Below are 288,358 nucleotides of genomic sequence, written 5' to 3' on the forward strand. Positions count from 1 at the left end.
CCTTCCCCTCCTTCACCTACTTACCACCTGCTTGGCCTCTTCATCCTCTAGTTTCACTTGAAAATAGGCATGTCGTTGGGAAAGGTTTAACATAACTCAAAGGAGACTAGAGTGTTATTTGTTTAAAGTTTTATCTTCCCTCCTAGTCTGTAAGCATCCTGAGGGCAGGGATAGCATCTGTGTTGTTCACTACTGTCTCCCCAGTGCCCTGCCCAGGGTGGGAGTTGGGACAACATACTGGTGGAAGATACTGGCTGCCTGGGTTCAGATTCTGCCTCTACCACTTTCTAACTGCATATGCTGAGCAAGCTGATATAAACTGTCAAATAGCTACCTCTTAAGAGTTACTGAAATGATAATGTCTGTAAAGAATTTAGCATGGTCCTTGGCAAATAGTAAGAGTTCAGTAAATATTAGCTATTATGATTATCAGAGGTGCCAATAAATATTTGTTGAATACTTTGCCCAGAATATGTGCTCAATAATTATTCTTGGATTGACTCGTCTGCACATGGTAGATATTACCAGATCGAACTGTACTCTCGTGTTTGGTTGTTACAGTCCATACACAATGTCTAGCACAAGATGGGCACAAAGCTAGTGTTCCGTGAAATAATGGCAGCAGTTAATGACAAATAAAAGTGGGAGAACCTTGCAAAAGTTGTAATCCGTGAGGCCCATTAGAAATACTAGATGTAGGTTCCTATAGCTCTTAATGGATTCCTGCTTCAGTGTTTAATGCACCGAGAAAGAGAAACAGCAAAATAAACGATTTTATCATCACTATATGCTCAGTGCCTAGTCCTGTACTTGGCACATTTGGGGCATGCAATACATTTTTTCCAATGAATGAAAGAATAAAAGAATGAATGAGAATGGAATTTGGAGTCTGAATAACTTGGGCATGAGTCCCAGCTTCTTTCATTAGCTATGTGACTTTGTATGAATTTGTTAACCTCCTAGGTTTCAGTTTTCTCACCTGAAAAATTGAGAAAGTTAACATTCATCTCTCAGTGAAATACGGAGCAAGGAAATAATATTGTCAGTGCTAAAAAGTGCCATACAGGTGGCTTCCCTGATGGCACAGTGGTTGAGAGTCCGCCTGCCGATGCAGGGGACACGGGTTTGTGCCCCGGTCCGGGAAGATCCCACATGCCGTGGACTGGCTAGGCCCGTGAGCCATGGCCGCTGGGCCTGCGCATCCAGAGCCTGTGCTCTGCAACGGGAGAGGCCACAACAGTGAGAGGCCCACATACAGCAAAAAAAAGGTCCATCTATCAAGATTCTTTAAAAAAAAAAAAAATGTGTACTCTTCAGAGGTGGAATTGAAGCAATCTTTAACTCCTTTTCAGCCATCCCTTTTACAAAGCATGGTCCAAATTGTGTCCTCAGGCAAGGATCCTGGTTCACCTCTTGCCAGTGTCTATCTGTTGATCCAGGCAAGGCTGCCCCTCCCTGACACACACAAGAGGGACTAGTTGAAGAATATCATATGGTTGGCAGTGAGAGAAACGATCAATTCATGCAGGCTTGGCTAGGAAAGCTAGTATTTGAAAAGCTATTGTTTGGAAAACTAAGTGAGTTGTAGGAAATTCTAATTTGTTTTACATCTTATAAGGCACTTTAGTCATTGCCAAAGATAGGACCCTAGACATATGTGGCTTATGCAGTAAGTTTATTGTTTCCAATATGTCCCCCTTCATTGTGTGAAGCTGGAAGGTTCATGCATTTACTCCAGAGCTCATAAAGTTAAGAATGCTGTGTACTTATGGATCATTAATGTTTAATTAAAAAGTTATTAGCTTTTAACCTTGCAAATCACCCAGGCTTGGAGTAGGAATTTACTGCAGTATCACTTAAGACTAATGACAAAAAAAGTCATAATTACTAAACATCCTTCCCATGAACAGGACTGCTGCTGGCCTATACAGCCCCCTTCCCTCAGAAATCAGAAAAAAGTGTGTCGTGAGACGCAACCCTTCCAAGGCACATATTGTGAGGCTTCAGCCTGTACTAACTGGGTACCATTGTGCACTGCACAAACTGTATAACTAAACATGTGGCCCTGCCTTTATATAAATGTATAGATACATTAAATATAAACCAGGGATAAAACATTACCAGAAGTCTTATTCAAAACAGTATCATTTAATACTTTCACCTACAGCGAGGTGATTAATGCTGAAATATAGCCTAGATTATAGCAGAATTGTGTATAAAATTACACAATTCTATCTTCTATAAAAATAACTGTAGCATTGGCAAATCAAATAGAAAAAGTGAATAAGCAAGTCTGAAATCACCTGAAAATGGTTAGTTCCTTGTATAGATTCACGACCACCTATGTTTATTAAGTAATTGCTAGTAGAGCAAATATCTGCACCAAAATGAAACCAGGAAACCCTGTATTAGCTTGGAAAGTTTACCTAATGGTCACACTGATAAATGACTCAGAAATATCCAAAGTATGGAAATGCTTGAGAGTAAACAATGCCTTATAATACATTAAACAAAAAGTATACCTATTTCTTAAAATGATTCATTTATTAATTGCTATTAAGTAATTTAGTTCTAAAAGAGCCAAAAGAAACAAGTACTAATTGTGGAAAGGATTTTGAACTTCTCCTTTTGGAAAGTAAAAAAAACGTGTACACGACTACGATAGTTTATTAGTTCCTTGACATTACCACATGACACATTTTATATGGCATGAGAAAAAAATGGTCAAATGATCTCATCTTTCTGGAAGTCAACTCAAAAGCTGAATGCAAGTAGCATTTTTGGACTTTATAGCAGGGAATGGAATTTCCTTTATAATGGAAACAAAATCATGTAGTTTTCCCTAAAGATTTAGGCACTTTGCAGCAGGCTGTTGCCAATCTACTAAAACTGGTATGAAGAAATACTTTATAGTGTAAATATTTAAACACAAACCCTATGATTACATTTAACAAAGAAGTGAGTGATGTCTCAAATGTATATTTCATTCTGACAAATACACACTGGAATCACCCTATGGAGAAGTGCAGTGGGAAGGACTTTCATCCTTCCATATTTGCGGAAGGTCTAGAGAACAGGGGGCAAACTCCCAGAACGAGATAGTGAACATTTGAGGCCTTGCAGGCCACACACGTCTGTAACATATTCCTCTTTTTAAAAAAAATTAATTAATTAATTAAATTATTTTTGGCTGTGTTGGGTCTTCGTTTCTGTGTGAGGGCTTTCTCTAGTTGCGGTGAGCGGGGGCCACTCTTCATTGCGGTGTGCGGGCCTCTCACTGTTGCGGCCTCTCTTGCTGCAGAGCACAGGCTCCAGACGCGCAGGCTCAGTAGTTGTGGCTCACGGGCCTAGTTGCTCCGTGGCATATGGAATCCTTCCAGACCAGGGTTCGAACCCGTGTCCCCTGCACTGGCAGGTAGATTCTCAACCACTGTGCCACCAGGGAAGTCCCCTCTTCTCCTTATTATTCTATGTTTCAACAATGCTTTTAAAGTGTAAAGATCATTCTTACTTTGCAGGCCATACAACCGCAGACTGGATTTCATCTGTGGGCTGTAGTTCACCAATCCCTGGTCCAGAGCCATTCGATATCATAGAACTTTCATTGTTTTCTTTTAGGTGCAGATGATGCCAGGATGAACATTTGTAGGGAACCATATTTCTGTGCTTAAAGATTTCTCTAATAAATGTGCTCTGCTGCAACCTTAGAGTTACTTCTGCACACTCGACTTAAAAGTGATGATCTGCAGATCTGACATTTGCCAGAGAAGTTTCAGAAGCTTTATGACATTTTCGTAAATATTTAAATTACCAATGACTAAATCTGGTCCACATTGCAACACTGTGCTCCTTAAAAGCCATGAAGCAGGTCTCGTAATAAGGGTTAAAAAGGAACTGAGAGCAAAGTGTGACCTGTGATTGGTGCTGTAATTTTTTTTTTTTTTTTTGGCGGTATGCGGGCCTCTCACTGTTGTGGCCTCTCCCGTTGTGGAGCACAGGCTCTGGACTCAGCGGCCATGGCTCACGGGCCCAGCCGCTCCGCGGCATGTGGGATCTTCCCGGACCGGGGCACGAACCCGTGTCCCCTGCATCGGCAGGCAGACTCTCAACCACTGCGCCACCAGGGAAGCCCTGGTGCTGTAATATTGACAGCTGCTGAGCTAAACAGAGTGGGACAATTTTAGGTCACTTGCAGGCCTGTATTCGAGTGGGTTTCAGGGTTTTCTAGTAGGAAATATTCTTGTGATCATTTTCTACACTAGCTACCAATCAAAACAGGCAGCAATTTGCTCATTTAATTATAATGAAGGTCTTGTGAAACAATACCAGATATTTAAAGTGTGTAAAGATGGTGGTCAGTCTGCTTATTCCAAATGTGCATCAACAACAGCAGAAATTCTGTAGGTAACAATACCGCTTAAATTCCTTAGTGATCTGTCTTCTCCTTAGCTGCTCTGATTGCCAACTTTGTTTTCCACCTTTCCCTCAAATATGTCAAGGTTTCATTACCCAAGGTGAAAGGTTACAGTCTAAAGCTAGAGTTTTATCTTCAGTGTGAATTTCAAGTGAAGAAGTGTCTTTAACTGGGTCTAGGTAATGTCCAAGTAAGATAAAATACTGAAACATTAATTACTAAGCATAAATTTATCTACTTTTGACTTATTTTTACAGAGGGACTAAAGATGTTTGGGTTTGTTGATAAACATGTCCTTTTACCACATTCAAAAACTGTACTATAAAGAAACATATGCTGGGCTTCCCTGGTGGTGCAGTGGTTAAGAATCCGCCTGCCGGAGCTTCCCTGGTGGCGCAGTGGTTGACAGTCCACCTGCCGATGCAGGGGACACGGGTTCGTGCCCCGGTCCGGGAGGATCCCACATGCCGTGGAGAGACTGGGCCCGTGAGCCATGGCCGCTGAGCCTGCACGTCCGGAGCCCGTGCTCCGCAACGGGAGAGGCCAAAACAGTGAGAGGCCCGCGTACCGCAAAAAAAAAAAAAAAAAAAAAAGAATCCGCCTGCCAATGCAGGGTCGAGCCCTGGTCTGGGAAGATCCCACATGCCGCAGAGCAACTAAGCCTGTGTGCCACAACTACTGAGCCTGCACTCTAGAACCCGCAAGCCACACTACTGAGCACGTGCGCCACAACTACTGAAGCCTGCATGCCTAGATCCTGTGCTCTGCAACAAGAGAAGCCACCACAATGAGAAGCCCGTGCACCGCAATGAAGAGTAGCCCCCGCTCGCTGCAACTAGAGAAAGCCCACGCGCAGCAACGAAGACCCAACTCAGACAAAACTAAGTAAATTAAGAAAAAAAAAAAGAAACATATGCTTCTATAAATTGAGGTGGTATATTCATAAATTTGTTAATCTACTAGAGAATTCTGATGTGACAGTTCACAATTGTCTACTTCCTCATTTTCACTGGAAATTAAGGTTACTAAGGGTTAAGAATTCTAATCAATATACATAAATAAAAATACTAGAAACAATAAAGAAGGAAAGCAATCTTGAAAGGTCTGAAAGAAATGAAGGATGTGTTTTTGTTAAGGAAAAAAGGAGAGTAATTTTGTCCTAAAGTAGTTGCTTAGAGGTTGTCAAATGGTTTTCCAGAATGAGAAAGAGGAAAGTAAAGAGAAAAACCTGAATGGGTATAGAAAGTTGTAAAGGGTCTGCAGACGGTCGGGGGACGAGGAGAGGTAGAGAAGGGAATGGGGGCGGGGAGAATACCTTATTCATGTGGTCAAGCTGGCTAAGACTGAATGCATTTATTTATAATTTAAAAAAATGAGCTCAATGAACTGCCTCATTTCCTTGCTTGGTGCCTGCAATAAATGCTGTATTTGCCTTCACCACACACACACACACACACACACACACACACACACACACACACACACGAAGAGCTCAATAGTGTACAAATGCAAAACTAGAGGTTGAAATTCCCTGTTAAAAGGACGGAGTTTCTTGGATTATTGGTCTGTATTTAATGAGACAAAGCAATTACTGTCACTTTGGTCACATAGGTAAGTATTTTTTCACAGTGACCTATAATATTATTTAATTAAGCATTCAAACCTTTTAACAACTTCTCCAAATCACATTCTAAATGAAGTCTTCTTGACCTCTGACTTTGAGACTTCCCAGAGGGCCCCTGGAAAACCTCAAAGGATTTGTTCTCTCACTTCATAAAAAGAGAGGTGTTAAACTAATTAGGTTTATTTGATATGTTAAATTGCATGGCAAGCATTGTCAAATAAGTGATGCTTAACCTTCCCTAGATTATAGTTCCATGGGTATGTGTTATTAATATAAGTATTTCAGAAACTGTATGAAATTTCTAGAAGTTTGTTAATGTCATAGCTGTCCATGATATGTCCTGGTATAATGTCATAACTCCATTTATCTTGAAATGCTGAATGTCACAGAGTCAACCAAATTTCCTTTTCAACTACATTTTAATGAACTTATCAGGCCTTTAACCATAGCCATTGTAAGCTTTTCGTCATTCACAGATATTGTTTCACTCTGATGCCTTCCTGAAAACTCTTGTAATCAGCTACAGGCTTCATTTTCAAGATCTTCTCAGAGATCCATGGAAAAAACTGTAACAGGTACCCTGAGGTACAGGCTTACATAACTTTAAGATCACACCACTGGACTTAATAAGGATTTCCAGAACTAACGGAGAAGCTCATGGGTTCATGAAATTGCTAACTGAAATCAAGAAAGACCTGAATTTATCACATGGGACTGAGTAGAGTGATGAAGAATGATTATGATTCCTTCTATGACTTTTGCTTGGAATATTGCTGGTTCTTCTTTTTTTAAAAAAATATTTATTTATTTGGTTGTACCGGGTCCTAGTTGCAGCAGGCAGGTTCCTTAGTTGTAGCAGGCAGCCTCCTTAGTTGAGGCTCCTTAGTCCTGGCTAGTTCCCTGGCCAGGGACGGAACCGGGGCCCCCCTGCATTGGGAGTGCGGAGTCTTAACCACTGCGCCACCAGGGAAGTCCCTTATTGCTGGTTCTTTAATGTTCTATTTTCTGGATTTAAGGAATGCCTTTTCTCTTAAGCTATCTAGCACTTACAGCAATTTAGTAGATCATATCTTTGTAAACAAAAATGAAGCATTTATCTTTTCTCCCTGTCTGAACCCTCCAAAATTTGGAAAAAACTCTTATTGAATACTTATTTCCATGGCAATACAGTTATTTGAACAAGTTCAATAAGAATTTGTTCTCCCTGTAACAGGACACAACTGGAAACACTGATTATATTACCAAGGCTTTGACTGGAATGTCATATTTGAGGATGATGTGCATAAATATGACAGTTTTAAGGAATTAATAAGGCTGACTTTAAGGAGCCAGTGCTTACAAAGTCCTCCTGGAAAGTTGCCTAGTGCCTGGGTTACAGGGGTCCCAGCCTTACAGGTGAGTTAGGAAGGCCACTTCCTGGCAGGACCAGAAAGCTTAAGATATTTTGGGGACCTGGAGAAGGAGGGATTCATCCAAATCTGAAGGCATGCAAGGGAAGTCTGATGGCAAGTTCTCAGCTTGGATTCCTACACTCGAGGAATTTAAAAGTCCAATCTGGGATTCCTAATAAAAGTTCAAAAGGCCTATGTCATCAATTACTATTCTCATTGCACTTATATAAACAATCAGGCCAAGTTTGATGAGACTAGACTTGTTTTGCAAACAAAAACCGTCTTACCTTGATTATCTTTGACAAAACTAGGGTGATTATAAAGACAAATTTTATGTTTCAATGGAAAACTATAATATACCCATGCGGATTATCAGATTCTAGTCCTGTTCATTCTCCTTGAGCTATTTTCACCTCTTTGTAAGCCCAATCCTGCCATCTTGCGCATTTTGTCACTAATTAACATTTCCAATTTTCTACCACCCTTCTGACTTGGCATTACTAAGAACTAAAACTGCCCTTTTCCTGAAGCCCTGCAAGCTGAAGCTGGGTGTAACTTTAAGGGATTTACCACCACTACAGTTTGGGCCACTCAGGAAGTTCACCAGAACATGGTCCTTTGAGCTCTGGGAAATAACCATGTGTGTGAGACTGCCACTACTATCCTGACTCCACTGTTTAAAGATGGCTTAAGACCAACATCTAGAAATCCTTTTGATTGACTGCCCTCTGTACTCGAAAACTGAGTTTATATAATCTGCTCCAACTATTAATTTTTGCTTTTCCTTTTGTTTCTCCATAAATCTATGCCTTCCTTCCCTTTGCAGATCTCTTATCTCCTAACTTCTAACCTGGATCTTCTCTCTACAGCCACCAACTTGGCTTCTAGTCTGTGAAACTTCTTGGAAAGTTTTAGGGGAAATAAAAGGGTCCAGAATACACTACTGTGGCATAAAAAACATTTTGAGCTGAATGCATTTGAGAATCAACAGATGCAGGAAGAGGCTTTTTTCCTGAATTCCCTTTATCTGACTAAAAGCAGAACCTCCCTAAAGGACTCAACTGTCAAATCCTCTCCTGGGAGTTTCAGTGCCACATCTAAAAAGACGCTGTCATAGAACTATCGTATCTCCTACTTATTCTCCTAAGGGCCCATTTATCTTTCCTAAAAGTCATTTGTTTTCCCCTAAGTGCCCTTTCTCGCTGTCCCCTTCTCTTATTAAGATGGTATATAAGCTGCAAATTCTGCCTCAAGTCACATTTTTCTCTGAACTTCCATTTACATATGTAAATAAAAATCTGCCCTTTCTCTTGCTAATCTGTCCTTTGTCAGCTTATTGAACAGGCCTCAACAACTGAATCTAAGAGCGTAGAGGAGAGGCTTCCCCCCCAACTGGAGAAACCGTTAAGTACAGTGGCACGCTCCCATAAACCTCAGAAACACTGGCAGCTTTACGCCAGCCAGCAACTCCAATTAGACATAAAAGTTTCCTTATTCTTAAAGGAAGTGCAGGAGTTTAAAAAACAGCACTGAAGTTTTCCACTCAGATGGGTCCTGACGGTTCCTTTTTTTCCACTTACTGCCCCCTGCACAATGGACACTTAGCCAAATTTCAGTCATTACTTCCAAATGTTTACAGCATGGTGAGTAAGCGTAATTTTAGACACTGAAAAATAAGACAAAGTGATCAAACTAATTATATTATGGTATTGATATGACGCACAATGTAAGACAGAGGTAGATCTGCAAATTGCCACTTAGTTGCAAATTCCAATTAGAACTGATTCTCTTTGAAACATCAATTTTACATAAACACCTATCCAATAGCACATCATAAACCACAGGGCTAGAATAATTTTTTCTGTCATGTAAATGTGGAATTGAGAGCTAAAACTGTTAAACTTAGCAACAGATGATTTTTTTCAAGAGCAAAGTAATATGCAACCCATAGGACTCATAAGAAACCCTTGAACTAAATTATGAGTCACCTCTAGGGACATTGGCTAAATTCTGAGGGTGTTGGCATTAAAACAGAACTTAATTTTTTTTCAGGCATTTAAAGATTTTCATGCATCGTGTACCTGAAGTTTTTGGTCTCTTGATTTTCTTTGACTCACACCTCTTCCTCTCCTTGGTGTATGAAAAACCCTCTTGGTGTAAGGAAAGCCCAGTCCTGGAAATTTTGCACTGAGGTTAAACCATAATATTTGATCTAATTCTAAACCAAACACCACTATTTGGGGGTCTCATTTGTGGATTATTCAAAAACAAATGTTTCTCCTGTTCATCATTAATTTATATAATATCACAAGGATAAAAGAGATCACTTCAGGAGTGGCAATGTTTCATGAAAACACCAAGGTGTGAAGGGGTAGGCAGGTAGAGTGACCAATCAGATGAGCACAACCACCTTTCACCTAGCTTTTCCTTAAAAAGAGTCAAACTGCTTTCAATTTTTTGGAGTGAAAATGGCAGCACAGATAGTATAATAAAATGTGCAAGCTAACTGCTTCTTTCACATCCTCATAAAGTACTAATGTTTTCTAGAATACAATTTGCTATAGGGCTCAGAGACGAGCACCTTTCACATCAGTTGATATGCACACAAACCACTATCTGCTCAAAAGGAAACAGGTGTTTTTGTACACTCTAGTTAACAGCGACTCTCTCAAGAAAATAAAGTGTGGGCGGGGGGGAACGGTAATAACCCAACCCTGTAATAATACAACCCAGAGTCCTAGAAGGGAAAAAAATTAAGCCATATAAAGACAATTTAGCAATAACCTAAAGGTCACCAGTATTTCCACAATACTTGATATGGCACAGATACAAAGTCTTGAGTGTGGTAATACTTAGGTTGCTAAAAAGGGAGCCACGTGTGAGACAAAAACTAACTTGGAAAATTAAAGAACCTGGATTTAGTCTTTGCTTTCTCCTCAACCCTTCTAAAACTTCTTTGCTGAGCAGTTTCATGCCGTTTGTTTTTACAACAGAAACAAGGGTCTTTGAAGACTTGGCCACAGTGTTACAAGTCTCTAAGGTGCTGGACAGCTTTATTCAATAAGAAACTACAGGTGGCAGTGGCTGAACTGCTCATTCAACAAACTGTTCTAAAGGGCCTCAGTGTCAGGGCATGCTCTCTGTACCCTTAATCTGACCTTAATACTGCAGAACCTTAGCCTCACAGCGTTCATTAGCATTGTTAGGAAGGATGTACTTTGTTTTTATACAGATTCTTTATACAGAAGTATTTCTTAGTGAAAAGTACAAAAACGACAATAGTGTGAAACAAATGAACTCATTAAAAATTGTTAGATGACTGACAGCCTAGGTAGTTGCACTCGAATGTAGCCAGACGCCAGAATCTTGTGGCAAAATAAAGAACAGTCTTACAGGCTTGTGTTGGAACTGTTTAGTTTATATTTTCCTAAGGCACAACCAAAGTTCTTTTAGATTTATATTTTGGCAAGTTTTTCTTGCTGGAGAATCATAAAAGCAGGTGGGAAGTATCTGCCTAATGGCATGTTGGCATGCTAAAGTAAGGAAAATAGTACTTGGACTAAAACTAAGGCCAGCAAGTGAAGAAAAACAACAAAATCTGTATTCGTTTTAAATTTGTACCAAGGCTTCTTACTGAATACTAGAAAAACAACAGAAGTGTCTTATACCTTTGCTTAAGAAAAAAGTGACTTTCCTTTGGAAGCCGTAGCTCAGAATTTAATCTGGTGTAATGACACCATGTAGTAAAAACAATCTGGATTTTATAATAATGTATAAGCAGGGAAAAGTTGTAAAAATGCTAAATGGTACAGAGCTACAAATATGGTGATATATGAGCAAAGGGGTCAAATCAGGTTTTTATTCCAGGCAGGTGTTATGTTTGTGAAGAGTGATTCAATTTGTTATACATTCAAATCCAAATTAGAACTAGCTGCCTTACAATGAGATTTCACTGCCATGTCTTAGCACTTTAATTTTTGGTAGTTCTGTTACAAGTTCAAGTAAGTTAGAGCTGTCTTCAACCCTTATATCTCTTTCCTTCAACAAAATGAAGGAGCAGGTATTCTAATAAGCTTTATGTACATAAGATCCTGATCATTTTAGCTCTAGTTCACCCAACACATTTCCCTGGGCATAACCATGGCCTCTCTGAAAACTGGAAAATATTGCATAATTTTAAAAGTCAGAGTATAACGACATTTACTGGTAACTTCAAATGAGTTATTCTAAAAGGATGAAATGTGTTTGCCCACCAATCATGTTTGCCTAGCCATAAAAACAGTGACAACTTAAAGAACTGCAAAGATCAAAGGAAACGGAGCAACCACCTTTAACTGGGTGGAGGTGGAACATTCTACAGGTGTCCTGGTGGCCTTCATAAAGGTTACAAGATGACCCACCCACCCTGCCGGGCTGTGACCACAAACGACATCCCAGAGCCCACCGCAAATCTGGAATGTGACAAGTATAGAACCCAGTGGCAGGTCTGAGCTTGCTTATAACACTCGGACCAGCACAGAGGCAGACCATGAAGAACTACCAGAATCCCACAGATAGCTCTTTTCTTTTTTCTTTCTTTCTTTTTTTTTTTTTACCTTGGGAAACCATCCATGAGGTTACTATGACAAAAATATAAATCAAGGCTGAAATAGCTAAGTGCTGCCTCATAGCTGGCCATCTGGATATGGGGTTTTGCCAGTCATTAGCTGACTGTTTTCATTATTTAATCAAATATTAAGAAAAGTTTAATTCACATGCAAGCCTTGTCAAAAAAGAGAAAAAGGTTAATTTCCTATGATCAGCACAAACTGTTAACCTGTTAAGAAAAGCCCAATATTTCCAGCATTTGAGTATATACATACACATCATGTCTGTTTCTTTTGAAACATCTTAGAGTGATGGTGAGGAGGAGGAAGAGAAATGAGATAAAGACACAAGCTAAACATCCAACAAGCCCCATTCCTCATTCTCTGTGTGGCTGGCAGCATTAGTCAGAAAGTCACTCCTTTGCTGCGATGGTCATGATATATTTGAACGTGTAGATCTCTAAAGATTTCCTTACTCATTTGACCAGGCCTATGGTACGTGTTATTTTGTTTTATTGGTGAAATAATTCATCATTGCTTCCTGAGAGGCTCAAACAGGATCACTGGCCAGATTCCGAAGAGAAACTGTTTGGAAACAAGTTAGGACAAAATGAAAGAAGATAAAATTGTTCCATGTTATCCTTGAAAAAGAATGAAAAAGAACTCATGGGCTATGACTACAGTGGTTTGCTAGTGGTTGTCCTGGTATTAATAACCTGAGCAGAGCATATTCTTTCTAGGTCTACACCAGATCTCAGAAACTATTTTTATTTAATTTATTTAAATATATTAAGCATCTACTTTGTCAAGCATAGAGCTGGGCATTTAAATCACCTCAGATCTTTAAAATAACTCTACAATGTAGCTATTAACAGCTCCATTTTACTATTGAAGAAACTAAGGCTTAAGGAAAAGAGACTTGCCCAAGGTCATAGAGCAGTAGTGGAAGACTTAAGATCCAAGAGCATCAGGTCCCAAAGCCTGTACTCTCTCTGCTACATCTCCACCCCACCCCCTTCTTCCACCTCCATCCCATCCTCCCATTACCTCTGTCCTACACACACACACACACACACACACACACACACACACACCCTAGGAAGCGGACTTACCTTCACCTTTGGCCTGTATCTCAGGTAAAGTGTTCTTGTATATAAACTGAAAGAAAAGGGGAGGGGGGAAAGCTTTTCAAACAAATTTTTTAAAAATTGAAGTATAGTTGATTTACAATTCTGTGTTAGTTTCAGGGGTACAGCAAAGTGATTCAGATATATATATATATATATATATATATATATATATATTCTTTTTCAGATTCTTTTCCATTACAGGTTATTACAAGATATTGAATGTAGTTCCCTGTGCTATAGAGTAGATCCTTGCCGTTCATCTATTTTATATACAGTGGTGTGTATCTGTTAATCCCAAACTCCTAATTTATCCCTCCCTCCCCACCCCCTTTCCCCTTTGGGAACCATAAGTTCGTTTTCTATGTCTGTGAGTCAATTTCTGTTTTGCAAATAAGTTCAGACAAGTTTTTTAATTCACGCAAACTGGCTTACTGACAAATTTAACCACAGTGCCTCTGTATATACAAAGAAAAAGCAACACTGACAAATAAACTTTGTTCATTTAGCAACCTTTTTTTGAGGACCTACTCTATGCAGAACAGTTGGCAAGATCCTAAGAAAGACAGAAATGATCAACTCTCGGACTGTAACCTTAGGATGTTTGTAGTTTAGTAGGGAGCATTCTGCTCATGCTTGATGTGATTCATGTCATGATTGCCAGTTTCATCTCTGAAGATATATGGTAGTAAGAATTAAGGTAGAGTATTCCTAGAATATTTTAGAAACAGTTATATCAGCTCTATCAGGATTACAATACAGGTATGAAATAACCAGGAAGGTATCACTTCTTCAGAGAATCCTTTAAAATGAGTCACCTCTAAAGATAAGATCAGATTCTGGGCGTCCCTGGTGGCACAGTGGTTAAGAATCTGCCTGCCAATGCAGGGGACACGGGTTCAAGCCCTGGTCCGGGAAGAACCCACATGCTGCGGAGCAACTAAGCCCGTGCGCCACAACTACTGAGCCTGCACTCTAGAGCCTGCACGCCACAACTACTGGAGCCCGTGCAGCTAGAGCCCGTGCTCTGCAACAAGAGAAGCCACCGCAATGAGAAGCCTGTGCACCACAACGAAGAATAGCCCCCGCTCGCCGCAACCAGAGAAAGCCTGTGTGCAGCGATGAAGACCCAATGCAGCCAAAAATAAATAAATAAATTTATTAAAAAAAAAATAAAGATGAGATCAGATTCTAATGTATCAGTCCGTACAGCAAAAATAAAGTTAAATTTATCTCTGAAAAATTTATTAAACTGTCCATAACTTAACAGCATACATAGTTTATATATAGTACACGATTTAACTGTATTTGAATAGTAGTATACAGTATAAGTACATATGCAAAACATAATTTTATAGCATGAAAAATTTTCTCCTTTAAATAAGAGAATGAAAAGATCACGTATGTTTGAATTTGAGTAATTTAGTGTGGCTATGATGCCATTCTAATGTACCCAAAACTGGAACTGTAAAGAGAAGCATCATATATTATGAATACTTTACTGTCTTAGAATATAATCTTACTCTGACAATTTTTCAGATGTTAATCTCTAAAAGAAAGTTGCCATGTTTTCTCTTCTCTTTAGTGAAGAGTGCTGGACTGGGGCAGAGAAGCCCTGGGTTCCAAGCCTTGCTGTCACCTCCACCGCTCCCAACTATTTGTTAAGTACCTACGACATGGGGGCAAGCACTGGACCCAGAGCTTTATACACACTTCATTCTTAAACTACCCTACTAGGTAGGTATTATTATTCCTGTTTTGCATATGAGAAAGTCTCAAAAAAGGTCAAATATTTCATTCAAGGTGCTACAGCTAGTAAATGCTAGAAGCAGGATTTGAATTCAGGTGCTGTCTAATCATTATCCAATATATTCTACTCCAACTAGCCAGTGACCTTGTGTGTCACTTCTCTCTGGGCCCCAGTTTCCTTCACCATCAAATTAAGCAGTTATATTAGTTGATTTCTAAGGTCTTGATTGGTTTGGGGAGACAGAAAATTCTGGGCTCAAATCCAGGCAAGATCATGTGTGAGGCACCTGACTTCTCTGAGCCTGTCTTTCCTCAAGTGTAAAACAGGACCATCATGAGTATTAAAGGAATAATATATATCAAGCCCAGATGAGGCTATGAGCTGAAAATTCAAACTTTTTATTGTGGAAAATTTCAAACATAAACAAAAGTACCTATCATATAAAGTTGTTAAAAATACCTCCTTATCTTCCTTATATTTGCAGCATCTGTGGTGATGTTTCTTGTTACATTTCTGATACTGGTTATTTATGCTTTTCCCCTTTTCTCTTTTAGTCTCACTAGATGGGTCAGCTGTTAATGTATCTCAGCTCCAAATCCACTCTTCTATATTCCATCCTGTTTGTGATGAAGATGAGACTACAAACTACATTCCTGCCTTGCCAGATGCTCCCTAATAGGCTCTGCTAATTAGGGCATTTGAAAGAGACTGAAAAGCTGGAGGAGAAAGAAAGGACTTTTCATTTTTGTTTCATTTTTATGAGGGGCCACTGGCTTGTGGTTCTTGTGAACAGCATCCTAACAACACTCCATCACTGTGGCAGCAACAGTTTTTTCCTGTAGCAGCAGTACCATTTTTTAAAATATATTTATTTTATTTATCTTTGGCTGCATTGGGTCTTTGCTGCTGCACGTGGGCTTTCTCTAGTTGTGGCGAGAGGGGGCTACTCTTCATTGCGGTGCATGGGCTTCTCATTGCGGTGGCTTCTCTTGTTGTGGAGCATGGGCTCTAGGCACGTGGGCTTCAGCAGTTGTGGCACGCAGGCTCAGCAGTTGTGGCTCGCGGGCTCTAGAGTGCAGGCTCAGTAGCTGTGGCGCATGGGCTTAGTTGCTCCATGGCATATGGGATCTTCCCAGACCAGGGCTTGAACCCGTGTCCCCTGTATTGGCAGGTGGATTCTTAACTACTGTGCCACCAGAGAAGCCCAGCAGTACCCTTCTTAAGAGTCCTGGGTCTCAGTGCCATGGGGTCTTTCATCTGAGCTCAGGTAACAGCTCCAGCTGAACAGTGCCTCCTGTTCAGACATGAGTTTGGAGTCCCCAAGTTCTTCAATACTCCTCCTGTCAAGAGATAGGCTCTATGACTTTGACCAATGGAGTATTGTGAGAGTGATACAATTTGAGTTGAGACTAGGTTATAAAAGGTCCCACTGCTTCCACCTGGTTCTCTAGAGATGCTCCCTCTGAGGCAAGCCATCTGTCAGGTAAGAAGTATTCATTGCTGTATTATATTACACTGCAGTTATGTCCTTGGGACTTCGTGGGCAGTGTTAAAGTGCCAAGTTTTTAATTCTTGGGTTTGCTTTATAGTTATTTTTGTTTCTCCTTTTCTATCATTTGCCAGTTTCCCCAAGCATTTCCTCCCATAACCCTCCCTCTTAAACAGTTATTTCTAATATGCTATGGGCTGAGAATCTAAATATTCAATGCAGTAAGAAGTAGCAAAAAATAAAATAATTATACTTAGAGCCAGAGTTTAAAGAACTCTTCCATGATTAATAACCTTGAGCTCTTCACAGTATGAATTCAGTGATCCTTATTTAGTTGCTTATATTATTCTCAAGTAGTTAAATTCAGGTTGCCTAAATAAGTTGATCTCTAGACAGGTGAGATGCAAATGTTTTAAAAGGTCTTCTAAAAATTTCACTTGAGTAAATTTTCACATTGGTTCAAAGGAAAATTTTCTTCCCCTTTCTATAAATATTTCAGCTTTCTCAATTCTTGAGATGAATTTGAGATTAAACATAGACTGATCCCCTGGTAAAGAGATCAATATGTACACATTCATTCATTAAATCATTTAACAATATATACTGAGTGCTCACTATGTGACAGACATTGATTTAAACACTTGGGAGAGTAGCAGTGAATAAGATAAAGTCCTCGCTCTCAAGAAACTTACAGTCTAGTTGGGGGAGGTAAACAAGTAAACACACCACTGGTTATAAATGCTGTGAAGAAAAATAAGGCTTGGTAAGGGGAAAGAGTGATACAGATGTTATTATTTGAGCAGGGTGATCAGAGAGAATTCTGATTCTATTTTTGCTATAAATGGCTGACCTCCAACAAATTCTTGAATTTATTTATTTAATTTATTTTTTGGCTGTGTTGGGTCTTCATTGCTGCGTGCGGGCTTTTCTCTAGTTGAGGTGAGCGAGGGCCACTCCTCACTGCGGTGCACGGGCTTCTCATTGTGGTGGCTTCTCCTGTTGCAGACCATGGGCTCTAGGCACGCGGTCTTCAGTAGTTGTCGCGTGCGGGCTCAGTAGTTGTGGCGCACAGGCTTAGTTGCTCTGCAGCATGTGGGATCTTCCCAGACCAGGGCTTGAACCCATTACCCCTGCATGGGTAGGCAGATTCTTAACCACTGCACCACCAGGGAAGCCCCAACAAGTTCTTTATTAGGGGAACAAGGAAAGAAAAGTGGCAACCAATTTATTTCAGGGAAGGAGACAAATTAAGTTGGGGACTTCAGATATTCGTGCTTTCCCAGTCCCCACTCGGGGGATCTGGCTACTTTTTTCCCCTTAAATTTGTTCTCTATAAACAAAGATATGATGATCAACAAGAAATGGTAATGTTTATATCCTACTTGCACTAAAAAAGGAGATGAATGACCTACTTAAAATGTAGATCATGTGCCAGAGGTCAGTTACTAGAGCTGTCACCCTTTAAAGATGAGAAAACAGAGCTTCAGAGAGAGTAAGCGACTTGCTTAAGATCACCCGGTGGCAGAGGCAAAGCTGGAACATAAGTTTCTGATTCCGTCTGTGACATTTTATATTTACACTGTTGTATTTGAAGAGTAAAGAAAGAAACACTCCAATACTAGGCTAAAAAAGTCTCTTATTTCCTACCTGAAAAGGATGTGAAGATAAGAACCAAGGCCAGTTAAAATATGCCACCATGCATGAAACTGTGTGGTAACAGCTATGATAGGTGGCACCTTCTTTCGAAAGTTCCTGTGTAGAGAGGGGGGGAAAATATGCATGTCAATTATTTTTTATATTTAACAACTAATGCTGACAGTCTTAGAGCATTTTGAAATTTTGAAATGTTGTTCTCAAACATGGCAATTATTTAATTTCCTTATGTCTCCTGTAGTCTGCTGTATTGTTTTCCAAAGTGTATTCTGAGGAACAGTATTCCTAGCAGAAGTTCCATGAAGAAATGACTCTCTGGTCAAAATAAATGTAGGAAACAGTACATAGGTTATTGCCCTCTTGGAGATTTGTAATGCATATTAACAAATTATAGGCTTTAAAAAGTCCTACCATAACTAAACAGGTCATCTTCATTTTTTTCAGGTAACCTACTAATACATGGAACCCTTCTTTCAGGTAATATCTTATTAACACCTTATAGAACAAGTGTTTCCTGGAAAAATACTTTGGGAAACACTGGTCAACTTAGCTATTCACTTAAGAAACTAGACACGAGCTTTTTCTATGCCCTATGTACAACCATCATTTCAGAAGAGCACCAAACAGTCTATAAAGTCCTTTTGTATTTATAGTATTATTTCACTTCATAGTGAGTCTTTGAGGTGGCTTTATAAGCTTTGCTTTCAAGATGAGGAACCTAAAATGCAGAGAGATTATTGAGTTGCCCCAGTCACTCAGCTAGTGGTACAGCTGAGTCTCAAATTCTAGATCTTTTGATTAAGTGTGTATCATATTAATATTCTCATTTATTAGAGGGGGGAAATTCAATGTGAAACACCAAATTATTTTCTAGATATCCCCACAAATTTTGCAGACATCTTTAAGAACCTACTTTATTTCTTAGTAGAAACAGAGGATCTCACCCAGAGGATGATGACTTACCTCTGCATTGTAAAAGCCCCAGCTGGGGTTCTGATGGATATTATGGTACTGATTCAGAACCACTCACTTAGATCTTAGTTTTTTAAGCAAGATATATTATTTGTTTGTGTGCATGTAAAGTCTACATTTCAAACATATGCAAAAGTAGGCAAAATAATAATGTACCCATTACCCAGCTTCAACAATTATAATTTATGGCCAATCTTGTATCATCTAAACTTCTCCCCTCCCATATTATTTTGAAGCAAATCCCAGATATTGTTATCATTTTACCTCTAAATATTTCAGTATATACCTCTAAAAGGTTAAAACTTCTTTAAAACATAACTATAATACCATTTTCACACCTAAAAGATTAACAATAATCGCTTAACATCATTAGATGTACGATTACTGATCATAAGTTTTTTTTTTTTTAAACACTTGGTTTGTTTGAATCAAGATCCAAAAAAAAGTAATTATATTGAGTTTGGTTGATAATATCTCTTAAGTCTCTTTTTTTTTTTTTTTTTTTTGTGGTATGTGGGCCTCTCACTGTTGTGGCCTTTCCCGTTGCGGAGCACAGGCTCCGGACGCGCAGGCTCAGCGGCCATAGCTCACGGGCCCAGCCGCTCCGCGGCACGTGGGATCCTCCCAGACCGGGGCACGAACCCGCGTCCCCTGCATCGGCAGGCGGACTCTCAACCTCTGCGCCACCAGGGAAGCCCTTAAGTCTCTTTTAATCTTATGTTCCTCCTCCCTTTTTTGCCCCCTCTGCAATTTATTTGCTGAAGAGACTAGGTCATTCATTCTATAGATTTCCCACAGTTTGAATTTTGCTGATTGCCTTTTTGTGGTGCTATTCAATACATTCCTCTGTTTATGATTATGCAAAACTATTAAGTCAGAATTTTGAGTTGGAAGGATCCACTAGTTTAACCTACTTAACATGTTCATTTTATTGAAACTGAGGCCCAGACAGACAGTGTCTTAGGTGACAGACTAGAGTCCAGAGACCCAAGATTCAAATTCCAGTGAATATGTAATTGCTGAAAAGGTAGTAAAAAGGAATACTTGCCTTTCTTAGAAAATAACATTAAGCATATTAAAGTACAAAATTATATACACGCATTTCATATGCTTATTACAAATCATTCCTATTTCTTATTTCTTCAGTAAAGCACATTAGGCAGATTTCAAAGCCCTAGTCAATATTTGATTAACTGTATAGTACTGCAATGCACACACAAAAAATCCCTACAGATGTTACGGAATATTCTTAGGTCCAAATTTTTACGTAATTTAAACAAGCATTCCCAGAATTTAGCTTTATTGTGCTATATGTATATTTTTAATTTCAATGATGGCAAAAATTCACTTCAGTGCACTAATAATTCTATATGCCTATGAAATGGTCTGCTTAATAGATTCCAAAAATATTTTTCAGAGATTGAAAATATATCTTACCTCAGTGAATCACAAAAGATGTTATCTATGTTCCATAATAAAAATCCCAATAAAAATACACCCAAGGATGTATAACCCAGTCCTCTAAGCCATGGATAAACCCTGTGGGTAAAAAGAAAAGCAAAATGAAATTTTGTCAATTCATGTCATGATGAGAGCTTGAAGTCATCACTGTCATGAGAGGAAAAGGTTTTCATAAGTATTAAAAGCAAACTTATCTATTAAATTCTCTAATACATTTGCCTATTACATTTAGCCATTAAAAGGTACTAAGAAAGAAATGTGCCACTAAGACTTTGCTAAGTGTGTCAAGAGAGTAATCTGAAAGTACCCAGTAACTTTATCAGTCACTTGGAAGAGGCAGAGGGGTGGTGGAATAGAAAGAACATTAATTGAGTCATTTGCTGTGTCAGGCACTACAGTATATTAGATACACACAATATATATACATAAACACACACACATGAATACAATCTTCAAATAAACTCTGTGAGGCAGGTATTATTCTTTTTGCTTCGCTGATGAGGGAACTGAAGCTTGGTGAGTTATCCAAAATAACAGGTATAGCTAATGTATTTTTTATAGCTTTATCCATCACCTCCAAAAGCTTAGTTTATATATATTTTTAGAATGTTATATAAATGGAATAATACAGTATGTTCTGTTATACGGCTTCTTTCACTTGGCATAATTATTCTGAAATTCATCCATGTTGTTATGTGTATCAATACTCATTTCCTTTTACTGCTGAGTAGTACGCCACTATATGGATATACCACAATTTGTTTATCTGTCCAAATGTTGGTGGACACTTGTGTCGTTTTTTGCTATGACAAATAAAACAGCTATGAACATTAATAAATAACTCTTTGTATGGACATATGCTTTCATTTCTCTTGGGTAAAAAGCTAGGAGAAGAGCTGAATTCTCTGGCAGGTGAATGTTAAACTTAAGACAGCTAAACGGTTTTACTAAGTGATTGTATCATTTTACATTCCCACCAGCAGGGTAGGAGTGTTTTTTGTTCTACATACTCACTAACACTTGCTATGACATCAGTCTTTTTCATTTTAGTTGCCTCAGTAGGTGTATAGAGGTATCCCATTGTGGTTTTAATTTTTATTTCCCTAATGATTGCTACTGAGCATCTTTTCATATGTTTATTTGCCATCCCTGTATCTTCTTTGATACAGTGTTTGTTGAATCTTTACCCATTAAAAAAATTGTTATTTGCCTTCTTATTATTGAGTTGTAAGAGTTCTTTATATATTCTAATTTTAAGTCCTTTGTTGGCCATATATTTTGCAAACATTGTCTCCAAGTCTGTGATTTGCCTTTCATTTTCTTTTTGGATTCTTAAAAAAAAAAATTTTTTTTAATTGAAGTATAGCTGATTTACAATGTTCTGTTAGTTTCTGGTGTACAGCAAAGTGATTCAGTGATATATATATATATATATACTTTTTCATATTCTTTTCCATTATGGTTTTTTTTGGATGTGTATATGTAGGTTTATTTTATTTTTATTTTTTGAATTTTTTTTTAATACAGCAGGTTCTTATTGGTTATCTATTATATACATATTAGTGTATATATGTCAATCCCAATCTCCCAATTCATCCCACCACTACCATCACCACCCCCACTTTCCCCCCCTGGTGTCCATACATTTGTTCTCTACATCTGTGTCTCTATTTCCATATTGCAAACCGGTTCCTCTGTACCATTTTTCTAGATTACACATATATGCGTTAATATACGATATTTGTTTTTCTCATTCTGACTTACTTCACTCTGTATGATAGTCTCTAGGTCCATCCATGTCTCTACAAATGACCCAATTTCGTTCCTTCTTATGGCTGAGTAATATTCCATTGTATATATGTACCACATCTTCTTTATCCATTCGTCTGTCGATGGGCATTTAGGTTGCTTCCATGACCCGGCTATTGTAAATAGTGCTGCAGTGAACATTGGGGTGCACGTGTCTTTTTGAATTATGGTTTTCTCTGGGTATATGCCCAATAGTGGGATTGCTGAGTCATATGGTAATTCTATTTTTAGTTTTTTAAGGAACCTCCATTCTGTTCTCCATAGTGGCTGTATCAATTTACATTCCCACCAACACTGCAAGAGGGTTCCCTTTTCTCCACACCCTCTCCAGCACTTATTGTGTGTAGACTTTCTGATGATGCCCATTCTAACTGGTGTGAGGTGATACCTCATTGTAGTTTTGATTTGCATTTCTCTATTAGTGATGGTGAGCAGCTTTTCATGTGCCTCTTGGCCACCTGTATGTCTTCTTCAGAGAAATGTCTATTTAGGTCTTCTGCCCATTTTTTGATTGGGTTGTTTTATTAATATTGAGCTGTGGGCTTCCCTGGTGGTGCAATGGTTAAGAGTCCACCTGCCAATGCAGGGGACATGGGTTCGAGCCCTGGTCTGGGAAGATCCCACATGCCGCGGAGCAACTAAGCCCGTGCACCACAACTACTGAGCCTGTGCTCTAGAACCTGCGAGCCACAACTACTGAGCCCACATGCCACAACTACTGAAGCCTGCGCACCCAGAGCCCATTTCCTGCAACAAGAGAAACCCGTGCACAGCAACGAAGACCCAATGCAGCCAAAAATAAAAATAAATAAGTAAATAAATTTATTAAAACAAAATATTGAGCTGCATGAGTTGTTTATATATTTTGGAGATTAATCCTTTGTCCACTGATTTGTTTGCAAATATTTTCTCCCATTCTGAGGGTTGTCTTTTCGTCTTGTTTATAGTTTCCTTTGCTGTGCAAAAGCTTTTAAGTTGTATTAGGTCCCATTTGTCCTTGTTTTTATTTCCATTGTTCTAGGAGGTGGGTCAAAAAAGATCTTGCTGTGATTTATGTCAGAGTGTTCTTTCTATGTTTTCCTCTAAGAGTTTTACAGTGTCTCGTCTTACAGTTAGGTCTTTAATCCATTTTGAGTTTATTTTTGTGTATGGTGTTAGGGAGTATTCTAATTTCATTCTTTTACATGTAGCTGTCCAGTTTTCCCAGCACCACTTATTGAAGAGACTGTCTTTTCTCCATTGTATATTCTTGCCTCCTTTGTCATAGATTAGTTGACCATAGGTGCATGAGTTTATCTCTGGGCTTTCTATCCTGTTCCATTGATCTATATTTCTGTTTTTGTGCCAGTAACATATTGTCTTAATTACTGTAGCTTTGTAGTATAGTCTGAAGTCAGGGAGTCTGATTCCTCCAGCTCCATTTTTTTCCCTCAAGATTGCTTTGCCTACTCGGGGTCTTTTGTGTATCCATACAAATTTTAAGATTTTTTGTTCTAGTTCTGTAAAAAATGCCCTTGATAATTTGACAGAGATTGCATTGATCCATTATGGTTTATTACAGGAAATTGAATATAGCTCCCTGTGCTATACAGTAGGACCTTGTTGTTTATCCATTCTATATATAATAGTTTGCATGCACTAATCCCAAACTCCCAATCCATTCCCCACCCCCACCCCCTGCCCTTGGTAACCACAAGTCTGTTCTCTACATCTGTGAGTCTGTTTCTGTTCTGTAGATAAGCCTCTTTGTTGCTCTTTTTCAAAACTGTTTTGGCTCTTCTAGGTCCTTTGCATTCCATGTAAATTTCAGAAATTGTTTCTCAATTTTTACCAAAAAGCCTGCAGAGATTTGGATTGTGACTGCATTGAACCTATAGATCAATTTGGAGAGAACTGACATCTTAATAACACTGAAGTTTTCTAACCCATGAAAATGATACATCTATTTATTTAGAGCTTCTTTAATTTTGCTCAGCAAAAAACTGTTCACCACAATATACAGAGCTTGCATATATTTGCTAAATTTAATCCTTAAACATTTGATGTTTTTGATGGTACTGTAAATTGTACTTTCAAAAATTTCACTTTCCAATTGTTTGGTGCTAATATATAGAAATATGATTTTTGAATACTGACTTGAATCTCGTGACCTTGCTGAATTCCACTTATTACTTCTAGTAGTTTTTTGGTACCTGTTCTGTGGTATTTTCTGTACACGATAATGTCATTTGCAAACACTATGTTGGATAGAACTTCCACCAGTGTAGTGTTGAACAGAAGTGGTGACAATGGATATCCTTGTTTTATTCTTGATTTTAAAGGTAACTTTTAAAAACATTTCATGGCTAAATGTGTTAGATGCTGTAGTTTACAGGTTGAGAAAGTTTCATTCTATTGAGTTTGTAAAGGGTTTTATTTTGCTTATGTGGTTTATTTAGATCATAAATAGCAGCTGAATTTTTCAGAATGCTTTCTCTGAATCTATTGCTATCATCATGTAGTTTTTATATTTTGTTATTTTAACTAAGTATTTGCATATAAACAAATGAAAGGTGTGATTAACTTAAAAATCATCAGGAAAGCACAAACCTGGCTGTGCATGAAAAGGACATTATTGCAACTGTTTGATGAAGGTCCTCAGAGATGAGCTCAAGAGAGTCATAGTATGCCTGCAGCTTTTCTGAGTTTATCATTGCCCCATTTGAGGGAGGCAAGAATGAGTCCCAGGAAGCACAGAGTTCAGCATAGTGAAGGCATTTGGCAGAACTGCAGTGTGGGCCAGGTGCTGAGATGTGACAGGGATATGATCAGTGGGGGTGGGATACTCTCTATTTTCTCCTTCTAAGCTTACTTACCAGGGCCAATCTTCAGCTCTCAGAAGTAGTTCAAAGCAAAATTCTTCTGTGGGGTGAAATGAATGTCTTTGGTTATCCAGGTAGCAGGGCACGTGAGAGAGAGCAAGAACTTCATCAGCACATGGTCCATGCAAGCTAAGTACAGATAAGATTCTGGGGACAGACTACCTATGTATTATCAGGTCAAGAGTAGTACAATACAGAATGCCCTCAACATATCTGTGTCTGGAGTCACACTGCTTCATTCTGGACTGGCTGCCCATCTAGTGTACTGCTATCATCTGAAAAGTCCCTTCCCTTCTCCTTCACCTTGGGAATTGCCTTCACCTCTCTCTGTGTTGGATTTTCTGTTTTGCATCCTATGTCTTCCTCCTTTTTGGTTTTCTCTCTCATTTTGGTCAAACACATCCTTCAACAGGTTCCTGAGCAATAGTTTATGGAATATAAGTTTTTTTGAGAACTTGAATGTATGAAAATGTATTTTGTCACGATATTTTATAGACAGTTTGGCTAGGTTATTATCCTATAATTCTGGCTTCCAATTTTGCTTTGGTAAGTCCAAAACCATTCTGATCCCTGATCCTTTGTGTGTATATCTGCCTTCTAACTCTATAAACTTGTAGAATTGTCCTTGTCTATAATTCTGAAACTGGCATGGGTCTATTTCCAGCCACTATGCTTAGTACCCAGTGGGTTCTTTCAATCTAATAACTCATATACTTCAATTGTAGGATATTTTCTTGAATTGTTTTGGTGATGATTTCCTCCCTTCCATTTTCTCTGCACAGTACCCCCTCCCCCTTTTTTATGTTGGTCCTTCTATTCCGGCTCAGTAATAATTCTATTGAGTCCCTTCTATTATCCATTTCTTTCTCATAATTCTGATGGCCCCCAGGGTGTGGTCCATGAACTTAAGGAAACACCTGCTATTTGGCCACAGCAGTGGTGGTGAGTGGGCCCAAGGTCCTGAGGCCCCAAGCTGTCCTGTTTACTCTGGACCATACCATGGGTTTAGTGCCTCTCCTGTGGTAGATGCTTGCTGGTGAATAATGGGTGATGGACCATAAGACAATAACAATGTATGTTCAGGAGAAAGAATTCCAGTGCCTTCTTTAACTATATCTTTCAAACCCTTCATTTCAGCTTTTCATTTTATCATATTTTTAATATCCTCTTTGGGGGGAATTCTCTGAATGTTCCTTTTTTATAGCATCTTACTCTTGATTCATAGATGCAGTATACATCTAGGAATATTAGTGAATTATAATATTTGCTGTCATTTTGTTGTTTTTGAAGTTTCTTCATACAAAATTTGTTTACTCTAAGCTGATTTATTCCCTTATTATTTGTTTTGGCCTCTTTCATATTGAATGCATTCATCATATGTCTGGCACTGTCTCTTCTTTTTTTTTTTTTTTTTTTTTTTTTGTGGTACGCGGGCCTCTCACTGTTGTGGCCTCTCCCGTTGCAGAGCACAGGCTCCGGATGTGCAGGCTCAGCAGCCATGGCTCATGGTCCTAGCTGCTCCATGGCATGTGGGATCTTCCCAGACCTGGGCACGAACCCGTGTCCCCTGCATCGGCAGGTGGACTCTCAACCACTACGCCACCAGGGAAGCCCCTCCTCATTCTTAAAGAGTAGAAAACTAAAAAGGTGATCACAAGCTCTAAGCATATGGTTGAGGGCTTTAGACTAGTAACCTTCACCATAGGGTTATTTTTCTGGGCCAATTGTTAGGGAACCCCCAATATCATCAGGTCTTTTAGGCTGCTCATATTCCCTATAAGAAGATTCTTTCAATATTCTGCCTAGATGTCTTTGCATTCAGCATTCATAAAGTATAAGGTCACCCAGTTTACCTGATTTCAGTACAGTATTTGCATGCTCAATTGTGCCTGGCAAAATCCAATCTAGAGATACTGTTCACCCTTTCCAGAGAATTAAACCTGCAGACTTCTGCAGTTGCTCCATGGCATGAAGTTGGGTGACAGAGCCTAAGCAATTAACAGTTTCTTAAAGCTTTTAACCAAACCTCTTTATTTTAGACCCCTCCTCCATCTCCTTTGCCAAACTGCCTGTTGCTGCTAATGCCTGATACTCGAGAATCAATTCTCTGATGTAAACTGGAGATTCTTGACTTAGAATCTAGCTTTCTTGGGTTAGTTAAGGCAGTTAGCAGTAATCCATTTACTTTCTAGCTTCTAAAATTTTATTGAGTCTTCTCCTTGTGGGTTTATGCTTTATAAATAAATTCCTTTGTTGTAGTCTTAGGGTTTCAGAAAGGAACAAAATTAGATACCTGTTGATCTTCAACATTGTACCTGTTTTTTTTCATTAATTTCTGCCTTTTATCAGTATCATTCTTTTTTTTTTTGGTGCTACGCAGGCCTCTCACTGTTGTGGCCTCTCCCATTGCGGAGCACACGCTCTGGACGTGCAGGCTCAGCGGCCATGGCTCACGGGCCCAGCCGCTCTGTGGCATGTGGGATCTTCCCGGACTGGGGCACGAACCCATGTCCCCTGCATCGGCAGGTGGACTCTCAACCAGTGCGCCACCAGGGAAGCCCCAGTATCATTCTTCATTTCTCATTGGGTTTATTCTATTCATGTTTTCTAATTACTCAAGTTGAATACTTAGTTCATTATTCTTCAGCCTATTTCTAATGTAAACATTTCCCTCTAAGAACCATTTTAGCTACATCTTACTTTGGTTTATAGTATTTTCATTATGATTCCATTCTAAGTATTTCAATATTTCTATTATGATATCTTTTTTAACTCATACTTACAAATACAGTTTTAGGTTTCCCAATATATGGGCTATTTTGACTAATCCTGTTTTGTTTTAACTAATTGTCAGAGAACATGCTATGCATGATACCAATTCTTTAAAATTTGTTGAACTTTGCTTTAAAGCTAGTATTGGCAGATTTAATAATTACTCCATGCATGGTTGAGAAGATCATGCATCCTTTAATTGTTGAGTATATTAAATCATTTTGTTATGTTATTCAAATTTTATCAATCTTATTCATATTTTTTGGGCTCAGTTACTGTGTTAAAATACCTCATCATGATAGAGTAGTTACCTATCTCTCCTTTGTAATTCTGTCAATTTTTGTTTGAAATTTTCCATACAAGTTTAGAGTTGTCTTTTTTTGGGGTGCGGTAAATTGAATCTTATAATAACAATGTAATGAACACATTTGTTATGAATAATGTCATAAATTTCTTTGTTATTAAAATAGCTAGTCCAGCCTTCTTTTAGTCAATACTTGTATGGCATGTATCTTTTTGTATCTTTTTCTTTCAAAATTACTATGTATTTATATTTTAACCATGTTTCTTATGAACAGTAGATACCTGGATTTTTCCCCATTTGGGTCTTTGTCTTTTAATTGTTTAGCTCTGTTCATTTATATTTACTGTGACTACTGATATATTTTGAATTATTTCTACCCCTTCATTTTTTGCTTTGTATTTGTTCTCACTTTTCTCTGCATCCCTTTTCCCCCTTCTCCTGATTTCTTTTGGATTTTGTTTTTATAATCCCATTTACTTCTTCATGTTTTTGTAATTGAAATCAATTACTGTTTTTAGTGGTTACCAAAAAGGCACATGTAAAATCCAAAATTAATCACTGAATGTACCCTATCCCCAAATAAGAAAGACCTTAGGAACTATGTGACTAAGATTATTCTCTTGTATCTCACATGTTATTTTGTCATCATTTTAGTTCCTTAAAATAAAAAAAAAAATCTCTCAGATTAGATATTATTAAAGTCATAATATTTTGCTCAGATAGTCCCATAGGTTTTTCACTTTTTCTCCTTCACTGTTCTTTCTTGTATCTCAACTCTTCCTCCTAAAGAATATCTTTTAGAAGGTCTTTTAGTGAGGTGTACTAGTAAAATTTCATCATTTCTATTTGTCTTAAAATGTTTTCACCTAATCCTTGTTCTTGAAAGATATTTGGGTATACAATTCTAACTTGATGGTTAATTTCTCTCAGCACTTTGAAGATAATAGTCTACCATGTTTTGGCTTCCACTGTTGCTGTTGATAAGCCTGCTGTAGACTATTTGTTATGCCTTTGTTGGTAATATGTTTTTTATCTCTGGATGTTTTTAAGATCTTAGTCTTTGGATTTCAGCAATTTTAGTGTGCTTTTTGAAAACAGGTGTCAATCAGGATTCAACTGCAGATAATACGTCTATCTAAAGCAGAAAATAATTTAATAGTTTCAATTCTGAAAGAAATGCTCAACAGATTTAGGCTTTCTGGGAATGACTTACGAACACTACTACAGAATTATCTTGCCAAAGGAATATTTTTCTTTTTCACATTTATGAAGCTGGAGAACTGGAAAGCCTCTGGACCAACTGCTGCATCCAGCATCATACCATCATACGATCTTAGCTATAATTCACAGTCAGGAAGCTGCCATCACAGCTGTTTGCTCCAGAGCTATGATGCACACCCTAGATCCATATAAGTAAATGGATGCCTACATACTACCACTTCTCCTTCCCACTTAACTTGGTTCTGAATTCAAGACTCATGTGAATACATGTGATTGGCAAAACACCTGAATGTATCTGAAAACTTACCTGCAAAGGTAAGATGGGAAATATAGGTTTTAGCTTTTTAGTGTCTACATTACAGGAAGGCTCACTTGAAAGAGGCTGAAACAAAGTTGAATGAGCTAATCTATCAAATCTGCCATACCTGAGAAAGATTTTCTTTCATTTATCCTGTTTGGGAATTATTATTTTTGAAGCTGAAGAGTTATGTCTTTTACCAATTCTAGAAAATTCTCACCTATTATCTCTTTGAATCTCTCTTCTTTCCCCATTTTTGCTATTCTCTCTCTTTGGAACTGCAATTAGACATGTTATTTCTCTGTGATGCTTTCTGGCTTATTTCTTTAGACTTGTCTTTCCATTTAATTATTTCTCTCTTCAACTGTCTAATCTACTTTTAACTTATCCATTGAGTTTTTTATTTCAATGATTTTTTTAATTGAAGTTGATTTACAATGTTGTGGCAATCTCTGCTGTTCAGCAAAGTGACTCAGTTATACACACACAGACATTCTTTTCTAATATTCTTTTCCATTATGGTTTATCACAGGATATTGACTATAGTTCCCTGTGCTATACATTAGGACCTTGTTGTTTATCCATTCTAAATGTGATAGTTTGCATCTACCAACCCCAAACTCCCAGTCCATCCTTCTCCCTCTCCCTCTCCCCCTTGGCAACCATAAGTCTGTTCTCTATGTCTATGAGCCTATTTCTGTTTTGTAGATAGGTTCATTTCAATGATTACTTTTAATGTCTTTGATTCTTTTTCAAATCTGTAATTTCATTTTTAATAATCTCCTGTTCCTTGGTCATATTTTCATTTTCTCTATTTTTTCATTAAATATTTTAAAAAGTTACTTTATATTTCAGCATTTGATTTGCGGGGGTTATTTCTGCTGTTCTGTTTCTCCTGACTTTTGCTTATGGTAGCTTATTTACTACTCTGGTTTTAGAATTATTGATTGTGCGTATATGTTTGAGCACCAATCTGTGGAAATCCTGAGGGGCCTACATTAAGGTATATTTCTTTGAAGTTAATTTGCTTTTGCTTCTCTTAGATACATTGGGACTCCATAAAAGGTGGATCAGTTTGAGTTAATTTTACATCTTGAGGTTTCCCAGACAATGAAGGTTATGTACATTTGAATCTCAAACATGTGTGAAGGCATACTAGTGATTATAGATTCTCAGGGAAGTAATATTTCTTACCTAAAACTGAGGCTGAAAGACAAGCTGCCTTGTCATCTTCTGTTACGGAAGGACAAATTTTTTTCTAGCCCAGGCTTCCACTGACAGTATCTCTTTGATGGTCCTGACTTTATGTGCACGTGTGTGTGTGGTGGTGGAGAGGGAGTTCCAACTGCTCATCTTAATCATGTCCTAAGCTTTGTCTTCTATCTACCTTCAATCTCAAACCTAAAGTTCTGATTTCCTGGTATCTGCAAATGCCTTCAAGTTGATCATGATTTGTTATGATCATTTTTCAGTCTAGTCCTCAGCTCCACCTTTGGAGTTAATGCTTTGGAATTTGCTTTACATTCTTTTGAGCTCAGCTATGCATTTAAAAGAACATCTATTGTATTTTATCCGGAATTTCTAGATGTTTTGTTACAGGAGAGATTTTTACATATCTTGTCAGACATAATAAAAGAAACAGAAGTTTCAGAGTTTCAGTTTGATTTAAAAAATCTTTACTGATAAGCACTATTCTGAGTTCCAGGAGTTATCAAGATAACTAAGACTTCAAGAAAACTTACAATCCAGTTGGGCAAAGAGATAAGTAAATAATGAACAGTACAAAATGATCACAAAATGGAGATATAAGAAAGAAGCTGTGGTAAAGCAGATGGAAGAAAGACGTTTTTATTTCATAGGATTTCCATTTTATATAGGTCCATCATTTATTTCTAAAAGTATTGGTACCCTATCTATCAGACTTGAATTTAAGGCAAGGACTGTGTTTTATATGCTTCTTTACATTTCCCTAAGGTGCCTAGACTAAAAACTGGAGACTTATGCTTCTGGGAAGATGAAACGAACATAATCTTCCCTATTTTTCCCACTAAGTACAATTAAAAACCTTGAACATTATATATAAAAAACATAAGATGACTCTGAAAGGTGGAGAGAAGGAGGCGGACTGGTTCAGGACTTTGGGACCCGAGTAACGCTACTGTGATAAATTCCATGTGTTTTCTTGTTGCCTCAGACACCCAAGAGTTGGAACTGAAAAAGTTAGTAAACCAGAAACACCACTAGGCACAGACAAAAAACAGCTCAACAAAAGCCTGCTCTCTCTCCAAAGAACCAGGAAAAAGGCAGTCTAGCAAGATAGAAAACTTACACAATAACCACTCTACAGCCAAACACTACTGAAAACACTGTGGCCTCACCCCCATCCATTCTCAAAGCCTGAGTGGGAAGCCTAGACTTCATTCCTCATCAGGCCCTAAGAAAGTGCCCTAACCTCCTGCCACAGTAATGTCAAGCAGGGAGGGGCTGGATCTTTCCCCACCCAGCAGTAACAAGCTCTCCACTTCCTGCAGTATCAGTGGAGACCACATGGGGAGCCTGAACTTCCATCTTCATGTGGTAATAACGAGGTGTTCTCCCTCCTCACTGCGGTGGTATGAGAGTAGAGCTACTGGGGAGTCAGAATTTCTACCACTGACCAGAGGTAACAAGGTCATACCACTGAGCTGTCAGTGGAGGCCACATGGTGAGAAATAATTAGGCACTCTTGCCCTTCCCAGGCAGGGTGGTATCAGGAAGGCCTAGTAGAGAGTGGAAATTCCTACCCCAGCTCAGCAGTAATGAGGAGCTCTTTCCCCCATTTGTGTGTCAAGATGGCAAGGAAGAATGTGGACTCCTACCAGTACCTGGCAATAATGAGGTGGCACTCAGGGACCTGTGGGACTATAAGGAAGATCTAGCATTCATGTTATTGGTGTCCCAGAAGAAGAGGAAAAAGAGGGCAGGAATGAAAAAGTACTTCATGAAATAATGGCTGAAAACTTTCAAAGCTGGCATACACACACACATAACGAACACAAACAAACAACAACACTATAACCTACAGATTCAAGAAGCTAAACCTACGTCAAACAGGTTAAAACCAAAGAAAACCACATCAAGACACAACATAGGCAAATTTCTGAAAACTAAAGACAAGGGAAAAATGTTGAAAAGCAGTAAGAGAAACAATACCTTACCCTACACCATATGCAAAAAACAATCTGAATGACAGGATTTCTCATCAGAAAACTTGAAGGCCAGAAGGATGTGGCACATTTTTCAAGTTTTAAAAGAAAAGAACTGTCAACCTAGAGATCTATATCCAGTGAAAATATTCTTCAGGAATGAAACAGAAATCAAGACATTCTCAGATGAAAGAAAACTAAGAGGATATGTTGCCAGATCTACCCTAAGAGAATGGCTAAGGAAGTTTTCAAAACAGAAAGGAAATGATGAAAGAAGGAATCTTGGAATGTTAGGCAGGAAGAAAGAGAAATGGAAAGAGTAAAAATTTGGTTAGATTATAATACATTTTACTTCTCCTCTTGAGGTTCCAAAGTATGATTTACGATTGGGGCAAAAATCAAAATACTATCTGATGTGGTTATAAATGCATGCAGAGAAAATACTTAAGATAATTATATTTTAAATGGGGCAGGGAAAAGGCAGTGTTACAGGTTGAAGTGTTTTCCCTCAAAAAAGATATGTTGAAGTCCCAACCCCCAGTATCTTAGAATGTGCCCTTATTTGGAAATAGGGTCATTGAAGATATAACTAGTTAAGAAAAGGTCATGCTGTAGTGGAATGGGCTCTTAATCCAATATGGCTCATATCCTTGTAAGAAGACAGCCATGTGAAGACACAGAGACACAGGGAGAACACCATGTCATGACAAAGGCAGAGAATGGAATTATGCAGATAAGAGTCAAGGAATGCCAAAGATTGCCAGCAAACCACCAGAACCTAGAAAGAGGTGAGGATGAATCCCCCTACAGGTTTCAGAGGAAGCATAGCCCTACTGACACCTTGATTTTGGACTTCTATCCTCCAGAACAATGAATTTCAGTTATTTTAAGCTATCCAGCTTGTGGTGTTTTGTTACAGCTGCCCTAGGAAACTAATATAGGTATGTAAAGGGAAGGTAATATTCCTGCACTTCACTGGAACTGATAAAATGTTAACACCATTAGACTGTGATGTTATGTATGAAACAGAGCAGGGCCCTGTGGGGTTCCCGGGCATGGAGGCCTGCTATGTCTCCCGTTTCTTGTAGGCAAGACTCCAGCCTCCATGACCTTCCCTGAGTTCCAAAGGGCAGATTTGAACAGTTGCTAATCAAGGGAGGAGCAGCCAAGAAACCACCTGAGGCAAGATTAAAGGGATCACAGAAGCTCATCAAGATTAGGAGACCACCTGAGACAAGATGAAGGGAGTGCAAATGCTGCACACACCCTAATCTTGTCAGCAACCCCACCCTTGAACTATTGCTATAAAACCCCTCATCAAATCCTCCCAGGTTGGGACACATAGTTTTAGAGGGCAGGAGCCCGCTGTGTCCCCCTTTGCCTGGGAAAGCAATATAGCTATTCTTTTCTACTTCACCCAAAACTCTGTCTCTGATATTTGATTCGGCACCAGTGTACACAGGGTGAGATTTTGGCATCATGTATATATAATGTAATACTAAAAACAATCACTAAAAAAACTATACAAGGAGAAAGACTCACAAACACTAGAGTAAATGGAATTCTAAAAAATGTTCAAGTAACTCACAGGGAGGCAGGAAAAAGAAAATATACAACAAACAGAAAACAAAACATAAAATAGTAGAATTAATCCTTAATATAAAAATTATGGGGGCATCCCTGGTGGCACAGTGGTTGGGGGTCCGCCTGCCGATGCACGGGACACGGGTTCGTGCCCCGGTCCGGAAGATCCCACATGCTGCAGAGCGGCTGGGCCCGTGAGCCATGGCCACTGGGTCTGCGCATCCGGAGCCTGTGCTCCGCAGCGGGAGAGGCCACAGCAGTGAGAGATCCATGTACCGCAAAAAAAAAAAAAATTATGTTAATATAAATGATCTAAATAAACCAATTAAAAGAGACTGGAAAAGTGGATTCAAAATCATGACCCAAGTGTATGATATCCAAAAGGAAACTCAATTCAAATATACCAATACAGGCAGGTTGAAAGCAAGAGTATGAAAAAGTGTATCATGCAAACATTAATCAAAAGAAATCTATGTTGATATGGCTATATTAATGAGAGATGAAGTGGAGTTCAGACCAAAGAAAATGACCAGAGACAGAGAAGGACATTACATGATGACAAAAGGGACAATCCACCAAAAAGACACAGGAATGCTAAATGTCTATGTATCAAACAAGAGAACTGCAAAATAGGGCAGATGACCGAATGAAGCAAAAATTGATAGAATGAATGAGAAATAGATAAATCCACAAGTATATGTGGAGACTTCAACACCCCTCTCTCAACTGATGGAACAACTACCCAGAAAATCAACAAGGATATAAAAAAACTCAAAGACACCATTGTGCAGCAAATGGCTAATTCACTGGGGGTTGGGCTGTGCAAATACTGTACATCCCAAAGAAAGGATTGGCCCTTGACTGGTTCCTGGGAGATAACGCCTAATTCCTTCAATATCCTGTTCTATAAGAGTGTCTTTTTACACCTGACACCTAGGGCCACACCATAAAGTTTACACTAATAATGTGACTAATAGTAAATGCCTGTTTTTTTGTTTGTTTCTTTGCTTAGGGTGCTGGGCCATGCTGTATCAGTTTAACCTCAGGTTAAATGTAACCATGAGTATAACATTTTTTCTGAGCTTTGTGAGTCTTTCTAGCAAATCTTTGAACCTGAGTATGGTCTTGGGGATCCCTGACACAACCATCAAACAACATGATCTAATAGACATTTATGGAAAATTTCCTCCAGCATCAGCTGAATACGTATACTTTTCAAGCACACATATGGAACATATGCCAAGAAAGGCCATATCCTGGTCTGGTCTCCCAAGAAAATTACAGGTCCAGACGGTTTCTGTGGAGAATTTTTACCCAACATTTAAAGAAGAATTAACACCAACTCTATGCAATTTCTTCCAGAAAATAGGAGAAGGGAACATTTCCCAATGGATTTTATGAAGCTAATATTACCCTGAAATCAAAATCAGACAAAGACAGTACAAAAATAAAACTATAAACCAATATCTATCTTGAATATAGATGTAAAAATCCTTAAGAAAATATTAACAAGTATCATTCAGCAATATATAAAGATTTTTACACCATGACTGAGTAGGGTTCATTCAGAATACACAGTTGGTTCAGTATTTGAAAATTAATCAGTGTAATACACCATACTAAAAGGAAAAAAATCATATGATCAAATCAAATGATATGAAAAAAGCATCTGACAAAATTCAGCACAATTCATGATAAAGATTCTCAGAAAATTAGGCATAGAGAGTAACTTCTTCAACTTGATAAAAAGCATCTATAAAATCTATACAGATAACATCGTACTTAATGAAAAGACTGAATACTTTTCCCCTAAGACTGGGAACAATGCGAGGATAGCTGCTCTCACCACTGTTATTCAACATAGTCCTAGAAGTTCTAGTCAGGGCAATAAGGCAAAAGAAGAAATTAAAAGCATATACATTATAAAGGATGATATAAACCACTGTCTCTACTTGAAGCAAATCTCAAGGAATCTACAAAAGTCTCCTGGAACTATTAAGTTCAGCAAGGTGGCAGAATACAAGGTAAACAAAAAGAAAATCAATTGTATTTTTTTCTCTTTTTAAAATTTAAGCTAATATTTACTGATTGCCTCCTATGCTCTGGGTATTCTTCATAGAGCTTAAAATGCTCTGCATGAATTACTACATTTAAGCCTCATAAGAACCCCACAAAGTAGGCATTAATTTGTTTTTAATATTTTCAATATTTTTTATATTGATTACACAATGAATTGATGATATCTTGACATACTGGTTATATATAATGGGATTAAAATAAATTTCACTGATTTCTTTTCCATTATAGTTTATTATAAGATACTGAATATAGTTTCCTGTGCTATACAGTAGGACCTTGTTGTTATCTATTTTATATATACTAGTTTGTATCTGCTAATCCTAAACTCCTAATTTATCCCTCTGGTATCCCTTTGGTAACAATAAGTTTGTATTCTATGTGAGTCTGTTTCTATTTTGAAAATAAGTTCAGAGATTTCCCTGGTGGCGCAGTGGTTAAGAATCCCCCTGCCAATGCAGGGAACACAGGTTCGATCCTTGGTCTGGGAAGATCCTACATGCCATGGAGCAACAAAGTCCGTGCGCCACAACTACTGAGCCTGCGCTCTAGAGCCCGCAAGCCACAGCTACTAAAGCCCAAGCGCCTAGAGCCCGTGCTCTGCAACAAGAGAAGCTGCCACAATGAGAAGCCCATGTACTGCAGCGAAGAGTAGCCCCTGCTCACTGCAACTAGAGAAGACACAACGCAGCCAAAGATAAAATTAAATTAAAAAAAAAGTTCATTTGTGTCATATTTTAGATTCCACATATAAGTGATATCATATGATATTTGTCTTTCTCTGCTTGACTTACTTCACTCAGTATGATAATCTCTAGGTCTATCCATGTTGCTGCAAATGGCGTTATTTCATTATTTTTTATTGTTGTATAATATCCCATTATATATACACATACACACACATACATATCACATCTTCTTTATCCATTCATCCATCAATTCTCTAGATATATGCCCAGGAGTGGGATTGCTGGATCCTATGGTAACTCAATTTTTAGTTTTTTAAGAAACTTCCATGCTGTTTTCCACAGTGGCTGCTCCAATTTACATTCCCACCAACAGTGTAAGAGGGTTTCCTTTTCTCCAAATCCTCTCCAGAATTTATTATTTGTAGACTTTTTAATGATGGCCATTCTGACTGGTGTGGGGTGATACCTCATTGTAGTTTTGATCTGCATTTCTCTAACAATTAGCAATATTGAGCATCTTTTCATGTCTTACTGGCCATCTGGATGTCTTCTTTAGAGAAATAGCTATTTAGGTTTTCTGGCCATCTTTTGATTGGGTTGTTTGTTTTTTTGTTATTGTTTGTTTTCTCCCAGTCCGTAGGTTGTCTTTTTGCTTTGTTTATGGTTTCCTTTGCTGTGCAAATGCTTATAAGTTTGATTAGGTCCCATTTATTTATCTTTGCTTTTATTTCTGTTGCCTTGGGAGACTGACCTAAGAAAACATTAGTATGATTTATGTCAGAAAATGTTTTGCCTATCTTGTTTTCTAGGAGTTTATGGTGTCATGTCCTATAATTAAGTCCTTAATCCATTTTGAGTTTATTTTTGTGTATGGTGTGAGGGAGGGCTCTAACTTCATTGATTTACATGTGGCTGTCTAGCTTTCCCAGCGTCACTTGCTGAAGGGACTTTCTTTTCTCCATTGTGTATTCTTGCCTCATTTCTCAAAGATTAATTGATCATAGGTATGTGGTTTTATTTCTGGGCTCTCTATTCTGTTGTACTGATCCATGTCTGTTGTTATGCCAACACCATGCTGTTTTGATTACTGTACATTTGCATCAATAGTATTGTCTGAAGTCTGGAAGGGTTACGTCTCCAGCTTTGTTCTTTTTCCTCAGGATTGCTTTAGCAATTCTGGGTCTTTTATGGTTCCACATAAATTTTAGGATTATTTGTTCTAGTTCTGTGAAAAATGTCATGGGTAGTTTGATAGGGATCACATTAAATCTGTAGATTGCTTTGGGTAGTGTGGCCATTTTAACAATATTAATTATTCCAATCCAAGAGCATGGGATATCATTCCATTTTTTAATCATCTTCAGTTTCCTTTATCAACGTTTTATAGTTGTCAGCATATAAAGTCTCTGACCTCCTTGGTCAGGTTTATTTGTAAATATATATATATTTTTTTGATGTGACTTTAAAAGGGACTGTTATTTTACTTTCCCTTTCTGATAATTCATTGTTAGTGTAAAGAAATGTATGTTAATCTTGTAGCCTGTTACCTTGCTTAATTTGTTTATCAGTTTGAGTGGCTTTTGTGTGGAATCTTTAGGGTTTTCTATATATAGTATCATATCATCTGCATATAATGACAATTTTACCTCTTCCCTTCCAATTTGGATACCTTTTATTTCTTTTTCTTGTCTGATTGCTGTGGCTAGGACTGTCAATACTACGTTGAATAGAAGTGGTGAGAGTGGGCAACCCTGTCTTGTTCCAAATTTTAGTGGGAAGGCTTTCAGCTTTTCACCATTGAGTATTATATTGGCTGTATATTTGTCATAAATAGCTTTTATTATGTTGAAATATGTTCCCTCTATACCCACTTTGGGGAGAGTTTTTATCATGAATGGATGTTGAATTTTATCAAATGCTTTTTCTGCATCTATTGAGGTCATTTTTGTCTTTTCTTTTGTTGATGTGGTGTATCACATTGACAGATTTCCCTATGTTGAACCATCCTTGTGACCTTGGGATGAATCCACCCTGATAATGGTGTCTGATCCTTTTTATGTGTTGTTGGATTTGGTATGCTAATATTCTGTTGAGGATTTTTGCATCTATGTTCATCAGTGCTACTGGCCTGTACTTTTCTTTTTTTGGTAGTGTCTTTGTCTGGTTTTGGTATTGGGGTGATGGTGGCTTCACAGAGTGACTTTGGGAGTCTTCCTTCCTCTTCAATCTTTCAGAACTTTAAGAAGGATTAGTATAAGTTCATCTTTGTATGTTTGGTAGAGTTCCCTAGTGAAGCCATCTGGTCCTGGACTTCTGTTTGCAAGGAGGTGTTTTTTTGGTTTTGTTTGTTTTTGTTTTTACAGATTCTATTTCACTTCTAGTAATAAGTCTGTTCAAATTATCTATTTCTTCTTGATTGTTTTAGTGGGCTGTATGTTTCTAGAAACTTATCCATTTCTTCTAGGTTGTCCAGTTTGTTGGGATATAATTGTTCATAGTATTCTCTTATGAGTTTTTGTATTTCTGTGGAGGTATCAGATATTATTTCTCCTCTTTCATTTCTTATTTTGTTTATTTGGGACCTCTTCTTGGTGAGCCTGGCCAGAGGTTTGTCAATTGTGTTTATCCTTTCAAAAAACCAGCTCTGGGTTTTACTGATTTTTCTCTATTGTTTTTTTAATCTCTCTTTTTTTTTACTTCCTGTCTGATCTTTATTATTTCCTTCCTTCTGCTAACTTTAGCTTTTGTTTGTTCTTCTTTTTCCAAATCTTTTAGGTGGTAGGTTAGGTTGTTTGAGATTTTTCTTATTTTTTGAGGAAAGCCTATATTGCTATGAACCTCCCTCTTAGGATTGCTTTTGATGCATCCCATAGATTTTGTATGGTTGTGTTTTCATTGTCACTTGTCTCAAGGTATTTTTTAATTTCTTTTTGATTTCAAGTTGACTCACTGGTTTTTTAATAGCATGTTGTTTAATAATGATTTTTTTCTTGTTTCTCTTTCTATGGTTGATTGCTAGTTTCATGCTGTTGTAGTCAGAAAATACGCTTGAAATAATTTCGGTCCTCTTAAATTTGTTGAGGCTTGTTCTGTGTCCTAGTATGTGGTCTATCCTAGAGAATGTTCCATGTGCACTTGAAAATAATGCGTATTTTGGGTTCTTTGGATGTAATGTCATAGTATCAAAATTAAAATATCAATTAAGTCTAACTTTTCTAATGTATCATTTAGGATCTCTGTTGCCTTATTGATTTTCTGTCTGGAAGATCTGTCCACTGATGTCAGTGGGGTGCTAAAGTCTCCTACTATTATTGTTTTCCCATCAATTTCTCCCTTTATGTCTGATAGTATTTGTTTTATATATTTGGGTGCTTCTATATTAGGTGCATATATGATGATGAGTGTAAAATCCTCTTCCTGTATTGATCCTTTTATCATTATATAGTGTCCTTCTTTATCTTTCTTTATAACATTTGCTTTAAAGTCTATTTTGTCTGATATGAGTATAGCAAGTCTCACTTTCTTGTCATTTCCATTTGCATGAAATATCTTTTTCCATCCCCACTTTTCAATCTATGTGTAGGCAACACATTGTAGGCTCCTGTTTTGTTATCCAGTCTGCCACTCTATGTCTTTTGATTGGAGCATTTAGTCCATTGATATTTAAGGTAATTATTGATACATATGTATTTATTGTCATTTTAAACCTTGTTTCCCAGTGGATATTGTATTTCTTCTTTGTTCCTTTCTTCTTCTGTTTTTCGTTTTGTAGTTTGAAGGTTTTCTTTTGCACTATGCTTGAGTTCTCTACTTTTTGGTTTTTGTGAATCAACTATATGTTTTTGATTTGTGGTTACCCTGTTTTTCGAGTATGTTAACCCATTACTATAACTACTTGCTTTAGACTGGTAGTCATATAGGCTCAAACACACTCTAAAAAAAAACCCTACATTTTCTTACTCCCATCCCCAACATTTTATGATTTTGATGCCTTCTCTAACATCTTCATTTTTATACTTTTGCTGTTCATCATAGTTACCATTGCTTGCACACAAAAAAGTCTCTTTAAATCTACGTACTGCCTTATTTAAGGGATTTATTTTCCAATTGTGATTTTTCTCTTTCCTATAGATTCTTGCTTCTTTTCTATTGATTTATGTATGTATGTATTTAATTATGCTGCACTGTGCAGTTTGCAGGATCTTAGTTCTCTGACCAGGGATTGAACCTGGGCCCCGGCAGTAAAAGTGCTAAGTCCTAACCATTGGACTGCCAAGGAATTCCCTACTTCTTTTCTATTTAGAAAAGACCTTTCAATATTTCTTTTAGGTTAGGTTTAGTATTGCTATATTCTTTTAGTTTTTGCTTGTCTGAGAAATTCTTTATCCTTCTATTCTAGATAATAATCTTGCTGTGTAGAGGATCCCAGATTGCAGGCTTTTTATTTTCAGGACTTTGAATATATATTGCCACTCCCTTCTGGCCTGCAATGTTTCTGTAGAGAAATCAGCTAATAGACTTATGGGGGTTCCCTTGTAACTAACTCTTTGTTTTTCTTTTGCTGCCTTTAGAATCTTCTCTTTAGCTTTTGCCATTTTAGTTATAACATGTCTTGGTGTAGGTCTGTTCAGGTTCATCTTGTCTGGGCTTCCTGTATCTGGATATCTGTTTCCTTCTTTACTTTTAGGAAGTTTTCAGTCATAATTTCTTCAAATATACTTTCAATCCTCTTTTCTCTTTCTTCTCCTTCTGGATTCCTACTATTCATAGATTGGCTCACTTTATGTTATCCAATAGGTCTCATATATTGCTTTGATTTTTTTTCATTGGTCTTTCCGTCTGCTGTTCTGATCGGTGATTTCCATTATTCTATCTTTCAGATCACTTATTCATTCTTCTGTATTATTTAGTTTTCTATTTATTGCTTTCAGCTTGGCTTTCATCTCAGCAAATGAGTTTTCTAGTTTTAATTGGCTCCTCTTTATAGTTTCTAGTTCCACGTTATAGTGATCTGTATTTCTGTCAATAGCCTTTCTTAATTCCTTCAGTATTTTTATTACCTCCTTTTTGAACTTGGGATCTAGTAGACTGGAGAGGTCTGTTTCATTGTTCTTTCAGGGGATTGCTCCCATTTTTTTTTTTTTTTTTTTTTGTGGTACGTGGGCCTCTCACTGTTGTGGCCTCTCCCATTGTGGAGCACAGGCTCTGGATGTGCAGGCTCAGCGGCCATGGCTCACAGGCCTAGCCACTCCGCGGCATGTGGGATCTTCCCGGACCGTGACACAAACTCATGTCCCCTGCATCGGCAGGTGGACTCTCAACCACTGTGCCACCAGGGAAGCCCTCTCCCATTCTTTTAATTGGGACTATTTCCTCTGGTTCTTTTCACTTATATTTTTCTGACTCTATGAATTTAGGAGAAACAGTTATCTACTGTGGTCTTTAAGGGCTGTTTTTATGTGGAAGCATTCCTGTGGAGCCTGCATGAGTCTAATATTTTTGGTGTGAGGGCTGTTTTTAGTATGGATGCCTGCTGTCTCTTTCCTTAGCATGTGCTGGCCATTAGCCCGTTGATAGGGGGTGTGACTTGTGTTGTGGTGACCAGAGCCCGTACTGGATATTGAGTGGGGCCTCCTCTTTGCTCTGTGGCTGTCACAGCCCTGTCAGGGGCAGGATCTCAGCAGTTGGAGTAGAAGTCCCCAGATCCAATTCTTAAGTGCGGTGTTGGGTAGGAGGAACTGGGGCGCTTCCACTGGAAGAGGATCCACTAAGTATTCCTCCACAGGAGCTGTGCATCAGAAAGTGAGCTCTGTGCTGTCATCTGTCACCGGTTGTGCGCGCTCACAAAGTACACTGTTCTTGGTACTGCCTTCAGCCCCGTCTCAGTCAAGGGAATGCAGGCAATCGGCATGAATGTCCCTCAGCTGCTGTGATCACAAAGCTGCTGGCACAGATCTGCTGAAGTCAGACACAGGGACCTGCCATAGTCATGCATAGTCATGCACTTGGACCTGCCATGGGAGCTATGGAATCAGCACAGACCCATGCCCACAAAACCAACAGGTGCTAAATCTGGACCCACCTCAGGCTCAGGAGCACCAGTAATCCACTGAGACGTCCAGAAGGCACTGAGCTAATAAAGGCACCAGTGTTGTAAATCCATCAGTCGCAAAGCTGCAAGCCCAGATTTCAGCCTTGCCTCTGAATGTGGGCAACTTCCAGGACTTGCAAGCTCCCAGAGCTTGTAGAGATGGAATTGTGCCTGCTGTGAGCAATGAGGAAAATGAGGCTGCTATGACGGGGCCCCTTCCTTCCCTTTGCGTGTGCATTAACACGGGGCTTCTATGGCATACCTGGGCTCAGTCCTGCGCATACCCCAAGTTGTGGCCTGGGTCACACTCCAGTCTCTTAGGGCTATCTCTGCAGAGCCAACCCCAGTGCTCTCCCCAGGTTTGTTCTCTGAAGCCCGAATTTCAGCACCCAGCCCCTGTACACACCAGCACATGCATGTCTCAGGCTGGGGAGTGCAGCAAGGTGGCCATGACTGTGCTGGTCTCTCTCTGTTCTGCCTGCCACAAACCAGCTGCTGCAATCTCCCCTGAACCTCTGACGCTCCCTTTCTGTCCTGGATGATCTTCCAGCCAGCGATGGGGGTTCCCAGGGTGAGGGAACCTCTACTGTTTCACAGCACCCTCCCAGGGTATAGGTCGAACCCCAATTCCTTTTTTTTTCTCTTTCATCCTGCCCAGTTACATGGTGATCTTTCTTGTGGCTCTTGTTGTATGAGATCTTTTGCCAGTGTTCAGTAGTTATTCTGTGAGAACTGTTCCACATGTAGGTGTATTTTTTATGTATTTGTGGGAGGAGGTGAACTCCATGTCCTTCTGTTTTGCCATCTTGATCTCTCTGGAACCGTTATTAATATGCTGTGTTTCTATATAATAGCAATAAATGTGTGGACACCAAAATTTAGAAATACAATACTATTTACAATTGCTTAAAAAAAAAATCAAAGCTTTAGGTCGCTTCCTTCTCAGTACCAAGTCAGTGGTTTTCCTAGCAGAAGTCTCTGGAGATTGATTCAAGATGGCGGAGTAGAAGGACATGCTCTCACTCCCTCTTGCGAGAACACCAGAATCACAACTAACTGCTGAACAATTATTGACAAGACACTGGAACTCACCAAAAAAGATACCCCACATCCAAAGACAAAGGAGAAGCCACAATGAGACAGTTGGAAGGGTGCAAACACAATAAAATCAAATCCCATAACTGCTGGGTGGGTGACTCAAAAACTGGAGAATACTTACACCACAGAAGTGCACCCACTGGAGTGAAGGTTCTGGGCCCCACGTCAGGCTTCCGAACCTGGGGGTCCGGCAACGGAAGGAGGAATTCCTACAGAATCAGACTTTGAAGGCTAGTGGGATTTTACTGTAGGACTTTGACAGGACTGGGGGAAACAGACTCCACTCTTGGAGGGCACACACAAAGTAGTGTGCACATCAGGACACAGGGGAAGGAGCAGTAACCCCATAGAGACTGAACCAGACCTACCTGCTAGTGTTGGAGGGTCTCCTGCAGAAGTGGGGGGTGGCTCTGTCTCACGGAGAGGACAAGGACACTGGCAGCAGAAGTTCTGGGAAGTACTCCTTGGCGTGAGTCCTCCCAGAGTCCGCCATTAGCCCCACCAAAGAGTCTGGGTAGGCTCCAGGGCTGGATCACCTCAGGCCAAACAACCAACAGGGAGGAGACCCAGCCCCACCCATCAGCAGACAAGCGGATTAAAGTTTTACTGAGCTCTGCCCACCAGAGCAACAGCCAGTTCTACCCACCACCAGTCCCTCCCATCAGGAAACTTAGACAAGCCTCTTAGACAGCCTCATCCACCAGAGGGCAGACAGCAGAAGCAAGAAGAACTAGAATCCTGCAGCATGTGGAACAAAAACCATGTTCACAGAAAGTTAGAAAAGATGGAAAGGCAGACGGCTATGTACCAGATGAAGGAACAAGATAAAACCCCAGAAAAACAACTAAATGAGGTGGAGATAGGCAACCTTCCAGAAAAAGAATTCAGAATGGTGATAGTGAAGATGATCCAGGACCTCGGAAAAAGGATGGAGGTAAAGATCGAGATGATGCAAAAAATGTTTAACAAAGATCTAGAAGAATTAAAGAACAAACAAACACAGATGAACAATACAATAACTGAAATGAAAAATACACTAGAAGGAATCAACAGCAGAATAACTGAGGCAGAAGAACAGATAAGTGACCTGGAAGACAGAATGGTGGAATTCACTGCTGCAGAACAGAATAAAGAAAAAAGAACGAAAAGGAATGAAGACAGCCTAGGAGACCTCTGAGACAATATTAAACACAACAATGTGTTTATAGGGGTCCCAGAAGGACAAGAGAGAGAGAAAGGACCCGAGAAAATATTTGAAAAGATTATTGTCAAAAACTTCCCTAACATGGGAAAGGAAATAGCCACCGAAGTCCAGAAAGCACAGAGAGTCCCATACAGGATAGACCCAAGGAGAAACACACCGAGACACACAGTAATCAAATTGGCAAAAATTAAAGACAAAGAAAAATTATTGAAAGCAGCAAGGGAAAAATGACAAATAACAACAAGGGAACCCCCATAAGGTTAACAGCTGATTTCTCAGCAGAAACTTTACAAGCCAGAAGGGAGTGGCATGATATACTTAAAGTGATGAAAGGGAAAAACCTAAAACCAAGATTACTCTACCTGGCAAGGATCTCACTCAGATTCTATGGAGAAATCAAAAGCTTAACAGACAAGCAAAAGCTAACAGAATTCAGCACCACCAAACCAGCTCTACAACAAATGCGAAAGGAACTCCTCTAAGTGGGAAACACAAGAGAAGAAAAGGACCTACAAAAACAAACCCAAAACAATTAAGAAAATGGTAATAGGAACATACATATCAATAAATACCTTAAACGTGAATAGATTAAATGCTCCAACCAAAAGACACAGGTTTGCTGAACGGACACAAAAACAAGACCCATATATATGCTGTCTACAAGAGACCCACTTCAGACCTAGGGACACACAGAGATTGAAAGTGAGGGGATGGAAAAAGATATTCCATGCAAATGGAAATCAAAAGAAAGCTGGAGTAGCAATACTCATATCAGATAAAACAGACTTTAAAATAAAGACTATTACAAGAGACAAGGAAGGACACTACATAATGATCAAGGGATCAATCCAAGAAGAAGATATAACAATTATAAATATATATGCACCCAACACAGGAGCACCTCAATACATAAGGCAACTGCTAACAGCTATAAAAGAGGAAATTGACAGTAACACAATAATAGTGGGGGACTTTAACACCTCACTTAGACCAATGGACAGATCACCCAAACAGAAAATAAATAAGGAAACACAAGCGTTAAATGATACAACAGACCAGATAGATTTAATTGATATTTATGGGACATTCCAACCAAAACCAGCAGATTACACATTCTTCTCAAGTGCGCACAGAACATTCTCCAGGATACATCACATCTTGGGTCACAAATCAAGCCATAGTAAATTTAAGAAATTTGAAATCGTATCAAGCATATTTTCTGACTACACTGTGAGATTAGAAATCAATTACAGGGGACAAACTGTAAAAAAACAGAAACACATGAGGCTAAACAATATGTTACTAAATAAACAAGAGATCACTGAAGAAATCAAAGAGGAAATCAAAAAATGCCTAGAGACAAATGACAATGAAAACATGATATCCAAAACCTATGGGATGCGGCAAAAGCAGTTCTAAGAGGGAAGTTTATAGCTACACAAGTGTACCTCAAGAAACAAGAAAAATCTCAAATAAACAATCTAACCTTATACCTAAAGGAACTAGAGAAAGAAGAACAAACAAAACCCAAAGTTAGCAGAAGGAAAGAAATCATAAAGATCAGAGCAGAAATAAATGAAACGGAAAGAAAGAAAACAATAGCAAAGATCGATAAAACTAAAAGCTGGTTCTTTGAGAAGATAAACAAAATTGATAAACCATTAGCCAGACTCATCAACAAAAAGAGGGAGAGGACTCAAATCAATAAAATTAGAAATGAAAGAGGAAAAGTTACAACAGACATAGCAGAAATACAAAGCATCCTAAAGACTACTACAAGTAACTCTATGCCAATAAAATGGACAACCTGGAAGAAATGGACAAATTCTTAGAAAGGTATAACCTTTCAAGACTGAACAAGGAAGAAATAGAAAATATGACCAGACCAACCACAAGTAATGAAATTGAAACTGTGATTAAAAATCTTCAAACAAACAAAAGTCCAGGACCAGATGGCTTCACACGTGAATTCTATCAAACATTGAGAGAAGAGCTAGCACCCATCCTTCTCAAACTTCCAAAAAATTGCAAAGGAAGGAACACTCCCAAACTCATTCTTTGAGGCCACCATCACCCTGATACCAAAACCAGACAAAGACGTCACAAAAAAAGAAAATTACAGAACAATATCACTGATGAATATAGATGTAAAAATCCTCAACAAAACACTAGCAAACAGAATCCAACAACACATTAAAAGGATCATACACCATGATCAAGTGGGATTTATCCCAGGGATGCAAGGATTCTTCAGTATATGCAAATCAACCCATGTGATACACCATATTAACAAATTGAAGAAGAAAAACCATGTGATCATCTCAATAGATGCAGAAAAAGCTTTTGACAAAATTCAACACCCATTTATGATAAAAACTCTCCAGAAAGTGGACACAGAGGGAACCTACCTCAACATAATAAAGGCCATATATGACAAACCCACAGCAAATATCATTCTCAATGGTGAAAAACTGAAAGCATCTCCTCTAAGATCAGGAACAAGACAAGGTTACCCACTCTCGCCACTATTATTCAATGTAGTTTTGTAAGTCATACCCATGGCAATCAGAGAAGAAAAAGAAATAAAAGGAATACAAATTGGAAAAGAAGAAGTAAAACTGTCACTGTTTGCAGATGACATGATACTATATATAGAGAATCCTAAAGATGCCACCAGAAAACTATTAGAGCTAATCAATGAATCTGGTAAAGTTGCAGGATACAAAATTAATGCACAGAAATCTCTTGCATTCCTATACACTAATGATGAAGAATCTGAAAGAGAAATTAAGGAAATACTCCCATTTACCATTGCAACAAAAAGAATAAAACGTCTAGGAATAAACCTACCTAGGGAGACAAAAACCTGTATGCAGAAAACTATAAGACACTGATGAAAGAAATTAAAGATGATACCAACAGATGGAGAGATATACCATGTTCTTGGATTGGAAGAATCAATATTGTGAAAATGACCCTACTACCCAAAACAATCTACAGATTCAATGCAATCCCTATCAAATTACCAATGGCATTTTTTACAGAACTAGAACAAAAAATTTTAAAATTTGTACGGAGACACAAAAGACCCCAAATAGCCAAAGCAGTCTTAGGGGAAAAAAACGGAGCTGGAGGAATCAGACTCCCTGACTTCAGACAATACTACAAAGCTACAGTAATCAAGACAATATGGTACTGGCACAAAAACAGAAATATAGATCAATGCAACAAGATAGAAAGCCCAGAGATAAACCCACGCACCTATGTTCAACTAATCTATGACAAAGGAGGCAAGGATATACAATGGAGAAAAGACAGTCTCTTCAATAAGTGGTGCTGGAAAACTGGACAGCTACATGTAAAAGAATGAAATTAGAACACTCCCTAACCCCATACACAAAAATAAACTCAAAATGGATTAAAGACCTAAATGTAAGGCCAGACACTATAAAACTCTTAGAGGAAAACATAGGCAGAACACTCTTTGACAGAAATCACAGCAAGACCTTTTTTGAACCACCTCCTAGAGTAATGGAAATAAAAACAAAAAGAAACAAATGGGACCTAATGAAACTTAAAAGCTTTTGCACAGCCAAGGAAACCATAAACAAGATGAAAAGACAACCCTCAAAATGGGAGAAAATATTTGAAAACGAATCAATGGACAAAGTAGTAATCTCCAAAATATATAAACAGCTCATGCAGCTCAATATTAAAAAAAGAAATAACCCAATCCAAAAATGGGCAGAAGACCTAAACAGACATTTCTCCAAAGAAGACATACAGATGGCCAAGAAGCTGCTCAACATCACTAATTATTAGAGAAATGCAAATCAAAATTACAATGAGGTATCACCTCACACCAGTTAGAATGGGCATCATCAGAAAATCTACAAACAAATGCTGGAGAGGGTGTGGAGAAAAGGGAACCCTCTTGCAGTGTTGGTGGGAATGTAAATTGATACAGCCACTATGGAGAACAGAATGGAGGTTCCTTAAAAAACTAAAAATAGAATTACCATATGACCCAGCAATCCCACTATTGGGCATATACCCAGAGAAAACCATAATTCAAAAAGACACGTGCACCCCAATGTTCACTGCAGCACTATTTACAATAGCCAGGTCATGGAAGCCCATCGACAGATGAATGGATAAAGAAGATGTGGTACATATATATAATGGAATCTTACTCAGCCATAAAAAGGAACGTAATTGGGTCATGTGTAGAGATGTGGATGGATCTAGAGACTGTCATACAGAGTGAAGTAAGTCAGAAAGAGAAGAACAAATATCATATATTAACGCATATATGTGGAACCTAGAAAAATGGTACAGATGAACTGGTTTGCAGGGCAGAAATTGAAACACAGATGTAGAGAACAAATGTATGGACACCAAGGGGGGAAAGTGGCGGGGTGGTGGTGGTGGTGGTGTGATGAATTGGGAGATTGGGATTGACATGTATACACTGACGTGTATAAAATGGATGACTAATAAGAACCTGCTGTATAAAAAATAAAATAAAATTCAAAAATTAAACAAAAGAAAATCAAAACTCCAAAATGCTAATGGAAGAAATCAAAGATGATCTAAATAAATGGAGAGACACACAAGACACACAGTGTTCATAGACTGGAAGACTCAACATAGTAAACATGTCAATTCTTCACTAATTGATATGCAGGTTTAATGCAATTCCTATCAAAATGCCAATAAGATTTTAAATATAGACATTAGTATTCTAAAATTTATACATAAAGGCAAAGGAACCCAAATAGCAAAAACGGTTTTGAAAAAGAAGTGAGAGGAATCAATCTATATGATTTGAAGAGGTATTTTATAGGTAGAGTAATCAATTATCAGAGAGTAGGACCAGTAGAGGGATAGACACCTAAATGAATGCAACAGAATAAAAAAACTCAAAAATACATCAACACAAGTATACGCAAATAATTTTTGAGAAAGGTGCAAAAGCAATTCAGTGAAGAAACAGCCTTTTCAACCAGTGGTCCTGGAGTAGTGGGACCTCTGAAGGTTAAAAAATGGACCTCAACCTACTCCTTACCCCTTACATAAAAATTTACTCAAAATAAATCATAAACTTAAATATAAAGCTATACAAAACTTTTGGTAAAAAACGGGAAAACCTAGGGTTAGGCATTGAGTCCTTAGCCTGGATGCCCAAGCATGATACGTAAAAGGAAAATTGATAAAGTGACCTCATCAAAATTAAAAACTTTTGGGCTTCCCTGGTGGCGCAGCAGTTGAGAGTCCGCCTGCCCATGCAGGGGACACGGGTTCGTGCCCCGGTCTGCGAAGATCCCATATGCCGCGGAGCGGCTGGGCCCGTGAGCCATGGCCGTTGAGCCTGCGCGTCCGGAGCCTGTGCTCCGCAACGGGAGAGGCCGCAACAGTGAAAGGCCTGCGAACCGCAAAAAAAAAAAAAAAAAAAAAAAAATTAAAAACTTTTGCTCTGTGATAGGCCCTGTGAACAGCATGAAAGACAAGGTACAGACTGTGAGAAAATATTTGTGAGCCACATATTTGATGAAGAGTATCTAGAATATGTAAAGAATGCTCAAAACTCAAAAAAAGAGAAACAATCCCATTAGAAAATGGGCAAAGACATGAACAGACGTTTCACCAAAGAGGATATACAGATGGTAAATAAGCACATGAAAATATGTTCAACATCATCAGCCACTAGGGAAACAAGAATTAAAACCACAATGAGATATCAGTACATATCTGTAAGAATGACTAAAATAAAAATTAGTGACAACACCAAATGTTGGCAAGGATGCAGAGAAACTGGGTCACACATACACTGCTGGTGGGAATGTAAAATGGTAGAGCCACTCTGAAAAACAGTTTGGGAGTTGGGCTTTCCAGGTGGTGCAGTGGTTGAGAATCCGCCTGCCAATGCAGGGGACACGGGTTCGAGCCCTGGTCTGGGAAGATCCCACATGCCACAGAGCAACTAAGCCCGTGCGCCACAACTACTGAGCCTGTGCTCTAGAGCCCACAAGCCACAACTACTGAAGCCTGTGCGCCCTAGAGCCCATGTCCCACAAGAGATGCCACCACAATGAGAAGCCCGCAAACTGCAATGAAGAGTAGCCCCTGCTCACCACAACTAGAGAAAGCCCACGTGCAGCAACGAAGACCCAACGCAGCCAAAAACAAATTAATAATTTAAAAAAAAACAGTCTGAAAGTTTTAAAAAGAATTAAACATATGATTATCATACAACCTAGCAATTCCACTCTGGGCATTTATTCCAGAGAAATGAAAACTTATATTCACATAAAAATCTGTAAACAAATATTCATAGCAGCTTTATTCATAATAGTAAAAAACTAGAAATAAAAAACTGGAAATCCAGATGTTATTCAACGGGTGAATGATTAAACTGTGGTACATCCATATCATGGAATACTACTCACAACAGAAAGGGTGAACTACTGATACACTCAACAACTTGTATTAATCTCCAGTGAATTATGCTGAGTGCAAAAGGCCAATCCCAATGGTTATATATACTGTGTGATTCCATTTATATAACACTCTGAAAAATTGGAGAAATGAAGGGCAGATTAGTAGTTGCTAGGGGTTAAGCATGGGGGTAAGGAAACAGGGTAGGAGGGAATTGGGTGTGGCTACAGAAAGACCACACAGGGATCCTTGTAGTGATAGAATTGTTCTGTATCTTGATTCTGTCAGTGTCAAGTCCTGGTTATGATGTTGTACTATAGTTTTGCAAGACATTATCACTAGAGGAAACTGGTAAAGGGTACAGACAATCTCTATTATTTCTTACAATTGCATGTGCTTCTACAATTATCTCAAAAAGTTTAATTAAAAAAGAAAAAAACAGGAACAAACCCATAAATCATACTATTTACTTACTGAGCATCTGTTATATGGCCAGGCCCTATGTCAGGTACTCACATGAAATATTTCTTATTTTATTTTTCATGAACTCTATAAATATTATGCCTATTTCCTAAATCATCTTTCTGGAATACTGTTTCTCTGTGACACTAATAGTCTTCCTTGAGAGGTGTTCTGCAAAAAGGGTTCCTTAATTAAGTAGTTTGAGAAACAGAAAAACAATTATTTTCTTTTCTACTGTAGGATTTTTCAAGGCCTTTAATAAACTCATGTACATTATAAATATTCAAAAGGAGGCCATCACACATAGCTTTCCTCAAATTTCTTTAATTTTAGAATTCTTGGTTTCATGTGATGCCTATTAACAACTTACTTAAAGAATTAGTATTTCTTGCAATATACCATAATAAAGTTGGGTTGTAAGTTTTCTATCAGTATCCCTTCTGGAGTTGGGTTTTATGTGTTATTTCAGTTTAGGCTACAGATTTACCACCTAAGTGTACTCTTTTGATGATCCAAACTACTTACCATGTAACAATATAAATAGATCGAACTACTAATGTGAAGACCAACATTCCATACATGACCTGAAGAAGAAAGAGAAAATGAAGTTAGTAAAATCATGATTCTTTGGCAAAGGAAGTATATTTGCCTACAAAAATAGTCCTCCCAGTTAAATGTAAACATTTATTATCTTTCATTACATTTTAAAGAACAGATGTGTAATTATATAATGAAGAGTTATACTAACCTTTGAGGAAAGAGCCTGCTTGTGAATAATCAATATCAGAAGTCTCATGTCAATTTTAATCTGAATGGTTCCATGAAATTTTAAATATATGCTAAAACCTGAACAAATGCTGTATTTTTGTCTCATATTCCCTAGAGATCCTTTCCTTCTTGTTAGCTTCACTTTCAGCAAATGATTCTACTTCCCATCTTATAAATCTGAACTCTTTTAAACTCTCCTCCCAGGTGTTTGTGCATTCATATGCATCCTCTCCCTGCATTCTTTCTCCCATTCCTAGTTTCTAAAGAAAGTGGTGCCCATTTTTTCTTGACTGAGGTTAATCTACTCCCCTGTGTTCTTTATTCTATATGCTCCCACATCTTCCCAGACTTGGCTCCAACAACTAACCTCTTTCTCTTCTATACTGAGCACTGGATAGGTACTACTACCTGGAAACCTGAACCTAGTGGGAAAATTTAACTTTTAAAAGTGTGAAATATTAAATACAAGAAAACTGCATAGAATATAAATGTATAACTTAAATATTTATAAAGCCAATAACTGGGAAAGTACCATTCAGGTCAAGACACATGTTATCTCTTCCCAGTCCAACCCTCTCCCCTACTCCTTAGAGGAAACCACTCTCCTGACTTTTAAAATAAACACATTTTCTTGCTTTTCTTTACATGTTTACTAACTTAAACTGGCGTCCTAAATATGCACTCCTAAATAAGTTTTTAAAATTTTAATTTACAATAGAATAATGTTACATACATTTGTTTTTGTTTTATCTTTTAGAATTCAATTATGTTGAATATGTAGCCATAGTTCATTCATTTTTGATATCACATAAATAAATACCACAATTTATTTACCAATTCTTGTGGTGATGGACATTTTGAGGTTATTTCCAGTTTTCACTGCTATGAACATTTCTACGCATATATTCTAATACACACATACAAAAGTTTCTCCAGGGTATGTACCTAGGAATGTAACTGCTGGGTCAGAGGGTATATTATTATCAAAATTACTAAAAATGTCAAACTGTTTTCCAAAGTGGTTATACCAACCTTTACTCCAACCAATGTGTATTCTGAGTGTTTCTTTTATGCCACATACTCAAAACATGATATAGTCAGACTTCTAAATTTTTGTCATTCTATGTGGTTTTTAATATGTATTTCTCCGATTACAGATTGAACACTGTATGTTTCTGTTCACTGGCCAATTGATATCTGCTATTGTTCAAACCTATTTTTTTATTCGGTTGTCTGTCATTTTCTTACTTACTTGTTCCTGTTTCAACTTTTAAAAACTTTTAAATTAAAATTAAAATATAACACACACACAAAGTGCTCAAAACATAAACACTGTTCGAGGATTATCACAAAACAAATATCTTTGCAATTTTTTACTTCGTAGGTCAAAAAACTGAACTTTGGCAGAATACCATAAATCAACCTCATACCCCTCTCAAGTTCTATACCCTTCTCTTCCCCGAGGTTTACCACTATACTGACTTCTCACATTAGAGTTCAGTTTTGCCTGTTTGGAACCTCAATATAAACGGAACTCTGTTTTATATACTTGTGTCAAGCTTCTTTTACTCAGTATTGTGTTTGTGAGCCTCATTCAACTTGTTATATGAGCTGTGGTATATCAGTGTTCATTGCTATCTAATATTCCATTATTTAAATATGTATATTTTATATATCCATTTTTACTGCTGGTGGACATTGGGGTCTAAGTTTTAGCTATTTATAATAATCCTGCTATAAACATATATAACATAGGAAGAACACTCTTTGACATAAATCACAGCAAGATCCTTTTTGACCCACCTCCTAGAGTAATGGAAATAAAAACAAAAATAAACAAATGGGACCTAATGAAACTTAAAAACTTTTGCACGGCAGAGGAAACCATAAACAAGATGAAAAGACAACCCTCAGAATGGGAGAAAATATTTGCAAATGAAGCAACTGACAAAGGATTAATCCCCAAAAGATACAAGCAGCCCATGAAGCTCAATATCAAAAAAACAAACCACCTAATCCAAAAATGAGCAGAAGAGCTAAACAGACATTTCTCCAAAGAAGATATACAGATTGAAAGGATGCTCAACATTACTAATCATTAGAGAAATGCAAATCAAAACCACCATGAGGTGTCACCTCACACGGGTCAGAATGGCCATCATCAAGAAATCTACAAACAATAAATGCTGGAGAGGGTGTGGAGAAAAGGGAACCCTCTTGCACTGTTGATGGGAATGTAAATTGATACAGCCACTATGGAGAACAGTATGGAGGCTCCTTAAAAAACTAAAAATAGAACTACCATATGACCCAGCAATCCCACTACTGGGCATATACCCTGAGAAAAGCATAATTCAAAAAGTCATGTACCACAATATTCATTGCAGCACTATTTACAATAGCCAGAACATGGAAGTAACCTAAATGTCCATCAACAGATGAATGGATAAAGAAGATGTAGCACACATATACAATGAAATATTACTCAGCCATAAAAGGAAACGACATTGAGTTATTTGTAGTGAGGTGGATGGACCTAGAGTCTGTCATACATTGAAGTCAGTCAGAAATAGGAAAACAAATACCATATGCTAACACATATATATGGAATCTAAAAAAACCAATGGTTCTGATGAACCTAGGGGCAGGACAGGAATAAAGATGCAGATGTAGAGAATGGACTTGAGGACATGGAGAGGGGGAAGGGTAAGCTGGGACAAAGTGAGAGAGTAGCACTGACATATATACACTACCAAATGTAAAATAGATAGCTAGTGGGAAGCAGCTGCATCACACGAGGAGATCAGCTCGGTGCTTTGTGACCACCTAGAGAGGTGGGATAGGGAGGGTGGGAGGGAGAAGCAAGAGGGAGGGGCTATGGGGATATATGTATACATATAGCTGATTCACTTTGTTATACAGCAGAAACTAACACAACATTGTAAAGCAATTATACTCCAATAAAGATGTTAAAAAATATATGTGTGTGTGTGTGTGTGTGTGTGTGTGTAATTTTTGGTGTACATGTTCAGGGATTTCTACTGGGCATAGGAGCCAAGCTGCTGGATCACAGCATATGTATAAACTCAAGTTTAGTGGTTTTTACAAACTCTTTTCCAAGGTGGTTATACCGATTAACACTCCCACGTGCAGTGTATGAGTGTTGCTTAATAGCCTTGCTAGTCAGCCCTCGGTACTATAAAGTCTTTTTTATTTTAGCCAGTCCTTCTCTATCAATAGAAATACTTTCCCCTTAAAGACTATTTTGTCTGATATTAAAATAACTATACCATATTTCGTTTGCTTAGTGTTTGCATGGTATATATATTTTTCCATACTTTCACTTTCAAGTGAAATCCAAGCTTTTTTTTAAATGTAGCCATTGAGTATGTAGTGGTATTTCATTGTGTTTTCAATTTTCATTTTCATGATGACTAATATAGATTGAATATCACTTCATATGTTTATTGGCCATTTGGATATAATCTTTTGTGAAATGTCTCATCCATTTTTCTACTGGGTCTCCTACTTTTTTTTATTGGTTTGCAGGATGTCTTTACATATACTAGTCTTTGCTTGATTATATGTGTTGTGAATATCTTATTCCACTCTATAGTGTTATATGTTCACTCTCTTTGTGGTGTCTTTTTATGACCCTAAATTCTTAATTTTAAGATTAAATTAGTGTTGTCTGTGTCTTGTAATAACAGTATAGTTATTTATTTATTTAGGTATTCTTTAATGTCTGTAAATGTGCTTTATAATTTCTTCCATATATAGGTCTTAGACATTTATGCTAGATTTACTCCTAGGTACTTCATAAATACTTCTAGATGATTATCATAAGTAGTGATTCTTAAATGTCATTTTCTACCTGTTTGATGCTATTATATATAAATACAACCATTTTTTTGCAAACTGCTTTTATTTAATGTGACTTTACCTTTTAAAATCTCTTCTAACAATTTATTTGTAGAGTCTTTAGGTTTTCCCTATATATATTTGTATATCACTTGTGAATATTTACAGTTTTGTCTCACCCTTTTTAATTCAATAATTTTCTTTTTCTTGCTTAACTGAGTGGGCCTGGTCCTCCAGTACAATATGAATAGAATTGGTGATAACAAGTACTGCTATCTCATGCTCAGTCTCAAAGAGAAAGCTTTCAATGGTTCATCACTAAGTGTTACATTGAGTGTAGGATTAAAAAAATTTTTTTAAATAATCTTCATCAGATTAAGAAGCCCTCTTTTATTTCTAGTTTGCTAGGAGTTTTTAAAAATCATGAATTAATATATTTTATCGAATACTTTTTCTGTATCTCTTGAGATAATCATAATTTTTGTCCTTTAATCTTTTAATATAATTTTCTAATACTGATTAATAGTCTAACCAACTTGATACTCCTGGGTGATATCTAATTTAGTCATGATGCTTTATCCTATTTTTGTTTATATTGGCTGATTTGGTTTAGAAATATTTTGCCTAGGACTTCTGCCTGTTATTTTAACTCTTTCAAACTCTCCTTACTGGTATTAAAGTTTTGCTTGCCTCATACATGAGTTGGAGAGTATCTCTTCTTTTTGTTCAATTCACTATGAGAATCTGTGTAAGACTGGAATTATTTCTTCTTTTAATGTGTGGTAAACATTCTAGCAAAGTCATATTCGCACACAAATTTCTGACTACTGATTGAACCACTTTTCATTGTTATAGGATAATTCAGGTTTTGTATTCTCTGTAAGTTTCTACAGGTTATACATTTTTTGGGAATTTGTCCATTTAAAAAATAAAAATGAAAAATGTAAATTTATTGGCATAAAGTTGTTCATAATATTTAATTAACTTTTTAATGTCGCCAGGACTTGATGTGATATCACTTTTTCATTTCTTCTTTTTTTAATATTTATTTATTTTTTGGCTGCGTCAGGTCTTAGTTGCGGCACGTGGGATCTTTCATTGTGATGCATGAGCTCACTAGCTGTGATATGTGAGATCTCACAGTGCGCGGGCTCATTAGTTGAGGTGCACAGGCTCTCTAGTTGTGGTGCGCGGGCTGCAGAGCACATGGGCTGATTAGTTGTGGCACGCATGCTCTCTAGTTGTGATGCACAGCCTCAGTAGTTGTGGTGGGCAGGTTTAGTTGCCCCGTGGCGTGTGGGATCTTAGTTCCCCGACCAGGGATCGAACTGGCATCCCCTGCACTGCAAGATGGATTCTTAACCACTGGACCACCAGGGAAGTCCCTTCATATCTGATATTGTTTGTGCTTGCCTTTTCCCCTCTTGATCAAATTCACCAAGGGTATGTTAGTTTTACTTGTCTGTTTAAAGAAGCAACTTTTGGCTTTGCTGATGCTCCCCATAGTATATTTGTTTTCTATTGTATTCCTTTTTGCTTTTATCTTTCACTTCTTGAAATATACGCTATATCCTTCCTTTTTTAGCCTTTTTTTCCTGGTACACACATTTTAAGGCTAGATATTTCCCTCCAAATATGAATTTTGCTGAATCCAATTTTTTTTTAATGTAGCCATTCTTTTATATACATATATATATTTATTTTGGCTGCTCTGGGTCTTGGTTGCTGTACATGGGATCTTTGTTGAGGCATGTGGCATCTTTAGTTGTGGCATGCGGACTTCTTAGTTGCGGCATGCATGCAGGTTCTAGTTTCCCGACCAGGGATCGAACCCGGACCCCCTGAATTGGAAGCATGGAGTCTTACCCACTGGACCACCAGAAGGTCTCCCAAGTTTTAACATGTATTTATTTTCATTGATGCAATTCAAAATATTTTCCAATTTCTATGATTGGAAATTTCTATATTTCTTTGATCTATATTATTTAAAATTATATTACTTAAATTCTAACATAATTGCATTACAGTCAGAAATTATATTCTGATTACAGTCCTTTGAAATTTGTTAAGACTTACTGTATGAGCAAGTGTATGGTCAATTTTTGTAAATGTGGAAAAACAAAGTGTTTCTGCAATTGTTGGGTACAGTATTTTACATTTGCTCTATAGGTCAAGTTTTTTAATCAAGCAGTTTAAATCTTCTATATCTTCTTGAGTTACTGAGAGTTGTATATTAAAATCCCAAAAGATTATAGATTTTTCTATTTTTTCTTCTAGTTCAGTCTTTTTTTTTCATTATATATGTTGAGGTATTATATATATTAAAGGTACATACAAGTTTTAAATTAATACAATTTTCTGAATTGAATACTTTTAATACTACAAAGTAATCCTTCTCTATCAATAGAAATATTTTCCCCTTAAAGTCTATTTTGTCTGATATTAAAATAACTATACCATATTTCTTTTGCTTAGTGTTTGCATGGTATATATATTTTTCCATACTTTCACTTTCAACCTTTCTATACCCTGATGTTTTAGGTGGACTCTCTTATAAGGCCCTGCTATGACTCCGCCTACTACTTGTGGTCTATTAAATGGAATCCAAGAAATATGTATTGAGCATTGTACTAGACCCTGGGGACATCATGGTCTGGGTAAAGGGTTAACTAATATCCAGCCTGGGATGATGTAGGCCTGGCTGCATATGACCTCAAGTCTCCCAGCCTTGAATACAACAGTTAAGATAAATGGGGAATGTTGTGTCTGCTTTTGTTGTTGTGAAGGACTGCACCTAGGTTGCAGGCTTGGGGCCTGCATTAGAACAGTATAAAAGATGCCTATTATAAAGAATGGTAGGGGAAAAAAAAAAAGAAATAAAAAAGGGGCTGTAGCTTCTGCATGTTACAGTGACTTCCACTACACTTAGCTCTCATCCCTGGCAGATGTACACAACTTATGTGGATGAGAGGGCAAAAGAAGCTGTGTATAAGGATAGCGCTGAATCTCCTGATGAGATGAAAACGTTACACTTGCTGTATCCTCGACCTAGTATTCTACAATAAAGCTAAGTAAACACAGTATTAGATGAAAGCTTATTAGAGACTGATTGCCCACCTGAATCAATAATTGCAGCCATGCTGCTATAATCGTGAACAAGAAAGGCATGATCCCTGCCCTCGCTGCATACAATCTAGTAAAGAGAGGTATAAGTAACCAGGCAGTTAAAATGTAGTATTTTAACTCTGTGATAGGGACTGAACAGAGTTATTTTCTAAGCACATAGGAAGGCCACCTAATCCAAACTTATGCAGGTCAGAAAGACTTCCATGGACTAGGGATGTAATGTACAACATAAGAAATATAATTAACACTGCTATACGTTATATATAAAAGTTGTTAAGAGAGTAAATCCTAAGAGTTCTTGTCACAAGGAAAAAAAATTTTTTTATTTCTTTAATGTTGTATCTATATAAGATGATGAATGTTCACTAAATTTACTGTGGTAATCGTTTCATGTTGTATGTAAGTCAAATCATTATGCTGTACACCTTAAACTTATACAGTGCTGTATGTCAATTATGTCTCAACAAAACTGGAAGAAAAAAAAGACTTTTTGGAGGATTTAATGTTTAATTTTATAACTGAAGTATTAGTAGGACAAGCATTATTAATAATAACAAACATTATTAAGAGAAGGTGGAAGACAGTAACGGTCATAGCTTACATTCTGGGGACTAGAAAAAAGTAATGCTGTCTAGAATATATTGTTGGAGAGAAGAGTGGGAAAAATGAAGTCAGAAAGGTAAGCAGAGGTCAAGTCTGGCTTTTCAAGTCATGTTAAGGAGTTGGACTTTATCTTAAGAACAATGCAAAGTCAATGAAAGTTTCAGCAGTAGCTCAAAATGATCACTCATGTATTAGAAAGATGTCCCTGTCACGATAGGTGGAGAATGAATTAGGAGGAGGCAAGACTGATGGAAAACAGACCACTGACAAAGTATTGCAGTGACCTAGGTGAGACATGGGGCCTGAACTAGGGTAGTGTTACTGGGAAAGGAGAAAAATGGATAAATTAGGGAAATATTTAGGGCTTAGACTGATAATTAATTTGATATGTGAGTTAGTATAAGTTGGGAAAAATCAATGATAGCCTGGTTTATGACTTAGGCAGTTGGGTGCATAGTGAAATTGTTTATTGTGTTAAAGAATAATATGAAAAGAAAGACAGGGGCTAAAAATGTTGACTTCATTTCTGGATATGTTTCGAGTTTGAGGTGCCAGTTAGATATCCAAGTGGAGATCTCTAGCAGGAGTTGGATATCTGGGTCTAAACCTTAGAAGAAAAAACTGAGCTGAATTAACAGATTTATGACTCATCAGCATAGAGAAGTCAAAAGAAATGGATTGTTCAGCGAGTATGTTAAACATAATAAATGCTGGATAAGAACGTATGCACTGGAAGTGCAATGGGGATTTTTCAAATGAATTTTCTTCTCTTCACAAGCACCTCTACCCTATACATTCTGATTCTCCCCTAGGAATCTGAAGCAGACCCTGCTAGTGGCCTACTCAGTATCTATTCTTGCCTCTGTCTTTATAGAAGACTGATTTTATTAGGCTGGCAATATGTCCAGCTATAAAATCTTGATTTCCCAGGCTTTCTTGAAGCTAGAGGTGTCCACATAACCTTTTTTCTATGCTTTATTTTATTTTATTTTATTTTTGTGGTACGCGGGCCTCTCACTGTTGTGGCCTCTCCCGTTGCAGAGCACAGGCTCCGGACGCGCAGGCTCAGCGGCCATGGCTCACGGGCCTAGCCGCTCCGCGGCATGTGGGATCTTTCCAGACCGGGGCACGAAACCATGTCCCCTGCATCGGCAGGCGGACTCTCAACCACTGCGCCACCAGGGAAGCCCTCTATGCATATTTTAAAGTAAGTCATTTTTTAAATAAAAATATAATAGAATACATACTTTTCCACTCCCTGCAATTTTCATCTAAAAATATTTTTACAAGGAATTTTCATCTTTCCATATTTAATAATTTTTTTGATCTTCAAACTCCAAAGACTATAAAAATATTATTAGTGTTTTCTCCCTGCTAAAGCATCATAGAAATATGCTGTGTGTAAACTGAGACCTGGTATTTATCCTTAAGTAGCCTATAGCCTAGGAAAAAAGCATGTTGTGATTTTGTTTATCAGTAAAAAGAAAAGTATCTCGAGCAAAGTAGAAAAACAATTTTTGGTTCTGTGACTTGGCATTAAGATGCCTGTGTGGAAAGATTTGAAGACAGATGAAAAAGAGAGGTAAACAGGGCAAATTAAGTGGGATGGGGCTGTAGTGTGGGACCTTGGAAACTGTAGATATACAATAATTATTTTGATAATGAGAGAGACTGACTTACAATATTTCTTCAGAGCTAACATTCTCCACTAAGGAATAGACTCATTCCTTATGGTCTATTCCTTGGATTAAGCCAAAACATGGAGAGGAGTTCCAAATAACTGACCAGTTTATTTTCTACCAAGTATTGGGTTGGCCAAAATGTTCGTTCGGGTTTGTTCGTAAGATTTTACAGACAAACCCAAACAAACTTTTTGGCCAACCCAATACTTATTGAACACCGACTGAATGAAAGCCATTGGACAAGACATTCATTCATCATTCAAAGATGAAAAGACACCCTATTCCTGACCTCAAAGAGCTCAGTCTAATAAAGGAGAGACACATGTAATCACATATCTAGTACGTGGATCTGGTTTCTAAATTCCATTCTCCACTCAAAAGAAACTAAGCCTCCATGGAGATCAGGCCTAGAGCAGGGAAAGAACAAGATGAGTCAAGAACATCTTCTTGTGCCAAAAAGTAAGAGATATTCAAAGAACGATGGGAACAGGTCAAAAGGACACAGACACCGGCCTGAAAGTGCTCCACTTGCCAAATCTGAGACAATTTTTACACCAAAATAAACCACAATAGTAACAAAGCATAACTCATTGAATAAAACAGGAATACAAGAGAGAGTCCATAGAAATAAAAATAAATAAATTCAAAGTTTAATAATTAAGAGTATTTTCGTAAGTCTCAGAGTACTTTACTACAAAGTTCTTATTAATTATGAAGGGACAGAGAATAACTTTACAATGGAGAAGTCTAATAGACACTATCATAAGTCATCATGCTCCAACAGGTTGACAGTATACTTTCAAGTGGTTCAGGTGGAAAACTTTTTATCATTCTTGCAGCTTTTCTGTAAGTTTGATATTGTTTAAAAATAAAAGATATTTAAAAGATAAAGAAAGAATTCCATTCTAACCCGTTAGAATAATTATTAGCTTCACATTGAATGCGCAGAGGGAGCTCAAGTCTTTAACTCCAGGAGAAAGGCACTCAGCTCACCTGTGGTCACGAACAGTTTATTAGGATGGGAGATCAGGCAGGGATTTGTGGATAAAGCCCCAGTGAGTGGGAACCTATGGTGGTAATAGGTAATGGGATTTCAGCATTTGGAGTTTGTAATGGACTCATTCAATTGCCCAAACACAGTAAAGAGAACCTCTAACAGAAAAAGCCAAGGGCTGCAGTTGGGGGATTCTAGATTTTTCTACCACCTGATTACTGCCTCAGTACATGACCTTGAATAAGTCACTTATCTTAGCCTTGGACTCCCATTTGTAAAATGAAGGGACTGAACTAGGTGACTGTGGTTTCATATTTCTATAATCATAGTCAAAATAGGGATGTAAGAGGCATTTTATTTTGGGAGTTAATATATAAATTTATTCTCATATGATAAGGCTAAAAGGTTGGTGCTTCCTACATACTTAGAGGATAGTTTAAATAGTAATAAGCTAAATGTAGATATTACTTTTAAACTATAAAACAATTTCATAAGTCTCATAAGGCAATGTGGTCTATTGGTAAAAACATAGTTTTTGTAGGTATATTCAGAACTGGTTTAAAATCTTAATTCTGCCCAAACTATACAGCCTTCTAATCCATCCTACATACAACTGTCAGAATTATCTGAAACAGATATCATAATTTTATGCCTCTGTCAATGGCAAAATCATAAGTTTCAAACTCTAGCATGACAGCCAGTGATTCACAGTTTGGTTCCAGCCTTCTTTCTCTTCTCATGTTCTGCAGGATCTCGTATTTAGCACAGGATTTCCCAAACAGTCCCCCAGAATACCACCGTGCTGAGAGATATTAAGAGATATTCAACAAAAAAGGGTTCCATGGTCAAATAAATCCTGCTCAAATGTCACTTCCTATGTGAAGCCTTCCTGAAATCCTTCTATAAAAATTATTTAATCTCTTTTTATTCCCAAAGTACTTCACTTCTATTTGACTTCGGGCAGTTTTTTGAATTGATAACTGAATTGAAGTTTACTTAAAGTAAACCACAGCTATACCTAAGTTTTACATATTCAGTCTTCACATTTTTCCAAGTTCATTATTGCACAAAAATCTAAATCGTATTTTTCATTCTTTTGAAAAACATCTGACAATAAACTAGATTCCAAAGTAATCTGCTATAAGGACATATCATATCATAAAAGCAATATGGGCTTTGGGGGGGAAAAAAAAGATCTGGTTTCCATTTCCAGTTCTGCCACTAACTAGTTCAGAAACACTGGGCAAATTAATTAAGCCCTTCTGACTCTCAGTTATCTTACCTATAAAATGAAGATAATTCCTAAACAGGTTTGTTGATATTTTAGTAAGATAATGAGTGAGTCAATCTATATAAACTATATGAAAGAATATATAATATTTAGCACATAGTAGATACTAAAAAAGTCATCTTCTTTTCCAAGTGTGCTTATACAGTAGTTTCCGTCTACCCTAATTTGTAATAAAATGGCAAAAATGAAACATAATAGAATTTTTAAAAATCTACTTAAGTTCCTGTTTTTCAAATTGTTTACATAGTGTTCTTTCTTGCAAACCTTGAAGGTCAAATTAGAAGGGGTAGTAATAAAATACTGGTATGTCATGTCTAGAAACAATCTTTCAGAGACATCTACTTTGGCAAGAAGATTTTAAGCAACAGTGCTCTTTGAGACATTAGATGAGATCTCATCTGAGATACTCAACTACTGATTTGTCAATTAGCTACTTTAAGAGGGTTCAATAACTTCTTAAATGTTCTTTTAGTCTATTCTCATGTATGCTTTTCTTTTTGTTTTCTTTCTTAAGATATGTTGGGGTTTCTATTGAATGTGACAGCTATGTGATCTGAGTATTATCCTTTGCAAGGCCATCAAAATGAATAAATGGCATTTGGCTCTCTTTTTGGAGATGTTTGGATCACCTTGGATTTAATACAGTAAAGTAGAAGTGTTATCAGTATATTCTCCCTCAGGGAAGCTAATCTGGTTAGTAAGACAATCATCCTTGTTGTGACAGATACTTTTAATTGTACTATCACTACTTATCTCTCTAGCTCAACTCAAATATCTCCTTTTAGAAGCTTTCCATGGTCATCATAGGCAGAAATTTATGCACATCTTACAAAGTACTTTTAGTATCACACAGTATTCGTATGTTTATTGCCTTGTGCTTTGCATTACCTTAATTATTTTTATATAATCCTTGTGAAATAGTACCTTTCCTTATTTTGAACATTTTACAGATGAAGATACTGAAGAATAGGTACAGCAAGAAATTTGTCGGTGGATAACAAAATGGCAAGAAATCGAGATTCTGAACCTCAACAAATCAAAGTGGTAAGAAATCAAGATTCCAGTCTTAATCAGAGCTCCTTTAGATTAGACCACATTGCTTTTCTTTCCTTTTCCATTATTTTTAAGATCTTGAAAAATATTGTAAATCTTGTCACAAATTTCAAAACAATTTTCTACTTATAAATTCTAAAACAATTTTTCTAAGTTTCTACACATAAAAATATCAAGTTACCTGAAAGAATTGAGAGTAATACTCCAAACTTTGACAATTAGAAGATTCTCAGAAAAAGAAGTTCTCTTTTCTTAAGAATGATACCCAGAAAATAATTAGGGAAAGATTTTTTTTTAAGCCTTAAGTATAAATATCAATAGAAAGTATCAATTCTAATTACTTAACAGACCAGCATACGATACTCTAGATTAGACATTTGAGGCAAAGGTCTCTTTAAATAAAACTTTACAAAGCAGCGATGAATACTATTGTGTCAAACTAGTGGGCTATTTTCCTTAACTTGTTCTTCAGTACTAGAGTAAGTAATAATTTAGCTACATGCACTAGGTGTATTTTGTAATCCTATTTTAGTCATCTAAACAGACAGACTGTGCCCTTGCCTACATTAGTACTACTTTTACATGTTCATTACAAAACGTATATACTGCAAACACGTTTTTACAAGTCAATCTTCCTGACCAGATAGTGAGTTCTTTGAGACCAGCAGCCATGTCTTACGTGCTTTAGTATATTAATATTAGGTAACATTTACTGAGTGTTTTACTATGTGCTAAGGTTTAAATGCATTATTTCATTTAATACTCAGACAACTATAGGATATTATTATACTGACTTTAGAGATGCGGTCTATGAGCTCTATAAGAGCAAGAGACCTCATTATTTCACTTACTTGTACATCTCCTGTGCCTAGTACAGCACTGGGCATACTGAAGGCACTTAAAAAGTGTTTGCTGAATAACGAGGAAACCAAAGCTCAAAGAAGTTAAGTAACTTATCCAGAGTATACTGTGAATAAGCAGAGAGACTAGTTTGAATCCAGGTCTGCCTCACTTTGGATCTTAGAAGTCTGTGCTCTACTGCCTCTTTATTTCCAAATTCCAGGTCAGAATTTGGTAATGAGAAAGTACACAGTAAACACCTGATGAATGAATGAATGAATGTCTTACCTTCAGATTGCTTATCTACTTCACCCTAGCATTCCTTTACTTCTTCACTTCCCTATCCTGATTTTTAATCTCTAAGCCTAGGAAATAAGCCATAGCTATAAGTTTTCATCCTGCCTACCTTCCTATCAGCATACACAGATATCTATATATCTTCCCTATACACAGAAAAGAAAATATTTATTACTAGAAAAACACATGGAAATTGCAGCATGAAAAGTTATATGAATAGTTTGTTCCTTTTATTACATAAACACAGTGTCAAGTCAAAAACACAAAACAGAAAACTGAATGGTAATAAACTTAGAAAACTTAACTCAAAATTTCCAAATTTTGTTCTTTTGTGTTTATTATTTTTCTTTCTTATAAAAGCAAATAAGTTTATAAAAACTGAAGTATTCTTCACGCAAATAAACTTCATTTTTTACACTGTGTCAATAAATATTTCTAATAAAGGGGTAAATATATAATGACATCACTTCAAGCTATAATAAACAGGAAAGTGAGGATGCCCCACCCCCAATAATATCTACGTTAGTACATCTACTTTCAGCTGGCCTGTGGAAAAAAGCAAGGCACAATAACGTGGATTTGGAATTTATTTCTTCAAGAAACAGATTTCAGGTGGTATTGTCTAGTTTAAGTTTAAAAGATTATAGTAACATTTACTTTTTTATATAAACACAAAATATTCTAAAAGTACAAGGCCTCTAATCCTCCTGAAATGTGTGCTTGTTTGCGTGCTTATTTATCCTTTATCTATCTACCTATCTATCATATCTATCTATCTATCTATCTATCTATCTATCTACCCGCTTTGTTAAAAGAAGGATGACAGGGGTCAAACAAATCTAGTTACAGCCCTGGCTCTGTCCCTTAATAACTGTGTAACTCTGGGACTAATTACCTAGTATCTCTGAGCTCATTTCCCTTAAAATGTAGACAGTAATTCATAATTTGTAGGACTGCTGGGGAGATTAGAGTCTATGTAGTAATAAGCATAGTGACCAGACACATCACAGCACTCAATAAATAATAGCTCTCTTTATTTAGGGTCTGATACTTCATTTTACTCTGGTTCCATTCTAGGATGCACTTGTTATTATTTCTTATACCAAAGTTTCCTATGTTTGTTTCCCTCAATATAAATAACTGCCCACCTCAAAAAACTACTTAAAATATGTTAGACTGAACATTCCTTGAGCATTTTCCCCTTATCTTTTCTAGGAAATAATGTCATAAAAAAGACTGTTTACATGTGCATGTGTATAATGCTTCCTGGTTTTTTTTCTGCTTATAAGAGCAATGTTGCACCTGCATGACTATCTACCACTAGCCAGTGTGGCCTGGGCATTGACTGTTCTTGGTATATTCCTATTTTGCTTACATGTGCTTCTGTAGGAACTTGTTTGTAATCTCTGTTTTAAACACTGTTCTTTCCTAAAACATCTACCATTTCATTTACAGAAGTTGTATATGCATATAATTTAGTAGAAAAGGAAAACACAAGGCAGGTTAAATAATAAAATGTGTAATAATTTTTAAAAATTACCTGATGGAATACAGGCTCCTTTACCTTAAGGTAAACCTGAAAAATATTAAAAGAAATACATGTAAATGAAGTGCATCACAAAGGGGAAAGAAAACCTATTCCTGCTACTCTGCAAATCTCAAACATCTCCTGCTTCCCTAGTCTTGCTTCTTAGATCTGACTCCAGCCATGTAAAACCAATCAGATTAGGTGGCATGCCACAAAAGGGCTGTTACCTACAGGTGGGTGTGCCCCAGTGCTCACTTCATCATGGTAAACTAAATGCTTCAAAGCTGTTGTGGATTACTCTGGCCTCTTGGCCTCTGCATCAGCATCAAGAAGAGGCAGAGATGCGTGGATAACTCATGAGGGCTGAAGAAGTTACGCTGACAATCCCTGTAGCAGATCTATTCTACAGCAGCAAGAACGCTGGACTTAAAGAGACAGGAGCTAAATTTCAAACTGCCACTTACTTGCTACATGCCTGAGCAAGTCACTTAACCAAAAGACTCATTTTTCCTTATCTGGATAATGGGAATAACAGTGGCGAGCAATAATAAGCCAAAATACGTGCAAGTGTCTAGCACATAATATGTGCTAATAGGTGAAAACATTTAAAACAAATTTCTTGTCCTTTCTTCTGCTGCTGAAAACCTCTAATTCATTCACCTAGATACACGAAAGTTACACAAACCCTAATTTTAGGCTCCACTGTCATGTGGGTGATTAAGTTCAATGCCTACTTATTGCAAGCATTTATTGCCCTATAAGAGTACACCTTTAGGGACTCCCCTGGTGGCGCAGTGGTTGGGAGTCCACCTGCCAGTGCAGGGGACATGGGTTCGAGCTGGGGTCCGGGAGGATCTCACATGCCGCGGAGCAGCTGGGCCAGAGTGCCACAGCTGCTGAGCCTGCTCTACAGCCCGGGAGCCACAGCTGCTGGGACCCCTGCGCCTGGAGCCTGTGCTCTGCAGAGGGAGGGGCACCGCAGTGAGGGGTCCGCACGCAGCAGCAAACACCCAACGCAGCCAAAAATATATTAATTAATTAAAAAAACGAAAAACAGTACACCTTTAAAATGACATGGTAGAGAGGAGTCAAAATTTAAATCATAACCCTGAAATGACTCCCATCACTTGCAAGACGAAGTCCAAATTTCAAAGTCTTCCATAATCTTGCTCCGGCCTTTCTGCTTAGTCTTATTCCTCTCCTCTTGTCTCTTGCTCATCCTAGGCTCCAACAAATATGCTAGTTTCATGCTTCTGTATCTTTAAACATGCTGTGCTTTACTTTGTTCAGAAATTGCCCCCTGCTGGTAAACACTCAACTTTCCAGATTCAGCTCAAACTATACCTCTTTTTTGAAATCTTTTCTGACTCCTTCTCTGCTAAGCAGAATCCATCACTCATCCTCTTTACCTGACTGTCCATATATAAACTTTACGGCATTTATTAGTTTGTTTCTCTCCCCTACAAGGCAATAATCTTTTTGACAGAAAGGATGGTTCTTATGTATCTCTACAGCCTCATTTAATGTAGTGCTGATCTCATAAATTTCATGTAATTTTATCATTTGTCTATAGAACTTCTTATTCCTGGAGGAAGTTCCCTCACCACAGCAAGAGCAGATTATTTCCTTGAAGCACCCATAGAGCTTTAATAGTAAGATGTGTAGGGGCTTCCCTAGTGGCGCAGTGGTTAAGAATCCACCTGCCAATGCAGGGGACAGGGGTTCGAGCCCTGGTCTGGGAAGATCCCACATGCCATGGAGCAACTAAGCCCATGAGCCACAACTACTGAGCCTGTGCTCTAGAGCCCGTGAGCCACAACTACTGAAGCCCTCATGCTTAGAGCCCGTGCTCTGCAACAAGAGAAGCCACGATAACGAGAAGCCTGTGCACTGCAACGAACAGTAGCCCCAACTAACCACAAATAGAGAAAGCCCGTGCATAGCAACGAAGACCCAATACAGCCAAAAATTTTAAAAAACAAATTAAGTAAGATGTGTATGAACATTTATATAACTCTAAATTCAGTAAGGCAGAATGCTTTTAATCTCTGAAATTTGTTATTTCAAAATACGAATTTTCCTTCACATAATTTCAGATTCTCATTGTTACTAATAAAAGAAAGGCAGAAGGGCATGCCTCTTAAAAGCATTTTTTAAGGCAAAAGAATTATGGAGTCCTCACTATGTGCCAGGTATTAATTCTTACAACTAATGTGAAATGTATGCTATTATTAATTTTACAGATGAGGAAAACTAAAGTAGAGTTACCTCTCTCTTTAGTAACTTACCCAAAGTCCCACAGTTATTAAATAACAGTGTTGGTCAAAACTCGGATATGACTGACTCCCAAGCCTAAGTTTTCAGCCACATCAGCTCTTAACTTACAAAGGTAAGTTGTCTTGACTCTACCACCAATTCTCCATATAAATTTGGTTGGTCAGGCAAGTCACTAAAACTCTCTGGACATTAGTCTCTTCTTTTATATAGTAACAAGACTGCCTTTCACCTCTGAAATTCTAGGACTCTTTCCTGATTAACAAGTATGTATGCAAAGGACTATGCAGGGCAATGTAGAAACATAAGGAAATACAATATCTTTGCTCTTTCAATCTCTTTTTCACCTTCTCAACTCACTGAAATCTAGCTCCTGCCTTCATCAATCTGCTGTGGACAGTACCCTCATTAAGGTTACTTGGTCTTTTTTACGGGTCAAACCTCAATTTCATTTTATTCAGCCTCTCAGAGGCAACTGGTACCGTTTCTAGACACCTCTTTGTACTCTGTGACATCAAGCTCTCCTGGTTTTCCTACACCTCTGATTACCTCCTTTGTTGGCTCTACCTCTTTCACTTGACCCTCAGAGTGGTCAATGTTCCAAGGTACAGCATGGTGACTATAGTTAATAATACTGAATACTGGAAATTTACTGAAAGAGTAGATTTCAGGTGCTTTCTTCACACACACAGGATACAGTAACTATGTGATATGTTAATTAGCTTGACTGTAGTAATATTTTCACTATGTATATGTATATTAAATCATCATGTGGTACACGTTACATGTATAAATTTAAATTTTTATTTAAAATGTTGATTCTTATTGAATTCCTTAGACATTACAAAATGAGATATTCTCATTTTATCTCTTTTTAAATTTTATTTTTTTATAAGTAGGTCCCTGTTGGTTACCTACCTTAAATACAGCAGTGTGTACATGTCAATCCCAAACTCCCAATCTATCCCTCCCCCTTAAAAAGAATTTGCATATTGACAGATTTTAAATGTCAAACAGACAAATCAATTGTAACTTTTAGGGTATAATATAATAAATGTTTATTCTTTTGTTTTTACTGAGGAAAAAAAAAGCCCAGTGTTACAAAGCGTTGTAAATTTTTTTAAACATATTTTTTGGAGTATAATTGCTTTACAATGTTGTGTTAGTTTCTGCTGTATAACAAAGTGAATCAGCTGTATGAATACATATATCCCCATAGCCCCTCCCTCTTGCATCTCCCTCCCACCCTACCTTTCCCACCCCTCTAGGTGGTCACAAAGCACTAAGCTGATCTCCCTGTGCTATGCAGCTGCTTCCCATTAGCTATCTATTTTACATTTGGTAGTGTATATATGTCAGTGCTACTCTCTCACTTTGTCCCAGCTTACCCTTCCCCCTCCCCGTGTCCTCAAGTCCATTCTCTATGCCTGCGTCTTTATTTCTGTCCTGCCCCTAGGTTCATCAGGACAATTTTTTTTTTTTTAGATTCCATACGTATGTATTAGCATATGGTATTTGTTTTTCTCTTTCTGACTTACTTCACTCTGTAAGACAGACTCTAGGTCCATCCACCTCACTACAACTAACTCAATTTCATTTCTTTTTATGGCTGAGTAATATTTCATTGTACATATGTGCCACATCTTCTTTACCCATTCATCTGTCAATGGACACTTAGGTTGCTTTCATGTCCTGGCTATTGTAAATAGTTGCAATGAACACCTGTGGTACATGACTTTTTGAATTATGGCTTTCTCAGGGTATATGCCCAGTAGTGGGATTGCTGGGTCATATGATAGTTCTATTTGTAGTTTTTTAAGGAACCTCCATACTGTTCTCCATAGTGGCTATATCAATCTACATTCCCATCAACAGTGCAAGAGGATTCCCTTTTCTCCACACCCTCTCCAGCATTTACTGTTTGTAAATTTCTTGATGATGCCAATTCTGACCCGTGTGAGGTGATACCTCACTGTGGTTTTGATTTGCATTTCTCTAATGATTAGTAATGTTGAGCATCCTTTCAATCTGTGTATCTTCTTCGGAGAAATGTCTACTTAGAATTTCTGCCCATTTTTGGATTGGGTTGTTTTTTTGATATTGAGCTGCATGAGCTGCCTGTATACTTTGGAGATTAATCCTTTGACAGTTGCTTCGTTTGCAAATATTTTCTTCCATTCTGAGGGTTGTCTTTTTGCCTTGTTTATGGTTCCTTTGCTGTGCAAAAGCTTTTAAGTTTCATGAGGTCCCATTTGTTTATTTTTGTTTTTATTTCCATTTCTCTAGAAGGTGGGTCAAACAGGATCTTGCTGTGATTTATGTCAAATAGTGTTCTGCCTAGGTTTTCCTTTAAGAGTTTTATAGTGTCTGGCCTTACATTTAGATCTTTAATCCATTTTAAGTTTATTTTTGTGTATGGTGTTAGTGAGTGTTCTAATTTCATTCTTTTACATGTAGCTGTCCAGTTTTCCCAGCACCACTATTGAAGAGGTTTTTTTCCCCTCCATTGTATATTCTTGCCTCCTTTATCAAAGATAAGGTGACCATATGTGCATAGGCTTATCTCTGGGCTTTCTATCCTGTTCCATTGATCTATATTTCTGTTTTTGTGCCAGTACCATACTGTCTTGATTACTGTAACTTGGTAGTATAGTCTTAAGTCAGGGAGCCTGATTGCTCCAGCTCTCTTTTTCTTTCTCATGACTGCTTTGGCTATTTGGGATCTTTTGTGTTTCCATACAAATTGTGAAATTTTTTGCTCTAGTTCTGTGAAAAATGCCATTGGTAGTTTGATAGGGATTGCATTAAATCTGTAGATTGTTTTGGGTAGTAGAGTCATTTTCACAATGTTGATTCTTCCAATCCAAGAACATGGTGTACCTCTCCATCAGTTTGTATCATCTTTAATTTCTTTCATCAGTGCCTTATAGTTTTCTGCACAGATCCTTTGTCTCCTTAGGTAGGTTTATTCCTATGTATTTTATTCTTTTTGTTGCAATGGTAAACGGGAGTGTTTCCTCAATTCCTCTTTCAGATTTTTCATCATTAGTGAATAAGAATTCAAGAGATTTCTGTGCATTAATTTTGTATCCTGCTACTTTAGCAAATTCATTGATTAGCTCTAGTAGTTTTCTGGTAGCATCTTTAGGATTCTCTATGTATAGTATCATGTCATCTGCAAACAGTGACAGCTTTACTTCTTCTTTTCTGATTTGGATTCTCTTTATTTCTTTTTCTTCTCTGATTGCTGTGGCTAACACTTTAAAAACTATGTTGAATAACAGCTGTGAGAGTGGGCAAACTTGTCTTGTTCCTGATCTTAGAGGAAGTGGTTTCAGTTTTCACCGAGAATGATGTTGGCTGTGGGTCTGTCATATATGGCCTTTATTATGCGGAGGTAAGTTCCCTCTATGCCTACTTTCTGGAGAGTTTTTATCATAAATGTGTGTTGAATTTTGTTGAAAGCTTTTTCTGCATCTATTCAGATGATCATATAGTTTTTCTTCTTCAATTTGTTAATATGGTGTATCACATTGATTGATTTGCATATATTTAAGAATCCTTGCATTCCTGGGATAAACCCCACTTGATCATGGTGTATGATCCTTTTAATGTGCTGTTGGATTCTGTTTGCTAGTATTTTGTTGAGGATTTTTGCACCTATGCTCATCAGTGATATTGGCCTGTAGTTTTCTTTTTTTGTGACATCTTTGTCACATTTTGGTATCTGGATGATGGTGGCCTTGTAGAATGAGTTTGGGAGTATTCCTCCCTCTGCTATACTTTGGAAAAGTTTGAGAAGGATAGGTGTTAGCTCTTCTCTACATGTTTGATAGAACTTTTCTGTGAAGCCATCTGGTCCTGGGCTTTTGTTTGTTGGAATATTTTAAATCACAGTTTCAATTTCACTGCTTAGATTTGTCTGTTTATATTTTCTATTTCATCCTGGTTCAGTCTCAGAAGGTTGTGCTTTTCTAAGAATTTTTCCATTTCTTCCAGGTTGTCCATTTTATTGGCATCTAGTTGCTTGTAGTAATCTCTCATGATCCTTTGTACTACTGCAGTGTCAGTTGTTACTTCTCCTTTTTCTTCTAATTCTGTTGATTTGAGTCTTCTCCCTTTTTCTCTTGATGAGTCTGGCTAATGGTTTATCAATTTTGTTCCTCTTCTCAAAGAACCAGCGTTTATAGTTTTATTGATCTTTGCTATTGTGTTCTTCATTCTTTTTCATTTATTTCTGATCTGATCTTTATGATTTCTTTCCTTCTGCTAACTTTGGAGTTTTTTTGTTCTTGTTCCTCTAATTGCTTTAGGTCTACGGGTAGGTTGTTTATTTGAGATTTCTCGTTTCTTGAGGTAGAATTGTATTGCTATAAACTTCCCTCTCAGAACTGCTTTTGCTGCATCCCATAGGTTTTGGGTCATCGCGTTTTCATTGTCATTTGTTTCTAGGTATTTTTTGTTTTCCTCTTTGATTTCTTCAGTGATCTCTTGGTTATTAAGTAGCGCATTGTTTAGCCTCCATGTGTTTGTATTTTTTACAGTTTTTTTCCTGTAATTATTATCTAGTCTCATAGCATTGTGGTTGGAAAAGGTACTTGATATGATTTCAATTTTCTTAAATTTACCAAGGCTTTATTTGTGACCCAAGATATGATCTATCCTGGAGAATGTTCCATGAGCACTTGAGAAAAATGTGTATTCTGTTGTTTTTGGATGGAATGTCCTATAAATATCAATTAAGACCATCTTGTTTAATGTATCATTTAAAGCTTGTGTTTCCTTATTAATCTTCTGTCTGGATGATCTGTCCATTGGTGAAAGTGGGGTGTTAAAGTCCGCTACTATGTGTTAGTCAATTTCCCCTTTTATGGCTGTTAGTATTTGCCTTATGTATTGAGGTGCTCCTATGTTGGGTGCATAAATATTTACAATTGTTATATCTTCTTGGACTGATCCTTCGATTGTTATGCAGTGTCCTTCTTTGTCTCTTGTAATAGTCTTTGTTTTAAAGTCTATTTTGCCTGATATGAGAATTACTACTCCAGCATTCGATTTCCATTTGCATGGAATATCTTTTTCCATCCCCTCACTTTCAGTCTGTATGTGTCCCTAGGTCTGAAGTGGGTCTCTTGTAGACAGCATATATATGGGTCTTGTTTTTGTATCCATTCAGCCAGTCTATGTCTTTTGGTTGGAGCATTTAATCCATTTACATTTAAGGTAGTTATTAATATGTATGTTCCTATTACCATTTTCTTAATTGTTTTGGGTTTGTTATTGTAGGTCTTTTCCTTCTCTTGTGTTTCCTGCCTAGAGAAGTTCCTTTAGCATTTGTTGTAAAGCTGGTTTGGTGGTGCTGAATTCTCTTAGCTTTCACTTCTTTGTAAGGTTTTAATTTCTCCATCAAATCTGAATGAGATCCTTGCTGGGTAATCTTGGTTGTAGGTTTTTCCCTTTCATCACTTTACATATGTCCTGCCACTCTCTTCTGGCTTGCAGAGTTTCTGCTGAAAGATCAGTTGTTAACCTTATGGACATTCCCTTGTATGTTATTTGTTGCTTTTCCCTTGCTGCTTTTAATATTTTTTTCTTTGTGTTTAAGTTTTGATAGTTTGATTAATATGTGTCTTGGCGTGTTTCTCCTTGGATTTATCCTGTATGGGACTCTCTGTGCTTCCTGGACTTGACTATTTCCTTTCCCATATTAGGGGAGTTTCCAACTATAATCTCTTCAAATATTTTCTCAGTCCCTTTTTTTTCTCTTCTTCTTCTGGGACCCCTATAATTAGAATGTTGGAGCGTTTAATGTTGTCCTAGAGGTCTCTGAGACTCTCCTCAATTCTTTTCATTCTTTTTCATTTATTCTGCTCTGTGGTAGTTATTTCCATTATTTTATCTTCCAGGTCACTTATCCGTTCTTCTGCCTCAGTTAGTCTGCTATTGATTCCTTCTAAAGAATTTTTAATTTCATTTATTGTGCTGTTCATCATTGTTTGTTTGCTCTTTAGTTCTTCTAGGTCATTGTTAAACATATCTTGTATTTTCTCCATTCTACTTCCAAGATTTTGGGTCATCTTTACTATCATTATTCTGAATTCTTTTTCAGGTAGACTGACTATTTCCTCATTTGTTTGGTTTGGTGGGTTTTTACCTTGCTCCTTCCTCTGCTGCATATTTCTCTGTCTTCTCATTTTGCTTAATGTACTGTGTTTGGGGTCTCCTTTTCCCAGGCTGCAGGTTCGTAGTTCCCGTTGTTTTTGATGTCTGCCCTCAGTGAGTGAGGTTGGTTCAGTGGCTTGTGTAGGCTTCCTGGTGGAGCGGACTGATGCCTGTGTTCTGGTGGATGAGGCTGGATCTTGTCTTTCTGGTGGGCAGGACCATGTCCAGTGGTGTTTTCTGGGGTGTCTGTGAACTTAGTATGATTTTAGGCAGCCTCTCTGCTAACGGGTGGGGTTGTGTGCCTGTCTTGCTAGTTGTTTGGCATCGGGCGTCCAGCACCGGAGCTTGCCAGCCGTTGGGTAAACCTGGGTCTTAGCGTTGAGACGGAGATCTCTGGGAGAGTTCTCGCCGACTGATACTACATGGGGCTGGGAGGTCTCTGGTGATCCAACGTCCTGATCTCGGCTTTCCCACCTCAGAGGCTCAGGCCTGACACCAGGCCAAAGCACCAAGACCCTGTCAGCAACACAGCTCAGAAGAAAAGGGAGGAAAAAAAGAAAGAAAAAATAATAATAATAAAAAATAAAAAATTATTAAAATAAAAAAGAATTATTAAAATAAAAAGATTAAAAAAAAGAAGAGAGCAATGAAACCAATAAACAAATCTACCAATGATAACAAGTGCTAAAAACTACACTAAGATAAACATAAAAATCAGAAACAAGTCAGTTGCAGACAGCAAACCCTAAGTTTACAGGTGCTCCCAAAGTCCATCGCTTCAATTTTGGGACAATTCATTGTCTAGTCAGGTATTCCACAGATTCAGTACATCAAGTTGACTGTGGGGATTTAATCCGCTGCTCCTGAGGCTGCTGGGAGAGATTTCCCTTTCTCTTCTTTGTTCGCACAGCTCCTGGGGTTCAGCTTTGGTTTTGGCCCCACCTCTGCATATGGCTCACCCTCAGGCATCTGTTCCCACCCAGACATGAGAGGGTTAAAGCAGCAGCTGATTAGGGGGCGCATGCCACGGGGAGGGAGGGGTATGGTAGTTATCATTGGAATGCAGGGTGAGCCTGCGGTGGCAGAGGCCAGCATGACACTGCAACAGCCTGAGGCACACTGTGTGTTGGGACCCTGGCAGTGGCTCCTGGGGGGGGGGGGTGCATGTGGATACTGACCTGTGCGTTTCATGCCCGTCTCTGGTGTCCGAGCTAATAGCCATGGCTTGCACCATCTCTGGACCTCGTTTAGTCAGTGCTCTGCCTTCTGTGTGCAGACAGGGAAGATTCTCTCCCCTGGGGCAGCCCGAAACAATGGTCTCTTGCCTCTTACGCAGGTCCAGACTTTTTTCCAGACTCCCTCCCTCCTAGCTGTGGCACGCTAGCCCCCATCAGGCTGTGTTCACGCAGCCAACCCCAGTCCTCTCCCTGGGATCTGACCTCCAAAGCTGGAGCCTGAGCTCCCAGTCCCCACCTGCCCCAGCAGGTGAGCAGACAAGCTCTGAGTGCTGGTTGGCACCAATTCTCTGTGTGGGTATCTCTCCACTTTGCCCTCTGCACCCCTGTTGCTGTGCTCTCCTCCATGGCTCCGAAGCTTCCCCCCTGCCCACCTGCCGTCTCTGCCAAAGAAGGGGCTTCCTAATGAGTGGAAACTTTTCCTCCTTCACAGCTTCCTCCCAGAGGTGCAGGTCCCGTCCCTATTCTTTTGTCTCTGTTTTTTCTTTTGTCCTACCCAGGTACATGGGAATTTTCTTGGCTTTTGGGAAGTCTGAGGTCTCCTGCCAGCGTTCAGTAGGTGTTCTGTAGGAGTTGTTCCACATGTCGATGTTTTTTTTTTTTTTTTTTTTTTGTGGTACGCGGGCCTCTCACTGTTGTGGCCTCTCCCGTTGCGGAGCACGGGCTCCGGATGTGCAGGCTCAGTGGCCATGGCTCACGGGCCCAGCCACTTCGTGGCATGTGGGATCTTCCCAGACCGGGGCACAAACCTGTGTCCCCTACATTGACAGGCAGACTCTCTACCACTGCGCCACCAGGGAAGCCCTGTTGATGTATTTTTGATGTATTTGTGGGGAGGAATGTGATCTCCACATCTTACTCCTCCGCCATCTTAAAGGTCCCCCCCAAGGGTTGTATCTTTGGTCATCATAATGGTCTATGCTATCTCTGTGCCAGTTCATCTATTCCCACATTTCTGGTACTACTTATAACCTGAACAACTACCAAATCCACATCTTTAGCCCAACCTACTTGTTAAGCCTCAGATATCATTAATGTCAGGCACCTCAATCTCAGCACATTCCAAAGTGAACTTATCTACCCCTACCCCGTGACACAAACCTACTCATTATCTTTCCTGCAAAATCTGCTCATGTTCCAAGTTGCCTGTCTTGGTTAAGGACTTACTACGTACTCTGAGGACCAGGCCATAAACTGAGCAATCATTGTAGACAATTCCTTCTTTTTACTCCATTTCTACCCCTTTCTATTTAGTGGGTCACAAGTACCATGGATTACTTATGACAGTTATTTTACTTCAGTCTGAGTCTCATATCTTGCCTAAGCAAATGCAAAAATCCCTAGGTCTAGGCTCATACTCCTCTAATCCATCATCCAGAATCATGTCTTTCTAAAACATGTATCTATTGATGTTTTTCCTCTACTTTAAACCAATTAATGACTCCATGTTACCTTGAGGATAAAAATCCAAATTTAAACATGGTATATAAGAGTCTTCATAATCTGATATTTGTCTGATTCACTATACTTGTTCACTCCTCAACACTTAACTTTGATCCAGTCATATTAAGTCCCTCCCAATTCCACTGGCAGTGATGATTTAATGAGAAAATAAATGTAAAGTACTCAGTAGAGTATCTGGCACATACTAAGCACTTAAAAACGATAGTTCACTATGTGTTCCAAGATTCTAGGCCTGTGGACAACATAATGGTCTATTTAGAAGTGCTTCATAACACTCTTACCCAGGGGCCTGGTGAACTCCTAATTAATTAAAACCCAGCTCAAGTACACCTCTCTGCAGCTTTCTTTGACCCACTCAAGCAATTCATTAATCCTCATTTATCTCATCATCATATAACTGGTTTTTACCTGTATGACTGCAATTATCATCTTTCGATCCAATTCTTTGTTTACATGTTTAAGTTCCCTACTAGAATGCAGTCCTCAAGCATAGTGACTGCTTCTTAGTCATCTTTGTATTTTCTACTGCCTGATATGGTAGATTTGTGATAAAAGCTTGTTGAAATTAATATCTCTTAATACAAAATGTAATTCACTTGACGAAAAAAGTGCTAGGGTAGGATCAGAAGTGATTGGCTATCTCAACCTATTTGGAAAAGGTTAACCATTAAAAGAGTCACACTAGGCCCTATGGAGCAGAGCCAATTTCTTTTTTTAACAAATAGGAGGTAATATGTGAATCCATGAAGAAAAGTTAATTGTTTTCCATTGCTACTAAATATTTGCCTTTTGACTTTTTCCCCTTCTGTTAAAAAACAAACAAAGAAAAAAAAAACCCAGATTTTTTAAAAAGTTGTTTCAACTTTTTGTTGAGAAATAACACCTAAACAGGAAACAAAGGGACAATATCTATAAGTAAGTTTTGTGTAGAAATATTTCAGTTTGAACAGCATGAAGCAAATACTAGAAGCAAGATGTACCAAACTCCATAAATGGCTAGTTTACTTGCTTAATCTGTTAGAAATAAAATATGACTTACTGTGGTTACTATTAAACTGAACAGAACTAAAGTAAAAAGCAGATGGTAGTTCATAGAGTTCTTTGTCTTGAAACATTCAAACCTTAAAAAGAAAAAAGAGAGAGAAAGAAACTTGTTTTAGAATATATAACTAGGAAAACAAATAGAACACTGTTTTACCACTTGTATACTTGCCCCTGGGTCTAGTGATGCCCATCATTTCCTCTCAACCACATACCCATCTTAGAGAACCCACACTGCCTACAGCCTCCAAGAGGCTACGGGGACCAGGAGTAGATGCCTGACTTAAACTGGGCCAGTGAGAGGCTCTCTTCTGAGAATTTGGAGTTTGGGAGCCAGAGACTGAATCAAGTGTAGAGAATCAAAGTATAAAGCCATGTGGACTCAAGGTCTGATGCTTATATTTGGGCAACTAACTTGAAGTAGATGAGTGAGCAGAGAAGTGATATGCAGGAAGAGAAAAAAAAGCAGATACAAAGACTTGAAGCCATGTGGAGAGGAAGGAATAGAGAAAAGAGGGAGGGAGAGAGAAGTTGCCCTTCCAGTTCTGGTGAGCTGGACTTCCTGCTATGCCATATAATTCCCTCGTGTCCTTACAGTAAATAAATCTCTCCTAAATCAATTGGCTTGAGTAGGTTTCCACATCTTGGAACTAATGATCCCTGACTAACACACACTGTCACAGAAAATATCACTCTATTACAATTGTCTCTTTGCTTATCTGTCTCCCCAACCAGACTGTGAATTTTTTGTGTGCAAGGATAAAATCTTTTTTTTCATATACCTAGTCACTAGGAAAGTCTGACACAGGAAACATTCAGTGAATAAGTAAATATGAACATATGTTTGGCTATCAGCTAAGTATCCAACTTCTGAACCTATGTTTTGTATAAGCAGCAGGAGAGTTCTCTCAGTTTACTAATTATTAGGAATTGGACCCAACTCCTATTTCCCTATCTGTAAAGAAAGGTGGCTGGAAAGTAATGGCAATCACATATTGAAAAGAATCAGATAACCATCACGTAAAGGATTCAGAGAAGTCTTACTAGCACTAAGCCCTCTTTTACCTTTAAATTCTCTGACTTGATGACATTTTGTGTGTGTGCATGTTGTGCTTGATGGTTTTACCATATTGCTTCATTTAATGAGACACATAACCAGACTATTTGAGAGGGATGTTTTTGGAACAAAACATTAACTGAGGTAAGAAAGCAGTCATCTGCTCTCTCCCTTTCTTGTAGTACTTGTCTGGGTACTTTTTAAGTATCTGCTCTCAGCTTTGTCTCATGCAGGTACAGGTACATCAGGACATTAGCATATCAATGCTCGCTGTTACTTTATTTTTCTTTTAATAAATATAGTTTTGACAGAAAAGATAGATCAGTAACAATGTCAAGGAGAGCAAAGACCTTAGTCTCAGTCTTGAGGACAGCTTTCAGAAAATGGTACATGGGATTTCCTTGTTTTTGATCTTGTTTTCTAACTGCCAAAATCTGCTTGTCACAGATGCAGACTGTGATGGGCTGATGACTTATTAAGAAGAGTCACCTGAAAATATTTTTCTAGATCAGGGGTGGCAAACTACAGTGCAAGAACCAATTTCTCAACCTAAGCCTGTTTTTGTAAATAAAATTTACTGGAAGACAGTCACACCCATTGGTTTACATATTATCTATGGCTGCTTTCACACTACAACAGCAGAGTTGAAGAGTTGCAACAGAGACCACAGGCCCAGAGAGCCTAAAATAATTACTGTCTGGCCCTTTACGGAAGAAGTTTCTGATGAGCTCTTGTAAATAATATATTTTTTCAAACTATTTTTATTTTTACGTATCTTTAGAAGATATTCTTGAGCTAGCAATGATGATCCTGTTGAAAAGAATCAGAGAACCATCACATAAGAGGTTCAGAGAAGTCTCAAGAATTAACACTAGAAAACAGAAGGTATATTTTAAAAGTTAAGTTTATTAAACTTGTAGTTCAGTTTCCACTGTGACACTTACTAACTGCATGACCTTAAGCAAGTCACCTAAGCATAAGCTCTGCTTATATTCTTAGATAAAATAGGGACAATACCTATTTATCTTGCACAACTGTGAGAATTTAGAGAAGATTTTGTGTGCTGCCCAGCACAATTACAGGTACAAAGTAGAGAAATGTTATTATGGCATAATATATAAAATCTTTACCTAAATTTTTATGTATCCATAACTCAAGGAAAGGCAAATTGTGTAAGTAAGTTAATCTTACTTAATTTAAGTAAGATTCTACCTAAATTGGCTATAAGGTTTTGAGATCAAACAAGTTCATAAACAATATTATTATAACTTCCCAGAAATTATACTCTACATTGAGATCACAAAAGTTACAATCTTCTACACTGTTACCATCTCCCAGTAATACCACTGGATTAGTTATATTACATAATTCCCTATGAAGTAAACATGAATTTAAAAATATTATCAAGCATATGAATTTTAAACATAAATACTTACATGCAGTATACAAATATACAACAGCTGTAAATCATTGGGAGTTCATCCAATAGCTGTAAGAAACAAAGGTAAGAGAACTTGAATATTGTAGAGCTGCAATTATTATGTGAATCCAAAATAAAACATCAGAATGATTAAGATGGTCACCTCTTATTATCTGATATCTTTTACTAATTCTCATAGATTTATCATCATCTAATTTATTCTCAGTGTGTACATTTAGTTTATTGTTTTTGAACAAAGAAGCTTACCCACCCATCTGTCCTAATCTACACACCTAAGTAGGATGCCTGACTCACTGGTCAGCTTGGATCATTCAGTATCATAAACCATAACATGCCTCTAGGAAAGAATGATGTCCACCATCTACAGGTGATAGGTCCTATCAGTATTCTTTTGCATTTTCCCCCCATCCTATAGCACCTAAGATAAATAAAATGTTCAGTCATATACATAAAAAGAGATAGTAATGGTTGGGGAAGTCAGTTAATCTAAGTGATGTCTAAGTATGTCTCTGAAAAATAATAATATTATTAGCAATAATAACAGCTATAGCTATTACATATTAAACTACAAGCTGGACACTTAGTGTCCAGCTAAGTGTTGTGATAGGGTATTTCTAATACTTAAACCAATCCTATAGAATTTATTCACTAGATATGCATTTGATGAAATCTTTAATAATATATCTACTATGTGCCAGGCAACATGTTAGGGGTTGAGGATACGACAAAAACAACACATAATCACTGCCCTCAGGGAATTCACAGTCTAGTGAGGTAGAGGGAATGAAAAACATGTGATTAAATACACAGTAAAGATTCCAAAAAAGGGGGCACAAAGAAGCCAGAAAAGGTGGTGGCAGGAAATGAAATGATGGCAGAGAAAGGCATTCTAGGAAGAAGGAAGAGAATTTATGCAAAGTGATATATTCTAGTAAATTACTGGAATAATGAAAATGACAGCATTTGTGCAAGGTCTTATGATTAAATGTTTCACATTTATTATTTTAATTTTAATTTTCACAATTCTAAGATAGGAACTATTATCTATGTTCCAAGATGAGAACACTAAGGCTTAGAAGGTTTAAGTAACTTTTTTTCCCCACATCTTTATTGGAGTATAATTGCCTTACAACGTTGTGTTAATTTCTGCTGTACAACAAAGTGAATCAGCTATATGTATACATATATCCCCATATTCCCTCCCTCTTGAGCCTCTGAAGATCACAAGCTAATATGCAACAGAGCAAGATTTTGAACGGACTCCTCTATATTATGTTGCCTCCAAAACCATTCATTTGAATCACCTTTAAATGTTCAAAAAAACTGATATAATATCATGACTTACTGCAGGTAAATCTACCACCAGTTTTATGATATACAGAAGATTCCTTTATTTAAAGTTTTGAACCAGGATCTACTGACTTTACATTAAACACCTTTAGATGGGTCTTTTGTGTTTCCACATAAATTTTCAAATTTTTTGTTCCAGTTCTGTGAAAAATGCCACTGGTAATTTGATAGGGATTGCACTGAATCTATAGATTACCTTGGGTAGTACGGTCATTTCTAACAATATTGTTTCTTCCAATCCAAGAACATGGTATATCTTTCCATCTGTTCGTGTCATCGTTAGTTTCTTTCATCAGCATCTTATAGTTTTTGGAGTACAGGTCTTTTGCCTCCTTAGGTAGGTTTATTCCTAGGTATTTTATTCTTTTTGATGAGATGGTAAATGGGATTGTCTCCTTAATTTCTCTTTTTGATACTTCATTGTTAGTGTATAGAAATGCAACAGATTTCTGTTTATTTATTTTGTATCCTTCAACTTCACCAAATTCACTGATGAGCTCTAACAGTTTTCTGATGTTGCTTTAGGATTTTCTATGTATAATATATCATGTCATCTGCAAACAGTCAACATGTGATTTTTGAGGGGACACAATTCAGTCCACAGAAGTGTGGCAGTGTGTTTCAAAATATAAATTTTATTATTATTCAAGTATGGTGAAGCCAACAGATCAGGAGATGATTGCCACTGAAAAGGAATTCCCTGGTGGTTAGGACTCCATGCTTCCACTGCTGGGGGCCCAGGTTCGATCCCTGGTCAGGGAACTAAGATCCTGTAAGCCATGTGGCATGGCCAAAACAAATAAACAAGGAAGTAAACAAAATAGGAGGTAAAAATTAAGGGGGAACTTTCCCCTTTAAAAAAAAAAAAAGATAGTGTGTTACTCACAGTTCCCAAGAGGAGGGGGCACGCCATGCAGGACAGCATAGGAAAGCACCAGGGTCAGTCAGGAGGCAGAAGGAGCAAGAGGAAAAGTGTGGGCAAGACCCTTTATTGCGGTTTCCTTAAGAAAGGCAAGGCAAGGGAGGGTAAGCAGGTTTAGAACTGGCTAGTTTGAATAACTTCAGGGGGCCCTGGGGTATAAGGAGCTATCTTTAGTTATCTGGTACCTGGCTCTGGGGTGATTAGAGCAGAGGAATCTTACACTCTTCCTGGAGTGTAAGATGTGGTTTAGAGAATGGGCTCTGGATTGGTTAGTTTGCATATGAAAGGCACAGACCAGGTTGAGTTGTTTGCTATATCTAACAACTGGCTATCCCTGGGAGGGGCAGTCTCTCACTAATCAGCGAGGACCCAGATGCTAGAACATCAAGAATACATAAGATAATATAGTTGTTATGAACTGAATGTGCTTGTGTCAGACACAAATTCATATGTTGAAGGTCTAACCCGCAATCTGATGGTATTTGTAGATGGGTCCTTTGGGAGGTAATTAGGGTCAGACGAGGTCATGAGGGTAGGGCCCTCACGATGGGATTAATGCCCTTCTAAGAAGAGACACCAGAGAACTTGTGAGAAGGTAGCTGCCTGCAAGCCAGGAAGAGAGCTCTCACCAGACCTGCCCATGCTGGTACCCTGATCTCGGACTTCCAGCCACCAAACTATGAAAAAAATAAATGTCTATTGTTTAAGCCACCTACTCTATGGTATTTTGTTATGGCAGCCCGAGATGACCAATAAAGTAGTAAATATTTGGTGCCAGATCAGGTACGTGTGGAGAGTGCTCTGAAGGGAAAATACATGGATGTGGGATGACTAGCTAGGAGGTTACAGAAGTCAGACTAAGCAAAGTTGCTACTTGGATTAAGGTAACAGAATTGGGAATAGACCTCGGTGAACAGACTTGAGAAATATTTAGGAAGTAAAATAAACAGAGATTTGTGATTGATTTGACATAAAGGTGAGGCAGAACAAACTCTCAAGGATGACTCCCAAGTTTCTTGCCTAAACACTTCAGTTGATGGTAAGCATAGTTTACTGAGATTGTGAAAACAGACACAATTACAAGAACAATTTTCAACGTGTTGAGTTTGAGATATCTGTGAGACAGCCAAGAGGAAATGTCAATCAGACAACTAGAAATACAGATCTGTAGCTGAGAAGAAAGGTCTGGACTCCAGATGTTGGCTGCTTTTCTGTTTATTTGTTTAAAGAAACTAAATTGAATTAAGCATATGTTAAAATGGCATGGATTTTAAAATCTGGTTAATATAAATACAAAAGTCTTATTTCAAAACCATAACTAGCAAAATTATGACTGGTAAAAGAACACAGAGTTCTAGAGTGGGGTGGGGTATGTGTTTGAAGATGAGTCTGGAGAGGTAGGCAGAGGCCAGATCACAAAGCCTGTGGTTTAAATTCATGCACTTGAGCTCTGGGAAGTATTAAAGAGGTTTAAAAAGTGACATGCCATCTGAAGAGCAGGGACTGTATTTATGCATCTCAGCCCCAACACTCGTACAAAGCCTAGCAAACACTGCTATAAGAATGAAAACAGGAAGAGTATTTCTATTCCAGTGTGACAAAAGGATAGGGGAAGCAGGGACACCAATTAGGAACCAGTTACAGGAATCTGGGTTGGAGATGATGGATTAAGGCAGTGGCAGTGGAGACAGTTAGAGGTAGACGTATTTAAGAGTTATTACAGAAGTTGAATCAAGAGTTATTACAGAAGTTGAATCAAGAGTTTGTAGAGGTGAAAAAAGTAGGAGAAATTAGAGATGAATCATGGGTTTTTGGTTTGGGCTTTGGGTGTAAGGTGGTTTCATTTACTGAGATAGGGAGCAAAGGAGAAAGAAGGGTAGTATTTATAACCAGAACATTTGCTGTTAATATTATAAAGTCTGACTTAGCTTACATTACCTAACATTTAAGCTATTTTCATTTCTGTAATATAAATAAAGTTATAAGTGAACAAAACAGTTTTTTGGTTTTATTTTCTAGGATAAATATATTTATTTTTACTTGTGAGAAATACATGAATACATTCTTTTACTAGCATTTTTTCCTAACATCAAACATATTACATGCTCAGTATAGAATACATGGAAAAAGCAGAAAAACAGAAAGAAAAAACTAAGAAATTACCTTCAATTTTACCCTCCCTGTGATTATCAATAACTGTGTATATCAGTTAGTGAAAGCAAAAAAGAATGAGTTGAATGAGTGAATAGATGAAAAGAAAATCTGGGAGAAGTCTCCTAAAAACTGAAAGTTCCTACCACCATCAACGCAAGATAAAATCCTACAACAGGTAAAGGCAACAAAAGAATACAAAACAAAATGTGGGTCCTAATCTTGTTCCTAACTTCTAGTCAGATCACTTTCCCTCTCTTGGGCTGTTCTTCCATTTATAAAATTTACAGATTTGGACTAAATTTCAAAAATCTCTTTTAATATTAAAGTTCTATGATTCTAAATTGTTCTTTGGTACCTTTTACCCCTTATGTGAAGGCCGTCTGCTCACTCCTGCTATCTCTACCCCTTCTCTAACGCTTTCCTCAATCTCACTCCCAAATGTATTGCTCTTGGCTGGTTGCCACAAGAATGTGACACATTAATCAAGAGAAAGGAGTTAGTAATAGCTTAAAATGTTACCCTCCACAGGGGCACACGTAATTTAACACTACTTACAGGAATGAATCACTAACAGTGAATCAATAATGGTGGTTTCAAATATTCTGACTGACTGAAGAAAAAGGAAGGAAACTAACATTTATTAAACACTTATTTACTAGATCCTATTAAATAAGGATGTCCTTTCACATATGCCAATCAACTCATCCTCATAATACTCCTACAGGCATATTAGACCCATTAGACAAATGAGAAAACTAAGGCTCAGCAAGATTAAGTGGCATGTCTATGCTCAAATAGCCAGTAAACTGATAGAATAAGAACTGGAACCTATGCAGCAGCCACCTAGGAACAATAAATCTGATGAAAATACCATTCAAGCTCCAAATCATTCTGAAGACAGAACTGTCAATATCTACTTGTGCTCAGTTTAGGCAGGAATAAAAAACAGGCCTCCAATTTCTCTACAGCTACAACAAGCGAAGTTCAGGCTGGTGAAATGGTTCACTGACCACCAGAGGCAGGTAAGTGGCAACATTGCCATTTCTTACTTTGCTTCAGTGATTTTGCATAACAAATGATGGCTTAACATTGTTGAGTCAAATTTATCCTGAAAGGAGACAAGACAGGGAACCTGCAAGGGATATCCGTGATCATGTTATGTTTAGATTAAAGAAATGGAGAAGCTATTTAAAGAAATCCTTCGATACTGATGATTCCCCCCTCCTTCTCAATCATTGGGAAAATGGGTCATGTGTCATTTCTGCCATGTTAGGCAAGCACATAAAACCACCATCGTGTAGACCAAAGGGGGAATGAAATAAGACATGTGTAAAATTTGTCCATGAAGTTGAGAAAGCAGTATGATAATAATGATAAAGCATAGTGTCAAAGATCTCAGGATCAAAGGCCATCTTGTCCATCCAAATGCTATGTTATCTTGGTGACAATCTTGCCAACTATTAAGTTTACATGCAAATCAAAGTGTGTCCCACCTCTGCTCAAAATACAGGTTAAAATAATGGTTCACAGGGGATAAAGTCCATGAGGCTTTGATGCGCCTGTGGTTAGTTCCCCAAACCACATCTCCTGCCACTTAGTTCATTGCCTGCCTGCTCAATAATGTAACAAATGTTAGCTATTATTACTGGTAGAACTGTCACCATCATCACCACATCCTCCCACTCCAAGGCTACAACCATAATGTACTACCTGCAGGGCTCTGAGAAGCCAAACGTACTCTCACAACTCTGTGTGTTCTAGTTGGCCTGGCAAATTCCTATTCATCTTTGACAATGCAATTCAAACATGTGTCTGAGTCTTCTGTGTGAAACCCCTTTTCTGACCTCCCTGCCCTAACAATCACTTTCTCTTTCCAATCACTGTATTCACTAGCATATTATCTTCATTCCTAGACCATAGATTCCTTGAAAGAAGGATTATATAATCTTTACCTATACATAACTGTTACCCAGATACCAAAAAAATTTTATTGAACTAATGAAAGTGTTTGTCTAGCCTATGCTTGGGTACCTCCAGGGACAGAGGACTCCCGCTCTTCTAAGGCAGGCCTTACTATCTATGGGCTCAGAAAATTCTTCCCTATGTTGAGCAAGATGTCTCTTAGTCTTTAACCCCACTAGGACCACAAAGAATAAACCTGGTCCTCTTCGACGTGTCAACGCTTAAATACTGATTTGTAAAACATTTATGTTGTATTATATGCCAGACCCATGGGATAAGTAGAGGATACGCCAAGGTCAAGCAGAGAGAGTCCCTGCTCCTTGGGAACTCACATTCTGATAGAGAAGTCAGACACATAAATATACATAAAATAACACTGATAAGGGCAAGTAATAGTGATACATGGAGCATGATATGGAAGAACACATGAGGGGTACATATGCCACCCTGGGGCCATGGAAGGCCTCCTAGAAGAGCTGCCACTCTGCCTGAGAGTTTAAAGGACAAACTAGAATGGAGAGAAAGCCTGATATATACAGTTGAGTGGGGGTAACTGAACATGTCTTCTCTTCTTCAAGCTAAACATTCTCAGTTCCTTCCCCTAGTCAGGTATCATGACTAGATTTTTAATTCTTTCACCATTCTGGGGTCTCTCATTTGAATACATAGCCAGGCCAGGCCTTAGACCTAAATGCAATATTCCTGTCATGATCTGATCAGTGCACAGCAGGGGAGTCTATCCCCCACCCCCGCCCCGCCTCACTCAGATGCCTAGTCTTGCCTGACAGCTTGTCTCAGCACATTGATCCAGCTGTTTCCTCATGTATGGAAGAGACATACACTAACTTCCAGGGTAAACATTTTAGAACTAATGGACAGCAAGAATGATCCTTGAGATTTTAAAATTTAAGTCTTAGGGCTTCCCTGGTGGTGCAGTGGTTGAGAGTCCGCCTGCCGATGCAGGGGACACGGGTTCGTGCCCTGGTCTGGGAAGATCACACATGCCGCGGAGCGGCTGGGCCCATGAGCCATGGCTGCTGAGCCTGCATGTCCGGAGCCTGTGCTCTGCAGCGGGAGAGGCCACAACAGTCAGAGCCCCGTGTACCGCAAAATAAATAAATAAATAAATAAACTAATAATGATAAAATTTAAGTCTTAGAAAACATGTGTTAAGGGGATGTCAAGAGAATACTGCATGCACAGAATTAGACTAGAAGCTTTGTAAATTTTTCTGGTTATTTGTCACTGTGTGAACCCCCCCCCCAAAAACTCAGCAGCTTAAAATAGCAATATTTACTTTACACATTAATGTGTGTTTAAAGCAGGGTTGGGAAGGGAAGGTCCATCTCTACTTCACTCACTGTGAGCTGGGACAGCTCAAAGGCTGGGAACTGGAATCATCTAAAGATTCACCCACTCAAATTTTTGGCAGTTGATGCTGGCTGAAGTCTGGGGATTTCAGTGAGGTGTAGCAAGAACACCTACACATGGCTCTTCCAAGTGGCTTCTTTACAGTATGGTGCTGGGTTCTGAGGGTAAATGTCCCAGGAAGACTAGGCAGAAGCTGTACTGCTTCTTATGACTCAGTCTTGGATGTCATATAGCTTCAGGTCTACTATAGTCACAATCCTGCCCAGATTCAAGGGCAACAAACAAGAGATTCCACCTCTTGAGGAGAGCCAGTGTCACCTTGTAAGAAAAGCAGGTGGGATGGGATATATGGGTGTGAACATCTTTGGAAAATAAAATAATCTTGCCACATAAATAAAACTCAAAACTGAGTTAAATATCTCCAATAATAGGAGGCAGTCTGCTTTAGGATGAAGGGTATTCTGATTGGCTTATTAGTATTATTACTATTCCTCCAAAGAAACTTTGGAGTCTTCTAAAGTCTCCTCCTTTCTTTAAAACAAACATAAACACGTATTTTCCTTATCATAAAAGTACTTCATATTTATTGTAGAAAACTTGCTAAATACAGAAATGCAGAGAAAAAGAAATATAATTGCCTGTAACCCCACAAACCAGGGGTAACTACAATATTTCAATAGAACTCTTTAGTCATTCACTCGTGTGATTAATTAAATGTCCTTCTTTCCTCCCTTTCTTCCTCCCTTCCATGTATGTTTTTATTGTGCATATGTCAGCACTATTTTATATGCTAAGGTAGAGCAGTATTTAAGAGAGGTGAGATACCTGCTCTCAAGTTTACATTCTAGTAGGGGAAAGTGCAAATAAGATAATTTCGAATAGCAATAAGTGCTATGAAAAACATAAAGTAAAAGCAATTCACGGAAGGGATTGCTTTACATAAAAGGGTCAGAGAAAGCATGTCTGAATAGACGTCATTTGTGTTGAAGAGTCAGAAGGGACCAGACATGCAAAAATTTGCGATAAAAGTATTGCAGGCAGAGGAAATAGCAATTACGAAGGCCATGAGGTCTTGTCTGAAGAACAACAAGGCCAGTGTGGCTAGAATGTAGTGAACAATGCAAAGGAATTGTAAAAACTGAAGCTGCAGAACTAGAGCTGGATTGGATCATGTAGGCCATGGTAAAGAATTTGGATTTCACTTTAATGCAAATGGATGCCTTGGAGAGTGGTTTTTTTCTTTTTTAATTTTATTTATTTTTGGCTGCATTGGGTCTTCATTGCTGCGGGAGGGCTTTCTCTAGTTATGGCAAGCGGGGGCTACTCTCTGTTGTGGTGCGTGGGCTTCTCCTTACGGTGGCTTCACTTGTTGTGGAGCACGGGCTCTAGGCATGCGGGCTTCAGTAGCTTCAGCACGCAGGCTCAGTAGTTGTGGCTCACAGGATCTAGAGCACAGGGTCTGTGGCACACCGGCTTAGTTGCTCTGTGGCATGTGGGATTTTCCTGGACCAGGGAGGGCTCGAATCTGTGTCCCCTGCATTGGCAGGTGGATTCTTATCCACTGCACCACCAGGGAAGTCCCCCTTGGAGAGTTTTAAGCAGGAGAATGACATGACCTGATTTAAAGTTTCAAAGATCACCTTGGCTGATTGCAGAGGCAACGGCTGACTACTGCAGTAGTCAGGAAGTGGGATGGTGATGCCTTACACTAAGGTAGGAGTAGTAAAAACAGGGAGAGTAGGCAGATCCAGGTATATTTTAAAAGTAAAACCAGAAGAATAGACTTAATGTGAGGGATGAGGCAAAGAAAGAAATCAGGGATGAGTCTAGGTTTTTGGCTTCAGCAAATGGGTGGGTGATGGCATCACAGGGGAACACCAGGAAGGAACAGGTATGGGAAAAGAAATAAAGAATTATATATTGCCCATATTAAAGGTTGAGATTTCTATGATATGTCAAACATACAAATCTAGAGCTAAAAGGTTAGGTCAGAACTGAAGATAGATGTTCTGAATCATCAGTATATAGATCACATTCAAAGCCATGAGATTATATAAGATCACCTTGGAGAGAATACAGAGAAGGTAGCCCAGGACAAAAGAGTAGCCAGTGAGGTAAGGAAGAAAGCTAGGGGAATTTCCTTTTCCATAAACAAGGAAAACTGGGAAGCCAAGACAAATGTTTCATGAAGAAAAAAGCAAACAACGTGTGGAATGCTACTGAGAGGTCAAATAAGAAGAATATAAAAATGTGTCTATTGGATCTGGCAAGATGAAGGTCACTGTTGACCTTGACAACAGCAGTTTCTGTGAAGTGAAGGCAAGAGATGCCTAATTGGGATGGAAGGGAAAGAGAGGGAGGTGAGTGGAGAGAGAGAGGAGATAATCAAATGGTTCTGATGTGATAAGGAACTGAACAATGACTCAAGAGTTAGGGCTGGACACAAGGTCAATGGTGGAATAATTTTTTAAAGATAGGAACTGTTTGAGCATGTTTTATGCAGGTGGCAGTGACTGAATGTAGTGACTTCCTAAAGACTGGTAGAGCAAGAGACTGCAGTGGGGTATGTAACTGTAGGAGTGAAGTCTTTGAGTAGGAGGGAAGGGATAAGTTTAGAGCCCCGGGAAGGGGACACTGGCTTTGACAGGATTTGATACATTTCTTCCAAAATAATAGGAGGAAGAAGGTGGTGACAGAAAGATGAGGGAGTTCTTGACTGATTCTGTCTATATTCTCATGAAATATCGAAGAAGATATCAGCAAGGAGAATGGGGTATGAGGCAAAAGAGATGTGAAAAGAAATCTAAAGCAAGGAACAGGTGTGAAATAATGGTTCTGGGAAGTGAAATTATCCGGGAAATGTAATGGCACTGCCTTGTGGCATTGAGCGCTTATTTGAGATTTCTGTTCAATAATTTAAAAGTGAGATCATTTAACAAAGGGATGTAATTTCTATGAGCAATACTTCGCTACTCAGTTCAGGCACAGAATAGGCAGATAATTGAGCTGGATGTGGGCTGAATATTACTCAAAAAGCAAGGGGCAAGGGTTTTAAGGATATCTGTATGGGTGGGTAAGAGTTATAATTAATTTGGGGCCATAGGTTGCAAACTTTGTAAAAAGGGGAAAGAAGTGAGGCAAAATGTACTTCCTCCCAGTCTTTTCACTATTATTTATAAAATTGATATCATATTACATAAAGTTTTATGTCTCTATAACATTTTCCCATGTAAACAGTCTTCAAAGTATTATTTTAATTTAGATATATCATAGTATATTTAACAATCTCCCTAGTTTTTTTTTTTTTTTGGCCATGCAGCACAGCTTGTGGGATCTTAGTTCCCTGACCAGGGATTGAAGCTGGGCCTTGGCACTGAAAGTGCGAGTCTTAACCAATGGACCGCCAGGGAATTCCCAACAATCTTCCTATTGTTAAAACATTTAGATCATTTAAAAGTCTTTATCGGGCTTTCCTGGTGACGCAGTGGTTGAGAGTCTGCCTGCCGATGCAGGGGACACGGGTTCGTGCCCCGGTCCGGGAAGATCCCACATGCCGCAGAGCGGCTGGGCCCGTGAGCCATGGCCGCTGAGCCTGCGCGTCCGGAGCCTGTGCCCCGCAATGGGAGAGGCCACAACAGTGAGAGGCCCGTGTACCGCAAAAAAAAAAAAAAAAAAAAAAAAAGTCTTTATCACGTGTAATGCTGTGATAAACATCCTTGTGAAAATCTTTTCTCTGTCTCTGATTACTTTCTTAGGAAGTATTCCTATGAGTGCAATTACTGGGTCAAAGGATATGGATATTGCTTTTCTGTTTAAAAGAAACTATTAAAACCATTTCAACCTACAGATTAAGTCAGACCAGTGCCTTATTCATTTCTGTATTCTCCATGTCAAGCCATTCTCCACGTCAAGCACATTCTCAATGGCATGCACAAGAAACCTGACACCTTATTATAAATGTGTTGAATATTAAAATCAATTCTAAGAATTCTTACATTTTAATACAGCTGTAATTAATAATTCATAGACTACTGTATAAACAGATCCTTCCAGAATAGCACTATCCAACACAGTAGGCACTAGCCTTATGTGGCTATTGAGCACTTGAAATAAACCTAATCTTAATTGAGATACACTGCAAGTGTGAAACATACACCCAGTTTCAGGCTGTGAAACATTTCATTAATAAATTTTTATACTGATTACATGTTAAAGTAACACTTTGGATATACTGTGTTAAATAAAATATATTATTAAAATTAATTTCACCTATTTCTTCTTTTTTTTCTTTTTTTTTTTTTACATCTTTATTGGAGTATAATTGCTTTACAATGGTGTGTTAGTTTCTGCTTTATAACAAAGTGAATCAGTTATGCATATACCTATGTTCCCATATCTCTTCCCTCTTGCATCTCCCTCCCTCCCACCCTCCCTATCCCACCCATCCAGGCAGTCACAAAGCACCGAGCTGATCTCCCTGTGCTATGCGGCTGCTTCCCACTAGCTATCTACCTTACGTTTGGTAGTGTATATATGTCCATGCCACTCTCTCGCTTTGTCACAGCTTACCCTTCCCCCTCCCCATATCCTCAAGTCCATTCTCTAGTAGGTCTCTGTCTTTTTTTTTTGTCATCTTCATTTATTTATTTATTTTGCTTTATAACAAATTTAATCAGTTATACATATACATATGTTCCCATATCCCCTCACTTTTGCGTCTCCCTCCCACCCTCCCTATCCCACCCCTCCAGGCGGCGAGCTGATCTCCCTGTGCTATGCGGCTGCTTCCCACTAGATATCTACCTTACGTTTGGTAGTGTATATATGTCCATGCCGCTCTTTCACTTTATCACAGCTTACCCTTCCCCCTCCCCATATCCTCAAGTCCATTCTCTAGTAGGTCTGTGTCTTTATTCCTGTCTTACCCCTAGGTTCTTCATGACATTTTTTTTTCTTAAATTCCATATATATGTGTCAGCATACAGTATTTCTTTCTCCTTCTGACTTACTTCACTCTGTATGACAGGCTCTAGGTCCATCCACCTCATTACAAATAGCTCAATTTCGTTTCTTTTTATGGCTGAGTAATATTCCATTGTATATATGTGCCACATCTTCTTTATCCATTCATCCGATGATGGACACTTACGTTGTTTCCATCTCCGGGCTATTGTAAATAGGGCTGCTATGAACATTTTGGTACATGTCTCTTTTTGAATTATGGTTTTCTCAGGGTATATGCCCAGTAGTGGGATTGCTGTGTCATATGGTAGTTCTATTTGCAGTTTTTTAAGGAACCTCCAAACTGTTCTCCATAGTGGCTGTACCAATTCACATTCCCACCAGCAGTGCAAGAGTGTTCCCTTTTTTCCACACCCTCTCCAGCATTTATTGTTTCTAGATTTTTTGATGATGGCCATTCTGACTGGTGTGAGATGATATCTCATTGTAGTTTTGACTTGCATTTCTCTAATGAGTAAAGATGTTGAGCATCCTTTCATGTGTTTGTTGGCAGTCTGTATATCTTCTGTGGAGAAATGTCTATTTAGGTCTTCTGCCCATTTTTGGATTGGGTTGTTTGTTTTTTTGTTATTGAGCTGCATGAGCTGCTTATAAATTTTGGAGATTAATCCTTTGTCAGTTGCTTCATTTGCAAATATTTTCTCCCATTCTCAGGGTTGTCTTTTGGTCTTGTTTATGGTTTCCTTTGCTGTGCAAAAGCTTTTCAGTTTCATTAGGTCCCATGTGTTTATTTTTGTCTTTATTTCCATTTCTCTAGGAGGTGGGTCAAAAAGGATCTTGCTGTGATTTATGTCATAGAGTGTTCTGCCTATGTTTTCCTCTAAGAGTTTGATAGTGTCTGGCCTTACATTTAGGTCTTTAATCCATTTTGAGCTTATTTTTGTGTATGGTGTTAGGGAGTGATCTAATCTCATACTTTTACATGTCCCTATCCAGTTTTCCCAGCACCACTTATTGAAGAGACTGTCTTTCTCCACTGTACATTCCTGCCTCCTTTATCAAAGATAAGGTGACCATATGTCCGTGGGTTTATCTCTGGGCTTTCTATCCTGTTCCATTGATCTATCTTTCTGTTTTTGTGCCAGTACCATACTGTCTTGATTACTGTAGCTTTGTAGTATACTCTGAAGTCAGGGAGCCTGATTCCTCCAGCTCCATTTTTCGTTCTCAAGATTGCTTTGGCTATTCGGGGTCTTTTGTGTTTCCATACAAATTGTGAAATTTTTTGCTCTAGTTCTGTGAAAAATGCCAGTGGTAGTTTGATAGGGATTGCATTGAATCTGTAGATTGCTTTGGGTAGTAGAGTCATTTTCACAATGTTGATTCTTCCAATCCAAGAACATGGTACATCTCTCCATCTATTTGTATCATCTTTAATTTCTTTCATCAGTGTCTTATAATTTTCTGCATACAGGTCTTTTGTCTCCTTAGGTAGGTTTATTCCTAGATATTTTATTCTTTTTGTTGCAATGGTAAATGGGAGTGTTTCCTTGATTTCACTTTCAGATTTTTCATATTAGTATATAGGAATGCCAGAGATTTCTGTGCATTAATTTTGTATCCTGCAACTTTACCAAATTCATTGATTAGCTCTAGTAGTTTTCTGGTAGCATCTTTAGGATTCTCTATGTATAGTATCATGTCATCTGCAAACAGTGACAGCTTTACTTCTTCTTTTCTGATTTGGATTCCTTTTATTTCCTTTTCTTCTCTGATTGCTGTGGCTAAACTTCCAAAACTATGTTGAATAAGAGTGGTGAGAGTGGGCAACCTTGTCTTGTTCCCGATCTTAGTGGAAATGGTTTCAGTTTTTCACCATTGAGGACAATGCTGGTTGTGGGTTTGTCATATATGGCCATTATTATGTTGAGGAAAGTTCCTTCTATGCCTACTTTCTGCAGGGTTTTTGTCATAAATGGGTGTTGAATTTTGTCGAAAGCTTTCTCTGCATCTATTGAGATGATTATATGGTTTTTCTCCTTCAATTTGTTAATATGGTGTATCACGTTGATTGATTTGCGTATATTGAAGAATCCTTGCATTCCTGGAATAAACCCCACTTGATCATGGTGTATGATCCTTTTAATGTGCTGTTGGATTCTGTTTGCTAGTATTTTGTTGAGGATTTTTGCATCTATGTTCATCAGTGATATTGGCCTGTAGTTTTCTTTCTTTGTGACATCCTTGTCTGGTTTTGGTATCAAGGTGATGGTGGCCTCGTAGAATGAGTTTGGGAGTGTTCCTCCCTCTGCTATATTTTGGAAGAGTTTGAGAAGGATAGGTGTTAGCTCCTCTCTAAATGCTTGATAGAATTCGCCTGTGAAGCCATCTGGTCCTGGGCTTTTGTTTGTTGGAAGATTTTTTATCACAGTTTCAATTTCAGTGCTTGTGATTGTTCTATTCATATTTTCTATTTCTTCCTGATTCAGTCTTGGCAGGTTGTGCATTTCTAAGAATTTGTCCATTTCTTCCAGGTTGTCCATTTTATTGGCATAGAGTTGCTTGTAGTAATCTCTCATGATCTTTTGTATTTCTGCAGTGTCAGTTGTTACTTCTCCTTTTTCATTTCTAATTCTATTGATTTGAGTCTTCTCCCTTTTTTTCTTGATGAGTCTGGCTAATGGTTTATCAATTTTGTTTATCTTCTCAAAGAACCAGCTTTTAGTTTTATTGATCTTTGCTATCGTTTCCTTCATTTCTTTTTCATTTATTTCTGATCTGATTTTTATGACTTCTTTCCTTCTACTAACTTTGGGATGTTTTTGTTCTTCTTTCTCTAATTGCTTTAGGTGCAAGGTTAGGTTGTTTATTCGAGATGTTTCCTGTTTCTTAAGGTGGGATTGTATTGCTATAAACTTCCCCCTTAGAACTGCTTTTGCTGCGTCCCATAGGTTTTGGGTCGTCGTGTCTCCATTGTCATTTGTTTCTAGGTATTTTTTAATTTCCTCTTTGATTTCTTCAGTGATCACTTCGTTCTTAAGTAGTGTATTGTTTAGCCTCCATGTGTTTGTATTTTTTACAGATCTTTTCCTGTACTTGATATCTAGTCTCTTAGCATTGTGGTCGGAAAAGATGCCTGATACAATTTCAATTTTCTTAAATTTACCAAGGATTGATTTGTGACCCAAGATATGATCTATCCTGGAGAATGTTCCATGAGCACTTGAGAAAAATGTGTATTCTGTTGTTTTTGGATGGAATGTCCTATAAATATCAATTAAGTCCATCTTGTTTAATGTATCATTTAAAGCTTGTGTTTCCTTATTTATTTTCATTTTGGATGATCTGTCCATTGGTGAAAGTGGGGTGTTAAAGTCCCCTACTATGATTGTGTTACTGTCGATTTCTCCTTTTATGGCTGTTAGTATTTGCCTTATGTATTGAGGTGCTCCTATGTTGGGTGCATAAATATTTACAATTGTTATATCTTCTTCTTGGATCGATCCCTTGATCATTATGTAGTGTCCTTCTTTGTCTCTTCTAGTAGTCTTTATTTTAAAGTCTATTTTGTCTGATATGAGAATTGCTACTCCAGCTTTCTTTTGGTTTCCATTTGCATGGAATATCTTTTTCCATCCCCTTACTTTCAGTCTGTATGTGTCTCTACGTCTGAAGTGGGTCTCTTGTAGACAGCATATATATGGGTCTTGTTTTTGTATCCATTCAGCCAATCTGTGTCTTTTGGTGGGAGCATTTAGTCCATTTACATTTAAGGTAATTATTGATATGTATGTTCCTATTCCCATTTTCTTAATTGTTTTGGGTTCGTTATTGTAGGTCTTTTCCTTCTGTTGTGTTTCTTGCCTAGAGAAGTTCCTTTAGCATTTGTTGTAAAGCTGGTTTGGTGGTGCTGAACTCTCTCAGCTTTTGCTTGTCTGTAAATGTTTTAATTTCTCCATCAAATCTGAATGAGATCCTTGCTGGGTACAGTAATCTTGGTTGCAGGTTTCTCTCCTTCATCACTTTAATTATGTCCTGCCACTCCCTTCTGGCTTGTAGAGTTTCTGCTGAGAGATCAGCTGTTATCCTGATGGGGATTCCCTTGTGTGTTATTTGTTGTTTTTGCCTTGCTGCTTTTAATATGATTTCTTTGTGTTTAATTTTTGACAGTTTGATTAATATGTGTCTTGGCGTATTTCTCCTTGGATTTATTCTGTATGGGACTCTCTGTGCCTCCTGGTCTTGATTAACTATTTCCTTTCCCATATTAGGGAAGTTTTCAACTATAATCTCTTCAAATATTTTCTCAGTCCCTTTCTTTTTCTCTTCTTCTTCTGGAACCCCTATAATTCGAATGTTGGTGCGTTTAAAGTTGTCCCAGAGGTCTCTGAGACTGTCCTCTGTTCTTTTCATTCTTTTTTCTTTATTTTGCTCTGCAGCAGTTATTTCCACTATTTTATCTTCCACCTCACTTATCCGTTCTTCTGCCTCAGTTATTCTGCTATTGATCCCATCTAGAGTATTTTTTATTTCATTCATTGTGTTTTTAATTGATGCTTGATTCATCTTTAGTTCTTCTAGGTCCTTGTTAACTGTTTCTTGCATTTTGTCTATTCTATTTCCAAGATTTTGGATCTTGGAAATAGAATCTTGGATCATCTTTACCATCATTATTCTGAATTCTTTTTCAGGTAGACTGCCTATTACCTCTTCATTTGTTAGGTCTGGTGGGGTTTTATCTTGCTCCTTCTCCTGCTGTGTGTTTTTCTGTCTTCTCATTTTGCTTATGTTACTGTGTTTGGGGTCTCCTTTTTGCAGGCTGCAGGTTCATAGTTCCCGTTGTTTTTGGTGTCTGTCCCCAGTGGCTAAGGTTGGTTTAGTGGGTTGTGTAGGCTTCCTGGTGGAGGGGACTAGTGCCTGTGTTCTGGTGGATGAGGCTGGATCTTGTCTTTCTGGTGGGCAGGTCCACGTGTGGTGGTGTGTTTTGGGGTGTCTGCGGACTTTTTATGATTTTAGGCCGCCTCTCTGCTAATGGGTGGGGTTGTGTTCCTGTCTTGCTAGTTGTTTGGCATAGGGTGTCCAGCACTGTAGCTTGCTGGTCGTTGAGTGAAGCTGGGTGCTGGTGTTGAGATGGAGATCTCTGGAAGATTTTCGCCGTTTGATATTATGTGGAGCTGGGAGGTCTCTTGTGGACCGGTGTCCTGAAGTTGGCTCTCCCACCTCAGAGGCACAGCACTGACTCCTGGTTCCTCAATTTGGGATGATTTGTTGTCTATTCATGTATTCCACAGATGCAGGGTACATCAAGTTGATTGTGGAGCTTTAATCTGCTGCTTCTGAGGCTGCTGGGAGAGGTTTCCCTTTCTCTTCTTTGTTCTCACAGCTCCTGGGTCTCAGCTTTGGATTTGGCCCCGCCTCTGCGTGTAGGTCGCCGGAGGGCGTCTGTTCTTCGCTCAGACAGGACAGGGTTAAAGGAGCAGCCTCTTCGGGGACTCTGGCTCACTCAGGCCGGGCGGGAGGGAGGGGCACGGAGTGCGGGGCGAGCCTGCAGCGGCAGAGGCCGGCGTGACGTTGCACCAGCCCGAGGCGCGCCGTGCGTTCTCCCAGGGAAGCCGCCCCTGGATCTCGGGACCCTGGCAGTGGCGGGCTGCACAGGCTCCCGGAAGGGCGGTGTGGACAGTGACCTGCGCTCGCACACAGGCTTCTTGGCGGCGGCAGCAGCAGCCCCAGTGTCCCACGCCCGTCACTGGGCTCCGCGCTTTCAGCCGCGCCTCGCGCCCGTCTGTGGAGCTCCTTTAAGCAGCGCTCTTAATCCCCTCTCCTCGCGCACCAGGAAACCAAGAGGGAAGAAAAAGTCTCTTGCCTCTTCGGCAGCTCCAAAGTTTTCCCGGACTGCCTCCCGGCTAGCTGTGGCACATTAGCCCCCTTCAGGCTGAGTTCTCGCCGCCAGCCCCGGGCCCTCTCCCTGCGCTCTGACCGAAGCCCGAGCCTCAGCTTCCAGCGCCGCCCGCCCCGGCAGGCGAGCAGACAAGCCTCTCGGGCTGGTGAGTGCCGCTCGGCACCGATCCTCTGTGCGGGAATCTTTCCGCTTTGCCCTACCCAGGTATGTGGGGAGTTTCTTGCCTTTTGGGAGGTCTGGGGTCTTCTGCCAGTGTTCAGTAGGTGTTCTGTAGGAGTTGTTCCACGTGTAGCTGTATTTCTGGTGTATCCGTGGGGAGGAAGGTGATCTCCGCGTCTTACTCTTCCGCCATCTTACCCGGAAGTCTCAACACTCCACCTATTTCTTCTTAATGTGGCTTTTTAAGATGTGGCTACTGGAGATTTTTAATTATATACGTAGTTCACATTATATTTCTATGGACAGTGCTATTCTAGAAGTTTCTGGTCTAGTGATGGGGAATAAAGAGGTTAAAAGATTGAGGAGTAGCTATATGGCCCCCTTAGAGCAAAGACAGTAAATAAAAATCCTTGCATAGCTCTAAAACCTTGCTATTAGAGGGACCAGACCATTCAAGTGGATGCCACAAGACAGACATAAGGAAATGTAGGCAGCCAAGAATAAGAATACATTACTTTGGTGAACTGATTTTATCTTCTTAAGATGTCTCCATGAGACTCTACTTTCTAATCCTACTCTAAAATCATACATGCCTGCACAGAGGTGGTCAAAAGCCCATTCTGCTCTAGCTTGTTTTCTCTATGGACAACTTATTTGCTTGCCTCTTCACTTACTCAACCTGGATCCTTTGGCCTGAAGTAAAAAACTCCAGGGATTACAAATTCCATCTTTTTTTCTTCTTGCCTCAGTATCATCCTCTAGTAATGTGCTCTTTCCTCAAATTTGAAGTGTCTCTGGATTAAGAGAAATAAGCATTTAAGTCAATTTTGTCATTACTGACCTGCATTTCATATTTCAGAGTCATGTGGAAGCACCAGGATCCCATTCCTACCACTGAAATTAAAACAAACAAATAAAAAAAAAACAATTAGCATGAAATTCTTTGGGGGTGGCCAGAGTGACCTGAGAAGGCAGTAAGACATTTCAAAGCACTGAGTTTTAGAACAAATTTATGAAATCTCGTGGCAGGATATAGCAGACCCTGCTTAAGCTCTATCTATAATTGATGAAATTTTGGTACAGAAAATAACAAGTACAAGTTCTCGTAAATTCCCTCCACTGAGTGATTTATTAGATTAATAAATATTCTCCATTTTTGCATAAAATGTATTACAGATGCTCAGGGTAAGCTTTAATGATCATAGCTGGTTAGCTACTCTTCAGTACTTCCCGTGGATTAGCTAGTTCTAATCCAAATAGCTGAGGTGGATGCTTAATAAGAGCCAGTCACTTTTGTTTGTTCCTAAACTTGTTAATGCCACTGTGTTTAGTTATCAGAAGTATGACTGCAAAAAGAGAGCTACTGTTTCTACAAAAACTGTTTAAAATGTTTAAAACAGACTCAATAGAATTGAGTTGCTAATAAAAACTGCTGTTGAATTACCTGTGGGTAAGATATCTGTTATAGATTGGGAAAAACAGTAAAAATCTAAAGATTCTACATTCATGTCTCAAAGTTCTTTCCAAGTGCCTCCATTTTAAATAAACTGTTTTCATTTTAGGGTTTAAAATTTTTTGTTTGTTTTTCAATGCAAGAAAGACTAAGTAGAACTATAATTAGGGTCCCATATTCAAAGGCCATGCCCTACATCAAATCATTGTCAAAGATTATACAACTATATGTTAATTAAAACTTGAAGGTGGGTATACATTTTTTTCAATATAATTATAGCTTTGACTCTTTAAAAATTAACGGACTAAATATCACTCCCTATCACATCTGATAACACAGTTTCTACTATGATTAAGTTTAGTTGAACAAGCCTTTACTGAATACCTCCTATTTGCCAAATTCAACTATAGATGCTGAGGTACAAAGATAAGATCCAGTCATTGGCCTTAATGAAGTTTATAAGCTAATGGAGGAGACAGGCAGATAAATAGAAGATGCCAGTATGTGGAGATATGATTAAAAAAAAAGATATGCATGGAGTACCATAGGAGCACAGAAGAAGGGACTTATGAAAGAAGTCAGAGAAAGCAAAACTGACGTCAGAGGAGTTAGCCTCAAGGATGTAAGAGTCAGCCCAACAAACATGGTACATGTGGATGTTACCAAATCAGTTGTATGAAGCCACTTGAGAAAAATTTCAAACTCTTTGTTACTATTGCTTTTTAAAAAAATCATTATAGACATTATCACATTATTTACTGCTCAAAATGAGATGAGAGAAGTAAAGAGTTATTGCACTCATCTTACTAAAGAAATGAGAAAGTGGATGGTTGCTGTCTTTTTTCCAAAGGAGAAATTAGAAGGTGCAAAGTAGAATAAATTAATGGAAGGAGGGAAAAAAAACAAACCCTGTGAGTTATTTAAAGTCACATAATATACTATAAAGCAAAAAAATTAAAATGAGGTGGATGACTATTCATCCTGAAAGGTAGACTGGCTCACATGTGAGCCAGTGAGACATGTCTCACTCAACAACTGTTTTTATCCAAACCTTTCCAAATGTCCTCTTGTTACTGTTTATTATATTGCATTAAAAGTCTGATTTTTAAAAAATCTCTACAGTTTATTTCAACACTCCATTTAGAATGCAAAGGTAATAGAAGAACATCACCTTTCTCCATGCAGTATTTTATATTTTGCCACTTTAAAGAAAACTACCAATTTTTGCTAAAATTTATTAGCTTTACTGATGTAATTCACATACTACAGAGTTAAAGTACACAATTCAATTGTTTTTAATATTTTCACAGTTGTGCAACCGTTATCATTATTAGAACATTTTCATCACCCCAAAGAGAAACCCCAGGACTATTAGCAGTCACTCCTATTTCTCTTCAAACCTCCTCCCTCCTCAGCCCTAGACAACCATTAATCTATTTTCTGTCCCTAAAGATTTGTCTGTCCTGGACTTTTCATATAAGTGGAATCATACAATATGCAGTCTTTTCTGTCTAGTTTCTTTCATTTAGCATATTTTCAAGGTTCATTCATATTACAGCATGTATCAATAATACCCTCTTTTTATGGATGAATAACATGTCATTGTATGAACATGCTACATTTTATTTACCTATTCACCAGCTGATGGACATTGCTAAGGACTGCACATTTGTGTCCCCTCCAAATTCACATGTTGAAGCCCTAACCCCCAATATGACAGTAGCTGGGCATGGTGCCTTTGAGAAATAAACAGGTTTAGATGAGGTCAAGAGAGTAGGGCCCCCATGATGGGATTAGGGTCCTTATATGAAGAAGAGACAGGATTTCACTCTCTCTCCCTACCTACATGAAATAAGGATAGGCCACATGAGGACACAGGGAGAAGGTGGCCCTCTGCAAGCCAAGAAGAGGGCTCTCACCAGGAATGGAATGAGTCAGCACCTTAACCTTGGACTTCCAGAACTGTGAGAAATGAAGTCTATTGTTCAAGTCTATGGTATTTTGTTATGGCAGTTTGAGCTAACTAAGAGACATTTAGGCTTTTTCTACATTTTGGCTATTATTAATAATGCTGCTGTGAGAATTCATGTATAAGTTTTTGTGCAGATGTATGTTTTCATTTCTCTTGGGTATATATTGAGGATGGAATTTCTGGGTCATATGGAAACTCTATGTTTAGCATTCTGAAGAACCGTGAAAGTGTTTTTCAAAGTGGCTGCACTATTTTATACTCCCATTAGCAATATATGAATTTCTCCACATCCTCCCTATACTAGTTGTTGGCTGTCTTTCTGATTATAGCCATCCTAATGGATTGAAGTGGTATTGTGGTTTTGATTGGCATTGCCCTAGTGATTACCCCATTCCCTTCTTTTTTTCTTATTAAATGTTCCACATTTCAGATTTGTCTCACTGTGTGTGTGTGTGTGTGTGTGTGTGTGTGTTTAATGGACTTTATTTTTTAGAGCAGTTTTAGATTCATGGCAAAATTGAGCAGAAGGTACAAAGATTTTCCATATACCCTCCACTCGCACACACACATAGTCTCCCCCACTATCAACATGCCCCACCACAGTGGTACATTTCTTATTACAATTGATGAACCCATATTGATACATCATTATCAAAGTCCATATTTCATATTACAGTTCACTCTTGAGTATAGACAAATTTATAATGACATGTATCCACCATTATAATATCATACAGAATAGTTTCATTGCCTTGAAAATCCTATGTGCCCTGTCATTTCAACTCTCCCTCTCCCCTAACCCCTAGTAACCACTGATCTTTATAGTTTTATCTTTTCCAGAATGTCATACAGTTGGAATCATACAGTATGTAGCCTTTTCAGACTGGCTTCTTTCACTTAATAATATACATTTATAGTTCCTCTATGTCTTTCCATGGCTTTATAGCACACTTCTTTCTAGTGCTGAATAATATTCCATTGTCTGGAGGTACCACAGTTTATTTATCCATTCACCTGCTGAAGGGCATGTTAGTTGCTTCCAAGTTACGGCATTATGAATAAACCTGCTATCCGTGTGCAGGTTTCTGTGTAGACAACAGTTTTCATCTCTATCAGGAAAGTATCAGGGAACGTGATTGTTGGATTGTATGGTGAGAGTATGTTTTACAAGAAACTGCCAAAGTGGCTGTGCCATTCTTCATTCCCCCCAGCAATGAATGAGAGTTCCTGTTGCTCCACAACCTCCTTCCCTTTTCAACAGATATTTACTGGGCTCTTAATAAAGTTCCAAGCATTTCCACTGGGATAAAGGAGTGAACAAGAGAGATATGTCTCCTGTCTTAAGAACTTTTAGCAAGCCACTAAAAATATGAGAGGGGCCATTTCAAAGCTATGCAAAGGGGTTACTACCTTGCAAAGGGGTTACTACCTTGCCTAGGGAGTCAGAAGAGGGCTATCAGGGTAAGTAACACATAAGCTAGGACTTGAAAATAAACTGAGTTAACCAGGTGAAAAGAATTTTTTTAATGAGATCCTCCTACGTAGAAGGATCATCTAACATAGAGGCAAGGTAGTGCATTCAAAGAAGTAAAGGAGCTTGGCTTAGACCATGAACACTTGCATCCAGTGAGAAGACTGGTATGATTTGTAGGCAGTAGACTGAGAAGAGCATTTAAAGTCATGTTACGATTTAGACTTTGTCCTAAACACAAAGTAAGTTGTTGAAAAACTACATACACAAACACATAAATACACACATACACGTATAGAGAGATTAACAGGACTGATTTTACATTTAAAAATATATCACTCTGGCTACAAGGCAGGAAAATGTCTACAGGAGTAGTCTCCTAACTTTGATAGCAAAAAAGTTTTTTAGGAACTCCGTATATGTATATTTATTTATAAATTGTATACATACTGCTGTGTTAAGATACTACATATATTTTTTTAATACATAAAATAGAAATTTTTTAAAATGATATAAATATATACAAATAGAAGTTACAAAGTTTTCTTCCTGCACCCCAACAGATCATTTTTCTCACCACCTAGGGAATGAGCATCCTACTTGATAACTGCTAGTTTTAAAGATGAAAACTAAACTCCGGGCTTCCCTGGTGGCGCAGTGGTTGAGAGTCCCCCTGCTGATGCAGGGGACACGGGTTCGTGCCCCGGTCCGGGAGGATCCTATATGCCGCAGAGTGGCGGGGCCCGTGAGCCATGGCCGCTGAGCCTGCGCGTCCGGGACCTGTGCTCCGCAACGGGAGAGGCCACAGCAGTGAGAGGCCCGTGTACCGCAAAAAAAAAAGAAAAAAAGAAAAACTAAACCCCTTGTAGGGTACACATGGAGCTTCATAATCTGGCTCCACTCATTTCTTTTTACTGAACTGGTAATTCAGTTACACCTGACTGCTTACCTGTCTCTTATCTCACACTATCATATTCTAGTCTGTTCTGATTTTGTTCAGAGCCTACCCTGTCCTTTCAGCCTGGAATACTTATCCCCTTCATTATCCAATCCTGCCTCTACCTATGTCTCTGCTTATTGGAATCTTATGTAACTTCTAGATCCAATTTATTTTTGATCTTCATTTATTTCAGCTTTTTTCTTTTCAAACAATTTCAAACTTCAGAAATGTTAAAAGAATAGTATAATGAACTCCTGTATATGTTCTATTCAGATTCACCAATTTTAATATTTTTAGATATATAAACTATTATTTTTCTGAACCATTTGAGTAAGTTGGATACGTCATGTCCCTTTACCCCTTAATACTTCAGTGTGCATCCCAGATCCATTTTAAATGTCACCTCCTAGGTTAAATCTTCCTCTGCTTCTTCCCCACATAAGTCAACCATACAAGGCATCTAAGAAATAATATTTGGCTAGGTCAGTAGTTACAGTTTTTGAAAAACACTCTTTTGCCTCGAGATCTTTGTAAATGCTAAGCCCTTGTCCCAGAAACTCGTGGTTCAGTGGGTGCCCTGGTACCTGTATTTTAAAGGCCTGCCAATGATTTTGTTGAACTCAAAAGCCAAAGATCACTGTTAAATTCTAAGATTCATAAGGCATGGTCCAAGTCTCTACAGTTCACTAAAGAATCTCCAGAACCTAGCACAGAACCAGGCATATAGAGAACACTTATTAAATATTTGGTGACTGGCTGATATATATTTTTTTCTTCCTTCTCGATGATCCAGCATTTCACTTTAAAGTAACAGTATGTGTATGTGTAGTAGAGGGAAGTGAGGAATGAACTGAGAAAATATAATAGAAGAAATAAATGACTGCCAAAGAGGAAAAAGTGTTACTTGGGTGGAATGTGGACAATAAGAACAGAAAGGCTTGCCTGGAAAGGTGACATTGGAGCTAGAGAGATTCACAGGCAGAGACAGTGAGGGAGAACGTATAAACACAGAACATACACACAGTTTGAGTCTAAATATTTAGCTAAAATAACACTCTGGTTCTGTTCTCATTGTTATCAGTTAGTGTTCCATGTTGCCACCACCTCAGGACCAGTGTGCTTCTTCCCTATGGCAGCGTGCCTCTTCCGTGCAAAGGCCAATCGGGCTCTTGTGCTCTAGGATATCACCTGGTCTCTAAGATCTTCATGTGATTTATCACCTTTCTCTCCTGTACCAGCCATCTTCACCTCTCTAATGGACTGTTCACACAGTCTCTAATATCTCCTGTCCCATTCACCTGCACCTCTTCACTTTCCTGAGTTTTCAAAAGAACTGCCTCCACTTCCTCACCTCTCTTCCGCATCCCCTCCTCAATTCTATTCCCACCACTGAAACAGCCCTTCTCTCTCTTCATCCTCCTCAGTCTCTTAATAGCATTTAATAAGTGAAAACACATCCTCTCTAGTTTTCTGTAACACCGTATTCTCCTGGTTTTCCTATCTTGGTGTTGCTTCCTCATAGGTTCCTTTGTTGGCTCCTTCTATCCTTAACGTGTAAATCAGGGGCTGTAAATTCAAATGCCCAGAGAGGCATTTGACTAAAACAGGCTAAGTAAAAGAAAAATAAGGAACAGTGTAGAGCCTGTGGTCAACTGGACAGACCATACTAAAGAGCATAGCTTAGGCTGATTGTTACTGCATAGAAATACAGGTTCAGTGATGTTGCACCTTCTAATTATTCAAGAAAAGGCAAAGATCCGAATTTTTATGGGAACTCTCAATTTTCAAATGTGAGAAACCAGTTTAAAGCATTTTTAAATTTTAAATATGGCAATTAAAACATGTCTGGATGCCAGGTTTTGCCTTGGGTGATGAACCTGTGGTATTTATGTTCATCTTTGGGCCCTCTTCTCTATGTTCATCCTCTTGGCGATCGCATCAGTTCCCATGGTTTTAAATACGAATTATAACAATGATGTCTACACCTCACCTCTGAATTCCGATGTCACATATTCAAATGCCCATTTGATTCTTCATTGAATGTCTTACAGGCATTTCAAACATAATCAAAACAGAATGCCAGCTTTTCTCTCTACACAGCTGCTCAAACTAGAAACCTGAAAATAAACTTTGAAAATCTTTCCTTTTTTTCAACCCCCACTTTTAATGCATTAATGAGTCCTATAGGCACTAACTCCAAAATACATCCTGAGTCATCCACTTTTCTCCAGTCTCCACTGGTGCTATCCTAGTCTAAGCCACTATCATCTCTCACTTGGACCATTGCAGTAGGCTCTGTTGACTGGTTTTCCAGCTTGCACTCTTACTGTCCACAAATCCATTCTCCACCGAGCAGCCAGGGAGATATTTTAAAAACACATATAGGATCATATCACTCTCCTGCTAAAACCCTTCACTGGCTTTTAGAATAACATCCATACTCTTTACTCTGGCCTATGTTAAGACCCTACGTGATCTGGTCCCTGCCTAAATCTCTCCAACCTCATATTCTGCTACTTTCCCCCTTAACTACTAAAGAATATTAGGGGAAAATCAAAAAGTAAACAGATAATACAATATGGTGTAGTAAGTGCTGTGACAAAGGTATGCATCATATTCAGTGGGTCATCTAATTCTATCAAGAGGCTGAGGAAGGTTTAATGGAAGGCTTTCTAGAGGAAATGACACTTAACTGAGTCCTGAATGACAGACATGCCAAGTTTACCACACAAAAGAGGTTAAAGGAAGAGATATAAAAATATATAAGGTACTAAATACAGCAAATAGTTTTATATAGCTGAAGTGTAAGCTACATGTGTGAGAGTTGTGGAAAGTGAGGATAGTAAGGCAGAGGGTCCAGATTAGGACCAACCTGCCAAGGAATATATCAATAGATTTTCAAATGGGTTATCTCATTCAAAGAGAAAATGGTTGAATCAAAAGAGGCATCCCTGCCTGAAGAACACTGGTAAAATTTAGCACAGTAAGCCAGTTTTCACCAGTGACACACTACAATTTATCAACAGGTACATATTTTCTAAAATATTATCCAAATTGGCACAAATAAGAAATTCAAGAATGGGAAAGTTGAGTTATTTAGGCCAAAGAAACAAATGCTAAATGTGTGAAAGCAAAAGAACACTCACTGATCCCTGAATTATACAAATTAGAAATTCTGGAGATACTTAAAGGGATCTAAGCATTTTCCTTTTCTTCTTTTGCAATTTAATTGATTCAGTCACATGGGGAGTAAAACATTTAATTAATATAAGGGTGACTCAGCCAACATTTCATCACAATGTCTCCCTTTAAAAGTCTGAGACATCGGGCCTCCCTGGTGGCGCAGTGGTTGAGAGTCCGCCTGCCGATGCAGGGGATACGGGTTCGTGCCCCGGTTTGGGAGGATCCCATATGCCGCGGAGCGGCTGGGCCCGTGAGCCATGGCTGCTGAGCCTGCGCATCCGGAGCCTGTGCTCCGCAACGGGAGAGGCCACAACAGTGAGAGGCCCGCGTACCACAAAAAAAAAAAAAAAAAAAAAAAAAAAAAAAAAAAAAAAAAGTCTGAGACATCAAAGTGAAAATAAAATTCACATTTTTAGGAATTATCCAGAGCATTCCAAAAAACAAGTAACAGGGACAAACAAATTTGCCTGCATGGTTGTGGCTATACGTAGTGAAAACTGAGGCAGTCAAAATAGTAATGGAACTGGAATAAAGAGGTCAAATGCACCATTTGAATCTTCTAGCTAGATGTTCATATTCACAGCATTTTACCACAATTTTAAGAGTCTCTCAAGCATATAAATAGAATTTCACCAAGTTGAAACCTCTTGATTCAAATATTTTGGCATGCTACCAAACTTTTTCAAGGTTACAACAGAATACAGATGTGCTCTGATACACATTTATTTTGATCCATTTGACTGACCACACTGGGGAAAGAGTGTACAAGGGCTTTGGAATCAGACCTAAACTAGCATCCCACATCTGTTACTTACTACTTATCAACTTTGGCAAGTTGCTTAAATCTCTTTGAGACTCAGCTGCCTCAGTTGTAAAATAAAAATAACAATGTTTATCATGAAAGGCTGCTGTGAAGATTATCTAGCATGCACCTGGCATACAACAGGTATCAACAAATTTTATTTTCCAGTCTACGAAAAAAAATTCATGTACATAGAGAATGGAATCACTAGGTTTTGGAAGTAGCCACAACACAAATTTAAAGGTCCAAGAAATACTATGAGTTCCTTTTAAATTATACCAAGATTTACCATGATGCACAAGAAGGGACCTAGAATAAATGAAAAAGGAGAAGGGCATATTACCCCCAAAGTATCAAAGGCATTAACAGTGTAATGTGTGATTATTTTAAAACCTATGAACTCAGAGTTCATTTTAGTATTATTGGTGGTGTCAAAACAATGCCAGCTACAATTATAGGAATGCATGACTGTTCTTTCCAGGTGAAGCTAGCATTCACACTGGAAACAAAATGCACTCTCATATTAGAGAGGTCATAGAATGTAGTAATTAAAAGTGTGAGCTTTGGAGAGCTGTCCTAAGAAGTTTGGACTTTATCCCTAAGCTGATAAGAAGCCAATTTAGGGTATTTAAAAAGAACTTTTCTAATTGCTCCCCACCTACCCTAAAGGGAAGTGATCACTCACTCTCTTTTCTAATCTATCACTTGTCTAGTATATAATCTTATTATACTTACACACACACACACACACACACACACGCGCGCGCAGGCGCGCGCGCGCGCGCGCGCCAGAAGATCCTACTTAGCCTTATCAATGTATTTTGGATTACTTTCTCCCCACACCCAATATGGATGCTGCAACATTAGTAGTAGATGAGCTACCACATTACTTTAGCAACTCTTGGGCTATCATACTAACTACACTAGTGTGGTACACAGAATAATGGCTCCCAAAGATGTCTATGTCCTATCTCCGGAAGCTGTGAATATGTTACCTAAAATGGCAAAAATGACTCTGAAAACTTGATTAAATTAAAGGCCTTGAGATGGGGAGATTATCCTGGATTATTACAATGTGCTCAATTTAATCATCTGAGTCCTCAAAAGCAGGAACCTTTGGAAGATGTGACTACGGAAGAATGGTTAGAGAGATGTAAAATTGCTAGGTTTGAAGATGGAGGAAAATGGCCCAAGTCAAGATGGAAAAGATGGAATTATGTGGGCAGCCACATAAACTGGAAAGGACATGGAAATTGACTCTCCCCCTAGAGCCTACAGAAAGGAACACAGACTTACCAACACCTGGACTAATGAGACTTGTATCAGAATTCTAATTTAAAGAACTGCAAGATAATAAATTTATCCTTTTTTTGGTACTTTGTTACAGTAGCAGTAGAAACCCAATACAATTACTAACAGATGGCTAGTTTATTAGTTACTAAACTGTTATCTGAAGTGCCTCTTAAAACTCTTGCCTAAGAACTTTGGCTCATCTGAAGATTCTGAAGTAAAGTAAAAACTCAAGCTATAGACTAGGAGGAAATAGTCACAATACATACAATATCTAACAAAAGGTTCACATATAGAAAATGTGATACAAAAATCAGATAGAAAAAGAGCCCAGGGCTTTCTGGTGGTGCAGTGGTTGGGAGTCCGCCTGCCGATGCAGGGGACATGGGTTCGTGCCCCGGTCCGGGAGGATCCCACGTGCCGCGGAGCAGCTGGGCCCGTGAGCCATGGCCACTGAGCCTGCGCGTCCGGAGCCTGTGCCCCGCAACGGGAGAGGCCACAACAGTGAGAGGCCCGCGTACCAGAAGAAAAAAAAGACAGCCCAATTTTTAAATGGGCAGATGATTTGTAGAGGCACATCACAAAAAATGATACCCAAAGGGCCAATAACAAGTGCTCAGCATCATTATTCACTGGGAGATACAAATTTAAACCTCAGTGAGATATCACCACATAGCAACCCAGAATGACTAAAATTAAAAAGATAGGGCTTCCCTGGTGGCACAGTGGTTGAGAGTCCGCCTGCCGTTGCAGGGGACACGGGTTCGTGCCCCGGTCCGGGAAGATCCCACATGCCGCGGAGCTGCTGGGCCCGTAAGCCATGGCCGCTGAGCCTGAGCGTCTGGAGCCTGTGCTCCGCAACGGGAGAGGCCACAACAGTGAGAGGCCCGCGTACTGCCAAAAAAAAAAAAAAAAAAAAAAAGATAGACAAGTATAGGACTTCCCTGGTGGCTCAGTGGTTAAGAATCCACCTGCCAATGCAGGGGACATGGGTTTGAGCCCCAGTCTGGGAAGATCCCACATGCCGCGGAGCAACTAAGCCTGCATGCCACAACTACTGAGCCTGCACTCTAGAGCCTGCGAGCCACAACTACTGAGCCTGCGTGCCACAACTACTGAAGCCCGCATGCCTAGAACCAGTGCTATGCAGCGAGAACCTACCGCAATGAGAGGCCTGTGCACCGCAATGAAGATTAGCCCCTGCTTCCCGCAACTAGAAAAAGCCCGCGTGTAACAACGAAGACCCAATGCAGCCAAATAAATAAATACATTAAAAAAAAAAAGATTGGAAAAAAAGATAGACAAGTATAGATGACAATGTGGAATAACTGGAATTCTCAGATATTATTGGTGGGAGTGTAAATGATCCAAACATTTTAGAAAATTGTTTGGCAGTTTCTAATAAATTTAAACATAGACTACCTTATGATCTAGCAATTCTACTTCTAGACATACAGCCCTAAAGAAATGAGCACAACTGTCCATCAAAAGACATATACAAGAATATCCACAGAATCTTTATTCATAAAAGTCTCAACTGAAAACCCAAATGCCCATTAACAGAAAAATGGGCAAATGAATTATATTCACACAATGGAATATTATATATCAATAAAAAAGAATGAACTACTGATAGAAACAACATAGATGAATGTAAAAAACATTACATCGAATGAAAGAAGCCAGATGCCAGAGTACATACTATATGGTTCCATCTATATAAAGTTCAAGAACATGCAAATTAATATATGGGCATGGAAGTCAGAATATCGGTTATCATTTTGGGGATGTGTTGACTGAGAAGGGGCACAAGGGAACTTTCTGGGATGACTGAAAATTTCTGTATCTTGATCTGGGTGGTGATTACACAGGCAAAATCTCATTGAGCTGTATGTATACTTAAGATTTGTACATTTTACTGTTTACGGAATACACCTCAATTTAAAAAAAGAAAGAATTTGGAGGGGGAAACTTTCACATGCAATGCTCCAAATATACTTTGCCTGTCAAAATATCCCCACCTTAAGTGATTTGCTTTAGTACTTTTCATACTGTTTATGAAAAAACCCTATCCAAGCCTTCAGGCAGGTTAAGTTAGTAACAAGCAAATGTTCCACAGCTAGAGGAAAAGTAAGAACACAAAATAACAATGATAATAATGGATGAGACAGAATATGGTAATTGAAGGGAGAACCAAAATAATTCTGTTTAAGAATATCTATAGCCAAGTGAGGGAAATGTTTAGACTGCCTAGGGAGGTTAAGGTATGTTAAAGAGAATGGAGCTAGAGCAATAATAATAACAGACATAATAATAAGAGAAATGAGATGACATAATATTTTATACTTATTTTCTTAGAAAATAATTGTCATCCAATTATTGTCTTATTCTGGCTCCAGCCTAAAACACTGAAACATAAACCACAACTGAGGCCACAGGAAGCAGATGAAATGCCGTTACAGCTCATGCTTTCTGGCTTAGGCTATTTTCTACCTGGCTTTCTACCTTTCTACTTTTACTTTCTACCAGGCTATTTTCCTGGCCATTTCACTTCCTCACTTCCTGTTCACTGACTACACAGGCTACTTAGCTAACTGGTTCCTGCTTCTCTGGCTGAACCTATCCCTGCATTTTGGCTTCTAGGTTGGGCATGTTTATTTAAAGTGTAGTCATATAAAACCACAAATGCATATGCACAAAGATTAGGAACCATTAACTAATAAAATACTGTTTCTGTTGGGTGATGGGATTATGGGTATTTTGCATTGTCTTCCAAATTTGTCTTCAATGTTACTATATTCCTTTTTCCACTAACTAGAAAAAAAGACCATTGATGTTTCTGGCAATGTCTGGAAAACAGGGACTAAATAAAGGGGAATAAATAAGTTAGTAAACAAGTTATGAAATGATTTCTGAAGTTCCTTTCCACAGCATATTGATTTTATCTGTTTCATTGCTAAGTGTAATTGCTATAATCTAAAAGATTATTAGTCTAGTACGCAGTCCACTCACTTTCCCCATGACAAATGGTACAGTATTGATTGTTAAGATCACTTCAGATGTCTTTGATTCAGTATGGCAGTGACTACTGTAAGTATGATTGCACTAAACTTAAGGCTACTCCATGCAAAGAATTTCCAGTGGTCCTTTCCATGGGGAAATGACTTTGTGATATTTCTATTTCAGCACTGAAGTCTATTTCTGCTCTACTTTATTAATGTTTTGACTATTTTACCACTCATTTTTTCTTGTTGCCAATTACCCACTCATTTAGATAACTGCATAACAAATACATTTGTACAACTACAAATAGATTTTGTTGTTTATATGCAATTCATCTCTCCTCAATGTAGTATAAGCTCTCTGGGGACAGGCTTTGTCTTTTTATGCTGGCACACAGTATGTACTCAAAATTATTTGTAAAGGAAAGTGAACCTATTTCTTTTTTTTTTTTTTTTGCGGTACACGGGCCTCTCACTGTTGTGGCCTCTCCCGCTGCGGAGCACAGGCTCCGACGCGCAGGCCCAGCGGCCATGGCTCACGGGCCCAGCTGCTCTGCGGCACGTGGGACCCTCCCGGACCGGGGCACGAACCTGCGTCCCCCGCATCGGCAGGTGGACTCCCAACCACTGCGCCACCAGGGAAGCCCAGGAAAGTGAACCTATTTCTATTTTAAAGGAATAAGATAAACAACAATTTGTGACTTTGGGAGTAAAGAGAAAAATTAAATTTCATGAAAAAAACAAATCTCATGGAAAGGGCTTCTTTTGGTTTGTTCTATTTTAGACAATGCACAGTTGTAAATAACTGTCTTATGGCATAATGATTAAAAGCATATATATTTGGGTTCAAGGTCTGGCTCTACCATTTACTCATTGTGTGATCTTGGTCAAGTTACTGCTCTTCTCAAATATTACCTTTATAAAATGAAGTTGAAGAGTTCCTCATAGATTGTAGAGAATTTTAAATGACATAATAATATAATTTAATGTACTTCCCACAGAGCCTGGTATATAATAAATGCTCTATGAATGACAAGTACTATTATCTCTCTAAACTCCACCAACATTAGCAGCAAATTTTATGACCTCATAAAAAGTAATGACTAAGCCAATACCACATGAAGCTTGGAAAATGTTAAGAGTCCTAACGTCAAATACTAATAGCAACCAGGCAGGCAGAATTTAGCATCAAATAACTTGTCTTTACTTTTCAATTTATTCTCCTAGTTTTATTATGGGACAAGGAGTATTAAATTCACTTGAATTCTTTATCGTCCTTCTCTATATTTAAGCAGAAATAATTTTGCTGATTTTAAAAATGTTTACTTAAAACAAGTATTAGGTTCTTAATCCTCCCCTCCTTTTTTTTTTTATTTTGGCTGTCCCAGGTCTTAGTAGAGGCACGTGGGATCTTCACTGCGGCATGCAGGATCTTTAATTGTGGCATGCAGACTTCTTAGTTGCAGCATGCAGACCTCTTAGTTACAGCGTGCGGACTCTTAGTTGGGCATGCGAACCCTCAGTCATGGCGTGCGTGCGGGATCTAGTTCCCCGACCAGGGATTGAACCTTGGCCCCCTGCATTGGGAGCATGGAGTCTTACTCACTGGACCACCAGGGAAGCTCCCCCCACCTTTTAATAGCAAGTTTTACTAAGAGACCTATTACAAAAATAATCAGAGAAGACATTTTTGATTCTTCTATTGATGTGTTATGAGCATCTCTTCCTTTCATAAAATGTGCATATTGGGGATAAAAATAAACAAAGAGGAAGAGAAAAATATTAGACAAAGGGACTGGGTGGTTCCAAAGCAGCTATAACTGGGCAGGTGGACTAAACTGAAATCAGGCTTATTGTTAAGAACTGGCAATTGCTCAAGGACATGGGATGGGAAAAAATATTTTAAAAGTAATGTCTGTAACTCTTAACTTCCCTAATTCTTCCTCACTGTACTTGGTACCTTTTCTTTATAACACCACACTGTTAGTGCATACTTAATTATAAAAGTATTTGATTAATCTCTTTCCCCTGCTAAACTCTAAGCTCCAATGAACAATGGTTTGAGAGCTAGACCTAGCACATAACTGACTCTCAGTAAAAATTTGTTGAATGAATTAAAAAATGACTAAATTCTTACTAACTCTAGGCTCTAAGCCAGAACACAACAACTCTCATAAATTACTAACAATCTGTTCCTAATATACTTCTACACAATGCCAAATTTCCAATTCCTTCTGCAAAATCTCCCTCAACTCCAAAAAGTTCATATCAACTAAGCAGTTATTATAAATTTTTGGTCATAAGATTAAGATACTGAAAAATCTTATATGGTATTCAGTAAATGTCCTTGATTTGTTAATCGAATCTGTTTCCAGATAAAGTTTGTTCCCTGTATGTGTGTGTGCATATGTGAATCTCTCTCATACACACACACACATACAAATTTTCTTTTTGGTGGGGAGACTTATCTCAGTGAAAAATTCAAACAAGTACATGAAAAATAAGACCTAGCAAAAATGCCTGTTGTTTAAAATAAAGTATCCATTCATTCATCAAACAGCCTCATGTATTTGGTTTGCACCAGGTATTGCTGAATACCAGAAATCCAGAAAAGTAAGAACTCAGCTGCTTTCAGGAAGCAAAGCTTAGTCTTGTAGAAGCGACAGACTTAAAAACCATTCTTATTCAAACTTTGCTGATTTGCCCAATATTGCCTTTTAGACCTTCTCCTTGTGCCCCAGTTCAGGATCCAATGAAGATACTGCATGTAGTTGTCCATCTCTTTTAATCTGGAACAGTTCCTCAGCCTTCCTTTGTTTTCATGACTTTAACATTTGTTTAAAAAAAAAAAACCAAAAACAGGTTGGTTGTTTTATAAAATAACCCTCACAAACTGGGTTTTTCTGATTGTTTTCTCATCATTTGGTTCAGGTTATGCACTTCTGGCAATAATATTGTATAAATGATGTTGTTTCCTTTTCAGTGCATCACACCAGGAAGAATCAGTTGTTAGTTTATACTGTTATTAATGATGTTAGGATTGATTACTTGAATAAGGTGGTATCTGCCAGATTTCTGTACTGTTACCATTTTTCCATCTGTAACTAATGAGTACATAATTCGTCAGGAGATACTTTCAGGCTGTGTAATCATCATGTTCCCAAATATTTTCACCCAATATTTTTAGCATTCACTGATGACTCCTGAATCAATTATTACGATGATGGTTGCAAAATGATGATTTAAAAAAACCCTATCATTCTGTTTACATTTATTAGTTGGCAATTCTACTCTTTAAAAAAAAAGCTTTCTGCTTCTCACACCATTTGTTTGTTAGTATCAGTATGAGCTTGTGCATTCTTTTTTTATACCATGTGTTACATAACCCATTACAGTCATTTTCCATTTGGAAGCTCAAATTTTCAGTTTGGCCAAACTGCCTTCTGTGTCATTTTGACATTATTCCCTCATTTTTTGAGCCCTTTCTTACTTTCTGGAGTGACAAGATGTTCCAGACTCATCTCACGCTTTCCCTGCCCTATCCCAGAAATGAGGCATTTCTCCAAGAAGCCTTAGTTCCTTTTAGTGAGGAAAGATTTTTAGAAACCAAGGTGTGGACACTAGGTATGTTCATTGCTACTTAAGACTCATTGCTTCCAGACCCTTTCAGAGGATAGAACATGTGAAATCTTTTTTTATTTTTAATCATACTGATACCTCAGGTTTCAATGTTCTCTCAGGGTTCTTCCTTGCCTTCCTCCATCCAAATTTGTATCTCCTTCTTCTACATGAGAACCCTAGCCCCCAACAATATCAATATATTTCCTCATTTGCTTAATCCTAAAATGCAAAGATAACTTCAGAATTGCTATATTCATACCATTACTGACAATAAAAAGTAAATAAATAAATACACAGTAAATAAAGTTAGTAAAGTAAGGTTCAATATCTCACTGAATTCTCTTTCTGTTTTCAAATTGGGTATATGAGAAAACCATTTCAAAGTTAACTGAATTAATACTTTCCTCTTACGTGGTTATGTTCTGTTTGATAAAGAGTACAATACATTTAAAAAATTAAGATTTTTTTTTAGAATAGTTTCAGGTTCACAGCAAAATTAGGCAGACGGTACATATATTTCCCATATAATGCCTGTCCTCCTCACTCCCCCCAACCCTCTGGCTTCCCCCATTATCAACACCACTCCCCCAGAGTGGTACATTTGTTACCACAGATGACTCTACACTGACACATTATTAGCACCCCAAGTCCATAGTTTACATTACAGTTCACTCTTGGTTTTGTATATTCTATGGGTTTGGAAAAATATATCCACCATTACAGTATCATACACAATAGTTTCATGATCCTAAAAATCTTCTGTCCTCTGCCTATCACCTCTCTCCCCCCCAACACCTAGCAACCACTGATCTTTTAACTGTCTCCACAGTTCTGTCTTTTCCAGAATGTCATATAGTTGGGATCATACAGTATGTAGCCTTTTCAGACTGGTTTCTCTCACTTAGTAATACACATTTAAGGTTCCTCCGTGTCTTTACAGTTTGATAACATACTTCTTTTTGGCACTGAATAATATTCCATTGTCTAGAGGTACCACAGTTTCCTGATCCATCCACCTACTGAAGAACATCTTGGTTGCTTCCAAGTTTGGGCTTTACGAATAAAGCTGCTTTTGTGTAGACATACGTTTTCAACTCCTTCGGGTGAATACCAAGGAGAGTGATAGCTGGATAGTATGGTGAGAACACATTTAGTTTTGTAAGAAACTGCCAAACTGTCTTCCAAAGTGGCTGTACCATTTTACATTCCCACCAGCAATGAGTAAGAGTTCCTGTTGCTCCATATCCTGCATTTGGTGTTGTCAGTGTTCTGAATTTTGGCCATTCTAATAGATGTACAGTAGGATCTTATTGTGGTATTAATTTGCATTTCCCTGATGACATATGATGTGGAACAACTTTTCATATTATTTGCCATCTGTGTATCTTCTTTGATGAGGTGTCTGTTAAGGTCTTTGGTCCATTTTTTCAATCAGGTTGTTTGTTTCCTTATTATTGACTTTTACATTTATATTTTATGTACAAAAAAGATCTGTGTGTATTTTGGATTAACAGTCCTTTATCCAATGTGTCTTTTGCAATTTGTTTTTCTTTGTATTCAATTTTAGGGTCTCTCTTCCTCATTTCCCCAACTCCTGTTCTGGTTGATCTAATTATATTCTTTGAATATGTGAAATCATAACAAGGTTGCAAAAATAAAAAGACAAAAGGGTTTACTCAGAGAAGTGTCACTCCCTCCTCTAGCCTTTCCACCCACCCCCTGTAGAAACTAATTCCATTATTTTTCTGGTTCATGCTATCTATGTCTTTTTTTGAAAAACTAAGCAGATGTACGTATATTTTATTTCCCCTTTCTCCAAGAAAAAAATTATATACCGTGTGTGTGTGTGGGTGTGTGTGTGTGTGTGCGCACGTGCACATACTTTTACATGCTGCATCTTTTACTTAACAATAAATCCTGGAAATCACTCCATATCAGTTCAGAGACGTTCCTCACCCTTTCTGTACCTTCATAATACTCATTGTGTAGATTCACCAGTTTATTCAACCAATTTCCAATATATGGGCTTTTAGGTTGTTTACATTATTTTGTAATTAAAAATAATTCTGTGATAAACAATCTTGCACACATTTAATTTTGAATTACAGGAGATATATCTTCACAGAAAATTTTTTTATATGTGGTTGCTGAGTCAAAGGGTAAATGCATATACAGTTTTGTTAGATGTTGACAAATTCACCTACAAAAATTTTGCATTCTCACCAGCAATGTGTGAAGAGTACCTATTTCTCCCACAGCCTTGCCAAGAGTGTGTTGTCTAGTGTTTCACTTTTTGTCAATCTGGTAAGAGAAAAATAATGTATCAGTGTAGCTGGATATCTTTTCTTATATACGCTGGCTATTCTGTAGCATCTTTTTTGGAGAATGTTCTGTCTTTATTTCTACTGGATGTTTGGTCCTTTTTATCCTCAATATTTAAAAGTCATTTTGTATCAGGGATATTAAACCTCTATCCTTAGTGATTGTCACAAATATTTTCACAATTTGGTCTTCTGCTTTGGACTTTGCATATGGTATTCTTTGCCATGCCAAAGGTATTATTTAACTAGCCAACATTTTATTACATCTGGATTTTGAATTAGAGTTGTAAATACTTTCCCACACACTGAATATAGAATAATTCACATGTTTTCTTCTAGTACTTGCAAGATTTTAAATCTATCTATTTTTGGCTGCGTTGGGTCTTCATTGCTGCATGCTGTCTTTCTCTAGTTGTGGCGAGTGGGGGCTACTCTTCGTTGCTGTGAGCGGGCTTCTCATTGAGGTGGCTTCTTTTGTTGCAGAGCACGGGCTCTAGGCACGTAGGTTTCAGTAGTTGTGGCATGCAGGCTCAGTAGTTGTGGCGCACAGGATTAGTTGCTCCGCGGCATGTGGGATCTTCCCGGACTAGTGCTCCAACCCGTGTCCCCTGCATTGGCAGGCGATTCTTAACCACTACGCCACTAGGGAAGTCCCACGAGATTTCAGTTTTTACATTTAGGTCGCTAATCAATTTAGAACATATTCACATGTATAATGTAAGGTATACGTCTATTTTATTTTTCCAAATATCATTTATTAAAATATTCATCTTTGCCCCAATGCTCAGAGATGCCATCTTTACCATACACTAAACTCTAATATGGATTTGGGTCTATTTATGATTTTTCTTTTAAATTCCACTGTATTATCTATCAAAATATCTGTACTCTACTATTTTACTGAGGCAGGTTTTGCAGTATGTTTTAATATATAGGAGGATTAGTACATCCTTCTAGCTCTTCTTTTTTAAAGACTGCCTAGATATCTTTTCATGTTTATATTTTAATATGAACTTTAGTATCAACTTGTTTAATTAAAAAATACTTATTGGGTTTTTTGATTTATTTATTTATTTATTTATGGCTGCGTTGGGTCTTCCTTGTGGTGTGCAGGCTTCTCACTGCAGTGGCTTCTCTTATTGCGGAGCGTGGTCCCTAGGCTCGCGGGCCTCAGTAGTTGTGGCTCGCAGGCTCTAGAGCGCAGGCTCAGAAGTCGTGGTGCACAGGCATAGTTGCTCCGCAGCATGTGGGATCTTCCCGGACCGGGTCTCGAACCCATGTCCCCTGCATTGGCAGGCTGACTCATAACCACTGTACCACCAGGGAAGCCCCCTACTTATTGGTATTTTTATTAGTATTATTTATTAGATATAACTGACATCTTTCAGTTTTCTCAAGTTATTCAAGAACAACTTTTCATTTGTTCAGGTTTACTTTCATGTCTTTCAGAAGTGTTTTAAGTTTTCTTAATATAGGTTTTACACATATCTTGTTAAACTTATTTTTTGATATTTATCCTGTTGGATGTTATTTTAAATGGGATTTTCTTCTCTATTATATATCTAATGGGATATTGTTTGTATATATGAAGGCTATTGCTTTTTGTGATCATTTTAAACCTGATACTGAACTGAATAGTTTTATTGTTTGAATAATAATTGTTTGCTTGATAACTGATTTTCTAGGCTAGAGGTTTCAGGAATACCATGACAGCTGTAAATAGAGATAGTTTTCCTTCTTTTCCAGTCCTTAATCATTTTCTCTGGTATAGATGTATTGATTAATACCTCCAGTACTCTGTTAAATAGCAGTGGAGACAGACACACTTGCCTTGTTTTGACCTTCATAGGAATGCTTCTAGGGCTTCCACACTGAGTAAAATGCTAGCTTTAGGACTGATGTGTGTATATTATCATGTTAAGACAGGATTTGTGAATTTCTGTTTTCTTGAGTTTTTCTTTTTAAAGCTGAATTTTGACAAAGGCTTTCATAGCATCTATGGAGATAATCATGTGGTTTTTCTTCTTAAATCAATTAATATAGTAAATCGCATGAATGGATCTCCTAAATTTGAATTGTCTTCCATTCTGGGCACAAACTCCATTTGTCTTGATGTTTTATTTCCCTAATGTCGAACTAGATTCTGTTTACTGTTTACTACTTTTTAAAAGAAGAAAACAGAGAGTTAGAAAACTTTACATATCTTGTTTAATAATACAATTCTCCAAAAATCTTTTAAAACCAAAAGATGTTTTGTCCTTTAAGTTTGGCACAAATTCATTTGATAGCAAAACGTGACCTAACTGGACATGAGACTATTTATAGCGATTATTTAGCCTAGTTTCTGTGAATATTCACAGGTTAAGCAGCAATATGGATATGTTCACCTACAGGGTGCTGTCCCAGGTTTTGGTGGGCTTAGTATACTATAGCAAACACAGTCTATTAACTTTCTAGAATTCAAAAACAATCTGAGTTCAGAAATACTTCTGGTCCCAAGGATTTGGATAAGGACTTGTTAATGTATATTAGTGATGTAACTGGAAAACATTAAAAGAAAGAAATTGAGCTCAAGCGCTTTCTCTGAACTTCAGAGAATGAACTTTATAAGGATGACTTTCCATGAAGAGATACTGATACAAAGAGACCTGTCTAAAAATTATCCCCCAACTTTCTTCAGTTGGAAGAAGGTTACAGGAAAAAATAATTTAGAAAATATGTTCCTCCATATATTCACAAGAATATTAGAAGAGGGCAGATTACTGTATGTGGAATAGTTTCTCAAATCATCGTATCTGTATAAAGATCAAAAAATAACTTTAGGTCTTTAACATGCAAAGGAAATCTCTTAATAAGACCCGATCCTTGGGCTTCCCTGGTGGCGCAGTGGTTGAGAGTCTGCCTGCCGATGCAGGGGATGTGGGTTTGTGCCCTGGTCTGGGAAGATCCCACATGCCACGGAGCGGCTGGGCCCGTGAGCCATGGCTGCTGAGCCTGCGTGTCCGGAGCCTGTGCTCCGCAACGGGAGAGGCCACAACAGTGAGAGGCCCGCGTACCGCAAAAAAAAAAAAAAAAAAAAAAGACCCGGGTCCTTGTTAAGAGAGAACAGAAAATCCTCAGAGTGACAAATAGGATTCATCTATCTTGAACAATCAGGAGTGGCTGCCTGGATTCTACCTGTCAAGGACAACAGGAAAGTAGTTGTATTCTACTAGAGAAGGGTTATAGCACCTATACATGCTAGCACTGACATATATATATGTATATATATATATATATTTTTTTTTTTTTTCCTGCTCTACTATTTTCTTTCTTCCTTCAACACCACCTCTGAGATGTAAGGACTAAATATCCCTCCTTCTTTCACACAGTGTGCACATTCCTCCATTTCCTGTGTCCACTGGTTTTTATTTTTTAAACAAGTACTGAGATATACCATTAAGTTCACTCATTGTAAGTGTACAGTTTTAGGAGTTTTAGTAAATTTAAAGAGTTGGGCTACCATCATCACAATCCAGTTCTGTGATAATTCCATCACCCCCCAAGGTTCCCTTATGCCTATTAGCAGTCAACATCCACTCTAAACCCCAAGTAACTAATTACTTGTTTTTATCTCTATAATTTTGCCTTTTCTAGAAATTTCATATGAATAGGATCATATAATCTGTGGTCCTTTTTGTCTTTTGGTTCCTTTCACTTGGCATAATGTTTTTAGGGTTCATCCGTGTTGTTACATGTATCAGTAGTACTTACAAAAAGTATCATTCCTTTTTGTTTGCTAATAATTTACTTAGTATATCTGCACTGATATTGATTCACGATATTAGTTCTTAATTTTCTTTCTTATGGCATTTTTATTAGGTTTACATAACAATGTTGTTTGCCTCATAAAAAGAATTTGGAAGTTTTCTTTCATTATCTATGCTTGAAAAAATTTATGTAGCATTGGGACTATCTGGTCTATGAAGGTTTATTAGAACTCTCTGTGAAACTATCTGGACCCAGTACTTTTGTGGAGGAATTCCTTAATAAGTTACTCTATTTCCTATACAGAAATTGGTCTGTTCAAAGCTTTCTATCTTTGGGGTCAATTTTGACAAACTGTAATTTCCTAGGAAATTATCCAATTTATTTATTTACATAGAGGTTTAAAATTTTTTTTCCTTTGTTTCAGTGGATATTTCTTCTTTGTCATTTATTTTAATGTTTGTTTGCTTCCTTTTTTCTAAAGTTAGCTAGTTGTCTACTTTTTCTTAAAAAAATAGATTTTGATTCATTAATTAGAACATTTTTCTGTTCTCTATCTTGTTACTTTCTGCTTTTATCTTTATAATTTCCTCCCTTAAACTTTCATTTGGCTTATTTTGCAGTCTTTTTCTTGCCTTTTGAGTTGGGGTTTTAATTAATTTTTACCTTTAGTTTTTATCTTTTATTATTATTTAATTGTTTAAGCCTATGTATTATGCTCTGATGGCTGCTTTATATAAATCCCCATAGATTTTGATATGCAGATTTTTTATTACAACTGTATTTTAGGACTCCTATAATTTCCATTTCTATTTTCCCTTTCAACCAAGAGTTAACAGAAGATTTAAAATTTCAAAGAGGAAGAGCTTTTTTATGGTTTGAATTTGTTGTTAATTTCTAGCATGGATGCACTGTGACCACAGGATGTTGTTTTAATATTTTTACTTAATAGAACTTACTGTTTTGTTTTTATGAATGTTCTTAATAGAACTTAACTGTTTTGTTTTTATCAATGTTCTATGTGTACTTCAAAAGAAGGTATATTCTCTATTATAAGGGTGTAAAGTTCAGCATAAAGCCATAAGATCTATTTTATTGGTTATGCTCTTTAGGTCTTCCAGATATTACTGATATATTTTGTTCACTTCATCTGTCTTGTACTGAGTGTGGCATATTAAAATCTTCTATTATTCGTATGTTTCTATCTATTTCTCTTTGTGTAGTTTCTGCCATATAATAGTGGTGGTTGTATTATTTGGTAGAGTTATTAAAAACTTGTATTTTCACTTTGAATCATGGCTTCAACATGAAAAACATCCTTCTTTGTCACACAATGCTTTCTGAAGGGAATTCTACTTTATATGATATCAGGATCACTACCCCTGCTTTCTTATTATTTGTTTCTAACTCTTCTGAATCACTTTGCTTTAGTTTTAGATGTGTCTTTTGTATATAGCATAAAGTTCAATCCTAATTGCTGATCAAATTCAAAAATCTTTTTCTTTTGATATTAAGCTGATTCATTTTGATTCATATGACTGATGTTTAATCTCAACTCTGTCATATTGTTTTATTATAATAGTTACATATATTACTTTATATTTAATGTATTTCTCTAAGTGAAATATCTTTTTTGTACTTAATTCTTTTGGTATTTAGAAAAGAGGCTTTTTTGGCCTAGGGGTTACTTTTGTACTTATGCCTTTTATAGAACCCTGAGCTCTCCCCTTTATTTTCTTAACCTTTTACTATCTAGTTTGTTACTTTTAGATCATATTCTTCAATACTCAACTTACTACATAGGCAATAGTCAATGAACTTATTCTACTTTGCCCTTTCCTTCTCCCATTTAAAACACTGCATTCTCTCTACTTTACCACACCATATAATGTCCATATACTATTCTTCAGTCCTTATCACATCTGTTTTAGTCTTAGATCTATAGTTAAATGTGTTAAATGCTCATCATCAGACATTTTGCCCAAGTTTGCCCAGTCTTCTCTTAGTTGGATGAACATCATTCTCTAGTACAATGCAGTCAGTAGAACTTTCTGTGATGAAGGCAATGTTCTATATCTGCACTGCCCAATACAGTAGCCATAAGCCACAGCCACATATGGGTACTGAGCACTTGAAACATGGCTAGTGTGACAGAGGAACTGAAATTTGCATTTTATTTAATTTTCATTTATTTAAATTTAATTTACCACATTTGGCTAGCAGGTACTAAATCAGAGAGAGCAGTACTCATGGATTCATCAGGAAGGAGTCATGTGTACAGTTTTCAATGAGTACTTGTATGTTTAAAACTGTCTTTCTATAACCTGGATAACTGAAAAACAATTTGGTTGGAATATAAAATCTTTGGTTTGCACTAAAAATGCAGTTCCACTGATGCCTTTCTTTTTATGTTGCTGATGAGGTCTAGTGCCAGCCTAATTTTCTTGCCCTTATAAATAGTCTGGTCTTTTTTCCTGGAGCTGTGAGGATTTTTCTCATTTTTAAAATCCAGTAATTTTACTAGTCTTTCAGAGTTGACCATTCCAAGTCAGTTTTATGAGACAAAAATGGACTTTTCAATATCTAGATTTGGGTCTTCTTCCATTTCCAAAAAGTCTTCTTTCAAATTAATTTGAAAATTACAATTTTAAATATAAGATCTGTTTCATTGTTTTATTTTCCTTCTTCAGGGACTCCAATTACAGTTGTATTGAATCTTCTTTGTCTGTCTTCCATTTCAATCACTTTCTCTCTGACCCTTTTTATTTCTTTATCTCATTTTCATCTCTTGCTTCTCTTTCTTAAATAGCCCTTATTAAATACTCAACACATTGTAATTCAGGCTTAATTTCTTTCCTAACTTTAATCAATTCTAATTTTATTTCTTTTGGGGGTGAGGAAGCTATTTCTGTTATTACTTTTTATTTTTTAATTAATTTTTATAGGAGTTATTAGTTTTTAAATTTTTATTCATTTATTGGTTTGAGGCTAATTCAGTTAGGAGTACTGTGCTGCAGTTTCTTTCTGCTTTATAATTAGTTGTGGGGAAAGAACATCCATGAGCCAAAAGGTATTGATTCTCATTTTCTGTTTTTTTTTTTTTTTTTTTTTTTTTGTGGTACGCGGGCCTCTCACTGTTGTGGCCTCTCCCGTTGCGGAGCACAGGCTCCGGATGCGCAGGCTCAGCAGCCATGGCTCACGGGCCCAGCCGCTCCGCGGCATATGGGATCCTCCCAGACCGGGGCACGAACCCGTATCCCCTGCATCGGCAGGCGGACTCTCAACCACTGCGCCACCAGGGAGGCCCCTCATTTTCTGTTTTTTTATGACAGTAGCTTTGCATGGATGTAGACTGATTTTGCAGGGGTTCCACTTTGTGGAAAGAGTAAAGGTTTGGGGTGGCTTAAAAGATTTCAAGTTCAAGCCTGCTCCCTTCTGAATAGTAAAGGTTAGTGTCCTTTTTCATATACATTTATTTGTTTTGGTGGCAGGGCGGGGTGCAGGGAGAAGGGTCTAACGTATTTTATAGTTGTTTTGTTTCAGTAGGATCTTAATTCCTCACTCTAACTTCCTTCTTTCCCTACACTTACACATTTCCAATGGCTATCTTCCTCTTTCTAGTTATTTCTTTCCCAGAAGTAATACCTTTCCCAAACTGCCACTTTAGGTCTTGTACACTTTCAAGCCCTTTATTATGTACTTTAAAGTACTGTGTACCTTATCAAGTACTATGATTTACCAGGTCTCATAACGTTTTCAGAAAGTTTGCATTTATCATGAAGCTTTCTCTTTCTATTGGTGTTTTGTCAGATTAAGCCCTCAACTCTTCTCTCCTCTTTTCCATATAGTTTTTCAAACCTCCCCAAGTCTAAAACATTAAAGACAGTTCTGCTAGAATGTGGTGTTTATTTCTTGTTTAAAAATGATTTGACATTCATGGTATTCTTTTTCTCTTAGTAAGGTTGAAAGTGTGGGCTAAGTGTGGTTTTATTTACTTTCCTTCTTAACCTGTATGGTTTTCTAGAAGCATGAATGGACAAATTCTAACTCAGGAGGTCAGTATTATCCTAGGGCAACTTGGAAGTCCCTCAAATCTTTTTATTCTTATTGTTATTACTGATTGTGATTTGTTGGTATTTTATAAACATTCTTAAAACATCCCAGGAATTAAAGCAAAGGGCTAAGTTTGTGGACAAGTATTCCTTTTGAAGATGAATGAAGTAACTTTCTCACAACACCACACACATGAGAAACAGATTCAGAAATTAAACTCTCATATGCAATGACTAATATAATTATATAAAATCTGATATGATATACTATAGCTTACAGTTTTGTGGTAATTAGAGGTCCTTTCTGCCCATGTGTAAATAATATCTACCTTGAACTAAAACAAAAGAAATTGTGTTTAATTTAGAAAGTTACATAAAAGAAGCAAACTAGAATCTACTTTCTTTGCTATTTTTGTCTTTATGATGATAATGCAAGGACATGAAAGAGTCGTTTTCCCATCTTAGGCTCTGGTAAAGTTCATTCATCCCTCCATGTAACATTTACTGAGGACCACTAACTTGCCAGGCAATAGGGATACAAAGATAACTAAGACACGGTCCCTGTCTCACAGACAAGTAGAGGAACAGGAGTAAGTTGCAGATGATCAGATATAGTAGAATATCCTTTACAAAAAGTTTTAAAATATGTGAATGATATTTTTCAGGATACATACATATATAGTATAAATACAAAAACATGTGAGAAAATGATAATCAAATTCAGTATAGAGGTTAATTCTAGCAGGGTGAGCTGGGAGGAAGATGGGAATAAAATCAAGCAGAAGTAGAAAGGGAGCTTCAACTTTACCTATAGTAGTTTATTTCTTTAAAAAAGAAAAAGTAAGAACTGAGACAAATATTGCAAAGTGTTAAGATCTGACAAAGAAGGATGGTGAGATACATGGATATATTTGTTATATTATCCTTGTTCTTTTCTGGATGTTTGAATTATCTTGTTTTTTTTTAATTTATTCAAAATACGGTTCAAATATTGGCAAGATTTATGGAGTTTTAATTCAGAAGTTTCAGAATGTGCTCAAGTTATATAATAAACAACACAAAATTGAGAAATAATTTTAGGAAAGAATGAGAAAAAGTCTGTCTGAATATGTATGGTACATCATTTTTTTCACATAATTTTTTAGATGAAGTGTCATACATACCTGTAAGTGCTAAATAGGAAGCAATGTACCGCTTTTCCAGTCCACCTCTAACACTCTGAATTGCACCAAAAATTGGAGGTATAATCATAATCAGGTTACTCACTGTATTCCCTATAGGAAAAAAAAAAACACAAGAAGATAATGAGATTAATCAATACTACTTTAAATAAAGATATACATAGTTAGCCCTTAGCAAAAATTAAGTAGGTGACTTCTTAGAAAGATGATGGAAACATATTTATAAGGTGCTAAAGGAAAATAGTTCTCTACTCAACAAAAATTTCATATAAAAATCAAAGTAAAATACAGATAACTTCAGAAAATGAAACTCAGAATTTTCAACCAGAACATCCACTAAAGGAACTTCTAAATTCTCAAGGTAAAAAGCAAAAGTATCTCAGAAAGAAACTCAAAGATAAGCAAAGTGTGAGTTGGAAAAAGCAGCTTACACCAATGCTACTGCAAGGGTGGTCCATGGATAACAGTATGACAAGATAAAATACAGAACTGAGTTAATTTGTCTCTTGAAATGAATGACAACAAATCAGAGCTTGCATTTTTCATCTCTTCTTAAACTTTAATTTTTGTGGCAATGTTTTTAGTTCCTAGTTTCTGTTTCTAGTAAACACAAAAGGCAATGGATCTTGATCTGATTTTTGATCCTCTCTTTACAAAAACAGAGCTGAAACATGAATAGCAAAGAAACAATAGAAACCGTAATAGCAGAAATAAATAGTAAAATGGCTCAACTATTTTGTATATTGATTCTGGGTAGTATTTTGTACATTTATTCTGGGAATATAGTGGCACAAAACATTCAAAATTCCAAATTTGTGATTTTCAACATAGGAGCTGATATCAGGACAAATATCAATTAATGGACATATACAAAACACTCTACCCTACAACAACAGTACATACATTCTTCTCAAGTGCACATAAACATTTTCCAGGATAGAGCATATGTTAGGCCATAAATTAAGTCTCAATAGACTTAAAAAGGCAGATATAAAGTATCATACAAAATATCTCTTCCAACCACAAAAGAATGACGTTAGAAATAAATAACAGAAGGAAAACTGGAAAATTCACAAACCTGTGGAAATTAAACAAAATATTATTAAACAATCAATGTATCAAAGAATAAATCACCAACCAAATTAGAAAATACTTAAGAGATGAATTAAAATTAATACACAACATATCAAAATTAATGGGATGTAGTAAAAGCAGTGCTGAGTGGGAAATTTACAGCTATTAAGTGCTTACATTTAAGATCTTCCAGCTGAAATGAAAGAATGTTACTTAGTAACATGAAAATATATGAAAATGTATAACACACTGGTAAAGCTGAGCATAATCAAATTCAGAATACTGTAATATGATGGTGTATTAATCACTTAAGTCTAGTACAATGATGTAAGGACAAAAGTATTAAAAATAACTACAGCTACAATAATTTGTTAATAAACACGAAATAAAAAGCAGGTAAATTGTGATATCAAAATCCTAAAAGGGTGTAGTAAAAGGGTAGAGTTTTAGTATGCAAGGTTGCTATCAGTGTGAAAAAGATAGTTATATCTATAAGTTGTTTTATGTAAGCCTCATGGTAACCACAAAGCAAAAACCTACATTAGACACAACAAAAGATTGTTGTTGGAGGGAATCAAAAAGGAGGGAATTGAAGTATACCACTACAGAAAATCATCAATTCACAAAGGAAAGCAGCAAGAAAGGAATACAGGAACTACAAAACAGCCAGAAAACAATTAATAAAATGAAACTAGAAAGTCCTTATCTATCAATAATTGCTCTAAATGTAAATGCGTTAAATTCTCCAATTAAAAGGCAAACAGTGACTGGAAGGATAAAAAAACAAGACCCAAATACATGCTGGCTACAAGAGATTTACTTCAGCTTTAAAGACATACATGGGCTCAAAGTGAATGGATTAAAAAAGATATTCTATGGAAGTAAAAACCAAAAAAGAGCAAAGATAGCTATAGTTATATCAGACAAAATAGACTTTAAGACAAAAACTGTAACAAGACAAAGAAGATCATTATGTAATAATAAAGGGTTAATTCATCAAAAGGATATATCAGTAGTAAATATATATGCACCCAAATCAGAGCACCTAAATATATTAAGCAAATATCAACAGATCTGAAGGAAGAAATAGACCACAATACAACAGTAGTAGGGGATTCTATACCCCACTTTCAACAATGGATAGATCATCCAGACAGAAAATCAACACAGAAAAGTTGGATTTCAACTACACTTGAAACCAAATGGACCTAACAGACATATATAAAACATTCCATCCAAGAGGCAGCAGAGTACACATTTTCCTCAAGTACACACAGAACATTCTCCAGGACAGATGATATAATAGGTCACAAAACAAGTGTTAGAAAATTTAAGAAAACTGAAATCATATGAAGTATCTTTCCTAACTACAATGGCATAAAACTAAACATCAACAGTAGGAGGAAAACTAGAAATTCACAAATATGTCAAAGTTAAACAACACACTCCTGAACAACAAATGGGGCAAAGAAGAAGTCAAAAGGTAAAATAAAAAATATCTTGAAACAGGGCTTCCCTGGTGGCGCAGTGGTAGCGAGTCCGCCTGCCGATGCAGGGGACACGGGTTCGTGCCCCGGTCCGGGAAGATCCCACATGCCGCGGAGCTGCTGGGCCCGTGAGCCATGGCCGCTGAGCCTGCACGTCCGGAGCCTGTGCTCCGCAACGGGAGAGACCACAACAGTGAGAGGCCCGCGTACCGCAAAAAAAAAAAAAAGAAAAAAAAAAAATATCTTGAAACAAATGAAAATGGAAACACGACATACCAAAACTTATGGGATGCAGCTAAAGTAGTTCTAAGAAGAAAGTTTATAGTAATAAATGCCTATATTAAGAAAAAAGATCGCAAATAAACAACCTGACATAATACCTCAAAGAGCCAGAAAAAGAACAAACTAAGCCCAAATTCAGGAGAAGGAAAGAAATAAAGATCAGAGTGGATATAACGAAACTAAGAGCTGTTTTTTTCTTTAAAAAATAAACAAAATTGACAAACTTTTAGCTAGACTAACTCAAAAAAAGAGGACTCCAATAAATAAAATGAGAAAAAAAAGAGGATATTAAAACTAATACCACAGAAACACTCACTGGGGAAAGGTTAGTCTCTTCAATAAATAGTTTTGGGAAAACTAGATAACCACACACAGAAGAATGAAACTGAACCTCTATCTTAAAAAATGAACTCAAACTGGATTAAAGATTTAAGCACACATGAAAAACATGCTCAACAACACTAATCACAAGGGAAATGCAAATCAAAACCACAGTGAGATACCATCTCACACCTTATCACTAATTATTAGAGAAATGCAAATCAAAACTACAGTGAGGTACCATTTCACACTGGTCAGAATGGCCATCATTGAAAAGTCTACTAATAACAAGTGCTGGAGATGGTGTGGAGAAAAGGGAACCCTCCTACACTGTTGGTGGGAATGTAAACTGCTGCAGCCGCTATAGAAAACCGTATGGAGGTGCCTCAAAAAACTAAAAATAGGGCTTCCCTGGTGGCGCAGTGGTTGAGAATCTGCCTGCCAATGCAGGGGATGCAGGTTCGAGCCCTGGTCTGGGAGGATCCCACATGCCGCGGAGCAACTAGGCCTGTGAGCCACAACTACTGAGCCTGCACATCTGGAGCCTGTGCTCCACAACAAGAGAGGCTGCGATAGTGAGAGGACCACGCACCACGATGAGAGTGGCCCCCGCTTGCCACAACTAGAGAAAGCCCTCGCACAGAAACAAAGACCCAACACAGCAAAAATAAATAAATTAATTAATAAACTCCTACCCCCAACATCTTCTAAAAAACAAAAACTAAAAATAGAGTGGCCATATGATCCAGCAATCCTACTCCTGGGCATATATCTGGACAAAACTATAATTCAAAAAGATACATGCACCCCTATATTCACAGCAGCACTATTCACAATAGCCATGACATGGAAACAGCCTAAATGTCCATTGATAGATGAATGGATAAAGAAGATATGGTACACATACACAATGGAATACTACTCAGCCAGAAAAAAACAAAATAATGCCATTTGCAGGAAAATGAATGGACCTAGAGATTACCATACTAAGAGAAGTCAGAAAGAGAACGACAAATACCATATGATATCACTTATATGTGGAATCTAAAATATGAAAAAAATGAACTTATCTACCAAAACAGAAACAAATTCACAGACATAGAAAACAGACTTGTGGTTGCCAAGGGGTAGGTGTGGTGAGGGAGGGAGGGATTGGGAGTTTGGGATTAGCAGATGCAAATTATTATATAGAGAATGAATAAATAACAAGGTCCCCCTATATAGCACAGGGAACTATATTCAATATCCTGTGATAAACCATAATGAAAAAGAACATGAAAAGGAATATATATATATATATATATGTATAACTGAGTCACTTTGCTGTAAGCAGAAATTAACATAATACTGTAAATCAACTATACTCCAATAAAATAAATTTTTTTAAAAAGATAAGTGTTGGCAAGAATGTGGAGAAAAGGGTTGTAAAACGTGTGTTGGTGGGATGTAAAATGGTATAGCCACTATGTAAAACAGTACGGAGGTTCCTCAAAAAATTAAAAATAGAACTACCGTATGATTCAGCAATCCCACTTCTTGGTATATATCCAAAGTAAATGAAACAGGACCTCAAAGAGACACCTGCACTCCCATGTTCATTGCAGCATTATTCACAATGGCCAAGATATGGAAACAACCTAAGTGTTCATCAACAGATGAATGGATAAAGAAGGTGTGGTATATATATACAACAGAATACCATTTCAGCCATGAGAAAGAAGGAAATCTTGCTGTTTGCAATGACTTGGATGAAACTTGAGGGAATTATGCTCAGTGAAATATGCCAGAGAAAGACAAATACTATATGATATCACATATATGTGGAATCTAAAAAAGCCAAACCCAGAGAAACAGAGAATAGAGTGGCAGTTACCAGGGACTGAGGGTGGGGGAAATGGGGGAGATGTTTTCAAAGGATACAAACTTCCAGTTACATGACTAACAAGTTTGGGGATCTAATGAATAGCATGGTGAGTACAGCTAATAATACTGTATTATATACCTAAAAGTTGCTGAGAGAGAAGATCTTGAATGTTCTTAACACAAAAAAGAAATGGAAATTATGTGACGGGATGGAGGTGTTAGCTAATGCTATGGAAGTAATCATTTTATGAATATGTGTGTCACATCAACAGCTTGTACATCTTAAATTTATATAATGTTATATTTCAATTATATCTCAGTAAAGCTAGAACAAAATCCAAAAGGATCAAACTATTTCCAAGTAACTTAACTGAATCCTAGAACAAAATTCAAGCCTATTTATGGTAATACAAAAAATATCCAGGACCCAACAAGGTAAGAAGCACAATGTCTGACATCCAATTAAAGATTAGCAGGCAGAGGGCTTCCCTGGTGGTGCAGTGGTTGAGAGTCCGCAGGGGACATGAGTTCGTGCCCCGGTCTGGGAAGATCCCACATGCCGCGGAGCGGCTGGGCCCGTGAGCCATGGCTGCTGAGCCTGTGCATCCGGAGCCTGTGCTCCGCAACGGGAGAGGCCACAACAGCGAGAGGCCCGCGTACCACAAAAAAAAAAAAAAAAAAAAAAAAGATTAGCAGGCAGGGAATTCCCTGGTGGTCCAATGGTTAGGACTCTGTGCTTCCACTGCAGGGAGCACGGGTTCCATCCCTGGTCAGGGAACTAAGATCCCACAAGCTGCACGGCACAGCCCCCCCCCCCAAAAGATTACCAGGCATACAAAAAGGAAGAAAAACAACCCCAAAAATACTCAATTGAAACCAACCCAGAACTGATACAGATGTTAGAATTGGCAGGCAAGGATTAAAACACTTCATATAAGTCTAGAAAATACAATCTAACCTATACTATAGTGTCAGAAAGCAGATCAGTGGTTGTGGGTAGGGCTGGGGTGGAAGAGACAGCAGGACGGAGAAGGACTTATAAAGGAACATGAGAAAACTTGCAGGTGATGGATTTGTTCACTGTCTTGATTGTGGTGATGGTTTCACATGTGTATACATATGACAAAACTTAATTTGTACACTTTAAATAGGCACTTTCTATTGCATGTCAACTATACCTCAATAAAGCTGTTTTAAAAAAAAAAGTTTTGCCTCTGGGGATTAGAATTGGAGTTAGGGAAAGGCACTGCTTTCTGGTTTCGTTACAAGTCTCTTAAACAGGCTGGATTTTTATCTATTTTTAATGCATTACTTTAATAAAATAAAAATTAAAGAAACTTTTAGAAAGGGAATAAAATAGTTGGGGATAATTTCACAGATGTGATAAGATTTGAGCTAGACCCTGAAAGGAGAGAAAGGACCAATAAAATCTACTGAGCCTATGGGCTTCCCTGGTGGCGCAGTGGTTGAGAGTCCGCCTGCCGATGCAGGGGACACAGGTTCATGCCCCAGTCCGGGAAGATCCCACATGCCGCGGAGCGGCTGGGCCCGTGAGCCATAGCCGCTGAGCCTGTGCGTCTGGAGCCTGTGCTCTGCAACGGGAGAGGCCACAACAGTGAGAGGCCCGCGTACCACAAAAAAAAAAAAAAAAAAAAAATCTACTGAGCCTATTATTAAGGACCAGGTACTGGAATTCACATTTTACACGTGCTAACATTTGCTTTTCATAACAATATTGTGAAATACTATCGCCCAATTAAACAAAGTCAGGCTACAGGATTATATAATTTACCCAAATTCTCACAATAAGCAAATGGTGGAGCCAAGATTTTATTCCAGGTCTATCTGTCCTTACAGCCAGTGTTCCTCTCCTTAAATGCACTAGCACAGTGTTTGCACAAAGAAGATCCTTATTAACATTTAAAAAACTATATCAAAGAGTATTCTATTAAAAATGTTTTAAGTAAATCCCAGATTATACAAATAACAAAGTAATTTGCCTAGGTGAAGTGTGAAAATATAAGGTGGGGAGCCAGGCAGACTGAAAGATATATATCCAAACAGCAGTTAACAATAACTTTAAGTAAACCTGTGGAAGATGTTGAATATTATGCCATTTAGGAGAGCCCTAGGATTCAAACTAATGAAAATCTTTATTGATGACTGAGATAAAGGACATGAAACATGCCCAAAGGTCCAGATAATATTAAATTTAGCTGAGATGTCAATACTCTGGAAGTCAGAAATACATTTCTAAAGGTAGAGGATATGGGACGGTCCCACAAACTACATTAAATTCAATTAAGGATAACACAAAGTTTTACAAATTAGAATGAGGAATTGCAGACCACAAATACAGGCTACTGTGACAGACAGAATAAGGGTAACTCTGAGAGAAAGATCCAAAGACAGAAAGATGACAGTACACTATTCTTGGGGGGAAAATCTCAATATACTACCTCAAAGCAATACTTAGAGGTAAAAATGGAAAGAGCTGGATAGTGACCATCCTACTTCTCTCCGCTTTAATTCAGCTTCTTTTTGGAATGCTTACGTATTTGTGGAACCCTACTTTAAACAAAACAGAGATCCTAAGTACTGAGAGAGATACTAAAACAAAGAAATCATTTACTTAATAAATAAAACATGTCATATGAGGAATGGCATGACTGCTGTCTTCAAATATCAACTTCAAAGTTTAAAGGAATGTTAAACTAAAGGTGAATGAGGCTTCCTATGGCTATAACACATCAAAATTAAATTCAATGAAGTTACAGAGAAGCATATTTCCACTCAATACAAGGCAAAACATTCTAAAATTAGAGCCGTCCAAAAAAAAAAAAAAAAAGTAACAAGACTATGAACTTTTGGGGCAGGGACCAACCATGTCTTACTCATATCTGTATGCTTTTGACTGGCACAATACCAAGGACAGAGCAGGCACTCAGGAAAGTCTGGTAGAATGAATAAATTCGTACATGCACGTGTACTGAAACCTGAGTATAGCAGTTTCTCCTTTTATCCCCTGGTATTATTCACAAAATTATGTGTTTCTTACTTTTTTGATTTAACAATGGTTATAGTAGATGGTAGCTTTTTTATTTTAGCATAACTTCACTCTTTTTTAAAAAGTGACAAACGTTTATTGTAAAAAATTTAAACAATTCAGAAAAGTGTAAAAAAAATTAAATCATCAAATATCCTAACACCCAGTAATTATCATCATTAATATTTGTTAAGGGACTTCCTTGGTGGCGCAGTGGTTAAGAATCCGCCTGCCAGTGCAAGGGACATGGGTTCAATCCCTGGTCCGGGAGGAGCCCACATGCCACGGAGCAACTTAGCCCATGTGCCAAGACTACTGAGCCTGCGCACCGCAACTACTGAAGCCCGTGTGCCTAGAGTCTGTGCTCCGCAACAAGAGAAGCCACCGTAATGAGAAGCCCGTGCATTGCAACAAAGTGTAGCCCCCGCTCGCCTCAACTAGAGAAAGCTTGTGCACAGCAACGAAGACCCAACACAGCCCCCCCCCCAAAAAAATTGCTAAGTTTTACATATACAGAGAGAGATAAATGGATGGTAATTAAGAAAGAAAAGACAAAGTTTTAAAGACTATTAGACATGCTCTTCTTTTATAAAAATGTTTTAACAAAAGAAAGTGAAACTGAGTATGAAATGACTGAAAGATTAGAGTCCTGATTTTTACATGGTTAATTTTTATAGCATATGCATCCTTGCCATGAAACAAAGAAATTCACACTCCTAAACTTCCTCCCACCTCCCTTCCACTATGTACTGATTTTTATTAGTCATATCTACATTTTCAAGGACTATATATTTCACATTGTCAAGGATTTACATTTAGTTCTGCAAACCACATTTTTCATCCTTGTTTTTTAAAAATAACAGATTTATCAAGATATAATTCACATATCGTAAAAATAACCCTTCTCATGTGTACAATTCAGTGTTTTATAATGTACTCACAGATTTGTGCAATCATCATCACTATCTAATTTTTGAACATATTCATCAGCCCAAAATGAAACCCCAGACTCATTAGCAGTCACTCCCCCATCTCTTCTCCTCGAAGTCCTTGGTGACCACTAATCTAATTTCTGTCTCTGGATTTGGCTATCCTGGACACTTCATATAAATGAAATCATACAATATGTAGGCTTCTGTGTTTGTTTTTTCTCACTTGGCGTAACACCTTCAAGGTTCATCCATGTTGTAGCACGCATGTGTCCAGAACTTCATTCTTTTTTATTGACAAAGAGTTCACTGTATGGATATACCACATTTTGTTTATATATTCATCAATTGGACATTTGGGTTGTTTCCAACTCTGTGACTATTATAAATAATGCTGCTATGAACATTCATATACAAGTTTTTGTGTGGTCATGTTTACAATTCTCTTTAGTATATACGTAGGAGTGGAATTCCCGGGTCATATCATGATTCTATGTTCATCTTTGATTTTAGTCGCAGGTATCTATTTAAATGGATATAGTACCAAACTCCAGTCTTTTTCCCCATGGCTTTTCTTTCCATTTAACCTTTTTTATTTTAAACCAAGTTTTACTTGTTTAGATTTCATCATTCATCTTCATATAGTTTTTCCAAGGATTTATATGTGCTGTATTCCCTGACTTCTTGAGTGCGTGAGAATATTGTCTTTTACCTTTATACTCAAAAGATAACTCAACTATAAAATTTTGGGGTCTCTCTTTCTTTCAAAAGTTTGTACGTACTGTGCTGTTGTCTTCCAGATTGAATATTACTATGAAGAAGTTAGAAGCTAGTCTGAACTTTTCCCTTGTAGATGACTTGCTTTTTTGCCTGCACTCCCAATGAATTCTTTCTTTACACTTGTATCTGTGTATTTGAGTAGCCACTGGGCATCCAGATAAGATAGAGATGCTATACCCACTCTATCTCTATATAAAGCTAAGTAAATATAATATTAAAGACATTTTTTACTCAAGTCAGACTGACAACTTGAACCTGTAACTGCCACTGTGATGCTACACATATAATTTACAATAACCTCAACATATGTCAATACCTAGATACAAATCTAACAAAAGATGTGCAAGACATAATACTAATATCAATAAAACTCCCAACAGGTTTTTTGGGTACAAATTGATAAACTGACTCTAAACTTTATATGAAAATTTAAAAGGCCAAGAAGAGCCAAGACAATCTTGAGCAACAAAACTAGAATATTTATACTACTAGATATCAAGACCTATTAGGAAGGACAGATAAACAAAACAGTAGAACAGATAAGATTCCAAGAACAAACTAACATTTACAGTCACCTGATTTATGACAAACATGACCTTGCAGTGCAGTATGAAAAGGACAGTCTTTTCAATAAAGGGCACTGGATCAACTGGATACTTACACGGGAAAAAAAGGAATCTGGACCCCAATCTCACACTTCTTATACAAAAATAAATTACAGATGTACTGCAGATCTAAATGTGAAAGGTAAAACAGTATAATCTTTAGAAGAAAACATGGGAGAACATCTTCACGACCTTGGAGTGTAAAGAATTTTTCAATAGGACACAAAAAGGATGAACCACAAAAGCAAAAAGACTAAAAATGTCAAGAAGCTAAGACAATAAAATCAAGAAGAATAAAAGATTGTTTTTATTTATTTATTGGCTGCTTTGGGTCTTCGCTGCTGCGCATGGGCTTTCTCTAGTTGCGGTGAGCGGGGGCTACTCTTCATTGCGGTGCGCAGGCTTCTCACTGTGGTGGCTTCTCTTGTTGCAGAGCACAGGCTCTAGGCACGCAGGCTTCAGTAGTTGTGGCATGTGGGCTCAGTAGTTGTGGCTTGGGGGCTCTAGAGTGCAGGCTCAGTAATTGTGGCACACGGGCTTAGTTGCTCCACAGCATGTGGGATCTTCCCGGACCAGGGCTTGAACCTGTGTCCCCTGCATTGGCAGGCGGATTCTTAACCACTACACCACCAGGGAAGCCCAAAAGGTTGTTTTTTAAAAAGTTGATTTAAAGAAAAATAGATGCAAAATTGCTTTGTAAATAAGGAGATATATGCATACTAGCTAATTTAACTTTACTGAACAAAAAGAATACACAAAAAATTATCATGGACTGAAAATTTTTGGTTAAAAAATGCTATCAGCCTGGGTCCAATCAGGAGCGATAAGCCACAGAGTAATTTTAACAGGAAAAGTTTACTATAAGGAATCATTAACTATAAGAGGGAACTGGAGTAATGAGAGATTGGCTAGTAGTAAGTAAAGAGAACTCTACAGAATATAGGAAGAGCAGATTCAAGGAAGAGCCACTACTCCTAAGATGGAGACAGAACACTAAAAGAAGAGGTCTCAGCCAGGGCTGAGATGTGGACCCTGTGGGAGAGGGCATGACCACAGCTCAACAAATAGCAGAGAAGTTGCTATGATGCCACCCCTGCTGACCTCAGTGAAAATCCACCCTTAGGAACTTGTCTTTAATCTGCCCTCTGGGATGCGGGGGAAAGCTGATCACCTGGAGTGGGGAGCTACTGGCCCCTGGGTGCTGCTGACTGCAGTAATGCATGAGCTGGCAAACTTCAGGATCTGGGCATTGTATGAGACAGAGGCTGGATGAACCACTGGCACTGCAAGGGCCAGGCACTTAAGAAGCCACCAAGCCAGCACACAACAACCACGAAGGAAAACTCTTCCTCTTGCAACGTCTCTCCAGCGCCCTCTACTGACAAAGCTTAACGTCCAGCTAGTTGGCAAAGGAAACAAGTTTAAAGGGCCCAGGTCCATTTTCACAGAGCATGAGATAAATGATGAATTTGGAGCAGAGAGGGAATAAACTGATAACTATTACTGATAACAACTATAAAACTTGTTTTTACCAAAACATTATGTTTATCATTGCTGGGCCAAACTATGCTTGATGAGGGTTCCCCAAGCACCAAAATAAGAGAGTCTTAAGATGGTAAAGTGATGGCTTTTTCTCTTCTTTTTTTCATATTTTCTACAGTGTGGTTATATTGTTCTTGTAACTTAAAATTAAAATATTAATAATATAAGGGAATGATAGAAAATAAAGGCTAAATTTCTTCTATAAGAGTTTAATTGAGTGTGGGGTGCTTCTAGAAGATTCAATTAAAACAGGGTTTTTTCCAGAAATGAAAACTAGAGATTCATTCATATACCACACAGTAGTGTACTAAAACTTTAAAGTAAGAAAAATCTTTTTTTTCTACAGGGAATCCTGTTTTGATATGGACTGATGGGATTAAAAAAAAATCTGAAAACCATATTTTTATACTCCCAAACACAATATCTCTGAATTCTCCCCTCAGTACAAATTATGGACGAAGCTGACGACATTTCAATAATTTCAAGATTTCTTAACAGGTAAAGCCATCTTTTAGCAAGTGAAAAGAAAGCTCAAATATCAAAAGTATAAGAAAGAAGGTCAGGGGAAAAAGGTAATGTGCAAAAGAGTAAGTTTGAAACAACTCTGAATGAAGATACAGTAGGAAGATGTTTGCCTCAGCCTGACAGTAGGTGGAGCTAGTGTGCTCAGCAGTCTTAAAAGTGCTCCCAAGTTTGGCAAAATACAGAGCCCCGGGGCAACCAGGTAGACAATTTAGAGCTCAGTTGTATTTACAATTGTGTAACCACCACCCAAAAAAATAGTAGCATTAAAACCTGGTAAAGCTGAAAATGTGATCTATACTGCTTCATTGCCACTGTGAGGATCCCTCCTGCACAGTCAGCAAATGAGCTAGACGAAAGCAGTAACTGGTTTGAGCCTGAAAGCAACCCAGTACTTTCCCCAAAGCAAGTTCATTTTGTCAAATATATTACTGTTTATGCAAGTGCTCAAATAATGTTAAAGATTCCCAAAACTTCAGAGTCTCTGGAGCTAGAAAAAGACAGGGAGATCATCTAATTTAATCTCCTCAATTATAGAAGGCAACATTGTGTTCATACCTACTACCACTTTTTAGCTGTGTGAAGAGGGCAACTTATCTATGCTTAAGCCTTAGTTTCCTGACCTATAAAAAGGGGAAAAAAATACTTCTTAAATAATTAAAATGATGAAAATAAATATGACCAAATAACACATGTAAAGATTATTTCTGATATGAGAAAGATCCACTGAACATTATATAGGAACTTCCACAATCTTGCTATGTTAAGAATTAAGTGCTGCCTGGGAATTGCCTTGGTACTTGGATCAGCTCAACAGCTGTCACAAGGGAGAAAGTTTGTCTTCCAATCCAGACCAATAACAAGGAAAGTTGAGTACTCTTATTCACTAAGTTTAAAAAAAAAATTATATACATGCATGTTATAGTACTAGGAGCTCCTTAGCAGCTTTTAATTAAGATAGATATCAGAATAAAAACAAGAAACTATTATAGGTATGTCTTACTTTAAAAAGCGATAAACACAAATTCAATTCAATTTGACAAACATTCATTAAGAATTTTCTGTGGGCAAGGCACTGAATCAGGAGATAGGAAGCAAGGTTAGCAACCCTAGTTGCTGTCCTGAGAAAGTATATATACAATGTAGTAGGAAAGACAGACAGGTAAACAACAAGTAAGGGGGAAAAGCAGGACCAAAGAGCACAAACAGCATACGGAGGAAGGGAACCCAAGAAAGGCTTCATTAAGCAGGTGGCACTTGAGCTATGCCTTGAAAAAGGGAAAGATAAGAAGTCTTTATCACTATCAATACAAGAAGCACCCTATTTCCTCTGCAGCACAGAAAGTAGCTTCAAAAACATTATTTATGAAAACTGGTTTTTCACATTATTTTTAAAAAACATCTAAGTTATACTTTCACTTGCATGTACTTGCACTTACAATGCATGTTAAGTTATAACAAAAATATTTTAAGACCACATATTGTAAAAATGGAAATGATCATATTACATTCAAGAGGAAGTACATTTTAGATTTGGGAAGAAAGGTCAAATACATAGCAGTAAAGAGATAAGAGAAGAACTTGGGAGCTCCATATCAATTGTGGCTGAGGTAAACTCTAGCCTAACCAGATGGAGGTTATAGTGGAGAGAAAAGACTCATAGCAAAAAGAGGATTACCTGTATATAATACTACTTTGAAGAAAGTTCAAAGATGAGAGCTGAACAGCGAGAATAAACAGTTAACAGATAAACATGGTGGAGAAGAAAAGAGTCAGAAGAAGGGAAATAAGACAGTCTTAAACTCTCTGGAGAAATACTTGATGAAATCAAGATTTTTTATAATTTCTACTTTCTCTCCATTTTTATTAAAACGTTCTTTTCAGGGCCCAACTAAATAAAGTTAGTTTTGCCTAATCACCCTACTGAAAATGATCACTCTCTTCTTACAGCACTTATTCTAACCTCTCATCTGGCACTTAGCACAGATTGCCTTCCACAGATAGCTCTCTTTTCACTAAATCAGAATATAGATATTTATGTCTTATCTCTTTAAGTTAAACTTCTTAAAAGCAGTTGCCTTACATTCATCCAGTCATTCAGTAGCAAATACTGAGCATCTACTCTGAAAGGCATTGTATGTAAGGGAATACAAAGGAAAACAGAAGACTCTGCCCTCATGCAAATTAAACTAGTGTCAAATTTACAAAATAGTAAAGATATTTAAAACCTAAGTGACTTTATTTTAGATGCAGTTCAATTATGATATAATGGAGTCATTCTTTACTCTCAAATTAATTTGATTTAACAGATTCATCCTACACTCCAAACTAATTTCACTATAATTTTTCATTCACCCTTCATTTACTTAGAGTTGAAATACATCACTTAAAAATCATGAGTGTACAAGTCCTGTAAAGTACATTTAAAATTATAGACTAAATTAACTTTAATAAAAATGCAAGCTATTTATTACTATTAAAATCTCACCAAAGACACTGTCCACGTTTTTATGATTTATTTTCATTAAGTTTTCTCCAGTGGCATAAAAAAATTCCCAAACTGCCTTAAAACATGCAAAAAAATGTTTTAAAATAGCTCATTTTCATATATATTAGGCACAAGGGGGAAAAAATTGGACTGTTACACTACCTCCAAGTTACTCTGATCAAGATTCAGGTATCCCTCCCCAAAAAAGTGATCAGGGTGCTATAACCTTTTTCTTTAACAGTGTATCATTGCCCTGAGGAAACATACCTCAACATGATAAAGGCCATATATGATAAGCCCACAGCTAACATCTTACTCAAGGGTGAAAATCTGAAAGCATTTCCTCTAAGATCAGGAAAAAGACAAGGATACCCACTCTTGCCACTTTTATTCAACATAGTATTGAAAGCCCTAACCACAGCAATCAAGACAAGAAAAATAAAAGGAATCAAAGTTGGAAAGGAAGAAGTAAAACTGTTACTGTTTGCAACTGACATAATATCAATACTATACATAAAATCCTAAAGACACCACCAAAAAACTGCTAGAACTCATCAATGAATTTGGTAAAGTTGTAACATACAAAACTAATATATAGAAATTTGTTGCATTTCTATACATTAACAATGAACTATCAGAAAGAGATATTAAGAAAACAATCTCATTTACAATCACATCAAAAAGAATAAAATACCTGCAAATAAATCTAACTAAGGAAGAAAAGACCTGTACTTGGAAAACCGTAAAACACTGATAAAAGAAATTAAAGACAACAGAGATGGAAAGATATACTGTGCTCATGGATTGGAAGAACTAATATTGTTAAAATGACCATTCTATTCAATGCAATCTACAAATTCAATGCAATCCCTATCAAAATACCAATGGCATTTGTCACAAAGCTAGAACACATAATTCTAAAATTTGTATGAAAACACAAAAGACCCTGAATAGCCAAAACAATCTTGAGAAAGAAGAATAAAGCTGGAGCTATCATGCTCCCTGATTTCAAACTATATTACAAAGCTACAGTAATCAAAACAGCATGGTACTGGCACAAAAACAGACACATAGCTCAATGGAACAGAAAAGAGAGCCCAGAAATGAACCCACACATATATGGGCAATTAATCTATGACCAAGAAGGCAAGAATATATAATGGGGAAAAGATATCCTCTTCAATAAATGGTGCTGGGAAAATCAGACAGCTACATGCAAAATAATCAAACTGGATTACTTTTTTCATACCATATAAAAAAATAAAATCAAAATGGATTAAAGACTTAAATGTTTAACACCCAAAACCATAAAACTTCTAGAAGAAAAGATAGGCAGTATGCCCTTTGACATCAGTCTTAGCAATATTTTTTGGATATGTCTCCCCAGGCAAGGGAAACAAAAGCAAAAATAAACAAATGGGACTACATCAAACTAAAAAGCTTTTGCACAGCGAAGGAAACTATCAACAAAAAGAAAAGGCCACCTACCAAATGGGAGAAGATATTTACAAATGATATGACTTATAAGGGGTTAATATCCAAAATATATAAACAGCACATACAACTCAATATTGAAAAAACATTTTTTTAATGGGTAGAAGACCTGAATAGACATTTTTCCAAGGAAGACATACAGATGTCAACAGGCACATAAAAATATGCTTAACATCATTAATCATCAAAGAAGTGCAAATTAAAACCAGAGTGAGGTACTTCCCTGGTGGCGTAGTGGTTAAGAATCTGCTTGCCAATGCAGGGGACACAGGTTCGAGCCCTGGTCTGGGAAGATCCCACATGCTGCAGAGCAACTAAGCCCATGCACCACAACTACTGAGCCTGTGTGCAACAACTACTGAAGCCCGCACTCCTAGAGCCCATGCTCTGCAACAAAGAGAAGCCACCACAATGAGAAGCCCGCACACCGCAATGAAGAATAGCCCCCGCTCGCTACAACTAGAGAAGGCCCACATGCAGCAACGAAGACCCAATGCAGCCAAAAATAAATAAATAAATAAATAAATTCATTAAAAAAAAAAACCCACAGTAAGATATCACCCAACACACCTGTCAGAATGGCTATCATCAAAAACAAAAACAAAAAAAGGGTTTCCCTGGTAGCACAGTGGTTGAGAATCTGCCTACCAGTGCAGGGGACACGGGTTCGACCCCTGGTCTGGGAAGAGTCCCACATGCCGCCAAGCAACTAGGCCCGTGTGCCACAACTACTGAGCCTGCGCTCTAGAGCCCATGAGCCACAACTACTGAGCCCGCACGTCACAACTACTGAAGCCTGTGTGCCTAGAGCCCATGCTTTGCAATAAGAGAAGCACTGCAATGAGTAGCCCCTGCTCACTGCAACTAGAGAAAGCCCATGTGCAGCAATGAAGACCCACCACGAGCAAAAATAAATAAGTAAATAAATTTATTTTAAAAAAACCCCACAAATAACAAATGTTGGTGAGGATGTGGAGAAAAGGGAACCCCCATACACTGTTGGTGGAAATGTAAATTGGTGCAGCCACTATGGAAAACAGTATAGTAGTTCCTCAAAAAAACTAAAAATAGAACCATCATATGACCCAGCAATTCCACTCCTGGGTATGTATCTGAAAAAAAGGAAACATTAATTTGAAAAGATACACAAACCCCAATGTTCATGGCAGCATTATTTACAATTGCAAAGATATGGAAGCAACCTAAGTGTCTATCAACAAATGAATAGACAAAGAAGATGTGGGAGTTCCCTGGTGGCTAGTGGTTAGGATTCCAGGCTTTCACTTCTGTGGCCTGGGTTCAATTCCTGGTTGAGGAACTGAGATCCCACAAGCTGAGCAGCTCAGCCCAAATAAATAAGATGTGAGATACGTGTGCACGCGCACACACACACACTAAAATACTACTCAGCCATAAAAAAAAGAATGAAATTTTGACATTTGCAACAAAATGGACGGACTTGGAGCGTATTATGCTAAGTGAAATAAGTCAGAGAAAGACAAATACTGTACAATTTCACTTATATGTGGAATCTAAAAAACAAAACAAATGAACAAACATAACTAAACAGAAACAGACTCATAGATAAGAGAACAAAAAGGTGGTTGCCAGAGGGGAGAGGGATTGCTGAGGGAGATCAAGAGGTACAAATTTCCAGTTACAAAATAAATGAGTCACAGGTATGAAATGTACAGTGTAGTGAATACAGCTAATAATTATGTAGTACCTTTGTATGGTGACAGATGGTAACTAGACTGTGATCATTCTGAAATGTCTAGAAATAATCAAGTCATTATGTTGTGTACCAGGAACTAACATAGTGTTGTAGGTCAATTATACTTCAAAAACAAATTCATAGAAAAAGAGATCAGATTTTGTTTACCCACAGGTGGGGGGTAGGGGGAGGCGGAATTGGATGAAGGTAGTAAAAAGGTACAAACTTCCAGTTTCACGATAACTGTACTATAATAGTACTAGCGATGTAACATACAACATGATAAATATAATTAGCACTGCTGTATATTACATATGAAAGTCGTTAGAATAAATCCTAAGAGTTCTCATGACAAGGAAAAAAATTTTTCTTATTTCTTTAATTCTGTATCTCTATGTGATGATGGATATTCACTAAACTTATTGTGGTAATCATTTCATGAGGTATGGAAGTCAAATCATTATGCTGCATACCTTAAACTTATACAGTGTTGTATGTCAATTATATCTTAATAAAACTGGAAGATAAAAAGAAAAAATATTACCTGAACAATGAACAATTTTTTAAAATGTGTCACTGTCTTCTTTAATCTATAAATAGAGACCTATCATTTTAACAAATGATCACATAGTATTACATTTTATCGATATATTATAATTTATGTAATCAATCCCTTATTGGTGGACAGTTATGTTATTTCCAGGTTTTTACTTTGGAAAAAAATGCTGTAAACATCTGTATTAGTTTCCTAGGGCTACCATAACAAATTACCACAAACTGGGTGACTTAAAACAACAAAAATTTATTCTTCGGGAGGCCAGAAGTCAGAAATCAAGGTGTCAGTAGGGCTGGTTCCTTCTGAAGGCTCTGAGGGAAAATCTGTCCCATACTTTTCTCTTAGCTTGCGGCTGCTGCTGGCAATTCTTGGTGTTACTTGGCTTGTAGACACATCACTCCAATCTCACCCTCATCTTAACAGCTTTCTTCTCTCTCTCTGCCTCTGTGCATTTTCTTCTTATAAAACTATCAGTCACTGGACTTAGAGCCCACTCTAAATCCAGTATGACTTCATCTCAAGATCTTCAAGTAATTATATCTACAAGGACCCTACTTCCAAATAAGGTCACATTCCAAGGCTCCGGGTAGACATAAACATTGGGGAGATACCTTTCAAGCCACTACAACCTTGAACATATTTGTTTATTCATTTTATTAAGTTCACAGGATGAATTTCTAGGAGTAGAATCTTCTCTTGGAGAAAGTGTCCAGCTTCCTTTTAGTGTTGGCTCCCTAGCCCCTTCTGGAGTAGGTAACGGGAGGTTACAAGATCTTCCCCGTTCCCTCATCCCCCCAGACAAATCTCACACTAATTCCAGACTTTTTGACTGAAAAATTAAAATTAGGACTCAAAAGCAACACTCTTTTGGATACTTGTACTGAAAGGTAGTATAAAGCTAAAGTCAAAACATCCATATTTAGGCAAAGTGTATAATGAAACAGAGAAAGTTGTTCTGAGGAAAAGGGCAGATGGGCAGAGGGTAGCAGACATGACACACCATATAGTAGCAGACACTGTAGAGAGTAACCTTAAAAACTATAAAGAACTTTACAGCTCTAAAAATAGTTTTTATGAATATAATGGGACTATATGTCCATTGGAAAAAAAACTGGAAAACACAGAAATATAAAATCAAAATCATGCATAAGCCTTCCACCATACTGTTAATATTTTTATGTATTTCCACCTAATTAAAATAAATTTAGAATTGTACAATAATTTAGAATCATACTATAACTTCAATAGTACTGAATGCCAATTTTTGTACTTAACATTATCACATATTCATCCATGTAACTTAATAATCTTGAAAATAATAATTTGGATGGCAGTATAATGTTCCAACATATGATAATCACTTTATTAATCATTTTACTTGTGAGTACATTACACAGCCATTACACAACCAAACTGCTTTCCAGAATGGTTGGAACAAGCGTTCTCCTATTAGCAGTGTGTAAGGCTGAGCGGCTCACAGTATAACCCTAAAATTGAACAATATAATGTCTTATTTAAGAGGTGAAAAATTACGTATCATTATATTTCTTTGGGTTACTGAATTACGTTTATGTTTATTCATTTTTCTTTTTATTAATAGTATATTACATTTTATGAAATGTTTATTCAGGTTATTTAACCACCTTAAGGCTTAATCTTCTCATATGTAGATTAGGTTCAATACCTATTGCTATGATGATAAAATATTGCAAAAGTAAACTGAGTAGGTATACAATAAATGTTAGTTCCCTTCCTAAGATTTTATTCTATAATAAGATAAACAGTTTTATTCTAATAAGGTAAAAGAGTTTAGAAAAATATTCAACTATAAATCATTTGTTAGAAAAAAAACAGTAATAGATTCACTGGAATTACATGTAATCTTAAAAAAAAAAAGAATAAGAAATGGTTATCTGTGAAAATTATAGTTTGTATACCATGATAAGCAACAATAGTTTTATAAAACTGGACATTGTGGGCTTATTTCCTTAGATTCAAAAATAATCTTGTGGACTTCCCTGGTGGTCCAGTGGTTAAGCCTCCACGCTTCCAATGCAGGGGGCACAGGTTTGATCCCTGGTTGGGAACTAAGATCCTGCATGCTACACAGTGAAAAAAATTTTTTAATTAAAAAATTTTTAAAAAATCTTGTAAATCTGAACAGTTAAAAATCAAGATGAAAACAAATAAATGCACTCAAGAAAGTCACCAGATGAGTATGTTAACCTTGTTGCCAACAATATGAAAGAGGCAACCACAGAAACAGAGACATAATCACACCAGCAGCAAGTCCACTAATAACAAGTTAGTTAAATAGCACAGGTTTCACAATAGATTCATTTGAAATAGTGTCTGGTGAGTTGTAATTTACACAAAGACTTTCAAGTGTAGAAGAAATAACTGGATAATAACACAAAAGTTGCTAGACAGGGAGTATTGGTATCTCTCATAATAACTGGTTCCTCGCCCAATGTATTTTAAAGAATGTCTGTTTCCTGAATTTGTACCTCAGAGTATCATCACTGGGGGTGGGGGTGGGGGAGTTTCTTTAAAGTGTATAGAGAAGCTATGAGCACTGGGATGCATGTATCCTTTCGAATTATGGTTTTCTCCGGATATATGGCCAGGAGTGGGATTCTTGGCTCATATGGTAGCTCTATTTTTAGTTTATTAAGGAATCTCCATACTGTTCTTCATAGTGGCTGTACCAGTTTACATTCCCACCAACAGTGTAGGAGGGTTCCCTTTTCCCCACATCCTCTCCAGCATTTATTATTTGTAGATTTTTTGATGATGGCCATTCTGACCAGTGTGAGGTGATACCTCACTGTAGTTTTGATTCGCATTTCTCTAATAATTAGTGATGTTGAACATCTTTTCCTGTGCCTCTTGGCCATCAGTATGTCTTCTTTGGAGAAACGTCTATTTAGCTCTTCTGCCCATTTTTCATTGGGTTGTTTTTTTGATATTGACTGCATGAGCTGTTTGTATATTCTGGAGATTAATCCCTTGTCAGTCGCTTTATTTGCAAATATTTTCTCCCATTCTGTGGGTTTTCTTTTCGTTTTGTTGATGGCTTCCTTTGCCGAGCAAAAGCTTTTCAGTTTAATTAGGTCCCATTTGTTTATTTTTGTTTTTATTTTCATTACTCTTGGAAGTGGATCAAAAAAGATCTTGCTGTGATTTATGTCAGAGAGTGTACTGCCTATGTTTTCCTCCAAGAGTTTTATAGTATCCGGTCTTACATTTAGGTCTTTAATCCATTTTAAGTTTATTTTTGCGTATGGTGTTAGGGAATTTTTTTTTTTTTTTTTAGAGCAGTTTTAGGTTTTATAACAAAATTGAGAGGGAGGTACAGAGTTTTCCCATGTGCTCCCTGCCCCCACACATGTAAGGCCTCCCCCATTATCCACATTGCTCACTAGAATGGTACATTTCTTACCAAAAATAAATCTACATTGACACATCATAACACAGAGTAATTTTAGGGCAGTAAAAGTACTTTGTATGGGGGCTTCCCTGGTGGCGCAGTGGTTGGGAGTCCGCCTGCCGATGCAGGGGACACGGGTTCATGCCCCGGTCCGGGAAGATCCCACATGCCGTGGAGCGGCTGGGCCCGTGGGCCATGGCTGCTGAGCCTGCGTGTCTGGAGCCTGTGCTCCGCAACGGGAGAGGCCACAACAGTGAGAGGCCTGTGTACCGCAAAAAAAAAAAAAAAAAAAGTACTTTGTATGATATTATAATGATGGATATATGTCATTCTACATTTTTCCAAGCCCAGAGAATGTACAACGCCAAGAGTGAAACCTAAGATTAACTATGGACTCTGGGTGATTATGATCTGTCAATGTAGAAAATGTTCTAATTTCATTATTTTACATGTAGCTGTCTAGTTTTCCAAGCACCACTTATTGAAGAGATGGTCTTTTCTCCATTGTATATTCCTGCCCACTAATAGTTTTTATTAATAAAAATTATAATTGAGAGATCCATTAGATAAAGGATGCTCTAGATCATTCCTTTAAATTGCTGTATAGTATGCTATCACAGGAATATAACAAATTTTATGTATCTATTCTCAAACCAATGGACATTCTAGGTTGTTTCCCATGTTTTTCTATTAAACAGTATTTCGGTGAAATCCTTATTTATGTACATTTATACAAGTGTCTTGCTTTATGCTTTATATACATATGGAAGAATCTTTCTGGCTGGGGGAGAAGGAAAGGAAAAGAGGAAAGGGATGGAAAGGGGTCCTAGCTATCACAGGAGGCAGAAGGTCAATGGACAAAGGATGAGAATGCTCACTGGAGTAGAGTTCCCTTACATCCAGCTTCACTGTCACTGCCGTATTTCAGGCCCTTACCTTGACTTGTATGATAAAAAGTAAAGTAAGTGAAAACTTAAAGAACAATGCATGCTAAGAGTGTTATTTTACAAGCAGGAGTCAACAGATATTGTTTCACTTTTGATAGAGAAATGTAAGTTCAATTTTTTTTAATTTAAAGGTAAACTTTTCTTTTTATTCTATAGGAGCTTACCTTCTAAATTACTTTTTAAAGGCATGTAAGTGTTCATTATATTCATTAAGTGAGAAAATCACATCAAAAATATTACATAATGCATAATCATATTTTTATTTAAAAAATATGTGTATATACATACAGAAATAGAAGAGTCTGGAAAATTTATAGCAAATAATTAACTGGTCTTAAGAAATTTTCCATGAGGCCACAGGTATGGGATGAGGGTGGGATGGTGAAGCAGTAGGAGCTGGTACCATGGAATCTAAGCCACCTGCTTGTGCAGTTTAATTGTGCATCATGGACCTGTTTGGGTCAGGTCCCATATTTACCAATTTCATTTTATAACATAATGCTGGGCAGAGTGATTACTGGTGCTTTTCATTTTCTTTTTCTGCTTCCTTATATTTTCTTTAATTTTTCCTTCACAATATTTTGAACAGTTAAAGTGTTTATTTGTTTGAATACTTCCCCAAGTCCACTATGAGCTCCACAAAGACTTTACCACTGTTTCTCTCAGGCTTAGCATTGTGCCTGGCACACTGAAAGTAATCAATTAATATTTGCTGACTAATTAAAAATATTCTACAATAGGAAAATAATTACTTTCTAATAAGAAAAACAAGAAAAGTTGTTTTCACAAAGAATATCCATATGAACATAATATCAATTTTTATTATTAAAAAAATTTTTTAACATGTTTATTGGAGTTTAATTGCTTTACACTGTTGTGTTAGTTTCTGCTGTAAAACGTATAATGAAGTGAATCAGCTATATGTATAGATATATCCCCATACCCTCTCCCTCTGTGGCTCCCTCTCACCCTCCCTATCCCACTCTCCCTATCCCACCCCTCTAGGTAGTCACAAAGCACTAATCTGATCTCCCTGTGCTGTGTGGCTGCTTCTCACTAGCCAACTATTTTACATTTGGTAGTATATATAAGTCCATGCCACTCTCTCACGTCATCCCAGCTTGACCTTCCCCCTCCCCACGTCCTCAAGTCCATTCTCCACGTCTGCGCCTTTTTTATTCCTGTCCTGCCCCTAGGTTCTTCAGAACCATTTTTTTTTAGAGTCCATATATATGTGTTAGCATACGGTATTTGTTTCTCTCTTTCTGACGTACTTCACTCTGTATGACAGACTCTAGGTCCATTCACCTCACTGCAAATAACTCAGTTTCTTTTCTTTCTATGGCTGAGTAATATTCCATTGTATATATGTCCCACATCTTCTTTATCCATTCATCTGTCGATGCACACAATATCAATTTTTAAAATGTAACATACCAGAAAATTGTGGAGCCTGAACCAAGATGGTGGAGTAGAAGGACATGCTCTCATTCCTCTTGTGAGAACACCAGAATCACAACTAACTGCTGAACAATCATCGACAGGAAGACACTGGTACTCACCAAAAAAGATACCCCACATCCAAAGACAAAGGAGAAGCCACAATGAGACAGTACTAGGGGCACAATCACAATAAAATCAAATCCCATAACTGCTGGGTGGGTGACTCACAAACTGTAGAACACATACCACAGAAGTCCACCCACTGGAGTGAAGGTTCTGAGCCCCACGTCAGGCTTCCGAACCTGGGGGTCCGGCAACGGGAGGAGGAATTCCTACAGAATCAGACTTTGAAGGCTAGAGGGATTTGCTTGCAGGACTCTGACAGGACTGGGGGAAACAGAAAATCCACTCTTGGAGGGCACACACAAAGTAGTGTGCACATCGGGACCCAGGGGAAGGAGCAGTGACCCCACAGAGATTGAACCAGACCTACCTGCTAGTGTTGGAGGGTCTCCAGCAGAGGCAGGCAGTGGCTGTGGCTCACTGAGGGGACAAGGACACTGGCAGCAGAAGTTCTGGGAAGTACTCCTTGGCATGAGCCCTCCCAGAGTCCGCCATTAGCCCCACCAAAGAGCCTGCAGGCTCCAGTGTTGGGTCGCCTCAGGCCAAACAGCCAACAGGAAGGGAACCCAGCCACACCCATCAGCAGTCAAGCAGATTAAAGTTTTACTGAGCTCTGCCCACCACAGCAGCAGCCAGCTCTACCCACCATCAGTCCCTCCCATCAGGAAACTTGCACAAGACTCTTAGATAGCCTCATCCACCAGAGGGCAGACAGCAGAAGCAAGAAGAACTACAATCCTGCAGCCTGTGGGACAAAAACCACATTCACAGAAGGAGAGACAAGTTGAAAAGGCAGAGGGCTACGTACGTACCAGATGAAGGAACAAGATAAAACCCCAGAAAAACAAATAATGAAGTGGAGATAGGCAACCTTCCAGAAAAAGAATTCAGAATAATGATAGTGAAGATAATCCAGGACCTCGGGAAAAGAATGGAGGCAAAGATCGAGAAAATGCAAGAAATCTTTAACAAAGACCTAAAACAATTAAAGAACAAACAAACACAGGTGAACAATACAATAACTGAAGTGAAAACTACACTAGAAGGAATCAATAGCAGAATAACTGAGGCAGAAGAACGGATAAGTGACCTGGAAGACAAAATGGTGGAATTCACTGCTGCAGAACAGAATAAAGAAAAAAAAAAAAGAAAAGAAATGAAGACAGCCTAAGAGACCTATGGGACAACATTAAACGCAACAACTTTCACATTATAGGGGTCCCAGAAGGAGAAGAGAGAGAGAAACAACCTGAAAAAACATTTGAAGAGATTATAGTCGAAAACTGTCCTAACATGGGAAATAGTCACCCAAGTCCAGGAAGCGCAGAGAGTCCATACAGGATAAATCCAAGAAGAAACATGCCAAGACACATAATAATCAAACTGGCAAAAATTAAAGACAAAGAAAAATTACTGAAAGCAGCAAGGGAAGAATGACAAATAACATACAAGGGAACTCCCATAAGTTTAACAGCTGGTTTCTCAGCAGAAACTCTACAAGCCAGAGAAGAGTGGCATGATATAATTAAAGTGATGAAAGGGAAGAACCTACAACCAAGATTACTCTACCTGGCAAGGATCTCATTCAGATTCGATGGAGAAATCAAAAGCTTTACAGACAAGCAAAAGCTAAGAGAATTCAGCACCACCAAACCAGCTCTACAACAAATGCTAAAGGAACTTCTCTAAGTAGGAAACACAAGAAAAGGACCTACAAAAACAAACTCAAAACAATTAAGAAAATGGTCATAGGAACATACATATTGATAATTACCTCAAACATGAATGGATTAAATGCTCCAATCAATAGACACAGGCTTGCTGACAGGACACAAAAACAAGACCCATATATATGCTGTCTACAAGAGACCCACTTCAGACCTAGGGACACATAGAGACTGAAAGTGAGGGGATGGAAAAAGATATTCCATGCAAATGGAAATCAAAAGAAAGCTGGAGTAGCAATACTCATATCAGATAAAATAGACTTTAAAATAAAGAATGTTAAAAGAGACAAGGAAGGACACTACATAATGATCAAGGCATCAATCCAAGAAGAAGATATAACAATTATATATGCACCCAACATAGAAGCACCTCAGTATCATAAGGCAACTGCTAACAGCTATAAAAGAGGAAATCGACAGTAACACAGTAACAGGGGGGGCCTTTAACACCTCACTTACACAAATGGACAGATTATCCCAAATGAAAATAAAAAAAGGAAACAGAAGCTTAAAATGACAGAATGAACCAGATAGATTTAATTGATATTTATAGGACATTCCACCCAAAAACAGCAGATTACACTTTCTTCTCAAGTGCACACAGAACATTCTCCAGGATGGATCACATCTTGGGTCACAAATCAAGCCTCAGTAAATTTAAGAAAATTGAAATTATGATTTCAATTTCAATCCCAGCCTATTTTCTGACCACAATGCTATGAGGTTACAAATGAATTACAGGGGAAAAAACGTAAAAAACACAAACATATGGAGGCTAAACAATACGTTACTAAATAACCAAGAGATCACTGAAGAAATCAAAGAGGAAATCAAAAAGTACCTAGAGACAAATGACAATGAAAACACGACGATCCAAAACCTATGGGATGCAGCAAAGGCAGTTCTAAAAGGGAAGTTTATAGCTATACAAGCCTAACTCAAGAAACAAGAAAAATCTCAAATAAACAATCTAACCTTACACCTAAAGGAACTAGAGAAAGAAGAACAAACAAAACCCAAAGTTAGCAGAAGGAAAGAAATCATAAAGATCAGAACAGAAATAAATGAAATAGAAACAAAGAAAACAACAGCAAAGATCAATAAAACAAAAAGCTGGTTCTTTAAGAAGATAAACAAAATTGATAAAGCATTAGCCAGACTCATCAACAAAAAGAGGGAGGACTCAAATCAATAAAATTAAAAATGAAAAACGAGAATTTACAACAGACATTACAGAAGTACAAAGCATCCTAACAGACTGCTACAAGCAACTCTATGCCAATAAAATAGACAACCTGGAAGAAATGGACAAATTCTTAGAAAGGTATAAGCTTCCAAGACTAAACCAGGAAGAAATAGAAAATATGAACAGACCAATCACAAGTAATGAAATTAAAACTCTGATAAAAATCTTCCAACAAACAGAAGTCCAGGACCAGACGGCTTCACAAGTGAATTCTATCAAACATTTGGAGAAGAACTAACAACCTTCCTTCTCAAACTCTTCAAAAAAATTGTGGAGGAAGGAACACTCCCAAACTCATTCTATGAGGCCACCATCACCCTGATACCAAAACCAGACAAAGATACTACAAAAAAAAGAAAATTACAGACTAATATCACTGATGAATATAGATGTAAAAATCCTCAACAAAATACTAGCAAACAGAATCCAACAACACATTAAAAGGATCATACACCATGATCAAGTGGGATTTATCCCAGGGATGCAAGGATTCTTCAATATATGCAAATCAATCAATGCGATACACCATATTAACAAACTGAAGAAGAAAAACCATATGATCATCTCAATAGATACAGAAAAAGCTTTTGACAAAATTCAACACCCATTTATGATAAAAACTCTCCAGAAAGTGGGCATAGAGGGAACCTACCTCAACGTAATAAAGGCCATATATGACAAACCCACAGCCAACATTTTCTCAATGGTGAAAAACTGAAAGCATTTCCTCTAAGATCAGGAACGAGACAAGGATGTCCACTCTCACCACTATTATTCAACATAGTTTTGGAAGTCCTAGCCACGGCAATCAGAGAAGAGAAAGAAATAAAAGGAATACAAATTGGAAAAGAAGAAGTAAAACTGTCACTGTTTGCAGATGATGTGATACTATACATAGAGAATCCTAAAAATGTCAACAGAAAACTACTAGAGCTAATCAAAGCATTTGGTAAAGTGGCAGGATACAAAATTAATGCACAGAAATCTCTTGCATTCCTATACACTAATGATGAAAAATCTGAAAGTGAAATTAAGGAAACACTCCCATTTACCACTGCAACAAAAAGAATAAAATACCTAGGAATAAACCCTACCTAGGGAGACAAAAGACCTGTATGCAGAAAACTGTAAGACACTGATGAAAGAAATTAAAGATGATACAAACAGATGGAGAGATATACCACGTTCTTGGATTGTAAGAATCAATATTGTGAAAATGACTACACTACCCAAAGCAATCTACAGATTCAATACAATCCCTATCAAGTTACCAGTGGCATTTTTTACAGAACTAGAACAAAAAATCTTAAAATTTGTATGGAGACACAAAAGACCCCGAATAGCAAAAGCAGTCTTGAGGGAAAAAAGCAGAGCTGGAGGAATCAGACTCCCTGACTTCAGACTATACTACAAAGCTACAGTAATCAAGACAATATGGTACTGGCACAAAAAACAGAAGTACAGATCAATGGAACAAGATAGAAAGCCCAGAGATAAAGCCACACACCTATGGTCAGCTAATCTATGACAAAAGAGGCAAGGATATACAATGGAGGAAAAGACAGTCTCTTCAATAAGTGGTGCTGGGAAAACTGGATAGCTACATGTAAAAGAATGAAATTAGGACACTCCCTAACACCATACACAAAAATAAACTCAAAATGGATTAGAGGCCTAAATGTAAGACCAGACACTATAAAACTCTTAGAGGAAAACACAGGAAGAATACTCTTTGACATAAATCACAGCAAGATATTTTTTGATCCACCTCCTAGAATAATGGAAATAAAAACAAAAATAAACAAATGGAACCTAATAAAACTTAAAAGCTTCTGCAAGGCAAAGGAAACCATAAACAAGATGATAAGCAACCCTCAGAATGGGAGAAAATATTTGCAAACGAATCAACAGACAAAGGAGTAATCGCCAAAATATATAAACAGCACATGCAGCTCAATACTAAAAAAAAGAAACAACCCAGTCCAAAAATGGGCAGAAGACCTAAACAGACATTTCTCCAAAGAAGACATACAGATGGCCAAGAAGCATATGAAAAGCTGCTCAACATCACTAATTAGTAGAGAAATGCAAATCAAAACTACAATGAGGTATCACCTCACACCAGTTAGAATGGGCATCATCAGAAAATCTACAAACAACGAATGCTGGAGAGTGTGGAGAAAAGTGAACCCTCTTGCACTGTTGGTGGGAATGTAAATTGATACAGCCACTATGGAGAACAGAGTGGAGGCTCCTTAAAAAACTAAAAACAGAATTACCATATGACCCAGTAATCCCACTACTGGGCATATACCCAGAGAAAACCATAATTCTAAAAGACATGTGCACCCCAATGTTCACTGCAGCACTATTTACAACAGCCAGGTCATGGAAGCAACCTAAATGCCCATCGACAGACGAATGGATAAAGAAGATGTGGTACATATATACAATGGAATATTACTCAGCCATAAAAAGGAATGAAATTGGGTCATTTCTAGAGTCGTAGATGGATCTAGAGACTGTCATACAGAGTGAAGTAAGTCAGAAAGAGAAAAACAAATATCATATATTAACACATATATGTGGAACCTAGAAAATTGGTACAGATGAACTGGTTTGCAGGGCAGAAATTGAGACACAGATGTAGAGAACAAATGTATGGACACCAAGGAGGGAAGCGGCGGCGGGTGAGGGTGGTGGAGTGATGAATTGGGTGATTGGGATTTACATGTATACACTGATGTGTATAAAATTGATGAGTAATAAGAACCTGCTGTATAAAAAAATAAATAAAATTCAAAAAAAAATAAAATAAAATTGTAAAAAAAATGTAACATACCATAACGGAGGTTGATAAAAAAAGTTAGCAATTAATTAAACCTTGGTTTGGTATAATTGATGAAAATTTCACAGAAGAGATATTTGTGTATGCCTTAAAGGGCGAATAGGAATTAGACAAGTGCAGAGAACAGTATTCAGGGAAGAGATAAAACATGGATATGCAAAAGCAAGAAAGAACATGGTGTGCCTATGAAACCACAAGAAATAACCTATATTATGTCTAGCAGGCAAGTTGTGTAAGGAGATAAAGCTACTAAGATAAACTAGAACTAATATAAACATGGGTAACATGTTTGTGATCTCTCTATTACACTGAAAAATTTGAACTCTATTCCAGAGGGAGCAAATGGAGAGCAAATGATGCAGAAGAATGATAGAAAGACAAGTAAATGTAAGATAAGCCTGACAGACTGGTTATGGTAGGAAGGGGACAAAGAGGACACTACAGCAATAGTCCAAATAAGTGATGATGAGGGCTTGAACTAAGACAGCTGTTAAGATGGGGAAAACAGAAGAGTAGGCATAAATTTGACTAAGAGAGTTCTCTATGATGAAAGAATGCATTCCCAATTGGTTTCCCAGTTGATTATGCAAAAGGCAAATAAAAATATGCAAGTATGTAATTACTACTCTACCGAAAAACTAATAAAATGTCAGAAGTGTGAAGAAAGTTACCTACTTTCTTTCCATAGAAGGAGGAAATAACTTTAAACATGAAGGGCCATCATCATTAATATACCCTATTCAGATTTTTCATTATAATTAAACAAGGTACTTAGCATAGTGGCTGGCACACAGTAAGTGCCAGTAAATATGAACTGCTGTATTAATATTGTTGTTTTTAATATTATTGAAAAGGCCACAAAAGGAACTCATTTTCCCCTGGACCTCTGCATATTTAACAAATAGTGATTCCTCCTTGAAATACTGGCCGGAGTTCTCAGAATTTAAATCTTTCCTACTGCCTAGGGCATAAGGAATTACATCAGATCTAATCACTGAAAGAGTCCTTAAATAGAACAGGAAGTACATACAACTATTTAGCAGTGGTAGGGAGGCTACCAATGAGCATTTTAAATATGTCTATGCATAGAGTAGGGCCCATTATCTGAAATGACTAATTAATTATATTTTCTTACTTCCTGTTTATTCCATGTAAACGCTTCTACGAAGTACTAGACTTCAAAAAGCGAAATGTTAAATACTATGTGTAAGTGTATAAATCTTTTTTTAGTAGGTTAGAACAACAGTTCTCAAACGTGGTCTGTGGATTCTTCAAGGGGTCCTTGAGGTCAAAATTATTTTCATAATACTGAGAGTTATTTACTTTATTCACTGTATTGACATTTGCACTGATGGCACGAAGGTAATTCTGGGTACAAATGCTGGCATCTTTGCGTGAATCAGGGCAGTAACAACCAAACTATACTATAATCATTGTATTCTTCCCTACCACTGAACAGTCACAGTTTTTTTAAAAGTCAGTTTCATGTGAAGTGATGTCTGTGTTAATTAATTTGATTATGGTAATCATTTCACAATATATATGAGTATCAAATCATCATGTTGAATTTTAAATGTATACAATTTTATTTGTCAATTATACCTCATTAAATCTGGGAAAAAAGTGTTAAAATAAAAAAGCAGTTTCAATCAGCAATGCCTTTGATGAAGGCTTTCATTCTGATGAAGATTTTAAATAATGCTTTTTATTTTGATAAAATAAAAATTACTAATTGTATTAAATCTCAACTATTGAGCAGACAATTTTTTAATATTCTCTGCAATGAAATAGGAATTTGCATAAAGAACTAAAGATTTTAAAGCACGATGGTCATCTCAAGAAAATCTGTGTGACTGTTTTGAGTTGTGATCTCAATTAGCTACTTTTTCCACAGAACACCACTTTAAAAGAACTGACAGGTAAACTATGATTATTCATTTTGGGGTATTCGGAAGACATTTTCCTAAAAATGAGTAACGTGAGCTTGTCACTTCAAGAAAAACAACTAACAGTATTTTTGCCAATGATAAAATTCAAGCTTTCAGGCAAAAATTAGAATTTCGAAAAATTTGCATCTGCCATTGTGAGTCTGATAGCTTCCCAATACTTAAAAGACCTTCCAATGCAATCTGAGATGATATATTAACAAATGTGATCTTCTGATATTATATAAAGAAATATGTCAACATCTGGAAGATCAGCATCAACAGTGAACCAATATTTTCCGTAAGACCAATGATGCATGATGCTACAAAATCATGCATGGGTAAAAGTCCATTCAAAGTGCAAGATAGACCAATGAATTTTAATGTAACATAGTTAAGAAAAGTTCAATGATACAGCCTCAGATTCCACATTCCAATTAACCCCAGGACGGCCACTTGTCAAGTTTTGATACACTATCAAAGAAGAATATCCACAATTACCTGTAAAGGCTATTATTAAAATAATTCTCCCTCTTCCAGCTACATATATCTGTTTAAAGCCTGATTTTCTGTATACACTTGAATCAAAACATTATTACAAGAGATTAAATACAAAAGCAGAAGTGAGAATCCAGATGACTTTTTTTTTTTTAATTTATTTTTGGCTGCATTGGGTCTTTGTTGCTGTGTGCGGACTTTCTCTAGTTGCCGCAAGTGGGGCCTACTCTTCGTTGCGGTGCACGGGCTTCTCGTTGCGGTGGCTTCTCTTGTTGCAGAGCATGGGCTCTAGGCATGCGGGCTTCAGTAGTTATGGCATGTGGGCTCTAGAGCACAGGCTCAGTAGTGATGGCACACGGGCTTAGTTGCTCTGCCGCATGTGGGATCTTCCCGGACTAGGGTTCGAACCCGTGTCCCCTGCATTGGCAGGTGTATTCTTAACCACTGCACCACCAGGGAAGCCCTAGATGACTTCTATTAAGCCATACTTTAAAAAGACCCCCGCCAAAAACGTAAAGCAATGCCTCTTCTATCAGTAAATTTTGTTTGTTTTGGCTACTTTTCATAAAAATATGTTATTTATGTTAACATGTAATAGATTTATTATTTTTAAATAAATTAAAACATAAATATTTAAAATTTTTTTCTCAGCTTTAATTTCTAATATGGTAAATATCAATAGATAAAACCCACATATAAATAAAAACTCTTTGGGATTCTTAATTTTTAAAAGTGGAATGAGGTTCTGAAAGCAAAAAGTTTGAGAACAGGAGAGAACAGCACTAGCCCAAGCCAATCTTCTATTCAGAAACAGCTAGAGGGGGCTTCCCTGGTGGCGCATTGGTTGGGAGTCTGCCTGCTGATGCAGGGGACGCGGGTTCGTGCCCCGGTCCGGGAAGATCCCACATGCCGTGGAGCGGCTGGGCCCGTGAGCCATGGCCACTGAGCCTGCGCGTCCAGAGCCTGTGCTCCGTAACGGGAGAGGCCACACCAGTGAGAAGCCCGCGTACCGCAGAAACAGCTAGAATTGGGAGTTGAGGTCGGGGAGGTCTCCTTTAGCCAAGTTCCCATAATGCACTTCTGTCTCAAAGATTTCCACTTAGTGGGACAGTAGTGAGAAGCCCTGAAGGAAGGATTCTACTAGTCTTCTTTATTCCCCTTAACCATTGTATGAAAGGATAAAAAGGAAGAATAAAATGTCATGAAAACCCCATATGCAGCTCCAGAACTTGGGCTTTGGTAAGACAGTAAGGATACAATGGATGGTAGATGTGTAAAACATGTTTCAAGGATTCAAACATTTAAAAGCAAGAATCCTTCTGTACAGAGGGACAGATATGAAGTGGATTTCCTAATTTTGCAGTTTGGCCTAAGGGCAAGCCACAGTCATAACGGTGCAGCTAACCTCCAGAGAGAAAGCCTACAGTCACTTTGGCCTGAGGAACCAGGGAGTGGAGCCCAGGGCAACCACTGCCACCTGAGAGTGAGGGGAGAAACACAGATGGGGGAGCCCTAAATTCTGCATATGAACTCTACCCAAGTCTCTGGTAGACCCCTGAACTATGCATGCACAGAGCCAACTCAAAGCAGCTTGCAACTATGGTTGGAGAAGTGAGCTGATACGTTTATTTCTAAATATGGCAAATGTTGATAGACACAACCTATATAAACAAAAGCTCTTTGAGGTCCTCAATTAAGTTTTCAGAGTATAAGGGGTTCCAAACCAAATTGTTTAAGAACTGCCGGTCTGGGACTTCCCTGGTGGTCTGGTGGGTAAGACTCCACGCTCCCAAGGCAGGGGGCCTGGGTTCGATCCCTGGTCAGGGAACTAGATCCCACATGCATGCCGCAATTAAAAGGTCGCGTGCCTCAACTAAGAGCTCGCATGCTGCAACTAAGAAGTCCGAATGCTGCAACTAAGAGCCGGCATGCCGCAACTAAAGATCCTGCATGCCGCAGCTAAACATGCTGCAAGGAAGATCCTGCATGCCACAGCTAAGACCCGGAGCAGAAGGAAGGAAGTAAAGAAGGAAGGAAGGGAGGGAGGGAGGGAGGGAGGGAGGGAGGGAGGGAGGGAGGGAGACAAAGAAAGAAAGAAAGAAAGAAAGAAAGAAAGAAAGAAAGAGAGAGAGAAAGAACTGCTGGTCTATATGATAAACTATTATTTATAAGATAAAATTAAACTTAAGATGTTATATAAAAGCTTTAATAATCTGTCCCTAAATCACTTTTCCATTACCACCATGCATTCTATGCACAATCACATTAGATTATCTGTTCCCCAGAAAAGCTTGCACTTTCATCATGTATGGATTTGAACATATTGTTCCCTACTTTAGGTGACCTATAATTAAATGTATCAAATATTAATTGAAGGTCAGTCACTTGTGCTAGACATTGGCAAAATTCTATTCATCATTTGAATTCATCTAAATTGTTATTTCCTCTGTGAAGCCTTAAATAAGTCTTTACCAGACACTCTAACAGAGTTAGCTGCTTATTCCTCTAAATGCCAATATCGCTTTGTTGATTTTCTATTTTTTCTTCACTAATCTCTGACCTCTCTAGTTGTCTTACTCCTCTTGGTATGCCAAAGTCATAGCATATACCTTGTGCATAGTAGGTGCTCCAATATAATTGTGTAGCATACAGTCAATTTATAGCTGGACTAGGAAAGCTCTATCCTTATCTCTGGAGACACCTGGATGTCTGGCTTTTGGACAAGATAAGGTCAGTTGGATTTAAGATGTGCTGTTTAGAGTCCAAAACTGCCCTGGTGGCCTCTGAATCAGTTTACTGATGGTTTTCACCTGACAGAACTCATTAGCGAGCCTACCTTGACTACATGAACAGAGCGACATAAAAATACCTCACTGGGGCTTCCCTGGTGGCGCAGTGGTTGAGAGTCCGCCTGTCGGTGCAGGGGACACGGGTTCGTGCCCCGGTCCAGGAAGATCCCACATGCAGCGGAGCGGCTGGCGCCGTGAGCCATGGCCGCTGAGCCTGTGCGTCCGGAGCCTGTGCTCCGCAGCGGGAGAGGCCACAACGGTGAGAGGCTCGTGTACCGCAAAAAAAAAAAAATACCCCACTGCGATCTTCTGCCTTGAGCGCTCCTGAACGCAAGACTTATTACACAGATCTTGGTGGTTCAATCCAGAGATGAAAGGGACCTGGGTGCAAATTAGGATCCTGAGTTTTCCTCTGACATTCCCCACATCCTCAATGCTTGTCTGCCCTCTCTCTTGCTGCACCACATCCTCTGCCTTTAAATAAAAGCCTTAGGTGAATATGCTCTATGGAGATTTGTGAGTCCTTCAACTATCCAAACTTGTGAAATCTTGCAGTAATACTTTCTACACACTTTACACACTTTCATGAATGTAAAAATAAGCCCCATGACCCAGCTCATATCTGTGTTAATCTTAATAAAACAAAACTTTCTACATTTTATAAATACTTTCACATCCACTAACACTAAATTCCCAAAGTAATCCTGTAGAGGGGTAGTCTCACCATTTACTAGAAAAACTCAGGCTCAAAACATTAAATGACTTTTCCACAGTAGCTCAACCAGTTAGGGGCAGGACTGGACTCAAGCCTAGGTCTAGGCCTCTCAGCTGTACTAGGCTGCCCCCAGTGTTTGCAGCAATCATTGTTGACCCTTGAACAACATGGGTTTGAACTGAGCAGGTCCACTTACTCACTGATTTTTTTCAATAAATAGGTACTACAGTAGTACATGATCCACAGTTAGTTGGATCTGTGGATGTGGAACCCTGTACACAGGTATAAAGTTATACAGGGATTTTCAAGTATGCAGGGGTCGGCAGCCTAACCCCTACGTTGCTCAAGGGTCAATTGTACATGCCTATGCTGTAATTTGAGGATTTAAGGTAATATCTCTGTATCCTGATAAAGTTTATTGAAACAAGTCACAAAGACACCTGCATTCATCTATTAAAGAGGTTAATAGTAATATACAATGTTGATATCAAGAAGCTGAACATATTAATCCCTTTACTCCACAATTATATGAGCACCTATTATAGGGCTTAGGCAATGTGTTAGGTAGAGTTTAGTTTTAGTGAAAAAGTGAGACATTTTAAAGAAGAAAAATGAATACCTTTTCAGTTCATGGATGAAAAGAAAGTTCGAATTTAAGTGTATAATCTGATATTCTAAATTCTTAAGAAAGTCATTAAACAACATTTATATAGTACTTTAGAGTGTATAAGGTCATTACTTTGCCTAATTTCATCCTCAAAACAAACCTATGAGACATTTTTAATCCAATTTGACAGCTAAGGAAAGTGAAAATAAAAATTAAGTAATTTGTCCTAATATATACACAATCACATAGCTTGTATAAGGCAAAGTCAGGATTCAAATGCAAGGGTACTATTAATTTATTTTCTTTCTACTTTCTTCTTCTATTATTCTTATGTTGATTTAGATTTAAATGTCCTATTTCACTTTTTGTTTTAAAAATCCATAAAATGAAAATCATTAAACATTTGCTTATCATGATAATTATTAATAATTCAGAATTTAAAGTAAAATAATTTAAATGTCCTAGTGATGTTTTTCTTTCTTTTTTTTTAATTGAAGTATAGTTGATCTACTTCTCTTTCTAGCTGATGGCTATAAATATGTTTCTTAAACACTTATTGAATGCCATATCTTTAGCCTCTGGGTAATTTTAAACAGTTTTTTAGTAAATGAAATAAAAATCATTCATTTCTTTTAGTCAGCCTGCAGATCAATATAATGAAAACAAATAACTAAATTTAGATATGTATTTTCTAAACATGAAAAGCTTTCTGAGTTGCAGAATTTTTGGAAAATGTATAATTAGTTGTTAATGTTTAACAGTATCTCATTCTTGAACAGTGTAAGCAACTAAATATATTTTTTCCAAAAGAATACATTAAGTAAAAAATAAGTTTATGAATTTAATTCATTTAACTTAAATTCTTAAAGTGTTAATGCTAAATTCCTAAGCAGTACGGAAAAAATTAAAGACTGTAAAACACAAGTTTAAAAATTTTTTTAATTCCCAAATCACTCAGATGAACTGTTCTAGTTCTATCTGAATCCTTTGGGCCAAGTTCCACTGGAACAAGTCTTTTTTCCAGGGTATTCATTGCCCAAGTGTCAGCTTTTAAAGGTCTGAAAAAACCTGCTTTAAAGAAAGCCAGAGAAAATGAGATAGGCCAGCCAAGACAAGTGTGCCATGTAGCAAACAGTGGTTTCTCTGTGATCCAAATAAAACAGCAGTGCTGTTATACCCATACACACATATAACTGGAATATTTCTATGGTCTTTCCCATTAACCTTTAATCTAAATACTAATTTATTTACTTTTTTAAACTTGGTTTTGATTTTATATTAAACAACAAAGAGAATGAAACAGTGAAAAAATTCACACAAATTAGATAATAAAAGAAAAAGAATAAAACAGAGTACTAAAATCTATTGAACTTGTATGCCTGGAATCATGCTGGTGACTTTATTTACATAATCTCTCTCTTTTTTTTTTTAAAGATGTTGGGGGTAGGAGTTTATTAATTTATTTATTTATTTTTGCTGTGTTGGGTCTTCGTTTCTGTGCGAGGGCTTTCTCTAGTTGTGGCAAGTGGGAGCCACTCTTCATTGCGGTGCGCAGGCCTCTCACTATTGCGGCCTCTCTTGTTGCGGAGCACAGGCTCCAGACGCGCAGGCTCAGCAGCTGTGGCTCATGGGCCTAGTTGCTCCGCGGCATGTGGGATCCTCCCAGACCAGGGCTCGAACCCGTGTCCTCTGCATTAGCAGGCAGATTCTCAATGACTGCGCCACCAGGGAAGCCCTACATAATCTCTCTTAATACAAACTATCACCTTGTGAGCTGATGTTAACATTCTTATTTTACATATCAGGCAATTGAGACACAGTATGAATAAGAAACTTGCCCAGTGTCATATCACTCCTAAATGGAAATATCCACATTCAATCTAATACCATTTCTCTTTAACAAGCTGTGGTCCTCCTACCACATCATGCAAAAACAAAAAGCAAAAGAGAAGAAAAAGGACAAAACAGACAAAATCATGAGCACTGGTCTACTCTAATAATTCTTTTTCTTTTTTTAACTTTAATAGCCTTACTCTTTTTTTTTCCGGCTGTGTTGGGTTTTCATTGCTGTGTGCGGGCTTTCTCTAGTTGTGGAGAGTGGGGGTTACTCTGTTGCCGTGCGCGGACTTTTCATCGCGGTGGCTTCTCGTTGCGGAGCATGGGCTCTAGGTGTGCAGGCTTCAGTAGCTGCAGCGCACGGGCTCAGTAGTTGCAGCACGCAGGCCCTAGAGCGTGCAGGCTTCAGTAGTTACAGTGTGTGGGCTCCAGGGCGTGCGGGCTTCAGTAGTTGTGGCACGCAGGCTCAGCAGTTGTGGCTCGCGGGCTCTAGAGCACAGGCTCAGTAGTTGTGGCACACAGGCTTAGTTGCTCCGCAGCATGTGGGAGCTTCCCAGACCAGGGCTCGAACCCGTGTTTCCTGCATTGGCAGGTGGATTCTCAACCACTGCGCCACCAGGGAAGTCCCTCTAATAATTCTTAAGAGGGAAGCAAACCATATAATTCTGGCAACTATACTAGATTCATCTGAACCTCTATAGAATTTATTCGTTTGTAATCTATAAGAGTAAAGAAACAATACTGTCTTAAAAACAATTCCTTCACTGGTGTAATGAATCCTTTATCTTTTGTGCTATTTATCTTTTCACATTTTTAAGTTTATCTACTAGCTAGCACATAACCTATTACAAAAAAAGAATCCATCATACAGCACTGCAAAGTAATACACATAGAGTAGGTATTTAGTAAATATTTGTTGAATACTTTGTATATTCACAATGCCTTGAAATCAATAAGTACCTGAATAGCTAATGATATGATTAGCCTTCAGGGACACTGGTCTTAAAGTTCTGGTTTTGGAGTTCAGTTTGAAAAAGGGTTCTATTTTAATCGATCATGACCAAGACACACTACTGTTTATGAGTTCATCATTTCTCTAGTATTCTCCATTTTACCAAAATGGCTTCAGAATGACAACCAGGCAAAATAAATCTTTTTTATTCTGCAGATTACAATGGGCAGAATATGCCAAACAATTCCTCACTGGTTTAATAAACATTTACTGAGAACTTAATCCATATTAGTCACTATGCTAAGTACTGTGGATACAAGGTTAGAGTTTAAAAGTTTTTAACTTGCGGCATTATCAATATAGTGGAGAATACAGACACATATATAAATAATTACAACACTGTGTGAACTGTACACACATCATTCATTCAGTAAATATTATTGAAAGCCTCATGTAACAAACACTGTAACAAGCCTGGGATACAGCAATGAACAAAACTCTAGGGTCCCTGCCTTCATAGACTTTGTAATTTAACATGGCCTCAAAGACTCCCCTAGTCTCCAGAAAAATGAACTCATGGGCAAATATCACAAAAACACATGAGGGAACATGCACCCATAAAGAATGAATCAGTAAAAGAACAAGCAACAGAAACAAATACGCAAAGATGAAAGACACTGAAATTAATGGATAAAGAATATTAAGTATGTTTAATATGTTTAAAGAAATGAAAGCAACAAAAAGAACCAAAGAAGAAAAAAATCATCATGCAGATTTGAAAAAGAAACAACAGAACCTTTAGAAATGAAAAAATATAATAATTAAAAATACTAAAGACAAAAAGTGAATTTAGGAAGAAAAAAAATAAGGCTGAATTAACCAAATAAGAGAGATGAGAGGGAGAAAGCAAGACATTCCAGACAGAAAAGACAGCGTATGCAAACACATGAAACCATGAAGCTGCATTCTGTGTTCGAGGAAATAAAAGCTGAATTATATTGCTGAAGTATAATGTGCAAGTGTTTAAAAAGGAAAGCGATTACATCAGAAAAGTCATCAAGGGCTAGATTGTGAAAGTCTTCATATACTATACTTCTCAACTCTCTATTCCACGTGTGCCTATACTGATTATCTGAAGTTCTTATTTTATATATATGTAAGTATACATATTTATATGTATACACAGTAAACAATATTTCCAGTTTTGAAATATATAAATCCTTAGTTAAAAGAGAATAAATACCTACTGGGCAATTTGGCAGACAACCCAAAAGTCCTCTCTTTACAAACACCCAGATATGCTGGATAATATTTAATAGGTTTATTTTTAAATGCACAGTTGAGCTCCTGAAAGACTAAAGGTAATTCCCAGAGGGGGAAAAATGAGAGCAAATTGAAAATCAATATGGTATCTGGGTATGACTCTCCTACCAAGGGAAAAAGGTAGGGCAGTGAAATGCCTGACTCAGTACCATAGGAGGTTGAGTTTCAATGCTCACACAGGAATAGCAGATGAGGCATTCGACCATGCAAGGATGGGAATTAGATCTGAGATCATCTACATAAAGCTGAAATGCTTGAGAGACTACCTACTCAGTAGCTAAGTGAAGTAGAAAAGTACCCACTAGCCCAGAGAAACAAGAAAGCTGTTATATTTATATTCAAAAAATACAAATAGGGCTTCCCTGGTGGCGCAGTGGTTGAGAGTCCGCCTGCCGATGCAGGGGACACGGGTTCGTGCCCCGGTCCGGGAAGATCCCACATGCCGCGGAGCAGCTGGGCCCGTGAGCCATGGCCGCTGAGCCTGCGCGTCCGCAACGGGAGAGGCCACAACAGTGAGAGGCCCACGTACCTCAAAAAAGAAAAATAATAAAACAATAAAAACAATTACCTCATTTAGAAGTATAAAAACAAGATGTGTGACAACCACGAAACTCAACCCCATGATCCTCGCCTTGAGGTTTCTTTTGCTTTCTCATCACCTACTCATAATCTTTATCCTTTCTTAAAACTAATTTAGCTTTAGTCCCCCAATCTCTTATTGAAGATACTTTATAGAAAGTTGAGGACAATGGCCTTCTCTGATCTATATAGCTATTTTATAGATCCTTTCTCTCATCACTTATTTTGGCCGTTCTTAAAATTTAAACTTTGTATGTCGTTCTTGATAACAAATTCTTACATTTAAAAAGCGCGGGTACCTGAGCACACAGGCCTGCTTTGTTGGATTCTTCTCCTTTCAAATTTCATCCTCGTTCTTCATCAATCCTAGTCTCCCTCCATGATCAATATTTTCCTTAGAAGATGGTTGTTTCATGAAAACTTTCCCAATTTAATAACATCTTCATTTTTAATCACATAATTTTAACATGTTAATATATCTCCCAAGTGTTACACTGTCATTGTCATTGGTACTATACTGACTTGTTCTGAACTGAGTGTAGAAAGATTTACTCTTCTGGCTAAAACCTTCCAAAGGCCTTTGATCACAAATAAAATAAAAACCAAACACCTTACCATGGACTACAAAGCCAACACAATCGACCTCTGCCTTCCTCTTCTAACTATTCTTCTTGCCCACCCATTCCAACACTAACCTTCCTAATGCTCCTAAAAACAAACCAAGCCCATTCCAGTCTCAGGGCCATAAGCAGAACTACCTGGAACATCATTACCCCAGATTACCTCTGGATAATTCCTTCTCATTCTTTAGGTATTATGCCAAATACTACCAACTCAGAGAAGCCTTCCTTAATTACCCTATCTAAAGAAGTCCTCTAACCATTCTCTATCATATTACCTTGTTTTATTTCTTCATAGCATTTATCACAATTAGAAGCCTTTATATACTCACTTATATATTTGCCATCTTCCCTCATTAGAATGCAATCTCTTGACAATAGCAATCTTATTTATTTTCTTTACTGCTGTATCACAAACTCCTAGAACAGTACTTGTAATAGCCATGTGTTCTAGTTTTTGTAATTTCTGCTTTGACATGTGGGGTCTTGCTGACCTTGGTGGGACTGTTCTTCCCAGGGCTAGCTAGTTCACATACTACTTGCCTGTAAGCACACCTTTTATATGCAAACCAAACAATCACAGCCCATAACCCCAGCTACTTCCTTTATCAGACTCTAGGCCACTATTCCCCTGCCCTAATCACTTCTGGGCCATGTACCAGACAACTAAAGACAGTCCCTAAGCTCCAGAGCCCACTGAAATTATTCAAACTAACCAATCCCAGGCCTGCTTACCCTACCTTGCCCACTCCTTCCCACAGAAGCCACAATAAAAGCTCTCACCCACATCTCCCCTCCACAACCTCCCCTCGCTGGACTGACCCTGGCGCTTCCCCATGTGGTACTGCACAGTGTGCTATGCCTCCTGCTTCTAAGGAACTGTGAGTAATAAAAAAATTCTTCCTTTATCGCAATCATTTCCATGTTTGTGTGTTTTATCATACCTAATTAAACAAATCCCAGGTACCTTTAAAATAAGTGCCTGGCATAAAGTACATGCTCAACAAATATTGTTGAATGTATCACCTGGAGAATAAATTCCTTTTGTTTCCTTTCAGTTCCTAGCATGACTGAATTTACTTATATCATTCTTCAATACACTTTAATAATTGAATCATTTGTAAAACATGTATTCTTTGCCCAATAAGTGATAGTTATCATGCTAAGTACTAAAGATACAGGGATGAATAAAAAATAGATATGCTCTGTTCATAAGAGTTTCAAATAAGATATGAGAATGCAGGAAAGTCGAAAATAAAAGAATGAAAAGATAATCTATAACTACTACAGAAAAAAAAACTGGTATAGCTATCATAACATCAGACAAAAAAGAACCTTAAAATAAAAAGTATTACAAAAATAGGGATCCAATTCACCAAGAAGATATCATAACCCTAATCACATACATATCTAATTTAATTGCATAGCTTCAAAACACTTAAAGCAAAAACTAACAGAATAATATAGGGAAAGTAATCATATCCATCAACATACCCATCTCAGTGTTTGAAATATGAAGGAACTTTCCCCATTCTCCTCTCCACACCACCCCCAGCCCCAAATCAGCAGGGTTCCAGAAGATTTTAACACCACAAGTGGCTTGAACTAATAAACATTAGCACTAATAGACATAAGGAGACTATAATAATCTGAGGGCCTTTCACATCTAGCCATGATAGAGTAACTGGGACTGGACTTTCCCTTGCTGTCAACAACTAGAAAAGAGGGCAAAAGATATGAAAAACCTCCTTTCAGACGTTGAACAACAAGGTAGTACAGAAATATGACCCCTGAGAAAAGGGAAGCAAATGAGGTAAGCGATATGATTACCCCAGTTTTCTAGAGGACACACTTTCCAGATCTTGGTGTAAGGAAAGGGAATCCAAACATAGCACAGCCATCTCACTAAATTGAGGAGACAGAGATTAGACTTCAGAAAGACTGAGCTACTAAGATTTATAGGACAGAATACCAAAGGAGGTAGCTTTGCAGAGAAAGAGGTCCAAAACTTTAAAGGGATCCTCTTGAGTCTGTTGTTGAATACTAAGCTGCACGTGCACAGAATAAGACTCAATTAGGCAGAGAAAAGAACTACTGGGGAGAAAAGCTACTAGAGAGCTGTAAAATGAACAACTACCATAGCACACAGACAGAATACAGATCACACTGAACACCTAGCACATTCAATAGGGATCCCAGCAAGGTCACATTTCAGTAAGGAAGCAAAACTAGCAAGAGAGTAAAGACAACAACTCTAAACCCACCCAAAAATATGTTTTAAAACAAGCCATGAGAGATAAGCTGACCAGAAATTTAATCACTGGCCAAAAAAGAAGTCAAACACCCTTTAAAAGAAGACAACAAAATTCAGTCACTCAACAACATCACAATTCCAACATCCAAACAAAAACTGCTATATAAGTTTAAAAAGCAAGAAAATCAGTCAAAAGAAATAACCCAGAAATGACAGTGATGGTGAAACTGGCAAAGATTTTATATCAGCTATTATAACTATGTTCAATGACATAAAGAAAAACTTGAAAATAATGAAGAGAAAAATGGAATAAATTAAAAAAGACAAAATACATTTCTGCTTCCAGTAATGACAGAGTAAGATCCTACTGTCTGATTCTCCCTCATAAAAAAAGGTAAAATCTGGAATAATACAAAAAGAGATTTTATGTGAAAGCACTGGAGAGTAAAAGAGAAGCAGACAGACTCCAATGGAGAGTACATACTTGAAGAAGGGGAGTTATACAAAGTGGGTTCCCATTTTCACAGCTTTCAGCCTTGGGCAAAGTACAACACACAAGGAGCAGTGGAATGTAATACTACAGGCTTTCTAGCCTGGGGAAACAAGAAACTGAAGTCAGAAGAAACATGACCACTGAAGAGAATGGAGAAATCCTTAAAGGCAACAAGACAGAGAAGGTACCCCCAAATTCTGTCTGCTTATGCCTCTACCATTAGAGACCCATGCATGTATACATGACATATTGAAAGGAGTTCAGCTAAAGGCAAAAAAGGTGCTGGCCAAAAACAGAGTTTGCAGTTCAAGTCAAGTCAGTCAAGATAACTGTCAACTGAAACCAAAGAAACAACACTCACCAGGAAAAAACAAACAAAAAAGAACAGAATCTCCACAATTTAACATTCTTTTTTTCTTACATATTATTATTTTTTTAATTTATTTTTGGCTGCGTTGGGTCTTTGTTGCTGTGTGCAGGCTTTCTCTAGCTGCAGTGAGCGGGGGCTACTCTTCGTTGCGGTGCACGGGCGTCTCATTGCGGTCGCTTCTCTTGTTGCAGAGCATGGGCTCTAGGCGCCAGGGCTTCAGGAGTTGTGGCTTGTGGGCTCTGGAGCACAGGCTCAGCAGTTGTGGCACACAGGCTTAGTTGCTCCACAGCATGTGGGATCTTCCTGGACCAGGGCTCGAACCTGTGTCCCCTGCACTGACAGGTGGATTCTTAACCACTGCACCACCAGGGAAGTCCTAACATTCTTACTATCTAAAATAAAATCCAAAATTACTCAATATATGAAGAATCAGGAATATGAAACACATTCTCAAGAGAAAAGAGTGTCAACTGAGACTGACCCTGAGATCACCCAGGTAGACAAGGGCTTTAAAGCAGCTATTATAACTATCCTCAATGAATTAAAACAAAATATGCTAACAATAATGAAAAGATAGGGAATTTGTGGAGAAAAATAGAAATGATAAAAAAGCACTAAATGCAAGTTCTAAAACTGAAAAAATACACAGTATCTGAAATAAATTATTCACTGAATAGACTTAACAGACAAATGGAAATGACAGAAAGAAAAAAGGTAAGTGAACCTGAAGACAGATCAATCAAAATTATCCAACCTGCACATGCACAGAGATAAAAATATATTTTTTTGTAAAATGAACTGACCTTAAAAGGCCTGTTACATGACAACAAACAATCCAACATAGTTGTAACTGGAAACAAATGATAGAAGAGAGAGACTGAGGCAGAAAAGAATATTTAAAGAATGAACAAAGTTTCCCAAAATATGCTTAAAGGCAGAAATTTATAAATATAAGACTCTCAACTTGCTGAAGGGAAATGATACCAGAGGGAAATCCAGATCCTCAGACAGGAAAGAGCATTAAAATGGTAAACCCCCAGTTAAATGCAAAAGTTAATTATTTTTGTTTTCCTTAAATTTATTTATAACTTATTTACTTTTAACATATAGCTGTTGTGAACATATGTAGATATAATATAACAACTATAACATAAAGAACATGGTAAGTAGGATATGGACCTATACAGCTGTCTTATTCTGCATGCTTCTACATTTTTCATGAAGTGGGCTGTGAAAAGTTAAGGATAGATACTTTAATCCCTCAAGAAACCACTAAATAAATAATACAGTTGAAAAGCCAATAGGAATGTTAAAATGGAATTCTCAAAAATAGTCAAAAAAATTTTAAGTAAGAAAGAACAGAGAAAACTAAAATAAAAATAATAATAAAATGGCAGACCCACACCTGGCCATATTAAGCATAGTAAACCTGACAGTCTGTTGCCCTGTTGATAATATTTACATTGTTATCTGTTCAGGGCTTTGTTTGTTTTTAAAAAGATAAAAACTTGCAATATTTCTTTGTTAGAAGAGCTTTGGGAATTTCCTTCTCCTTTCATAGTTAAAAGTAAAATAAAACTGTAACTCTAATGGATTTCTTACTTAAAAAGTTTGAGGGTTGCTGTTCATTTAATTCAACAATTAGTGCTTAGACCAACCCATATGAGAGCAGCAACTGAAGAATAATGGCTCAAGGTGGGGCTCAGATAACAGCTGGCAGAGAAAGGTAAAAATGACCTTCACTGAGGTCCCACGGAGGAGCCTGCCTGTTTCTACAGTTTGTTTCTATTTGTTCAGAACTTCAAACTGTTTATACTGAAAGAATCTTCAGAGTTATCAGAAGGTGTCCAAGGCAACTGCATAACAGAATTACATGGTTTTCCTCTTGCAGTTATCTTGAGGTTCTATTGATTATTAAGATGCATAGTACATGTATTGAGTTAAAAGAGTGACTATCTGGGTTGTGCCCTGAAATTCTAGGGTTCTGATTTTGAGAGTCTGATCAGGGTAGAATCTTAATCTGATCTAAGGAAAGAGTTTTTTTTCCTTTGCAAGAATTACAACTAACCCAATCCTAGTGAGGGGAGGTGTCCCCAGACTGCAAGCAAACTAGCAGACATTCTACAAGGTAACTGGTATATAATCTTTAAAACTGTCAAGGTCATAATGGTCAAAAAAGATTTAGGAACTATTCCAGATAGAATGAGACTAAATAGACCTGAAATCTAAAGGTAACATGTGATTCTGGACTGGATATTCTTGCTATTAAGGACATTACTGGGACGACTAAAAAATGTTAAATGGGATTATAGGATTCCATGGTAGTAATATATCAACGTTCGTTTTCTGATTTTAATGGTTGTATTGTGGTTATGTAGAACAATATCCTTGTTTGAAGGAAATATACAATAAAATATGAAGGGTAACAGAGGATTACATTGGCAATTTACTTTCAAATGGCTTAGAAAAAGTTACTTGTCCTGTACTTGAAACTATTCTTTACATTGGAGATTGCTTTCAAAGTATTTTTTTCACTAAAGCAGATACAGCTATAGATAAAAATGTTTATATATTTATATATTTACTCTACATGCAAAGAATCAGGAAAATGTGACTTACTACAAGGGGAAAAAAAATCAGACCTAGAAATGAAGAAAAGAGCAGAACTAGCAGATGAGGATTTAAAACACCTATTACAAATATGTTTGAGGATTTAAAGAAAAACAATACAACAAAGAGAAATTTATAAACTATTTTTAAAAATCAAATGAAACTTCTAAAGCTGAAAAATGCAATATCTGAAATTTAAAAATTCATTGTATGTACTTTAAAAAAAAAGGATCAGTGAACTTGAACCTAAGGAAATAAAACTACAAAAACTGAAGCACACAGAGAAACAAGGCAAGAAAAAAAAAAAGAATGAAATAACAGGTAAGATAATATCTATTTAACACATGTATAACTGGAGTACTAGAAAAAAGAGGAAATAGAAAACAAAGTAGGAAAATATTAAAGCTATACTGACTTAAAATATTCCAAATTTTATTTTTTAAAAAATCAAGCCACAGACCTAAAAAGATCAAGAAACTTCAAGCAAGATTACCATGCAAATACTACCATCAACACCACCATACCATCACTAAGGAACATAATAATAAACTGCTGAAACCAAAGATAAAGAGAAAATTCTAAAAGCAGATAGAGAAAAATGGCAAGCGGAATAAAGACAGTAATAAATGACTTCCTAAACACAAAAATAAACAAAATGCAAACTAGAAGACAATGTAACAAATTGTTAGGTGCTAAGAGAAAATAACCATCCAACAAGAATTCTATACCCAGCAAAAATGTTTCAAATAGGAAGGTGAAAAAAGACATTTTCAGACAAATGTAAGCTGACAAAATTTATCACCAGCAGAAGTGTACTATATGAAAAGTTAAAGTACACAATTTAAGGTTATTACATTATACATTAAGTGGTATAATATTATTTGAGAGTAAACTATAATAAATTAAAGATATATACTGTAAAGTCCATAGCAAACTCTAATGAAATAAGAGATGTAACAGAGAAACTAGTAGACAGAATGAAGTAAAACACTAAACACAAACACACACACACACACACACACACACACACACACACACCCCTAAATTAATTTAAAAGAAGCCAGGAAAGGTGTGAGAGGGGAAAAAGCCAAAAAAAAGAGATGAAAAAAATATAAAATTAACAGCAAGATAGTAGCTTAATCACACTGATAATTACATTAAATGTAAATGGACTATATGCACTAATTAAGAAACAGAGGCGGTCAGGGAGTTCGCTGGTGGCCTAGTGGTTAGGATCTGGGGCTTTCACTGCCATGGTCCAGATTCAATCCCTGATTGGGAAACTGAGATCCTGCAAGCCATGGAGGATGGCCAAAAAACAAAAAAAAACTTAAAGAAATCAGAGATTAGGAACCAAAATGGCAGAGTAGAAGGACATGCTCTCACTCCCTCTTGCGAGAACACCAGAATCACAACTAGCTGCAGAACAATCATCGACAGGAGGACACTGGAACTCACCAAAAAAGACACCCCACATCCAAAGACAAAGGAGAAGCCACAATGAGACGGCAGGAGGGGCGCAATCACAATAAAATCAAATCCCATAACTGCTGAGTGGGTGACTCACAGACTGGAGAACACTTATAACACAGAAGTCCACACACTGAAGTGAAGGTTCTGAGCCCCACGTCAGGTTCCCAGGCTGGAGGTCTGGCAACGGGAGGAGGAATTCCTAGAGAATCAGACTTTGAAGGCCAGTGGGAATTGATTTCAGAACTTCAACAGGACTGGGGGAAACAGAGACTCCACTCCTGGAGGGCACACACAAAGTAGTGTGCACATCGGGACCCAGGGGAAGGAGCAGTGACCCCACAGAGACTGAACCAGACCTACCTGCTAGTGTTGGAGGGTCTCCAGCAGAGGCGGGCGGTGGCTGTGGCTCACTGTGGGGACAAGGACACTGGCAGCAGAACTTCTGGGAAGTACTCTTTGGCGAGAGCCCTCCCAGAGTCCCCCATGAGCCCCACCAAAGAGCCCAGGCAGGCTCCAGTGTTGGGTCGCCTCAGGCCAAACAACCAACAGGGAGGGAACACAGCCCCACCCATCAGCAGTCAAGAAGATTAAAGTTTTACTGAGCTCTGCCCACCACAGCAACAGTCACTCTACCCACTACCAGTCCCTCCCATCAGGAAACTTGCACAAGCCTCTTAGATAGCCTCATCCACCAGAGGGCAGACAGCAGAAGCAAGAAGAACTACAATCCTGCAGCCTGTGGGACAAAAACCACATTCACAGAAGGAGAGACAAGTTGAAAAGGCAGAGAGCTATGTACCACATAAAGGAACAAGATAAAACCCCAGAAAAACAACTAAATGAAGTGGAGATAGGCAACCTTCCAGAAAAAGAATTCAGAATAATGACAGTGAAGATGATCCAGGACCTCAGGAAAAGAATGGAGGCAAAGATAGAGAAAATGCAAGAAATGTTTAACCAAGACGTAGAAGAATTAAAGAATGAACAAACAGAGATAACAATACAATAACTGAAATGAAAACTACACTAGAAGGAATCAATAGCAGAATAACTGAGGCAGAAGAACGGATAAGTGACCTGGAAGACAGAATGGTGGAATTCACTGCTGCAGAACAGAATAAAGAAAAAAAAAAAAGAAAAGAAATGAAGACAGCCTAAGAGACCTATGGGACAACATTAAACACAACAACATTCGCATTATAGGGGTCCCAGGAGGAGAAGAGAGAGAGAAACGACCTGAAAAAATATTTGAAGAGATTATAGTCGATAACTTCCCTATCATGGGAAAGGAAATAGCCACCCAAGTCCAGGAAGCACAGAGTCCCATACAGGATAAACCCAAAGAGAAACACGAAGAGACACATAGTAATCAAAGTGGCAAAAATTAAAGACAAAGAAAAATTACTGAAAGCAGCAAGGGAAGAATGACAAATAACATACAAGGGAACTCCCATAAGTTTAACAGCTGGTTTCTCAGCAGAAACTCTACAAGCCAGAAAAGAGTGGCATGATATAATTAAAGTGATGAAAGGGAAGAACCTACAACCAAGATTACTCTACCTGGCAAGGATCTCATTCAGATTCGATGGAGAAATCAAAAGCTTTACAGACAAGCAAAAGCTAAGAGAATTCAGCACCACCAAACCAGCTCTACAACAAATGCTAAAGGAACTTCTCTAAGTAGGAAACACAAGAAAAGGACCTACAAAAACAAACTCAAAACAATTAAGAAAATGGTCATAGGAAAATACATATTGATAATTACCTCAAACGTGAATGGATTAAATGCTCCAATCAACAGACACAGGCTTGCTGAAAGGACACAAAAACAAGACCCATATATATGCTGTCTACAAGAGACCCACTTCAGACCTAGGGACACATAGAGACTGAAAGTGAGGGGATGGAAAAAGATATTCCATGCAAATGGAAATCAAAAGAAAGCTGGAGTAGCAATACTCATACCAGATAAAATAGACTTTAAAATAAAGAATGTTAAAAGAGACAAGGAAGGACACTACATAATGATCAAGGCATCAATCCAAGAAGAAGATATAACAATTATAAATATATATATGCACCCAACATAGAAGCACCTCAATACATAAGGCAACTGCTAACAGCTCTAAAAGAGGAAATCGACAGTAACACAGTAACGGGGGGGCCTTTAACACCTCACTTACACCAATAGACAGATCATCCCAAATGAAAATAAAAAAAGGAAACAGAAGCTTAAAATGACACAATGAACCAGATAGATTCAATTGATATTTATAGGACATTCCACCCAAAAACAGCAGATTACACTTTCTTCTCAAGTGCGCACAGAACATTCTCCAGGATGGATCACATCTTGGGTCACAAATCAAGCCTCAGTATATTTAAGAAAATTGAAATCATATCCAGCCTATTTTCTGACCACAACGTTATGAGATTACAAATGAATTACAGGGAAAAAAACGTAAAAAACACAAACATATGGAGGCTAAACAATACGTTACTAAATAACCAAGAGATCACTGAAGAAATCAAAGAGGAAATCAAAAAGTACCTAGAGACAAATGACAATGAAAACACGACAATCCAAAACCTATGGGATGCAGCAAAAGCAGTTCTAAAAGGGAAGTTTATAGCTATACAAGCCTAACTCAAGAAACAAGAAAAGTCTCAAATAAACAATCTAACCTTACACCTAAAGAAATTAGAGAGAGAAGAACAAACAAAACCCAAAGTTAGCAGAAGGAAAGAAATCATAAAGATCAGAACAGAAATAAATGAAATAGAAACAAAGAAAGCAATAGCAAAGATCAATAAAACTAAAAGCTGGTCCTTTGAGAAGATAAACAAAATTGATAAAGCGGAGGCTTCCCTGGTGGCGCAGTGGTTGAGAGTCCGCCTGCCGATGCAGGGGACACGGGTTCGTGCCCCGGTCTGGGAAGATCCCACATGCCGCGGAGCGGCTGGGCCCCTGAGCCATGGCCGCTGAGCCTGCGCGTCCGGAGCCCGTGCTCCGCAACGGGAGAGGCCACAACAGTGAGAGGCCCGCATACCGAAAAAAAAAAAATTGATAAAGCATTAGCCAGACTCATCAACAAAAAGAGGGAGGACTCAAATCAATAAAATTAAAAATGAAAAACGAGAAGTTACAACAGACATCACAGAAGTACAAAGCATCCTAAGAGACTGCTACAAGCAACTCTATGCCAATAAAACGGACAACCTGGAAGAAATGGACAAATTCTTAGAAAGGTATAAGCTACCAAGACTAAACCAGGAAGAAATAGAAAATATGAACAGACCAATCACAAGTAATGAAATTAAAACTCTGATTAAAAATCTTCCAACAAACAGAAGTCCAGGACCAGATGGCTTCACAGGTGAATTCTATCAAACGTTTAGAGAAGAGCTAACAACCTTCCTTCTCAAACTCTTCCAAGAAATTGCGGAGGGAGGAACACTCCCAAACTCGTTTTATGAGGCCACCATCACCCTGATACCAAAACCAGACATAGATACTACAAAAAAAGAAAATTACAGACCAATATCACTGATGAATATAGATGTAAAGATCCCCAAGAACATACTAGCAAACAGAATCCAACAACACATTAAAAGGATCATACACCATGATCAAGTGGGATTTATCCCAGGGATGCAAGGATTCTTCAATATAGGCAAATCAATCAATGTGATACACCATATTAACAAATTGAAGAAGAAAACCCACATGATCATCTCAATAGATGCAGAAAAAGCTTTTGACAAAATTCAACACCCATTTATGATAAAAACTCTCCAGAAAGTGGGCATAGAAGGAACCTACCACAATGTAATAAAGGCCATATATGACAAACCCACAGCCAACTTCATTCTCAATAGTGAAAAACTGAAAGCATTTCCTCTAAGATCAGGAACGAGACAAGGATGTCCACTCTCACCACTATTATTCAACATAGTTTTGGAAGTTCTGGCCACGGCAATCAGAAAAGAAAAAGAAATAAAGGAATACAAATTGGAAAAGAAGAAGTAAAACTGTCACTGGTTGCAGATGACGAGATACTATACATAGAGAATCCTAAAGATGTCACCAGAAAACTACTAGAGCTAATCAAAGCATTTGATAAAGTTGCAGGATACAAAATTAATGCACAGAAATCTCTTGCATTCCTATACACTAATGATGAAAAATCTGAAAGTGAAATTAACAAAACACTGCCATTTACCATTGCAACAAAAAGAATAAAATACCTAGGAATAAACCTACCTAGGGAGACAAGAGACCTGTACGCAGAAAACTATAAGACACTGCTGAAAGAAATTAAAGATGATACCAACAGATGGACAGATATACCATGTTCTTGGATTGGAAGAATCAATATTGGAAAATGACTACACTACCCAAAGCAATCTACAGATTCACTGCAATCCCTATCAAATTACCAATGGCATATTTTACAAAACTAGAAAAAAAAAGTCTTAAAATTTGTATGTAGACACAAAAGACCCCGAATAGCAAAAGCAGTCTTGAGGGAAAAAAGTAGAGCTGGAGGAATCAGACTCCCTGACTTCAGACTATACTACAAAGCTACAGTAATCAAGACAAGATGGTACTGGTACAAAAACAGAAATACAGATCAATGGAACGAGATAGAAAGCCCAGAGATAAACCCACGCACTTATGGTCAGCTAATCTATGACAAAGGAGGCAAGGATATATAATGGAGAAAAGACAGTCTCTTCAATAAGTGGTGCTGGGAAAACTGGACAGCTACATGTAAAAGAATGAAATTAGGACACTCCCTAACACCATACACAAAAATAAACTCAAAATGGATTTGAGACCTAAATGTAAGACTGGACATTATAAAACTCTTAGAGGAAAACATAGGAAGAACACTCTTTGACAGAAATCACAGCAAGATCTTTTTTGATCCACCTCCCAGAGTAATGGAAATAAAAACAAAAATAAACAAATGCGAGCTAATGAAACTTCAAAGCTTTTGCACAGCAAAGGAAACCATAAACAAGATGAAAAGACAACCCTCAGAATGGGAGAAAATATTTGCAAACGAAGCAATGGACAAATGATTAATCTCCAAAATATATAAACAGCTCATGTAGCTCAATATTAAAAAAACAAACAACCCAATCCAAAAATTGGCAGAAGACCTAAATAGACTTTTCTCCAAATAAGACATACAGATGGCCAAGAAGCACATGAAAAGCTGCTCAACATCACTAATTATTAGAGAAATGCAAATCAAAACTACAATGAGGGGTTTCCCTGGTGGCGCAGTGGTTGAGAGTCCGCCTGCCAATGCAGGGGACTCGGGTTTGTGTCCCAATCCGGGAAGATCCCACATGCCGCGGAGCGGCTAGGCCCGTGAGCCAGGGCCTCTGGGCCTGCGCGTCCGGACCTGTGCTCTGCAACGGGAGAGGCCACAACAGTGAGAGGCCCATGTACCGCCAAAAAAAAAAAAAAAAAAAAAAAAACCTACAATGAGGTATCACCTTACACCAGTTAGAATGGGCATCACCAGAAAATCTACAAACAACAAATGCTGGAGAGGGTGTGGAGAAAAGGGAATCCTCTTGCACTGTTTGTGGAAATGTAAATTGATACAGCCACTCTGGAGAACCATATGGAGGTTCCTTAAAAAACTAAAAATAGAATTACCATATGATCCAGCAATCCCACTACGGGGCATATACCCAGAGAAAACCATAATTCAAAAAGACACATGCACCCCAATGTTCACTGCAGCACTATTTACAATAGCCAGGTCATGGAAGCAACCTAAATGCCCATCGACAGACAAATGGATAAAGAAGATGTGGTACATATATACAATGGAATATTACTCAGCCATAAAAAGGAATGAAATTGGGTCATTTGTAGAGTCGTAGATGGATCTAGAGACTGTCATACAGAGTGAAGTAAGTCAGAAAGAGAAAAACGAATATCTTTTATTAACGCATATATGTGGAACCTAGAAAAATAGTACAGATGAACTGGTTTGCAGGGCAGAAATTGAGACAGATGTAGAGAACAAACGTATGGACACCAAGGGGGGAATGTGGCGGGGGGTGGGGGTGGGGGTGTGATGAATTGGGTGATTGTGATTGACATGTATACACTGATGTGTATAAAATTGATGACTAATAAGGACCTGCTGTATAAAAAAAAATTAAATTAAATTAAAAAATTAAAAAAAAGAGGTCAGACTAGACCAGAAAGAAAAAAAAGAAAAGAAAGGGAGAGAGAGAGAGAGAGCCAACTATAAGCAACTACAAGAAAAGCACTTTAAATGTAAAGACACAGAGAGGTTAAAATTAACAGGATAAAAAAGAAGTGCTATGCCAATGAAAATTATAAGAAAGATGAATGGCTACATTAATACCAGGCAAAATAGACTTCAGAACATAGGATACTGCCCGAGAAAAAGGAGGACATTTCATAATGATAAAGGGTGACTACCTCAAGACTACATGACAATTCTGAAGTGTATATGCCTAAGAATGTAGCATCAAAACATATATGAGTAGAAAGGAGATATAGAAAAATATACTACTAAAGTTGTAGTATAGTATTGGTGATTCCAATACTCTTCTTAATAATTAACAGAAACAGACAGAAGTATCACTAAATATACAGAAGACTTGAACAACACTAGCAACCAATTTGACCTATTATAGAATACTACATGCATAAACAGCAGAATATATATCCTTTTCAAATCTGTGTGGAACATTCACCAAGTAAAACATGTGAAGAGCCATAAAACAAGCCAATTAGTCTAAAAGAATTTAAATTAAAAATATGGGGGTTTGGGCGGCTCCTTGGCGGGTGGTGGCGGTGGCCGTAGCGGTTCCTCTTGGCCCTGTTAATGTCGGGGCCAGGACCGAGGAGGATGGCGCCCTAGAGCCCGGCCTTGCTGGGGTAGGGGCGGGAGGGGACGGGGTGGGGACCGGCCATGTCGGAGGTGACCCGAAGTCTGCTGCAGCGCTGGGGCGCCAGTTTTAGGAGAGGCGCCGACTTCGACTCTTGGGGCCAGCTGGTGGAGGCGATAGACGAGTATCAGATATTAGCAAGACACCTACAAAAAGAGGCCCAAGCTCAACACAATAATTCTGAGTTCACAGAAGAACAAAAGAAAACCATAGGCAAAATTGCAACATGCTTGGAATTACGAAGTGCAGCTTTACAGTCCACACAGTCCCAAGAAGAATTTAAACTGGAGGATCTGAAGAAGCTAGAACCAATCCTAAAGAATATCCTTACATATAATAAAGAATTCCCATTTGATGTTCAGCCTGTCCCCTTAAGAAGGATTTTAGCACCTGGTGAAGAAGAGAATTTGGAATTTGAAGAAGACGAAGAAGAGGGTGGTGCTGGAGCAGGGTCTCCTGATGCCTTTCCTGCTAGAGTTCCCGGTACTTTATTACCAAGGTTGCCATCAGAACCAGGAATGACATTACCCACTATCAGAACTGAGAAAATTGGCCTGAAAGATGCTGGGCAATGCACTGATCCGTATATCACAGTTAGTGTAAAAGATCTGAATGGCATAGATTTAACTCCTGTGCAGGATACTCCCGTGGCTTCAAGAAAAGAAGATACGTATGTTCATTTTAATGTGGACATTGGGCTCCAGAAGCATGTTGAAAAATTAACCAAAGGTGCAGCTATTTTCTTTGAATTCAAACACTACAAGCCTAAAAAAAGGTTTACCAGCACCAAGTGTTTTGCTTTCATGGAGATGGATGAAATTAAACCTGGGCCAATTGTAATAGAACTATACAAGAAACCCACTAACTTTAAAAGAAAGAAATTGCAATTATTGACCAAGAAACCACTTTATCTTCATCTGCATCAAACTTTGCACAAGGAATGATCCTGACATGAATACCCTGGAACTTCTGTGAATCTTACCACTCAGTAGAAACCATCCTAGCTCTGTGTAGCACATTCGCCCTTCAACAGGCAGGAAGCAAGCCGTACCCAGGCCAGCAGGCCAGAGTGAGTCCATTACAAAGCTGTAGCACAGAATTCAAAGTCCAGCACGTCACTGATGTACAAGACTCCTTTGGATACAGGCTTATTGTAGATCTTGAAATGTTTTCACTTTTCTATTAATTGTGCAATGAATAGCCTCTTTTCTAATTTGCCACTCCTCCTGCCCTGCTTCCTGGAATGACACTGTTGTGGGTGGAATGTGCTCACCGTCACACTTAATACAGCAATAAGAGTGTGCTAGCGTTTACACACCCGTCCACTTCTGCTCCAATATGCTCTTCGGTTTTTCGAGTTAATGTCAAACTTTGGGTTGATGTGGGTAGGATAGTATGAAACTGCTTTGAGAGGAATTGGACCAATTATGCTGCCCAAGGTCAGTCTGGAAATGTATAGGCTGCTCCTCGGAGACGGCCTTGATTCACCCTGATCTCATGGTTCTCCTGCTTAGAAATAGTGTGCCTTGGCCAAATCAGTATCCCATATGGGCGTGTTTGCAGGTGGTAGCTGTGATTTTTTCAGATGACCGGATCGTTTTTCTGAAAGTGAGCATATTTTTAGTCATGTTGATTAGCTTCTTTCTACATCACATCGTTACTCTTTCTGATAGTGATTCTGGGGTTAGTGATGGAACCATCTCAGAATAATTACAAATTCTTGGTGGGTTTATAATGTCTTCTAAGTAGTGTAATCTAAAAATAATTTGAGTCAGATGCTAACAAGATACTGCAGGAATAACTGCTGTTTTTCTGACAACTGATTGTGAAACCTTAAAACCTGCATACCTCTTCTTATAGTGATGAGTATGCAAATCTGGAGATATTCTATTTTTTTTATATAGGTAGATAGGATTGCCATTTATTTCCTATGTAGATATACTGACATTCATCCATATGGAAATATGCAGGTCATTAGCTTTTTATAATTTGACTATATACATTCTTTTGACTTAATAATGGGGCATAAATAAAACTTTCATAGAACACACGAGGTGGATATTTGATACACAGAACATTTAAGATTTGGGGTGGGCATTCTGTGGGTTAGATGTGGAGCCCACATATTTAATATTCACTATTTTAAATGACCAATGCTAGCATGAGGGAAATGCAGTGCCAGTACTTGGCCTATTTTTAAACTCGTGTAATAAGCCTAGTCAATACCGTTCAGTATGTTTGCTTTTTAAAATAAGTAACCACAATTAAGTTCTAGCCCTTGCACTTCAAGAGATCTAGTCTCCACTTTCAGTTGTTAGGTCAGTTCTGTTTACTATGATGGATGTTAAAAAACTATATGAGCCTGAAGAATTCTCAACCCAATTTAGTCTTGCCTCCCTCTTGATTAGTTTAATTCCAGATGATTCCATCCACAGTAGCTTGAGGGGATGAGGAATTTGCCTTAATAAATTACTTTGTTGTTCACTCAACTCTTAGACTGTGAGTTGTCAGCCCCGCGCCCTGCCCCCCCCAGACTGTAAGCTCCTCAGGGGGCAAGAACCACATGTTCTCCATGTCACGTACATTTTCTGAGGTGCTTGGCAGCGCTCTGTACCCTGTGGAGTACTCAGTACCTTTTGTTTGATGTTGCTGACAAGACCTAAAAATAATCCCTTAAAAAACCTACCATTAAAATATAGCAAAACTGAAAAAAAAAATATGTTTGAGGGACTTCCGTGGTGGTCCAGTGGTTAAGAATCCACCTTCCAATGCAGGGGACGTGGGTTCAATCCCTGGTCGGGGAACTAAGATCCCACATGCCGCAGGGCAATTAAGCCCGCGCACTGCAGCTACCGAGCCCTGCAGCTACCGAGCCCGCACACTGCAACTAGAGAAGCCCGTGCACCGCAACGAAGAGCCCACGCGACACAACCAGAGAGAGAAGCCCACACGTCGCAACTAAGACCCAACACAGCCAAAAGTTAAATAAATAAATAAATACTATTTTTAAAAATAAAAATATGTTTTCTGAATATAATGAAATTAAACTAGAAATCACTAACAAAAAGATACCTTGCAAATTCCAAATATTTGGTAACACACTTCTATATAACCTATAGTTTATTTCTACTTCCCCTGTGATTTCTTCTTTAACCTATGGGTCATGTAAAAGAAATCACAGGAAGAATGGAAATAAAGTATATTAAAATGTGTTGACACACAGCTATAGAGTGCTAAGAGTGAAATTTATAACTATAAATGATTCTTATTTTTTTAAATAAGGTCTAAAATTAGTGTTCTAAGCTTCCATCTCATGAAACTAAAAAAATAATAAATTGAATAAAAAATAAGTAAAAAAGAATAGAATAAGAAAAAAGTAGAGAAAATTAACATAGCAAGAAGTTGTACCTCTGATATGATTAATAACATTTAATAAACCACTACGATGATTAATCAACCAAAAAAGAGAGAATACACAAATTACCAATATGAGGAATGAAAGAGCAGAGATCACCTTAGAGTCTACAGACATTAAAAGACCAATAAGAGAATATCAGAAAATCCAGCAATTTACATAAAATAAATTTCTTGAAAAATACAACCTATAAAAAACTGACAAAAGAAACATAATGGAAAACAAAATTATAGACGAGTCTCTCTCATGAACAAAGATACAAAATCCTTAACAAACATACAGTTGACCCTTGAGCAACACTGGGGTTAGGGAAGCCAACCCTCCAAGCAGTTGAAAATCTGAGCATAACTTTACAGTCCGCATTCTGCACCCATGGGCTCCGTATCAGTGGGTTCAACCAACCATGGATCATGTAGTACTGTAGCACATATTCACTGAAAAAAAAATCCCTGTATAAATGGACTTGCACAGTTCAAACCCATGTTGTTCAAGGGGCAACTGTACTGGCAAATCAAACCCAGATGTAGATTTATAGATATAGATGTGGATATGGATATGGACATGGACATAGAGATAGAGATGGAGAGACAGAGATGCTAATACAGCATGTCCAAATGGGCCAGGAAAGCGAAATTGGTCCAACATTAAAAAATCACTCAATTGAATTCATCATATTAACAGAAAGGACACACTTCAATAGATATAGAATAATATTTGACAAAATTCAATACCCACTCATGATAAAACTCAAGCAAGTCAGGAAAAGAAAAGAATTTCCTCAACCAAGAAGTCCTACAGGGGCTTCCCTGGTGGCGCAGTGGTTGACAGTCCACCTGCCGATGCAGGGGACACGGGTTCGCGCCCCGGTCCGGGAGGATCCCACATGCCGCAGAGCAGCTGGGCCCGTGAGCCATGGCCGCTGAGCCTGCGCGTCTGGAGCCTGTGCTCCACAACGGGAGAGGCCACAACAGTGAGAGGCCCACGTACTGCAAAAAAAAAAAAAAAAAAAAGAAGTCCTACAAAAAATCTACAGCCTACCTAATAATAAAAAAAACCCATCATATAATAAAAGATTTAATGCTTTCCTCCTAAATTAAAAAATAAAAAAGGCAAAGCTGTTTGCTCGTATCACTTCTACTCAACAATGTACTGGAAGGTCCTAGCCAGTACAGTATGGGAAGAAAAATAATGCATAAAGATTATTGAAATGGATGAAGTGAAACTTTCTATTCATAGATTACATGATTATTTACTTAGTGACAAAAAAATTAATAAGTTTGCAAGGTAGATGATATAAGGATGATGACAAAAATCAATTTAAATATCTATGCTAGCAATAAACAATGAGAAAAATGAAATTTTAAAAATATAATGTATAAGAACATCAAAAAATATAAAGTACTTAGAAATAAATTTAACAAGATGTTTTAAGACCTCTACAATGAAAACTACTGAGAAAAATTAAAGGAGACCTACATAAATGGAGAAATATAACATGGTGGATTGTAAGACTCATATTTTTAAGATGTCTGTTTTCCCCAAGATGATTTATAGATATGATACAATCCCGGTAGGCTTTTAAAATAAAAATTGATGTATTATCTATTTTATATAACAGATTACCTCAAAACTTAGCAGCTTAAAACATCAGACATTTATTATCTCACATAATTTCTGAGAGTCAAAAATATGGAAGCAGTTCAGACTCAGGATCTCTCATGGGGATGCAGTCAAAATGTTGGCCAGCTCCAAAGTCATCTGAAGGCCTAAATGGAGCTGGAAGGTCAACTTTCGAGATGGCTAATTCACCTGTCTGTTGGCTGGAGGCCTCAGTTCCTCATCACATAGACCTTTCATGACATGAGGGCTGTCTTCCCCCAGAGTGAGTGATCCAAGAAAGAGGCCAAGAGGGAAGCAGTCATGCCTTTTACAACCTAGTATCCGAAGTTTCATCACATTACTTATAATTTATTTTATTAGAAGCAAGGTACTAAATTTGGACCACACTCAAGGGGAAGGTAATTAAGTTCTACAGAGAAATAGAAAGTGCACATCTTTTAAAACCACCATAATAGACAAGCTGATTCAAAAATTTATATGAAAATGCATAAGACCTAAATATCCAAAACAATATTTTAAAAGAACCAAGTTGGAAGATTTATAGTAGTTGATTTCACGCTCTACTATAAAGCTATATACATCAAGACTCTGTGGTAATGGCATAAGGATATGCAAATAGATCAACAGAGCAGAGAGCCCAGAAAAAGACCTACATGTACAGCTCACTGATTTCTGACAAAGGAGCAAAAGCAATCCAGTGGGGGGGGGGGGTGTTTTTTCAGCAAAAAATGCTGTAACAATTGGACATGCATATGAGAAAAAAATAAACTTCAATCCCTACCTCACACCATATGCACAATGAATTTGAGATGGATATAGACCTAAATATCAAGCTATAACTAAAAAACTTCTATAAGAGAATATGGGAAAATACCTTTATAATCTGAGGGTAGACAAAAGTTTCTAAACGGGATAAGGAAAGCAATAACTATAAAAAAAAGATAAATTAGACTCCATAAAAATTTTAAACTTCCCCTCATTAAAAGATACTTTTTAGAAAATGAATAGACAAAACATAGACAGGGAGAAAACAGTCACCAAACATCCATCTGATAAAAGGACTTATGTCCAGGGCTTCCCTGGTGGCACAGTGGTTGAGAGTCTGCCTGCCGAGGCAGGGGACAGGGGTTCGTTCCCTGGTCCAGGAAGATCCCACATGCCACGGAGTGGCTAGGCCCCTGAGCCATGGTCGCTGAGCCTGCGCATCCAGAGCCTGTGCTCCACAACAGGAGAGGCCACAACAGTGAGAGGCCCGCGTACCGCAAAAAAAAAAAAAAAGAGGACTTATGTCCAGAATATATAACGAACCCTTGCAACTCAATAATAAAAAGACAACCCGGGGGCTTCCCTGGTGGCGCAGTGGTTGAGAATCTGCCTGCTAATGCAGGGGACACGGTTTTGAGCCCTGGTCTGGGAAGATCCCACATGCCACGGAGCAACTAGGCCCGTGAGCCACAACTACTGAGCCTGTGCGTCTGGAGCCTGTGCTCCGCAACGAGAGGCCACGATAGCTAAGAGGCCAGCGCACCACGATGAAGAGTGGCCCCCGCTTGCCACAACTAGAGAAAGCCCTTGCACAGAAACAAAGACCCAACACAGCCAAAAATAAATATAAAAATAAATAAATTAATTAAAAAGATTTTAAAAAAAAGGACAACCCGGGCTTCCCTGGTGGCACAGTGGTTGAGAATCCGCCTGCCAACGCAGGGAACATGGGTTCAAGCCCTGGTCCGGGAAGATCCCACATGTCGTGGAGCAACTTAGCCCGTGTGCCACAACTACTGAGCCTGCACTCTAGAGCCCGTGAGCCACAACTACTGAGCCTGCACTCTAGAGCCCGTGAGCCACAACTACTGAGTCCGTGTGCCACAACTACTGAAGCCCACGCACCTAGAGCCTGTGCTCCGCAACAAGAGAAGCCACCGCAATGAGAAGCCCGCACACTGCAATGAAGAGTAGCCCCCGCTCGCCGCAACTAGAGAAAGTCCGCGCGCAGCAACGAAGACTCAACGCAGCCAAAAATAAAATTAATTAATTTTAAAAAGAAAAAGACAACCCAACTTTTTTTAATGGGCAAAAGATGTGAAAAGACAATATACAAAAGATATATGAATGTCCAAGAAGCACATGAAAATGTGCTCAGCATCTTTAGTTATCAGTAAATGCTAATTAAAATCACAGTAAGATGCCACTATACACACTTCAGAATGGATAAAATTAAAAAGCATGGCAACGCTAAATGTCCTTGAGTGTGTGCAGCACCCAAAACTTCCATGATGAGAATGAAAAGTTACATCACTTTGGAAAAAAGTCTTGCAGTCCCTTAAAAAACTAAACATAGGGCTTCCCTGGTGGCGCAGTGGTTGAGAGTCCGCCTGCCGATGCAGGGGACACAGGTTCGTGCCCTGGTCCGGGAAGATCCCACATGCCGCGGAGCGGCTAGGACCATGAGCCATGGCCGCTGAGCCTGCGCGTCCGGAGCCCGTGCTCCGAAACGGGAGAGGCCACAACAGTGAGAGGTCCGCATACCGGGGAAAAAAAAAAAAAAGACTAGGAAATGAAACACTAAATTAAGGATAGTGGTTATCTCTGAAGAAAAAGAAAGAAGATGGGATGAGGGAAGGGCACATAGGGGGCTAAATGTTTACCCAATGATGGCTGCTCTTAACCAAAGAATAGTCCTCCTTTATCAAGGTCATAATTCTCTTCAATTGTCAAGCTTTAAATTGGACATTCCTAGAAGAGTGAGAACAAAGAATATCCATTTGATTGGCAAGCCTAATTGAATCAACTCCAGTGATCAACAGATCAACAGAATATCAGACAACAAAGCCAGACTGCCCTCACATCTACTGTAAAAAAGCATGTGTGTACATGGGGACAACTTATGGAATGGGAGAAAATATCTGCAAACAATGCAACTGACAAGGACTTAATTTCCAAAATATATAAACAGCTCATACAACTCAATATCAAAAAAACAAACAACCCAATCAAAAAATGGGCAGAAGACCTAAATAGGTATTTCTCCAAAGAAGACATACAGATGGCCAATAGGCACATGAAAAGATGCTCAACATCACTAATTATTAGAGAAATGCAAATCAAAACTACAATGAGGTATCATCACCTCACACCAATCAGAATGGCCATCATCAAAAAGTCTACAAATAATAAATGCTAGAGAGGGTGTGGAGGAAAAGGAACCCTCCTACACTGTTGGCGGGATTGTACAATAAATTGGTGCAGCCACTGTGGAGAACAGTATGGAGGTTCCTTAAAAACCTAAAAATAGGGTTACCATATAATCCAGAGTCCCACTCCTGGGCATATATCCAGAAAAGACAAAAACTACCACAATGTTCATAGCAGCACTATTTACAATAGCCAAGACATGGAAGTAACCTAAATGTCTATGTATTTACCTATGAGAAATGAAAATACATATCCACAAGAAGACCTGTACAAGAATGTATATCACAGCTTTATGGTTACCCAAACCTGAAAACAGCCAGGTGTCCATCAACAGGAAAATAGGTAAACTATGTTATATTCATACAATGGAATACTAATTGGCAATAAAAAGGAACTACCAACACATGCAACAACATGAATATCAAAAATACTATGCGAGTGAGTGAAAGAAGCCTGACACCAAATAGTAAATATTATATAATTCTACTCACATGCAGTCCTAGAATGAACAAATCTAATGTATGGTGAAGAAAAAAATCAGAACAGATAGTTGCCCTGGAGAGAAGGGGGAAGGTGAAGGTGAGAATTACAGGAAAGGGGCATGAGGAACTTTCATGTTTGACGTAAAGTTCTCTATCTTGATAGGGGTTTGGTTATGCATATAAATGCACTTCTTAAAATTCAGCAAATACACACGATTTGTGCATTTACATTGAATACAAATTTTACATCAGAAGAAAAAACAGAGAATTGAACTTTAATGATATGTATGTTGAAGCATTTAGAGGGAAAGTATACAGATGTTTGCAATTTATTTTAAAATGTATCAAAAAATAAAATGAATTGATAGAGGAATGGATAAACAGATACATGATAAAAAAGTACTGTATACTAAAATGTTATTGGTAGGATTTAGGCAATAGGTGAATGGATAATTACTGCAAAATTCTTCTAACTTTGCTGTACATGTGAAAATATTCATTAAAAAGGGGGCTTTTCATGCCATATTTACTATTTGGCTTTTATCCTTCAGTCAACAGAAAGTCTTCAAATGGAAAAAGCACCTAGTTCTGTAAGGAGTAATCAGTCAAGGTTTAAAGAGGTATCCACACACACGCCCCCCCACCGGACCGGTGAAGCGGCTTCGCCCCTTGGTTTGGACCTCAGGCCTCACTTCTCCTCCAGATGGACCCCAAGTGCTCCTGCCCCACTGGCGGCTCCTCCAGCTGCGCTGGCTCCTGCACCTGCAAAGCCTGCAGATGCACCTCCTGCAAGAAGAGCTGCTGCTCCTGCTGCCCCGTGGGCTGCACCAAGTGTGCCCAGGGCTGCGTCTGCAAAGGGGCCTCAGACAAGTGCAGCTGCTGTGCCTGATGTCGCGGAAAGCCTGCCCCGGGTGTCAACAGGGCAACCAGGACAAACCTGCATTTTACCATTTTTCATACAACCGGACCTGACGCTACATTCCTTTTTCTATGAAATACGTGAGTTGTAATAAAAGTTGTTGACTTTAAAAATAAAAAATTAAAATAAAATAAATAAAGAGGTATCCACTGACTGGGAATGCAGCTACAAATGACAAGGGAACAGCAGATGCAAAAGCAATCGGGTTAAGGTTGTGCGGCACACTAGGTACTCCAACTGACCTTTCCACTGAAAACATCTAAAAATTCTGGTATATTCACAAAATATTCAAATAAATGAAACAAAGAAGGAAGAAAGGGAAGAGGGGTGAAGGGAGGGGAGGTCCACCAAGGTGAGGGGTCAGATAGGAGACCTCCCCAAATAAAGGTTTAACTTCCCTACCCCAATCCCTAAACTCAGTGTTTTCTCTTACGGCCTTTCAACTGTTTAAATGAGGCGCACTCACATTATTGAGGGTAATCTTCACTTAAAGTCAACTGACTGTAGTTGTTAACCACATTTACAAGATTCCTTCAGAGCAATACCTAGATCAGTATTTGATTAAGTAACTGGATACTATAGCCAAGCCAAGTTCACACATAAAACTAAACATCACAGATAAGAAGGCCACAACTATAACAAAGCAGTATTTATTTTTTTAAACTTATTTTGACTAGATTCCAATTCGACTTTTATTGAGCACCTAGTGTTTGCCAGGCACTTCCCTGTGCGTTTTCACATGTATCATGCCATTTAATTCTCACAACCCTACCAAATATTCATTATTCTCATTTTATAGAAAATAAACTGGTACAAAGAATGATTAAGTGATTTGTCCAAAGTCACAGTGTTCAATGGAGCAAAGTTCAGAGAGGATTCTGATTCTGACTTCAAGTCATTATGGCAGGTACTTTCCCCACAGGAAAGCATGTAGGGTTTCATGTCACCATAAACTGCTTTTGCTGTCTCTTTTGGGCTCAATCATTTTTCTGGGTCCTAAAACGTTTCTTCATGCCCTTACTTTTTTTTTTTTTTTTTTTTTGGCCGCGTTGGGTCTTCGTTGCTGCGCGCGGGCTTTCTCCAGTTGTGGCGAGCGGAGGCTACTCTTCGCTGTGGCACGCGGGCTTCTCATTGCGGTGGCTTCTCTTGTTGCCGAGCACGGGCTCTAGGTGCATGGGCTTCAGCAGTTGTGGCTCCCAGGCTCCAGAACACAGGCTCAGTAGTTGTGGCGCACGGGCCCAGCTGCTCTGCAGCACGTGGGATCCTCCCGGACCAGGGCTCGAACCCGTGTCACCTACCTTGTCACGCAGACTCCCAACCACTGCGCCACCAGGGAAGCTGCCCTTACTTATTTATTATAAAACACTCTTTGTTGCACTACTGAAAACTCTCCAGGTGAGTGTTTTTCTCCGCCCATTATGAAACAGTTGGCAAAGGAACAAGGGTAGAACCCCAAAATCAAACAAACAACTTAAAATTTCAACCTGAAATAATAGTGTACTGGACAAAACTTTAAATGTTTACTATTCTCTGTATTCCAGTTAGTAAAGTTACCCAAATTACAATTTGAGGTATTTGTTCTCCTTATTTACCCATACATCAATTACTGTTCCATTAAAATAAGTAAATAGGGACTTCTCTGGCAGTCCAGTGGTTAAGACTCTGCGCTTCCACTGCAGGGGGCATGGGTTCGATCGCTGCTTAGGGAACTAAGATCCCATATGCTGCACAGCGCAGCCAAAAAAACAAAAAGGAAATAAATCATTTCTTCCAATATGTGCTACAAAATGACAATTTTTCCTAGTTAAAATCTTGGATGACCTAGGTAAATGCTAAATCAAGATTAGACTTCAAACTGTACTTAGCCTTCAAGTACAGTAGTTTCTCCTAATCTGCGGTTTCACTCTCCAAGCTTTCAAATACCCATAGTCAACTGCAGTCTGAAAATATTACATGGAAAATTCCAGAAATAAACAATTCATAAGGTTTTAACTGTGCACCGTTCTGAGTAGCATAATGAATCTTGCACCGTCCTGCTCTGTCCCGCCTAGGATCCTCAACCATCAACATCATCTGCTCCTGACATCCAACCATCCACATCATTATGGCTCAATGATCCAGGATCACCCAAAGCAAATGAATCTCCTTCTCTGCATAATCAGAAGTTAATAGTAGCCTAACACTAGGTCACAATACCTTCTCATCATGTAGGCATTTTATCATCTCAGATTATCACAACAAGAAGGGTAAGTACAGTACAATAAGATATTTTGAGAGAGACCACATTCACATAACTTTTATTACAGTATATTGTTATAACTGTTCTATTTTATTATTAGCTGTTATTAATCTCTTATTGTGCTTAATTTATAAATTAAATTTTACCATAGGTATGTATGTATAGGCAAAAACACAGTATATACCGTTGACCCTTGAACAAAACAGGCTAGAACTGTGCAGATCCACTTACAACTAATTCCTAACTATAGACCAAAGTCTAAAAGATAGTTTGGTTTGAGCTTCGCTTAGGTATTGGGAACAAATGAAAAGTGTTTCTAAAATGAAAATGTAATATGTTCAATTTTAAATTCAATTTAGCTCATTACCCAGAACAATCATTTTCAAACTTCAGTTCACATACAGTATTTTTGGCCTGTTACTGCTGGGGGCAGGGTGAAGGAGGGGGTAGTGATCAACACCTAACTTGATTTTCAAGTTAGAAACCTAGGTTCCAGTACCAGCCCTGTGATCCTGAACAAGTCACTTATCCTTTTGAACCTGGTTCCTTACATACAAACAGTGATAACGCTTACACCCCATAGGAAAAAAAGAATTAACAGTGTTTTTTGAACTATAAAGTCTTGCTTCTCCAAGTATAATCTCCAGACCAACAGCAGTGGAGTCATCTGATAGCTTATAAGAAATGCAGAATCTAAGGCCACATTCCAGGCCTACTGTACTGGAATATGAATGTTAACAAGACCTCCAGGTAATTCACATGCACATTAAAATCTGAGCAGAACTACTATAAAGCACTCTACAGATGTTAGGTATCTTCACCATTAAAAAAATAGTTAATTAGGAGCTCTTGTTGTTCTGAGGAAGTCCTATGACCTGGTAACCCATTAACAATATGACATCAACAATATCTGACATCATCCTCCTCAGCTCTATTTCCCATACTGAAAACTACTGAATGTGCATTCTGGTCTAGGTTTCACAACTAATTGGCAATATAATCTTGAGCAAATCATGTCAACTCTCAAGGTCCTTCTCCTTACATGTAAAATGAGAAGGTTAGACCACTAATTACCAACCTGAGCTCCCTGGACACACTGGTGTCCGAAAAAGTAGTAACGGAGGGAGGCAAGATAGTATGATAGTTAAGCACATAGCTTTAGAATCAAATGACCCTTGGGTCACTTAGGCTCTGCCACTTAATAGTGTTGACCTAGGGCAAGTTACTTAACCTTCTTAAACTTTAAAAGAGTTGTTATAAGGATAATAAGGGTTCGTATAAGATAATATACACATAGAGCTTTGCACATAGTGTCCCATAATGTTAGCTTTTATTATTTCTATTGGCTATTTTCAGTATCTCAAAAATCATATTTATCTGAAATAAGGCTGCAATGAAATTATTATGCTCTTTTGCTTTGGACTAGAATTATATCAATATATTAAGGTAATACATTACCTTATCTCATATATCTCATATGGATCAATACAGTGTAGTAACAGTGACTAGATCTCCTCTAATTGACAGTCACATGTGCCTCTGATTATTTGAAATGGGGATAAACTACATTAATAATTATAATTTATGTAGAAACAATAAGTTACAATTTATATAAAAATAATAATAAATTCACGGAGCCCATGACAGAAAATAATAAAAGGCTTCTTTCTAATGAAAAAGTTAAAACAGACACTATGTCACCATATGATCCAGAAATTCCACTTTTGGGTTGAAGAGATATTTGTACACCCATGTCACAGCCTCACTATTCACTACAGCCAAGAGGTGGAAGCAACCCATGTGTCCATCAGTGGATGAATGGATAAGCAAAATGTAGTATATACATACAATGAAATATTATTCAGCCTTTGGAAAGAAGGACATTCTAACACATGCTACAAAATGCTACATAAGGACATTATGCTAAGTGAAATAAGCCAGTCACCAAAGAAAAAAACAAAAAAACAAAAAAAAACCCCACTGTTGATTCCACTTATATAAATTCATAGAGACAAAAAGCAGAAGATTGGTTGCCAGGGTCTGCAGGGGAGGAGGAAATACGGAGTTGTTAAATGGAAATGGAGTTCCAGTTTTATAAGATGAAAAGAGTTCTGGAGATTGGTTGCACAACAGTGTCAGTGTACTTAACACTACAGAACCGTACACTGAATAATGGTTAAGACGGTAAATTTTATGTTATGTGTGTTTTTCCACAATGATTAATAAATAAATAAATACACAAACAACCAACCAGCTAGCTAGCTGGTATGGCAGTTCTTCCAGCACTAACACTGTAAAGCCTTTATGCTTTAAGTTTTTAATAAGCACCCCTTCCTCGCATTCCAAAGTACCATATACGTATGTCCATCACAGTATCCGGAACAATTTACTGGCAGTCTCTGACTGTATAACTTAAATCTAAAGCCTTTGGTACACTAAATTTGACCCTTCATTTGGCCTTCATTCTTCAGTGGACTTACGGTGTTTCTGAGCTATGAGTCAGAGGCAGTGATGCTTGCTCATCAATAACCCTCAGGAAAAAGACTATCATCCTTAAGGTGACAGGATGTCACTCCACCAGCCCACAGAACCCCATGGCCAAAAGAAGCCTGAAGCACGCTCACTTCCTTGAGGCTACTATTCAGAGAAGAGAGTGGGAAGGGGCCTGAAAAAACGAAAGGAAAAGGGTGCAAGGAGGTACAAGCAGCTAGATGCCTTGAGTGGCATATGTGTACGGCAGGGGCAGCTGATTAAAGCCTCTCTAGTCTTGGGCTGCACTGGCAATGAAGGACAGACTCCTTTATCCCATCTAAGCAAATCCCATCATAAAGGTGTAAAGACTGAGGGTTGCCCTGCTTCCTTTCTGCCCAATTCCTATTAATAGGATGGGGAGAGGGGCAGCAAACCTGTGAGAAGAGACAACACCTACCTCGCTTGAATCATCCTAGCCCAAGGACAAAAGGGAGATAGCTAGATGGTCCTACCAGAAGTTACCATCCATTCTCCCCATCCATGCAAGTCTTACTAGCCAGGTTACCCCCTCAGACTGAAGTAGCTCCTATGAAACCCATAATTAGGATTTTAAAATATTTTTTAGCTTTCTGATAAATAAACCCTCCTTTATAATATATCAAATTTTAAACATTCTTCTTTCAAATACATTTTTAGGAATGCATTTCCCTTGAAAGTAGGAAATGCCTATTTGAATTTATCTGTTCATACCTCTACTGGCTTATTAGTTACCTTGAACAGAGAGACAGTCTTTGTATAGTTTTGTATTTTAAGTCAATGACAAAATAAGTTTTCAATAAATACTTGCTGAATAAATTAAACATTCTGAAAAAAAATTTAACCGGGTAATTCTCCCTTGAGGCCATAATTAAAACACAGAATTCCCTTCTGCTTCCCTTTAGGAAATATTTCTTCCATAAAAACGACAGCACCTGAAATTCCACTTCCTGTGACAGTGTTTCTTGGTAGAAAGAGTTGTCAGACCTATATTTGAATACCATTTCTGCCACTTAATAGCTGTATGACACTGAGCAAGTTACTTAACTTCTCTAAGACTCAGTTCCCTCACCTATAAAATGGGGATAACACCACCTATTTACTAGGAATGTTACTAGGATTAGAAATACACAAGCAGTCTTCACTTTGCAGAGTTCTAATATGCACAAATTTCAGTTACCACAGTTTCGTTAAACAATACCGATTCCCCAACAACACAATTCAAATTTCAGTTACCACAGTGTATTAACTGTGAATAACTGAATACAGTACAAACTTCACTACTAGATCTTCAATCCACAAATGACTATGTAAATAATAGAAGCACATCACGATCGGTGACTAACCAAGTCACTTCTTTTAAAGTTTGTTGGTGGATTTGACAAAATAAATTGCAAAGGAACAACAATTAGGCCATTGGTGGACTCCTCATCAGTAACAGTAAAAGCCAGGATACAATGGAATAATATCTTAAAAGTGCTGACAGAAAAATATCTCTCTGCCTAAATTTCTAACTATAGATAAAAGACCAGGGCAAAGTCTGTTGGTGTTTAGTCACTGCACATCTGTTATTCAATTCATGTACAGACGGCAAAGCATGTAGCTAAGTTGCCTCCTTGTCTCCTGGTGATAAATGTATGCGACATGCTACAAAAATGGATAATTGAAAGGTGGAACAGGCCAACAATGTTGAAAGTGCAGCAAAGAAACAAAAAGTAATAGTGTTAACGGGGTGGGGGAGGGATGGATTGGAAGTTTGGGATTAGTAGATGCAAACTATTATATAGAGAATGGATAAACAACAAGGTTCTACTGTACAGCACAGGGGACTATATTCAATATCCTGTGATAAACCATGATGGAAAAGAATACGAAAAAGAATGTATATATGTATAACCAAATCACTTTGCTTTACAGTAGAAATTAATACAACATTGTAAGTCAACTATACTTCAATAAAATAAAATTTTTTTAAAAAGTAATAATGTTGGAAATAAAATCCCAATCAAACATAAACGGAGTTATAGAAGAATTAACTGACCATGACAATGTTGACCCTGTTGGCCATTCGAGAGACTAGATATGCAGCCAGAGGAACTTAGTGAAGGCAAACTTATCGACACAGATGAAGAAAGTGGTTGTGAGAAAAGGATGAAGATGGAACAGAAGTGACACCAGCAAAAACTCTGCATTAAAGGAACTCTCAGAAATATTTCACAATATTGAAAGTGCAGAGAATGAAATGTTGGAACCTGATCTAAAGTTAGAAAGGAGCATGACAATCCACCAAGGCATAGAAAAAAATACTCATTCCATATCATAAGTTACATGACAAGAAGGCAAGTACTACTCAAATTACTCTAGATAAGTTCTTCTACAAATAAATAACATTTTAATTCTCAATGTTTTTAATGTTTTAAATTACAGCGTACTAAATAAATATTAGTTTTAACATTTTTTTCATTTCTCCATATATTTATGACTAACAATAAGAGGATTTACAATGTTTGACAAAAGTGTGTAAAGGTCACGGAATACTCATAACTTTTCTCATTGATTATGAAGATCACTTTGCCAGGTTTTAACTTGCATGGTCATTTGTATTGTCCCATACTACCATGCAAAGTACCTGTAACTTCTGGCACATCAAGGCACTTAGTATTTCACAACTGAAGAGAAACTGGCTACCTTTTCCCATGATTCTTACAATCCACCCAAACAAAAAAGGAATATGAGCTCATCTTGGATGACGTTAAGAAGACAGCGTTTCAGGTTTTTCAGTGACTGAGAACTGTTGCCATCTTTACATGCAATTCTCCAAACTTGTCCTTAGATTACCCAAAACACACACACCCCAATGCTGAAAGACAGGCTTCATGAATAGTTATTCAATTTGTCATCTGTGATAGTATACTACTTCATGCTTGTCCTCATCCCCTGCAGGCAAGGGCAAAACAATGAATGTGTGATAGAAGTAATATGGTATAGTAGCTTTAGAGTCAGACCTCAACTTGAATACTACCTCTACCCCACTTTTTGCAACCTTAGATAAATTACTTGTTAGAGTTTCAATTTCCTAATCTGTGAAATAAGGATAATAATGCCTTCTTTTTGGAATTATAGTAAATATCGAAAAAGATAAGATATATGAAGTGCTTAGCAAAGTGTGGTACATAGTAAGCACTTAGATATAGCTATTATCACATTATTATTCTGAATATTTCTATAATTATTGTAAATATTATAACGATAATAAAGTTGCATTTGTTTTAAACACATTATTAATCAGCCTATTTTTCAAAGATCAAGTCTCTTACTCAAAGATATGATAGACACACACCACTTGCTGGGTGAGAGGGTTGACCTCAACCTCCAGATCATTTTCTCCCAAGGTACAAGTGCAAAGGGCTGCCAACACTCACTCATCCTGTTCTTGCAACCCCTGATTCCTATGTCAAAACCCTCCCTGCTGGCTACTCAAGAGTTTCCTCTTCTGAGGTCATTAAGAACTAAAGCCATTTCCCATTTCTCAGAGCTATCTGTCAGAACAGTAGTATCTTGCTGTCTCATAACTCACATGACTTAACTGTCAGTTTTCTCTTTTGATTCTAATCCTTCATTCTAAACTAAGAGTCATTATTACCTATATTGCCCATAAAGCTGCAAAGGACCTAAAGGCCAACTAAAGCCATCCTCTTTTCTCTACCAAACAATTAATTCCCGCTAAAATATCCATGTGAGTTGGTTGAGCAAGGTCTGTTTGAACACTTTCAGTGACAGAAAGCCCTCTACCTCTCAACAAATCAACCCATTCAATGATTATAACTTTAAAATTTTCCTTACGTTGAAGCAAAATCTCTCCCCTTACAGGCAGTTTCCACCCATAGGCTCTAATTCCACATTGTGGCGAAATACAGAAAGCTTAACTTCTCTATATCACAGCCCATTCAACATTTTAAGAACCCTGAGTTTCACTCTTCCACATTACAAATTTCTAGTTCAGAAAGCACAATTTCAAGTCCCTTCTCTCGTGGACCTCCTCTGGACCATGTATGGGCTTGCCAACGTGATCTAACAGCAAACTGATAAAGCACTTCCTTTGCCAACATTTGAGCTGCTGAGTAATTATACTACGAATGACCCCTTTGCCCATATTCATCCATTATTATATAAAAATTATTAATTTAAGCTAGTAGTTCAGGAAAAGTAACTCTCAGCCTAAATCACAGTTTAAAGGGAATAGTACTAAAAGTCTTAAAAACTACCAAAAGAGTTCTTTTTTAATCCTAGCCAATTATTGGCAATAAAGTAGGATCAGCTGGCATGAAAGTCTTGCCTCTTTCCTACAAAGCCAAACACGTCTGGGACAAAGACCCAACAATGGGAAGGTTAGCTAAAAAAGAGTTTTGCTTCATGTCCTGAGAAAGTTGAGCCAATTAAAAGAAGGCAGTAATAGTGAGTCAAAAAATATTCTCTGTACCTTGCCAGAAGCAGGTACCTGAAGAAGGATCAAATGCTGTGCTCTCAAAACTTGACCACAGTAAACTACAGAAAAAGTGGCAGATTTTTCCTGTTCTTAGCCTGGAAGGAACAATCATCTGGGGAAATACACACACACACACACACACACACACACACACACACACACACACACACACGGCACCCCAAGGGGCAAGTCAGGGGCAGCAGCTGGAGGAGAATTCTTCCCCAAGTCCTCAGAAGGTGTAATCAGTGGAAGTAGCGTCCTCAGAAGAACCTTAACCTTCGTCAGGTAGTCGGAGAGGAGGCAGAGTGGAGTAGGGACTTGATCCCTTGTGCTCTTAGGAACCTGGCACGAGCCGGAAGGTACAGACTAGATGCTGCCTTCTACTCCTGGTGCAAGGAGATAGCTGAATGATCGTACTCAGAAAGGAGGTGATCGCTGGTACCCGAAGATATCCTGGGTGAGACTGGGCTGGGGGGTAAGGGTTGGGGGTCGGTATCTGAGACCGGGAAAACCGTTCCCTGGAGGTGACCGAAGGAGGACTCACAGGAACAGAGAACGAGGAAGGGAAAGACCGCGTTTTCACGTATTTGGGGGAAGACTGAGCTAGGACCTCTTCCCTTCTCCTGTGCCCTTGCGATGAAGGTGGTGGCAGCAACAGTAGGAGCAGGTGTCCCGGGCCCTCATTCAAATGAGCAGAGTCCCCCACTGTCCCAAGCTCTACTCGGGCTGCCCCCACTTGCCCCTCAGGCAGCGAAATCCCCATTCCCAACCCTGCCCCTCAGGCTTCCCCTAAGGTCCAGCAGGGGCTCTCCACATCTCTTCCGACCCCCAACCTCGAGGCCCCCCTCAACCCGTCCAGACCGGCCCTCGTCACCCGCCACATTGGATTCCCCTAGCTGCTGCCTTCCTCCGCAGCATTCCCGTTCCTGTCCCCTGGCCCGGTCTCTCCACGCCACCTCCCCCGGCCAGGCCCCGTGCCTCCCCCGGCGGCCAGGTCCGCCCTCTCCCTTCCTCACGCGGCGTCTCCCCTTCAGACCGGCGCCCTCCCTCCCTCGCTCCCGCCTCAGGCCGGCACCCGCACTCACAGAACTCGGCGATGTACCAGGTCACCGCGTAGTTCTCCTCGCACCAGTCCAGCGTGGAGGTCGTGGGGCCCCAGTAGCCCTCGCGGTCTCCGGCCGGAGCCATAGCGTGCGCCGCCGCCGCCGCCCAGGCACTCCGCTCTTTGCGCTCGGTTCCGCGGGTTCCCAGGCCGGCTCTGGCCCTGCTGGCGCGCTACCCTTGCGCTCCACCCGCTCTCCCTCCCCGAGGGGCGGGGCCCGGCGCCGTCAGAGACCCGCCCGGCCGGAGACCCCGCCCACCGCGGCCGGCGCAGGGCCCAGCCGGAGGGCGCCGGGACTGCCCTGCCCCCTCCTTCCCAGGGAAGGGGTGTGAGCTGGGCCACCGGCCCCGCCTCGACACGCCCTTGACTGTGGGTTGGGCGTTCCTGACATCCCCGAGGCTGTTTTCTATCTGGATGCTTGAGCTTGAATGTGTGTACGGGGCGGGGGTTGATTTTACTGCGGCGGGGGTGGGATGAAGGTTAAACAATCAAGCCATGGCTTGATGAAACCAGTGCAGAGACGCACCTCAGTGTCCTTCTTCGGCCGCAGGCCTGAAAAGGAGCTCAGAAACCGAATACTCCCAGCCCCGCTGGGGACTCCCAGGAAATAATAATTTTCTGTTAAAGGTATAAGTGTCACCTGGGAACAAAGGGCAACAAACCCCGGACCGAGCAAAAAGAAGAGAGAGGGGGAACTTAGGGATCCTAAAAAACAGTGCAGCCAGAGCACTAAAGCAGAGTTCACCTGCTTCCGTTTGGGCTTCCAAGCTCAGAAGTTTCTACCTTCTAGCAATCTATAATTGTGTCCTACTCTTCAGGCAACCAACAGCCTCCCCTACTACCAGCCTCAAGACCCTAATACTTCACAGAGCTGCTGGAAGGATCTTTTTAAAACACAAATGCAACCGCCCCCTGCCCCTTGTGTTCAGCTACACCAAACTCTTCCCTAGCTCAGAATGTGCAGGGCCCACTCTCATCTTCCTGCCTTTGCTCCTGCAGTTCAGCTGGGACTGCCTGCCTTCCTCTCTTCTCCATTTAGCTAATTTCCACTGGCCCTTTAGAATCCAACTTCCTGAAACCCTCCCTGACTCTCACCCCCAAGAGCTCCCTTGACCTTTGTTCACATCCTCCAGTGATAGATACATTCTGATCTGAAAGTTTGATTTCCATTCTTTATGGTCCTAACACCCAGGACTCCCACCTGACCAAGCAGTTTGAAATGAAGAGTATAGTTAAGGATGACACAACTGCTATTTTCTAAAGAAATAAGTCAATTAAGGTGTAATTGAAGGTAAAAAAACAAGGAGAGATGAGGCACCCACAGCCTTTCTACAAAGTGACCCTACCGGATGACAGAGGCAGAACCTTTATTTGCAGGGTGCAAAACCTAGGAATAGAGTCTGTGTTTTAATAGAAATAGTGGGATATCGAAATTTTTCTTTTGAACAGCAGACATTGAGCTTCTGCTATGTACCCTGCCTTTGGCTGAGTGCTAGGAACACATGGAGGTAAACAGTAAAGATTCAAGATGGCAGTCTCCGGAGAGATTAATAAAATTGAGGTGTGGGAAAACTTCTATTTCTAATCATTTTTTATCTTGTCCTCTAAAATTTCTGTCTCATGTGTATTCTTTTTTTTTTTTTTTTTTTTTTTTTTTTGCGGTACGCGGGCCTCTCACTGCCGTGGTCTCTCCCGTTGCGGAGCACAGGCTCCGGACGCGCAGGCTCAGCGGCCATGGCTCACGGGCCCAGCCGCTCCGCGGCATATGGGATCCTCCCAGACCGGGGCACGAACCCGTATCCCCTGCATCGGCAGGCGGACTCTCAACCACTGCGCCACCAGGGAGGCCCCTCATGTGTATTCTTAATATGTATATTAATCATAAGTGTATATAATTTATAAATGATTATACATATATTTGTATACTCATAATGAATATGCAGAAATACATACTAAAAGTGATTTGCTGATGAGATTGCAATAAAAACTGTAGAGACCACAACCGTAGACTGTGATAATACTTGCTAGGAGTAAAGCAAAAATTAGGGTTTTGCGGGAGCCCTTATGTGGAAAGAACCCCTAACTCAGCCAAATGACTCAAAGCAGGGGATGAGGCCTTGGCTAAATCAATACCTTGTCACATCAACAGTTACAGGGAGGTGGGACCTACCATGACCAGGACAAAATTTAGAGGAGAAAAATTAATTTTTCTCACCAAGGCAAAAGATGCACTGCAGTAGTATCACTCAGAAAACACAAATGTATTTCATAGGTCCTTCAGCAATGTCTGTCCTCCTTTCTCTCTTTTCTAAAAAACTACCCCCCACCTCAGTATAAATGCAATGCATGGAAATGTAAGGAAACCAGAACAGCCAAAACTATCTTGAAAAAGAACAAAATTGGAGGACTTACACTTCCTGATTTCAACACTTAATACAAACCTACACTAATCAAGACAGTGTAGTACTGGCATAAGGATAAACATGTAGATCAATGGAATAGAATTGAGACTCGAGAAATAAAAACTGTAAATTTATGGTCAGCTGATTCTCAACAAGGATGCCAAGGGAACGAATAGTCTTTTCAACAACTGGTGCTGTGAATTGTATACTTTTTTTTTTTAATTAATTAATTTATTTTTATTTTTGGCTGTTTTGGGTCTTTGTTGCTATGCATGGGCTTTCTCTAGTTGCGGTCTTCGTCGCGGTGCGGGGACTTCTCATGGTGGTGGCTTCTCTTGTTGCGGAGCACAGGCTCTAGGCGCGGGCTTCAGCAGTTGTGGCTCACGGGATCTACAGCACAGGCTCAGTAGTTGTGGCGCACGGGCTTAGTTGCTCCATGGCATGTGCGATCTTCAGGGACCAGGGCTCGAACCCATGTCCCCTACATTGGCAGGCAGATTCTTAACCATTGCGCCACCAGGGAAGTCTGAATTGTGTACTTTAAATTGTACACTAAATGTTCTAAATAGTGGAACTGTGTAGTATGTGAGTTATGTCTTAATAAAGCTTTCTTTAAAATACATTCTCATGTTGGAAAAATTAGAAAATATCCAAAAAAGTGTAAAAAATAAAGGAAATCACCTATAATCTCACCAACTAGCAATAACCATTGTCAACCTTTAAGTATATTTTCTTCGAGCATTTTATCTATGGATTCTTTTTCACATGATAGAGCTAATAATGCCTTTATACAGCATATTTTTTCATAAGCATTTCTCATGCCATTAAAAAATCCTTGTAAATATATTAATAGTTACATTCAATTTTATAGATAAGCCACAATTTACTTAATTATTAAATATCCATGTTACTACTCCCTTACTTCTAGGTATTTAGGTTATTTCCAAAGTCTATATTTATTTTTCAACTAACAAATGAGAACCCAAATTTGAAAGCTTTGAACCAGATTCCTACTGGAAACCCTTTCTACTAGTTCCCAAAACAACTAAAGAAATCCCAGCTGTAACCCATTTTTTCCACATGAGATACATTGCACCATAACTTCATAACTGCAAAGGAAAATTTGAATCCACCAAGACTGAGTGTGTAGGCTCACCACAGATTAAGAGACCTTATGATCTACAAGTTACCTCCTGGCCTCTCTAACAGCGAGGCACAGTCATGGCAACCTATCAACACTTCCTAGCCCCCATTCATAGGGGATATTAGAGCATCACCCAAATGCAATAGACTGCAACCTGGGGACACAGCCCCAAGCCTCTCTGGGAAGAGTCTCCTGACAGCCAGCCTGGGTTGGGGCCTCTCTATGTTCCTGCAGCCCTTGGGTTTCCTTCCACCATAGCCCTTCTCACCCCTCACAGTAGTCTGTTTAGGAGTTGGTCTCCAGCCCCTGTCCCATTCTACCTCCGTATCTCCCTCCAGTCCCTCACTTAGGCCTGACACAGAATTGGTGCTCAGGGAATAGTCATAGAACAATAATAATAATAAGGTAACATTTATTAAACATTTAACCATGGGCCAGGCCTGTTCTGAGTCCTTTATACACATTAACTTAGTTAAATCTTACAACAACCTTATGAGGTATTTAGATACTGTTCTTTTCCCCATTTCATAGTTAGGGACATTAAAGTACAAGGAGGTTGAGTAACTTGCCTGAATATACATGACTAGTTGGCAGCAGAGCCAGGATTTGAATTTAGGCATTCTAGCTTCAGAGCATTGGTGCTTAACAGCTATGTTAAGAAAAATTGCTAATGAATTTGTAAAATATTGAGAATGAAGCCTAACTCTGAGAATTTTATAGGGATATGGAGGGCACGCATGAAGGTAAGCTCCACGAGTACAGGCACCATGTAATACCACTGTATCCCCAACATACAGTCTGATACAGATTAAGTCCTCAATGAATATGTGGTGAATGAATGACATAAAAAGACAAGGATGGAAAAGGTACAAGAGAAGAAGAATTTTTAAAGTGTTACTACACTTGTTATTTACTTTCTCTGTTTAATATAACAAGCAATACACATTCATTATGAAAAAATTAACACTATAGATGAGGAAAAGTTTTATTATGAAATATATGATGTATAAAATAATATATCACTTATATATAAAGTATCAAGAATAATAATGAAGTGAATCTTTATATAGCCACCACCCAGCTTAAGGGATAGAACTTGATTCCTTAAGCCCTTGTGTGTCCTTCTCCAATCTCATCACTTTCCTCCTTCCAGAAGCAACCACCTTCCTGAATTTTGTTTTTATCATTCCTTTACTTTTCTATATACTTTTATCCCATGAATGTATCCCTGAGCATAAATTTTGTATGTTTTTGAATTTTATAAAAGTGGACTCATATAATAAGGATTCTTCTGAGATTTGCTTTTTTAAGCTCCACATTATTCTTTTAAGAGTCATCCATGTTATGCCATAAATCTGTAGTTTCTTCATTTTTAGTCTTTTATAATAAGTGTTCTGGGGAATTCCCTGGTTGTCCAGTGGTTAGGACACTGTGCTTTTACTGCTGTGGGCCTGGGTTCGATCCCTGGTCAGGGAACTAAGATCCTGCAAGCAGCATGGCAAAAAAAAAAAAAAAAAAAAAAAAAATTTAATTAAAAATAAAAAAGTCTTCTCTTGTATGACAGCCACAGTGGATTTATCCATTTTCCTGAGATGGATATAAGTTGTTTCCCATTTTTGCTATTATAACCAATTCTACCCTGAACCTTCATTTTTACAAATCTGATACACATGTGCAAAAGTTTCTTTAACATGTTACCTGTGAATGGACGTCTTTGCATCTTCAAATTTATTAGATAACACCAAATAGTTTTCTAAAATGGTTGTACCAATTTACATTTCTACAATAAAATTGTTTCATAATATAAAATGTATTTATACAAATAAAAATATAATCCACAATAAAAAATGTATATATAAAGAATCACTTGAAATTTCATCACTTGGTAGTAACCACTGATAATACTGATATTTTGGTATATAACTGGCCAAACATTTTTCTGTGTGTGTGTATGTTTTATTAAGCCATAGACATGTATTTGTTTTGTTAAAATAGAATAAAATAATACAGATCATTTTGGAGCTTCCTGTTGTCACTTACAGTACATGATAAGCATTAAAGAATAAATGTCTTATGCACCTGCCGATGCTTATGTTTCCAGAAACATTATTAGTGTGATCATCACTCCCAATCCGAAACTTTGAGACTTAACTGCCACTTCTATGGCTGGACCCCAAGCCCTACTATTCAGGCAGAGTTAGTGCTTCCCTCCCCTTGCTTTCTAGGTCCCCGTGCATTTCCCACACTTGGCTTCATTGCCTGTTGACTAGCTTGTACCCACAAGGCAGCTATGAGTTCCTGGAGAGAAAGGATCTCCTATATTCAATTTATGTTCCCAGTGCCCAGAACTGGGTCTAGCATGTGAGCAAATCTGCAGATATTTTTGAGATTAAGTGACAAATCCACTTTTATGAAGCAATCTGAATAGCAGTTAAGGGTATTGGCTTTGGAAAGTGGCAAACATGACCTTGTATCCCAAACTCACCTCTTAATAAGCTGTAATTTAACCTCTCTAAGGTTTCCCCATCTATAAAATGGGGAAGCAGTAGTACCCACTTCATGTTTAGATTAAATTCAAAAAATAATTGCTAAACACAGTACCTGGAAATGGAATGAAACCAATACATCTCAGGGTATTGTGGTATTATTACTCTGAAGGGAGGAGAAAGCCTCCTTGGTGAAGCACAGGGAATCATACTGCCCACTAGGCACAGGGAAGATACTGGGGAACATCTGGGCCTGATTTTCCCATAAGACCTGTTTCTAAAATAAGATGAAACTTGGATTACAGAGAACAAAAAGCCAATTTCACACTCCTTGAGGTAGCTCAACTTCGTTGATCCCTAGTCTCCCTGTATTTCCTCTCACAGTCTGTCCCCCACTCCCATACTCTAGCCACAGCCATCTGCTGCCAGTGTCTCTGGCACTATTCTAGACAATAGAAGAAGACAAAATAGACACATTTCAAGCATAGGAATGAGGTGTAACAAACAATTATAATAGTTAACACTTACGTAATGTTTACTCTGTTCCTGACACTGTTCTGAGTACTTTTCAACATTACCTTCTAAAATCTTTCTAACAACCCCATGAATGAGGGCTACCTTTAGCTCTCATTTACCAGTAATGAAACTGACATGGTGAGGTTTCACCCAAGAGCACCCAGATAATAGTGGCTGAGCAGAGGCTGGAATCTAGGCACTCTGGTGCCAGTGGCCATGTTCTTAACTACTGTGCCAGGCTGGTCCTGCCGGAGCTCAGAAGAGGGGCTGTGCAGGACAGAGAGGACTGTGCACAACACTGGATTAGATTTGAATTTTCTCAACTCCTGGAATGTAGAACATGAGGCTTGAGAGTTCTGCAGGGACGATTCCCTTAGGGACCTAGAGGGTTTTAAGGAAGAGATCGACCTGGGTAAATGTGCAGAGGGGAGGATGGATTGATTGAATTGGGAAAGACTGAAGACATGGAGGCTCCTGAAGAGACTTGCAGTGATTTGGTTAGTATCAGGAGTGACAGAGAGGAGAGGACAAATGTACAGATGTTTAGGGGATAGAATCAACAGGAGTTGGAGAGAGACTGGGGATGGGGGGCGGAGGGACTGAGGGAGAAGTAGGAAGTGGACTGCTCCTGGGTTTCCAGCTAGTCCTGGCTGCTGGAAGACCAGCAAATGAATCTGGCTGCAATGAGTATGTGTGGGTAGGCAGTCAGTGCAGGAGATGGAGAAAGCATTATTGGGCAAGAAAACAGCCTGCAAGGGCTTGAAAGGGCAAGAGGAATGTGGGCAGAATGAGACATTCAGGGTGGCTGCCCATGTGTGCAGAGATGGGGGAGTGGCGGAGGCAATTATCAGGGATCGAGGATGGAAAGATGGGGGCCTAATATGCTGTAATAAGGCATTTGGGCTTTATCCTAGAGACCACAAAAGTGTTCAAGAGAGGGAATAACGTGTTTCCATGTGTTAGGGAGAATAGATTTTTGGCCTGGGGATTTTTTTTTTGTTGGGAGCAAGGTGGGGAGAAGTGAGGAATCAGGAAAATTGGCCTGATTGGCTTCTAAATCAATTAGGACGCTGTGACAAATAATCTTGACAAAAGATGGGACAGGCCGGTTAAATTGCAACACAGGTCCTGGGCCAGCAGCCCTCGCACCAACCTTCCCAGAAGGAACTCCAGGGGTACTTGCTCCAGGAAAAACAGAGGACAGCTGAGGTTTACCAAGTCAGCTCCTGAGCCCCACACATGCCACACCCTGGGAAGTAAGTCACCACACTTACGAGCAGAGTCATCAGCCCTTGCTTAAGCACCTGGAAAGTTGTTACAAAATAAATTTCAGGTGGGTTGAGTATGAATTGAATAGCCCTAAATTGATTGTTTTGTTTTGAATGAGGTTATGGAAACATCAACAACAAAAAAGTAACCTAAAGACACTTGCCCTGTGAACAGGAATTCCGCCTTTCAACATTGCCCACAAACTGAGCCCTCTCCGTCCTTTAACCCATAAGAATCTCTTACTTTTGTGCGTTTTGGGTGCCTGGTTTTCTTGTACCGACCCAAACACTGTCAGTTACCATCTAGATGCTGACCTAAATCGCTATCTCTAACCCAGATCGGTCTCCAGAGCTTTCGCCCTTGAATCAATTAAGATCATGTTTTGTGCAGGTGACAGAAAACCAGTCCCCGTGGCTTAACTAAATTAGGGTTTATTTTTCTCAGATGGTAAACAGCCCAGGGCCATACAACAGCTCCATAACGTTCAAATCCTTCTGTCTCCCTCCTCTACCTTCCTTAGCATAAGCCTTCATCCTCAAGGTTACAAAATGGTTGTATCTTGTCCAAGCATCGCAACCCTGTTTAGGCAGGAAGAGGGAAGGACAGGGTAAAGGGCAAATGCCGCCTGGGCCTGTACATTGTTATCAGGAAAACAATAGCTTTTCCAGAACCTCCACTCGAGGATGTCCACTTAGAGCTTATTGGTCAGAACTGGATCATCTCGTGACCAACCACAGAGAGTCTGGGAAGACTGGCAAGAGAGTCTAGGAGGGTGAATGTTTTAAATGGGCACTTCACTGTCCCAAACAAAGCTGGCTTCTGTTAGGAGAGAAGGGGGAGAGGATATTGAGTGAGTAACTAGCAGGATTTCCACCTATCTTCTGGACAGCTCTACTTGGGTATTTCATAAGGATCTCAAATTCAGTATGTTCTGAAGTGATCTTGTCATTTTCCCTCCACACTGGTTTCTCTTCCAGTGTTTTTTTTTTTAACTATGATGAAATTCACAACCATTGACCCAGTTTGCTAAAGAAAGTCTTAACTCCTTCCTATCTGCATCTAGCGGTATCCAATCAGTTATCACCCGTATGGATTCTCGTATCTGTCCACTTCCCACCTTCTCTCCCTGCCATTGTCTCAGTCCTAGTCAGTAGCGCCTGTTCCCTTCCTGATTGCCCTGAGGAAATTCTTGCCCTATTCCAGTCCTGCAGCCTATTCTTTACATTGTGTCTACCACAGGGTTCTTTCTTTTTTTTTCTTTTTTTAATATTTATTTATTTATTCATTTGGCTGCACTGGGTCTTTGTTGCGGCACTCGGGATCTTCGTTGCTGCCTGCGGGATCTTCCTTTCAGTGTTTGGGATCTGATCTTTCAGTTGCAGCATGCGGGATCTAGTTCCCTGACCAGGGATCGAACCTGGGCCCCCTGCATTGGGAGCGCAGAGTCTTAACCACTGGACCACCAGGGCAGTCCCCACAGGGTTCTTTCTTAAATTCAAAACTATCGATGCCCTCTCCCAAAAAAATAAATTTCCCACTACCTGTAGGGTAGTCCAAACTCGCTGACAGACCAGCAAGGCTCTGTGACCTTTGTGACTTTTCTGCCCACTTCTGCAGCCTCATTGCTTCATTCTGCACTCCAGTCACACTAAAATACTTCAAAATTCTCTTCTCTAAAAGAGCCACTTCTCTCATTTTCCCTTCAGCTTGAATCTACCCTTTCCTTTCTGCCCCCCTGGCTTTTTGTTATCTGACAGGTCTCAGCTTAGACCAGACTTCCTACAGAAACTCTTCCAGGACCTGCCTTTGTAACTCTTATCATTCTGTATTGTAGCCATCTGTTTACTTGTCTTCCTCACCAGCAAGATCAGTGACTCTCAAACTTATGTGAATGTCAGAATCTCTGCTCATAATGTTCCTCCAGAAACCTACAGAATCAGAAACTCTGGGGAGGGGGGAGTTGGGAATCTGCATGTTGAACAGGCAGCCAGGGTCATTGACAGGCAGATGGTCCAGGAACCAGGTCTTGAGAAACACTGAACCAGACTCCAGGCAACCTCAAGGAAAGTGTTTTGGTGCCTAGTGCATCCCTAATGCCTAGCACGGAGCCAGGCACAAAGTGGGTCATCTAACTCCAATCTTTTCTCCTTCCTCCTCTCTACACTGCCTCATCGACATAATAATAATGATCACTATTTATGGGGTAGCACAAACCGCTGTCAGGCAAATGAATGAATTATTCTTCTTCAGTGATTCTCTGTTGTCTGCAGTTTCAAAGTCCAAACTCTCTGACAAACCTGAGATTTGAATCCAGCAGTACCTCTTACTATCTCTGTGACTTTGAGCAACTTGCTTGAACTATATACACCTTGGCTCCCTCACCTGAAAAACTATGCTAATACTTATACCAACCTCATATGGTTGCTATTACAAGTAATTGAGACAATGAGCTTCAAGCACTTAGGACAACGCCTGACACATAGAAAGAACTCAATACAAATTTACCATTTATTATTATTATTGTTATTATTACTACTACTATTACTCCTCCTCCTACTACTATTTTTGGAGTGCCTATCAAATTCTAGCCAGGCATTTGAGTATGCATTTTTACATGCATTATTTTCTTTAATCCTCCTACTCATCATAGCAAGGTAAATATCATTATCCCCATTTTACAGATAAGAAAACCCAGGCTTAGAGAGGCAAAATAATTCATACTAGGTATAATTGAGAACAAATAGAAGAGATGCAATTTGAACTTGGTTAAAAAAGAAACTTTTTAAAGCTTTATTAAAGTAAATCAAGTTTGGCAACCACATAGAACAATTTGAACTTTTATACATTGCTGACAGGAATGTAAAATGATTTATGATCACTGGGGAGCACTGTCTGGCAAAGGTGAAGCTGTGCGTACACCATGATTCAGCAAATACACTCCTAGGAATATATCCTATAATATTATCACACCTGTGTATTTGGAGGCATGTCCAAGAATGTTCATTGTGTGATTATTTATTGAACAGAGGGATGTTTAAATGAACTGGAGTATAATCACAAAATGAAATATTATACAGCAGTTATATTGAATGAATCTCAAAAATATTGAGGGGGGATGAAAGGAAATTCAGGAATAGTTACAAGAGAATACCGTTTATATAAAGATTAAAACATGCAAAACATGCCATCTCTTTTTGTGGATAAATACGTATGTACTACAGGCATAAAAACACACATTGAGTTGATAAATTGATAAGCCCCAAATTCAAGATGGCAATGACCTACAGGGAGAGAAGGAAATGGAATTAGGGAGGGTTACACAGAGACATTCAGCTGTATATTTAATGCTTCATTGCCTAAAGAACAAAACAGCTGAAGCAAATATAGGAAAATACTAAGATGTGACTAAGCTGGGTAATGAGTACATAGAGACTGGTTATATTATTCTATTTTTGTGTATGTTTTATTTCCTAATTTTTAAAAGGTTTCATTAAGAACACGGAGAATAGATACTTTGGGGTCCAGAAATGTCCTAAATCTCCCCTTGGGCCACTCTACCACCATCCCTGACGGTGGTCGCCTCCCCAAGCCTCCTGGCTGCCTGGGGGCCTCAGCGTCAAAGTGACTGACCCGCGCCATGGGCGCCCGCAGGTCTGAAGTCTAGCAAGCTCTGGGCACTCGCGTGACCTAGTCTGCAACTCTCCCCGGCGGGAACGCCTGCCCGCCGGTGCCACCGAGTTTAGAGCCAGAGGAGAACCAAAGTTACCCTCCAGGAGCAGGTCCCAGCCATGAAACTCCGCAGCTCGATCACTACTCCACTCAGCTCTAGCCACGCCAGTGAGCTTGAAGTGGAGAGACCAGCGGACACCAGCCCTGACCGGGCCCGGACCCACCCTTGGGCCCGCCTCCCGGCCCGGGCCCCGCCCCTGGCCTCTCGGTTCCCGGAGCCACCAGCACAGGGCCCAGCATGCCCTGCGGTGAGCCCGCTGTCCCTGCCTCCCGCTGTGACAGGATGCTGCAAATTCCCGTTAAAAATTCATCTCAGCATTCTCACATATAAAGGGGCTTGGAAGCCACCTGAACTTCATCAGTACCATCAGATCTATATTCATAGACATGAAAAGTAATGTCATAAGATAGTAATATGAGAAAAAAAGCAGGTTACAAAAAACGGCATGTGTAAATATAATCCCATTTTTTAGCGTGTGCCTAGAGAAAAAGGCAGATATGAGTATCTGTGTGAAGTGGGGTTAGGAATGATTTTTATTACTAGCTGTATTTTCTACATGTTCTACTATGTTCTAATTGGTTTAAAAAAACTGGTGTAGGGGAGGAAAAATAATTTTCCTTCTACCCTTCTAGTTTCTTGGCTGAGACGTCCCACCCCCATAATAAAAAGGCAGATTAATAGAAGAAAAACAAATTTCTGCAAATATATGAGACTCAAAGGCAACCGGGCAATTGAGGTTTATCTACCGTCCTGAGCTAAGGAAAGGGATAGGAGTCCGGGTCTTCAAACAGGGGGAAGCAATTCACAGAAAGGTGAGAAGAGTAGATGTTTGCCCTGCCATGCGGATGTCTCTCAGATGAAATACTTGTCTCTGGTAACAGCTCTCTTCTTGGTACAGGCCCCCTTTCTAAATTGTTTTAGGCAGTTAAGGGAGAGGTAAAAATCTTTTCCTAAGTGCTGGGTCTTGATTGCCTTCAGCTCAAAATAACCCACTTGCCAAAGTGGCACGTTTGGGGGTGGCGCATCCTACCCGCCTCCCTCCCCGCCTCCTGTCATTAGGTTAAAACAAAAGTAACTACACAGTTCAAAAATTCACCAAGTACAAAAAAGTACTCAAAAAGTAAGTCTTCCTCTCACCCCAGTTCCTTAACCCTCCTCCCCAGAGTAGGGCTTTATATTCTGAACCAATTTTCATAATCAGAAACAAAGGGCTATTTGCAACAAATGAGGTGTTTGTTTCTGGGTTTCTATCTCCCATTAAGAGACTGGGGAGATTCCTATGGCAGGGAAAGAACTCTGAGCTTTGGAATCAGGCAGGGTTTTGAACCATAGTTCTGCAACTAGCGCAGTCTTGAGCAGGTTACCAAGCCTTTCTAATCCTCAGTTTTCTCATCTTTGAAATGCAGTAACCACCCATCCCAATATTTTATTAAGATTAGATGAGATCGTGTGTATAACACACTTAATGCTATTGCACACATATAAATGCCCAGTAACTGCCAGCCTCAGTCATTATAGTAATTATTTCTGATGTGTGGTACATGAGCTGGCACGCAGTTAAGTCTCCAGAAATGGACTGATAGACCATCTATGTGGCAGGGGATTTCTTTTCTTTTTTTTTTTTTTTTTAATTTTCTCCTTTAAATTTGTCCTGCGTCTGGCATGTAGTACAAGTTATATTTATTTATTTATTTTTATTTTTGGACATGTTGGGTCTTCGTTTCTGTGCGTGGGCTTTCTCTAGTTGTGGCAAGCGGGGGCCACTCTTCATCGCGGTGCGTGGGCCTCTCACTGTCGCGGCCTCTCTTGCTGCAGAGCACAAGCTCCAGACGCGCAGGCTCAGTAGTTGTGGCTCACGGGCCCAGTTGCTCCGCAGCATATGGGATCCTCCCAGACCAGGGCTCGAACCCGTGTCCCCTGCACTGGCAGGCAGATTCTCAACCACTGCGCCACCAGGGGAGCCCAGGGGATAATTTCTGAGATGAAAAGCAGCTAAAAAAAAATCCCCTGAAGGTGATGTGGGCTTCAAGGAACCACAAACTCCTTTGCAGCTTGATAGCTGTTGGGCAGGGTGAAGGGTTCATTATGGGAGAAGGAATGCTAAGACTATGCTCTGTAGCTAAACCACGCTGCATAAAGCTGTGGGCAAACCCAAACATATATGCTCTCAAAAGGCAACCAACCAACCAGAGGAACACAAAAGACCAGGACCCAAGAGTGAGGAAGTTATGCATTTGTCCATTGTGCTAAAGTCAGTGTCTCCATCTTCTGTGGGTGAGCGGTCCCCAGCATGCACATAAAAGGCTCAGAACTTGGAGTACTGGATTACTGTCATAGAGTTTGGGGGAAGGGCCAGGTAAGGGACTAAGATTTACTGAGCCCTGACTACATGTAAGGCAATTCACACACATTTTTTTCATTGAATCCTTGTAGTTTTGTGAGGTAGGTGCTACTGCCCCATTTGCAGATGAAGCACTCAGGGTTAGGGAGGTTGGTGACTTGATTAAGGTCACACAGTTACTAAGTGACAAAGTCAAACTCAAAGGCCGACTTACCCCAAGCTGGCATCCTTTCCCACCACACCACTCTACCATGTCAATTTCCATTGCCTTGACAAAGGCTTCATGGTGAAGATGGCTAAATATAGTGGAAAGGCAAGGGCTCTCAAATTAGAAAACCTGGCTTCAATTCTGTAGACTTTCTGTGTGGATCAGGGTGAGTCACTTGATATTTGTGGACTTCGGTTTTCTTATCTGGAAAATGGAGATCATGACACTGGTAGCACTGAATGGTTGGACAGATCAAATGCGTCTGACAGTGCTGCTTAAACTCGAAAGAGCTATGGGAATGTTAGTGCTTTTTGTTAGGGGCTAGAACTTTAGGATATCTCAGAGGAGACTGTTGCCAGCAAGGTAGTGTAGATGTTAATGCAGGGTAGGCCCTTTGCTTGAGCCTAGAGAGATGAGATGGAGAGAATGACTCGGCTTGCTCAGAGCAGGAGGGCTTTGCACAGTGTTTGGTACTTTAAAGCAGATCAGTAGACATTAACTGAAATTAATCCAGGCATGGGACAGGAAGTGGTCTGGGTGAAAATCAATCCTTTCATTCAATATTTGTTACTCACTCTGTGCAAGGCCCAGGGGAGATAAAGGAGAATAAGACAGGTCCTTAATAACATGAGATATAAGGTGTAAATATCACTAGAGAAGTCCTCTGGAACTGCTGTGGAAATAGACATGAAAGACCCTTGCTCAAAGAGCTCCATCTGGGAGAGGGATACACTGCATCCTAGGCAGAGTAATCAGGATTCTCAGAGTAGGGCAGAGCTGTGTGTCGTCAGAAGGGGAGGGAAGATGCCTGTCTGGGGGCAAGAGGCTGAGAGATAGGAAAGGTGGGAAGAGTAGGTGGGAGATAAGGTCCTTGGCTCTTGGTTTTAACTCAGGGGGTGGTCAGCATCAATTTGAAACCTGGACAGTAGTGGGGTTTAGGGATAGAAAGGGAGGGGACAAGGAGAAGTGAGGTTTGGAGGGAGGGACTGGTGGGATGCTGTGAGGAATGGGATAGGGGGTGGGGGGAGGGGGCAGAGATTAGAAGTTGTCCAGAGAGCAACTCTTTGCTTAGGGAATGGGTCAGAGGGTGGGTTTCTCCTCTGAGAGACCACTTCATGAGGTGGGGAGATTCAATATATAAAAGCCTCGCACTTCTTATTAGACTCCTATCTTTAGTCATTGAAGTTTTCTGAACCTCAGTTACTTTATCTATAAATGAGGCTAATTATATGTACCTCATATGATTGTTGTAAAGAATGAACTAGATCAATTCCATAGCATATGTGCCCTAGGAGACATATCCAAGAATGTTCCTACTAGCACTATGTGTAATGGAAAAACACTGGAACCATCTTAAGTTTTCCTCAACTCAATGGATACGTAAATTATAATGTATTCATAAAACAGAATACTATACAGCCAAGAAAATGAATGAACCAGGACTCTACGCATTAACAAGTAAGAATCTCAGGAACATAATGTTGAGTGAAAAAAAGGTCACAGAAAAACAGGTGTGCTCTAATTCCTTTTATATAAAGTTAAAACACATGCAAAACTAAAAAAACGATACACTTTAAAGATACAATTATGTTGTTATAAAGAAAAGCAAGAGAGAAAGAGAACATGTGGGAGAGTGATTATCTCTGGGATGAGAAGGAAGGTGGTGGGATGAGGGAGAGGCACTCAGGGGGTTTCCAAGGTAATGGTAATGTTCATTTTTTTAATATAAAAATTGTTTTGGGTAGTGTTCATTTTTAAAAACTGGTTTTGGGTGCAGGAGTTTTGTTGTATCATTTTTTAATACTTTATGCATATTTTATAAGTTTTCTTTATTGCCTACTTAATACAGAAAAATGTCTATCCCACCTAATACCAACTGCTATAAATTGCATAAGGGTTTTCAAAAGAAACAAGCAAACTTAGGGAATTAATTTTGAATGATTTGGCTTTTGAGGAATTCGTTTCTGGCTTATAATCCATTTGGCAAAGTGATGGTTTGGGGAATTATTCATTTGGGCAGCTGACTTTTTGTGATTTGCTTGTTGGAAAACTGAGCTGGAGTCTGGTGTTGGGTACGATCAGGACTGTTAGAAGGAAGCAAGGCCTGGGCCAGCCTGGGGGAGGGGCCAGCCTGGGGGAGGGGCCTTAACTTGCCTAGAGGAGGAGGGGAGGCTTGTCAGAGACCTGGGCTGAGTACTGCTAACCAGTTCTGTCGACTCTCCCCCTTAACAGCTCTCAGATGTGCTCCCTTCTCTCCACCCGCCCCCCAGCACCACCCTGGACCACTAGTGTGGGCCTCCTGATGGGTCTCTTGGCATCTACTCTGACCCCGTTCAGTGCTCCATACCAGAGCCAGAGGGAAGTTTCTCATATACAGATCTGATCTCTTTTCCCTGCTTGACACCATTCCATGGCTTCCCTTGACTCACAGGATAATAATCACAATTATTACCCTTACAGGTTATTGGGATAATTAAAGGAGTTAACACATGTAAAACGTCTAGAAGAGTGCCTGGCACATAATGAGTGCCACACAAATGTTAGCTGTTATTATAGTTACAAGGCTGTGCTCCTCCCCCTACCTCCACCTTGCAGGGTCTCTTCAGGTTCACCTTGGGATCTTGTCCCTGATCTCCAGGTACTCCCCACTTGTCTTCTCAGTTCCTGGAATGCACCAGACTCCTTCTTCCTTCAGGAACCTGCTATTTGGGACTTAGCCACGTGGTGACTTACTTGTTCCAGGAAGTGTCTTGGATCACACAGCCTGCTTCCCCAGACAAGCCGCTTCTCCAGGGCAGGAAGCATCTAATTTCTCTCTCTGTGCTCGGTGCCAAGCACAAAGCAAGTATCGGCAAGCTTTGTTAAAGAGAAGAATGACACATTGAGGGTCTGAATGGTTGAAGCCAATGCCAGACTGAATTATTTCTTTCCACCCTGATGATAGCAAAGCCGCATTTTGCACTGTGCTGAGCTGTCAGCAGCCTGTGGGACCTGTTCATTGGCCTAGCATTTGGGGGGTTGCAGGGAATTTCCTGAGGACTTTGCCACTGAGAACCACTCACCCAAAGCCTGAGCAGGAGCCCCAGGACAGCCGAAGCTGAAGCATCTTTTGCTATTAACCAGGAGGATCCTGGACTCTGAAATAAGATTCGAGAGGCCCTGGCAGCCTTGGGTCGAACCTTCGACGTTGTCCCACCCTATTCCCCACTTGACTTCCTCCCCTCCACTCCCCTGCACTCAGTGTGGCTCCTTTACAGGTCTTCCACGTGTGCCGGCACCTTGCGAGCACTAGGGGACAAGGGGCACTCAGTGATGACAGACAGCAGCAGCCCGGACCTCAGGGCTCCGGGCGAGGAAACGAGGCAGGTACAAGCACAGTTCATGTCAACACAGTGACCTCAGGAATCTGGCCAGTGCAGCAGCTGCCTAGAGGGAATGTCTGGTGCACAGTGAATGCCCAGTATTGTGGGGTGGATGTATGGTTAGTATGGGGGCTGTTCATCTGGTCAGCCATCTCCTCCTTCACAGAGGAAGCTTTTGTCAGAACTGGGTTTTGAGGCATGGGCAGCTGTTTATCAGATGTTGGGGGTCGGTGAGTGGAGGTGGGGTGTCATTTGAAGAAGAGGGAACAGCGTATGTCAACACAGGGTTGCCATGGTATTACAGTAGCTCTGGAGGAATGCAAGGAAGTCTGTGGGGTGGGGGGCAAGGGAACCTGGGGGAGCAGAAGACTAGGCTGAAGAGGACGGCAGCTGAGGCTTTATCCTGTGGCTCTTGGAGCTAATGAAAGGTTTGCAGCAGCATGAGGAGATTTCTGGTTGAGAAAGGTCACTCTGATAGTCTGTGCAGGCTTAAAAGGAAAGAAGGGAGACACTGCTAGGAGCCTGTTCCAACAGTCCAAGTGAACGACCGTGTGGTCTGACCTCGGGCCGTCAGCAGGACTGAGGAACAAAGACCAGTTCAAGACACCTTTGCGCACTAGAACAGCAAGGCTAGGTGGCTCATCTATTAAATATGCATCATGCTCCTGCTGTGTTCAGGAAAACATGTGTGTGTGAGAGAGGAAAGGTGCAGAGATGAAGGAGACACATGCCTACCCTTACAGAGGGGAGGCCAACTGCGTTCGTCCATCAGGTTCACTGAGGGCCCACTTAGCCCAGGCACAGAGGTAAACACAATACAACATCTGTGGCAGCAAGTGGGCGAGGAGCTGCACCATGAAGCACTGTGGGAACTGAGGTGCAGAAGGGACACTTCCAGCTTGTGCATATGGGTGAGGCCAGGTGAAGAGGTGGCATTAGAGTGGGACCTTGGGATATGGGGGTTTGGTGCCTTGGGAGGCTGCTCCAGACAGGGGGCACAATGTGAGCAAGGCACAGTGATGCCAAGGAACAATGATTCAGTCTGGTGCCTCTGTGTGTGTGTGTGTGTGTGTGTGTGTGTGTGTAAGGTTAGAAGGGGAGAGAGAGAGGACATGATGGCAGGGGCAGCCATGGGTGGTCTGTGGTGAGCCTTAAACACCAGCCTAAGGAGCTGGGGGTGGGGGGCAGCTCTGGTGGGCCACGAAGGCTTCTGCGCAAGGCAAAGGACATGGTCTGTGCTTTAAAAAGACAAATCTGGCACCATGTTCAGTAAGCTGGAGGGACAAGCCCTTCTCTGAATGGGGAGATCAGTAGGTGGTTGTTGGCATAGCCACCATGAGAGATGATGATTCTCTGGACCAGATTTCTGGCAGAAAAAACAAAACTGAAGGGACAGATGTGTGAAGCAGGCGAAGGGAGCCCACTTCGGAGTCCACAGGTATTAATTCTCTATTCACTGTTTACTGTCTGTTCACAGGGCCAGACTCTGTGCTAGGCATGACCGGGTGGGCAGATTCAGGCACAGTTAACAAGGATCCTGCGCTTGGCAAGCTCACAGGCCAGTGGGGAGAAGAGCAAAAGGAAACATTTGTTGCCTTTGGAATTAGGTGCTAGTTACTGTGCCAGAAACTTGATATACTTAATCTCAAAGCTACAGCTGGAGTAAGATTATCTCCATTTTTCAGATGTGAAAACAGACTCTGAAGCATGAAGTGACTTGCCCAAGGTTGCCCCAGCAAATTAGGGGAACCTTCCAAAGAGAGCACTTTGTCTCCTATACCAGGAGTCTCCACTGAAGCCATCCAGACCTTTCTGGCATTCATTTCCCTCACTGCGTATGGAGATATCAACAATGGTATCAATGACTAATAGTTGAGAGGTACCAAGAATGGTTTATTACGTATACCAACTAATGTAATACTTGTGACAACACTGTGAGTTGGATACTATTATTATCCCCACTAGATAGACAAGGAAACTGAGACTCAAAGGGGCTAATGACTTATCCAAGGTCAAAGCATTGGTAACTGGATGAGAAAGGATTTGAACCCAGGAGGTCCAGTTCAAAGCCCATGCTCTTAACCAATGTGCTATCCATAAATAATAACCAGATAGATTCCCCTACGTAGACAGAAATTAAATCACCTAGTGTGCTTGTTTGCAGATTTTATATTTACATGTTTATTTATTCATTCAGCATTTACTGAGTGCCTTTTATGTGCCAGATCCTCTATCCAGCACACCAAGGATTCAGGGATATTTAAGACAAGGGCCTGCTCTCTGGGTTGGTGGGGAGATGAATGAACAGGTACAGTGAGGTAGAGGGAGGACGTCAGAGGGGTTGAGCAGAGGTGAGACATTATCTAAATTAAGGTTTACCATGTTCATTCTGCCTGCTGTGTGGACAATAAACCTTAGGAGGGTGAGGGTGACAGTCAGAAGACCAGTGAAGGTTAGTGCAATAGATGAGGAGAAAGACACACTGGTGGCCCGGGCCAGGGCAGTGGCTGGGCAGTTGCATTACAGGGAGTCAGTGGTTTGGCTGAGTGCTCTGTGTGAATGGGGTCTCCCACTAACTCCTGGCTCTCCCACTCACTGACCCTGTTTGTCTCTGGGCAGGTCTCTTCCTCTGGACCAATGTGAGGCGGGATGCTTGGGTCAGAAAGACTCTACTGTTCCTCTCATCTCTAAGGCTGAATGTCATTACCTTGCTTACGTTTCACCAGTGACTTTCTCTAGCTGTCTAAACTCCGTGCCGTGGCCCTGTATGATCCCATCTCCCTCCTACGTCATTTTCTGCCACTTTCCCTATTGTTAATCTACTCCAGACACACCGGCTTCCTTTCTGTTCCTCAGAGACTCTCACTTGGCCCTACCTCAGTGCCTTTTCACCTACTATTCCCTCAGCCCAGGAAGCACTTTCCCTAGATCATCACTTGTCTAGGTCTTTCTCAACCTGATCTCAGCTCAAATTTCATCTCCTCAGGCCATTTCTAACTACCTTAACTTAGATGGAACCCAAATTTACCACATCAATTCTCCTAGATTACATTTCTCCTAGAATTTAGAATAAACCGAAATCATCTTATTTAGTTGTTTTCAGCTTTATCATCTGCTTCCCAATACAAAGTCAGTTCCATGAGAACAGAGACCTTGTCTGCCTTTGTGCATTATGATATATCCAGTGCTTAGAGCAGTGCATGGTCAGTACATAGTAAACACTTGATAAGTATTTGTTGAATGATTGAGTGAATGAATGAACAAATGAGCCATCTTTCAGCTTTTTGTAAAATATAATCTAAAATAGGACATTATGCACTTCCTGAATCAGAAAAAAATTTTTTTTTAATTTAAATAGTTAAAAGTCCGGATTTAAGGAAGGAAATGAACATGCATTCTCCTGAATTAATTTTTTGTTTTAAATCATGAAGTCATAGACTGTTCAAATTGGGTGGGAACCATCTTGGTCTTTAGAGTCAGGCAGACCTGGGTTCAAATGCCAGCTCTGTTGCTTGCTAGCACACGTGGTCACTTAACCTCTTGAGCCTCAGTTTCCCCACTATAAAATGGGGGTAATAATGGCTACCTTAGAGGGGGCATTAAATTAGACATTAGATATAAAGTGCTGGGGACACAGCTGGTGTTCAGTAAATGTTAATTCCTCCTACATCCACCCAGGGACTTTGTGGGCACAAGCCTGTCTCACTCTCCAGGCTGTGACCTCCCGAGGACAGCCTTGTCTTCAGTTTTTCCTCTGTGGGACTGTGCAGGTCCTGAAGACCTGTATATGTTGAACAAATAATGGAACCTACTCCAAGACCCTCATTCCACAGAGAAGGAAACTACAGCCCAGGGAGACAAAGTGACTCTCACACACAACGTGTGTGAATGGCAGAGTGTGGCTTAGAGCTTGGCTTAACTTAGAGCCCCGGGCTTTTTTATCACCCCCCTCCCATTCTCTGCTGCCCTGGTTTTATTCATTGTTCACACGCAGCGTTCTGGGTCCTGTCCCTGGTTTTGTATGCATCCACATAGCTCTCCGAGGCTCAGGGGGGATATTTAGGCTGCGAGGAAGCCTGTGCCAGAGCTAGTAAACAAAACTGAAATACTTTGCAAGCTTTATAAAAAGTGTTCCAACAGGCTTACAACTGGCTTATAATGGTAAACTCTGAAATAAATTCTCAAAGACTAGAAGTACAGGCAAAGAGTCACACTATTATATTCACCAGCCCTCAACTGTGCTCCTATATCATTCTGTTCAGTTCATAATGTTTCCTGATGCCACCCCAGTGGCTGGCCTTATGTTGAGCCCTGGACCCTGGAAGACCAGTGACATCACATTAGGGGGTGGGAACAGATATGGACATGGGCAATGACCACACGATGTAATCTGAGCAGAGACAGAGAAACACAGGAAGCTGGGGGAACCAGAGAAGGAGCACCTAGACCAACTTGGCTGCATGGGGGGCGGGGGTGGGCTTCCTGGAGGAGGTTATATCTGAGTTTCACTTTTTTCTGTGAGAGGAATATTTTCTTGCCCTGGTAACATGACTTTCATCAAACCTGGAAAATGTGTAGGTGAGGGGAAATGAACTACCCCCAAAGCACTTTAGTTTTGATTCTTGGAGGTTTAGGTAATTCTGATTTGCTGATCAGATCCTGATGTGGGCATTTTTACCACAGTGCCATATATATGATCCTGAAAACAAAACAAAACAAAGTAAAGCAAAATCCTTTTGCAAAATCACATGGTGTAAATTTGAAAGGGTTTAACAAACAAATTTGGAGCAGATCATTTAAAACCTATGGGTCTTTGTAAGCAGAGCTCTAACAAAAACAGCACCGAGGGCTTCCCTGGTGGCTCGGTGGTTGCGAGTCCACCTGCCGATGCAGGGGACATGGGTTCGTGCCCCGGTCCGGGAAGATCCCACATGCCGCGGAGCGGCTGGGCCTGTGAGCCATGGCCGCTGAGCCTGTGCGTCCGGAGCCTGTGCTCCGCAACAGGAGAGGCCACAACAGTGAGAGGCCCGCGTACAGCAAAAAAAAAAAAAAAAAACAGCACCCATCCCAATAAAAGAGCAGCGGGGCTAAATCACCAGCAACATTTGCTCCCAGACTCATGGTCACTTTGTCCTAGCAGACTTAAACCTGAGTTTTTTTATTTTCACCCAGATGCAGGATCTTTATGGCATTTGCCTCTAACAGAGGCTAGGTCCACCAAAGTGAAAAATCTAAGGTTTAAACTTCTTCAAAAACAACAACAAAAATTTTTTTCTTAAACACCAGAGGAGGTATCTGTACTCTCCACTTCCCCAGACAGCCTAACATTGGAAGGGATTGTGGTTCATGAAGCCACTAAACCAGTGACGACTTTTACCAGAGAAAAGCACTTCTGCAGGATTTTCCGTGTTTTTTAAGGTCTTCATAAAATGCTACAACTTCCTCTTTAGTGGTGAGAAGGTGTGCTCCTAATTGCTTCAAAGCATGTACAGGCTGGAATACACTGCATAAGAATCAATATGACTTCCACATAATATGGACACTGTACCCCCTTTACCAATCCTGTGTGTGCTATTCCTATGAAAGGAATACACATTTCAGCATAACAGACTCTTTTGAATCTTCCTTGAGGAAGGAAATTTAAAGTGGTTTCTTCTTCGGGAAGTTTTCAGAGACCCTCTGGCCTCTCCATTCTTCGGGCTAATCATCAGAGCCCACTCATCCTTTACAACGCATGCGATAAGGTACACTCTTGCATAGTCTTTTTTTTTTTTTAAATATTTATTTAGGGCTTCCCTGGTGGCGCAGTGGTTGAGAATCCGCCTGCCGATGCAGGGGACACGGGTTCATGCCCTGGTCCGGGAAGATCGCACATGCCGCGGAGCACCTAGGCCCGTGAGCCATGGCCGCTGAGCCTGCGCGTCTGGAGCCTGTGCTCCGTGACAGGAGAGGCCACAACAGTGAGAGGCCCACGTACAGCAAAAAACAAACAAACAAACAAAATATTTATTTATTTGGTTGTGCCGGGTCTTAGTTGCAGCACGCAGGCTCCTTAGTTGTGGCTCCCCGGCTCCTTAGTTGTGGCATGCGAACTCTGAGCTGCAGCATGCATGTGGGGTCTAGTTCCCTGACCAGGGATCGAACCCCGGGCCCCCTGCATTGGGAGCGCAGAGTCTTAACCAATGTGCCACCAGGGAAGTCCCTCTTGCATAATCTTTTCTTCAAACTTCACAATAGTTTTGTGGATTAAGACATGTAGGTGACAGATACCACCTTAGTGGGGAGGGTGATGAAATTATCCACTGCTGAGGGCCCCCAGGCTACAAGCCTTGTGCCAGACACCTGCCATATGCCACCTAATTTCATCCTCACCACGGCCCAGTGAGGCCAAGGAGGGTTTACTTCCAAGACAGTTTGATGTTGTCTTCACTTTTCAGGGGAAGAACCTGGAGCTCGGGGATATTAAGGTCATCTAGCTGAGGTGTGACAGGGCAGGATGGGGAACCAGGCCTTGTGTGAAGATAACCTCCTGTGGTCTTTCCCCAGCACCTCAGGGAGCCAAACCAGCAACTGGCAGCAAAATGGATGAGGTTATCTCTGCTGCAGAACAGCCCTTGAAAGCCTGAATGCCTCCCAGGCTGAGAGCAGGAAGCTCACATCTCAGCAGGACTGTGAGAATAACGATTCCTATTTAGTGAACATTTATCATAAGCCAGGCATTGTGCCAAATGCCTTGCAATATTATCTCCCTCAACTTCTCCCAAGCCCTGTGAACTGAGGGTTTTTAAACCTGATTTCCAAGTGAGGAACTTGAAGCCAAGAGTTCTGTAACTTGCCCCAGAGGCTTGTTAAGCAAAGGGCCGGGATCTGAATCCACATCCCACTGACTCCGTGTGCATCTAAGGGCTGCTGGAATCAATGAAGCCTGACAGGGCTGAGACAGCTTCCTGTTTGTCTGGGCGTGTCCTTGGAGGCACCAATGACCAAGGGCAAGACAACCTACCCGTGACAAGCTAAGAGACTAAAACAACCACTGTGAACATACACGAAAGCTGAGACTTTGACAGAAAAAAAGAAATGAAGATTTCATTGGAGAGTAGACAATATTGTCCATCTCTGCCCCGTCTGTGTCCAATCCCGACCCCCATGTGGGAAGGGTAAAGGGGAACTTCTTCCTTTCTTTTCTTTTTTTTTTTTTTTTTTTGCGGAGCACAGGCTCCGGACGCGCAGGCTCAGTGGCCATGGCTCACGGGCCTAGCCGCTCCGTGGCATGTGGGATCTTCCCGGACCGGGGCACGAACCCGTGTCCCCTGCATCGGCAGGCGGACTCTCAACCACTGCGCCACCAGAGAAGTCCCACTTCTTCCTTTCTTAAACCAACTGAGGGAGTTTCCAGGGAACCATCCAGAGAATGTGTTTTGTGTGCCTTAACATTTAACGGGTGTAGAACTAGTCCCTGACCCACACCTGAAAACGTCTATGGGTGAGAGGCTTGGCTAGAGCACCCACTCGTGGCCAAGTCCTGAGATGGAGTGCTTTGGGAAGGGCCCAGATTCTGGCTGGGCAAGAATGCCTGGGTGTTTCCTAGGGCCAGGTGTGTCTCCATGGAGAGGAGCAGGATTAAGAGGACCTTATAGAAGGGCAGGTGACCCTTAGAGGGGTTGAATGGGAGCTGAACTGTCAGTCAGAAAGGCAAAGCCATGTCAAGGTGCCATAGGTGGGAGATCCCCAGGGATGGGGAAGGGCTGTGAGGGACCCATGGACCCTCCCACAAGACAAATGCCAATGATCAGACAGCTATCTTGAAGAAGGCCCCAATGCCAAGTTATGTCTGCACCTGTCAATTTTGACTTTGGCTGCTAGGATCTCACCTCCCGTCCACTTACACCTAAGGGGGGTTTAGAGTGTGTGTGCGTGTGTTGGGTGGGAGGGAACAGCAGCTAGAGAATGGGAGAGGAGGTGCCCAGCCCACCAAGGGCACCCACTTAGAGACCACTGGACTCAGCCACTGCCTTCTGAGGCCAAAGGGATAATCATTCAAGATACTTAATTTTCCTGTAGTGATGAAATATTCTACATGTGGAATAAATCCCCCTTTTCTTTTTTAGTATCCCTTTAAGCATTGCCACTCCTTTGTCCTGCAATAGGAGTAGGAGGTGCCTGTTGCTTTTTTTAAAAAATTAATTATTTTTGTGCCTGTTGCTTTAAATTAACATCTGGCTACGCCGTGGCTGCTCAGTTCCATCCCTTACTTTTTGTGAGCAGAGGTGTTCCTGAAGGAAAAGACCTGCTCTAGACGGGAATTCCACGTGCCTTAGATGGGAGGCGGCCTGTACATGGTGGAATCTGGCACTGAACTTCAACTCTGTACCAGGAAATTTCTCCTGTTCTTGGGGAGATGATTGAGGAGCACTGTGTGTATGAAAACGTGAAGGAAAATGCCTGTCTCCTCAGGCAGGCTCACAGGTCACTGTATCTCTGTGACGTTCCCAGGGAGACTGCGTCCAGCTAATCAAGCCCCAGAGAGACCCCAAAACAAACATCACTAACTTTTGGATGAGTGGGAGGCATATTGCTCTTACAAGAAAATAGATATTAGTTTTTCCTTTTCACATGTGTATTCATTTATTAACAGACATTTTACTATGAGCCAGGCACTGTGCTCCATTCTGTGTATAACTTGCAGATTTAATAAGAGCCTTTTGGGAAACCAAGAAATATCACTTCACTAAATGTACATGCAAATTTTCAGACACATCCCGATTTCAAAAAACAATACAAGGAGAATAATTCATGTCTGGGAGGTGAGGCGCTAGAGCAGCTCTCTTGGATGGGACTGCTCTGTGCCATCCTGGCTCTCACCAGGCCTCTCTCAGAGCTGGAGCGTGCACCTGGTTACCCTACCTTGGCCTGGATCCAGCTCCAAAGCTGCCAGGAGCCCTGGGAATCAAATGCTCAGGACCTTGCCAAGGCCCTACTATGCCATCTGGGCAAGACCTGGATGACAGAACAGGGTGGGGTCCACATTTCCAGATGGCTCCTATGAACAGCTCAGTTTCTGAAAGCAGTCCATCAGATCTCACCCACTGACGTATCAGGCTGGGATAGCGGGTGCCTACAGGATTTGCTGGGACTAAGAGATTCAAGATGGATGACAGTGCAATATTCCTTAAAAACATTTCTTATTATTACATAAGCAACTTCTCCTTGTTGAAAGTTGAAAAATACAGAGAAAGCAAAAGAAAAATAGCTATTAAGATCATCACCCAGAGATAAGCACTTTTATCATTTTGGTGTGTAGTGTGGAAAACTGATCCACCTTCCCCCTGCCTGCCTGCTGCCCTCAACACACACACACACACCACATGCACATATATCACACTCGCAAACACGCACTCTCACATACTTCCACAACACTCACATGCATGCACATCACACGCACAAACCTCACATACATACCCACCTCACATACATCAAGAAGAGAACTAAAGCATTTAATAAAATCCTTATTAGAATGGTCAATCTGAGCCCCTCCTTCATTTGAAGGAGAGAACCAAGGGGCAGAAGTTTCCAAGCCTCAACGGATCTAAAAACTACCTGGAAACATGTTAAAAGCACAGATATGTGTTCTCACCACCCCCTCCAGGAACTTGATTCAGCAGGTCTGGGGTCAGGGTGGACTGAGTAGATGGATCCAGGGGGTGACTGTGGTGAGGACTGGATTTCTGTGGGACTGGAATGGAGGCAGGTGAGAGGCTTGTGAGAAGGAGGCTTTTGGAGGAAGAGAGGTGTGAATCTCAGAGCAAGTGAGGGGAGGTTAGAAACTGGGGTGTGCCCTGTGGGAACCTCTCTTTTGTGAAAAATCCTAAGGGTTTCCTTCCCATATGCTGGGAAATGTCAAGAGAGGGAGAGCCTTGACCTTCCCCTTGGACACTGTAGCACCTTTTAGGATTGTCCCAATCCTTCTGTGTAGAAAGGTTTATCCCCTGCCCAGTTGGATGTGTAATTAGGGGGACTGAAGGGGCAGAGAAGAGGGGGAAAAGGGGCCCCGTTCCTTCCCATCTGCTCCAGGGCTTCTGTGGAGAAAGGTGTTCACGTCCCATTGAGGGGGCTATAGCCCAGGTCCCAAGGCAGAGACCTATAGCCCAGTGGATAGTGGCCCAAACAGTCAGGAGTGCTCCTGGGTGGACAGTTTAAGAGAGGCAAGAAGACTGAAGCTCCTCTGACCCCTGCCTGTTAGAAAGAGTTTCACTTTTGAAAGGAGAAACAAAAACACCATGAGTACCAGGTTGCCTGTAGCCCACTTGGTGTCTTTGTGCAAATTAGAAAAAGGCACACTTCCTCAAGACACTTAACTTGCATCTGTCACAGACTGTCATGATATTATGAGAAAGCAAGCACTTGACTACCATCCACTGGAAAACTGTTATAACAAGCATACAACTCTCAGGGGGGAAGAGCACGACCTTAGGAAGGGCACCCGGACATGCTGCCTGACTGTGTGGGACTTGCTTACAGGTGTCTGTGAATTTTACAGCTGAAGAAGCTGAGCTGAGAGAGGATGAATAAATAACTTGACCAGGGTCACACTGCCGGTTAGAGGTGGATTCAAACCCAGCCAGTGTGACTCCAGAGCCCAGGCTGTGCACCATCAGGCCACTGTTTCTTTCTCTTTTTTGTTTTTTTTGGCTGTGCCACATGGCTTGTGGGACCTTAGTTCTCCGATCAGGGATTGAACCCAGGTCCCCACAGCAGTGAAAGCACCAAGTCCTAACCACTGGACCCCCAGGGAATTCCTAGGCCACTGTTTCTATTGGAAATGTTTGTTACTCCCTCACCTTCCTGAAAAAACCTTAACTATTATCCTTAAAAATGTCAAATTTTAAATTTCAAATATCACCCCTGCTTACGCTGCTTTATTTGACCTCACCATGTTCAATTGGCCATTCTCTCCTCTGAACCCCACTCCTGGACTGTATCCAGCCCTCTATTGAAGCCTTATCTTAATGAGTGAATTTGGCAAGTTTACCATCTGTTTCTACTCTCAGACTGTGAACAAATTCTTCAAGGGCTGCTGGGGAGACTGAGGAACACCAGCTCTGAGCCCCCAGAGCCTGGCACTGAGCCAGGTACAGAGGAGCAGCTCGGTAATGATGGATGAAAAGAACTGAACTCTCACGTGAGGGGATTGGACACAAGGCCCTCCAAGGACCACCCCAGCTCTGACCTTCATGAGTGCTTAACTCAGTGTTTGATGGTATTTTAAAATTTTTATTTATTTATTTATTGGCTGCGTTGGGTCTTCGTTGCTGCATGCAGGCTTTCTCTAGTTGGCAGTGAGAGGGGGCATGTGGGCTCAGTAATTGTGGCTCACAGGCTCTAGAGCGCAGGCTCAGTAGTTGTGGCGCACAGGCTTAAGTTACTTCATGGCATGGGGGATCTTCCCGGACCAGGGCTCGAACCCGTGTCCCCTGCATTGGCAGGAGGATTCTTAACCACGGCGCCACCAGGGAAGTCCTCAGTGTTTTATTCTAAACCTCTGCCAATGCTGGAGGGCAGAAATCACAGCCGTGTACAACAGAGGGAGGCAGGATAAAGAGTAAATGCCAGGAAATGGCAATCACATCTGCTCAGAAGACATCAGAGTGATTAGATGGAAATTGTTCTAGAAATTGTGGAACTTCTTGGGAGGCTCACAGGAGCCCATGAAATACCACTGAATGCCTGAGGGCTCCCCAGGCAGAGTGGCGGGAGAGAAGCTGTCAAGGTCATGTCCAACTTTGAAATCCCCCAGACGCTACTCCATGAATAGGTTTTCAGGAAAGGAAGAAAAAAGCAATGGGCTGTCATTCTAATCAGAGGACATAAATAATGCTCTCACTAGAAAAAGGTCAGGGGCTTTCTGTCAATTTCAGTCAAGTGTCCAAGGACATCCTGTGTGTTCAGAACTTTTGGGGGGAAATAGTGAGAGATTAGTGAGCTCAGGGGGGTGACAAGACACAGCTAGTGAGACCCCTGGTTCCATCCCCTTCTCTGCACTTAGTGGAATGTAACCGAACCCCCCCATAGACTGGGTCCCACCATGAGAGAAGAGGCGACCTTCTTGCTCCAGAGCTCAGGGGAATCTCGAGGAGTCAGTGGTGTCTCTCACCCTTTAGATTTTATTAGGACTGAGCTCTATTAATCTGGGGCAGCTAATATACAGTGACTCGTACTTGATGATTTAATTTCTTTATAATTCTGTCTGATTCACTCATCGTTTGAAAAAAAGAATTCTCAATGTACGCAAAAAGATTCACAAAGTTGATCTCGCCCCTTCATTAATTCATTCAGTATGTTTTTCTTGCACATCTGTCATGTGCTCCTGGGCCAGCTCGACAGCATCTTACCTTTGTCCTTCTCCTCACCCACTTGGAAGGAGTCCCCAGCACCCTCCTAAGCCAGAGGTCCTGATGCAATTCATTAGTGGCCTCTGTCCCATCTAGACCAGCGTCTAAGAATCAAGAGGGATTGTGCCACTCAGGACCCAGAGAAGCAGCCGCTCAGCTGCTGCCCAGGCACAAGGGGCTGCTTCCTCACTGGTCAGAACATGCAGGGTGGGGGGCACACACATGGGGGCAGAAGTACCTTCAGACCCTTTGGCGTTGCTCTAAGGGACTGTCAGTCCAGAATCCGTATCTTCATAGCAGAGGACATAGCAGAGCAGTAATATTTGTTTTTGTTCCCAACGAAGGAATGAGGAAAATACATAAAGATAGTAAAACATCCCCTGTAATTCATCATCAAGAGATAATCACTTTTAACATTTTTATGTTTACTATTTCGGTTTTTTAAAAAAAATTTGTATATAGACACATCCATCTATTTTTACAAAAATAGGATTCTTCTGTAATTCTCTTTATGACTCCCTTCCAAAGCATAAATTATTGTGACTATTTCCCCATGTCTCATATTTCATAACATTGCCTAGTATGGATGTAACAGTTTATTTAACTTACTCTCTATTTACATCTAAGTTACTTATAATGTTTTTCCTACTGTGCACAGGGTGAATTTTTAAAAGACATGATAGGTATTTCTTGTTAACTCACTGTGTAGCCCTCTCCCCTGGTCTTTCCTTCTGTGTTTCCACCACCAGCTTGTCAGCCAAGCCAGAACTCTGGAGTCAGTCCTGCCCCCTCCCTGCCTCGCACCTCCCCATCCAGTCAGTCACCAGTCACCCAGTGGTCTCTTCTTCTCCAGGTCCTCAGCCCTAGCTCAGACCTTGTCCGTTCTCTCTGGACCATCACAAAGGCCTGGCCTCCCAGAGACTCCCCTCAATTCCTCCTCCTCACCACTCCGAATCATCTTGGACCAGGATGATATTCAGTTTGCTCATCTACTGTCCTTGGGGGCAGGGAACGAAGCCAAAACTCCTAGTCTTGGCAGAGCGGGGAGAACCGTGTTTAATGGGGATGGCTGTACCCATGTTTTGAGGAGGCCAGGTTCTGGGTATAGGGGAGAAATTGGTGATGGGGTGTCAGAACAAGAATGTTCTTCTGAATCTCCGGGGTGCCTGTTAGGAGGCCTTGGGGGGTCAGTCAGGGCACTGTCTGGGCTGGCTCTGCTACCAGGAGCTCAGCCTTTGGCCGCTGGCTGGCGCCCTTCCCAGGCCTTTCCCCTGCGCATATGTTCTTTCACAAGTCCTCACTCTGGCAGGGGCTCAGGTCCTCCCAGGAGAAGCTCAGAATGGGAAGCTAAAACCCCATTCTGGGAAGATGAAGGCCCTCAGGGCAGGAGAGGCTGTGCCTGTCTAAGGCTGCCTGCAGTGGCATGCAAATGCCACTTGGGAGTTTGGTAATCCTGTAACTTGGGCTCCAGACCCTTCTTTAGTCCTGAGAAGTTACACTTCCTCTTGGGTGCAGAGGGAAAATGACCTTATGTTTTCCTTCCAATCAGGGTCAACTCGGAATCTCAGACTTTAGAAAGACATGAAAGGCCTTTTATTCCAGCCTCTCTGTTCTCTATTTAATGTTATCTCCCCAGAGTATTCCAAACAAAGCCAGCTCCTTCCTATGCCCTTCCTTCCCAGGAAGGCTTTTCAGCCTTTTCAGGCTTTCAGATCTTTAGAAACTCTTCTTGGACCGTGAGGCGGAGGCCCTTTCTCACATCCTTACCTTTGCTTTGTAAGTTGGCTCTGCCCTTCCCCATCATGTCCACCAGGGCAAATTCTCATTCCTTCTTCAAATCCTGGCCTAAGGTCATTTCCTCCTTCTTTGTATCTCACAGAGTGAGTTGATCTCCCACAGGGTCCTGAGCTTCTCTTTTTCATTTGCAACTGTTAGTTTACTCATCCACATTCTGACCCTCTTCTCTACCCGTTCCTGTCACCATGGACACTTCTGAGGGTGGTACCCAGGCTGACTCACTTCTCTATCACTAGTGCCTGGCCAAGGACCTGGCCAAGAGAGGACGCCTGAATGAATGGATGAGAAGGGAAGAAAGGAGGGTCTCAGACCACTTTAAACAGCAAGAACTCCTGGACCACCTTTGTTATCCCAGGTCCCTGATTTTCTTAGGCCCTCCCTTATCCCTGATCCTACTGGATCCTCACAGCAGCCCTGAAGTGGTTTAGGGTGGGGACTTGCACCCTGGTTGGCAAATGAGGAAGCTGAGGTCCCAAGAGGAGAAGTGACTTGCTCAAGGTCATTCAGAACCCCTTGTGGGAGACCAGTAACTGTTTCCTTCCTCCCTCACCTTCTCTTCCTCCGCTCCTCCCACCTGACTCATTTCCCTCAGGGCTGCAAGAGCAGAGCTGGGATTCTCCATGAGATGTGAGGGATTTTAGAGGCCTGGAAGCAGTTCTGGGCAGTGAAGTCTGTGGGTGGAGTGCATGCAGACTCCCCTGTGTATTTGTGAGGGAAGGGCGATACTGGCTCCCAGAGGACCCCGGAACACCCCAGAACAAGTTTGGCACAGAGATATCTCCTTTTCACTCCCTAGTCCTGAAAGGGGGATCCCAGATGGTCCCCCAGTGTCCAGATAGCTCCACCCATGTCAGCAGAGTCGACAGAGTGCTATGCCAAGGCAGACACTCATTAATCATATATTGAAATTGCTGTGTGACCTTAGGTAAGTCACTTAACTTCTCTGGATCTAGAAAATTTAGAAGCTTGGAGTCCTATCCTTAGGAACTAGGGACAGGGACAGATTGTTGTCTCCCAAATTCTACAGGACTGCCACAAGGAAAGGGGGTCATACTTGTTTGTGTAGCTCAAGGGGTAGGATTAAGATGGATGAAGGAAGGTGGAGGAATGCAGTGTAGATTTGGGGTCAGTGGAAACGCTGGGCCATTTACTGAGCACTAGAGCAGCTCTAGAATGGAAGAAGCTCCCCGTGACTGGAGGTATGCAAGTAAGGACAAGGTGGCCATTTGGGGGCATAATGTAGAGGATGGTAGCATTGGACTGAATGACATGTGAGGTCTAACTCAGAGAGCTATGATTTCAGTTACCTTGGACGTCCCCTTGGTCCCCAGCATGGTCTTTTGCCCATGTTAGCAGGATAGTGATGGTGAAAGCTCAGGGTCAGAGCTGGCAGACCTGAGCGCTAGTCTTCACTCAGATTTGTAAATGTGGAGAGACTTTGGATAAGTGACTCCACCTCCTTGGGCTACAATTGCCTGATCTTAAAAATTGTAATAATGATCTCTGTCTTCCTGATCTTTCTAAATAATACTTGTAAGCTAGGAAATTCCATACAAATATCAAAGATTAGCATATAGAACAACTTTTTGTGTGTGTGTTTCCAAAAGTAATACATATTTATCATAGCAACTATGAATAAGACCAAAGAATAAAATTTAGAATCAGCCATTATTACACCACCCAGAGATAGCCAGTGTTAACATTTGGGCATATCTTCCTTTAGTCACTTTTCTATGCATGTATACATTCATGTAATTTTTAAACCAAATATTGTATCAAATAATATATACTATTTAGTACTCTGCTCTTATTTCTACTTAAGATATCTATATTTAAGTGAACATTTTCTCACATCCTTAAATATTCTTCTGCAGGTTTAACCTTTAAGAAAATGTTTTATTGAAGTATTGATATAATATAGGTACAGAAAAGCTCATGGATAGTAAATGTACGGCTCATTGAATTTTCACAAACCAAACTCATCTGTGTAACCAGCACCCAGATCAACAGAACAGAATTACCCGTCCCCCAGAGGGGTCCCTCAGGCTCCCTCCCAGCTACCACCTCTCACCCCTGGGGTTGCAGCTTCATACAAATTTTTTATTTTGAAATAATTATAGGGCTTCCCTGGTGGCGCAGTGGTTGAGAGTCCGCCTGCCAATGCAGGGGACACGGGTTTGTGCCCCGGTCCGGGAAGATCCCACATGCCATGGAGTGGCTAGTTCCGTGAGCCATGGCCGCTGAGCCTGCGCGTCCAGAGCCTGTGCTCTGCAACGGGAGAGGCCACAACAGTGAGAGGCCCGCGTACCGCAAAAAAAAAAAAAAAAAAAAAAAATTATAGATTCACAGGAAGTTGCAAAAGAGATATACAGGGAGATCCAGTGTATCTTTCACCCAGTTTCCTCCCATGGCCACACTTTTGTGTAACTATAACACAGTATCAAAACCAAGAGATGGACATTGGTATCATCTACTGAGTACTCAGATTTCACCAGTTTTACACGTACTCATTTCTGTGTATGTGTGTCTGTGTAGTTCTATGCCACATTATCACTGGTACAGATTCATGTGACCACCCTTACAATAAAAATACCTAGTTGTTCCATTTCCACAAGGCTCCTTCCTGCTCCTCCTTTATAACCACATCCACTCCCCCACTCCTAACCTCTGGCAACTGCTCATCTGTACTCCATAATTTTGTGCCTCCAAGAATATTATATAAATAGAAGCATACAGCATATAACCTTTGGGATTGCCTTTATTTTTTTAATTAATTACTTAATTTATTTGGCTGCCTTGGGTCTTAGTTGCAGAGAGTGGGCTCTTCATTGTGGCACGTGGACTCAGTTGCTCTGTGGCATGTGGGATCTTAGCTCCCCGACCAGGGATAGAACCCGCGTCCCCTGCATGGGAGGGTGGATTCTTAACCACTGGACCACCATGGAAGTCCCGGGATTGCCTTTTATAACACAGCATAATTCCCTTGAAATCCACCCAAGCTGTTGTATATATCAATAATTCATTCCTTTTTATTGCTATGTAGTATTCCATGGTGTGGGTATACCGTTGTTTGTTTAACCAGTCACCTATTGATGAACATTTATTTCCATTTCTTGACTATTGTGAATCACCTTTATGAATATCTGTGTACAGGTTTTCTGTGAAACACAAGTTTTCATTTCTCTGGGATAAATGCTGAAGGGTGTGATTGCTGGGGCATGTGGTAAGTACACTGTTTAGTTTTATAACAAACTGTCTAACTGTTTTCCAGAATGGCTGTTCCTTCCCTTTTGCATTCCCACCAGCAATGCACGAGTGATCCAGTTTCTCTACATACTTGTCAGTACTTGGTATCATCACTATTTTTCATTTTAGCTGTTCTGAGAGGTGTGTGGTGGTATCTCGTGGTTTTTATCTGCATTTTACTGATGGCCAGTGAAGTTGAACATCTTTTCACATTTATTTGCCATCTGTATATCTTCTTCAGTGCACTGTCTGTTTTTGTTTCTTTTTTTGCCCATTTTCTACTTGGGGTGTCTGTTCTTGTTCTGTAGAGATTTGAGAGTTCTTTATATATTCTTGATACAAGTCTTTTGTCAGATATGTGGTGTCCAACTATTTTCTCCCAATCTACATCTTGTCTTTTCATCCTCTTTAGGGGATCTTTCATGGAGCAAAAATTAAAATTCTGATGAGGTCTAATTATCAATTTTTTATTTTATGGATTGTGCTTTTGATATCAAGTCAAAAATCTTTTTGGCTAGCCCTTGGTCTTGAAGATTTTCTCCTGTTTTTTTTCCTGAAACTTATATAAGTTTATGTTTTACATTTAGGTCTGTGATCCAATTAGGAACCAATTAGTTCCTAATTTGAGTTAATTTGTATAAAGTGTGAAATTTGGATTAATGGTTGTTTTTTTGGTTTGGTTTTGGTTTTGCCTATGCACAGCTTAATTTTTAATGAGTGGCCAATATTCTATCCTTAGACATACCATAAGTTACTTAAACAGCCACCCTATTGATGAATCTTTAGACTGTTTTCAATATTTTTGCTGTTATCAGTAGACGATGAATATCCTTGTAGCTAAATTTTATACTTTTCCATGATTGTTTTCTAAGAAGAGTGTTTTAGAAGTGGAATTACGGTGGCAAATTTTAGGGCATTGGGTAAGTACTGCCAAATTGCTCTTCAGGCAATTCTCAAGGCACACCTGCGAACCCACACAGGTGAGAAACCTTACCGCTGTGACTGGGACGGCTGAGGGTGGAAATCTGCCTGCTCAGATGAACTGACCAGGCACTACGGCAAACACACTGGGCATTGTCCCTTCCAGTGCCAGAAGCACGACGGGGCATTTTTGAGGTCGGACCACCTCGCCTTACACGTGAAGAGGCACTTTTAAATCCCAAAACAGTGGATATGACCCACACTGCCAGACGAGAATTCAGTATTTTTTACCTTTCTCGCTGTCTTCCTGGTGAGGGGAGGAACCCAGCTGGAAAGCACTACAATCATGGTCAAGTTTCCAACAAGTTAACTTGTGAATGGATAATCAGGAGACATGAGGAAACCAAATGACAAAGAACAGATGGGGTCTGTGACTGGATCTTCTATCATTCCAATTCTAAATCCAACTTGAATATATATTCCTGGACTTACAAAACGCCAAGGGGGTGATTGGAAGTTTTGCATATCAAGATATAAATTAGACCCGTGAGTTGGGGAGAGGGAAGACCAAAATCCCTTGAATTGTTTCAATGCAATATAAGTATAAAGATCACCTTGTATTCTCTTTGCCTTTTAAAAGCCATTATTACGATCTTAGAAGAAGAGGAAGAAATTCAGGTACAAAAAATGTGTTTTAATAGCCTAAACAATGGTGCTTGGTGAGTCTTGGTTCTAAACGTACCAAATGAGGCCAAAGTTCTCAAACTGCTGCATACTTTGACGAGGAAAATCTATTCTTGTCTTCCGATCTACATTTATGACCTAACTCAGGTAAATACACCTGGTTTACTTTAACCATTTTATGCAGTCTGTTATGCACTGTGGTTTCAGATGTGCAATAATTTGTACAATGGTTTATTCCCAAGTATGCCTTAAGCAGAACAATTGTTTTTTTCTATATAGTTCCTTGCCTTAATAAATATGTAATGTGAATTTAAGCAAACTTCTATTTTGTATATTTGTAAATTACAAAGTAAAAAAATGAACATTTTGTGGAGTTTGTATTTTGCATATTCAAGGTGAGAACTAAGTTTTAAATAAATCTATAATATTTTATCTGAAAAAAAAAAAACCTGCTTCATCATCAAGGAGATTCATAGAAAGGCTATGGAAGCAGTTACAACAGTTCCACACCAAGATGATGGCTATGTGAGGATTCCAGCCCGTACTGACCTAAAACAAGGAGCTTTCCTGTCCCTGGGGCCCCTAGATCAGGCATCCAGAGATTTTTATTCCCTGACAGGCAGGGTCGATGCCCCTACTCAGCCTTGAAGCAGTTACAGAAGACAGACCATCGCCCTTCTGTTTCCCGTAGAATATGGGAGTAAAATCTCCGAAGGGGCAATGAAACAGGAGGGAAGGGGGCAGGATACAACCTCTGAAAGAATGACATAGCCCTAGGACATGACATAAACTGATTAGAACCAAATGGGTCCAAGATGGCGGACAAGTCAACTTCCACTAGACCCTGAGCCTCAGTACATGCTCACTGTAACACATCAGCAAGCTAAATGACACACCCACAGGCACCATGACAGTTCCAAGGCCAGGATCATAAGGATCAAAAAGTGGGTGGTAGCCCAATTTCTGGAAATCCCCGCCCCTTCACAAAATAGCTGGAATACCCCTCCCACTCATTAGCCTATGAAATTACCCACCCCTATAAAAACTGACAACCCCATACCCTGGTGCCTTTCTCACCTTCTGAGATGGCCCACACTGTCTGTGGAGTGTGTTTCTCTTTAAATAAATCCACTTCTTACCTATCACTTTGTCTCTCACTGAATTCTTTTTTTTAAAAGTTAATTTATTTATTTATGCTTGCATTGGGTCTTTGTTGCTGCGCATAGGCTTTTCTCTAGGTTCCACAGCATGTGGGATCTTCCCGGACCAGGGATAGAACCCAGGACCCCTGCATTGTCAGGTGGATTCCTAACCACTGCACCACCAGGGAAGCCCCTCTCACTGAATTCTTTCTGCGATGAGACATCAAGAACCTGAGCTTCATTAAGTACTAAAACCAGGTGTTTTATCTCAGTTGGAAGACCGCGGGTTTTGGCCGGGTTCGAGTCCTGGCTGCGTGGGTTAGAGTCCCAATCTGAGGTGCACGGTTTCAGGACCACTGGCCTGCAGGACCCAGAGTCCCTTCTAAAGTCCCCACCAAGCCGATCTTGGCTTCTGTAAGGAAAGGGCCAAGGAGGCTGGCACTCTGGGATTCTCTGTTTCTGATTCTGTAAGGTTAGTATTCTTAGTTTATTTCTGGGCTCCAGAAACAGACAGACTTACTTTTAAAATCTATATACTCTGTCATTTACCTGCTGTGTGATCTTGGACAAATTATTTAACCTCTTTGAGCCTCCGTGTTCTCAACTGTCAAACATCTTTTTGAATAGTGAGAATGAAATAAGTCAATATATAAGTATTAACCATTTGTTGAATTGGAAAAAAAAAAACCCACCTGAATACGTTAGTTTTAAAATTCTGTAAAACACAAAGATTGGAAGTTATTTCATCAGAGGTGAAAGCAACGGAGTCCTTGGTGACTGCCGAAAACCACTGCTGCTTCTGGCTCCTGCGTCTCTGAGTTTGCTCTGGGCTCTGTCCTTACGCGACGTCCCCACCCCCACCTCCAGGGCTGGGCTAGAGCGTCAACTCCAGGAATCGCGGGGGAAGAACTGCGCAGAGAAAGGAAAGGGGAGTGTCCCAGGCAGCGCCCTCTGGTGGCCTGTCTGAGACCTGCACTCACCCCGGAGCTTGGCCTGCAGCTCCGTTCTTGCGGCGCGGGGCGGCGCCCCTGGTTCGCCCATCCGTCAGATGGGAACTCACGTTCCAGCCCCGCCTATGTAGCCACTTGCCACCTTGTATAGCAGTCGAAGACTGAGGAGCCGCGGGGGCCAGGGCTGGGTTTGCTCCACCTCTGGGTGCACTGTGGCCAGGCCTGTGGTGTTTTTCTAACAAACACTGGCTTAAAATTGTGTGGGAGCGGACCCTGAGCTCTGAGGCCTGGGGCTCACCCCATGGGCTGCCCTAATCTTTTGAGCCACTCTCTCAGCATCCTGTTGCCTTTGTCCCAGAGTTTTATTATTCCTGTCATCTCTCACCCCCATCTCCTAGAGAATGGGCTTCCCACCAGATGATTTAGCTCCCTGCCAGGACTAAGCAAGCTGTTTGGGCAGGTCTATCAAGTAATTATATTCATTCTCCTTTTCTTTTTTTTTTCCTGAACCAGAATCACTCTGCGGAGGAGTGGGAAGAGGACAGAGTCTGGAATAGGGCTTTTGAGTGCAAGTCCCAGGTTCTGCCACCCACTCTCCAGGTATCATTTTCCCCATCTGTGAAATGGGTTAGTGATCGGCCCTGCCCTGCTTTCCTCACGATAAGGTTGTGATGAGTACATGAGGTATGGGTGTGAGATGTAAGATCTGTGTAAACTTTAAAGTGTTGCCCAGACCTGATGATGCAGTAGAATCATCTGGATTTGTTTGTTTTCAAAATCTGAAAACTACCGTCACATGTGCGCGCGCGCACACACACACACACACACACACACACACACACACACACACAAAATAGTGGAAGTTGGAAACTTATGTAATATTGAAGTAAAATTCTGGTACATTTGATAAAAACAAGATTTCTGGGCCTTTCTGGTGCTTGGTAAAGGTTTGTGCTTCATGCCACAGAGCAAGCAATGTGGAGCTGGCTGCGAGCTAGGCTTCTGCAGTCTTGTTCATAGGGGTTCCCAGACCCTCAGTTAGAAGGAGCCTCCCGATCTCCAACACATCTTTCAGCTGCGGAAGCATGCTCTGGGAGGTGGGATTTGCCCTTCTATAGCCAGTGGGGCTGCTGTTGGGGTGGGTGAGGTGGGGCACAGACTTAGACACAGTGTGCAAGTCAGAGCAGAGGTGGGACCCTGCCAAGGAGCTGGAGAGGAAGAGTTGGACCCTCACAGGGGACACTGGCCCCTTCAGGCCCGTTAGTGCACACACCTGCCTCCTGAGGGGTAGGGGAGGAGGCAGGGGAGGGAGGGTCCTGTTGCGCAACTGGAAGTCTCAAGAGCTGGTTTCTTGCTGAGCTTGCTGTGCAGCCTTAGGAAAGTCCCTTAACCTCTCTGGGTCTCCATTTAACCGTCAATAAAATGGATTTTATTTTTTGGATGTGTATTGATAGCCAACTATGTGCCAGGCAACAGCCTGGGTGATAGGGACCCTTTGAAGAGCAAATGTAGGCACAGTTCTTACCCTCAGTGTAAAGTGGAAGCTGGAAAAATAAACAGAAAATAAATGTGATGAGTGTCACTCTGGAGGGAAGACGAGGTATTGGGTGAGCACAGAGGAGGTGCATCTAACCTTGCCTGGAGTAGGATGGGGAAGGTGGTCAGGGGAGGCTTCCCAGAGGAGGTGGCAGGAACACTGAGGCAGGAAGGATAAGTGGGAGGTAATCAGGCTGGTGGGTGTGAGGACAGGCGAGCATTCACTGACTCCTCGCCTACTCCTTCGAGCGTCACCTTCCTTTAGAACATATTAACAAAAGGAAGTTCCATGTAGTCACTCCCGAGGGGTCTGCTCCAAACCTAAGACACACTCCCTCCAAACACCCATCCTGTTCCCCACCCCCATGTGTCTGCACAGATGTCGGATGGGGCCAGCCAGGGAAATTACAGTGTTTGTGTCTGTGTGTGGGGAGGTTATTTTTAAAGCTTGAGCTAAGTATGACTTTGTCCACAGTCTGCGGGAATTACTAAAAAGCGACACCTTCCCCAGGGTCCCCTGTGTTCCAGACTGGCTTCCCTCTTCCCTGCTCTCCTCTGACTGTTCTCACCTGCCCCCACCCAGTGCCTTGCCTCCCACCAGCCTCAGTTCGCTGCTTGTAGGTCCCTGGGTCTGGAGGAAAGGCCCTGAGGGAAGGAGAAGGCCCCTGGCAGGACAGTGGGTCTAGGTCTTTACTCTCCAGGTTCCCAGCTGGGGCTGTGGAGAGACAAGGGGAGTCCTGGTGTGAGAGGTGTGTCTGTCTGGGGACCTGCAAGTCATTTGTCTGGGCTGAGAGGAGAGTGAGAGGCTGAGGGGAGACAGGCCAAGCCTGCTGGGTGGCCGTGAGACAAAAATATAACAAGAGATGAGCTCATGTGCAGGGTGGCACCTCATAAACTTTAAAATACCGGGCACATATGTTTCCTTTCAACTGTGCTTCTCTGCCTAGTCCCTTCAGACTGACCATTCTCAAGGAGGCTCTGGCTGCTGGCTTTGTCATTTGGCATCTTTGCATCTTCAGCTGCTCATGTCCCATGACTAGGTTAGCAGTTCTTTCACCAGGAAAGCCAGAGGGGGTGGAGGAGGGGCGACAGGGCTGGGGAAACCCAGCCTGTGACTTGGTTGTTTTGGTTATCTACTGCTGTGTAAGAAACCACTCCAACGTATAATGGCTCGGCACAGCAATCATTTTATTTGCTCACTATTCTGCAATCAGGACTGGGATCAGCTGGTTGGTTCTTCTGCTGCTTTTGTTGCAGTCACTTATGTGTGTAAAGGGTTGGATGGGGGTTGCTGTCTGCTGGGATACTGGATGGCTTAGCTTTTCTCTCTGTATATGGCCTTAGGGCTTCTCCACATGGTCTCACCAGACTCCGTACATGGCAGCTCTGGATTCCCAAGATTGCAAAAGGGAAAGCTGCCAGAATTTAAGACTTAGGTCTGGAACTGACCCAGAGCCACTTCTATTGCATTCAATTGATTAAAGCAAATCACAGGCCCAGCCCAGATTCAAGAGGATGGTTCTACACAGGGTGATAATACCAGATGTGATTCGTTAGGGGTCACCAATATAACAGGATATCACATTGGTTGGTAGAGAAGGCAGCATATGTAAAACACCTTATCCTTCAACTACCTTCTTTATGTCTCACAATCTTGCCTCTAGAATCATAATGTTAAGGAACTGTCCTATCAACATATCACCTAAAAATCACTTTTTAAAGTCTTTTTTTCATTTTTATTTTTATTTTATTATTTATTTATTTATTTTTGGCTGCGTTGGGTCTTCGTTGCTGCATGCGGGCTTTCTCTAGTTGCAGCGAGCAGGGGCTACTCTTTGTTGTGGTGCACGAGCTTCTCATTGCAGTGGCTTCTCTTGTTGTGGAGCATGGGTTTTAGGCACACGGGCTTCAGTAGTTGTGGCACGCAGGCTCAGTAGTTGTGGCGCATGGGCTTAGTTGCTCCGTGGCATGTGGGATCTTCCTGGACCAGGGATCAAACCTGTGTCCCCTGCATTGGCAGGTGGATTCATAACCACTGTGCCACCAGAGAAGTCCCAAAATCAGCTTTTAGACTATGTCACATCTGGGCCCCTGCCTATCTAGCAAGGACATCAGACAACAATCACAGATAAAGCCAAAGAGTAATGGTAGAATTTCAGACAGAGAGTGAGGCTGTCTGGGAGAGTGAGAAGCGTAACAAGTTTTCCCTGCATCTCAAATTGCAGCAGGTCAGCCATTTCATCTTTGACTGCCAGGCCTGGGGAGGATGGCCATGGGATTGTTTCCTCAGCACTGAGTGTTGGGAGGAAGCTGTGTGGTGAGGCCATTTTGAAACGTTCTGGTGCAGAGGGTAGAACCTCGTTTCAGTCAAATTCCTAAGCATAACGGCTTCTATGAGATCACCTGCTGAGAGCCGATGGTCACCAAAGAAACCCTGTCTGAGAATGTTTTGAGTCACAGCATGCTTATAAGCTTGACAAAAGAAAGAATTTTCAAAAAAAAAAAAAAAGGTAAGGTTGACCGTTGAACAACACGTGTTTGAACTGCATGGGTCCACTTATATGCAGATTTCTTTCACTAAATGTGTACTACATGATTCATAGTTGGTTGAAACCACAGATGCGGAACCATGCATACGGAAGGCTGGCTGTAAAGTTATACTAGGATCTTCGACTCCTTGGCGGGTTGGCTTCTCTAACTCCTGAGTTGTTCAAGAGTCAATTGTATTTCATATTATTTATTATATGGCACTTATTATATGCCAGGCACAATTCTAAATGTTCTATGTACATTGACTTTCCCACAACAACACTTTGAGGTGGCTACCATATCCATTATACAGATGTGGAGACTGAGGCTCAGAGAGAAGCTGAGGGACTTCCTTGGTGGTCCACTGGTAACGAATCTGCCTTCCAATGCAGGGAACACGGGTTTGATCCCTGGTGGGGGAACTAAGATCCCACATGCCACGGGGAAACTAAGCCCGTGCACCACAACTACTGAGCCTGCACGCCACAACTAGAGAGAAGCCCATGCACCACAATGAAGAGCCTGCACGCCACAACGAAGATCCCACATGCTGTGACGAAGACCCGATGCAGCCAAAAAAAAAAAAAGAGAGAGAGAGAGAGAGAGGCTGAGTAGCTTAGCTGGAAGTAGCAGAGCTGCCCTTGAGCCGGGCAGCCTCCCTTTGGAGCCTGTGCCTTACCCACTGGCTCTTCTGCCCAAAGGAGCCCTTGCATCAGTGTCTTAACAGTATTAGAGAACCTAGCTTTTTTCAGCCCAGCGTAGGGCTTTTTGTCCTTTGCCAGTGCAGGAGGGCCGACGTCTCGAATAATCACTCAACTTTGGAAAAGTTGCTTCCTCTAAGAATCAACTAATTAGAACATTTTTCTTGTCTTGACACTTCTGTTCTCAAAGCAGTTTCTCTTTTTCTGTCTTTCTGTATCACTCCTGTATTTAGTAATTATATATACATGTTACATGTACATATGTGTATATGTCAAGAAACATAAATGTATGCTTGTGTTCCTAATTTGGAATATTTTGAGTAATGGGTATGCCAAATAAAATAATAAATAGCTTTTGGAATTAAACAGTAAACACAGGAAGACTTTCCCACCCAGTTCAACAAACACAATAATCCCCATAAATACAACCACTGGGAGTTAAATAAATAAAAGAGAAGAATAAACACAGGGCATGTAACTTAACTAGATGGCTATTTGCTGTTGCCAGATGTTAAGTCTGGACCAACATTAGGTAGTGACATGAAGAGCAATGATCACTGCAATGAACTACCTGCAAGCACTGGCACTGGTGTGTGCTGGGCAGTATTGGATGCTGCCACCACTGGACATTTTCCCTTTGTGGATATCAGCCATTGGTGAGGGCTGTCATCGATGGACATTAGGTACTGATAAATATTAGGTATCAGTGGACATTTGCTCCTTGGTCAAATTAGCCCACACAGAACACTGAGCATCAGTGGGCAAGCCCTGTTAGCCTACGATAACCTCTACTGTCTTGGTGGACATTAGGTACAAGTAGAGGTAGGCCTCTGCCCCCCACATGCCTGGAAGTCTTGTCCAGAGAAACAACCTATGAGCTGGTTTGGAGGCAGTTGGTAGGTGTTAGTATCTCCATTGCCATCTGCCCTCTCTCTCCAAGAGGGCAACCCTTTGGCCCCTTGGCCATGACAATTTGGGGAAATCAGGGGGTGGTATGATAACACCCATGGAGGGAAATTACTGGATTTGAAAGAGTCTAATCAGCTCCCTGAGCTACAGAGGATTTGGGTTTCATACAAATCCATACAGATGCTCTTTTGCCATATTGACCAACACAGGGCATTTGTCTCTTCCTTCTCTGTAATGGTACGATTAAAGCACAGCAGGTCTGGCTTCATGGGCAGTGGGACCTTAGAAGGGTCTCATGCTTGGTTTAAGGCTCTGCTCTTGCCATCTTGAAATTCTTAATAATTTTGAACAAAAGACCCCACATTTTCATTTTACCCTAGGTTCCACCAATTATATAGCCAGATCTGAAGCACAGAATCCCGGCCATGTGGTCATGTCACCTGCCATGTGACCTTGGGCTGCTCCTCTCTGGGCCTCCATCTTCCCATCTGTGAAATGGGGCCAGGAGGGGAAGGATTTTATCTTTGGCTTTTCATGCTCTAGGATCTAGAATCCATGGTCTGATTGGAGATACTTAGAGCTGCGTAACTCCACTCCCCCCCTTTTTTTTCCAACAGAAAAATAAATGGAGTCCTAGTGTTTTTGGTTTCTTAGAGCACCTCTGCCCTCTCTGACACATGTGATCTGCACAGCTGGCCCGGTCACTAAGGTAGGGCATTCAGGAATGAGAGACTTGCCATATGACAGATGAAGCCAGGCACAGGCTGCTTTCCTCAGCTGTACGGTGACAATAACATCCAGGGCAGTTATGGAGAGGAAATGATAGCATGTACACCAAGTCCAAGGACATGTGCCCAGTAAATGGCAACTGAATTATTAATGAAGTACAGTGAAATGTTTGTGACCCAGCCTGTGCTATGATGGAAAACTGTACTCAGATGTTTCCCCATCTCTAAAACTCAACTAACATGTGTGTTGAAGGTCTATTCCGTGTTAGGTACACAGGGCAAAGATCCTGCAAACTACACTATTGTTCCTCAATTCTACCATCTTAAAGCTTTACAAAATACTTCAGTTCTGCATCCATTATCAAAATATGAGTCTAAGACTACACGTTTCTGTAATCTAATTCATAATTCAGTGGTTGCACGAGGGAGGAAACAAGCGTTTCTGGAGTGTCTATTTTGTGCCAGGCACTGTACTTGATTCTTTACAAATGTTACTTCCTTCATACAATCCTGTGCAGGGAGATATTTTCATCCCCTTTTCCAGGCTTAGAGAAGTAAAATGACTTGGCCAAGGTCACACAACCGGCTCGTGATGGACCAGGATTTTAACTCTTTTCTGGGAACTCCAAAATGGAATCTTTACACTAACCTCTGTAATTCTGTAAGATTCCAATGACCTCATTCTCCGTCCCGGAATTCCAGGAAGGCGGAGGGTGGCCGGATGAAGGCGGTCGGCGAGGGGAAAGAGGAGCTGGCTCCGCAAACTGTGCAGGTCCACTTTGGCCTCCGAGGCCCCGGGCTCTGCGACCTCTCTGATCTGGGGTGTGTGGCCATGCCTGAGCACGAGGTGGCGCTGAGGGCTGAGAGCCTCCGGAGGGGCCGCGGGCCGCCTGCCCCGCGGGGCTTCTGCTTTCTCTACAGCACGCAGGGGCTGTGGGTGTGCGAGGTGATGCCCCCACCAGGAAGGAGAAGCCCGCACGGTGTGGCGGCGTCTGCCCACCCTCCCGCTGGAGATTCACGCCCACCCCGTTTTGCAGATGTGGAAGCTGCAGCTCAGGGCGGAGGTGAACAGCAGTAGTCCCGGCCTCCCTTCCCCTGCTTTCAGCGCCACTTAAGTTTAAGACCCCTATGTTCCATGGCCCTCCCCAAGGACGCCTTCTTCAAGTGGGGCTTTAAAGCCACACTGGGTGAAAGTCCCAGGGATCTCTCCCTCACCCCTGTATTTGAGGCCTCTCTCGTCCCAAGGCATGTGGGAGGATGGAGTACCAATCTGAGGACTGTGAAGGCTGGGGTCTCACTCTCACCCTCCCCTGTCCCCCATACTTCAGATCCTTCCCATATTGGCGGGGGCCAGCCTCTGGCTCAGGGAGCCCAAGCCCTGGGGGGCCTAAGCCACGTGATGGGCAAGCACCCCAACCCTACCCATGGCCTGAATGTCCTGGGATCTGTGCCACTGTTCACCCATGACCCCTCTCAAGTGCCAGCCACCTCTGTCCAGGTCCACGTGTTCTTCTCAACTCCATGGATGAGCCTCCTCCAGGGAGCCTTCCTAATCCCACCGCAGAGCTCTCACAGGTCCCTGTACTGCTCTTACAGTTAGGTGTCCTCCATATGTCCTTCCCCCTCCCACCCCAGGAACATGAGTCTCAGGGCACAGAGTAGACAGCAGGAAAAACTTGGTGGTAGTGATGGTGATGGATATTCCTGCAGTTCTTGGCTAGTTAGAAGGAAGAACTTGCTGACAGCAGAGCCATTCAGATGAGCTGGAAGTGGGTTCCCTGTCACTGGAAGTGTGCAAACAGGAGTTAGGATACCACAGCAGTCAGATGCCAAGAAGGAACACAGTACTGTTGGAGCTCAGCGGAGGGAGGTGGACGGGGACCTCAGGGAAAGCTTCTAAGGAGGTGAGGTGGGAACTGGGTCTGTTAGGCTGGGAAGGAGTTGAGAGGCAGGGATGGGGGCAAAGGCCAGGTCCCAGAGTGACAGCCTGAGCAAAGGCAGAGGCATGCAGGGCCTGACAAGTTCATGGAGTTGGGGCATAAGGGAGAGGGGAAATGAGGAAGGCAGGCAGTGTTAGCTGCAGTGAAAGGTGCCACCCACCCCCGAGGAACTCCCTCCCTCACGTCACCTCACTCCCCTAATCCTGGGAGGTTATTGGGCTTTTCAGAGAGAACAATCTTGTCTCAATTCATCCTTGTGGCCCCAGGGCCCAGTCTAGGGAATGTCAGTGGATGCTGGTCAAATGATGCGAAGAGGGCCTCTTTATAGTGTTTATTAAACCAAGGACCAGGTGTTGGGTAGGGCCGGTGGGTGGGGGAGGACAGAGCTCTCATTGTCCTGTGGGTGTCCCTGTGGGACCAGCCCCCTGACGCCCACATGGCCACGTATGGCTGGCTTTCACCCAACGCCTCCTCCCCCAACCCATCCCCAGGACACAATATTACAAAAGCGAACAAATGCAATGTCCTTCTTCTTTTACAAATGGCATGTTTCCATCCCCTGCCAGCAGGGACCTGGATGGGGCGGGGGATGGGGGGTGGGGGTGGGGAGGGGGCGGGGGAGTGGGGGGGTTGAAAGTGACAGTCCATTAAAAAGGCAACAACTTTTATTAACCGCATGCTAAGGAGAGAGCCCAGGGCTGGGAAGCTGAGATGCCACCCTGGCGGCGGAGCATAAACATGGGTGGGGTCTCCCCTACCTCCTTCACTGTATTCTCAGTAGGATGAGCTGTCGGGCATAGGGCCAGTGGGGTCTGAGGGAGCTCAGGAGCTCAGGGCCTGGAGGGGCTCCAGGACTGCATCTAGAGGCAGTACCTCAGGGGTCAATGGGCGCATTTCCATTCTTGATGCTGGGGGACCACCCTCCCCCCAGTGGGAAACTGGCAGGGCTGGGACTGGTATCCCTGAGGCTTCTAGAGGCTCCGAGGTGAACTGACTTAGCCTGTGCCACAGCGGGTTACCGGGCCCAGAGTGCCACCCCCGAGGCCCTGGTCTCTCCTTCTGGGGACGACAGGGAAAGGGCACAAATGGCAGGATGTGAGTCTTGGAAGCAAGGGGAAGCCCAGAAAGGGGAGAGGGAGGGCATGATTTAGAGAAGAGAGAAAAGTGCAAAGGGGCCCTGCTGGGAGGCTGGACATTGGGTCCATTCACGCTTCTGCCACTGTAGGACCTCAGAATAGCATTTTTCCTTCCCTAGGCCTGAGTTTCCCCATCTGGCACATGAGGAGGTGGACTAGATTTTTTTCTCCAGTCCTTTCTATAAAGTTCTATCCAGAGTTCTAGGGGAAGAAAAAAGGATGAAGTAGGCCTCACACGCCCAGAGCAAAGAGAGGGCTGTGTCGTAAAAGAAACCCATGCCTGAGTGGCTGGACCTCTGCCCCGCAGCACTACCTCCCGCCCGCCCTCCTCCTGTCATGGGTCAGGTTGGTCCAGGCCTCAGGGAAGGCACTTTGGGGACAAGTAGGGAAGGACAGCAGGGGACTGCTGTCTGGTTTGGCATCGAAGACCCTCGGCTTATGGTCTGGGGAGCAACATAGACAAATGGGCGAAACCTTGCTCCTGGGTGTGGGTCCCAGGTCCAAAGCCTCTCTTTCAATGATGCTGCCACACAGGCCTGCAGAGTCCCTGCTGGCATTGGCACATTAAAATATAAATTACCCAGGACCCGAGGGAGCCCAGGGCGAAGTCTGTTACATGGCCCCAGGCCACACCATTCGTCACAAGGTATCAGCTAATTCCTGGGTGTGTATGCAGTGCAGGGCCACCTTGGGGGCGGAGCCAGGCTGCCGGGGGTAGGTGCCCTCCCGCACCAGGCGCCGGCACTGCATGCCCTGGCCCACGCTGACGCTCTGCAGCGCTGGGAGGTGGAGAAGCAGCTTCTCGGGCAGGGGCACCAGGCCCGTGCCTGACAGGTCCAGCTCCTGCAGGGAGCCCAGGCCTGAGAACACCTCGGGTCCTGCCCACTTGAGCTTGGGGTTGCTTGACAAATCCAGGACCTGCAGGCCCTGTAGCTCACGGAAGCCATAGGGCGCCAGCTGGGGGAGATGCTGCAGGCTGCCCAGCGACAGGTGTGTAAGGCCCGCCAGCCCCTCGAAGGCCCCTGGGCCGATGGCCGCCAGTGGGTTCCCGTCCAAGCTCAGGTAGCGCAGGGGCAAGTCCCGGAGGTCGGGCACGGTGTGCAGCCGGTTCCAGGCCAGGTTCAGGCTCTGGATGGTGGGGGCCGGCAGGCTGGCCCGCGCGGGGTGGGGCACGAGGCTGTGGAGGAGGTTGTGCGAGAGGTCCACGTGCAGCGCCCTGCCCTGGCTGTGGGTGGCGAAGGCGGACACGGAGACCTCGCGGAGCCGGTTGTGGCTCAGGTTCACGTCGCTCAGGGGCGAGCTGGTGAAGCTCTCGGCGGGCAGGGTGGCCAGGCCATTGTGGCTGAGGTCAAGTGACTCCAGGTAGCGAAGGCGGGAGAAGGCCGTGGGCGAGAACCTGGTGAGCAGGTTGTGGCTGAGATCCAGGCCGGCCAGCGTGGTGTAGCCTGGGCCTGCCAGCATGGACTCGTTCACCGTCTCCAGCCGGTTGGAAGACAGGTCCAGGTGGGCTGTGTCCAGGGGGATGGGCACGGGCACGATGTGAGGGCCCAGGCCACTGCAATCCACTCGCGTCAGGCTGAAGCTGTCGAAGAGGCCGAAGGTCTCCACCTCACACTGGCATCCAGGGAAGCAGGGCCGGGTGGTCTGGGCCTCACCGGCGGCCAGCAACAGCAGCAGGGGCCACAGCATGGTGTGGGCTAGAAAGAGAGCCACAGGTGAGGGCTGGCGGCAGGCACCCCATACCAGATGGTTCTAAGCCACCCCGTAAGACACCAGCCGATGTGTGTAGGCACAGCTGCAAATTGCCACCAGCCCCTCAGTGCCCCCAGACGCTTTCCCTGAATACCCCTCCGTATATACTTCCTAGTCCCTATTCCTCTCTGGCCTTAGTCTCCCCAACTGTATGGTAAAGGGGGTTAGGCCAGATGGCTGGATTTTAAACTGGAAGCAGGAGAACCCTTCCTTAAATAAGATTAGCAGGTGAGAGTGGGCCTGTTCTGGTTGAAGTGAAGGTGAGGGCCTGGAGCCTTCCTTGGATGTTAAGGAACCCAGTTGGAAACGCACTGTACAGGATGGGTCTTTGGCTGGCCTCTCCAGCTCTGAGGGTCTAGGGTTCATGGGTTCATCTTGACCCAGGCCCTACTGCGGAGGGGTCACAGCACCCCTAGCTTAGGGGTTAGGGTATTCCATTTACCTCTGCTGAGCATATGTTACATGCTGGGTGCTATGTGCTGGGTGCTGTGCTAGCTGCCTCCCTGCATGGTCCCACTTAACCCTCACAACCACAAAAACTGCAAGGCAGCAATGCTGTCACCACTTCACGAAGAGGGAACTGAAACTTAGAGAGGTTCAGAAAGTCATGCATGGCCACAAGGAAGTGGGAGTGGAACCCAATGGCTCACTGCCATGGTTTGGCAGTGGCTGAGCCATGCCTGAGACCCGCACTCCAGCTTCCCAGACAGAGGCCTCTTCCTGCAAGGGGGGTCTGCAATGACTGTCCGCCCCTCACTCCTTTTGCGGGTAACAGTGGCTGGGTCCACAGTCCTAAGCCCTCTCACCTGGCCTGGCCTCCAGAGGCAGGATCCTTCATTCCAGTTGGGGACCCTGTGCCAAGCCCCTTCCCCCTTGCCCTGCCCTGACCCCCAGCTATTAGGGCTGTTCCACCTCTTTGGCCCTTCCTTTAACCTAGGGCAGGCGGCTGGGCTGGTTCCCCCATTATACAAATAAAGAAATAGAGGCTCAGAGAGGAAAAGGGTTTTACCCCAAACCAGTAAAAAGCAGGGCAGGATTAGAACCCAGGCCCGCTCAGTCCCAATTCCTCTATTTTCATCTGCTGCCTCCAGCAGGACTGGCAGGAGAGATGGGGTCCAAGAGGGGCTCTTCCCACTGACACAGGCTACGATGCAAGCTACTGCCTCTCCCCTGGCTTCAGTTTCTCTCTGGACAATTGTAACAGCAGCTGCCATTGACGCCGGGCACTACATGTACACTGTCACCTTCAGTCCTCATACCCATGCACGTCTGTAGCTCCTCAGACAGTGGTGCTCACAGGAGGAGGAGAGAGAGGGTTGAGCAGTGAAAGCCTCTAACTGGACAGTCTGTGGCTACACTCTCCCTCTGCACAGCAGCCACTCAGCCCTCGAGATAGAGGGCACTAACTAAGCCTCACTCTAGCAGGTTCTTCAGCTCTGCACCCTTGCCCCGCTGCTTCATCTTCCCCCAACCTGTTCCTCCCCCTGGGCTTCAGGGAGGGGTGGACCTGGGACCTGCCCACCTTGTGGACTGGGGGTGGCTGTGGAGGGAGCAGCAGGATAGCATTACTAGCCCTACATGAAAGTTTAAAGGGGCAGCCACTTGATCTGCACTTGGGCTCGGAGCACAGGCAGGGAGAAGGGGCGCTATTCTCCCCTGCCCCCCTATGTGGGCCCCTCCTCTCCTGCCCCGTTCTGCTGTAGAGTCCAATTTGAGGATTAAACCCGGCCCAGGTGCATCCTGGGCTTGGCCCCAATTGAGGCAGGACAGAGTGTTCCAGTGTCTGGAACTGAAAGGAACATATTAAGTTACCTCACACCCCCTTTGTTCCCCCGGTGAGCTTCTCACCGCAGGGGTTCATTACCACCTAGGGCCTCCTCTTCCCTGCTAAGCTGATCTGCCCATACCTACCCTTCCTGGGGTTTAAACAAACACCAAAGACGCACAAAAAGGCCCTAAGATTACCCTTTGGTTCCCAAAGGTGATTATACAATGTGCCTCTTAAGTGCCAAATGGCCCCTCATGAGCTCCTGCTTCTGTAACACCGCCCAACGCTCCCCCTCCCCCTCTAGAGAGGGGGCCTCTCAGGCCTCGGCTTCGTCCTCTCTACCACAAGGCAGTATTTCCTGCCCTCCTCACATACGTTGACGCAACTTTCACTGTAGTGCGATGCAAACTGTGAAGAGCTGTGCACACGTGCTGAGTGGTCACCACTGAGCCACGGAGGCAATGGTGGTGACAGCTGATACAGAGGGAGCAGGAGTGTAGATTGAGACCCGCCTGGGTAACTGTGCTTGTGAGGCTCCCAGGGCACTGTGGACAAGGTCTCTGCTCAGCCCTGCACGGTGGACACCTCTCCCTCGGCCGCTGTTCTGTGCTAGGTCTGGACGTTAAGTGGAAAGTGCTGACAGTGACAGAGCCTGTCCTCACTAAGTGCTGGACACATGTTCCCTCATGCCATCCCGTCACTCCAGGAGGTAAGCAGCCTTATGTTCATGTTACAGTGGAGGAAACCGAGGATGGCAAGAGGAAGGTAGCAGAGCCAGGAGGTGAACTCAGGCCTTTGTAACCTCGTAACTGGCTTGGTTCAAGTGGAACGTGTACTTCTGTGTGTTGCTGGGGAAAGAAGAGCTAAGCATCCAGAGTCCTAGGGCCACGCTCCAGCTGCCATCGGCTGCTGGGACAGGTAGGTACCAAGCTTTCTAATACTCAGTGGCTCTGGGGCTTTCCTGAGGTCACAGCGGAGCTCAGGGTCCTCTCAGGGCCATCCAAGGCTGTTGGGAGAAGAGAAGGAAGAAATCTCTGAGATGCCTCACAACTTTGCACCCAGAAGGGGGCAGAGGCAGAGGTGTGGGCTAGTGGTCTTTGAGGGTCAGTGCCCCTGTTCTGCTTAGAGGCAATGTCCCCTTTGGGGTAACATAAGGAGGGGTGCCTTCATGTGAGTGTCTCACAAGACGCTGGGGTCTGGCATTGCTGCTTGGAGCAAAAGATCCAGGAGCCAAGGGGAGGGCAGAATTTTCCCAGGAGGAAACTGAGGGAAGATAAGGAAATCCCCTGTTGGGGGCACAGTCCCTGATAATTTCCAAAAGACCTTTGCTCATTTGAGCTGTGAGGGATGCAGAGCAGTGCATGCAATCCCTCACTTTAGTGATGAGGAAGCTGCGGCCCAGAGAGCATGCAGTGACTTGTCCCTGGGTCCTCAGTGAGGTGATGGCAGCCAATGCTCAGGCTCTGACTCCTGACTCCTGGCTCCAGGACCAAGATTTCCAGCCCAGTCAAGATGCCTGTGGAATCTCCCAGGGATCTTATGGAGTCAATAAAAATAATGCTCAGAAGAGTCTGCAACCTCATGGAGGAGGGGGCTGATGCCATAATGCTAGAGATCATAAGGATAAATTGCATGCTAAGAAAAGTATAACTATGCATTAAAAAAAAAAACAATGTAAATCGTAATTTTAGAAAGTCTAGAAGAAAATACGTCAACCCAGTAGTGGTCTTTCCTTAGATGGTAGAACTTTGAGTGGTTTAACCATGTCTTAATCTCCTTTTCTCCTCTTATTTCCTCTCTTATAGTAAAAAATATCTATAAAACACACTGAGTAATGAAGCTTCCTAATAGGACTGCCTCATGGCCATCTCTGCTTTCTCTGATCTTGGCTAGCCACAATCTGAGCCCCAGTCTCCTCATCTGTAAAATAGAGATGTTAAGAGCCATCTCACAGGCCTGTCACGAGGATGAAACATAATGGTGGGAGTAAGGCACCCAAGCAGGGTTCCCAGCACAGGCGAAGGGTGCAGTGGGGACCCCCTGCCTCCCTCCACAGATGGGAGTGGGTGGGGTGGGGATAAGTGGGTGGGCCTAACCCCATCTCTCTTGCTCCTTCCTCCAGCAAATATGTATCAAACATGACAAAGCTCTTACCACTGCCCTGCTGGAAAGCAGTTCTTCCCTAGGAAGCCACACTATGACTATGCTGTTTCTCAACAGGGCTGCTGGGTCTGGGAAGGGATGAGTAATGTGAGTTCCTCTTCACAGAAACCATTAGCCTCAGCTCCACGGAGAGGAAAGGCCTTCTTAGAGAGTGAGAAGGCCTTGGACACCAACTTGCAGTGTGAACAGAGCAAGTCACTTTACCTGGACCAGTTCCTTCAGCTGTGAACCTGGAATGCTAATGATGGTCCTATCAGGCTCAGAGAGGATGGCTGTGAAGATTAGACTGAGAAGACCAATGCCCCAGTAGAGAAATGAGGCCCCAAGGGGTAGAAGCCACGTAATGGAAACACTGTACCTTTTCATTTTACCTATAATATCCATAGCCACTGCAGACAGAATTAATCAACCACAGCACTAAATCGCTAAGTGCAAGGCAGTGTGCTAGGCCGTGTGAGGTGTACGTTGGGGTCAGGGTGGGAGATCCCAGGGCCCCTGTCCTCATGGGGCTTACAAATCTGCAACGGGGACAGGAGAACAACTCATATCAAGATCACTAGCACCTGCCTTAGATCCAGGAGATCAGGACTCTAGTTCCGGATCTGCTACTAACTGTGTGACCTTCACAGTTTTCTTTCTTTCCTGGAGCCTCAGTTTTCTTTTCTGTGTAGTACTGACTCTGCCTCCCTCCCTCCCTCTGGGACCCTGTGATCTACCCTCGGGAGAAAGGGAAAGGCAGACAGGTATTCACCATGGAAGGCCAGGGGGGATCTCTGGCCCAGGATACATCACTTACTTTCCAAACCCTGACCTGCAGATAAAAGGCATCTACTGATCAGCCAGGTTATAGAACACAAGGGCAGCAGGACAAAGGCTTAGTAACTGTACCCACCCTTGGTTAGGGGGATACAGCACAAGGTCCTCTGGGCAAGGGCCATGAGTTATTCCTTGTTGGGCCCACTGTGACTCTAAGGAGAGTGTACAGATGGCCCGTGAAGTCAAAAGAGTCAGTGGTGTGGCCCTAACAGGCCCCAGGCAGGTCTCCCCACTGCGACACTCCAGACCCTGCTAGGAGAACCTCTAAAACAGCTTTGGCTACATCATCCCCCCTCTCAAAAACCATGTGACTTCTACTTTACCTACAGAAATCAAGTTCCCTCTGGCACAGAGGTATCTGCAAGTTGTCCCCACCTTCCTCCCTCCTTCAGCTGAACTCTCCTCTTGATCTGAACCTATGGTGGTGGCCTTTGGACAACTCTCAGCCTCTGCTCATACTTTTCCAAACTCAGAGAATTCCAGGGCTGGAGAGCTGGAAGGCCCCTCAGAGATCACAAGTAACTGAGGCCCAGAGACGGGCAGTGATTGCAAGTAAACGGCAGAGCAGGACCCAGGACCTGGGTTCTGATGCCTCACACTATTGCCAGGACTGCCGCATCCCCAGGCCTGCCCTGGCCCTGCCAGTGGAACAAAGCCCGTTCTGTCCACTCAGGGTCCGGGGCCACGCCCCCTCCTTTCCTTGCTCCCAGGCCGGGCCTCTCACACCACACTATCAACACACCTCCTTCAGACACACACTCGGTAAATTCTCTGCCGTTATTTACCCGCCCGTTTCTATTTACCCGCCCGTTTCCTGACTTGAAGTGTGAGCAGCTTGGGGCAGTGACCCTGCCTTCTTCAGCTGTTCATCCCTTCCCCTACCTGGGGCCGCAGCCAGGCCTGGCAGGCCCGGCAAACACGCTGGATGAATGAAGAGCCCAGAATTTAGAGTCAACCACGGAACTCACACCCGGCTGTGAATTCAGCTCTGTACCTACTAGCCTTGGGCACGTCTCAACCTTGCTGAGGCTCAGTGTCCTCAACAAGGGCGACAACACAGGGTTGGTGAAAGCATTAGGGGACAGCGTGTGAAACAGGCAGCTCAACTGCCACACCTTGAGTGCTGAATGCATAGTAGACAATGATGGTGATGATTTATTAAGCTTCCTGAAGGCAATGACCTTGTTATTCCTTGTTCTGTTCCTCCCTACCCAACTACCCAAAGAGGTGCCAGCACCCGGCGGATCTGTGACTACTGTGCTAACATCCTCTGGTCACCGTGCTGGTGTCTGCTGACAAGGCCCCAACCTCCCTCCTCCTCTGAGGAGGGCTCTCTGGGGTTAGGGATTCCAGCTCCGGTCCTCCTGGCTCCAGCTGCCTGCCCGTGGTGCTGTGCCCCAGCATCTCAGGCCCCTAGATTTGCCAGCTCCTCACCACAACTTCAAAGGGGAGTCCCTGGCCAAGGGGTGAGGCGGGCAGGGGGCCGAGCTCCCACCTGAGACGGGCTCTGTCTCCACCGGCTGCTCCATGCTGAGACGCCTCCAGCCCTACTTATGTTCATCGTGAGCTCCCTCAAGCTGACGCCAACGAAATCCCCAGGTGGAAATTCCATTAACGTCCTGGCCCCCAGTGGCTTAGTCAGTTCTGGAAACGCAAGGCAAAAAGAACGTCAGGGCCAAACTCCCGGAGCCTTGCGGGTCGGCTCCCCCAACAGAAGCTCTAACGCCGCACATCTGTACAAACACGTCAGCTCGCCACGCACTTCTACAGCAGCATCTGGTTTCTGCCTCACCACAACCCTTGACCGTGGGGATTACTGTCCCTGTTTTGCAGACAAGGAGACTGACATTCAGCTGAGGAGGAGAGGAACCAGGTCTCAAACCTACGTCTGAGCTCCAAACCCAATGCTCCTTATATGGCTGTGCCCCAACTTACAAACGGGCATGTGTGGATCGTGCTGGACTATAATTACACTTACCTGTCTGTCCTCCTGTGGGCAGGAACGGGGTTAGGTTTACTTTTATGTCCTTGGGCCTGAGTGCCGGGTCTGGCACAGAGCAGGTACTATATGAAGATATACCAGGCATTTAGAATACTACCACCTCGCCAAAGGATACCTCTCAACCTTCCCAGTGCCTCCTCAGCTCTTATCTGTTCAGTCACCCTGCAAGATCAGCAGGTTACATGGCATTGTATCTATTTTACAGCTGCGTAGAGACCCAGAGAGGTTCGGTGATCTGCCCAGAGTCACACAGCCAGTGAGGTCAGAGGCTGGACTCAGAATCCAGGTGTTCTGACACCGAATGCCTAGCTTCCTCCATGACATCATCCCTGGAGGATAATCTACAGGGAAACAGACAAGGATCCCAAGACTATTTTCTCCATTCTGAAGCTTCGCAAGTTCCCTTTGGCCTGAGGCATGTGTGGACACACGGGCAGGCAGTGTGGGGCAGAGGAAATGGGTTTTACGGTCAGGCACACCAGGTTCCAGCCCCACCATACCTCACCTGCCAGGAGGCCCTCTCCCCTCTGAGTCTTCGTCTTCATCTGTAACATGGTGAGAAACCTAGTACTGCTCCCAGCAGGCCACTGGGATGATCACACAAGGTAAAGTGAAGACTCAGCCCTGGGCCTGGTACACACCGGTGCTCACTGCATGTGGGTTCCTGCCCCCTAATGGGTGATTTCAGGGGCCAGGAAAGAAAAAGGAGCCATGACACCAGCAGATCTGAAAGCAAGGCAGGGGCAGAGGATAGAGAAGACTACAGAGCAGATTCTTCCTTGGATTCTCTCCCAGTGCACCATCCAGGGTCCCGCTTGGGCTACAAGCACTGACCAGGCTCTACCAGGGAGGTGGTGAGTTTGGAAAGGTCGCAGAGGCCAAAGCAGGCTGAAGGAGTTGTGTCACCTGTGACGGAATGAGACTCAGCAGCTACCACTGGGTGGGTGGCTCACTGTCTTCCCCCCCTCCCTCCCCCTCCCCCGCCCCAACCTTGCACAGGTCAGGTTCAGGAGACCTCCTGGCCTGGATTGCTCCAACAGCCTTGTTCCTGGCCCTCTGCTTCCAACTGCCGGCCATGCTGGGCACCAGAGTATAATCCCGACAGAAGACCAGGACCCCATCACTGCTCCTGGTTTAAAACCTATCCTGCAAAGACAGCTTGCTAGTCTAGAGGCCCGTCTTATTCATCGGGCCCCACATCTCTGCACAGGCTGTTCCCTCAGATGAAGATGACAGAGACACCCTTCTTTTCTTTGTTTTCCATGCAAACTCTCACTCATTCGATTCAAAAGTCACTTCCATGTATAAGTATCATGTCATCTTCAAACAGTGACAGTTTTACTTCTTTTCTGATTTGGATTCCTTTTATTTCTTTTTCTTCTCTGATTGCTGTGGCTAAAACTTCCAAAACTATGTTGAATAATAGTGGTGAGAGTGGGCAACCACATAGCTGATTCACTTTGTTATACAGCAGAAACTAACACAACACTGTAAAGCAACTATACTCTAATAAAGATGTTAAAAAAAAAAAAAAGTCACCTCCTCTGTGAGGTCTTTCCAGTCTAACCTGCCCGTCATCCAGTAAAAGGTCACCCTCTCCCTGGGCTCCAGTGGCCCCTGGGTGGCCCCGTCAAGATACGACACACTTTGTGCTGTGTGGCCATCTCCAAATCTGACCGTCCATCTCCTCTCCTGTGTGGGGCCTGGCCATGCGAACGGGATAAGCCAGATGAGTGAAATGTCCTAGGCAAAAAGCTTCCCTCTGCTTAGGAGAGGGTACCAGTGGTCCAAGCTTGCAGGATACTTAGGGCTTTCCTGGGGGGTGATATCAAGTTTAGAACCATAGTAGATGCTGGCTCTGCCTTCTATTGTCAGTGCAATCCAACAAATGTCTGCATGATGTAATACAGACTACAAACCTCTTCTCGTTTTATTAGCACATGTAATTCATTATCCTATTTAACATTCACAACAGATCAGTGAGACCGGAATTACTAACCTCATTTGAAGGATGAGGAGACTGAGAATCAGAGAGGTAGAGTTGCTTGCCTAAGGCCACAGAGCTAGGAAGCAATGAAGTAAGTGAAAATCTCCTCTGACTCTAAGAGGCTGGAGCACTTAGCCTCCAGATTGGTCTCCCAGGCTCCAGTACCACCCACAAGCCAGAGGAAGGTTTCCTAGAATTACCAACCCCACCCTGTCATGCCAGTTTAAAAAACCCTCCAGCAGTTCTCCACTGCCTAAATCCCAGCTCCTAGGTCTGGCATTCAAGGCCCTCATATTTGGCCCCTGCCTTCCTTCCCAGCCTCAAGTTGAATTCCAACCCTCCCTCTCCAACCTTGCATCTGACAGTCCACAATGCTGACCACCCCTGCGCTGTTTCAGAACACACAGAGCCGGGCAGGGCAGTTCCCTCTGTGGGAGATACCTCCTGCCTCCTTCCCGGGTGTATTCACCTGGGTTCCCCAGCCTGCTGCTTTCCAGCCTTCCCTTCCTGGGCTGTAGGGGCTCCAGCCCACCTTACTTCATCCCTACCTAACTTCAAAGCCACCTCCCCTCTCCCTCTTCAAAAGAGCAAATTAGTGCCTGGGAATTGGTCAAGTCAGAATGGAGGTGTTAAATATCAAAGTGTTTCCAGGTTCTAGGATCTCAACCAGTCAGCCAGAACAGGAAGGGAGGAGAGAAGCTGTCAGCACCTCCCTTTCCAGAAGGGAAACTGAGGCCCAAAGAGGGAAAGGAAAGTGCCCACAGTGAGGTGAGTGGCTTGCGCCCATCCTTCACGTCCGCAGCATCAAGCAAAATTCTAGGTTAAAGACTGGGATGGGTGGGGGTTAGGGGCAGGGGAGGGGAGGTGTTAAAGGGTTATCTTTGCCACCTAGGATCAAAAGGAGGCTCCCGGCAGCCTGAGCCCCTCCTTCTCAGGTCAGACCGGAGCTCTGCAAGTCTGGACTTATCCGAAGGGTAGAGCAGGCAGGGAGGATCAGAAGCTCCTGAGTCACCTCCTCACCCAGGCCAAGTGTGGGCGGGCACTGCACCCCAGGCCTTCTCTGCCTGCGTTGGTTATCGCCACCGCACTGCTCTGCCCCGCGAGGGAGTTCTCACCCCCTTCCATTACAAGGTGACTGCGGCTCAGAGAGCCTGAGCAACTTTTGCCCAGTGCCATATTGTGGGCCAGTGGACATCCCATTCGAAACTATAGTGTGTGCAAGGTTCCTCCTCCCAGCAGCCCAGCTGGAGGTCCCGGGAGCCGGCGCCGCGGGCAGCCGTCGTCGCCTTCTCACCTACGGGATTGGAGGGCTCGACCCCCCCCCCGCCCCCGCCCCCCGCCCGGGGCAGGATACAAACGGAGAGCGGATCTCAAAGCGGAGCCGGGGGCAGTGGCTGGCCTCTCCGCCAAGCAGACACATCTTTCTCGGTCACATACACTCTCTCCGAGGAGCGTGGGGCGGGCAACACCAGCTGCCCGCTCCTCTCCTCTCCTCAGCCCCCGATCGGGGGCCAGGACCGGCTGCTTACCTCTCTCCTCCCAGCCGGTTCGGCTGGAGTGTGCGGCACGCTCTGCCCAGCCTCGGCTCGGGTCAGTCCTCAGGCGCTGCCGATTGCCCCACCCACCAATCCTATCCCATCCCCTCGAGGCTCTAAGGACCCATGGAGGTGAATGAGGGGAGGGCTGCCAGCGCCCCCCGCCTGGGCTGCAGGGGGGAGGAGGACGGGCGCTGTTGCCGAGGAACCGGGAGAAAAGTTTGAAGCCAAGTCTGGGCCCGGGTGGACAGCAGGGGAGCGAGGAGTTGGGGCGGTGTCTGGCTCTCGGCGCGCACATACTCCACGGACACCCAACCCAGACACGTCGACAGGCACAGACCACGTACGCGGACACAACGATGCGCCCACCAGCACTCACAACCAAACGCGGGCCCACGAAACGTGGACACAGGCGCAAAACAGCCTCCTCAAATCACGGACATACAAAGGCACAGGCAGATGCATGTCCCCGGACCAAATTCACAAAGACCCACAAACGCGAGATGCACGTGTCCGCACAAAGACCCCAGAGGCGCCGGCCCACGCCCACGGCCCCCGGTCACAGCCTTTGTCTCCTGGAAGCCCCCTTCTAGGTCCGGGTTCCCCACTCTGGCCGAGTCCCGGGCGTCAGGCCGCCGCTGCCGACGCCCTGGGTCCAGGAAAAGTTGAGGGGCCCCGGCCCCGCCCCTGGGTCCAGCGCCGTTCGCTCGCGGGATGGAGCTGCGAGGTTGGGGTGGTGGGGCTACTGTCCTTCGCCCGCTGCGCGGACTCCCGCTCCGCCCGGGGACCCGCACCCACCTGGAAGCCTGCGCCGCAGCCGCCTCGGCACGCTCACCCAGGCGGCCCGGTCGCGGGCCCTCTGGCCGGCGCTTTTCTCAGAGCGGCGCGGCCCGCCCCCCGGCCCCCCGGCCCCCCGGCCCCCGCCCGCCGCTGGGCTCTCCCCGGCCCGCCCAGCGCCCAGTGGCGGCTCTGGCCAGCCGCCGGGCGATTTAGGGAGTGTCGCCAAAGTGCCGGCCTTTCCCGGCGCGTTCCCCGCTCCGCCCCCCGCCCGCCGGCGGAGCCCTTGCCCAGCCCGGGTTCCACCATAGGGAGCGTCTCAAAAGTGCGCACGCAGCTCCCGCCCACTTCAGTCGGCCTTGCTCCCAGCTTCTTGCATCCCGGGTCCCTGCCCCCTTCCGCGGAGCGCCTGAGCTATCTCAGCAGATGGCCTCACGGTCGGGAACATCTGGAGGTCGCTGGAGTGTGTGTGTGTGTGTGTGTGTGTGTGTGTGTGTGTGTGTGTGTGTGTTTGTGTTGGGGGGGGCAGAGAGAGAAAGAGATTGGGTGGTGAGGCTTCCCTCTTCTCGAGTTCATCCCCCCGTTTTTTAAAACGGGTGACAGAGGTCCAGAGACGTTAGTGAGAGGGAGTCCAAGAATCTGAAGCAGGGAAAGACTGGCTGAAAGACGAACCGACAGAGAGGAGAGAGCCAGGCTTGGGCAGAAAAGCTGGCAAGAGAGGAGAGAGAAAGCAACAGACTTTTTTTTGTGTGTGTGGAGGGAACCATCGACTTCTGGTTGGATTTCTAAGAAGGGAAACTGGGAGTGTGACTAGGCAGCAGTTTTTAAGTCGATTCCTCCCCCTGCAGCCCATCCTCTCTCACCCCTCTTTCTGGTAAAAAGTGCAGGAAAGCATCCAAAAAACCTTTTTTACATGGGGGTTGGGGGGAGAAATTGCCTGGTGAATGCATTCCCTAGAAGGGGCTTGGGGGGGTGGTGAGTTTGAGTCTTCCTGTCCACACACCGAGACAATGTCGGGGTGAGGGAGGGGACAGTTCTCATGCACCCCAGAGGTATGTGGCCTGGGGGTTGAGGGAGGTTTTGGCTTTGAACCCTGGACCTCCCAAGAGCTTTCGTGCTGTGCAGAGATTGGGCAGTGTTCCCCTTGCAGTGGCCCAGACTTGCACACCCAGTCTTTTTGCTCCTTCTTTCCTTATTACTTTTTTTTTAAATTAAAAAAAGTTGCTTGGCCGTTTGCGTGTGTGTCTGCTTGTCTGCCTGGGGAAGGAGAGGCAAGTAGGGAGGAGGGGAGGGAGGAGTAGAGGCCACTACCCTAGGCCTCAGGGCAGCAAAAACAAATCTGCCTCCCAGAGAACAAAGTGCTCTTGCAGGTCCTCGCTGGCACTAGTCTGTGTGGTTGTGTGATCGTGGTGACTCTGCTCACCTGGGCCGAAACCTGGGAGCCCTGCCAGTTAGGGAGGTGCAGGAAGAAGGCTGGGAGCCCCGTCTTATCAGTTTAGGACAGGGAAAGCTCCCCTCTCTCCTTTCTGCCTACCATTGTCCTCCCCTAATTAGAATCCCAACTTCTAGAACTGGGAGGCCACCAGCTCAGATGTCTCATCCAACCATCTTTGAAATTGCATCATAGGCCCCTTTGCACCCTGTCACCTCCTCACAGTCATGCTTAATAAAGGGGCCGTTGAGATTCAACTCTATCTCCTAGTGGTTCTCTGTGCATCCTGGGGCCCTCGGGAGGGGTTAGAGCCCTTCCTGCTCTTACCTGCCAGCCCAGAGGGGAGAAAGACCTGAAAATCAGTGCTTGGTGAGGTCCCCAAGCTTGGACAGGGTTCAGGTTCCAGCCCTGCCACTTACCAGCTCTGGGTAATCTTAGGGAAGTTACTTAACCTCTCTGAGTTTCTGCAACTGTAAGAGAGCTGTTGTGAGGCAGGAGTAAACAGTGACTTAGTAAAGCATTAGTCTGGCTCACAGGAAGCACCACTGTGGGCTGTTATTGCCATTATTATTATACCAAGTTGTCTCCGGTCAGGGATGGGGTAGAGTCTGGAAAGCTGAGCAGGCTTGGGAGGGGAGGAGACAGAGGAATGGTCACCTGACCCTCTGCTGGGCTAGTCCACCTGCCGGCTATCTCCTGCCCTCCCGTGGCGGAGGGGGCTGTCTTTCAAAGGAACCCCTGCCCCCCTCCTTTGCCCTGGCCTGGAGAATGTGGTCCTCCCCTCCCTTGTTGTGGAGTTGTGGAGTGACGCTCAGGCTCAGCATCTGAGCAATGGAGGTGAATACTCAACTCCCAGGGAACTCAGGGATGCTAGCTCCCACTGCCTTTTGTCTGCAGGCGCTAGCCAGCAGGGCTGGAGGCCCCAGGCCCCTCCAAAGGGCCTGTCATGTAACAGAAGCGTGACAACCCTTCACACCTTGGCTGGTGGCTGGCAATAGTTTCAGAGTACTTCTACCTTCATCATTTCCCTTGATCTTCCCTAAGTGAGAGGTGGCCTCCAGGGACTTTGGATTGGGAATCTCCATCAGCCCTCTTCCCCTCCCCCACAAGGGTCCCTCGGCCTCCAGCCTCCCCCTCCTGTCTGCTGTCCACACTGCAGCAAAAATGACCTTTCTAAACTGCAAAGCTGCAAAATGTATCATGACACCTGCTTAAAACCTTTCAATGGCAAAAGCCAAATCCTTAGCTTGGCATTCAAGGCCCATGTGATATGCTCCCCTCACGCCTACCTCTTCAGCCTCATTTCTGGACACTCCCCTCTTATACATCCCAAGCTCTAGTCCTCTAGTCACATAAAACCAGAAGGAGGGAGGGGAGGGAGGGGAGGGCCTCTGCATTCTTGAAATCTCTGTCCAAATTCCCCTCCCCCAGGAAGCCCAATGCCTGGTGAAGTTGGTTCCCCCTTCTATTATGTTGCCACAGCTTTTGTACATATGCACTATCACTTTCCATTCTCTTCACCCTTCTTGTGGTCATCTTGGCTGTTATCTCATGCCAGGGACTGTGTTGGATACCTTTAAGGTCATCACATCATTTAATCCCTATAACAACCACCCTAGATTGATAGTGGTGAGGCCCAGAGAGGGCAAGAGATATGTCTGGGGTTACACAGCATGTTCTCTGCAGAGCTGGAACAATAGTTAGGGCTCTAGTGCTCTTTTTACTACCTTACAATCAACACAAGAAGCAGAATGTGGTGTAGCAGAGAGGCCTTGGAGCCTAAGGGTCCCAGGTGCAAATCATTGCTCTTGTCCCTGGCTACCTATGGACTTTGGGCTAGTCAGTCCCTCCCCCTGAGCCTCAGTTTCCTTACCTGTAAAATGAGAATAACTAAGAAATGCTACCTCACAGGAATATAGAGAGAATCAAATGAATGAATACATATATAAATATGTTGTAAGTTGTAGGGTGTTGTGTACTTTTACTTGACCAGCCATACTTCAATTGGGGGTGTTGGTTGAGGATCTCTTTTCTCTCAGAACTCTCCAGATTGGAGGCCAAAGTCACCATTAGTCCCTTTGGCTACCTTGCTCTTTTCCCACATTTTGAGAAAGCTAAAAGGTCCTTCTTTTCTCTCTCTTATCATAGCTGTCAAGCCCTGACCAGAAAACCCTCCAAATTCAAAGTATTTCCATGAAGCTGCAGGATCTCTATTCTTCTTGCTGCATTTTCTTCTTTCCAGTTGTCAGAAGCTGGCAGATTGAAAGTTAATAGAGCATCAGGACCATGTGAGGAAATAATGGAAAAAAAGACCGGAAGAAAAATAATGCCAGTTCAACCTCCTTCTGATTCTATAGATCTGGGTTGGCCTGTGATATGTCGTATTTTTTAAAAGCACCTATGGTGGTTCTGATGTCAGTACAGGGATTGGTGGACATGGCAGAACGCCTTAGGGCTTGCAAAGTCCTTCCATACGTATTCCCATTTTTAAACCTCTAAGCAAACTTTTTAGGTAGGCTCTTATCACCTCCATTTTAAAAATGTGGAAACCGAGACTCAGAAGCGACTCATCCAGGGTCACACAGATAGAATGTAAAACTGGCTCTTTGAGACAACTCCAGCCGTTCCTCTGCAGGGCCAGATTCCGTGCATAGGCCTTTCTGGTGTCTCAGCAGTCACTGTACAATGAACAGTCCTCCCCTCCTGCCAAATCAAATGCTTCCCTAAATATTTCTCTCCCACTCTCCCACCTCCATGCTTTTTCCCCTGCCTGGAATGACTTTCTCAGCCCAATATACCAGCTGTAGTCCTTGCTGTCTTCCAAGCCCTGATGCCTCCTCCACAAAGACTTTTCCAGTTCCCACAGTTCCCCAAGCCTGGAAGCACTTGATTTGTGCTTTGGTGCAGCCCCCTCTCCAGCCCTGCCTCCTGCTGAGACTCGATGCTCCAACATCTTCAGCTATTGGGGTTCCCTGCATTCTGGCAGTTCCTTGCTGCCTCCACGTCTTTGCTCCTGCTGTGCACCCCCAAGTGCCCCTTGCCCTACCCCATCTCTTACTTGTCATTCAAAATTCAGCTCAGGTTATCACTTCCTCCAGGAAGCCTCCCCTGATCTTCTCAATCCTTAACTCTACCATTGGAGGCCCTTCCTCTGTGTTTCCATGGTACAGTGAGGATATCTCTGTCATGAACAAGATTGTTCATTCATTCTGGGAAGGCACAGATTTTGGAGCCAAACTGCTCAGGTATGAATCCCAGCTTCAGAGTAGGCAAGTTCTTAATCTTGCCTAGTTCTCTGTCTTACTTTTCTTTCTTTAAATTATTATTTTATTTATTTTTGGCTGCGTTGGGTCTTCGTTGCTGCGTGCGGGCTTTCTCTAGTTGTGGCAAGTCGGGGCTACTCTTCGTTGCGGTGCACGGGCTTCTCATTGCGGTGGCTTTTCTTGTGGAGCACGGGCTCTGGGCGCGCGGGCTTCAGTAGTTGTGGCACACAGGCTTAGTAGTTGTGGTGCACAGGCTTAGTTGCTCCGTGGCACGTGGGATCTTCCCGGACTAGTGCTCAAACCCGCGTCCCCTGCACTGGCAGGCAGATTCCCAACTACTGCTCCTCCAGGGAAATCCCTGCCTTACTTTTCTTATCTGTAAAATAGTCCCTAGCTCAAAGGTTGTTGCAAAGATTAAGTGAATTAATTCGTGCAGAATGTGTAGAGTAGTGCCTGAATATAGTGAGCATTGGATGACTGTTGGCCACTACTATTATGATTTATTAATTCATTCTACAGCATAGGAAAAAATTTGTAAAACTGGACAAGGAAACTGAGGCAGGAGACTGATTGTATGGCCTAGGAGAACACAGGGTGAGGTGTGGGAAGCTTAGCAGACACAAAGGTTTTTTTTCTCCCACTGCAGAGAAAAAAATGGAAGGTGGCTTTGACCTTGAGTGGGGAGAGGGGACACAGTAGAGAAGGAGGCTTCCTCAGCTGGAGCCATGGGTCTCTGCTTGACCCTCTGGGAAAGGAGACTTTGCAAAGAGGCGGAAAGCTGTTGGTCAAATCTGCCAAGGCCTCAGCCTCCAAATTTCTCAGTTTGGTGGTGATGGTAGCAGGTCAGGAACAAATTGTTTCCTGAGCTGCTGCCAGAGCTTGTCTCCTGCCAAGAGGCCAGGTCCACACCTCAGGCTCTGCCCTTCCCTACCTTGGCTTCCAGGCTTCCTCTGACTACAGAACCTCTGCCCTCATCCCTGCATCCAGGAGCTAAGCCGGCCTGGGTGTTCAGACCGAATGTGTTGCATCTGGCACCATGGAGCCAGCATGGCAGCTGGAGGACCTTTGGGGGTCAGACATCAGGCATCTTACCTTATCATGTCCCTCACTGTACAGGTGGGAGACTGAGGTCCAGTGAAGGGGAGTGACTTGTCCCAGGTCACAGAGCTAATGAACAAGTAAGCTTCTAGACTCCCAGTCAAGAGCTCTTTTAACCTCTCTGTGTTGCCACTACAACTACATGTTTCCCCTTCTCCCAGATCATTCTTCCACCCATCTGTCCTACTGGTTTTTTTTTTTCTTTTTTTTGGCTGCATTTTGTCTTCCTTGCTGCACGCGGGCTTTCTCTAGTTGCAGCAACAGGGGGCTACTCTTTGTTGCTGTGTGCGGGCTTCTCATTGTGGTGGCTTCTCTTGTTGCGGAGCACGGGCTCTAGGTGCGCAAGCTTCAGTAGTTGCAGTGCATGGGCTCAGTAGTTGTGGCTCGCGGGCTCTAGAGCACAGGCTCAGCAGTTGTTGCATACGGGCTTAGTAGCTCCATGGTATGTGGGATCTTCCCGGACCAGGGCTTGAACTCGTGTCCCCTGCACTGGCTGGCAGATTCTTAATCGCTGCGCCACCAGGGAAGTCCCCTACTGTCTTTACTCTCCATCCATTCATCCATCCAACATCCATTCAACAAATGTTTGCCTATCAAACCTCTGACACATGTCTGGTACTGGGCTTCGAGAGCTCATAGTTGGGGTGGGTCCTAAAGACATGTCTTAGGTCCTAAAGAGTTTTGGATGCTCTGATAGAAATCTGTGCAGAGCATTCAGAACAGAGAGGGGTCAGGTTCTAGCTGGAGCAATGAGGAAAAGTGTCATCAGGGAGGTGGTGCCTGAAAGAGCCCTGCTGGACATAGAGGGATCGGAAATATGGGATCAGGGAGGAAGTTAAGGGCATTCCACCCAGAAGGAGCAAAGCCCACAGAGAAGAGTACAGAGCAATAAGTGGCTCAGTACGGCTGGGGTACAGGACATGAGGGGACCCAGCCAGGGACAGTTCCTAGAGAAGGAGAGCAAGTTGCAGGGCATGGGGCCCTATGGGCTGGCTGAGGTGACAGTCCATGGTGCCAAATGCATGGGAACCTCAGGTGATCTCTTACGTGGTCAGGTGCTTATCTGAGAGAGCCCCAGTGAAGGTGCCCAGAGAGGAGGGAAGGCTCCTCAGGGCCTGTCAGTCTCCTTCCAGAGACCTTACGCCCCTCCACCACCCCCCCGCCACTACTCATTCCCTCCTTCCCTGTTCCCTCCTCTTTCTTGTCTCTCTCTCATTTTAGGCCGTCAGTCCTTATCAATTACCTGGACCCTCCCCACTTTCCTCTTTGTTCTGTCTTCCTGACAAGAAACAGATTGTATCCTACCATAACACTCCGCAGGCAAAGAGCCCCTGACTGGAGGTCAGGACATGGGATTCCAGGCCTGGTTTTGTCGCCAACTGACCTGGGTGAGGACAGCTTATTAATAACAACATATTTGCGGGGCTGTTTCCCCCGCTGATAAAGTCCGCGGGACTATTGTCTCCTTGACCCCTGGCTACAGCGCCCTCTGTAGGGGAAGAGGGCTCATCTACACCCCGGTGCAGAGGCCTTCCTGGCTAGTCTAGTCCTTGAGGGTCAATGAACTCGGGGACTTTGTTATCAGGCTTGGGTTGCATGATTATGTTATTGCGTGCAAAGGGCTGTGTGCTCAATTTATTACCATCTGTCCCAGGACAAACAGAACTGCAGAACGCTACCCCCACAGAAGCTGACTCTCAGAAAACATTAGAATCTTTCTGTGCACACAGAACATTCTCCAGGACAGATCACATCCTGGGTCACATATCAAGGCTCAGTAAATTTAAGAAAATTGAAATCATATCAAGCATCTTTTCTGACCACAACACTATGAGACTAGAAATCAATTACAGAGAAAAAAACGTAAAAACTACAAACACATGGAGGCTAAACAATATGTTACTAAATAACCAAGAGATCACTGACGAAATCAAAGAGGAAATAAAAAAATACCTAGAGACAAATTACAACAAAAACATGACGATCCAAAAACCTATGGGATGCAGCAAAAGCAGTTCTAAGAGGGAAGTTTATAGCAATACAAGCTTACCTCAAGAAACAAGAAAAATCTCAAATAAACAATCTGACCTTACACTTAAAGGAACTAGAAAAAGAAGAACAAACAAAACCCAAAGTTAGTAGAAGGAAAGAAATCATAAAAATCAGAGCAGAAATAAATGAAATAGAAACAAAGACAACAATAACAAAGATCAATAAAACTAAATGCTGGTTCTTTGAGAAGATAAACAAAATTGATAAACCATTAGCCAGAGTCATCAAGAAGAAGAGGGAGAGGACTCAAATGAATAAAATTAGAAATGAAAAAGGAAAAGTTACAATGGACACTGCAGAAATACAAAGCATCATAAGAGACTACCACAAGCAACTCTGTGCCAATAAAATGGACAAATTCTTAGAAAGGTATAACCTTCCAAAACTGAATCAGGAAGAAGTAGAACATATGAACAGACAAATCACAAGTAATGAAATTGAAACTGTGATTAAAAATCTTCCAACAAACAAAAGTCCAGGACCAGATGGCTTCACAGGTGAATTCTATCAAAGATTTAGAGAGAAGCTAACACCCACCCTTCTCAAACTCTTCCAAAAAATTTCAGAGGAAGGAACACTCCCAAACTCATTCTATGAGGCCACCATCACCCAGATACCAAAACCAGACAAAGAAACTACAAATAAAGAAAATTACAGACCAATATCACTGATGAATATAGATGCGAAAATCCTCAACAAAATACTAACAAACAGAATCCAACAACACATTAAAAGGATCATACACCATGATCAAGTGGGATTTATCCCAGGGATGCAAGGATTCTTCAATATATGAAAATCAATCAATGTGATACACCATATTATCAAATTGAAGAATAAAAACCCTATGATCATCTCAATAGATGCAGAAAAAGCTTTTGATAAAATCCAACACCAACTTATGATAAAAACTCTCCAGAAAGTGGGCATAGAGGGAACCTACCTCAACATAATAAAGGCCATCTATGACAAACCCACAGCCAACATTTTCTCAATGGTGAAAAACTGAAAGCATTTCCTCTAAGATCAGGAACGAGACAAGGATGTCCACTCTCACCACTGTTATTCAACATAGTTTTGGAAGTCCTAGCCACGGCAATCAGAGAAGAGAAAGAAATAAAAGGAATACAAATTGGAAAAGAAGAAGTAAAACTGTCACTGTTTGCAGATGACATGATACTATACATAGAGAATCCTAAAGATGCCACCAGAAAACTACTAGAGCTAATCAATGTATTTGGTAAAGTTGCAGGGTACAAAATTAATGCACAGAAATCCCTTGCGTTCCTATACACTAATGATGAAAAATCTGAAAGAGAAATTAAGGAAACACTCCCATTTACCATTGCAACAAAAAGAATAAAATACCTAGGAATAAACCTATCTAGGGAGACAAAAGACCTGTATGCAGAAAATTATAAGACACTGATGAAAGAAATTAAAGACGATACAAACAGATGGAGAGATATACCATATTCTTGGATTGGAAGAATCAATATTGCAAAAATGACTATACTACCCAAAGCAATCTACAGGTTCAATGCAATCCCTATCAAATTACCAATGGCATTTTTTACAGAACTAGAACAAAAAATCTTAAAATTTGTATGGAGACACAAAAGACCTTGAATAGCCAAAGCAGACTTGAGGGAAAAAAACGGAGCTGGAGGAATCAGACTCCCTGATTTCAGACTATACTACAAAGCTACAGTCATCAAGACAATATGGGACTGGCACAAAAACAGAAACATAGATCAATGGAACAGGATAGAAAGCCCAGAGATAAACCCACGCACCTATGGTCAACTAATCTATGACAAAAGAGGCAAGGATATACAGTGGAGAAAAGACAGTCTCTTCAATAAGTGGTGCTGGGAAAACTGGACAGCTACATGTAAAAGAATGAAATTAGAACACTCCCTAACCCCATACACAAAAATAAACTCAAAATGGATTAGAGACCTAAATGTAAGACCAGACACTATAAAACTCTTAGAGGAAAACATAGGAAGAACACTCTTTGACAGAAATCACAGCAAGATCTTTTTTGATCCACCTCCTAGAGTAATGGAAATAAAAACAAAAATAAACAAGTGGAACCAAATGAAACTTAAAAGCTTTTGCAAAGCAAAGGAAACTACAAAGAAGATGAAAAAGACAACCGTCAGAATGGGAGAAAATATTTGCAAACGAATCAATGGACAAAGGATTAATCTCCAAAATATATAAACAGCTCATGAAGCTCAATATTAAAAAAAAAACCAAAAACCCAATCCAAAAATGGGCAGAAGACCTAAATAGACATTTCTCCAAAGAAGACATACAGATTGCCAAGAAGCACATGAAAAGCTGCTCAACATCACTAATTAGTAGAGAAATACAAATCAAAACTACAGTGAGGTATCACCTCATACCAGTTAGAATGGGCATCATCAGAAAATCTATAAACAACAAATGCTGGAGAGGGTGTGGAGAAAAGGTAACCCTCTTGCACTGTTGCTGGGAATGTAAATTGATACAGCCACTATGAAGAACAGTATGGAGGTTCCTTAAAAAACTAAAAATAAAATTCCATATGACCCAGCAATCCCACTACTGGGCATATACCCTGAGTAAACCATAATTCAAAAAGAGACATGTACCACAATGTTCATTGCAGCACTATTTACAATAACCAGGTCAGGGGAGCAACCTAAATGCCCATCAACAGACGACTGGATAAAGAAGATGTGGTACATATATAGAATAGAATATTACTCAGCCATAAAAAGAACGAAATTGGGTCATTTGTAGAGATGTGGATGAATCTAGAGACTGTCATACAGAGTGAAGTAAGTCAGAAAGAGAAAAACAAATATCATATATTAACGCATATATGTGGAACCTAGAAAAATCGTATAGATGAACCGGTTTGCAGGGCAGAAATTGAGACACAGTTGTAGAGAACAAACGTATGGACACCAAGGGGGAAAGGTCGGGTGGTGGTGGTGGTGGTGGTGTGATGAATTGGAAGATTGGGATTGACATGTATACACTGATATGTATAAAATAGATAACTAATAAGAACCTGCTCATAAAAAATAAACAAAATTCAAATATTCAAGAAAACCCCAACAAAACATTAGAATCTTTCTGCTCCATAAGGAAACAAATTCTATCAAGAGATTTTCAGATTTCTTTTCTCTTTCTTTCTTTCTTTCTTTCTTCCTTTCTTCATCTCTTTCTTTCTTCCTTCCTTCCCTCCCTCCCTCTTTCTTTCTTTTCTTTTCCTTTCCTTCCTTCTCTCTCCTTTCTTTCTCCCTTTCTCCCTCCCTCCCTCCCTCCCTTCCTTCCTTCCTTCCTTCCTCTCTATATATTTAAAACCAAAGTTTGACAGAACAGTACTTACTCTTACCAGGGTGGTATACTATGATATTTTCTTTTCCCTTCTATTCTGTTCCATTAGGAATAATGATGGTAGTCACAACCCTGTAAACTGATTTCACATCCCACTAATGGGTTACAATGGGAAATTGGAGAACCTCTGTTTTCGTATCTCCCATGTTCAAACAAAACAAGCCAAAAGTACAAAAGAATACCTCCTGCAGCCTAGTTGTTCCATAGTCACTGCTCTTTGTCCCCACAACTGTTTCTCTAATACAGTCACTTAGAAATATTTACTGAGTTCCTTCCTTTGCATCAGTTAAGCTTCTTAAATGATAGTCTGGATCTATTGTTTTCACTTTCCCACCTCCCATAAATCCCTTCTAGAAAACCATAAACTGCCTTTTGCTACTGCTAAGCTGCTGACAATGGCTCACCAACCCTCACCGAATGACATTTGTCACAGCTGACGCTTTCTCCTTGGCTTCCCTCTTGGTCCCCTTTGCTGGCTCTTCCTTGGTCTCCAGTCCGTATGTGACTGTTTCCCAGGCTCTGCTCTGCAGCCCCTACTCTTCTCACTCTGCACTCGGTTCCTGGGGCTGCTCACCCCACCCCTGCCCCATGCCTTCAGTTGCTCCCGGATGCTGAGGAACGTGCACCTGTACCTCTTGCCGGCACCTCTCACGTCAGCCTTTGTCAGACCTCTCTGGCCACCTGCCTGCTTATCGGCTCCACTTGGGAGTCCCACAGGCCTTGCACTCCACTTGCCTGAATCAAAGATTTAGTTTTCACTCTAACCTGCCCCTCCTGAGTCCTCATCTTAGGGAAAGGTACCACTACCCACCCAGCTGTATAAACCAGGAAGCTGGGACTCGTCCAAGTCTCCTCCTCTCTCTTCTTCATCCTCACAGTCGGTGCATCCCCAAGCTTCTCAAATCTATCCTCTTCTCTCTGTTTGCATCACCTGATCCCGGTCCAGGTGATGGCATTTCTTGCCTTGACCATGGAAATACCTTGAGGTCTCCCCGCCTGCATATCATCACCTCCAGACCAAGCTCTTTGGAGCAGTAAGAGGGTTTCTTTTAAAATGCGATACTGATCTTGTCTCTACCTGGTTTAAAATCTTCCCATGACTATTTGCTTCTAAGATGAAGTTGTAATCGTTTAGCATGACATAAAGAACCCTGTGTAATCTGACCCCATGCTACCTCTCCTGTGTCCTGTGTCTCCACTTTGCAGACACAGCCACCCCCTCCGCTTCCTTGGACACGGTGCTCCCACCCCTGTCCCAGACTTCGCACCTGCTGTTCTCTTGAACTAGAACTCTGACTAACGTCCACCTCTGCCTCCAGGTGCCTCTCAGCTGGCAGCTCTTTGGGGGGCCTTCTCTGACCCGCTACACGTGGGTCTGCAGTATCCTCTGCCTCTTCCGTCATGGTCCTCACCTCGCACTGTCAGAATGGGCTCATGCTTGTCCTCTCTGACTCTGGACTGTAGGCCCTGTGAGTCTAGGGACTCTGCTGTGCTGGCTGTTGTGTCCTGGCATCCAGCTCAGGACCTAGCACATCATAAGCACTCGATGAGTATTTGTAGAAGGATGCGCTTTTAGACCCAACGAATGTTGGAAGCATAACAGGACCACCGTGGTGTTAGGGACAGTAACCAATGTCTGCAACAGAGACTGTTACAATCAGAGTCAGAGGATGTTGTAATCATGAAAATATAGTGATTTTATTTACAGGATGTAGATTCGTGCGACAAGAGAATATTCAGTTCCACCACTTCCCAGCTGTGACCTCAAGCAAGCTGACGAAGCCCTTTCTCTGACTTTTGGTTTGATTTTTTATAAAATGTTGATAAGAGGCCCTGCCTGACCAGTCTGCGGGTTGTAAGCAATGAGACCGTGAACGTGACTGTGAACATGCACATATTACTCCCTCTGACCTGAGTAAGTCTCTTTGCGACCAAACAGCTGTCCTGGGGTTCTCATGGGGAGAACTGGTAGCGTTATTTTACTTGAACTATCCAGGCTTTGGGGCTTATTTTCCTGGGGGTCCAGAGGACAGAGCCTCTGCCCTGGCCTGGCATGCATCAGTGCTCAGGGTTAGGCCCTGGGGGAGAGAACAAACACCCTTCAGGAGCAACTCTCTGTGATCAGGGTGCGCTGAACTGCCTTTGAAGCCCGGCTTTTACAGATGGGGAAACTGAGGCTCAAAGAGGGTAGGGTCTTGTCCAGGGTCACACAGTATGTTGGGGCAGAGCCACAGCTGGAATCTACTCCTTTGGGCTCTGAGTCATCAGGGAGTCTCCTTCTTAAATTCCCAATCTCCCTAGTTCTAGACTATCAAGAGGCATTTGCTTTGGTCTAGAACAACAGGAACCATGCTCGGGGTTTCTGAAGATGGCGACGTTCAGGGTTCATTCTTCAGGTGGTGCCAGATCGTTACATTCTGGGTCCATCAGCTGAGCAGAGAGTTCTGGTTAATCCTTCCTTACATGACCAAAGCAAGGTCATGTGCACAAAGCGTTCTCGTACCCCTGTGTGTGATGAAGAGAAGGAAAGAGGCAGTTAGGTCAGGCTCTGGGCTGAGTGCACACATCCATTACAGCATCTTATCTCTATTGTTTAGATGAGGAAACTGGGGCCCAGAGAGGTCAAACAACTTGCCCAAAGTCACTCAGCTCACGGATGGGGGAGCCAGGACTCCAACCCTACTCTCTGATTCTGAGGCCCGTGCTCTTTCGGCTGTTTCCCTTGGGTAATCACTGCCTCATGCCCTGGGAGGTGGACCGAGCAGGGATGCTGCCGGGCAAACGACCGACCCCAAAATACGGTGGGAACAGCCAGAAGAAGGGGATGGAATTTTGGCTCTGCGCTTCCTCTGATCTCCTTAAAGACTCCATTTCCTTTTCTGTAAAATAAAGGAAATGATTACCTTGCAAGGCAGTGGAGGGTATTCAATGGATTCACTTATGCAAAGTGGTTCACATGATTCTGGACATGTAGTAATTGTTCAGTGTTTATTATGATCAATAATCATCATCTCTTAAATAAACAGTTTAGAAGGAGATGGTCAGTAAAGCCTTGTTGAATAATTGGGGTGCTCAGTTCACACACCTGTCCTGAGCGCAGAGGATAATGGAGTAGAGGGCAAGGAAGAGGAGTAACATTTATGGAGCTCCTGCTGTGTGCCAGGCACCGTGCTAAACGTCACGATTGCCAGCATCGCCTCTGTGAATGCTCACAACAAAGTAGGTGCTATTGTTAGTCCGATTTTAGACTTGGAGAAACTGAGGCTCAGAAAGAGGGAGCGGTTGGATGGCTTGCGAGTGGCTAGAGGGAGATTTAAACCACGGGCTGAGGACCCGAGAGACGTGGAGCACTTGGCCATGCCCCTCCAGGCTCACAGCCGCCATAACATCCCTCAGAGCCGGTGATGCAGCTCTAGCTCACCTGCTAAGAGGTGCCCTGTGCACGCCCCGTGCTGGGCCACAGTGGACCTTCTGAGGGGGCTCTGGTCCAAGGGAGCAGCACATTAGAGCTTTGCCCCATAGCCTCTGCCTGTCTTAGCTTCTCAATGTTCTTGAGGGATCATGAGGGGGGCTCCGCCTGCCCATCCAGCCTCCTTTCTCACAACTCGTCTGCCCACCCCCATACACAAACGATGGTCACCCGCACCAGGCGACAGGCCCCCAGACACTTCAGCGCGGAAAGCCTCCAAACCTCTGCTCTGTTTCCACTAGTCTTAGTAACCTCTCCCTCTAACCCCAAAGACTGAAATCCTGAGTGTCTCTAGTCAAAGGTCTAGGAGCTGTGAGGTCAAGGTCTGTCCTCAAAACCAGAGCCTGAGCGGGGGAAGTAAGATGGTCTGAGTGTGGGGAGGCAGGAAGCAGAGAAGAGGTGGAGGAGGCGGGTAGGGAGAGGAGAGGGTGAGAGGGCAGGGCAGGACCCAGTGTGCTCTTATATAAGGGTGCATGCCCAGGGCAAATGCATGACTGAACTCAGGTGCCTTCCCAGGCAGGTGAAGAAAGTTCATCAGCCATGGGCTCTGTGCTTACAGAGCAAATATCCGGGGAATGACTGCGCAAGAGAGGGATGCTTCAGCCCTTGATGAGCAGCCAGGGTCAGTGATTTGTCCATGGCAGAGCTGGGGGCCTCCCTCCCACCCCAGCCAGCTCCAAGTCCTACTGTTTGGAGCTGCAGGGCAGGCCCCATACCTAAAAGAAAAAAGGATACTTGTCTATCAACGTGCTCTCATTTTACTTTCTGGTGGTAGTCACGGGAATTAAACATTTGTAGACTGTTTCCCAGGGTTCATGCCATGGCTACCTTTGATGCTCCCGGGGACCCTAGGAGGTGTGGCTCAAGCCCTCATTTTACAGATCGGGGCTTAGAGGGGTTGTCCAGGGCCTCCCAGTGAGAAGGAGGCAGAGCTGGGACTTAAACTTAGTTTTTGTGCTGTTGGCACCTGTAATGGTGGCTCCAGTAAATAAAACTTAAAGTTAACAACTTCCTGAAACTTACAGTGGACAAGATACAGTTCTTAACTCATTTAATCCTCACAACTCTATGAGGAAGGCATTACTGTTATCATCCCTATTTTACAGAAAGGGAAACTGAGGCATAGAAAAGTTAAATAACTTGTTTGGTTCATGGACTTAGTAAGTGGTGGAGCCAAGACTTGAATTCAGGCCCTCTGGTTTCAGAGTCCGTGCTCTTAACCTCTTCATTGACACAGGGGTTCAGGGTGGAGGGAGGTCCAATTATGCCACGAGGCCTCTGCCCTCTCACTCATGGATAGGGGCCCATCCAGACACTGTAGTCAACAGCATAGTCAGCTGGCCTGGTCCTGGACAGGCAGGTGGATGAAGCATCTCCTCCATGGATCGCTGCCAGGCTTATTCAGCCCAGCCCGAGTCAGGGCAGGTTGCGACTGTGCCCTGTTCTGGGCTTCTTATCTCCAGGGGAATTCAGAAGACCAAGAGGCTGTTGAACTCACATGCAGTCCCCATGGGGTCAGGCAATAGGTGGGCCTGGAAAGCTGCTTCTAGTGGGGTCAGGGCACTTGGGCAGAAGTGGTCAGGCAGTCTGGAGTGCCAGCCCTGGCTCTGGCCCGGCTCAATGCACAAGCCAGGCAGATCCTTGTCCCTGGCATCAGCCTCCCATCTGTACAGTAAGGGGCTTGGACAGAGTGATTTCTCAGGCCCTTCCAGCCCTGGACCCTCTTCTCTTAGCTATAACTCCTTAGACGTGGCTTTTCTTTTCCAAGGAAGGAAACTCCTTCTTGTCAAGCACCTTCTAGGTCAGGAGGAGTTCCTGGCAGTTTTCCACTCTGACTTTTAGTGATGGTCCTAACTCCCAAAAGAATGACTGATGGTAGAGAATAGGGCTGGTGTTCAGACCGTATGCATTGGGACTGCTTCACTGAGTGTAAAAAGATAGATACACTTCTGTTTTGGTTTGTAAATAGCCATTTCCCTTAATTTCCTCTAGTGCTCCCTATTCCTTTGGGCACTCCAGCAATTCAACGGTGAGTGCCCTAGCCTGGAGTGCCAACCTCCATTTGGCCATGCCACCATACTGCTGTGTGGCCCTGGTCAAGCAGTGTGATTATTGCCCCAGGTGGGGCAGCAGTGTGGCAGAGTGGAGCAGGTCAGACGCAAGAGTTCATGCCCTGCCTCAGCTACTAACTCCCCTGTGTGCCCTTGGGCCACTTCCCTTCTCTCTCTCTCTTTTATTTTTTTAAATTTATTTTATTTAAGTGTATGGTATTTTTATTATTTATTTATTTATTATTTATATTTATTTAATTAATTTATTATTTATTTTTGGCTGCGTTGGGTCTTCGTTGCTGTGTGTGGGCTTTCTCTAGTTGTGGCGAGCAGGGGCTACTCTTTGTTGCGGTACACGGGCTTCTCATTGCGGTGGCTTCTCTTTGTTGTGGAGCACGGGCTCTAGGCGCACGTACTTCAGTAGTTGTGGCACGTGGGCTCAGTAGTTATGGCTTGTGGGCTGTAGAGCACAGGCTCAGTAGTTGTGGTGCACGGACTTAGTTGCTCTGCGGCATGTGGGATCTTCCCGGACCAGGGCTCAAACCTGTGTCCCCTGCATTGGTAGGCGGATTCTTAACCACTGCGCCACCAGGGAAGCCCCACTTCCCTTCTCTTACCTTCAGTTTCTTCAAGGTGCCCACCTCTCAAGTTGTTGTATTAAATGCAATCATGGGGGCAAAGCACCTAGTATTCAGTAGATGCTCAGAACATGCTAGCTCCCCTTGTGGCAGGCTGATGAGAAATCAGCCTTGGATTCAGGGGAGAGGAAGAAGTATAATGTGTGGTATGATAGAAAGAGGGTAGATTTTTGAGCCAGAAAGACCCAAATTCAGTCTGGTTCTGCCACTTATCCATTGTTATAGGCTGAACTGAGTTCCCCCTAAGTCCATATGTTCGAGTCCTAACCCCCAGTACTTCAGAATGCCTGTATTTGGAAATACAGTCTTTAGAGAGGTAATTAAATTAAAATAAGATCACTAGGGTGGATTCAATTCCAACATGACTGGTGCCCTTCTTAGAAGAGGAAATTTGGACACAGACACACATAGAGGGAGAGCGCCATGTGAACATGAAGATGGTCACCTGCAAACCAAGAGGAGGAGTCCCAGAAGAACCAACCCTGCCAACACCTTGACCTCAGACTTCTAGCCTGCAGAACCATGAGAAAGTAAATTCTGTTGTTTAAGCCAGCCAGTCTGTGTAGTTGATTATAGCAGCCACAGGAAATGAATACGCTCATTATGCAACATCGAGCTAGTTACTTAACATTTCTGCGCTTTAATAGTAGATTAAATTAAGTCATGCCTGAGAAACCCCCAGCACATAGTAGGCCCTTAGCAAATGTTAGCTTTGCCTCCCCTCCATGCATGGGAACGGCAGCTGGCTCTCTCAGGGGAGGGGGTGGGGATGTCCCTGAGTCATCCTGCTTCAACATGAACCTGCAGGACACCTGACCCTTGACTTGGCCTTCACCTTTCCCCAGACTAGCAATCCGGCTCTCAGCCCCACCCCTGACCTTGACACTGGCTTTCTACCTGCCAGGCTATGAGGTGGTCAGAGTTCACAGAGGTTTTCAGCCCTGCCCAGGTTCAGCAGCAACCCTGCCGTGTGTGGTCAGCCTGCTTGGCTTAGGCCCCAGCCAACCCCAGGGCAAGGTTGGAGGGGTAGGGAGGGTAGCCTGGGGGTTCTCGGGGCGGAGGGACTGGCTGGTGTGTTGTGTGGTATTTCCCCAAATGCTTGCCCGCTATATTTCACCTGATGTTCACAGCATCCCCTGCAGGTGGGCTGGGCTAATGGCTCCTCTTGACACAAAGAGCAACTGAGGCCCAGAGAAGTTAAGGGGCCCCTTCCACCTCAAAAAACCCATGCTGGGATTAGGACCTCAGAATCGAGACTCAGGCCCTGGCTCCTTTCACCACTGGGACCACTCGCTTGCCCTCCAAGCCTCTGGGGGTCTATAGAGTGTGTGGGAAGCACATGGGCCCAGGGGTCACCAGCCCTGGGCTCAGATCCCGGCCAGGTCTGGGATCAGCTGTGTGACCCTGGACAAGTGCCCACCTCACCAGGCTGTTGAGAGGCTCCTTGAGAGAGGGCAGCCAGCTCCGCCCCTGGCACTCTCTAGGCCCACCATAAGTGGCAGCTACTGTGACTTTTTCATAACTAACTGCTCAGTAACTGTTGCTGAATCGAATTCCTGGAGAGCCAGGAAGCGTGTCTGTGGGTGGGAGAGACGTCTGGCACTTGCAGGGGGGCCCAAGCCTTCCTTCCTACACGCCTCCTCCCCCCAGCGCCTGGCAGCACTGGAGAGGGAATGTAATGGAGGGGCCTACAGCTGGGTGGGTCTGGAATTTACCTCCCCCAGCTCACCATACCTGTCTGGAGCCCCTGTCTCCCTGTCTGCAGTTCCCATTCAATAAACACTCCTACTGTCTTCATGACACCCGTCACCATTCAAACTTGTTTGGACTATTATAGTTTCACTCTCACCTGCCCCCCTTCCCTCTCCCCATTCTCATAGAATGATAGTCATGAAGCAGGAATTTTGTCTATGTTGTTCCCTGCTCTATCTCCTGCACCTAGAACAGTGCCTGGCACGTAGTGTTCGGTCATTATTAGTGGAATGAATGAATGAGTCGATCATTTGTGGTCAGCTCTTTGCTGCATTTGTGGATGTTGCTTAAGTCAGAGCCCAACCCTGTTTTCTAGAGGCTTCTGGCCTTTTGGGGGAAGCAGACACAGGCAGTGACCAGAGTGTGACCTGCACTGTGACAGAGGGAAGAAAGCACCTGGGCTGGGAGAAGCTGGAGCAGGTGGCATCTGATTGGCTTCAAGGAGAAGGAAGGGCCCCATGGGAGACACTGGGAAGCCTCCCAGAGAAGCCTCAGCCGAAGAAATAAAAGGTGAGTTAGAGTTAGAGAGACAAGGAGGGGACGGCATTCCGGGCAGACAACAGCAGGTGCAAAGGCACAAATGCAGGAGAGATGGCATTGAGTTAGAGGTGTCTGATGCTGTGCCCTGAGCCACAGGGCAGGGCCAATGGGTGCAGCACCTGGGATGGTGGACGCTGGGGTCTGGGAGGGGGTGCCCGAGGGAACAGCGGGGTCCGATGGGAGCACAGCTGGCGGGTGTGCAAATCCAAGCTCTTTCTTCTCCCAGTTCTCAAAGGTTTCCTTCCGACCTGTTGAGAGGTAGGGCTGCCACTGTTTGCCAGGT

General features: G+C 40.9%; 4 protein-coding genes across 5 annotated transcripts; 2 read left to right on the top strand and 2 right to left on the bottom strand.

Annotated features, from left to right (window-relative positions):
* Positions 1-10,826: 10,826 nt before the first annotated feature.
* Positions 10,827-207,604, bottom strand: ACER3 (alkaline ceramidase 3; the record flags this gene model as incomplete). Of its 2 annotated transcripts, XM_079709507.1 has the most annotated exons (11): positions 10,827-12,600; positions 13,128-13,173; positions 18,029-18,133; positions 20,444-20,545; positions 53,085-53,143; positions 68,615-68,650; positions 80,777-80,858; positions 83,272-83,324; positions 102,897-102,949; positions 131,073-131,183; positions 207,502-207,604. In XM_079709507.1, the coding sequence occupies 11 exons, from the start codon at positions 207,602-207,604 to the stop codon at positions 12,547-12,549; spliced, it is 804 nt and encodes a 267-aa protein (XP_079565633.1). In that variant the 3' UTR covers positions 10,827-12,546. The 2 variants fall into 2 exon arrangements, with proteins under 2 accessions (XP_079565633.1, XP_079565634.1); XM_079709508.1 differs by lacking the exon at positions 131,073-131,183.
* LOC307056439 (axin interactor, dorsalization-associated protein-like) lies at positions 187,576-188,496 on the top strand (the record flags this gene model as incomplete). Its single annotated transcript, XM_079709236.1, has 1 exon — positions 187,576-188,496. One exon carries the CDS (start codon positions 187,576-187,578, stop codon positions 188,494-188,496), a length of 921 nt encoding a protein of 306 aa, XP_079565362.1.
* On the top strand, positions 196,939-197,169 carry LOC307056067 (metallothionein-1A-like). The gene has a single exon (XM_079708535.1). The coding sequence runs from the start codon at positions 196,968-196,970 to the stop codon at positions 197,151-197,153; it is 186 nt and encodes a 61-aa protein (XP_079564661.1). The 5' UTR covers positions 196,939-196,967; the 3' UTR covers positions 197,154-197,169.
* Positions 207,605-256,223: 48,619 nt separating the features above from the next.
* Positions 256,224-268,451, bottom strand: TSKU (tsukushi, small leucine rich proteoglycan; the record flags this gene model as incomplete). Its single annotated transcript, XM_079707794.1, has 2 exons — positions 268,406-268,451; positions 256,224-257,281 (listed from the first exon to the last, which is right to left on the bottom strand). The coding sequence occupies exon 2, from the start codon at positions 257,271-257,273 to the stop codon at positions 256,224-256,226; it is 1,050 nt and encodes a 349-aa protein (XP_079563920.1). The 5' UTR covers positions 257,274-257,281; positions 268,406-268,451.
* Positions 268,452-288,358: the final 19,907 nt, after the last annotated feature.

This window comes from Hyperoodon ampullatus (assembly GCF_949752795.1).
Source record: "Hyperoodon ampullatus genome assembly, chromosome: 7".
Classification (NCBI taxonomy): domain Eukaryota; kingdom Metazoa; phylum Chordata; class Mammalia; order Artiodactyla; family Ziphiidae; genus Hyperoodon; species Hyperoodon ampullatus.

Excerpts from the sequence above, each read along its gene's own strand:
- LOC307056067 (XM_079708535.1), top strand. The coding sequence starts at position 196,968 with ATGGACCCCAAGTGCTCCTGCCCCACTGGCGGCTCCTCCAGCTGCGCT.